Genomic DNA, 208,894 nt, shown 5'->3' with positions numbered 1-208,894 from the left:
CGACTCTTTTAAAAAAAAAAAACTCGATACCTACCATGATTGATAACTGCTGCAACGGTTTTCATTCTTATTTAAAATATGTAAGTTTCTTTATCGCTCAGAACCTTCTGCCCGAGTGAGAACCATCGTTTCTTTTTCCGTTGTATGTTATAGCAAAAAAGCATAGTACGTTTAGTGATCAAACTATAGATAGGAATGCCGTGTCAACAATATAATTATAATATTTAGTGTCAATGCAACGTATTTTAATATAATTATGTTTTATATATTTATGAATTTAATATTATTACGGTTTCTTCGTCTCCACATCAACTATTCTGTTACTAATATTAATATTATTATTATAATAATATAATAAAATCAAGTATCAACACCATAAAAGTTTACCGCGATCGACCTTGGGTACGGCCCAGACGGTATTCGGGCGCGCGACAACAATACGATGTTGGCGCGCGCATGGTGGTGAGGAGGACGACGAAAAACAATGGTCCGAGAGCGCTGAGTGCGTCTCGCGTGTGCTAGGTATGCCTATATATAATATAATATATTATATTATTATTATAATGTACCCTTTTGTTTTTGTCTGTATCGCTCGCGCGCGCGCATATAGTATAATATTGTACACACAAACCGTGTCATTAACTCTTTCTACGCGTGCTCGCGACATGTAGGAAATCAACACAAAGAGATTATAATATTATTATTATTTTTACTATATTAATAATAATATGAGTAGGAATAATAGTTTTAATAATAATATGGGTAGGAATAATAGTAATAACTAATAATAATATTAACAACAGATGATACGCGTATTCGGTATATGGCCTATGGTGGTGCCTATACGTCCACGCATCATGTACCTAACTCATATTTTTCTGTTTTCGCAATTTTTATTATTTTTCCACGTTTATACAACTCCAGATCAGATCCATATCATAATATAAAATATAAATGATGGTAATTTTTATGGTCTATACAATCTTCGAACGGGCCTATATATTTAAGGGCCGGCCTTACAAATAATAATCTATTATACGCGAGCGATGCATATATATGCACTTATTATTGTGGCTGCAGCTGCAGACGCTGCGCTGAGTATCGTATTATATATACATTACGTTTACGTGTATAATATTATATTATTATGCTGCACCTATACAGAGTGCCGCGTCACGTACTCCCCGCCGATCATCGTTCGTTTAGCGTAAGTATTATAGTACATATAGGTGTAGAATATAGGTATACAATATACATTATATTATATCTCCATATATACAGAGTGGTTATAGTTGTGGAGGTAGTGGCGTATCGCCCTTCACCAGTTCACCCTCAATGATTGTTTTCAATTGCGGTTCGTCACATTTTTATCTTACCTATTGCGGCGACTAGAGTTATATGAGTTACTTAGCGCTTTAATAATGCTTAGAATTTCGTAACGCCTTCGTGACGAATTCGCCTATAACGACGGTGATCTCGAAGATTATTTAGAATTATATTTTTATGTGATTATATGTTATGTTTATTATATTATGTATTTTTCATGTGACGTAAATTTAATCAAATTAGTTAGATAAGCTCACTCTGCAAGCGTACTAAATTCCTGGTTTCTAAACGTATTTTAAAACAACACAATACAATATAATTCTAATATTCTATACATAACTTATGTACAGTAACTATGAAGAATAAATACCTAGGTATTGATATCAACAATAATTGTAACTATAAAAATGTGCTTATCTAAAAAAAATCATGTGTTGAGAAACCAAAAAATATGCTGTAGCCTTTTAAAAAGTCTGCAGAATATAACACAGATATAAACTATAAACTAGATTGCAAATTGTGATAAGAACATATGACGTATACTTATAAAACACTTACATAAATTATCAATACATTTATAGCAATCAACGATAACGACAAATTATTTTTAATTTTGGATGCATTCATTTTCAAAAAGCGGGTAAGTCGGATGTCGCTCTGCTGTAGAAGGTTACTAGTGGGTATTACTGTAATGGATGGAATTAAATTTGAATCTAATGATATAATTATATCATTGTATACGAAAAACGATTATGAGTGGAGATGGTTTATCTGTATAGGATATATAAAAATTAGGATTAAAAATTTTCAAATCTTAGATTTAAAAGGAAAATTTTTTATGAATTTCTAGCATAAAATAATTTACGAATTTTCGTGATTTTTACGTATGTTGTCAATATTCAAACTTTGAATTCTTTAAAAAAAAAAATTGTGACTATATATTTTTATTATTTTTCAACTGCTATTGTAAAAATATGTTAGGAACCTTGTATTAAATTTTAAAAAGAAAAACATTTATGAATTTCTATCTAAGATAATTTGAACATTGCCGTAATTTTTATGTATTTAGTCAAAATTTGAACTTTAAATGCTTATAAAAAAAAATCGTGCTTATGTATTTTTAATATTTTTCAACTGCTATTGTAAAAATATGTTAGGAGCTCTTTTTATTGAATTGTCAAGCTTTTCTACCCAACAAATACATTTCTATAGATATATATTATATAGAAAAAATAAAATTAAAAAGTTGAAAAATTAAAATATTTTGAAAATTGTATCAAATATAGAAAATGCATATATAAACATTTAGTGAAAATTTCAAATATCTGCGGTCATTTGTTTTAGAGTTACGCCAAAATAAAAAAATCAGTAAATGTGAAATCCAATGTTGTAAAAATTTAAATTTCAAACGCTCATAAAAATTTAATTTTAATTTCTGGTGGATATTTTTCTGTGACAAAGATTGACAAACTTGTAAGGAATCTTGTATTAAATTTTCAAATCTTAGATTTTAAAAGAATTTTTATGAATTTCTAGTTTAAAATAATTGAACATGTTTGTGATTTTTTGTATTTTGTCTAAATTCAAACTTTGAATGCCTATAAAAAAAAAATTGTGAATATGAATTTATTTTATTTTCAACTGCTATTGTAACAATATATTAGGAACCTTGTATTAAATTTTCAAGCTTTTCTACCCAAAAAATAAACTTTTATCGATATTAATTTAAAAAAAACTAATAATGATCGAAAATTGCATATGCCTATGAATAGTTCAATTTAAGTCGAAAATGTTTGAAAATTGCATGGTGGATAGAATACATTGATATAAACATTCGGTGAAAATTTCATGTGTTGATGGTAATTTGTTTTTAAGTTACATCAAAACCAAAATCGATTTTGTCGAAAACTGATTGTGCGTACAATTTCCCGTTTTTCCCTTAATTTTTAGTTTGTTTATCCCGATTATTTAGAAAAATATAAAGAGTTTTTTACTTTTGACCCCTCCAAAGTACAAACTAGATTCACTTTCTGGTCGAACGAGGTACTAAAGTCAAAAATCTAAGCACTTTTACTGCCTCAAAACGTGATGACAGACAAAAAAAAAACTCACACACATCATGGTAAAATCAATACATTCCTCGCTCCGCTCAGAATCTAAAATGTGACAACGGAAACAAACATTGTGAACACTCTGTATATACTTCAAACAATAAATCATTATCATAATTTTCAAACGCGTTTACATCACTCATTAAAATAATATTATATATCATGCATAAATAGGTACTATATTATAATATTACATGTTTATAAATTAATTATTTTGTATGGATATAGTTTTTAAAAAACTATAACTGATTTTAAAAAATCACACACGACTACTCGGCATATTATTGTATTATATCATTTACCTACGTTGAACATCCGTTTTAAGATATAACTCTATCGAAAGTCGTTGTTTCACAATGCTCGAAAGTGGAGAATATTTTTTTCCTTTTGAAAAAAAAGCATTGCTCGGTATAATGTATTACGTACATATCATACATACATATATAGTATATTCGTATCTAAATATATATATACGCATGTGTACGCGTAACTGCAGCAGTTGTGCATGTCGTATTGAATACCTCGCGTGTATACCTAAGACCTATGTATATTTTGTATTAGTGTGAGAGTGTGTTTGTGTTCAGAGACGTTATATTATTATTATTTTAATCGTCTTGTGCGGTTTGCGCAACATTCTATAGTGAAACACTACAGCAATGCCTGTCGAGATGTGGTATCGCACAAATCAAAATAAAACCATCTATCAAACGGGTGTACCAAATATAATGTCACGAATAGAAACCGACAATTCTGCATGGTCAATTTGACATGAAGAAACAAAAACGTGATACAGGTATGATAATATTATTATTAAAATATGGGCAATGGGCATATGCGACGACGAACGTAAATACAATTTTTTTTTCTCTTTTAAATAACAGGTCCAGTGACTTCTGTAGGAAAAAGTTACAAAATGTAATTCAATATGATGGACCAAATGATATCATAATTGAATCATAACTGTATATATATACCAGCTGGCAGCTAGCAGCTAAATTGTATTAGATACGCGATGTTTATCATTTTTTTACGTCCCACATTTTTAGACATTTTTCTTCCTATAATTATACAATTACCTACATACCTATAAACATTGCAGGAAAACAAATATATAATTGTATAAAATAATGTGGTTTGGTACTTGATTAGTAAATTATCTACTTATGCGTATTATGTAGTATACGTTAGTATCTTTCACGTAAATCGCGTCTACATTGTTTGCATATTTCGTAAGTCGGAATAAAACCTATACGCAGTATTATTGAATATAAATTTAATTAATTAATTTTAACTATAATTAGTATTAGTCTAAAATGAATATACCTATTCAATGGTAGTGTAAGTATGGTAATTGCATACAAATCATTATTAGAATTAAGGAGGAAAACTGTATAATATTTATAAATTAAATGCATTTACCTTATTTAAACACATGTGACACATATAATACCAGATTCTAAGAAAAAGTTAGTTGAAAATTAAAATCTATTTAAATGCATTATACAATATAACTCCCCGCGCTCACCTACGCTATCCTCTCATGGAGTTATTCGTTTCCGCCAAAATCCCATCCCTTCCCCAGCAAATTATAAATTGGTGTACCATGGTTTTAATTTTTAGAAATATGATAAATCTTATAAGATTAGCATTCGAATAATATCGAAAGATTTTAAGTATTAAAGGGGAGAGAAATTAAATTAAATAGACAAATGTTCAATTATTTTTTATTTGTGTGTGATCACGTTTTTGTTTATAAATAAAAAAGATTAAAAATTTAATGAAATATAGGTTCCTCAAATTAATTGTGATTTTTACCACAATTAAAAAATATTAAAAATATAAAGTCACTTTATTTTTCAAGCGTACAAAACATAAGTTTAGACTTGATGAATTGGTCAAAATTGTGTATAATAAATATATATAAATAATTTTCCCATTGTTCAAATAAGGTGATAAAATAATCTAAAAAATAACAGTTTTAGTTTGTATTTTGTATTAAATATATTATGTAAATAATTAATATGAACAAATGTATTAACAATCCAAGTGGCTTACGGTATAGGTACTTGACCTATGTTTATTGCGTTAACACACACGTAAAATGACTGGACAATTATAATTCTAAAAGTCATAACCATAAGATATCGTAGGAATGTAAGTCACGTGATTTTAGCGAAAGAGGGAATCCGCCAATTTATGAATTGCCAGAAAAGGGAAAGGTTTAAAAGTATAATTTAAATAAAAACCAGCTAAGACCTCCATATTTTCAGAAACACATTACCTCAATATAATATAATAGTTATAGGTATATGATCTAAACAAAAATTAATATTGAAAATTATCTACTCATACATTGAATAAAAAGTGCTGGTCGCAATTCCCGTGATCTACTATCAATAATTTTTTTTAAGTTTCTCAAACGGCTGCTTCAAAAAAAAAATTTAAAAAATACTAAATAGTCTCTATGTTGCGTCAGTGTCATAGTAATATATATTTTATAGGTACAGCTGCTGCTGCAAGTAAACCCGTTTATAATATAATTCGAACAAATAGCTAACTCTGTTCCAAAAGACGAGGAGAAAAACTCACACACCACACAGCACTGCAAAATATACATATAGGTATTGCTCAATTATATAATATTATTAATGGGTTATAAAATGGCCATCAAAAGTATAATTAAGTCGTTTAGCAAACATTATATATCTATCTTAGAAAATAGAAATAAATAAAATAACAATGGGGTGAAAAACGGAAGATAACGCGCCTCTTGTAGCGGCCCTCGTATAAGCCTCGTATATATGCTGCAAACGCATATACTACTTAAAAACATATGTATATATATATATATATATATATATAATATATTTATAAACGGATTAAATCGAATGCCGAACGGACTGACTGCGGCGCGTAATATGTATAGAATAACATATAATGCAATCGCGGTGTATAGGCCCGTTCAGTAGAGGTTGTGGCGCGACAGCAGGCGAGAAACTCGCAGTAGTTGAGCGCCGCTCGCGCCGGCTGCAGCGAGTTAAGGGAAACGTTGATAAATGGCGAAGAGTTGCCCCGTTAACGCCGCCGCGCACTCCTCATCGATTATTTAAACAACCGACACCGCATTTGTACCACCGCCGCCACCAGGAAAACCCTCTATTTTTCAACTCTTTTTTTCCAACCTTTATATTATAATACACAGTAAAGGTATACCTATATAAGCGTCAGTCGATAGGTCGACCAATTTCCCGCGTACCTATACCAACATATTATAATATTATATATATCATTTTTAACTATGCTATGCATACAGTGTATGAATTTGTGACCACTTGATTAATTTATATCCCCCACACCCCCTCCAAAAAAAAAAAAAAAACTAAAACCTAATTATGCCACTGCTGTACACATTTGGCAAGTATGTATAGCAATGTAACTCATGTAAATGCCATACTACTGGGATTGTGGATAGTGTATATCACACACATTTTTAAAATCAAAATCAAATGAACATGGATTTTATCTTTTTTTCCGAATAAGAAGCTAAATACTATTATCAGTATTATAAATGACAAAAATAATAATTCTTTTTTCAATGTGGTTTAAAATACAACAAAATATAATTTTTCTCCGACGAAAATAATCCTAAAAATTACACAGGATTCACAAATTCATATCCGTTTGACCACTAGCTATATTATTCTAGCATGCAAAATATTTTTTTCATACAAAATTTTGAACGGAGATAATTGTAACCGTACCTACATCACGTAACCGACATGGTAATCTTGCATCAATAATTATAAAGTTAATATATCAAATATATATATATATATATTTATAGTTTATATTTATAGTTTATACTCATATATTATATTTGTATGATTTATTTTCTACCTATTTGTTTATAGTTAAGTTTGTCATTAATTATTAAAAAGAATATTTTTTTGATAGGCATATGTTAAACGCAGACACGTGATGCCACTCAAAATACCTACGCGTATCACTATGTATATATAAATATATATTTAAACATAATGCATCCGCCTGCATCTACCAGTCACTGGTAAGCCACCCCTAATAATATTATTCTATATGTATAAATTCTATAGATAATTAAATTATCTTTTTTACATATAAATTACAATATACTTAATAATCATATACTCCATCATAGTCTATAGTACATCATAGTTTATTATAGTATTTATTCATAAAATACCAGATAAAATTGTAATAATTTTATGTAATGGAACAATACGGTGTTATAATGCTATATTATTTTCAGACTTTCAATGTTACATTTTATTAATAGGGTATAAAGGATATAAAACAAAAATATAATTCAAATAAATTAATAATCATAAGTACTAAATAACATGTATAAACGAAGTATATAGTATGTTAGAATTGTTAGTATAATTATTATACTATATAATATATTAGTTATAGGTACCTTATATATAAATTATTATATTTTAACTATTACTATTCGTATGTATGTATGTATGTATGTATGTATGTATGTATGTATGTATGTATGTATGTATGTATGTATGTATGTATGTATGTATGTATGTATTATGTATGTATGTATGTATGTATGTATGTATGTATGTATGTATGTATGTATGTATGTATATATGTAAAGTATGTATGTTCTTCTTGGGAAGAACAACAATTCATACTTTTAAATTTTAAAGTATTATAGCATTTAATACATATTTTTTAAAGATAAAGAGATATGCATACATTTTAATATAAGTACACACATACCTCCTAATCCAATAAATATTTAGGTTCTAAGTAGTATATATTGAATAAGTATTCAGTATTGCATGAACATATTTTTTCTACTTTTGTTATGTAGGTATTTCGTGTATAATATGCAATATCGAATTCGTTTCACTGGCTGCACATGTTAACTTTTGTGATTAATGCAAACAGTTTTTAACGGTTTTAAGTGGTACGTGTTCATACATTCCAATAACATACATCCATTTTGTTTAACAAAAATAAATTATACAGGAATTCCAAGTACCTATGTACTATATTCCAAGTACATGGCTACATCCCTTTCAAACCATCATATGTTCACCGTACATAATATATATATATATATATATAATTGCGGTAAATTAACGCATATGGTTGTTTTTTCTGTTCATATCACCCTCTAATCCCTGTATGAAGTACCTCTCATTTGTAATGTTTTCCAGTGATGATTGTATATAATGTCATATACATATCAGTATATCCCATAATATTAACACTGAATGTCGCCCGAGGTACTTGAATTCTATACCTACAGCTTAGACGAAATTATGGCGAGTACTAAGTAGGTATAGGTACCATGTAAATTTTTAACCAAAAATGTTATAATCACAAAATCTCAAGGTTGAATTCTTTTACGAAAAATTTGTGAATCTAAATCAACTAGTGAAAAATATTTTGTTTACGGAATTATTATTTATATAATATTATCGTGAAACAACTACTACATCGACTACTATAGCCAATATTTGTGTGTGCGAACGCAACTATTTATGTATTCAAAAACAATAATGGTTGTAACTGCATATATTAATATATATAATAATTATTATTTGGAGATTAAGTGCAACGTATATTAGACAATAATAATATATACCATACGCGCACACGATCAAACATCATATCCGGTTCCGGTGGCGGGCTGACGAGTTTTTCGTCGGGGTTGCCTCTGTGAGGGGGTGTACGTGGCAGACGGCGACGTCATCGCATGGGTATAGTACTAAATAATCAGTTTTTCCCCACGGTTGCAGCTGTTGCGTGATCGTCTATATAATATATTATACATTAACATAATTATATTATAGATACTACATATATAATAATAATATATATTATGCATATTGGTGATATTTTTTCGATTATCGATAGTAAACAATTAAGACCTGGGAGAATCCACATATGACGGTCTCGGTGCACGGGACATGGACCAAACATACCCGAATAGTATATATAGGTAATAATAGTACAGTATAGCGTATAATATAGGTATATAATATAATGCTTTTATGTATTATACTAAAACGATATTGATATATTTGCTTGATATGCATATATATATAGAGAGAGAGAGAAAGACAATTAGGAATATATGCACATTATACCTACTTATATAAGCAATGTGGATCATCACATTGATCTTTCGTTTGTGATGATGTGGGAAAATACCATCATAGCCAACTCCGTGTATATGTTTATGTATGGTGAAGAACACTGCTGCAGCGACGCGTACATCCTGATGAGTATATATATACACATAAAGTATATATACATGAGTATAACGCAAGAAAAAAATGCGCGTGTGTATATATTTATATACATATATAAAAACCAGAAACGCCATTCGTCGGCCACTTTCGGGATCGCTTTTCAAAAATCAACCCCGCTGAAACGCGACCCCTTTTCATGTGCGCCGGAGCGTTGACAGCCGAGTGCACACACCCCTCTGCGCCACCGCCGCTGCGTTATATAAACGCGTGTGGAAGCCATCATGTCCCGCCAGCACCGCTCTGGCGTTGGTCGTATATGATGACGATATATCTATAGGGCGGGGGTGAGCTCAGTTTATACCACTCGCGAAAGACAGCCTCCATCGTCGAATCAGTGGTCTGTACACACATATGGTGTAATATTAATATTGTTTTATGTAAACAGGCAGACAAAACTCATTTTACAAAATATAAATTTCAAAATGACAAAGGCATTAAACCTAAAACTATTGAGTATGATGTAACTACGTAAGTACCTATAGGTTATATAACATAATAAAATATGCGTTCCAAATTGTTGCTATATTTGGCATATATATAGGTATATTGTTTTATTTATATTGTATTTAATGTGGCTACAGCCTACAGGTTTGTTATTTATGTGAACGCACGCAAAGTATTTTCATGCCAGCCCCTTAACATCATGAGTCGATAAATAGTTGGGAAACAATTTGCATTTTTGTTTTTTTTTTCGTTTCTTCTGCTAAATTAAACGCAATATCACACAAATTGAATGATTAACGTCGATTAGGTATTTAGGTGTATTCAATTAAATCTACAATACTATATACACGAATAATTTTTAATCATTAAACGTTTATTTTTTATTATTATAATGGAGTAGGTACATTCGTACATTGTACATGCGCGATTCATATGTGTATTGTGTATAGATAATTAAATTATAAATATAGTAAGCAATGACTCTGTGATGTGAACAATACGACTTCAGAGTGCATCAGACGTGGAATTAATATATTTCGAACAACCAATTATTTTTGTACGTTTTGAATTTATTTGCAGCTAAGGCGTTCCGCATCAATAACATTGCAAGTAAGTATAAATTTATAGATATCTAGGTGTAAATAGTCATTACTCATAATTAATGACTAATGAGTCATTAGGTACCTATATTATAGATAGCTTAGTATTTATCTGGGCGTCTATCGGACTACAATACTACATATATAATAGAATAATATAAACAACAATAACCGTAACGGATTAGCCACGTACGAGTTAATACACGAGTCTAATATTAAATAAATACAATACCTAACTATGTTTGTACCTTATATACCTTTTTCTATATAACCAACTCATGTTATTTATACAATAATTATTTTTTTATTACATATACATATAAAACAAAAGACTATACCTGTAAGTACACAATACAATATAGTATAATACTACAAAAAAGTAAGTAAATAAGTACTATACTATATAGATATAATAGTATAATACTGTAGTATTGTGTACTACTATATATTATTAGTATTAACTAAACGATATTATTCAATAATTGTAATATTATTATATAAACTGGTGTATAAGTAAGACCAGACAAACACAAGTACCTACAGAATAACAGTTTTTATTTTTATTTTTAATATTAAATTTCATTTAACCTTTTTTTGGAAAAAATCACAGTAGTCAATTTTTAAATATAATTTATAAACAATTTCTTATGGTAAAATTAAGGTTTAAGTAATGTAATTAATTTTTGAAAAATTAAAAAATTTAAGTTCATACTTTAATTATTATTGAGGACTTGAGATACAATATAGTATATACCATAATGTCCATAATAGCGCTGAAATGTATTTTAATTTATATAGAATTTTTTTATTATTATTATTATTATTTATTTAAGCCTCGACAACTAAGGTTATTGGCTAACATTAATATTAATAAAGATACATTGAAAAATTATATAAGGTCACAAAGTTTAGTTCTTTGTAGAAATATTATAATGTTGCTGTAGTTTTCAAGACTGGGTCCAAGTGCTTCATATAGACGATCCGGGATGTTTAAAGATGTTCTGTTATATAGAGTTATTTCAATACATAATAAAGGTTCTTATTTCATTAACCATATAGATATGACCATTGACCATATGTGAAACTTAAAAACACAGACATAACTCGAAAACTATGAGCACTACAACATTCTTACTGATTTATTTTGGTAACTCTACTATACAATGTAGTTAATATCTAATTTTTACTTTATACATTGTTGGATGTACTTAACATACTTAATGCAGTTTTATTACCTTTAACTAAATGAATAATAAATAGAACTACCTGCAGTATAGCTGATTCAACCATTAAGTAGTCAATTATTTAATTGTTGACGTAATGCGCAAGCAGTTCCGGCAGCGTCGTCGATAATAAGAAAAAAAAAAAAGTCAATTATTTAGTGTAACCAAAAACTGAAGCTCCCAAAAATAAAATTTATATTATATATAATATTTAATAATTTTAAATGATAACAATCAGCTATAAATACATTGAAATATTGAATAGATAATATTGTGTTTTAAAGTATCTTTTCAAGTATCTTATAATCATCATTATTGGCTTGGCCCACACTGCCAAAAAGTTCAGCGAACGCTTATGCATATTAATGATTTATTGGTTTTTTTTTCAAATTTAAATATTTTAATATTTAATGTTAGCTTTTTAAATTCGATTAAATAAATTAATATTTTATTAATTTCGATTAAAAACGAATAAATACATTAAATTTTATATATTTCGATTAAAAACGAATAAATACATTAATTAAAAATGTAATACGGTTGAATGTTGATATTGTTTTAACTACATAATACAAGATGTGCATTTATAGGCAGATAAACTAATAAGCTGTACAGTCCTAAAGAATATTATGCTTGATAATTCATAAGGTATAGGTAACTAATATCTCTCAACTAGAATCAATTGTTTTGTGTTTATATTTAGTATATTGTCATCCATAAAACAAGAAATAAATAATACAATCAACTTATTTCAAAGTATTTATACTCGAACAACATAATATATCATATTATAATGAGGATTACGGGACAGAAAATATTTCACGCGTTTATGCATATATAATGTTATTGTAATTAAATACTGTATAGACTCGAATACGACAATATATTACAATTTATAACCATCATCGCGATTCAATATAATATATAGTATTCAACATATGCCTATACTTGTCTTCAGTGTAATTAGGTTTTAAAACATCAATTATAATAATATGTATACCTGTTGGTAACATGACTACTATAAGTATAATATTATATAATACTTATAATGGTATATGATATAGGTATACGCTGATACGCGAGGTTATGGCAAACAATGTTTTCTATTGTAAAACCATAATGAGTATAATATATAAACTGGTTATTATTATTTCAATCGGGTTTTAATTAATTATCGCATACGCGGACTCCAGGACCCCTCTTCAATTTAAATTACGCGTACAATGTACACTTTGTCTACCTGTCGACCTATCTACGTTTTACGTTTAAAATAATAATAACATTCATATACAAATATATAATAGCATTATTTTTCAATGCAACACGAATAAGTGTGCGAAACACACGAAAAATAGCCCCGCCTATCGCTACCCGTTGACGGGTGGTACCTACTACCTATACTACCAATAATAATATTGTCCGTCGTATAAATCATAGTATTATGAATGTAAGTACCTATTAAACTAGTACCTACTTAGTAGTACCACCTAAAATCTACATAGTATACCTACATATAATTGTTTGAAAAACGAAACGCATTTCAGCATTTGTCCCTGTTATTGAAAAACAACGTTATGTTTGTGTAATATTATTATTATTATTATTATTATTATTATTATTTACTAGACTATTATAGTTTGCGAATATAATATATGGATATATATATATATTATTATAGTCGTAGTCCAACCCCTGCAGCATCAGGTTTTCCGTCGAATAGTATGCACACGTGCTCGCCATAATATCACGAAGTCCTATATTATAATGTATCATATTACGTATATATATATATATATATATATATATTATATACATGGTATGCTGCAGGGCCGGATTTGGACTGACGTGCCAGCAACTATCTGTGGTACAATACGCGTATGCCTACACATAAAGTGTATATAATATGTAAATCACACCCCACGAGTAGGAATACTCTTGCAGTTGCATCATCTACGTATGTGTGTATAAAATATATGGTCGTATGCACACTCCGAGCTACGACTTTTTTTCCCCCGTCTATACGCGACGCTGCCGGATGCGTGCACCGATGGCTGTACATCACGGCAGAAAAAGGAGACGAAAATATTTTTCAAAACAAAAAGTAATAATAATAATAAGCCGACGCCGCTGCTGTAGTCGTCGGCGGCCAATCGTCCGCGTGCCGTATGGTCACCGCCGCCGCCGCCGCAGGAGTGGTCTCCGCGGTGCACCGACGGATAGGTAATAAGAATAATAATAAAGTGGCCGCCGCGTAAGTATACAACTCCTATATAAAACGTACACATATATATATTATATAAAACACACGATGTATAATATAAAATATTATTGTATATCCGAGAGTCCGTATACCTATGTGATAATAATATATAATATTTATATTTATTATATATAGGTATATACCTACGGTCTTCGGATGATGAGAGGCCCCCGCTCAGTCGCGCACGTTGGGTGGTCCTGCAGCCGCGCGTATGGTCGTTGTTTATACGCCGCCGTCGAATAATAATAATGATAAGTCGGACACGTAATAATAATAATAACCGAGAACGCACATATACATATGAATATTATAATATGTAATATGTATATAGGTGTACACTGTACATGCGCGTGTGGTTTTTTATATAATATATTCAAAGCTCACGCGCACGCTTTTTGCCCGTTTTACATTTATCTCCATCTCTTTTGCTCTCTCTCTCTCTCTCTCTCTAATTCTATCCATCTCGCCGTACATATACCTATGTGTATGTGTGCGTGTCTTTTTCTGTGGGTCCGTCGTTTTTGTTCGACACAATATATAATAATATGACGCTTATAATATACCTATTTAAATACACACGGATACGTTTATATAGTATATTATTTATTTTTTTTTATTCCGCCTTTCATTGTATGTAATATTATTATTATGACCCCTGCAACAGTTCGTTTCTCTTTTTTAATTTTTCTATTTCGTGTGTGATGCGCGTCTTTGCGAGCCCGCTTCCGACGCTCCGCGTGTCGCGCGCGACGTTATTTATTGTATTATATTATTATTATTATTTTTACCATTATTATTGACGTTGTTCACTGTGGTGCGCGCGTGAATGCTGTGCGCGGCGCACACGAACCGACAGCGGCAGCGGCGGCCACGCGGACAGCGACACAAAGCACGTCGGAAACAAAACGGGAAAAAAATGTATACAGCTATAGAGAATAATATTATTAATATACAAATCGAAACAAACGCTCGGCGAGAGCTTATATATTTATACGGACCCGATTTGTACTTGCGCGCGTGTTTATGTATATATAGAGGATAGTATATAGGTACGCTGCGTGCGACGGAACACGATTTCGTTTTTCCCGGCCACCCCGGGTGAAAGTAAACAATCAGAAAGGTAGGTAAAAAATAAAATTATTCATCAAAGACGAATATGAAATTCCGTTGGAATAAATAGGTGAGAAGTGTATCTAGTGACGATGCGGCCGTGCAGGTTATGTGCGAATGGAGGGATTGGAGCGATTGGAGCGCTGCGTGACATGGTAGGATTATGACGTGTTGAATGCAGTATAATATTGCAGTAAACCTATAGAATAATATATAAATATATAATAATAAGACGTCTATAACATATTCTCATATAGTATTTTGTATACAGCAATGTGTATAAATATGCGTTGTGTACTTTACTGCTTATATGTAAACGTTAAAATCCTATATAAGTATTACTTATGGGTCATAGCAGGTACTTAAACTTTGTATATCCTTCGTATACGCTAGACAACGCGGGTTAAAAAACAATATCGGAAAAATAAAAAATGAGACTTCGACCAAATTTCAATAGTATTCGATATACAATGTATTGTGTTCGTTTTCGCCGTATATATAGATAAGTTATTTGTTGTGTTTACTATTATATTTTTCATACAATTTTTAGAACGATTTTTTTTTTTATTGCCTATCGTATGTATACCAATATATAATGATATAATATCTTGTGACGTTTTCGAATGGTTAAAACTTTTAACTTAAAAGCTGAAATAGTTTTGTATTTCATTTAAAACGTATACGTTTTGTTTTATATTAAATTAAAGAAAGAAAGAAATGGTTAAATTATTTAATCGGTTAAAAAAATTACCTATCAACATGTACCATACGTATTTGCTATTTGGATACATTCTTATCAATTAAACTCAAATAAATGTACTACGGCTATATACAAAAAACAAAAATTTGCGAATTTTCAATTACTTAATGGTACAACTAAATATAGCATTAAAACGAGTGGCATTGATAACAAAATAAATACGTAAGCGCCAAGTCCCTCGAGAACAAAGTATTTTTTTAAGAGAGCTTTTAGAGAATTACTTCTGGTATATATAAAACTTTCAGTATTAACTTCACGCAATTAATAATAATTATAAAAAAAAAAAAACAATTAATTAGTGTAATATTATTTAGTAAATATTGATATTTAAAATAAATGTATATAGGTATTTATAATTATATTTATATGGTCAGGACTTATATAATATTTTAAAATAAACATTTTTGTTCTCGTTATTCTCAAAATATATATAATATATTTATTTCATTTATATAATTTCCATTTATTTTTATAAGTAGTATAAAAAAGTAGTTTTTTTTTTATTAGCTTCTGGAATAATTATTATAGCTCAACAATTATACAACAATAGCAATTTTGTAACGACTGTAAAATATAATTATAGCCGAAAACAAAACAAAGATAGAGTATTAAATAGCATAACATACAATAAATTGATAGTTTGAACATACGACATTAAGGTTTACATATAAATAGAAATATAAGATATGAATGTACAATTGTACATAGTATAAGATAATTAATATTTAAAAGACAGGTAATGAACAGATAGTAAGTAAAGAGGTATAACGTGATTAACACGATTTAATATATTTAAATTGTTGATAATTGAGACTTATTTAGAAGTGAAGTAAAGAGGGAGCGGAAGGGTTATATGATATTAGAAATTTCGGAGATGAAGGAGGATAATAAAGTTTCAATACTTGAAGGAAGCTTAGAATAGTTTTGACTAGAGTATGTGCAGGAACGTAGCTAAGGGAGGGCAAGGGTGTGCCTGGCCCACCCTAATACGTATGTGTCCGGCCTTAGGCCGGCCCACCCAAAGTATTCAGGGGGGGCCCATTATTATATAATGACTTTTAATTGTTTTCAAATTTTTAATAGATTTTCCATAAAACATAATAATAGAAAAATACTTTTATATTAGTACTTATATTATATTTATTGTATTTCATTTCAAAATTGTGTTTATATATATATTAAATATTCGGATTTTATTATCATTATAATTTATAATTATTAAAAGCATTATTTGTATTGTATTTTAGATTCTGAGCGGAGCGATGAATGTATTGATTTTACCATGATGTGTTTTTATTTTTTTTGTGTCTGTCATCACGTTTTGGGGCAGTAAAAGTGCTTCAATTTTTGACTTCAGTACCTCATTCGATCAGAAAGTGAATCTAGTTGGTACTTTGTGGGGGGGGGGGGGGTCAAAAGTAAAAACCTCTTAATACTTTTCTAAATAATCGAGAAAAACAAACTAAAAATTAAGGGGAAAACACCAAATGTTTATATAAGTATATTCTATCCACCATGCAATTTTCAAAAATTTTCGACTTAAGTTGAACTATTCATAGGTATTTGCAATTTTCAATCATTATTAGTTTTTTTTAAATTAAAGCTTGAAAATTTAATACAAGGCTCATTATATATTTTTACAATAGCAATTGAAAAATAAAATAAATTCATAGTCACAATTTTTTTTTATAAGCATTCAAAGTTTGAATTTTGACAAAATACGTAAAAATCACAAAAATTCACAAATTATTTTAAACTAGAAATCCATAAAATTTAATACAAGATTCCTTGTTTGTCAATCTTTGTCACAGAAAAATATCCACCAGAAATTCAAATTAAATTTTTATGAGCATTTGAAATTTACATTTTTACATTTTTGCAATTTTCACTGGATTTAACATTTAGCGATTTTCTTTTTTGGTGTAACTCTAAAACAAATGACCGCAGATACTTGAAATGTTGACTGAATGTTTATATAAGCATTTTATATATTTTATAAAATTTTCAAAATTTTCAAAATATTTTGATTTGTTTTGAGCTGTTTACTGACATTTTAATTTTTCAACTTCTTTAGTTTTTTTTTCTATAAATATCGATAAAAATTTATTGGTTGGGTAGAAAAGCTTGAAAATTTAATACAAGGCTCCTTACATATTTTTACAATAACAGTTGAAAAATAAAAGAAATAGATCGTCACAATTTTATTTTATAAGCATTTAAAGTTCAAATTTTGACTAAATACGTAAAAAATACGGCAATGTTCAAATTATTTTACGCTAGAAATTCATAAAAATTTTTCCTTTTATATCCAAGATTTGAAAAATTTAATACAAGGTTCCTAAAATATTTTTACAATAGCAGTTGAAAAATAAAAGAAATACCTACATAGTCACAATTTTTTTTACAAGCATTCAAAGTTTGAATTTTAACAACATATGTAAAAATCACGAGAATTTGCAAATTATTTTAAGCTAGAAATTCTTAAAAAAATTGTATTTTAAATCTAAGAATTTTAAATTTTATTTAAGACTCCTAACATATTTTTACAATAGCAGGTGAAATATAAAAGAAATATATTGGTGCAATTTTTTTTTACAAGCATTCAAAGTTTGAATTTTAACAACATATGTAAAAATCACGAAAATCACGAAAATTCGCAAATTATTTTAAGCTAGGAATTCATAAAAAAATTGTATTTTAAATCTAAGATTTGAAAATGTTTAATAATCTATAATATATCCTAGACAGATAAACCGTCTTCGCTCAGAATCGTTATTCGTATACAATGATATAATATCATTGGATTCAAATTTAATTCCATCCATTACAGTAACCCACTTGTAACCTACTGTATACAGTAGAGCGACATCCACGACTTACCCGCCTTTTTATTATTATACTTATTATAGTTACTGGCAAAATGATAAAATATGGTATCATTACTTATTAGATTATATATACTTATATATCTGTAGTAATTATATGCTGATAACAACCATTTTATAATATACAAATGTCGGGAAGAAGCGGGCCTAACATTAGCTCTCCTAGTGAATATTTTCTGACTACGTGCCTGAGTAGATGGCTTGAGTATAAGAATGCTGATTGGTAGCAAAAGAGGTTTTGGTAGTATTGTTTTTTGGTAAAGGAGTAGGTATGGGAGAATCTCGCCTAATTGGAGGACTAACACGTTTAAATTTTTTGTAATCGAGGCAACCTTTGTAGTTGACAATGTGGTTGCCATTGCATAGGCCCAGAGCCCAACTTAGGGGGGGGGGGGGCTAGGGGGGCTGCAGCCCCGGGCCCCGATATTATTTGGGGCCCCGAGCCTCTGTTGATATTTAATTATTAAAGTGGCATTTTGAAATAATTGTATGGTATTATTGGTTACGTAGTTTCGTTAGTCACGTAGGTATCGTAATGGAATTTATAATAAATTATTTTCTAATTGATAACATAAGCTAATAAGTTTTAAGATAAAGTTGGTCAAAAGCACTTTATTACATTTCTTTATTTATATTCATATTTTTAATTTCATCGTTTCATTTTTATTAATATTTATTAAGTAATTAAGGTACGTTTTCCTTACAGCGTCCGGACCTTGCGGTTAGTCGACACTAGACGCGGCATTCAAACGCTGCGTCAAAACGGTTTTACAAACAGCGTCTAAACGTCGCGACCGTTCCAAATTTTTTACAAATATTCAATCGAAAATAACCAAAACCAAATGTATTGTCAACTTTTTTTCTAAATTGTTAAAAAACTTTTACAAATCAAAATCAGGAATTAAGAAGCGTCACCAATCAGTCGATCTTTATTGGACTGTTGGTCGATCGCGATAAAAGTGTAGTATACATGATACATTATATTGTATGAACTTTATGTTCTAGTATAAAAAAATGCAAATAAATAAATATATGTCGATCTTCTGTTTTAAAATTAGGAATATATTATTATTATGGTATAATTGATTTATAATCTTAAATAAATTGAATATAACAAATCTATATAGCATAAAGACTACATTTATAATTTAAGTTGATTATTTAAAATTTAGATAATAATTAATTTTGGGGCCCCATTAAAAAATTTGACCCGGGCCCCAAAATTCCTAAATTGGGCTCTGCATAGGCCATAGGCCACATCTGGCTGCAGATAGAAAAAAATATTTAATTTAGCACAAATTGGTGTTAAAATAACTAAGATGGCGTGTTGGTTTTCACTCACCAGAAGCTTGGTGTTGATACCACATCAGACGTATAAGTCAAAACAGGTGCTTTTAAAGGTAGTAATTTTTAATTATTTTGGAGTTAATTTAACATCTATAAATGTTTTACCATAAAACAACCAATTATAGATTATTCTAATTCCACTTATAGTCAAAATAACATGTAGTAGGTACCTATACAAATTTAAAAATATTTTATTGTGTTCAAAATAACTTTTATGTGATAACAATAGCTGAGTGTTGAATTAACAACAAGCAGTTTTAAAAATATTGTAATTCTTTACAAAAAAATTTATCATATAATCGGGGTTCGAATCCTTGACTATCATCTACATGTACTACCTAACAAATGTTCTACCTACATTCATATGTGTTAAACCATTAGACTACCTATCGGGGTTGTATTTCGTAAGAAAAATATACTATTAAACAAGTAAAGTTATGGGACATGGATTATATTTCATTATTGGCAGTTTTATAGAGTCCACAAAACACTGTTTCTCACTGTCACAATCTTCGTATATTCCCCATTTTGTGATAGGTACAGTAATAACTAATAATGATTTTAATAAATGTACACTACCTATATTATACCATAATATATTTATTATTTTCCTACTTTGGAGGTGATATATTTACTATAGTCTCCAGGATTATTGGACTCTCCAAAGTCATGTACCTATAATATATTTTTAATTATTTAACATTTGTAAACACCTATACATATATATATATATATATATATTTATATAATATGCTATTTTCATAACCTGCGTGTCAGAAATTCAGACAATTTTTAAACGAAAATTATCTAATTTAACAAACAACTTCATAATTCAAAATCACATTATGTAGTAATTGTTATTATAAGCATAGTTAGTAATAAATAGCAAAAACTGTTAAAATTTAAAAAACACTGTTGTTTTAACCACAAATATTATTATACTATTTAACAATTTATTAAGAGTAAAATTAACATTTCTATAATTACATTAACAATTGCTTGCTGTCGGTTATCAAAATATTGGATGTTAAAATGACTAAACATGGAATTGTTAAGTTATTAATGTATATAATATTTTAAAGTGAAATAACAAAAACTTAATTTAATCGTTCATATACTTAGAATACATTTTTTTTCTTCATTTAAAATATAGAATATGGTTAGCAATGAATATGTTACTGTGAATTACCGCAGTTGGTGAATGCTGACAGTCACCGGTTAATGTCGTCGTACACCAAAGTCATTGGTGAATGTTGACTTATTGATTAAATTTGTGGTCTTAGTAAACATTCACTAGTGAATGTCGACATTTATACAACGATATTGGTGAATGTCGGTAATGCCGTTATTATTTAATCTAATTTGGCTAGAGTTGGAGAAACTGTCCGTATTCGAGTTCCAGATGTTGATCGAAGTAAAATGGATCCCAAAAATATTTTAGGTGTAGTATTAGATATAATAGATAATGATTATTATAAATTAGCAACTAAAAACGGTGTTATAAATCGATTATACACCAGAAACCAGTTTTCAGTCTGTAAAGAAAATTTAATATCAATCACTGATGTAAAAAGAGATCAAAACATTTCTTTAAGGGAAGTTTCTACATCAAATTCGTTGATTGGTGGACAAGGCTATATAAGATGTAACTGCAAAACAAATTGTACTACAAAAAAGTGCAAATGTAAAAATGTTGACATTTTATGTAGTACACAATGTCATGACAGTTTGTTATGCTGTAATAAATAATTTTTAATTATTTTGATTTAATTAATATAATATATGTCAACATTAACCAAAATCTTGTTGTGTATGTCACCATTGACCAAAATCCTAACGTAAATGTCAACAACCACTAGTAAATATCTGTATTATTTTAATTTTTCAACATCCACCAATTCATTAGGTGTATGTTGACATTCACCAGGTGACTGTCAGTATTCACCAATTGCGGACATTCACAGTAACAAATATATGTAATATGTGTTCTAACAATACGTAGTGATGTAAGACTCAAAATTCAATACAACACTCCAATGTTGTTATTTAATATACAAATCACAGTTAATTTAACATTTAGTTACTTAACAATTGATTGAAACTGAATTTAACTCCAATATTTATATGTGTGATAGAGAGTCACGTGGCTTGATACAGGAACCTGAGACGTGGTTTTCTCTACATTTTACACAACGTGGATCATAGTAACAATATTTTCGAGTATGACCGTAAAACTGGCATGTATAGCACTGTGGAGCGCTTTTTGGTGGATGTGGTTTTTCAACAATAATTTTTGAGTTGAGAAGAAACTCAATCTTGAATACATTATAATTGTTGGTAGCTTTTTGAATATTAACAAAGAAAAGTGGCAAGGGCGTTTTGTCTGAAAATCACTTAATGTTGTGTATGTTGGTGACATGGTGGCCCAATTCTGAAAGGCCGGCGATGATGTCTTCGAGTGCAGTAGTTGGGTGGAGATTTCGAATAACTACGCGTAGCGGGCGCATAGAATCCGGCTGATATGAATGATAACTATTTAGAATTGTATGCATTATACATATATCACATGTATAACATATATATATATATATATATATGTGTGTGTGTGTGTGTTAAAATGTTGTGAAGAACGTAAGAGTCGTAGGACGTAAGAGAATCATAATGTTTTAACCGTCTACATTTTTAATATAAAATGTCTAAATTAATTTAAAATGGAAATTGTTATTATATTAGTATTATTGAAGTGACTATATATATTTTTATAAATATAAATTATAGGTATAATATATTACAGGTACGTATATTTATAAAAATAATGTATCAAACAGAATGTACAGATACATTAAATTATTTGTTTTTTTACTTAACGCACAATCAGTATAACCCAGTACAAGTAAATAGGGGTGATTTTCACCCCAAGGTATCGTTCGAAAAAAATGTAGATGGGATCGTTTGAGTCGGCTTGTACCGCCCGCGGTGTTATATTAAAATTAGAAATATTAACCGTAAATATGATTCTGATGGTTATATAACAAATTGTGTTTTAACTATATGCTTTTCTATTCGGCACCGTGTATTCTTCATTGTTTAAATCGATATCCCATTTTTCATTCTGAGTGCAGGGAAAATAATAACAGGCCCCAGTACGCAACAAAATGGCGAAATAACAATATGAAGTCTTTTGTGTGCGAGCGCAGGTGCTCCACTCTGTCGGTTTTTTCCAATCGGCACCTTCATGAAAATATATATTATAAGGTACCTATAACATTTTTTTTTTTTAACGAACATAAATCAATTTGTTGCTAAAATCAAAATAAAACATTCGTCTTTACTCGCCATAGGTTAACCGACCTAAACATCAGAGACATTCAACATTCAACGTTTTATAATTTATATCAAATTTCAAAATGTTTCATCTGAATTGTAAAATGTAAACTAATATATAATTTTTCTCACATACCTATGTATTTAAGTACCTAGTACATGCAATACTTTTTTTTTATTCACCGAACAAATAATGGGCTCCACTGAACAATATGTTCCTGCGTTAGTATTTACCTGTATATAATAAAATTATTACCTATAATGGCCATAATTGGCCAAGAAGAAATTAAGAAAATTTAAGCAAAAACGAACAAAATTCCCCAAGTAATAACTTATTAATATTATATTTCATGTTTTTGATATAATTTTAATATAAATATTAATAATAGGTAATAACAATAATAATAATATTATACATTTTTGTATAAAAATCACAATGATATTGAAAATTCGATACCTAGTAAATTTTGACCATCGCGTCAAGGCGAATATATTGAAATACTATTTGCAGACTTCGCGAGTATGATAAAACCAATAATTAGGTATTATAATATACTCACATATTATGATGTATAACCTAAATAATACGAGACCGACAAAGCATGTACCTATAAGTATACGGGCGCGCGCGTGGACGTATACGATGAGGATGTACGTGCGTTTTGCGTGTTAAACCTTTTCTTTCTCATTCTCTCTCTACCTCTCTCTCATTCTCTCAATCTTCGCATTGCAACCAAACGTCCCGGACGCAATCCCGACGGGAATACTTCCGGGGACGTGTACAAAAGACGTGCCGACTTTCAACAGATCGATATATATATATATATATATATATATATATATATATATATATATAGGTATAATTGTATACCCGCGCACACATCGAGTTTATTATATGTATTTTATTCGCATATATATATATATATATATATATATATATAAACACCATTTGGACAGAACGAGACTTGACCGACGCCGATGCCGACGCCGCCGATACAATGACAAATGACTCTTTCGCGTATCTATACACAATATAATATGTTTGTATTTATATATATATTGTTGTGCAGCGGTGGCGGCAACGAGGACTCTTATCCTTTTGCAGTTCGGCCCTTTTGTGCGCTACAAACGTCGTCGCTTTATATAATATTATATAACATAATATGTATAAGTGTATAACATAGAAATGCGATTTTTTTTCCGACCCCTTTTCTTGTTGTGTGTGTGAATGGCTGACTGTGACGCAGAACATATAATATTACCCCGTGGAGCGGCTCTGACGAAGTTCACGTCTTGCATAACGAAAATTTCGTGTTTCGCACACGGCGAATATCAAACATGTATGATAATATATATTATATTATGTCATATAATTTACCTGCTATATAAATACTATATATAATATTACATAAAAGCATATTATTTAGAAACTGATATACCTTTGTATATGTACATATTGTACATAATATTTTGAATTTAAAAAATAAAGAAGTGTATAATACATACTTAAACCAAATAAGAATGGCATGAAGAACTTTATTTTCCAATCAGTATATCAATATTTTACCGAAGTCTAACCGAAATTAATATTTCAATTTTTAAAGTGCTGGAAATTACGTTGACCAGGAGCCTAAATTCAAAACTCGAACTTTTTTAACTATAGTAAGAATTTATGAGTGAGTCCGTTTTCGACCAAAATCTTACCCTTCCCTTTTTGGCCGATTCACTTTTCGACCAGAATCGTACCCTTCCCTTTTCGGCCAATTCACTTGTCAACCAAAACAAAAATTTATGTGATGAATTTAAAATGATAAAATAATGATATACAATATTTGTCAATATGATTATCAAGTATAATATTAATATAAAAACAATGTTAATATATAGGTATTTTTACATTTTAAATAATGTTATAACATTTTATGCAACTTATAATTTCAGTAATTTTCTATAAGTATGACATAAAGTATATAATATTTTCCATTATTTTACAACAATTATATACCTATTAGTTTATTTATATAATATAATATTATATATTATATAATTATACACATTAGTGCCAACAATGTTATATTACTATTTTATTTTTTTATATAATATTAATGTATAGATATTCTTATATATTTTAAATAATTGTCTACATTTTATTTGAAATTTATTACATACATTTTTGTTTTGGTCGAAAACTGCCATGACCCAATTCATAACTAAAGTAAATATAAGAGACTTAACGAATTTGTTACCATCATACACTTTTTGAAGTACTTACATGAAAATTCGGAGTTCTACCCTCCTCTCCACTTTACTATACTTATGTAATACATGCATTTATATTTTATAATTTCCTAAGTAAATGTGTTCAATAAAAATGAATAGTCAAAATAAAATAATGAAAAAGATTTTATTCCAATCAAAAGAAAATATTTTTATGCTAAAAGTGTTGGTATAAGTTTTGTTATTATCAATGATAGCTAATCAATAATATAAGATAGGAACGAACCATTGTTAATATAATTATTATTTTAATATATCCAACGTCTAATTCACCATAAATACTGAAAATAAGTATTTTATTTTCATACATATAATATATAAACTTATGCAATAATATACTAATAATAAATGTTTTATCACCACTGCAACAAGTGTTTAATGAAGAAAATACCGAACTAATCTTTAAATTGTTCATAGTAAAACTTAAAAACTATTAAGTTTTAATTTGATTTAAAATATCATACTTTAGGTACCTCAGGTACTTATATATTATTTATATCTAAGCAAAATTTTGGTAGTAACCAAATTGATATTGAAGCTTTAACAAAAAAAAAAAAAAAAAAAAAACTAAAGCTAAATAAATATGGTATCAACTATCAATTGCAGACATAGTGAAATATACATAAAAATATGCATTTTGAAAGGTGCATTCAGGATATAATTATTCATTTATTTATTTATTTAGTAATACATCACGTTTATATAATTTAATATTACTATAATAATTTATCAATGCGATTTAATGTGCGACACCTTTCATATATCTATTTTAAATATTTATTCTCTATTGCGGACGTCCAACAACACATATAATATAATATATGCGCTTTACGCCTCTATACCTATAATCTATATATAATGTTATTATTGCAATGTGACTATATAATCTTAATCTATACATATATAAGAAGGAACGTGGTGTCCGGCAGCTGATGCAGGTGTGCAGATAATTATTTATGATAATAATATGCAATCGATCCAACTGCCGTCACCGCCGCGGTAGAAAACACGGATAGTTTTTGACAGGCGGTTTGGCACCGATGACGACGTGCCAGCTATATAGCGTAACATCGTCCGCCGAATACTGGTGGTTGTTAAATCTCTCGCTGACGACTTGTTACATTTTTCTCAAAGACCGCGATCGTAATTACGGACGCATTATTATAATTATTATTATTATTTATTACCTATATATAAAAACATCTACGGATAGACGATAGTCCCACGTAACACATACACTGTTTCAATCCAATAAATATAATGTTTAAATGTTTAAAAGTTTAAATAATTAAATTTTTAGCTGACAATGGATGTCTGGTTTACTTGAGTATATTTTATACATATAAAATGGTATCAATCACCAACTAAATGTAATTTATACTAATAATTTTAAGAGGACGCCACACCCACATACGTTGTCTCGTCTTACAAAGTTACAAATGTATATAGAACATAGCAAAAACTGTACTTGCGTGGGACAACTTACTGTTCTCCCTCAGTACTATAAGTAGAATTGCCTATAAGAATTCCACAACGGACCAGTAAGCACTTTATCTGTGTCATGGCGTCGTTATTTTTTTTTTTTGATAACATAAAAATAACGACGCCATGACACAGATAAAGTGCTTACTGGTCCGTTGTGGAATTCTTATAGGCAATTCTACTTATAGTACTGAGGGAGAACAGTAAGTTGTCCCACGCAAGTACAGTTTTGCTATGTTTTAAGTTTGTAGGATAGAGACACCGAATGTCGGTGTGGCGTTTTCTTAACTAACTTTAAACTAAAAAAAATATTAGTATGCAAATAGAAGTAATTCATTCTATCAGTGATTCTAATAGTATAAGTACTTAGTAGGTACACTCGTCTTCATCCAAACATTAGTGACCAAGTTTTAGGACAATGCAAGGTATATATAAGTACTTCGTATACTTGTCTATATTGTTACCGCGGAAGGTATGTATTGTGTATACTTAAATGATTGTAATTGTATAACATTATACATGAATTGCTTTTGAAGTCGTACACCTAATCATCAAATACAATTCACGACTGTGGTGTATTACTAATAGATGAGGCACCCAAATGCATAAATCAAATGGTAGGTACACAGATATGAAAAATGAGCTGCAGAAATATATTATATTGTAGTTGTTAAAAAATGAACAGCGCTCAGAATTTGTTTTATCAACACCTATTTTTTTTAACACTGGAGTCGTTATATAACTGGTCATTGTGACATTTTCAATTGTTACGCATCTTTAAAAGGTCATTTCCATTGTAAATAACACAAGATTGATGCAAGATCGATTCTAAGGGTTTTTATATTTTAGTGTCTACCCTGCAGGATGTCTCTTTTTTTACACACATGACAATTCCGGTTTACGTTTAAATTCATTGTGGTTGCATAAAATGTCAAAACACAATAGTACCATACAAAAAATGTATGAAGCCCCAAACTATTATCCAACAATGACCTGAGCAATGGCAGTTTAATAAAAATCAAATCACCCGGTGTCTATGTATATAGGTATACATTCAACAGCAGCGCCACTATATATAATATGATATAAAATATAAATTATTATGCACTTCATTGTAACTATCATTTGACAAATAGAATGTTTTTCGCTCTATGATTTTAGGGTCATTATTATTTTTTAACAATAATATACACTCTCTGTTATTAATGCTAAACATATTGTAATATTATATATATTGTATATTGATTATTTCTAAATTTTTTTATTTACCTATTATCATTGATTTCGACGTTTTATTTTTTTTTATACCAAATAAAGTGTACATTTACAAAAAACAAATTACAATTTTATAATATATAATTTTGTTATATCTGTAAACGTATTAAAACTATTATGGTATTGTGATATTTATAAACTTTAAGAATTAATTTGTGTAAGAAAATTCATGATATGTATATATGTATATACTATATATATTATATATATTATATATATATACTGGTAATTGCTGGTGCTTTTTTTAACGAATTCTTCTTAGTTGTTAGTTGTATTCAGATTATACTTCGTACCTATACATTTTAATATCCCATAATCTTGATTTAAGTATAATATGTTGAGTTGTCGATTTTTTGACAATACTCATAAATCATATTATCATAAACTATTAGGACGAGAGTTTTTATGTAAATACTTAGGTATAGGTACATTTCTGATAAGAATTGAGCACGTTATGGTTACATAACACCCTAAATACAATAATATGTATTTCTTTTTACATATTTTAAAGTAAATGCATATTTTATTATTATTAAGTAACTATTTTGATTTTTATACTAACTTATTTCAGAAATTAGTAATAACCTTTATGTTAGAAAAGTTCAAACAATATTTTATCCAAAAATGTTATACTTATTTATCTTGTGTAGCACACAGATTTGATTATTTAGCCGAAACAATGAGAGTCCAAGTAGTTACATAAATCACAATTGCAAAAAAATGTTTTTTTTAAAGATCTAAGTAGAGTTATAAAATTCAAGTTATAAATTAATGTTAATACCTATCCAAATGTTTGCATTCCACCTGATTCCATATAGTTAACCGCGATAAATTGGTTAGAAGCAGTTGAATATTAGGCATATTCTAAGAATTTTAAAAATATTGAAGATATTATGTCTAATCTAGCTTCAGATCTTAGATGGGTACTTGTAAAATTGTATAAAAAGCAATAAAATTGGTTTTACAAAAGCTGCCCTAACTAAAAAATAATTTGGCATACATTTCAGATTTTAGCAAATTGATTTTTTTGTTATTAAAAATTAAAAACATCAATTATGATAGTAATTAAAAGTCTTACGATAGTGAAAAGCTTAAATACATTAAATGAAGTTCAAGGAAAATCTGGAGTACCCAAGTATAAAAAAGAAAATAATAATTACGGGGTTTCGCCAAAAATGTGAAAATGCTTAACAAAAATTAAAACACATCATTATGGAATTTCTAGTATGAAATAAATTCCTTTACTACTATCATAAAGTAATCGGTATAAATCAACTCTGAAATTAAATCATGGTGAATTTATAAATATCTCTGATTTAAGTTGTTTCCAAAAAGACACAAATTTAATTTAATTTAATTTAATCAAAATATTAAAAATTAACATTTATTTGTTAAATATTCCGTGTTTTTAAAATGTTTTTCCATTGTTAATATTTTACCAAAAATAACAGTTTAAATATTTACATATTTTTTACCTTTTTACAGCTTAAAAATGCATACTCTACTCATAGCTATAATTTGTTTATTCATTATATATAATAACCGTTGTAAACATTAACGGTAAAAAACTATAAAAATAAAAATCTGAGTTCATAAGTTTTATTCAATTTTTAATTTTTAACTTTTAACTTTATTATATTATGATAAATAATAATTGAGTATTATCATTTTATGCATTCCGTTTATTTCCGTAAATGATTGTTATACAATTTACACAATCATGTATTTGTTAGTTTTCACATTTTATATATAAATAAACATAGGTCGTAGGTATTATATTATACGTATATTGTATTGATCAGCCATTATATTATTATATTTAATTCGCCCCCGGCGATTTCGATCGATATCGTTCAGCTACATCGTACAGAACTATACAGTTCTGTTCACACCGTATGTCAGCGCTTAAGGCGGGTAAGGTAGACATGGTGGGAGGGTGGGTGGTAAGCGCTTTTCATGGAAATTCTTAAGAACTAAACCAGTGGAGAGGTGCCAAAGGGTACGTCGGCCGGCTGTCAAACTTCTGACAAGCGATCTGCAAGCGGCTGCCTGTGAGCTTCGTTTATTCTACGCTGCAGTAAGCGTTCGCCCGATATTATACATGTTATTATATTATATACCTGTATAGGCAATTGCAACGAAAAATTCCATCCAAAAACCCTTAATAATATGATGGCGTACGTTGAACGTCGGTGTATTACTTTCTCACACGGCCATATGTGATTCATATATAGGAAGATTAAATTAGTTCTTGTATATGTATTTCCCAATATATATTCGTTTTAGATACAAAACATAAAATCGCAAAAGAAAAATAGCGATTTCACTCCGCGAAAGCTTCTTTATTCGTAAACGTCAATAATTATTGATGGATGTATAATATAACATTAATAAAGTAATGTAATATAGTAACTATTAATATGTCTATAACTATAAAGTATTAACGTCAAAATTTAATTTTGGGTATTATAATGTTTAACAGATTTTGATACAGTTTAAGAAATACGGTATTTGATAATATACCAACCAATTCAATGAAATAACCATACAATTTTATACTTTATTTATTAGCTATTAGCATTATGTTACCAAACACGGAAGACTGAAATCTTCAAGTTTACAGAAAATATTTATTATTAACTACTACTTATATTATACTTATATTTATATACAATATAATAGTATCAGCAAATATATTACTATTAAGTAAAACAAAATCATAATTATGTTGATTAATAAAAAATGGATATAAGTGTCTTATAAACATTAAAAACACATAATCATAATTTATACGAGACAAGTTATGATATAATAAATTGATAACACAAATCATAATGCTTATATCCCTTATTATTTTTATTTAAAGTTGAATCACAATAATCGACAATTGTCAATTATTTATAACATTGTATGAAGAATATATTGTTGTCTATACAGACCATAGCCAATCATTGGCCACCTGTGTAGAATACGAACTATTTAATCAAAAACCGGTCGCATTACTAGTATAGTTTACTTAATTTAAGTATTTCATATTTTGTTACCAAAATAATTTATATCCGAAATAAAAATATATACATTTATAACAATATAACACTTTCCATTAATGATTGCATTTTAATAAATTGTTAGTAAAATGACTCGTGGATAATACACATTATTTACCAACCACAATGATCAATTTTAGTCATTCAAAAAATTAACATTTTTGTGTTTTGTTTTGTTTTTATGCTTTTTTCATTATTTCTTTCAATAAATACTAAATAGAGGGTATGTAGTTCTAATCTGATGCAAAACAATAAAATGAATAATAATATTGATTTGACACCTTACATTTTTGTCACTTTTATAGTTAACTATTTTTAATATATAATAGACAATAGTTATAAATTGTAAATTGATAAAATAATAGTTATTACATAGGTACGGTTAATGATAAAAATACTATACTACAATAATTTTCTTCACTTTTTCATACAACAAAATGTAGTGATTACTTTGCATTGAATTTAATGGATTGAGGTTTATATTATGGTGATTTCAATGTTTAATATTTATAAATTGATAAGTGTTTTTCTGTCATCTCCAAGCTATAATGAATATTCAGAACATCAACATCTATAAAATATTGATCTACTATTATTGTTAGTCTTATCTGTATGACTGTATAGTTAGCTGTACAGTTGCTTACTGATATGCCACTGCGATACTTATAATAGTAATAACACTTACTTCATTTAGTTTTTGCTTTATATATATATAGTGCCTACCTACCTATATTTATTGATACGTACACAGGTCATGGACTTGATTAGATCCCATTCATCAAGTTTATATTATGTATAAAAAATAAACAATGTCAGAAATCGTTATCATTATCATTTATTACTGCGTGTCCACTGTCCATACTACTGTACCATCAGTCTTCTCTGGAGACCACTACACGCTATACAACCGCGCACTCCCAATGTGCTTGTTTGTTGTGTGTCCGACGTACGTGTATAATATAATATATACATATTATATGACTTCTATTGTTAGTGTCTGTGAAACTTGATGGTTGTCGAACTCGGGCCAAATACCAAAGCTACATATATGTGGCTAATCTATTCCGATGTATTGTGTATTGAATATTGTGAAATGCCGGTATAGATATATGTTTGCGTACAAAATATTATATACCTGTACATACCTTTCCGTAGAAAATGTTAAAAATCTTGCACAAACCATTACTTGCATCGGTTGTTGGTCGCGTCCGTTCAAATATATATGGTGTTGCGTGGTTTGTTGGAATACAACCGCAAGAATATAATATAATATAATGTAGGTTGTAGGTAGCTGGTGTGCGCAGTCTTTGAATTCGTCGTTTTAATATATAATATTATATTCTCGACAATGAAAACGCAGCATTCGGTGAAATCAAAAAGACCAAAGCAACACATGGTTGATGAAAATGATATAACTATATACTACTCACGTCCGTTTCCCAATGTGTAATATATACATATATATGGTATACGAATTATATATATATATATATAAATTACCGTTCTTTTCTTTATGTGGCGACCCCACACGGTATCATGTTTTCTTGACCGGCTACTGTTTCGGGCCTAATGAACATTGGAGAGCAGTTTTCGCTCATTAATCAAAATAAATAAGTATACGTAATATTTTTTTTTCAAAACGTTTTCCCATTGACTGAACACCACCACCTCCACCACCAGTCTCTTTGACAGTGTTAAACGTCTTTATGCGCATTGTCAGATTAATTGTTCGGACACGGTTCGGGTAACTAGCACTGCACATGGAACGCACGAGCTCCCACGTTGCTTCCTGACCTGATGATGTGGTCGTTGCTCATAGAACTCCTTGGAAACCAGTTAGTGTGACTGAAATTTAAAATCGTGGAAAAGTGTGAAACATATACGGCAGGACAATATTTTGGGAGGCTAGTACAAGTGAGACCGTCAGAATTTACCACGAAAACTTAAAACGATCCATCATCTTGCTATTTTATTTGAGTCAACGATTGAAAATCTAGAATCTAAAATATTGTTGTATAAATTGAAAATATATTTATGTGATATGAATTATAGAATACTGAGTAATTACTATACATCACTAAATCAGAGGTTGGCAATCTTTTTTGATGTCAAGGGCCAAAAAATAAATACATTAGACATTGGAATTTTAATATACTTATATTATTTTATTTTAAACATAATGTATACCTACTCACATAAATTATAGTTTTTTTAAGTTTACATAATTCTTAGGAGTATTAATTTAATAAGGTATCTACGAAAAAAAACAACGTTTCAATCCGCAGTTTCCACTCCATAGTATCCATTAGTTCGTAATTTTTGTACAAATTATAAATTTTATTAACAAAACATATAAAATTACAACAAAGTCCAAATGTGACCGACCAAGGCAATAAACCAATACATTATTATAAATTAAATGTTATTGTATCTCGTCTGCAAGATACATGTATTATTAGGTACGTATATTGAGCTTGAATTAAAGGGGACGCCCGCAGATGGAGCTCTTTTATACCTACATAAAATAGTTTTAGCACATGTTCTTGGGTTTAACCCCCACTCCCCTTCCATTGGCCTTTTTTTTCAATCCGCATTATATTTATAAGGTATGTGAAAATGCATTGTCTCATCATATAATATATATTTATAATTAGGTACAACATAAATATATTAATTGCTGCACAAAAAAAAAATATTGATAATATTATTTATTGATATAAAACGTTAAAAAATATTAAAAACAAGAGAGATAAATTTGTTACTTATTTGATGTTTTAATTATGTATACAAATTTATAATTTGTAATGTATTTTTATTGATTTCAAATATTTAAGCTCAAGTTACCAACTGTGAAAATTTAAAATTATACAGCATACTATATACATATTTTAAATAGTAAAAATAATAACAGCAATATGATCATCTGCAAACACTAAAAAGTATAGGTATTATTAAGTCATGTGGTAGTATTGTGATAAACAGTTACCACCCATTCCTGATTTTTGAACAGGAAAAAATAAGGTATTATAAGTCTAAAATTTAAACACGTTAAATAATAAAAAGATTTGTTTTTTCAATAACCTCTTTATCAAAAAATAAATTAGTTTAACTTAGATATGTACTTAATGAGTTAAGCCGTTAAGCGTATAGCTTTGTAATTTGTAATTAACTAAAGAAATCATTATTTTTAAGATCTTAATATGATATACATATTAAATAACAAAGACAAATGTGCGAATTGTAACCTACCTATTATAATATATATAGGTATTTAGATATTTTAGTATTTATTATTATTTATTGTATATATAAGATATAACCTATATAGGTAGTAAACAGTAATATGGGTAATGGATATTATAGATACATGATATTGGCTCTATGTCTACACTCTATACATGACTGCGTAAATTTAATTTTAACATGAACTAATAAATGTTTGTGTTTTGTCATTAATTTAAAGACGTATAGGTATTAATTTTATAGTTTACGATCTATCTTAAATTGATGCGAGAATTTCCAATAATTTTTCTTCAAAATTAAAAAGCATTATTTTATATTAAGTTTTTTCCCCAAGTCAAAAGTGAATGTTCAAATATATATTCAACTGTTCAAATTAAAAACAGCAGTACATATACATATCTATAAATTATTATACGCTTGTAATAAGAAACTATTCTTGTACATATTATTAAAACTATGATATTATTACAAAAAAAAATAAATAATAATAATAATATCCACGGTCTACAACAAAAACAACCGCGAGGGGTGGTGAAAAAAATGAAAAAGGGGGTATTAACCGACCTCCTGGGGTTTTCGATATTCGTTATGTGCCCTGTCCCTGGCACTGGCTGTCTCCGTCGACTGACTTAAGACGCGGCAGTTCCTTGCCGAGCGGATCATTAATCAAAATATTTCACCCCAGCCAAAAGTATCCCCGAAAACCCCCTGAATAGTAATATTCCCTCTCAGTCTTTCATTCTTCCTCGCTTAGGCTCTTACACGCACGCACAACACACACACAAACACATTGCTGTGTCTTTCTCCCTCGCGTTCCCTCTCTATTTCTCTTTCTCTTTCATTCTGCTGCTTCCTTGCTTTTGAATTTCATTTTCTATAGTATTTTTTACTTTTTATTTTACCGCACATCGTCAGTAACTTGCAAAATGCAGACACACCCTGGTGCTGTTGTGTGGGCGACACTTCAACCTATTTAAACAATAAAAAATTAAAATTAAATAAATAAATATTGAAAACTTAGAATTTAAAGAAACTTTAAAATAATTATAACTTAGTATGTTTACGAATAAAATTTTGTATTATCGATCAATATTTATTGTGAGATTATTTTTCACAATTATAAATAGGTTGGATGGTATAAATATATATATACTTAACTCTTAAAATATTTATACCAGTACCTATGTCTCATGACAAATTTTAACAACACTGGTTTAAATAATGTGATATTTTTTACCAAACTTATTATGAAATATTTATCATATTACGTAAGTACAAAGTACCAAACAAATATAATTAATATTTACATATAAATGACTATAAATTGTATAACTACCGATTAATTCGTATGCAAGTACAAAATATTTTGGATTTAGTTAACATCCAAAAAATATCTTATAAAATTACGGTAATAATTTAATTGTGTTATAAATATTTAATCTTAATATTTTTTTTATGAGATGATTAATTAAATAAATGTTATTTATAGAATATTATATATTTATATGCAATTTAGATGCCCGGGTTGGTTTTAACATCATATTTTTATAGAAATTCTATAATTTCTTAGGACCTTAGGTGACCATGCTGATATATTTCTAGTAGGTATACAGGCGTAAATATACGAAGGGGAATTTTTATAGTTCTATCATTTAGCACGTATATAATGTCTAGGATCAACGTCCTGTAAGTTCAAGGAGGATAAAATGTAGGTCTTGGGATGTGGATTATTTTACTCCAACTTGTACAACTACCCTTATATTCTTTTACAGTCATCTAGTTTGCGATTAAATTACACTTATATAACTTTAAAACTTTAAAACTGTTTTTTTTTTCAAAAAATAATCAATAAGCTGGTTTGGCTGTTTATCAGCAGCTGTTAAATTAATATTTTTCTTATTCCAAAGATCCTCGCATATTGCATACGCTGTTATATAAAACAAATGATAAGTAATAATACATTAATATTTAAAAATGTACACCTATTATATCAAAAAATATAAAAAAGAAATATTAATACTATTAAGCTGGAAGCAATAAATATCGGAAAAAAATTACAATTAAAATTCCGAAATGTTAAAAATGCGTGCAATATTAAATATTTGGTACACTTAATAAGAATTAGAGAATAATTACGATTTACCTATTTCATATCATAATATATTTTGTACGTAGTATTCTGTATCTATAAAAGATGTGTAATACAAATAACTGCAAATAGCATACATAATTGAATCTATAATTTACAACATTTTAATAAAATGTACTTATACTGTCATGTTTATAAAATTATAAATTTGTCACATGTTCATAAGGTAACTTTATTATATCCTGTTATGAGTGTTTTGGGGATATGCAATGCCCATCCCGCCACATCAAAGTTGCGATTTTGCTTATATCGTATTCGTATAAGTATTATATTAAGTTTTTTAAGATTAAAAACAGTAACCATCAGTATAAAATTCTATTAGTTAGATTTAAAAATCAAACCAATTAAATCAACATTTTTACTAAATCTGAATGGATGATAATTAAATAAAATTACATTTTTGTTTTTAGTAAATATAATATTTTTCAATTACAATTTTATCATAAATTATGTATTTACTATAATATTTAAATAAACAATTCATTAGCACGTTGACTAATTTGGTATAATATTACCGACAGTCATTTTTAAATTATCATATTTCATACATAATTATCTGCATAATACATATACAAAATAAAATATAGATATAGATCAATAAAATTAATTTTATAATGTAAAAATAATGAAATAGTAATAAAATTATAGACACCAGAATAACATATAGAACCCATAGAGTTATATTTCGTCGAAAAACTAAACAAAAATATTAATTTTTCATAGATAAATAGATAATTAAGAAAAATATTGATCTATTGTCTTTATGTTTTTCGGTACCAAATTATGTGGTGTCTTTAAAAATGGTGATTGGGAGTAATAAGGCGACAAGCACCGTAAAAAAAAATGTTAGAAAAAATAAGGACCCCAAGAAATTGGTCTCGAAACAATTCATTAATCTTAACTGGGATATCGTCCCTCCCGTTGAGAGTTGGCAGTCAATTTAAAAAGAGCGCCCTATTTTAGTATCGGCAGTGATATAATACTTTTAAATTGGCCATGTTCGTTTTATGTGGGGTGGGCTTTACCAAAAGAATTGGAAATATTAATTTTGAACACCATGTGTGTTTGGGATGCTGGATAACTATTATTATATAATATTATGTTATGAGTTTTTAAACAACAAATTGATAAATCGTTTTTAACACAACATATAAGTACCTACTACCACAAAAAAATTGAACAATAGGTACATATTATAAAAAAATTATAAACTAAAAATATTAATCTTATTTGGAATACTATACGTTTTGTTTAATTTAAATAAATAATTCACAGGTACGGATCCATTTATCAACTACATATTATTACTCTCTAAACATTCTTGATTGATAAATAATAAACATATCACATATTTCGTAGGTATTAAAAATAATATATTTATGCTAGAAAAAAATAGGTATAGAAGATTTGGTCACTCTAAGTACTTTAAAAGTGCCGAATGGCATCATCGTTATAAGAGGACATAATATGATACCAGACGTTATAATATTGTATTGGTATTCACAAAATTATGCACGAATAGTTTGTTAAATCTATAGGTCCGATGTATGTGTAATCGATAACTTTTTTTTTCCATCAAGTATCAATCACGTAATGGGGTCAGATTATGTGGATTATGCACCAGCGTAATAAGTTATATTATAGATTTGGTATTGGTTGTAGTTTTGAAGTGATTTCAATCAATAATTTTTCAGGGAGTATTGTATAGGCAATTTATCTAGCCCAGTAGAATATACGAAACGCCAACAGACGATCGTTTTATGTAATATTACACAAAATATCCGACGTTGTACAAGCCCCCCCCCTCCGGACCTATATCAATACGACTTGGTCAATGGTCAATTATTAATAGAACATGTAAATAAATGAATAATTTTGTTTTAATAAACGGAGACTGATAAATTCATATAGTCCGATAGTCTGTGGTTCAATCTCTACCTAATACAGGTGTTAGCAAATACTATAGATTCTATATATAATCTATAGTACCTGGTGTTAGGTAAGTATAGATACTGATGAACAGAACAGAACTACGAGAAATGTTGAAGAAAATTTAGAGACGATAATCTTATCATAAGAAGCTATAAATATTTTAAAATAGATATAACTAGGTACTACCTATGTACCAATTATAATAAAATAACTGTTATCGAAATGGAAAAACCCACAAGGCCACTATAATAATCATTAACAAAACAATTCGAATTAAACACTCCAGCGTCTATGAATGCAGCTGCAACTAATAACGATACAAAGTACAAACTAAATTATGTAAATTATATTATTAAACTAAGAACTATATTATCAAGATCTCCAACTCTGAAGACCACCGACTTTTGAGGATAATTTATTTTTTTGATTATTAAATTTGTAATTTTCGCCAATCTTGGTGTTCGAATAATCAAAAAATTCGATACAATCCGTTTCCACTGACCCTTTTTACAAACATTATGCTTCCTTATAAAGTTATAACATAACCATTTTAAGACTACCTAGTGTTTAAATATTTTTAACGAATAAAGTACTATAAATAAATAATTAATTGTCATTTGTTAATAAAGTAGGTAGGTAGTAGGTACTTATAATTGTATAATTGTGTTTTTTATGTGCAATGTGCATGTCTTTTGTCGTGCATTGCAATCCAGTGGAGTATATGGAAATTCATTTGGGCGGGGGGGGGGGGGCTGAACCCAAAAAACCCTCCTAAATACACCACTGAATTGCACCTGCCTATTTCAGTACGACAATTATTACCTATAATTCTTATTTTATAAGTAGTTAAATTCATCCAAAAATTGACAACTAACCAAACATACACGAGTTGAGTGTTAGTTTGTTCGGCTTATAAACTTTGACGATTTAAATTTTCATCTTGAATTTTTTTCTTTTTTTGATGCATCATAATAATGTGATAATATTATAATTTATAATATATATGCATAACTGCATAAGTACTTCAGTATTTGAATCGTTTTAAGTCGCGGCATAGAAAGTAAGTTGGCACCACGGTTAGTTTTTATCACATAATATGTACAAATTGATAAGAAACATATTTAATATTTGAAAATTAAAACCGAAATACCGAATTCACTAATTTAGTAATTTAGTATTCCTTTTCCTCACTCTTCCTGTCTATGATAGTCCGATTAAAACAGAGTCGAATTATTCGAATTTCGAGTATAGAATATAGATCGACAATCATTGACATTATTGACCAATCACAAATGGTAACTTGTTGATTGTTCACATTTTTTTCCAGCTTCGGCCATCCGGGCAACTTCCGTCTTCTATTTATCGGTAAAAATTGGAGCCGATTGTGTAAACTGACTAAACTGAAATAATATAACTCCTATATTATAGTTGAGCTATATAACTATTGACGTCGTTCACTGTTTTATTGTATTTTAGTATCTGTGAGGTATTCATTCATTTTTAATAAGTTTTTAACTTAATAATTAATATGGATGTACCTCTTGTTTACTAGGTTTTAGGCAAACGTATCAAAATGGCAACTCCAAACAACAATAATGCATCCGACGAAGAAAAAATTGATCCGATGAAAGACGTACGTGCAGGAATTGTACGAGAAGTGGGTAGTCAAGCCATATGGAGTCTATCTTCATGCAAACCAGGTAAAATAAAAATTGTTCTACTAAAAAAGCTGAAGACAATGTAGCTATTTAGCCAATAAAAGAACTTGTTTTTCTTGTGTTATGAACTTGGCAAATAAAAATTAATGACTTATACTGAAGGAAATGTCCTCAGTAGTCCCCAAGACATACAAGTTCATAGACTTGCACAACTTACATTTTTCCGACTACGGTGGAGGGCGGCAAATAATTTCTAATAGAATCTGGATGATTAAAATATTAAATAGATGAGGTTCAATGAAAACAATTTTTGTCAAATCTTTATATTTTTACAATAGTTATATGAAGACAAAAACATTTTAAGATGTGTGGACAGTCCAGTTTTCTGCCTTCCACGGTCTGCCAATATCTTACTGTTAGACTATAGTATACCTACAATATTAAGCTTTTAAATTATTTTTACTATTTTATTTTAGGTTTTGGTGTGGACCAGTTAAGAGATGATTGTATGGAAACTTACTGGCAGTCAGATGGTCAACTTCCACATTTAGTTAATATTCAATTTAGACGTAAAACAGTTGTGCGTGATATATGCATATACATTGACTATAGACTTGATGAAAGCTATACACCTGGTCGTATATCAGTACGTGCTGGCACTAATTTTAATGACTTACAAGAAGTCGAGGTAGTTGAACTAAACGAACCATATGGTTGGGTAAGAATAATGACTAAAGATATCAATGATTCACCATTGAAAACATATATGCTACAAATCGCTGTTATAACCAATCATCAAAATGGAAGAGATACACATATGAGGCAAATTAAAGTTCACTCACCAGTTGAAAAAAGAGATCTTCTGATTGGTAATTTTAGCACAGTAGAAATGAGACAATATACAATCATAAAATAAACTATTTTGTTTTATTATTTGTTAGCTAATATTATGCTATGATATACTATGAAAGATTAGATTAAAAATTACAATTATCATTTGGGTAGTTACCTTCTAAATTGTAAGTTTATATTTGACGTAAAATGTTAACATTTTGTATTAAGTTATTGAATTTATTATTCTTCTTTATAACATATGAAGTTGTTTTATTATGAAATTTATCATCTTGACATTTTTTTAGAATCCAAAAAATATTTGTTAATAATATATTGTACCTTTTTTTCTGATTTTTATATTTTACATTTGTACGATAATTTTATGATGAACATGACTTAAGTACTCCAATTCCCTTAAAATGTTGTACTGTGCCCTTAAAATATTATAGCCATATTGGTAATTTGACTATTATATTATTGACATTTGACTGTTGTAGCAATGACCAAATAATATATTATATATTATTTTGTCATAGTTGTAGCTTTCCGGATGAATTAAAATCAATTATCTTCAGTTGTTCAGCTAATCTATCCTTTATTACTAAAATATTAAAAAACAATTTAATTTTAACTGCAATTAATTTATCATATTTGTGTTTTCTATTTACTACTTAAACATGTGATTTTTTCTTCATTCTGTTTCATCTCACTGCCTATCAATGTGAATTATTTATTTTTATATTGTATGTTGACACAAATCAAATGCTTAATCCAGTGGGATAAAAATAATTTTTGTAAGGTGTGTTTATTATAAATATTATAAAATATATATACAAACTATAATTTTGACTTTAACTTATAAAAATATATTTGTACATTATATCAGTTATGATTTATGATCATTAGATAATGTTAATAAGTTATCTACTTATCATAACAACAATGTATAATTATATAGTTAGTTAAAATCAAAGTTATAGTTTGTATTTATACTGTTATAACCCCCAAACAATCCCCTTATATATCCTAGTGGTTAAATCTTACAAATAATAATAAAATTATTTTATTTTTAAAATAATATATTTATGTTTATCATTAATTTGACATTCATTTCCTCATCAATTGTAATCAATAATTATTGCTATTCATTATATCTGACTAATTAAATCTAAAGCTGTTATTTTTACTTGATAAATTATGATGAAAAATTTATTTTTGTCTCATTAATTACATTATTGTTACATAAAAAATTTTTAAAACTGTTCATGTAAGACTAATATAATTTTATATTAAAACAGCCGCCATTGTATTTATGTCATGACATATTAAACAAATTAGTTTCAATAGAGTGGAAAATTATGCTATGCTTTCTTTGAAATTATCGGTATCTTTATATATATAATAATTTGTAGATGAGCAAATATTAGTTTATGGTTGATATTTGAGTTATTTTATATTTTATGTACCAGTAATCTACAGTAATCATTAGAGTATTAGTGAATCTGACATTCTAATTCCATTATATAAACATACTAGTTAATAAAAAAATTAATATAATATTACATGTGTTAAACTTAAAATAGTATAACTAGATATTTAATATTTGATACTTGATATTATTTATTGTTGTAATTTTTTTTTCCAAAAGAAAAGATTCATTCTTCTCGATGTAATAAAAAGTAATAAAAAAAATGTTGCAGTATAAATTAATTTTATTCTATTTACTCTAGTTGATGTGTGTATTTTAAGTGTAAATATTGTAGAATAGTATTTCTCAAACTGTGGTATATGGAAAGACATGTAAATATTATTCAGATCTAATATTATTTCATGTTCTATATGAATGTTTACTAAATAAACTTAAATACGCCTAAATTATTTTTTTCATACATTATTATTATTAAATATATATTGAAACTTTGTATTGTGGCCGATCCATAATACGCATGAGTGTTAAACAAACAAAAAGTTAGAGAATCTCTGATTATTATACTCCAGTATATATCATCATAGCTAAAATAAATAAATGAACAAATAATTAATAAGTGTATAAATCCAGTACTGTGATTCTGTGAAATACATAGTGATTACTGATTAGGTTTAATAGCTTTATGTTTACATAATATTGATTAATACTTATTTGGACATTTTGGTAGTGTAAACAAAACATTATTTTATAATTATTATGTAAAATTATACATATTGTGGTTCAACAAATTTCAAAACTTCATAATGGCGTTCTTATGATTTATCAAAATTAAGTTTTAATATTGGTCTTCTTTAGTTCAATGTTTGTTACTTTGTTCTATTCTTACATTAATAATTAAATTGAAAATAAAATCAACATGAACCACACTAATGCAGTAATACTGATTCTTTTACTATAAAATTTCTAATAAAAATATATAATCAAGGTGGATTGCATACTTGCATGTGTTATAATATTGTAGAGTTATGAAACATTAAGTATAATCTTTTAAATTCTAGGTAAAATACTGAAAATAACTATAAATATTCAATGTTCAAATTCACATAAAAATTTATTTGAGTAAAATATTAAATTATGTATATTTTTTTTTCAAAGTAGTATTTTTATTCGTGTTATGGTCAAATAACATATAAAATATAATTCCTTATTTACCCAAATCCATCATTATCACTTTTAGTACAAAATGTATGAAATCAAACCAAAATTTAAAATCACAATTGATTTTAAAAATATAAAAAATTTTCTTAAGAATAGTAAAACTTATAGCAAATAAAAACAGTATGCGGTTATAGATTGAAAATTAAATTGTTAAGTCAAAATTATTGTGTTGTGTCTATAGTTATCGATCTATTTGACTATTAAAAAAATATAATCAATTACTAATAGGTACAAATCTTAACATGCCAAATAAGTAGTGCACATAATTTAGCACCTACACAAGAGTGCAACATAGTTTTAAATGTTTATAAATATCTTAATATGAATTTATCAGTTCCACCATGTAGCCAAATTGTTAATCCAATAACAATATAATACTAAAAAGGAATTTAATTTAAACAAGTAAACGACCTAAATTTTTTTTAGATTTTTTTAAAAATCTATTGCATTATTTTATTTTATAATTTATGACTTTATGAGAGTGAGCATATTATATTGTAGCACTTGTAAAATATGAATGTATACATGATGACCAACATTGCAATTATATTATAAGAATGTAAAAAACAACTACTAAGTGATAATTTAATTATTTAAAAATTGTGGTTTAATTTTTGAATTTGTATTATTACCAAAATCTTTAATTTACTAGTTTTTAGCAGTTACAGAATTTAGTGAATTTTTTTACAATACTAGTCTTATTGTGCCTAAAAATTTATATTTTACTTTCATTCAAAATCTTTTATCAGTTAAGTACAATCTAGATATAGTTCTTAAACCTTAAAAATAATTAACAAATTATATATTGTATTAACAAAGGTACAAAAAAGTTGATAAATGGACAATTATGAATTAAAGAATTTTATTTTTCAAAATTACTTACAATTTATTGGTTAACTATCATAGCTTTTAATAGCATGACAGAATTATTTACAAAAAACATATATAATACCAAAATAGGGTAAAACATTATCACAGACACATTTAATACAAAAACAAAACTTAAATACAAAAAAATACAATTCTTTTGACTCAAAATCTATTAAATGTGTACATGTTGTATTCTAGTTCCAATGTGAGTATCAGTCAGACCAGGTATAATAGGAGTAATTATAACATGGAACTTTAATGGAATTCTGTCTGATAAAAAGTATGAGACATTAGTGTCATTAATGTGAATTAAGTCTTCATTAGTTATCGGTTGATTAACTGCATCATACACCATCAAATCATCAATAGTTATCAGATTTTGATTAGTGTTAAACAATACAACCTTTTGTACAACAGTTACAACATGAACAATTTTATTCTGAACAGCATACACCAAAATAGCAACACGAACATGACGAGAAACTTTTCCAATATCTTCTGGTCGTAATTTCATTTTAATTGTTGCACGCACAGTTTTGATTATTACTTCAGGCACTTCTATTGAACCACGCCAAGACATCAACATTGCCTTGCCAAAACACATACCTCTCAAGTACATTTCTATTTCCTGTTATAAAAAAAGAACTTAAATTATTAATAATTATTGATTGTAATTGTAATTGTACTGACCCAATTAGATTCTTCGTTAGGTTCAAATTCTCGGTCAAAAAGATTGCTACAGGTTACAATTTCACGCTTTATAGATTGGTAGTTTTGGATAGTTTTTGTGCGTATTCTAAAAGAATTTCCCCATCTCTCACAAGTGTACAATCTTGGTGTACATTCTAATAAATGTTCAGTATCTGAAAGTTTTTCTTGAAAAACGTAAGGTTATCAAAATAACGCACTAATAATTAAATAATTATTTAATTGTAATAAATATACCAGTTTTAACCAAATTATACTCCATGGCTGCAGCCATTTTATCAACAAAAAAGTCTTTATTCTGTTTGACAATAGGTACCATTAACAGTTGGGCCATCTGTCTAGGAAGAATCATTGGGTATCTAATGAATGACATCACATGTTCTGTTAAGCTACTCATGTATTCTTCAATTGTATCTGAATCATTACATTCAAGTAGTTTTTCTGCAGACTGGTAGTTTAACCATGATGCAACACATCTATGACACATTTATATATTATAATAAATTTTAAGTTTCATCAATAAGTAACATACAGTGACGCAATTAGTGGCTGAAGATGCTATGGAGATAAGTCCCCCCCCCCCAAATTACTTTGGATAACATCAAGTCATCAACACAAATTAGAAGAAAAAAACATCATAACTTTATATTGTTCACTATTTAAACTTTAAAGGAATTACCTATGTTTAATTTTATATTTTAGAATATTGTATTAACTACAAAAGACAGAGGTATAACTCGCTCTCACCCATAGCACATATTCAGATGATACATAATATTGTTAACAAGGAGACACTTATTACAAAAAAAAATAGTTGATTATCTGTGTAGTGTATAATGTGTATAATATGACAAAAAGTGTTGGAGGGCAGAACTCCTGTAGTACACATTTGGTTGATAATATTATGGTAAGGCCTCACCTCCTCTCCGCCAAAGTTTATAATCTAATTGCGCCATTGGTTATATTAAAATTAAATTTAAAAATTTACCCAAACAACTGCATTTCATCATGTACCACAAGATCAGACTGTTTCAATAGCCCAACAAGAATATCACATTGAAATGTATTGAAACATTTGATACAAGAATCAAGATTCCATTTTATATAATTTCTGCAAGCCTAATTGTTTAATTTGTATAAGTATTTATATTAGTTGTTTAAATTACAAATCATTTGCCCTTAATTTTTTTTTTTAATTGCGTAAAATTATAAACTCACTTTAAGTAATTTATTCCACGGTGCCTTGATATCCATACACTCAGTATCTTGCCAAATTTTACTATAGTATAAAGCCTGAAACAATTTTTTATAATTTATAATTCATGTGATTAATTAAAATTTGTAAAATACAAATTATATTTGAATTTCAAATTCATAATTTTGAAACATATTCAATTCAAAGAACAATCACAATATGAAAGTAAAAGATGAAAATTTTAACTCGAAATTCTAAACGTAATACTAACAATACATGTAAAATACAACAATCAAATAAATACTTTTTGAGAATATGGTTGAGAGTATGGTCATAAATGTGAAATGTACAACATTTTTTTCTTTTATAAGAATAAAATCTAATAAGATAGAATACAAAGTAATATTTACATTAATTGTGGTTGGTTGGTTTAATGACAACACATATTGAAACCAAGTTACTAATTGACCCTGGTCAGCGGCATCAGCTATATGTTCACACATATATTCAACACACAGTACTGTAAGATCCTAAAATATGTTAAAGTATAGTTACATTTTTTGTCATGTGAAATTGATCTTTAAACTGTACAATATACCTTGACATTATACTTGTCAGCCAACACTAGCATTGGCATAATATTAGATTGCTCGAGCGTTATTACACCAGTATAAAAATATTGGAGAAAAACTGGAAATACTTCGATACACTGTGGCACTTCTTGTAGCTCGATGACTTCTTGATGCGAGTCACTCCATATTGAGTTCATTAACATGGTCTGTTAAGTTAAAGTAATAAGTATTTACATTTTAATTAATTTTGAATTGAAAATCACCTCAAACACATCGCTGGATATACATAACATGAAGCGGTGAGCCGGATATGATATTCCACCCACGATGAGGGTAATATCATTTAATAGTTTGTTGGCGTAGACATTTTGAATTTTTTTTAATAGAGCGTTTGAATTATCATTCTAAATGGGAATTTATACATTTTTAAAAATTACGATATGCTGACAGTTTATAATTATTATGATATAGGTAACTCACAACATTAGGCATAGCATATGAATGATCCATTTCACATTCAGCAGACATTCTTCGTCGCTTCATTCCCAATCAATAAAATTAATAAATGCGTTTGTAGGAATATTTTTAAATTAAATCATAGTTTGTATAATAATTAGTAATTAGTAATTACTACAACTAATAAATTCATTTTTGATTTGTATTTTGTTTTAACTTTTAATCTATTATTTCAAATTATCAAATTTCTTATCAAACCTAAGATAACAGAATCAATATAAAAACTAAAAAAAATACATGGGATTATAAATTATTGTCAGTGAGCGAGATCATAATTATTTATGAATGGATCTTCGCAGGAAAACACTCCAGATCCATGACGTCATTAGTTAGTGTTATCAATATTGTCCTTATCAAATGTTATGGTGATTAAATGCGCGGTGATTTATTTTTAGCATATTTTGTTTAAATGTAGTTTTGAATGTGCTTTACGCTGTGATATATTGTGCCATATTTGTATACATTCTTACAAATGTACTTCCTTGAATGATGTTATAAACTATAGCATTTGTAAACACATTCATCCATCCGATCCATGCACTGCAGGCTGCAGCAGGTAAACCAAACCAAATATTAAACTTTGAATCAAAAGTTCCTGTACTGTAATGACACCAGTTAATAGCCCATTAGTGATAGATCGTGTTAACAGTAAAATAACAAATAAAATAGAGATGATACTGGAATGTGCAATCGAACAAATTTAAATGACGAAGACCAGAATAATGTTTTAAAACACTGTGACAAAATACTTGATATATTTGCTAACAATAAAAACTTGAGTTTCAAAAAAAACGTAGACTAATTTAAAAAGTAAAATAGAACTGCAAGCTCGTTTTATGCAAAAAAAAAAAAACTGGAAACAACTATTTTTTCTTCTGCTGAAGAATTAATTATTAAAAAAATCACGCTTTCACCAGTTTCACCCACAAATTAAGATATAATATATTAAATTGTGGTTTCACCTAAAAGCACAGATAGCAAAAATTTTAAATTATATTCTATAGTATATGGCATACTGGTTTTATTTTTATTTATAAGGAATTTGATTGTACTTGACTTTAAAAAAAAAAAAAATGTTGACATAAATCTCGTTTAACGGCCACGCAAATTTTTCGTTATTTTATTTAATCAGAAACATAAGCATTTCAATAAACTTATAACAATGGTGCAAAATTAATTTTCGAAAATGTATAGTTTTGAAGTTATAGACTTGTGAAGTTACGATTTTATGTTTATACGCCTGCGAGTATAACATTATTTCAATGCCACGTGGGCTGTGGAATAGAGTTAGTCGAGTATCGAGTTGTTTACTCGGACTGTTGGTAGCCTAGTAGCTAGGTAGTCACCGGCGGGGCTGGTAGGTGAAGTGGGTACCTTAAGTTTGGTGACCAAAGTTGGTAGGCGAATAGATCCACTGACCACTATACTTGTGGCACCTACTTTGACTATCAAGGTGAAGTTTATTTGTTAGGGGATCCGTCAGCTAAAGCGCAGTGATGATTTCCCCACACGACCCCGAAAGGGTAGCCGACCTTCTCATCGCTACATGTTGGCTATTTTAGCCCCAGGGGCATAGGCGTAACTAGACCTTAAAGTTAGGGGGGCTGAAGCCCTAACATATTTAATATATATAACAAATTTTAGTACATTACTACATTATAGTAAAATAATTTTTCTATAATGACAATCAAAATTTTTTTTCCCAAAAGCTAGTTTAAGCTACTTGTACTAAAAATAAATACCTAATTAATTAGTATTTATTAAAAGCAATTTAAAAATGACATTTAATCTTTAAAAACGTAGAATGGCAGTCTATGCTCAAATTCAATTTGATTGATTGATTATTAAATTCAAATTTAGCACACCCATTACAGTGACCTACTTCATCTCAGATACACACAACACATATAAAAGAGCAGAGCATTTTTTTAGATTTTTTTTTTATTGGTCTTCAATAGTGTTTAGTTTTTGCAACTTATTGTTGCGCTCTACCAGCAACATTGTAATCATAGTATGTACTCTACCATTTGTTATTGAGCAGCAATATTTATACAATATTATATTTCTGAAAGCAGTTTACTCAGTTTAGTAGTGAATGTAAAAATGGTTTTAATAACAACATAAATAATACTTGGTTATTAAAAATTATTACAATAGGTAGTCATAACAATAACCGAAACGTACCCTAAATAGGTATATATTTCATAAATAATATTATTTGTAGACTAATAATTAATAATGCATACTCTTTCTACAGAACCAGATTTAAAGTAACCCACCAAGATTTTCTCGATAAGTTCTTATTCAATCCAAGCCTGATTTTGTATTAAAATCAGCAAATAAAAAATACACAAAATAATATTGATAAAATATAATTTTAATTATGAAAATATTGATCAATTTAATAGTAATTTTGAAGTCAACACAAATAGTTCCTTAGTGTTTTTTTCGATAAGAACATCCTGAAAAATAATATATAGATTCATTAGTCATCAATTTATTGTAAGAGAATGTCAGAACTTAACACACTTTTTATTTATCACTCTGGCCCGGTAGCCCATGTAAATCTAACATTCCAAATTTGCAAAATCAATCATTTGCTTTTAAGTTTTAGTTCTTATTTAAATAAGTTGACTTATTGTTAAACTTAAAATTAGGAATATTTTTTTGTATGTACATTTAGTTACTATACATTTCAATTTATGTACAAGCTGAGCATGTAAAATATTACAATATAAAAATTATGATATATTGCAAATAATTTGAAATATCATAAAAAAAATCAATGTGCAATTACAGATAATACCTTATCAAAAGTTATAAATTTAAGTATTAAGAAGACGTTATACCCACATGTATTTCTACTTCTAACTAGAGTGTAACATAGCAAATTTTAAACTCAGCAGATCATGTTTAGCTTCGCGATTTTAAAATTTAGAGTGAATTGACCTTTTATAAAAATTGAACGTAACATAATTATTGAAGATATCTCATAGGCTTTTTATTATATCTTAATTTTAAAATGAGTTATGAGTAGGGCTGGGATTTCGATGCACTTTGCATTGTTTTTCAAAGCTTACTGTGCAATGCTCGTCTTGTCACAAATTTGTTTTATGTACATTTGAATGAGAATAAGAAAGTTTTTTTGCATTTTTTAGTTTTTAGGTCATTTTCTTAATTTTTTAGGGCATTTTAGAGTTTTTGGAGCATTTTTTGAGTTTTTAGAAATCAAGTGTACCTATGAAACTTGAACGAAGTCCACGTCTATGAGATTAAGTCTATCCAACTTTTTTAATAGATTCATACTAAAACTATGTATTTACAGTTTACACTTGTAATAGATTTTTATAATGTATTTTTTAAAACTTTTTATTATAATTTATACTAAAATTATTAAAAATTAAAAAATTTGTAGATTTATTGTCCTTTTTTTAGGGCATTTTTCGGGGTTTTTTAGGGCATTATTAAGAGTTTTTATGTCATAAAAGCATTTTTTTAGGACATTTTTCGGGGTTTTTGAGGGCATTAAAATCCCAGCCCTAGTTATGAGTATTTTAAGATATTCAATCAATTTACAATTTTAAAATACTCATAAACACAGTTTAAAATTAAAATATAATAAAAATCCTATGAGAACCTCATGATCTGCTGAGCTTAAAATTTGCCATATTACGCACTTGTAAGATGGAGACAACACATGCAGGTAAAACGTCATCTTATAGAGAAAATAAACATTGTACATACATTCTCTTAAGAATAACACCCGACCATGGTAGGTAAGATAAAGTAACTACGCTTTTAGCATATGTTATCTTACACACCATGGTTAAGTGCTTAGATCATATACTATGGTGCTAATGGATAGATCTACTGGCTAAATATTTGAAGCCAACATAACAGGGTGAATTGTGGAAAATGCGCATGCGCGGAATGTATATCTCTCATACTACCTGGAAAAGTATATTTCTAACTTTTATTAAGTTTTATAATAATTATGCATGAACAATAGATATCAGTCACTTTAATAACGGTGTCTCCAACACATAGTATACGTTTATAATACAGTAGCTTTATCCATAGTATATGATCTAAGGTTGGGCATCTAAGACACAGCGTAAAAGTAATAGTAACCAATAGATTATAATTTTTATTTTTGATTGTATTCTTGAAAAAACATATATCAATAAAATAAAATGATTTATTTAATTACCGTCAGACAATTTTCCTTTGCCTCCAGTTGGTCTGCAAAGTACTATTAGACAACCATCACATCTTACTTTCTCTTGAACATGGCTAAAAACGGTTTTAATTTTGTAACAACCTACAAATAAAATTATAAAAATATATTTCATTTTTTATTTAAGTATACATTAATTAAATAAAAATTATATTACCTGGACACTTGATATCCATAAAATATGAATTTGGACGAGGTACAAGCCGCTTCAATTTGTGGGTACTTAAATCTTGTGTAGCAGATGGATGAAGTATACTTTTGGCTAACTAAATAAATAAAATTGTAATACAATCATTCTAAATAATATAAAATAAAAGTGTAAATTTATGATTCTTTAAAAAGTAGATATACTGATACAAAATTAGTATGTGATCATAGATAATGTTAATAAATGCTTATTATTTAATAGGAATAATAATTAAATAAAACTAAAATGATGAATTAATTTAAATGCTTAAATATTCTAAATTATTGATTTTTATGGTTTAAAATCACTACTTAGATATGAATCCAGCATAGATGTATGTGCGAGGTTATTGGAATATAGGATATTAGTTCATAAGATAGATAGTTCTTAGGAACGCAAGAGCTCTTTTCTATCATTAAAAAAATTTTTTTTCTTTAAATACATACCTCAAAATTAATTAATTTTAAATTTAATTTCAAAAATTTGACTAAGATATATTTATTGAAAAAGCTACAAACAAATTAAATCAGTTAAACATTTTAATGCTAATAAATTCAGGTACTGAACATATTTTTATAAAAATTTAGGTAGGTAGGTTACTAATAAGAAAATTAATACATTAAAATATAAGTTGTGATTTAATTTAATTATTGCACTTATTTCATACTGAAGGGCCCAATTTATTTTATTGCATACTCAGCCAATAAAGTCCACCATGATTCCTATGATAGGTCATTGACTTATCGTAATAGAATCAAGCCCTTTTAAGGACATTGGATTTTAGTTTAAAAGAAGGGAAAAATATTAATACAACTACAAAAGTGTTAGCATAAATCATGATTGATTAACTTATGTTAAAATTACAGTTATAAAATATTAAACTGTAACTGTAATTCTTGAATCACAAATTTGAGCTGATTTATAGGTACTTTGATTTAAATATTTTTAAGTATCAAGTAACTGTTAATAAGTATTTTTTGATATCATGAGGTTTTTTCAAATGTTTATCTCACAAGCAAATGTAACAAAAAGTAATATTTTTAAGTGAATTCGATCTCTTTCTATTTTAAAAATATTTTAATATTACTGGATCATAATAATAAATTAATTGTAATTTAAGTGCTAATAAAGACGTAAATCTACTCAATGAAATGCAATTACATTTAAATAACTTTAACATTTAGTACTTACAGGCATTTTAAATCAACACATATAAATATCTGTAAAGTAGTTAAGAAACGTCGAACTTTCTAAAAGCATTCAACGAGATGAACAGTAGCAGCTGACAATTTCTAATTTTTATGCAACGTTCAAAGAAAATTGGAAGATCGTCAACGAGCGTAATAAGGAATTATTTGTAATTATTTGTATCAGCACTAATAATTACACAAACAATAATTATTGTACTATTAAGTTCAGATCTGTATCAAAGCCACAACGCGCCGACAAACCATTATTTATTACAAATTTACAATACTCTTATATCTATAATCTATATAATAGTATACCAGTTTATGACATATCAGTATATTATTATGGTATACGTATACACCATGTCAAAACAAATCATGTTTTCCATAGTATGTAGGTATTTACTATTTAATAATAATATCGTATATGATTCCATTTCTAACTCCGGTATGTGAAGTGCGAAACGATTTCGGCAATTTTAAATAAATGTCATGCAAGATTTTCAAAGAAGAAATTGGAGTGTATCGATACGTATCGAAGGTTATAAATATATAATGTATCGGAGAAGAATGAAGATACACGTTCACTATACAAGCGATACGTACCGGCCTGTACCGGTCTTAGACTTCGATACGAGTCGGTACGTATCGAAACGCATCGAATTCTTCTTCTTGAAAATCTTGATAGTTTAACCTTAAATATTGTCTTTCTACCAATTTAATCTATAGTATAGTTTTCATGGAATAAATGTTGATAAAATATAAAACATTGAAATTACTAGTTATTTTTAAAAGATTTTGAGAATTAAAAAAATTATATTAGTATGGTCATCGTCCATCGACAACAAAATTGCACGTCATTTTCAATTTCACCATACAACAATAATTTTACCAAAGAACGTTTCCGGAATAAATTATTGTCATTAACCATAATGGTAACGTTCGGTACATATCTCGCCCCTCCCACTTATACCGTGGTCAGACATAACCTGCATGTCTGAAATTCTTGAAAATCAGTCGTCGTGCAGTTTGTTTACATTCTGTAAGTCGACCTAGCCGTTCTTTTCGTTTTTCCCGTCGTGTTACACTAACGTCAGAGACACAAGATGGGTAAGTAAAATTCATCCATTTACATCCGCTTAAATATTTCATTTACACTTTTGAACTACTCTTATTCAATTAATGTCTTGTCGATGGCAGCTCTTTTTTATCGTTTTGATCAGGTCCTGATGTCTCGCGCACATAATTTAATTTATCCAAAATATTACTTGCAGTTATCTATTAGACACTCGTGCAGCCTAATAACGTCAACGTTTTTCGTTTAAGGTATATCCCGTGATACATGGCATAAACGCAGGAAGACCGGAGGCAAGCGCAAGCCTCTCCGCAAGAAGAGGAAGTATGAATTAGGTCGTCCAGCCGCCAATACCAAGGTATAACATTTGTACTAATTATAAGATATGTTTTCTGAAATCATCTGATACGTTAAGTTCTTCGGTTTGCTAACAGTTAATCAATCAAAACTTGTTAAAAGTATTCTATTAAAATATATATTTTAATTGCATTGATGATGAGACGAACGACTGAATGTTTATGACGATATTCATAATTTATTTTTCACCTCTAACGTTCTGATATGCTTTTTTGATCTATGTTCAATGTACTTTTATATTATTATTATACTAAGAACTATATATTATCTTATTGAGCTACATTGTGAATAATAATTAAATTTAGCATTTATGATGAGACTTTTGTCTGAATATTTTTGAAGATATATTTAATATTTTTCACCTCTAACGTTCTGATTTGCTAAATTTAGGTATTTGGTTTTTATTTTTAAAAGTTTATTGTTGGATATTTCAATATTGTATTTCCATGTACCTTTGATTTTAACGACAAGAGTACCTATATATGATGAGACTTCTATCCGAATACAAATGAAGATATTATTCATTATTTTCACCTCTAACGTTCTGATTTATATTATGCTTTTAAAAGTTACAATTTATTATCTTTCAAACAATATTTCTTCGTTAACAAATAATAATTTAAAAACTTTTGATTGTTTTTTTTATTCCAATTTTATTGAGCTATAACAGTAGTCTATATTATGTCTATATATGATGAGATTTGTTTATATGAAGAACTAATGATTAATTTAATCTATCCGCTTATTAATATTCTGATATAGACTATATATTGTTATTGTTAGGAATATGAGGAATATTCTATAGTATACTAATCTATACAGTACTTTTATGTAACTATAATTTAAAGAATTGTTTATGATGAGACTTGTATCCGAGTATTAATGAAGATATTTTATATTTTTCACCTCTAACGTTCTGATATAAACTTGCTTCTAGATCTATAAATTATATATTTACACTGTTTATTTTTTCATGAACTAATATTATTTGAAGCATTTTAATATATTTGCCAAAAATTACTTTTTAATTCTAAATGTTATCAATGTGTAGGTAACTTAGTTAATTTTTGTCTTTTTATGATGAGATCAGTTATACTGAAGAATTAATGATTAATTCAATCTATCCGCTTATTAATATCCTGAAATAGACTAGTATAGGTTTTTTCTTGATAATATTGTTCTTTTTTTTGTTACATAAAAATATTAAAAAACAAACTAATGAACAAAAAGTCAAAAAATTTAAATGGTTATAATGATTAACATAAATGTTATATTAGTTGAACATTAATTAAAAAAACCATTCCTAAAAATTATTTTAATTATTTTGTAACAAATGATTAAATTGTTAAATTGCTTTAAGTAATCACGAATTATGTATTTATTTTAGATTTTTTTATGGAATTAATTTTATTCCAAACTTAATTGAGCTGTGATCAAATACAATTTTCGTCTATTTATGATGAGATTAGTTATACTGAAGAATTAATGATTAATTTTATCTATCCGCTTATTAATATCCTGAAATAGACTGAATAATTGTCTTGATATTATTATATGTTTTCTGTTATATAATAATATTGAAAAAAATAACTTTTATTTATAACAATAAATTAAATTATGATCAAATATATTAGTTTGTAATAATATCCTCGAATAAGTTAAAATTTCTATATCCATTTCTAGCTATTGTTGTTAAAATAGGTACTATAAATATTATATATCAGTTTTATTATATTACTCTTAATTATTTTTAGCTTGGAGCTCGCCGTGTACACATTGTTCGTACCAGGGGAGGTAACAAGAAATACAGAGCATTAAGATTAGATCAAGGAAATTTTTCATGGGGTTCTGAAGGTATGTTAAACTATGAAATTAATTTTATACTTTTTTCCTGATTGTATAATATACTTATTTGCCCTAGGTATTTCTGCTAAAACTCGTATCATTGATGTTGTCTACAATGCATCAAACAATGAGTTGGTCAGAACCAAAACTTTGGTTAAGAACGCTATTGTAGTTATTGATGCGACACCATTCCGTCAATGGTATGAAGGCCATTATGCCTTACCTATTGGAAGAAGGAAGACTACGAAATTAGTATGTATTTTTTTAATATTAAGTTAATAATTATTTTTCTAGTATTAATTTATTTAATGAAAAATGTTAACTCACATGTGATATTATCATACATGATACACTACAGTTTGTATTGCTCTATGATGAACCTTCATTATTGATAGGAATTGCCGTCTGATTAATTGATGACCGTGTACTATCTGAGAGCACACATCCATTTTCATGTAATGATATATTAAGTCCAAATTCAAATGATGAGTAATTTTTCGGTTCCTGAAATATTCATATGAGGATAATATGACTTATTCCGCAGCGCTCTGATGATAAGTTTAATAAAGAATCTGCTAGGATCAATCTTTTTGATAGGAATTGCCGTCTGATAATTGATGACCGTTTACTAGCTGAGAGCAGAAATGTAAATATACTATTCAAATTTGTAATCATTAAGAATTAAATGATATCTGTTATATTTGTGTACCTATAATATTTTAACATTGGAATATATTACACGATGAGTGATTTTTTCGGTTCCTGAAATAATCGTATGAGGATATGACTTATTCCGCAGCGCTCTGATAATAAGTTTAATAAAGAATCTGCTATGATGAACCTTTCTGATAGGAATTGCCGTCTGATATTATTGATGCTGTGTACTAGCTGAGAGCAGAAACGTGAATATACAATTCAAATTTGTAACCATTAAGAATTAAATGATATCTGTTATATTTGTGTACTTATAATATTTTAACATTAGAATACATATGATGAGTAATTATTCGGTTCCTGAAATAATCATATGAAGATATGATTTATTCCGCAGCGCTCTGATAATAAGTTAAATAAAGAATCTGCTATGATGAACCTTTTTGATAGGAATTGCCGTCTGATAATTGATGACCGTTTATTAGCTGAGAGCAAAAATGTGAATATACTATTCAAATTTGTAACCATTAAGAATTAAAAGATATCTATTATATTTGTGTACTTATAATATTTTAACATTCGAATACATATGATGAGTAATTATTCGGTTCCTGAAATAATCATATGAGGATATGACTTATTCCGCAGCGCTCTGATAATAAGTTAAATAAAAATTCTGCTATGATGAACCTTTCTGATAGGAATTGCCGTCTGATAATATTGATGACTGTGTACTAACTGAGAGCAGAAATGTGTAGATTATCTTGTGCATTAAATATTTTCTTTGATATTTGTTTATAAGATAACTTTTAAATCTCAATGATGAGAAATATTTAGATTCCTGATACAACTAAGAGGACATAATTTATTCTGCAGCGACCTAATGTTAAGTTTTAAAAGGCTAGAGAGAAAAATTGCCTTATTCTTGAAAAATTTAAAATGGTTCAATATCATATTTTCTACCTACCATAATGTTAAAAAAATTATTTTTTCAATTTATTAATTACAAACTGTTAATTTATTTAAAGACTGAAGCGGAAGATGCTATTTTGAATAAGAAGCGATCAACAAAGGCTGAAGTTAAATACAAGAAAAGGCAACGTTTTGCCAAAGTAGAACCTGCAATTGATGAACAGTTCCAAACTTCTCGTTTATTAGGTAAGTACCATCTAATATTACTAATTTTAAGAACAAAAAAATCAAACGCCATGATGATTCTTAAGCTTTTAGTGGTGATATTGAAATTTTTGGTATAAATCGTTTTGATTAATACTAGTCAATAATATGAACATTTTTGTCATAGTTACACTGAGCGTTTTTAATAAATATTAATATTGAGTTCTTAACATAAATGTTATGATGACACATTGTAATTTAAGATAGGGTAAAACTTCCTATCTTATGATGTTTTCATAGTTACCCTGAACTATATTTATGTACAAAGCTTCAATTCAGGATGTTGAAAAAATATTGTTTAAAATATAACACTGACTATACAACAATACAATGATGTTTAAGAAATCTCGTTAATATGATTTTTATATGAAATATGAACTATATTTTCTGAGTATTGCTTTTGTGTTATAAGCTTTAAGAATATTATTGTGTTACGAGTGGTTATACCTGCAAAATCAACTTTCACTGAATTTTAAATTAATGTTGATAACTTGAATATTTAAGTTTCATAATATTTGTCATTCTAGACACTTCTTATACATTTTAATTAAAAACAACATTGAAATTAATTTTTGTATGTATTATTTAGCATGTTTGGGAAGCAGGCCTGGTCAATGTGGACGTGCTGATGGTTACATCTTGGAAGGCAAAGAATTAGAATTTTACCACAGGAAGATCAAGGCCAAGAAAGGCAAATAAATAAATGTTATTTTGTAATGTTTGTATTGTTCTGACATTATTAAATAACAAATGTTTTTTTGACACAACTAGTTTTACATGTTGTATTTTTATTTTTACAAATCAATACCTAAACATAATACTGTTATCAATCTTAATTTATGAAATCACATTAATGCAAGATGCACCACTACAATCCAATTTTAAGAGTATTAAATCCAAATTGGTGATGCTAGTGGATCGGTTATTACTCCAGCTATAAGACTGACTTTGGTGTGTATGTCCATCACAAAATAAACAAATGGTTTTGACACAACAAAATCATGTTCCACATATTTGCGCTGGATTTCATATACTGAAAAATATTTAAAATGAACAATTGATGACAAAATTGCATATCATTATATTAGCATTAAAAAAAGTTATATAAATTAATTCATAACTCCCAATTTAATGTATTTGTCATAATATTGTGTGCATACCCAGAGGCGGATTTCCCATTAGGCATTGTAGGCAGCTGCCTAGGGCGGCAATTTTGTAGTGTTTTATTAAAAAACATCAAACATATAGTACATCGTATATGATATTCATTATACCAATCTATTTTGGTTCATTATAATTTATAGTCATTACCTATAAATATTATAGTAAACAATTATATAGAAAACAGTTTTTGATAATACTATATATTTTAACACTTCGGTATAGTCCGCCCAGAGCCCGCATGGGTCATAATAATATATAAAGCAACAATGGTTTTATTATTCTTATCGGGAATCGAAGTCGCGCGTCGTCGTAATTTCGATAAAAATAAATACTCACACTGCCACACTATATTACTAATTCGACATACGACAATCCTATGTTGTTATTATGAACTCAGAACTGTAACGAATAATGATAATAATAATCAAAAATTTGGTATTAAAAAAATAAAGTTTTTTATTATAAAAAATATTGTAAATTGTAGCATTTTACTTAATGCTCCTAACAATGGTTAAAGTTTTATTTTATTATTGATGAATGATGGTTTATAATTAATAAAAATTATCATTGTAGGTTTTTTGGTTTTTATTCAAATTCAGTGAACAACCATTGACATTTTTTTCAAAGTAGGCTAAATAACTTCGGGCGAAAAAAATAGTCTAAAAATTAAAATGGATGTCCACTACTATTGTCTATATATTAAATATTTGTAGGGGTATTGTAACTTTTTCACCTATTAATATTATAGGAGCGGCAAATTTTTGGTGCCTATAGCCGTAAAAAAGATAAATCCGCCTCTGTGCATACCATAAATAAGTGCTCATTCAAGATAAGTTTTTAGTTTGAAATTATTGATAATAAAAGTTTATAAAAAAAAAAAACCTTATGTACTAAATAATAATCAGAGAATAAATGCCTATAGTGCTACTTCTGCAGTTAAACTTACTGCCATATATTATAATATAATATTGTAGTTTTTAAATTTAATAAAAAATAAAGCTATCAACACTCATCAACTTCTCATTATTTATATGGGATTATCAAGAGGTTCACATTGATTGTCCAAATGTATGGTTGTTTTGAGTGTATACAGTACTATACTAGTTATAGTAAGTTTAAATTTAAGTTACACTAACATAATAATATACTAAAGACAGTGGATACATATCCCTTCTATTGCAGCCTATTTTTTTTTTTTTTTTAACACTATATTTGTCATGGAAAATGTAACTAGTGTAATCATGAGCGATTACGAGACATCAGAAGGGTTAAGCTGTCCAAAATTGTTATAGTTATACATGATAGGCCATTTAAGACTATACTACGAATATCAAACTATATGGTCGAGACATCAATTACTGGAGAACAATAATATTAGTATAGCTGACGCATTAAAATAAAATAAAACTTAGTTATAGGCCACCTTAACGTAACTAGATGAAATACGAAAAACGTAAGAATTGTTAACAGTTTTTCAGTTTCACATGGAAGTTAAAAATGTTTGAGCTCCTCTGACCTGACATGTAACGGATGCCCGACATCTGTTCGATATACTTAATTCCTGGGGAAGGACCCGGTATTGGCGATGCTACCGAAAAACCTAAGGTCTCTGGATAACAGATATTTTCACGGTGTGTTAACGTTGGCCTTAGAAGATCAAAATAGAACTATTGCATTACCTTCCGCGTATATAGTGTATCGTATATGTTATAATATAGCAATGTTCAATGCTTAATCCTATACCCTATCGTGCATAATTGGCTCTAAGGACGTTTTTTTACTTATCGTATTGTTCGTTTTTTTTTTGTATTAATAACACGAAAAATAAATAAATATAGGAATTAAATGATTTTTGTCTGGCAAATCTCTTCTATTAACCGAATTTCTAATGCCTGTTATGGTAATATCTAAATTAAAAAACAGCTAACAGGCATACATTTAAGCAACAATAGTGTTAGGATGGTTTTATATATTTGTTAGACTAATTTTTCTTTGCATCAGCTAGTTATATAGAGATATTGGATATCACAGTAGTGAACTGGGATGTCGGCGAATTGGGATTCGGCAAATTGGGTTTCGGCGACGTGGGAAGACACGCAGTAGTGAATCCCTATTGTCTTCTTAAATAATTAATGGGACGCAGATTAAAACAAATACGATTCTTTTTTTCGTAATAAAATAGTAATTGGTTGGAGGTTGCTAGGTTAGGTAAGAAGTTCATGCAGCAAATCGCCATAAATGAGACATACTCACGTACTTTTTAATTTGGAATCAAAAAATATTAAAATTTTCTAAGATAATATTTAGTACAAAAGTATGATATGGAGTATCATAGGGATCAAGCTACCAGCTACCTTTATTACCGGCGATGGGTAGTAATATATGATATACAACTTAATATGAACAATTTTAAAATATAATACCCTCTTTTATAATATTAATAAAAACAAACAAACATTAATTTTATTACCAATATTTTTCTTAGTAGTTAAAGATAGCTCCTTTTAAATGCAGTCTACATAGGTAAGAGACTGAATCCACTTTCCCTCTCTTAAAATCTTAACATCTGCAAGTGCCTATCGATGGCATGGCTATATTGACTTCGAATTCTACTACATTTTTATCCATTATTTTTTATTTATAAAATAGATATACAATCCGTATACAATAAGCAAATAAGTTGACATTAATTAAATTTTGTGTTTTAGAAGTGGCATGGCAGCTTGAGTTAAGAGAGGGTCCATCGACACTACTACAAATATATAAAAACTTAGGGGGTAATTTTCCTTAATATAATAGATACTAAAAATTAATGAATTAATCATGTGGCGATTCACGTGTGAGCCGACGGGGAAGGTCGTCGTCAAGTTATGTGCTAATGTGCATGAAGAGAGCTTAGATATTTAGGAGGCTTATGTAAGTGAAAGTGTTGTATTGAATTTTTATGAAATTTGTGTTAGTGATAGGATTCCTCTCAGAGGAAGTATGGATATTGATATATTTTAATTGTATATTGAAGTCAATGAAGTCTTGTTGATTAATATAGAGTAATAGGTATGTAATGTTACGGACTTCTTAGGTAGGTAACATAAGGTGCGGTATTACAGACAAAATCGAAAATCCATTTTTAATTATAAGTAAGTAGGTACAGTCGTACAGACTACGCCCTGCTAAAAATACCAGATTATTTACCTAATTTTATATAAATATTCATTGATAACATATAATTTAATAAACAACTCCTTATGACCTTATGTGATGTCTTATTTTAAAGGTTCCCAAACTATGGGTCGTGATTATGTTTTTGGTGGTTGGTTGGGTGGGTCATATTAAGTTTTGAAGTCTTTTTATATTTTTATAATCTACAATTTTTAATATTAGATTACTTTAGAATATAATATAAACATAATAAAATAAAAGACATATTGTAATAGATTACATAAATTAAAATAAATTTTATACAATATTTCCCATGTAACTAAATCTTACATTATTCAAGTTTGAATTTAGTTTTATCATTGATCATACTAAGTGCTTGTAAGTTAAAAGAGCTATAAAAGAAAAAAATATGCACGAACAATTTAAAATATGCTTGAAAAAATGTCGAATTTACAAAAAAGATTAATGAATCTTCACAAGAATTCATAAAAATTCTAAATTCTAAATTCTAAAAAAAAAATTGTTATTGATTGCACTAAAGTCTAAAAGAAATGTAAAATATGGAAAAAATTGATTTATCACATTTCAAGTATGAATATAACTGTATTTTGATATTTTATTAAATAGAAAAAATAGTTAAAAAATAAAACTGAGCATTTGAGTATTAGTGCAATAGATTATTAAAGTTTTATTAAATGCACAACGCACCGTTGCCGTTAAATTAAAAGTCGATTCTGATGATATCAATTAACAATAAATATCTGAGTTAAATAATATTGAGTTTTATATTCAATATTACCTATTATTAAAATACTCAGCTTAAGAAAGGCAAAGATTAATTTTTTTGGAAAATATTATATTCTAACATATGCATATATGTATGTGCGTGAAAATTAAGAAATATGCTCTTTTTAAAAATCTATCTATAGTATTGTTAAAAAAAAAAATAAGAAATTTAGAATTTTGTTTCCTTAAAATACTTATTTACATTATGTTATTTCATAATGTGTAACAATAAAATGGAATAATAATTTATAAATATTAAATAATAAGAAACAATTCAAAAAATTCAAATTTAATAAGATTTTTAAATATACCTTACATAGTTATAATTTAGCCAATTTTGAGTTTACAACAAAAGTTGATTCATCAAATTATCAAAAAAATCGATCAATCCAAAAACTATATTTAAAATAGAGGTTGCCATTTTAAAATTTAAGTTTTGTTACACATGCGCAAAATACATGAGTTAAAACATTTTTAACTCATATGAATTTATGATTGATTAGTGTAATTTAATATCCCACAAGCATAATTAAAAGATATTTACAGAGTAATCAGTGATAAAACGCACCTTGTTTTTTGGGACATACTGTATACGTAGTCAAGTAGATACCAAATTTTTAAATGTCTAAATAAAATATTTTGATTGCTTCCATAAATTCGAAGCATAGATATGCACTAACCACAATTTAAAATATATCTTTAATCGATGTACCTATATATAACGTTTAGACAGCTGATATTATAGTTAACATGATCTAACGCATAACTACAGGCTACAAAATACAAATTTAATAATAATATATAGGTACATTGTAGTATTTATGTTTTATATATTATAGGTATCTACTTATATAAAGGACGAATTCTTATTTAAGTACCTACACAAAACTCCACAAATGACGCAATATAAGTATAGGTATAACGTATGTAATACATAATAATATAACGTTTGAACTCTGATTTTTTTTATCGTAAAAAAAATCGATCTGATCGATTGCTTGCTCAAGACAATATAATTGCATGTCGTATATGAGGACAATGTGTGTTTACTTCGTTTCGGTTTACCGATCAACCGAGAAGAAAATGTTGTATGTATACGGACACGGAGTTCAAAAAAGTATTTATTTAATACTATATAAATATATCGAAGGTATATAAAATACATATAATAATCTTATTTGATTATGCCCACATGCAAGCTGTGACGTAAAATAGCGTACTTACACGTGCCAAGACACCTAGTATAACACATTAAAATATCTATCTATTATTTTCTACACGCCGTTCAATAATAGTCGACGTACCTATAAACTGCATATAATAATATTATATTTTTATGTTCACACATTATTACCTAATACCTTTACCTATGTCTTCTTTTGTATCGACAGCAAAGAAAGGTGTTCGTTGGTCTGGTGCAACTTAAAATAGGAGCATTATTGTGCTATGGCGATGATAAGCTTGCACTCGCCACACAAGGATAGACGAATAGTAGATATAAATGTACAATAATTATATAATAATTGAGATGTTAGCATATAATTTATTATTATTACTATAGGTACCTACCTATTTAACTATTTAAGTTCATAAGTTCATATGACCTAAAATATCAATCGAAAGAAATTTGTATAGCATCATTCTAAATAATTATAGGTACCAATTAGGTATATCATAGATGCGTAGGTGTCAAGTGATATAGATAATATCCAGAAAACAGGGAAATCGTAACGCTAGGAATTAAAAAGTCGTGATCGATAAAGAAAATATATAAATTATTTGCTGCGATATTGTATATAGATATACGAAAAATACTAAAGAATCGAAACCTTCGTAATAATGCATCGTAGCTTGTAAGTAAATTATTTGAAGCTATAATATAATTATTGATTACTCATAACTCATAAGGTTCGCAACCTACCAATGTGGCTATATATTATATATTATATTTATATTATAGTATAATATAATATATTATGTATGTAGGTATTATACCTAAGGTGTATATAGTATATTGATTATAGTAAGTACAAGTGTAGTACCACACATAAAATTGATAGTTTAACATAATATAATGTACGTTGCATTGGCTGAAGGACAGTGGCGATTAGACGCGGTGGAAAGTTTTTTTGGTGATTTCCGACCACTGTAGACACCCGCGTCCGCGAATCCGATTTCAAACGGGTGACGGATACCTAAATGGCTAAATACGATTTTTCATGGTCACTGTTTGCGTTCCTACGCGTATTACGGGTATATATAAATAATATATAATATAATCTATAAGTGTCATAAGCCTCATAACATTATGTAAGTTTACAAAAGGTATATATAATGTTCATTCGTATTTGAAAACGTCTCGTTAAACGCATAATATAATATACCTAAGTAATACAATCAAACAGATGACTATATTTATATATGCAGCAATTACCTGCTTGGTTGCATGTGAAAATAAACTATTTTCTGTTTATCTATATATGAGACATGAGTATATTATAACTATTATATAGGTATTATTTATATATAAACGGGAATTTAGTACACCTCGTCCCTGACCACTTGGCACTTACCCGGTGGCGTGTTGTACTTTTTCACCGTCACAGACACTACTTGTTGGATCGAATTGACGAACAGCCTAGCGTCCGGCGACATGAACGATAGGTCTGCCCTGTATCTGTAGAAAACATCATGGATGCCGATCTGTGAATCGAAAAACATTGCGATTATTATAGTTATAGTAGGTACGTTGTTTATTTTCATAATTAAAGTAATCATTCAACAAGAGTACAATACGTAATCACATAGATATTATATAAAAGTTGATAGTGACCGAAAAAAGACTACAAGAAGTTGTTGGATTATAACGTTTACATACTCGTATAATACCTATAAATTTAGCTTTTTATAAGCCATAAGGCATGTATAATATAAAACGTCAATTATTTACTGCTGTACAACAAAATTAAATATATAGAAGTCAATAAACACCGTATCCTCTTAAATCTTTGATCGAAAGATTTTGGGTTCATATGTAAGTAAATTTTATATGAGGGAGTTAAAATGCAGGTTCGCAAGTGGTTATACAAAGTTAGAGCTTAAAAAGTTGATTGATTTTCCATATGCAGTTCATTATACATAATTATTATATGGATTAAAATATTATACTCGTATATTTATACATAATAATAAATAATTATAAATAGCTTAATATCATTTATAATATTAAAAATTAAACTCATGTGTGGTACGCCAAAATAATATTATATTGATAAGTTTTGAGTTTTTGACCAACATTATTACCTATCAACGGATTGCTGTCAATTTAATGCGCCCGGAAAAACACAAAAAAAAAAACTTGATGATAACATGAACTATATCTATATAAATATTTTTAAGTTTTCCGACTGACCTCTCCCTCCCTTAACCGAGTACCATTTCTTTAACCTTGACAATCCTACACTGTCTATTATATTTTTACGTACGACTGTACGAACTGTATTTCATAGTCCATACGATTTATTTTGTACACGCGGGACGTGTGGTATATAAATAACGAATAAGTAACTTAATAATAATGGAATAATAACAATGATTGAGTGGCTGGCTTCGTGGTGGGTCTTTGACGCCTAGTAGTGCCCTTGAACCTAATGTCGATTTAGAAACTAAAGAAGACTACGATCTCAACACTAAATTGCACGGTCTGCTTGTCCGAGTAATGAACACATAGGTGTATTTATTGTGCGAATTTTTTATTTAGTTATAAATAATATCAAATATGTACGAATGTATATTATAATATAATAATATATCTATATGGAGTATGTACATATTGTATTAAGGAGTTAAGTTTTTTTCATCGAAATGATCTCGATCTCAGCGGTCAATCACCTGTTGTAAAGCTGAAGTCAAATCCACTTTGGCCGTGTATTTGAACATGGGCACGGTCGCGTGAACAGCCGTCGGTTTCAGAGAATTGTGTATGTTACGCAATGACATGGACGGTAGTAGCAGCAACAGCTCGGACAGACCATCAGGATGGTTCGGCATAAGTATCATCAACGTATACTTTGGATCCTATATATACAACAAATATACAAAAATATGTCAAACAATATAAACATACCAGTACAGAAGTGTTTAGAACTTATTATTTACACCAGAGTAAACATTTTATGGGGTGTCCCGTCATTTCGAAGCAGCAATCTTGACGCACGTCAAATGGACGCGGCCATTTGGACGAACGACAATTGGACGCATACGTCATTTCGACAAATGGAATTTTGAATCCACCACTTTTAGGCGCAAAACAAAAATATAATTTTATGTGTACCATTTATGTGACCATAAAAATTAACAAACTACAATATAAAGATTACAAGGTAATCGGTCAAAAAGTCTTTTCGTCCGGGATTTAGATTACAGATATATAGATACCAGGTTTCTACGTTGAAATTGGCTAATACCTATGTATGTTATAAATATTTTATTTTTATAAACTATTTTTTTTTTAACCTATACTTATGTGGCTCAATATTATTAAGCAAATTCAAACTTATATTTATTGTTAAATAAGATTGTTAAGAAAGACTATCGAGCATTAAACAAAATGTCGTATTATTTTACTATATTATACGTATTATAATAAGTATAAAATTATATTTTTGTTTTGCGTCAAAATTGACTTGCGCCTAAAAGTAGTGGAGTCAAAATTCCATGCGTCGAAATGACGTATGCGTCCAATTGTCGTTCGTCCAAATGGCCGCGTCCATTTGACGTGCGTCAAGATTGCCGCGTCGAAATGACACATATTCATTTTATGGTATATGATGTAATCCTTCATTACTCTTTATACTTATCATTAAAAAAGCATGTTTAAATACAAAATATAATTACAATATGCAAAATCCTGTTAAACATTTAACATATATTTATTCATAGCCATCATAAGTCGGAGTTCAAATCTTTTATTTCAGGATTCCTGTGTCTAGTGTTTCTTAATTATTTTTAAGTCATAGGAAAACATAGCTAATTAGTACTACCAACAAACCAACAAAAAACACATTATACTGTTTTTCCCAAAAATATCTTATCTTATATAACCGAAAATAAATATTATATTATATCAATATCACACATGTAACTTATTTTAAAGTAAAATAATATAATGATGTAGGTACTAACTAAATACGAAAAATGTTAAAATCATCGTACGAATAGTATTTATTTATGTATTAAAATTAAATCATTATTACATATATGATATATTATACTATTAAAGGTAGTTCTTTTAATTTTTATTATGTATGGTTACGAAAAATGTTGTGTAAAAGCATATATATATATGTGTGTGTGTATTAATAAGCCCACCCACCAGTTGAAAATTTCTGTTAGCGTCACTACATGTCGTATGTTCTAACTTCTAATGATAATAATTAATATTTCTTGCTCTTTATTGCGTGAACGATAATCATGACAGGAAATTACAAAATTAATTTGAATAGACATAATAATATATGAACTCCACATATAATTAATTACAAATATCTTAACTGTAACACTTCGTAAATAATATATTTTCTCACAACAATCAATTTTTTCCATAAAGAATATTGGAAAACTGAATATTATTGTGTCAATGGGTAATCGTAAAATCGGCCTGGCAATAGCAGTTAATAAAAGATTTAATTTATATACTTCATAAGCACACACGAATTCTATAGATATATTGTTGTTTTCAATATAATATTAGTAATTAACTATCAGAATGAAATGTATTTAAATAGGTATTTTTGGCTATTATATTATATCAATATATCATATATTATTATCATATATTATAGGAATCTCATGATAATACTACTCTTAAGACTTAAGAGTGCGGAACAGTGGTATTTGTTGTCTCCGTCTTACCAGTGCGTAATATAACAAATTTACGCTCAGCAGAACACTTGTAGCTCCTTTGACCTTTAGTTTAAAAATTACAGTCAATCGACCTATAATGAAACTTGATAGTAAAAGTACTAACATTATCTATATTTGTACGTTGGTTTTTTTACGATAATTTAATTTTTAAGTGAGTTATGAGCATTTTTAATGTACTGTATATTATATGCTCATAACTCACTTAAAAATTGAATTATCGTAAAAAACCAACGTACAAACACAGATAATGTTCTTACCATCAAGTTTCATAATAGGTCGATTCACTGTAATTTTTAAACTAATGGAGCTACAAGTGTTCTGCTGAGCGTAAGTTTGATATATTATACGCACTGGTAAGACGGAGACAACAAATACCCCTGTTACGTACTCTTAATACTTTACACTTAATATTTCAAATTCAAATTAATACTTATAATGGTATACGTACATCTAAGGGTATCTCGATAACTTGTGACTTTAACTCGAAAAGAAATCCAAAAGGCAATACAGCTGTATACGTAAAAAATGGGATACGTTGATAGCCAGAATTGAACAAATTAATTGACTCAAATGGATTGGACGACCTGTCGATCCAGCCAGATGGTGATCCGTAAGTCTTGTAACCATTAAACCATTGATTGCGATTTGTATTGTACCTTTGATCTAAAAAGTTAAATTAATGTAATATTTTACTCGATATGTTATAATATAGCTGAAATATATAGGTACTGTATGCTTTAAGCTTTTAAAATTACACTGATTCAAATGTCTTCTTCTACGCTTCTTTGATCTCCTAAGTGTAATTGAAACGCCTGAATTTAATGGGTATTCCGTTAAAATCCTATCTGGTTGTATAATGGTCCTTTTTTTTGTATGATTGCTATTGTTTCCTACATCTTCTTTTCGTACTACAAATTCTACATTGAATGTAGGTAAATTATCATTAGACTCTATAGACCTTCCACTCTTCTTTTCCAAAGTGGCTATTTGATATTGTTGAATGGACTCTGCTTCTTTTATAATTTCGTTTTCAGTCACGTTGTTTGTACTCACGATTGTCGATGGAACATCTGTTGAGGATGTTAAATGTTGATTAACTGTTGTTACTTGATTGTTATTTAATTCAGGATTCGTGTATGACGTTGTTTGATCAGTTATTTTTTTAAGATCAGTATTCGTTTCAATCTCTGTTATACCATCGTCGTTAGAAATAGGTTTTGTTGATGGAAATATTTGTGATGTACTTCCGACATCCATGCTTTTAGTCGTTTCGTCTAAGTCTATATTTGATTCGCTAGTTGTGGTGATCACACTTTCCACGGTGTTTTTGAGAAAAAGGTATTTATCTTCCACTGCGGTGTTCAGCCCGCTACTAACGTCGCTATTAACGGTAGTTTTTATAGGGATTTCTGTAGATGCAATTATCGTAATATCCGGATGGTTTTTAGCATAAGTAACACCACGAAAGTTACTGGGTGAAACAATTTCATCATTAACACTTGTAAATACGTCTTCAGTAGTTATGTAGGATGAACCTTCGATTGTTCTTTCATGCTGTGGCCATATAGTAGTAAAAATGTCTGTAGGGCTTGTCTGTGATTTGATATTATTTGTTGTATCAATAATACTCTTGATTGGTGAATTAAATTCACCTTTTTTGTAATCAATGTTTGTTTGCAGAATTGTCGTAGCTGCCACCGTCATAGGATCGTCAGAAGTCATCGGTGTAGTACTTACTACGATTTTCTCAGTTGTTAACAATTCATTTGATTCTGTATTGGTTACTTCTATTTCATTAGATGATTTGGGTTCTTGTTCGTTGATAAAAAAAGTTGTTTTTGCTTGATAAGTTGATAATTCCAATGGCATTGTGTGAGGTTGTGTATCAATGTCAACGACCATTGTGACTGTTTGAGAATTCATCGGTAGATTGGTGTTTGTATCGATATTCGATATAGTGAAACTAGCATCTCCCAGGTAAGTTACTTTGGCTGGAAGTTCAGTCGCCGCCGTTGATACGTCACTAGCTGATCCATTCGTAAAATTTGTAGAAACTTGAATTATCTGGCTAGTTGGGGTAATTTCCGTTACTACAGTACCATGTGTAGTAACAGACATAGGCTGCAGTGGTTGAATCGTAGTCGTAGCACTTTCGGGACATGAATCGAAAAGAAAACTATTGGGGTCGTCAAAGCCGTACAGTCGAAGTACTCTTTTGAACTGTGGCCTAAGACATACTTCTTCTCTGCTCATAGTTAGGCCATTCAAAAATCCATCACTTTTGAAATATGTCTAAAACATCAACATTTTATCCGTCAATTAACACTTTAATTTATTACAAACATAACCATTTAACTATTTACTTTAAGGTAACGATTTAAATCCCGAACTCCGATTCTGACAGCAAAAATTTCCCAAGGTAAATTGAGGGATTGTTTAATTTGCAATGCAGAATACCCACTCGATCCTTCGTAAAGTAAAACCGATACTGCCATTAAACCAAAAGGAGAAAATGCAATATTTCCAATCGCACCACCAGCAGCTATTACCTTTGAAACATAATATATATTAAAGTACCTACTGAAATACGTTTTAAACTTTGCTATGTGTTGTGGCATGGTTATTGGTTATCATCATAGGTATAACTGGTTTAACTGATATAATAGGTAATTGAATTAAATTGATTCTATGACATTTTTGATTTTTAACAATCAGATATTATATTTAACATTATAAAATACTAAACTATATACCTATTTAATTATTTTAAAAATTTTAAAGGATGGAACTAATGGAAATTTATTCATTAGCATCATTTAAAAAGTTTTTTTTTTTTTATTGACGATAAAAGTTTATTTACAATCTATACATACAGTGTATAATAAGTAAGTGTGGTGACTTAAAAAGAAAAAAAAATAACATTAGTTACAGAGAAGGAAGGCTCCCAGCAGTGCCACCTGACAAGAAGTTAGGGTTTGAGTTTATTTATTTATTTAAAAAGTTAAACATATAATATAAGAAATATGAAGCAACATATATATATTATATATTAGGTGTATTTAACTAATGTATCATTTATAATAATCTATACAAAATATAATTTTAAATAGGTACCTACATACAAATATACAATTTATAGCAGTAATTCTATAAATTAATAAAAATATTATAATAAGTAGGTAAACCTAATAACAGTAATAACTTTTAATTAATTGATTAATGAATATACAAATATGCTCCAATGGGATACTGAGTAGTAAATATACTAAATATTTGTACTTTTCTTTTCTGAATAACGTAGTTATAACTTTTCTGTTTCCAATATAATATACGAGTATAATATTATATTCTGTGAATATTCAATATCATAACGATTATTATTAATAATTATATGCATAAATAAAATTTTATACCTAGATATTTCGAATTATTATTGTTATTATTATTTATAAAATAGAATTTATTTTAAATTTTTAGTTTTAAGAAATATATAATTTACCGTGTAAATAAAACTAATTATAAGTTTAATAACAAATAATAATAACATCAAAAATACGATATAGACAGTGGCGTATTTTGGTTGATTTCTCGGGGGGTGTCAACATTTATATTGAACCTCACAAACAAAATTTTTAGTATTATTTACTAATGTAAAAAGACATTGAATTAATTTTTTAACAAATTAATATGTTAGGAATTGACAAGAAGTTTTACATTTGATAAAAATAGTATACTATAAAATAAGTGACAACACTAATGTCCAATATATTAGGACTTTTTTTTAAATGTCGGGGGGTGTCAAGACATGGAGGACACCCCCCCCCCCCAAATACGCCACTGGATATAGATAGACATTTAACCAAACCTGAGTGGTAATAGAATACTTTCTAGCCAGACGTAAGCTAAACCAGTACCAAATTTTGAATTTGAGTGGCAAACATCACGGAAATAATGTCATGCACAGTTAAACTAATATATTATAGTAAAATTGAGAAATTTAATTTACTTAAATATTATTACAAATGGATTTAACCTTGATTTCAGACATTTCAGTCATAAATGTGAATTTTATAATTGAAGTTGTTTGGATTCTTTATTAAAACTAAATAGTTTTATTTTTATATTTATAAGAAGGTAAGGATGATTTTTGTATTATTAGTTTCGTCCCGGTCAGCGAACCGTCACGGTTTTATAAATACATAAGTGTAAAATTGCTGTATAGGTACCCGCAAAACACATATTCCAAGGTCGTTGGTTAAATCTGCCATTGTATCCAATGGTCGAGGACTTAAAGGTCTCTTCTGGTATAACGAATATTGGTTGTAATCATCTTGTAAATGTGAACCAATTGTACCTGTAAATTAAATTGAGTATAAGTAGGTACTACTATATTACCACTGCAGCGGGTGACAGAGCTTGGCTCAGGTATTTCAAAAATAATATATTTATTTTAATAAAAATCTTTTTTCATTATTCTTTATTTTTCTTAAAACAAAATAAAAATAACTAATAAGTATGTTTATAGAAAAAAAAGCGGGTAAGTCGTGGATGTTGCTTTGCTGTACAGTAGGTTATAAGTGAATTACTGTAATGGATGGAATTAAATTTGAATCCAATATCATGGTATACGAAAAACGAATCTGAGTGGAGACGGTTTATCTGTCTAGAATATATTATAGTCTTAAAAAATTTCAAATCTTAGATTTAAAAAGAACATTTTTTATGAATTTCTAGCTTAAAATAATTTGCAAATTTTCGTGATTTTTACGTATGTTGTCAAAATTAAAATTTGAATGCTTGTAAAAAAAATTGTGACTGTATTATTTTTATTTTTCAACTGCTATTTTAACAATATGTTAGGGGCCTTGTATTAAATTGTCAAGCTTTTTTACCTGACAAATAATTTTTTATCGATATTAATTTTTAAAAAACTAATAATGATCGAAAATTGCATATATGACTATAAACAGTTCTACTTAAGTCGAAATTTTTTTTAAATTGTATGGTGGATAGAATATACTTATATAAACATTCGGTGAAAATTTCATGTATATAAGGTAATTTGTTTTAAAGTTACATCAAAAATCAAAATCGATTTTGTCGAAAACTGATTGTGCGTAAAATTTCCCGTTTTTCCCTTAATTTTTAGTTTGTTTATTCTAATATAATTATTAAGAAAAGTGTTGAGAATTTTTTACTTTTGACCTTCCGAAGTACCAATTAGACTCACTTTTCTGATCGAGCGAGTAGGTAATTAAGTCGAAAATCGAAACACTTTTACTGCCCCAAAACGTGATTACAGACACAAAAAAAAAATTGAAAATTAAAAAATAAATAAAAACACACATCATGGTAAAATCAATACATTCATCGCTCCGATCAGAATCTAAAATATGTCTGATTGTCTTCATCCAAAGCGTTAAAAGGAACTTAGTAATTTCTCCCAATTCTACATACCTATATTGATTATTAATCAATGATTAACATTCACGGTTTTCTAATTTAACTTATATTCTTCATAATTACCTATAATATAGTACATCCAATATTGGACATATCACTGTATCCAAAAACGAACATTTCAACCTTAGAAGGTTATATATAGAACTATATAACTTTTGTGTTTAATTTAAAGCAGTAATCCGATAAGCCTTATTAGTGATTTGTATTGCTTCAATTACGCCTGGCCTCCCTATTATTGTAGTCTTCAACTAAATCTTGTACGAGAGACGAGACCATCACGGAAATGCCACGTAACTAACATTATTTTTAGTCGATTTTTTTGATAACAAGTATTATAAAAAAAACTTGTTCCGAATATTCTATGTTTTTGGAATAATTAAACAAAAACTATATTTCTGACTCGTAATATTTTCAAAATTTCTAGCATAACTCAAAAGCACGAATAGTTACGGCAAATAAGGCAAAATCCTTGTTACGAAATCTGTGAAGTTGTTTTTGAGAAAAAATTTACAAACAGTTAATATTTTATTAATTTAAGATACGAATAACTTAAATAGAATATGTTTCTATTTATTCTCTAGTATTTAGTATCGATATTGTCTATCGTAGAGAAGGAAACATAATAATAATCTAGGTTTATTATTTTGTATCGTGACTAGTGTTAGTGTAGTAGTAATATGTATAATGTGCATATACCTACATATTACTTATTACCTAGCTATACTATAATAGGTAGAAGGCAGAAGCCATCAGTAAGTACTATAGTAGGCACTACTTTTTATTATAATAATATTAATACATATCAAATATACATTCCAAATTATACTAAATACAGTATATGTAAATAATATATTAGTATAGACAATCGCTGGTTGTTGTAAGTATACTCTTATATATCAATATGTATTACAACATAAAATTTTAATAATCTATTTAAATTTACGTATAGGGTGAGATATTATAATTTATATTTATGATGAAATGTATTAATAATGTAATATTTATCAACATTTAGGTTCAAAAATACCTATATTTTTATATTATAAAAAATGTATAAAGATACATTTGTCTTAATGAATATACGAGTAATATAGTGTTTAGTCATCTGGTTATAATATATGTATTAATATAGTGTTATTTGTTATTTATATATATAATATAATTTAATAAATATATTATACTAAACTATATCAGCATAATATGGTATATGTAATATCACATACGGTGTACTCGTAAGTTACCTATAATTATAATCCCATCAAAAACACATCATCGAATTCCGTGTATAAAATAGCTTAATAAAAAAAAAAAAAACTAGTCATAAAATTAAACCATAATAAAATTGTGATATCACGAATAATACTGAATAGGTAATTTAAATTTAAAATAAATTTATTCTATCTCAATAATTTGTTTACTTAGCTAGAATTTATTTCCACAAATAAACATGTCCGTTCCGCATTCGTAACTATACTATTTAATACATTTCCATAATATGTAAGTATGTTACTTAATTTGTTTTTTAAAAAGTTCTCAATTATTCATTTATATTTATATATATAAGAAATCCTCGGAAAGTAAAGATTGAAAGTCAAAATTGAGATTTATTTTAAATTTAAATTACTTTGCATTTATTCATGATATCACATCTTTATGATGCTTAAATCTAATAAATGATTATTTTTATGTACCAGCATGTAATATGATTTTCAGGTTTTAATGTTTTTATTTATTTATTTATTTATTATATTTTTATGTTTGTTTATTTATTTTATTCGATTTTTTTTATATAATCATTTTTAATATTTTTTTGCATTATTATTATAACACATCTTCACCTCGAGATCATCGTTCAAAATTTTAATAATAATTAACAATTTATAACATGTTGTAGGTATTATATATTACGGCACGACGGCGGAAATAGTAAAATACACAAAAATGATTATCGCCAAAATTAATACAAGTGAAGGTGTGTATAGGAAAGGGCGCGGGAACAATATATTATACTATATCATATTTTGAAGTCAAGAGTATACACTTATAAACATAATGAATGACAACCAAAATTATAACAATTATTATACAATAATAATAACTTAACAATTATATCTTATACTTATGTTATTAACCTATATGCATAACGTAGTATATTATAATTTATAAAATAGCCATAAAGGTATGTAGGCTCATATTTATAAAATTATTAAATCTTGAACTAGGTTTATAACTTTATATAATATACGTAGAAAAGTATATTAAATTTTCAAACCTTTTTCAGACCGTAAGATTGTTTGATCGACAATTTTAGAATAAAAAATTACGCACAAGTATAGTCAAGTATATACGTATATATGTAATATGTAATATAATATAATATAATATATAATATATATATATGTAACCATTTTGCTGTGTGCAGTGTATAAGATATAATAGTAGATATCAATGTACTTCTTCATTGAATAGGTCACTGTAATAAATGTGTTAAGCTTTAAGCTAGAATTCAATGTCTCAATGATACATTTGTATCATGGGCCATGGGCGTAAACACGGAGGAGAAGCTATCGGAGATAGATTCTTAGCGAAGTGATGAATATATAATGATCTTACAATGATATTTGTTTTATTCTTCATCACCTTTGAGACAGTAAAAGTGTTCCGATTTTCTATTCCAGCATCTTTTCTGGTAGAAAAATCAATTTAGTTGGAATGTTGAGTAGTCAGAAATGAAAAATTCCCAATAGTATTCAAAACAGATAGGAAGAACAAAAAAATAAAAATAAATAAGGAAAACAGAAGTTATTACGCAAAACTAGTTCTTAAAAAATAGATTTTGATATTTTGTGTAACTCTAAAAAAAATAACCGTACAGTTGATGCATTGAATTTTCACCGAATGTGTATACTGTATATTAGCATTTTATAATATATATTATATACAATAAAATGTTAAAAATATAATATTTTGACTCATTTTAAGCTATTTATGGTTAGAATATAATTTCTATTTTTATTAGTTATTTTTTATAATTAATAACCATAAAAACTTATTAAAAATTTAATACAAGGTTTCTCATAAGTTGTAGTCATTATATAATTTAAAAAAAACATTGAGCTTAAATCCGTATTATACTTTTATGAACTTCTTAAGTTTGATTTTGATCAAATTTATCAAATTTATCATCCAAAATTATTTACTAGATACAATTTTCTAAGACCTAGAAGGCCAAAACTAAAAGCTTCAACAAAGTTTATGACTAGAGCATTTTTTCTGCTAATAAAAGTGTATTCATAAACAAAAACAAATTTAAAAAACCATACATCATTATTGTAAAACCAATAAATTCTTTTCTTTGTTTAAAATCAAAAAAATCGTAAATTTATCGTATATTTAAATAGCGCAATAATATATTCAACATAAAACATTATACCATAAGTAGAAAATTTGAATACAGAAATTTGATGAAAAATTCAAGTCTTTTGGATAATTACAAAAAGAAACCGAAACTGATTTTGTTTGAAAACTGGTAGCGCATAAAATGCGCATAAAAATTGTTCTGATTATTAATGAAACATTGTATTAGAAATTCGCTATTTTTACCAAAGTTACATTTTTTACTTTTGAGTTTTGCCAATTGGATTCACTTTCTTTTAAGCCATAAAATATTTTAAAGTTGAAGATTGAAACACTTTGATTGATGAAAAAAATGATGACAATTTAAACACAAAAAAAAGCGGGTAAGTCGTGGATGTCGCTCGCCTTTACAGTAGGTTACAAGTGGGTTACTGTAATCGATGGAATTTAATTTGAATCCTATGAAATTGTATATATCATTGTATACGAAAAACGATTCTTAGCGGAGACGGTTTATCTGTCTAGGACATTTATAGATTATTAAAAAATTTCAAATCTTAGATTTAAAAAGAAAATTTTTTATGAATTTCCAGCTTAAAATAATTTGTGAATTTTTGTGAGTTTTACGTATGTTGTCAAAATTAAAATTTGAATGCTTCTAGAAAATAATTGTGACTATGTATTTCTTTTATTTTTCAACTACTATTTTAACAATATATTAGAAGTTTTGTATTCAATTGTCAAGCTTTTCTACTCAAATAAATTTTTATCGATATTAATTTTAAAAAAACTAATAATGATCGAAAATTGCATATTATATGACTATAAATAGTTTAATTTAAGTCGAGATTTTTGAAAAAAATCATGGTGGATAGAATATACTTATATAAACATTCGGTAAAAATATCATAATATATCTATATGGCCATTTGTTTTAAAGTTATATCAAAAACCAAAATCGATTTTGTCGAAAACTGATTGTGTGTAAAATTTCCCGTTTTTCCTTTAATTCGAACGAGGTACTGAAGTCAAAAATCGAAGCACTTTTACTGCCCCAAAACGTGATGACAGACACAAAAAAAAAAAAATTAAAAATTAAAAAATAAATAAAAACACACATCATGGTAAAATCAATACATTCATTGCTCCGCTTAGAATCTAAAATAAAGCACGCATATATCACTCCGCTTAAAAATTTAAAATACAAGTATTTTGTAAAAATATACCGTATACTTTTATACTAATCATGTAAAATACCTAACATTTATTTAAGACTTAGATATCTACTTCATACTTGTAAATAAATAATTAAAAAAATGTACACTAAAAAAACAAAAAAAAATTAATATTGGTAGAAAATTTCATAGATTTGGTGTAATATATGAAATTGTACATTTTTACTTAATTGATATATTTATGTAATCGTGTAAAATTTTTATAGGAATACAACATAAGTGTATAAATTATATATAATAGATATATGGACTAAATGCGATAAAATGAATATTGATTTTTTTAACTTACGGTAACTCTGGATCAGTAATAACGGGGTAATCCATATTATCTTCATTGCAGAATATCTGCAAATACGGCGGTAAACAATATTAAATAATCAAGCTATATTCTCTGAAATAAATAATAAGACAACAGTCATAGATTTCATATAAAACCAATATTTTATTAGACTTCCGAAATTAAAACACAACATCAAACTGCAGACTACTTGATGTATCACAATTGTTTATACTGTTTTTAGCACTTATAATTATATTGATGCAATAACGAGCTGCGGTGTGCTACTAAATTCAAAATATCAATGTAAATTGCGCTCAAACGACAAACGCAGACCTGACATCAAAAAGCAGTGCTGAAAACGTATTGAATTGATCGCACTGTAAGGTTATCAGATAACGATACTAACATAGAACAAAAAAATCAATGATAACCGAAATTTTCAAGATAAGGATGTAAATAGGTATTTGAAAATCATCATTGTTGAGCCGTCGAGTGTTACCTCAGTTGGTTTACACTGTTTACAGGGCACTTAAGTACAAATTACATATATATTGTAATACCGTTTTATGTACACCAAAGTTGGTGCCATAAATTTTGTTAACTGTCATGCTGACACTACATTTTTCTCACACGTCCTTTACCAGCACAAAAATTCAGTAGTATTTACCTGTTGGGTAAATGAGATGATTGGTACAAAATGGCCTTTACCGATGTAGTTGAGCAATCGGACTGTAAACACTTGCTAAAAGATATTCAAATGAGAAGAAAAATAGAGCATCGTATTACCTTAAGGAAACTGGTCATGTTTTTTGCATTTCTGACTTTATTTGGTATCATATATTTTGGTTATTTTTGTTCAGACAACCGCTGTTCACTATCCTATAACCCTAAACCTGCAATTTATTCAGAATGGACAGTAATGAATCTTCTATCGACCAACATAACTGGTAAAAAATGTCTTACAAATTGTTTCCAAACATTAATTTCTTCAACCTATTGTTTTTATCTTAGATTTTAAAAGTGCCAAAGACACAGGTACAGGAGTAAGTTATAATGATATGCAGAATGAAAACCAATTACGTTTTGACATGAATGCACATGATGTCATGGTATTTTTACATATACAAAAAACAGGCGGTACATCATTTGGCCGTCATCTTGTTCAAGATTTAGACTTACAGCGTCCTTGTACATGTCAAAGAAAAAGAAAGTTATGCTATTGTTTCAGACCTAGTCGAAATGAAAATTGGCTCTTTAGTCGATATTCTACTGGATGGAAATGTGGACTTCATGCAGATTTTACTGAATTATCTGGATGTGTTGATTCTGAACTTGACAAAAATGAAGGGAAATCCATTAAACGAAGGTAATTAAAGTTATAATGAATCAAAGTTCAAATAAAATCAATTCAATTAATTATCTTTGCAGATATTTCTATCTTACTTTATTGAGAGATCCAGTTAGCCGTTATCTTTCTGAATACAAACATGTACAAAGAGGAGCTACTTGGAGAATGTCTAGACATTGGTGTGGAGGTCATCCAGCATCACTTGAAGAATTGCCTAAATGTTATAATGGTACATTTTGGACAGATGTTACATTGAATTCATTTGCAGATTGCCCACATAATTTAGCTGCAAATCGGTAATCAAAATGTTTAATATTTATTATTTAATACAATTAAAGGAGTCACAACCATTTATTTTGTTGTGATTTTACTAACATACAACAAACCAAATTTTACATTCATTATAACAAACTTTACTCTGTTGTTTTTAAACTTGAGTAAATTAACCTTTTATTCAATTTAGAGGTAAGATTCTGATTATTATTTAGAGCATCAATGAGGATTTTATTGATATAGATACAATAACTACTAAGTTATAAGGATTCTAAGACTGTACATTTTGAAATGATCATAATTGTTTGGAAATCAAGATATAAATAAAAGCATATGTGATGTTGTAAATAGTAATAACTGCCAATAACTTTGATAAAAAAAAATTAATTTAAAGAAATGGATATTAAATTATGTAAAAATATTTTTTATCTTTTTGTCTATTTTGATTTTCTTACAATTATACAAATAATAATCATTAGCTATTACTAAAATATTTATTTTGGGACTTTGATTACTATATTAATCATGAATTATTGTTATTAATGAATGGAAAATTATAAAGTTTCTTCTTATTATAATTCTTTAGACAAACAAGAATGTTAGCAGATCTATCTCTTATTGGTTGTTACAATTCTTCATATATGAATCAAGAAGAACGGAACAGAGTCATGCTAGCAAGTGCTAAAAGAAATTTATTATCAATCGCATTTTTTGGACTCACCGAATTTCAAAAAGTAAAGAATACCGATTTGGAATATTAGTTATTATAATAGAACCATTATTTTCAGCTAAATCAGTACATATTTGAAGAAACATTTAATTTAAGATTTGCAGTAACATTTACACAACACAATACAACTCTATCTGCAGTTTATAAATCTTTATTAAATGATGAAGAGTTGGAAAAAGTGAAAAGAATAAATGCATTGGACATAGAACTGTATAATTTTGCAAAACACTACTTATTTCGGTACTACATTATAAAATATTAATTATACTTACTCAGTAATGATTTATTTTTTTCCATGATAGACGTTTTGAAAAATTACGAGCTAAAAACCCAAATTTTAAAGAAAGATGGGCACATTTAGGCCAACTGCCAAGTCAAACTGCATTTGACTGGGAAAAAGAAGTAGAGACTGAAGCTGCCGACAACGAGGTAAATTATACGTAGCATTAACTTTTTTTTTTTTAAGCAAAAACAAAAAAAAGTAACAGATCTCTTGCTTATTAAAGTATGTATATTATATAACAATATGTATAAAATAGATTTTAACCATTTCCTGAGATTGTTTCTGCCAGTGGCGTAGCCAGGGGGGGGGGTTTGGGTGTTATAACCCTCCCCCTCAGCCGTATTTATATCAAAAATATAATGTTTATAATATAGGAATACAATCATTTGGTCGTGGTAAAATGTATTCTGTTATTAAAACCCCCCCCTAAAAAAAATCCTGGCTACGCCACTGGTTTCTGCCATGCCAAAATACTAAAACTAAATTAATTGTATTTAGTTTAAAAACAAATAAACACATTTAAATAATAATCATATTATTATATGATTAATTATAGTTCATATACTAATATAATTTAGTAATTGTTGTACTATGGAACAATGTTCTTATAAATATACTCTCATATCATAAGAAAAGGAAAATAACTTGTAGAGGTTAAATATAATTTTAAATAAATCTATTTAATATTCATCAACAATAATTAAGCCATTCCAATATTATTTTTATTTTTATTAATTTAACAATTGATATAAATGTAAATAGAATGACCATTCTACAATATTTTTAATTGAATTAACATTTATTACTAAAATATACATATCAGATGAGAGCAAAATAAGTCATTAAATCTTGGATACATTATTATCAAAGTTATCATATGAATTGTATATGTATCCTTCATTATCAAATATTACTTTTTTCAAGACTGCAAAATTAATTTCAAATTACGTACATTGTTTTAATTTATTGATAACATGTATACCTGATATTCCAAACTATTTTAACATTTTATTAGGAAACTAAATAAAATTATAGCTGTGAATTTTGTAATTTATCATTTTAATTTCTATAATATACTTATAATTTACCAAAAATCTTGTTATGTTTAATATAAATGCATAAATATGTATACATTAAATCAAATTGTGTGTATACAGTAAGTTGACAATCTTAACTGTTGATATCTCAAACTTAATTATATTTTAGTAATTTGTATGCTGTAGCGGTGAAATAAATATATTATATGCTTGTATACTAGTTAGTTAATCATATTTAAAATGTGAATATTTGTATGTGTCCACATGAGTCTGAATTTGATTAAGTATAAAAGTTATTATAGTGTTAACATTGTATAAGTTGATATAAAATAAATTATATTTGTTTACATTATATTCTTTATAATTTTATTGTCTACAAAAGTTTATAATAAGTAATCCATTCTTTCTTCTGTATTTTAATTTATAAAATATGATTAATAGAGGTATTTTTCTCCGGATTACTAAGATTCTCTTTATAATTTAAGCTGATAAACTATCACATCATTATCATTGACATATTGTAGTAAAAGATTATTTTATTTTCAAAAATGAATATAAATTGAAGAATAAGATACAATATGATTACAAAAATTAAATATATTTTTGATAAACTGAGATTCACGATCAGTTGTTCAGATATAATTATAACTAATTATATTATTATATATTATACACATAACACATAGATAGGCGAATATTAAGTACACCAAATAGTACAACATTTTCAACTAGAAATATTAAGAGAGTAAAATGTTTCTATAACATAGTTTTAATGTATACAATCAGTTAAATAACAATAAATAAAAATAAAAAAGATACATTGTAACTTTTAGTTTCTACACTAAACAATTTATTAGTCTTATGATTCATTTTAAATATTGTTTGAACTATGTATTAGTTTGTAAACTAAGTTTAAAATACTGATACATGTCTATAAGTTTTGTTCAAAGGGCTAACAACATTTCTGATGTAAAGATTATATTTGTAAAAATAAATAAATAATAATATTATCTTCAATTGAATTGGTTGATTATGAGTAGTAAAATCAAAACAATTTATCGATGGGTGACTAAGAACAGTTAGAAGGCACAAAGTATACATTGTTTTGTTTATAGCAGCACAACAACAAGTATTTCAAGTATTTATCTGTTATAAATATAGATTATAAATGAATATTTATTATTAATTATAAATGAATTTGTTTAAAGTTAATAAATATTTATTATAATAATTATTATTTTGTTGTATAACTACTAATATAGCAAACCTTCTAAATGTTCAGTTAATAAAATTACTTAATGATATTTATTTCATTAGTTTACAAATAGTCTTAATATATTATACATAAAAATAACACAATTTATAGAAAAAATATAAAATTATAATTTATGATTAATGGAATGATTAATAAATTTGTTATTCGTTTTAGTTTTTACACAAGACAATATCATTAAAGTATAGATTGCTCTAACATGATTTTATCATAACCATTAGATGGTGGATATGAAAATTTTTCCAATACAATGTCTAATATTGCACCATCATCAACTGCAATACATACAATACAATTTAATCATTTTAAACACTTTAAACATTTGTAATAATAATACAGAGATACATTTTACATAGATGATCAAAAAGTTATATATATGACAAAACAAGCATAAAAATGATTTAGTAAAAAACCTCACATAATTTTAACATAAAATAGTTGTAACCTAAATAATAAATGAAAAAAATCTAATATTAACTATTTAAAAAAACAATTTGGTACTGGTCTAGTTGACCCCCACCAGGAAGGCAATTCCCCCGCCACTCAAGTTTAGTTGACGCCCGCCACTAATGTATAATATACTGATATACTGCAGAGTGCAGATAAAAAAGGTACAAAATCATATACGTTAGGTATTTGTGTGAAATTAGTGTGGGTGGCGGGCGTCAACTAAACTTGAGTGGCGGGGGCGCAATGCCATTCTGGAAGGCAATCTTCCTGGCGAGGGTCAACTAGACCAGTACCAACAATTTTATTTTTAATAATTTAGTTTTTGGTAATTCGTGGTAAATTATCATAATTGTAAATTTAAGTAAGTTTGAGAAAATTAGTTTAGAGAATTGTATGCAAAAACCTAACAATTTCATTTTTTCAAAACTTTTCAGAAAAAAAATGATTATAAATTTTGAAGCTATTTTATATTTTGAACAGGACCAGAACTAAGTATTTATTAATTGTATTGATTATAATATTCTCTTGGAACTGTATGGGTTTTTGTTAGAATATAAGAACCAGACAGCACCAAGTACATTATATTGTCTATAGAAGGTGTTGAATCTTTCTCATTCTTGCAAAGATATACTCATCAATTTTTTTATTTATAAAAATTGTATAAAGCGAATTTTGAAGAAAATTAATTATTCTAAATTTTGAATAGATTCCTAAATTTGTTATATTATGCTGGGTTGCATTAAAAATTGATTTAATATTGTTCTCTAGAATTGAATGAACCATTCATTAGTCACTTAATCACTACATTAAAATTTCTAGTCAACCATAATATGTATCAAATAGAACATGTACCTAGTAACCAGGAACATAATAGTTATTATTTAATAATTTAACATATTTTATAGTTATAATTTAATAAGCCATATGTTGAAATGAATGTATAAACCATATAATACTTTCTAATGTTCATTTTTAATAGATAATCTCAACTCTGCAGTCTGCATATACCTATTGCTAAAATAATTTAAAAAATAATACAATATATTTTTTTACTGACCAAATAGAGCTGGGAATACAGTTCCTCTTATTCCTGTAATAGGTTCATTCACTGGCTGGCCATTAATTGAATAGTTTAATTCAACATGGTCATAATAAACACCCTAAACAAATACATTTTATTGATTTATACCAACTGAGGAGAAAAAAATGATTTTAATACTTACAATAATATCACCTTCTTCAATGGTATTATCTATAGCTTTTAACACTTGCTGGTTATGTCGCTGTGCTCCATCATTGCACAACACCCATGAGTATTGATCATGACCACCAGGTGCTTTACACAGATCTACATCATTCAGAGCTAAGCCAACTCCCCAGATTCCTAATCGTAAATATAAATATATATTAATTAAATCAAAGGCACACAACTGTTAAACTTACCAGATTGTTGTACTTTTACTTCAAAGTAACATTTATTTTGCACTATTGGTGCAGTACATAAGACACCTCCACTACCACATATCCTGGTGCCATTTTTCACAATCACTACTTCATTACCTAAGATGATTAGAAAATATTAAACAAAGCTTACATTAATCATTCAACAGCTTGTATATCGTCCTGTACCCATTCGGCTGGTATCCAAACATATAGGGTTGATTAGTGGAAAGGATGTATGTTCTGTGTACTTGATGCCATCGAGGCATCTTTTGAAACATGACAGCACTATTGCCATCAAAATGACTAAATCTAAATGCTAAATACCAATGGAAAATTGTTTATAAAAAAAAAAAAAAACAATTTACACAGGAACGGCAAAGTTTGCAGTTACTTTTGTATACGTATATATAATATTGTTAATATTATTATCATCATCATTATGATGTTACTTGTTTGTGTGGCTGTTATCAAACAAATCAGGATTCAGGATGTATTCTAAAGATAACAGAATACACACTACACAGCAGCTGCAGTACAACAGCACGCAAGATAAATGAAATTATTATGAAATATGAATAATTAATGAACATTAATTATAAGCACATCATTTTTATCATAATAGTTGTACTACTTTTATATAAATTATAAAATGTACTAGATGTAGTACTTTATAGGAATAAAGAATATTGTGTTTCGAACATCTCATAATGGGGTCTACGGGTCATTTTCACTAAATAATTGCAGATAAACCTTAAAACATTATCTAATTAATTGGCAGAATAATAATATAATTGTAACTTGTAATCATTTGTTTTAGTTATTAAATATTACTTTATTAAATATCTCTTTTCTATGGGCACAGGTCATTATCATAATCATAGGCGTGTCATTTCTCTGACAGGAATACACAAAAAAATTAGGAATATTAGGTTGTTACAATTTGGTTATTTTTTTTTTATAAAATATTCAATTATTATATAAAACACTTTATTAATTCAATATAAAAACATTTATCATATAATATTATATAAAATCATTTAAACAGTTTAGACTAAACATGTTAACAAAAATCAATTTTTATTTATTTTGATACTTAAATATGTACTAATTTTCTCAGAAAATATATCAGTTGTACACATTTACTCTTCTTTATTTTTATATCACATAACAATACAATTTCAAAATCAAAAATGATTAAATAGATCTTTTTTATTGCAAAAAACTTTAAACGTCTTATTGTATGAAGATTCAAATAATATTTCACTGTATTGTGGATCAGTATATTTTTTTAATTGAAATCAAGTGCCTGAAACAAATATTAAATACAAGTCTATTATTTAAATTATTATAAAATTGTTATTGTCAAAAATATGTATATTTATTATTTTAAGATCATAGACATGCGACTTTGTTCGCAGAGTATTCGGCTGATAAAATGTGTCTCCCTCCACAGATATAAATACCCCTAAAATTAATATGCAAGACATTGTATAATAAACTTATGGTACTACTTTATATTAGAAAAAAATAGATTTTTCATCTTTCTTTAATTAAAGGTATTTTTTTTTTTACTAACATGTTAATTTAAATGAAAATTTACATTATGCATAGGTAATTGATATAAATCATATCTAGAGAAATATCAATAGTAAATATCTACACTAAAAATAAAATCCCTATTTCCTTAAATTATTGAGAACTGTCCAAAATGAATTTAAAAACAAGTTTATGCTCCATATGGATATCGCATTACCATTTTATAACCCAGTCTAAATTATGAACTAAGACATTGTTCATGTGCCCCCAAGCATCTGGCCATAGAGTTTGCAAGCACATACGCACATACCTCTTGCACACATCTATGTTTAAGATGATTGTTTTGTGGTAAATCTTTGTTTTTTATACTGTAATAGTATCAAAGTGAACTATAGTTTAAACTATATTAATTTTAAATGCCTAATAATGCCACAGAATATATGACATATTGTCAATTTTGTGGTCTTAGCCATTGACATAATATAAATGAACTGCGCTTGATGTGTTGATTGAGGAATCATTATTTGCCATGGTCTCATTGACATAATATAATGTTTAATATTTAATATTTTATATTATTATATAATATTATATTATGTCAATGGTCTTAGCTCACACACTGAAGCAGTTATAGAGAAAATATTTTATCTATAGGCAGTAAAAATATAATGTCCATACTCATTTTCCCGTTATCGCTATAGTGTGTAAGAATCTTTAAGGCTTGGACACATAGAACGTAGTCTGTCATGGCGGGCCGCGGTCCGGTTGTAATTAAATACAGAACTTGACCATCGCAATAATCATATATACATATACAATATCACGGCCTGCCGCGACAGACGGCGTTATGTGTGCTCGGGCTTTTAAAGGTATTAAAAAAAAAAAAATTATCTAGTCTATAAACGTGTGAGTTAGTTTAAAATTATAATTTTATTTTTTTACCTTAAATCTGTATTTTTGTTTAAAATATCTAAAGCACTTATAAATTTCTTGTTAATTATTCCTAAGTCAGCACCATGTTCGAGTAGTCTGGTTATTATATAAGCATCGCCAATTGTACATGCATAATGCAATACACTATTGCCACTTTTATCCTGACTGTTAATATTGCATTTTTTGGAATCAAGGAAAACATCAATAACTCCTTTCATCTTGTTCTTTACAGCCAAATGTAATGCGGTATACTGTTCAGATGTTGTCAATGAATTAATGTCTGCCCCATATCCAATCAACATTTTTGAAATGTTTGTTTGGCCTTTGGCTGCTGCGACGTGAAGAGGAGTATAGCCTTTATAATTAGAACAATTTATATCTATAAACGTATTTATGTTTTGATTTTCATCATCAATGCCTAAATAATGTTGTACTAAACGTATGTCTCCATCAGATATTGCAGTTATTATTTTTCCAATCATTTTTTGCTGCGATGTTATTTCAACACTACTTCTTCTCACTCTTTCCGTATTATTTTTCTTATTGATTTTAAATGTCTCAACCATTTTGGAATTGTGAGCACAATCAAAACAAGTTTGACCTCTACGATTACACACTAATGGATCTCCATCTTGTTCAATCAGTATTTGGACTACATTAGTATAACCCCATTTAAAACTTAAATGAAGAGGTGTGTCTCCCTGATTGTTTTGTACATTTATATTTAATTTTGAGTCCGAAAATTCCATAAAATATAACAATGCTTTGACACAAAGATCATGACCATTTGAACAACACAAATGCAAAGGAGTATTACCCTCATTGTCTCCAACCATTAATGCATTATTATGTAATAAAAACAATAATGCATTCTGTTGTCCTCTAAGCGCGGCATAATGAGCCGGTGTAAATGAAAAATTATCCAAAGCATTTATGTCTGATCCATATTCCAAAAGTAATTCAATAATTAGTGGATAACCATAAAAAGCTGCTACATGGAGAGGAGTAAGACCCTGTTCATCTTTATACTTTACACAAACTGCAGATTCTTTTAATATCTCTTTTATACAAGAATCACATTCACATAAAGGATGACATTTTGAGCTTAACTGTTGTATTTTTACATATTCTAAGGTTTCTTTAACTTTGTAGTATTCTCCATTGCTAATATAATCATAAAAAACACTATAGTTTGAATCAGGGATGTTAGTTGATAGTTTAAGATTAAAATTATGAACTTTTATATGTTCAATAGCAGCTTCTAATGAAGTTAAATAGAAATTATCATCAAAGTCTTTAATATTGCTGATAACATAATGTTTCATAAAATATATTTGAGCATTCCAATTGGGTATTTTACAATGTATGACTAAATGAACCAAAGCACTTAGTAGTTTATCCACTGTAAAATTATTGTTTCCATTAGACAATTTTAAAAATGTATCTTTTAAACATTTAAACTTTCCAATAATAGTTTTGTGCATATACAACTTGGATAATTCACACCTGGCATTAGGTATCGCAGATTTTACTTCTTGGTCTACTTCAATGTCAATCATAGCACTAGAGTAATTTCGAATAAGTTTATTTAACTTGGCATCTTCAGTTGCCATTAAGACGTTTATATTATCTATCAAGACAGTATACAGTTTATTTTGTAGATAATACTCAACTGCAAGTTTAATATTATTTTGAAAAAAATTATTGGTCTTTTTAGTATGATGGCTTGCTTTCTTTAAACATTTAATATACAAATTTTCAATGGACTTTTTCTTGACATCGAGAGACATATTAATATAATCATTGGTTGATAAAAAATCATCCATTAAAGTTCTTAGATCTTTCAATAACAATTTGTTGCTTTTGGAATACAAAAAATTCAAACAGTCTTGAACAGATGTTATTACAATAATATCTTCCAACACGGTAGCACAATTTAATGGGCCGCCTATGCATATTACTTTATAACTGTGATTATCTTCTGTATAGCATGTTTCAATAAATAGTATGTCTACTGTGTAAGTCTTGTTTTCATATTGACATTTAATTGCATGGTTGTCCACAGAAACATCGTGGCCACTTATTGTGATAAATTTTAAATCTGAACACTTACTGGGAGTTAAAATGTGATCGTTGAAATCTTTTTCAGTATACTTATTTTTAGAGAAGGAACCTTCTCTGGGAACACATATAGGCCATCCATTTTCAACAGCTTTATAAAATATTTCTGTAGAAGATTTGCACAGAGATATCAAAAATTGATTAAATAAAACATCCTCGTCGTAGCAATGATCCATTAGATGGCTAAAAAAATATAAGAATAAAACCAATGACTATGATTATTATGAAAAGTTACAAAATACTTACATTGGGGCAATTCGTAATAGAATAGAATAAATTTAACCCAATAAGTATAAGTATAAATAATTGTTCATTTATTATGTTTAATGTAATAGTATAAATAGCGCAGTACCGCAGTAGTACTATTACTGTATTATAATTGTCAAACCATTAAACCTATAAATGTATAATAGTAAAACATTGAAAGACTAGTTTCACAGCATAAACATGGTTCAATAGTTGTTCAGCTACTATTACGTAATACGTAATATTATGGTAATAACTTTACTAATGTTTAATTCTCAATATTATATTTAAATACTTTATAATTTGTTATCAATTCTTTTTATCATGGCTCAGGTGAGATTAAAAACAACATCCTTAGATCATATCGTAGAACACTAACTTTTGTTCTAAAGTTAATTTGTTCAAATAAATAAATGTCCAAAATTAACATTTAATTTTTTTATTTATTCGTGGTGATTTTGACTGAATTGCAGAAAAAAATCCCCATTAGCATTATTCCGGGGATTTACTAAATATAAATAATTTAATATATAATAAATTATAAATAAAATAAAAATTGTACATTATGTTAAAGATTGTTATTTTATAAAAAAAATTGCCTTTTGCACCATATTATATATTAAAAAAACTTGTAACGTATTAACGTATTTATTTATCTACGATGATTATAGGATATGTGGTATCTACTATCTACTATTAATTATTATATCTTATACCGAAACGTCCGGAACTGAAACAAATTAAACAACTAATTGGTCAGTTGGAAGTAGGCCCCAGGAAGCACAGGCAACTATCATCAAAATAGACGATGTGTTGCTGATAATAATCTGAGGACCTACCTACCTCTAAAGAAAGACTATTTAGTTAAAAATATAGGAAACTGAATCGTAACACGTTGCCTCCATTAGGTATCTACAAAAACAATATACGTCACCAAAATTCATTTAGAAGTCACATATATTTCCATTTTTTTTTTTTTTTTAATTAATTTTAAATAATAATAAACAAAAGAAAATTTGTCAAATAATTTTTAAAAAATTGTCTCAGGTTATAAGTAGCAGAAAGTTAAAAAACATGTTTAAACTTTTATTTTGTTGGTGGTTTCTTGTGGCAAACTGGATCTATAATTCAATAATTTGTACCTATTTTGAAAGGTAAAAGTCAAAATTGGCAGAAATACTAAAAATTATTATGAAAATTATGAAAATTATTTAGAAAAAACTGTTATTTTTATGCAAAATCGATTATCTTTCAACTTGTTTTAATTCAAAAATGAATATGTTATGACTTTAGTTAAGTGGTAACTAATTATTTATGATAATCAATGACTCATTGTATAGGGTAAAATCAACTTTTTATTTAAATTATGTTTTGCAGCATTGCAGCTGAATCATGGATATGTTAGAATATAATAGGTAAGTAAAAATATTAAATTTAATATACTAAGTAACAAAATACAAATATTTTAAAATATTATAAAATATGTTACATACCTTTAGGTGCTAAAATTCAATTTTTATCAATCAAATTAAATTTAAAAAAATAATGTAAGTAGGTATAAACTGTAAAAAATATAATACATTAAGGTAAAATACAAAATACTTTTGTTACAAAATTATTTGTTTTTATATAATTTCGGGTCACTATTTATTTTAAATTTAAAGTGCCAAAATTATAGTAAAATTATTTACATCTTTAGAGGCAGGCCAAAATATGTTGTACCTTCCTTACAATAATAATTGGAGAACGGAAAAAAGTCTCCTAGAAAAAATTTCGAGGAAAAAAATTATAAAACTTTGTCTCCAAGATTTTTAAAAGCTGTAGCTCAAAATATTAAGTTATAGCGGTAATAATTTATACAATAGTTTTTTTTATACAAATATATATGATATTTTTTGTAAAAATGTCCCCGAAAAGTCATCCAGGTTAGTGATATATTATGTATCAGTGGCGTAGACAAGGGGGGACATGGGGGTCAGATCCCCACCCATTAGCTTTATTTTTTGTTTTTGCTTACATTATGTAGTATGCACTATAATGTAATTTTTTTTCATATTGTGAATTGTAATCTATCGAGCTATTGAATTTTGACAGTTTTTTCAATATACTGATTACTGAATACCATTATAATTATATTTTCGTTTATTTATAGCAAATTAGCAAAGTAAACAGTAATATTTATTTGGTCAAAATGGTCGATGACGATTGACGACTACGATTATGCTTTATTATAGCTTGTCTTATTATTTATAGAGACAACAATATACTTAATACTAAATACTTGTATAATATTATATATTATATAATATGTATGACGTATGTCTTTTTTTTTTCTGTTTTAATCACTGCATGGAGGCCGAACTGTTTTCACATTGCTTAGCCCCCATGCAGCATCGTTTATTTATAAAGACATCAATTTATACACATAGAAGTATTCATAGCAGTTTTGAGATACCCCTTCCTCAGCAAGCTAGTATATATGCGAGTACCCATATCATGTTATGACTTTACAAATTCAACAACATTGAGTAGGGATAAGCAGGAATGCCCGCTTATCCCTTCACAGCAAATTATATACACATGAATTATATTTTGTCTTTCTTCGTCTGTCTTCTCAGGCCGATCAAGTCCGCCATCCTAGACGTCGCGTTCTGATATATCGTCTTCTCAAGCCGGCCTAAGCCCGCCACTTTGGAATCCCGTACTGTTATTTTATCCATCATCTTCTGCGGCCTGTCGAGCCCTCTCATCCTCTTCCTTGACGGTAAGGATGTTTTTTACAATCTTGTAGAAGAGTCTGAGGGTCTCTTCAGCGTCGCAGAGTACAATCGCCCTTTGGTGGCCGTCTGCCGGCAGGTCTTCGAATAGAGGACCACAGAGTATGTTAGGTACATCAACTGCTGTTGGTGGATGCCCGAGTATGCTCACGGAGGTCTGTACGTAGGCCGTTCCAGTTCTCGCAGTGGATCAAGGTGTGTTCTGCTGTATCCGAGGGACACTGGCAGTGGACACACCTTGGGCTTGCGACCCTAGCGAAGCGATGGAGGTAGAACTGGAAACAGCCGTGTCCAGTGAGCGCCTGTGCCATGTGGTAAGTCCAGGGGACTACTGGAGTCGTCCTGTTATACCACCTAACCAGATCGGGGATGAGGCGGCGAGTCCAGGCGGCCTTGCTTGAACTGGACCACCTCATCTGCCATTCTACGATGGTAGCCTTCCTTTCTTCATTCTTGATCCAATTTCTGGAGACAGGTGGATCCCCTGAGATCGGTTCGTCGTTGAACCTACCCTTGATTCTCACCCTCTCCCGAGCGATAAGATCAGCTGGCGGCATGTTCGCCAATAGGAAGGCGGCTTCGTCCGAGACCGTCTTGTAGGCTCTGATAGCCCTCAGGGCGGCCACCCTCTGTGGTCTCCTAAGATTTCTGATGGATTTAGCAGTGCCGCAGACGGGAGCTGCCCACACCCGGGCGGCATAGAGCAGCTGGCTCTCGACTACGGATCCCAGGAGTATTCTCTTCCATTGCCCAGGCCCGTTGATGTTGGGCATGATCCTGGAAAGAGCTGCCGACGAAGTGGCCGCTTTTTTGGCGACCGTTTCGACGTGTTTCCTAAAGGAGAGACGGGTGTCCAGGATGACTCCTAGGTACCGAAGGTGCTTCTTTAGGTTGATCGGCTGACCTCTAATGCTGAGGCGGGGAGGGTTGTACGCCCTTCTCTTCGTCAGCATTACAGCCTCAGTCTTTTGATGAGCCAGCTGTAGTCCATGTCTCACCATCCATCCGTCTATCTGATGGATGACGTATGGCGTATGTGGTATGTCTATAAAGTTATGTTTACACATTTTGAATTTTTCAATATTATAAATATTTAAAATTTATTTTTTACTAATTTTATTAGACTTTAAATAATCATGCTAAACATGAATACCATAAACATTAAACTAGGTATTTGCAATTTTCGATCATTTTTAAATAAATATCGATAAAAATTTATTTGTTGGGTAGAAAAACTTGAAAATTTAATACAATACTCTTAACATATTGTTACAATAGCAGTTGAATCTAAGATTTGTAAATGTAATACAAGATTCCTTACAAGTTTTTCAATCTTTATCACAAAAAAATGTCCACCGTAAATTAAAATTAAAATTTTATGAGCATTTGAAATTTAAATTTTTACAACATTGGATTTTCACTGGATTTCACATTTAGCGATTTTCTCATTTTGGTGTCACTCTAAAACAAATGACCGCAGATGGCGCAGATACTTGAAATTTTCACTGAATGTTTATATAAGCATTTTATATATTTGATACAATTTTCAAAATATTTAAATTTGTTTTGAGCTTTTTATTAACATTTTAATTTTTGAACTTTTTTTCCTATAAATATCGATAAAAATTTATTTGTTAGGTAGAAAAGCTTGAAAATTTAATACAAATCACCTAACATATTTTTACAATAGCAGTTGAAAAATAAAAGAAATTGGTAGTTACAATTTTTTTAATACAAGGCTCCTAAAATATTTTTACAATAGCAGTTGAAAAATAAAAGAAATACATAGTCACAATTTTTTTTTTACAATCATTTAAATTTTGAATTTTGACAACATACGTAAAAATCACGAAAATTGGCAAAAATTTTCTTTTTAAATCACAGATTTGAATTTTTTTAATAATCTATAATATATCCTAGACAGATAAACCGTCTTCGCTCAGAATCGTTTTTCGTATACATTGATATAATATCATTGGATTCAAATTTAATTCCATCCATTACAGTAACCTACTGTACAGCAGCAGAGCGACACCCACTTTCCCGCTTTTTTTTTACAATTATTTCATTTATTATTATTTTTTTAAATTTATCTGTTGTATTTATTAGCTATTATATGGTTACATATTAATGGCAATTATTTTTATATAACACAGACTTTTTTTCCCCCGAAACTTTGTTTTCTACCATCTAATATTTGACAGGGAACAACCCGCATGCATGTGTCACTTTTCTCCGTTTTTAGTCTGTTGTTAAAATAAGAACTGTTTCATTGATTTCCAAATTCAAAGACATTACACATTTACAGTAACAGTTTTACACTGCTTGCTAGTTGCTACAGTGCGCAACCAATATACATAGGACATAGGCAGGGATGGGAAAATTACCGAAAAAAAAGTAATTAATTACAAATTACAAATTACATAATTGAATTACTTACAATTACCAATTACATTTAAAAATGTTATTACAATTGCGTTAGTTAATTATATTATTATATGAAAAAAAGTGTATAAATTAAATCAAAAAAACAAAAAATATAATAAAATATAATATAAATTAAATAACCCCGTAATTTTGGTTACCTTTTCATTCATCAGCGTTAATTTTAGTATTTTTTTACTTATTAATAAATAAGGAAAAAGTAAAATAATTATCAATTTTTAAGTCGTTATTAGTGACGGACGAAAACGAGATGGTTACTAAAACCTGTACGTAGACACGAAGTGTACAATTTGTACATCGTACAGTACGATTGTCAATTTATACATAGAACAAGGACAATAAGATAGGTAGCATAAATGTATAATATTATATCTGTCTATATTCTGTATTTTGTAGTAATGTTCATCATAAAATTATCTTTTAATATCGGTACCGAATGTTCGATAAAACTTATGCTGTATAACTTATATATATATTTTACATTGTAGAAAATCCTAAATTTTTATCATTGAAAAATTGTAATTCTTTATACCAATTACAAATTACATCAATATTTAATAATTAATTACCAATTACAAATTACTGTAATTGAAAAGTGCCCAACCCGGGACATAGGTACCTATTAATAAATTGAATTATGGCGTATTGGTTAAAATTGCAAGACCACCACAATACCATAATTCAGAGCCCTTCAAAATGCTTGTATTAAAATCATAGACATATAAATTATATATAAATTTATTTATATGTTTATGATAAAAATATTTTTTTTTCAGGTAACTACTTTTTCCACTAGCCATTTGTTCCACACGTTTCTCAAAAATCATAGATAATATAATATTATCTCGATTATATATATTATATATATATATTATCTATAATCTCGATGTCTACACCGTTATCATTTTAAATATTATAGTACATGAAAATGAATATTCATATTCTTTAATTCCTTTTCATTTTAAAGGTTTCATAAAAATATTAATAAATAATAATTATTAAATATTAGAAAATATTGATGGTGCCGGTACCTGCTGTTGAATTTAATGTTATACCTAATAAGTTATTTTAAGTACCAACCTTATTAACTGTTGAATTTATACTATGGAAAAAATAACTTTTTGTAATAGCTGGTCATTTCTGAAAACATTTACAAGAAACCACAGTTCAAAAGAATGGCTATTACGACAAAAAACTGATCCTTATGTAGAAAAAGCCAAAATAAAAAGCTATAGGTATTGTAGATGTAATATATTTAATTATTTTTTAATTATATAATATAATATTAAATAACACACAATAGTTTAATGTAATTATTATTAACATAATGCTGAACAAAAACAATAAAATATGTATTTTACATTTTTATTACAGGTGTAGAAGTGCATTCAAACTATTGCAAATAGATGATAGATTTTCTATTTTGAAACCAGGCCAATGTGTAATAGATGTTGGTGCAGCTCCAGGTAGCTGGTCACAAGTAGCTGCATCTAGAATTAATTCAAATGCTTCTAGTAAGTTATGTTTTTAAGAATGATACTTTACTACTACAATAGTACCTAGCTCAAATTCATTTTTAAAAGTAAATACAATTTGGTTACCTACCATCAATGTTCTACTTTGTTACCATTGGAAATATATATACTAGTAAAACGTTTGTTCAATTATTTGTTTATATAATAAAAAAATGAATTGTTCAACCATAACAATGTTCAAATTGCTGCTTAAGTTGAATCTGGGATTATAATTTGAAAATATATTTATTTTTATAAAATCAAGAATCGATTATCTTCTTGATGTTGATATTTGAACAACTCTGTACATCTGCATGATTTAATGCCATACTTGTTTTTTACACGTTTCCAAAGCAATTTGATAGGTTGTGTTTCAGTCTTATTTCCTGTAATTTTGGCTATGCGAAGTTCTCGGTCCTTTAAAAATTGTGCACATATATCTTTATTCCCAAGTAGGTGCCAGTAAAAATAACTCACGGTTAAATAACTCATTTTAAATTTAAAAAAAACTACACTTCAACTGACTTGGTATACATTAAAACATCAATTAAATTAATATTTGTTTCACATTCCTAAAACAAAATATTAGTAGTATGACATGCGTTGGCAGATAACGTTCTTTCTGTAGATAGCTGCATACTAAACAACAAAATATGTAGTAGATAGCATATTAAGCAGTCGTTAAATTTTGCAGTTGTATTAAGAATACAAATGAGATAAATAATTTTCCTTTATAATGTGCTTTTGTAATTTTTACTATCACTAATTCAACTTGTTTAATTGAATCAACATGTACTTTTTGTTTATCTAATTAGATAGTGAAATTCCAACTGGCTTACTGATTGGTATTGATCTTCAACAAATGTATCCAATAAAAGGAGTAACATTATTAGGAAATTCTGATTTCACATCTCCTAAAACTTGGCAAAAAATAAAAGAATTATTAAATGGCCGACCTATAGATGTTGTTTTAAGTGATATGGCGCCTAATGCTTCAGGAGTGAAACATTTAGACCATGATTTAATCATAAAACTAGCATATTCAGTAGTTAAGTAAGTTATTGAAATATTTATTTATTATAATGATAAGAAAATGCAAAACATAAATTAAACTATACTATTAATATCTTACAGATTTGCTGTTTTAAATTCTAATGTTGGTGCAACATGTTTAATTAAAATTCTGGATGGTAATCAAAATGCAGAAATTGAAAATACTTTGATAAAGTTTTATTCAAATGTAAGATTTGTTAAACCTGAAGCTAGTCGATCAGATTCAGCTGAAAAATATCTTCTTGCACGTGGATTTAAAGGACTTAAACAAAATTAATTTCTATATTGTTATAAATATGTAAATAATATATTATAATAAAAATGTTAATGTATTTAAAAATGTAATATATTTCCTTAAAAAATATTTTTAAGAGGTTTTCTCCTTGTAACATACTTAAAACATAAAATTTGTGTTCAGTAGAATCAATTTTATGTTGTGATTTAGATATTAGAGTGACTTTACCGTTGTTAAACCTAAAAGATAACAGTATCTATGCTTAAAAGTCAGCATTTTTAATTTTTAAGTGAGATTTACAAATTTTTAATTTGTCATATTTCATATACCTACTGGCTACTCATAATATCTTGTATAATAAACTAAAATATTTAATACACGTAATGTTCTTACTTCTAAGTTTGATAATAGTTTAATTCATTCTAATATTTGCTAACAGTAAATATTGGTTCTACTAAGGCTCTATATATACGGGTATGCTCATCCGCCATTTTCTATCCAATCCTATGTTATCATAATAATCGTAATCATAATATTGTATTGTTTATATTTTCTTTAAAAACTTAAATAATGTGTAAAATTATAATTAAAATATTAAATTACAAGTCAAAGCATCAATTAAATTAATCGGACGTTTCATTTTCATTTACGTACTTTAATGATACAGGAATGTTGATTTAACAGTGATTTATAAGTTTATTTCAGGCTAATAACCTTTGCTGTAGAAGCCTTTTCTTCTCAACAAAAAAAAAAATAATAATAAGTTTATTTAAACTAAGCAAAATATTATTTACCATTTTGTTTGAGCTTAAATTTAAGCGAAGGAGTTAGGATAGAATTGGATAGAAAATGGTGGACGAGCATACCTGTATATTTAGAACCCTAGTTCTACTAACTTCAGAGTTGATATGACTATATGAGATACATTCTATGGTTAAAATCACTGAACTAAGTAGTTCAGTGGTTAAAATAAATGTAAATTTTATTTGTCGTGGAAGAGAAATGATTGAATATTAGAAATATATATATAGTATTGTTTATAGTATTTAATATTTCATCAATTATCATAATAATATATATGTTAAACTTGGTATTTTCATCAGGTTATTTAATATTTAAAAAAAAATATTGGGTCAACAAACAAGGTATCTCATAAGTCATTCAAACTTTAACCAATAATCATAAACATGCCATAAACATAGATTTAATTTAAAGATATTTTAAGTTTAAATTTTGATGAAATTAGATATTTAAACAATGGATAACAATTTTTGTTATTTTAATTTAAGAATATTATTTGTAACTGAAAATTTTAAGCTTTAAAATTTAAAGTATATAAATACTGAGTAGAAATAAGATGTAAGTAAAAGTTAAAAAATACCTTTAGTATTATATTTTGTATAGGTATACTGCAGTAGTGCAGTCTGCAATTATATTTCAAATACAATATTTTCGGAAAAAATGAATTCAATCTACTGCATATATTACTAATTGTAAAATAAATTACTTTTAGAGCAAAATTTAATAATAATTTAATATATAAATGGATAGGTATATAACATACATGTGTTGCGACTGTCCCGTAAGGAAATACTCATTAGCCGTAGAGAGGGACTCGCCACCCAGATAAAAACCAATTTTTCGACATTTTATCCATGAACTAAAAAAAAATTATATTTAAAAAAATAATGAAAAATGTTCTGATGAAAAATTTAAGTGTGTGGTGCATTATACAAAACATTTAAAGCCGAGCTAAGTCTCACATACACTTCTTTGTTCAGTCCTGTTTATAAGATAGTGACTGGGAGTATAATATGTCAAGTGTAAGAGCACCACACACTTTTAAATTTTTCATCAATACATTTTTCATTATTTTTTTTAAAATGTTTTTTAGAAAAGTATTTTTTTATCTACTACTTTTTAGTTAAGAGTAAATTTTTTTATTAAACGTTTAAAAAATATTTATGAAACAAAGCGTATCACTGCAGAAGCACACAATAGAAACGGGATTTTTACGGCGACGTCGTGGGGACAATCCGTTGCTATACCGGGATCTGCAGCTTGGGCTTTACAGTCTTATTCTGCTGTACCACTGCAGAATCCGTGTAGGGTGGATGCCGGGAGTTCCTCTGCAACGCTGATTTTTTTTTCGGTGAGTAATGGTTAGGTTAACCCGCCTTGACCCAGAGAAACCCTTCGTACCTTTACTTCCTCGGAGATGACTCTACACACCCCGTCATCGCCTACCTGGAGGTCCGTGTCCCAAAATGACAACGGATTATTGTATTGTCATCCAAGACCAAGGTCTATACCAATTTTCAGAATTTTTCATCGTCAAAAAGTGCCTCAAATCGAGCGCGCAAGATTTGATTACAGACAAACAGACGTGAAAGCGACCTCAAGAAAAGTGTGTAATAAAAATTATTAAAAATCATGAGATTGAGATTAATGAAAATAAAATGTTGAAAAGTTCAACATTTTCAGCAAAATAAATTCTATAAAATAGGTATCTTTATTTTTTTCTAAACTTAAAAAATATTTTTTAACTTTTTTATCAAAAAATAAAATACATGTAGCCTTGTTCATGTGAATCTAATTAAAAAAACAGATTTATAATGTATTTATTATCCCAGGAGATATCGCATTATCGCAATGTATAAATCGTTTTTGTATGCAATGATTTTTCATTGAATTTTAAAATTGAAGTAGGTACCTATTAAGAACACCTCCACTGGCTCCACTCTATGGTGACCGTGACCTACTACTTACTATATAGAGTCATATTGTACACCAAACTACTAAAGGCAATCTACAGAGTGGTAGGTACCCACTTGCCCTATAAATAGTTTTATTCTTATTATTCAATAACAAATCCTATCAGCTCTGTTGAATACAATCATTTTTTTGTTATCAGGAACAGTAAAATTTACTTCGAACTTCGGAACTTCCGTCTTTCACAAAAAGAATAGATTTATTAAAGTATTAATATTTCATATTGAGCGATATTTATCCAATAAATAGGTACAATTCTTGTAAAACAAAAATTGAACCTATGGTTACAGACGTTACAGTCTTACAGTACACTTTAATAGTATCTTAGCACCTTAAATGATTTAAGCATTTTAATAGCTTAAAGTTAGGTCTTACCATATCTATACTCCATGATAAGACGTATAGTCTATGATAATATTATTATCTATATTCTATAGCCGTGGACCCGTGGTTATATTTTGTATCTATTTCGTTGCTTACGTATTCGAGTAATAAGCAATTTTAGTTGGTAGCTTATCTATATTATGTAAGCACCAAGTAGCCACTATATAGTTAATATTTATTATTTTATAGGTATTAATTTGTGATTGTTTAATGATCCTAAATCTTAACACTACTATATAACAGCATTTCGACGAATGTATCCAATGTTAAATATTATTTTAGATAGGTACCGAAACTAACAAGGATAGTTGCTATAGTTTCATATTTGTTAGATCTATGATATATTCGTTCATTACAGTGCCTACTACCTATAACTATTTAAGTAGGTAAAAATATTAATAACATTCTAGGCGCGAGGCACTTATGTTATATATTTCACTAAAAATATAGTAGTTTCCATGATATATAATTATGTCTACTTCAACATATTATACATTTTATCATCTTCCTAATAAAGATCCAGTTGGACTGAGTAACAAGATTGTTCAAGGATATCTTCTCAAGTGGTGTGTAAAATTTTAATTTAAAACATAATAATAGCATTAAGTATGTAAATTACTTAATAATTGTTACTTATGTAAATTGGTAATTACTAATTAGTAAAAATATTGATAAATGTAAAAAATAATTGAATGTATACCTACCAACTATTTAAACATTCACGATTGTCACTACAACTGGCTAGTCTGCCTAAATATATAATTATAAATAATGATAGGTAACGTTATCTAATCGAGAATTATTTGGATACCTATATATATATATATATATATATATATATATTTATAAATAATAAATATGTATTATAAGTATATTATGTTTACCCTACTCCCCAAAAAAATAAATAAAATAACTAAATCACGATTTTATATTTAATCGGCAAATATGACACTTGGTCAAAGTTCTCGGTATTTTCAGTACTTTTATATTATGACATTATGTTCAAAAAATATTTATAAATATATTTTATAATTACAATTTTATTAGGACAAATTGACGATGATGACGACATCGTCACTAATACCAGACGCGTACTTGGTACAATATGTATTCTATCTACTTATTTATAAATTACAAATAATAAGTTCTAAGCGGAGAAATGAATGTTTTGGTCTAACAAATTTACAATGTGTTTTAATTTTTTATACGTGTCGCATTTTTTTTATAATAAAAGCCAATTAGTTTTCAAAATCTTCGGAAAAACCAAAAAATTAAGGAAAACGGATTTTTTCACAAAATTAGTTTTCGATAAAAACGATAAAGTAGCTAACCATATAAAACAAAACGTAAATACATACATGGTACATGAAATGTTCACCGAATGTTTATATTCGCAATTGATAGATACCATATACAATTTTCAAAATATTTTAACTCTTTTTAATTTATTTATATTTTATGGGCAAATGAAAATTTCGAATTTTATTAGTTTCTAAACTACCTATTGACGAAAATAATATTACTATCCATTGTATTATTTAAATTGTTTTATTTTAAACTGATAAATATATTTTATTACATTTTCGTAATTGATATCTTAAATTATATAGGTAATTTACTTAAATGAATTATTTTTTTTAGTTTGAGTAAATGGATTCATTGATGCTGTAATATTATGATAAATTTAATATTTATTTTATATAATTTTATAATTTTATATTTTTATATCCACGCGAGCAAATAAAAAAATATTAATATTAATAAGCTAAGCTAATGTAATATTTAATAATATAATTATAATTAATTAGTACCTATATTATTAAACCAAATATTAATATTTACTGTTTAGTTGCTACTCACAGGGTCGGACTGGGTACCAAGGGCCTCACCGGCAATTTACTTATAAAGGGCATCAACAATAGTGATAAATAATAATTCGCTTAAAAAAGATGATTCATTTTTTTCACAATAAATTATCATAAGTTAATAAACTTTATAATTTACAAAATCGTTAAAAATGTTATTTATTAATTTAAGGCAAGGAGGAAAATGTAGAAGAGTATACCTATAATAGAATCAAACGCTTTGTGTTAATTGTTAAGACATAATATAAACAAATAATGAAATAATAATATTTCATTTCATTTTAAATACAACTTTTATAATATTATAAATCAAGGATTGTAATAATTATAATTATTAAGAAAAATTTTATTCTAAAATAACAAATCGCTTCATTTCATTAGATGTACTTGCAAGCTTATCAATAATGTTATCATAGTTCCATTCGGAAATAATATCTGCCTCAGAATTTCTTGTCTTGACCAATAAGTGATCTGAGACGAGTTTTGATAATTTTAAGCTTAGAGAAAGAACGTTCACATGAGACTTGGGTAAAAGAAATTGTTAATAAAGTTTCATATACAATATATAAATCTAAGTATGCGCTACTATGTAAATTAAAATCTTTCAATAATTTAATAGCACATGGAATACACTTTTGACAGTTTTGATCAATAGAACAACGTGTTAGAGTTTCATCATCATTTTCTGAGTCAGTGACATTTGACGATAATACAAACGTTGAGACGTCACGAACATGTTTTGTCCGTCTAAACTACTACACTGTATTTATGTTTATTGTTTGATTATTTTTATTTTATAAATTAACATTTGTACATAAATGGCAAATGCACATTACGATGGCAAATGCAGTTGATATTAAATTTTATAATTATGATTTTTCTGTTAGGTAGGGCCCGATATCGTCATACAGACAAGGGGGCCTCACTGGCTAATGCCAGTCTGTTGCATAGGCCAGTCCGACCCTGGCTACCCAGCTAATTTGAAATTTAAAAAAATTGTTTGTTTTGGCTTATTTATATACTATTTATTTTATATTTAAATAACTTTTAAATATAAAATAAATAAAATAATGTTTACATCTTATCAAATTTCATAACATTACACATGGGTATTTGTACCTACTTATATTTACATAATATTACATAACTACCTACATAAGTATATGCTTTATATAAATATATAATAGTACAGTGTACACGTTCTAAAATAAAATTTTTTATCAGACTGTATAAAGTGTCTGCGTTCTGTAATGTACATTTTTAAAAGTATAATAGTTTTCATTTGATATATTGAAAATAACGTAAAATTGTCTAACAAAACTAAATACTATAAAGATGAAACTAGAAAATTGTATTAGGACAGGCCAAAAGAAAAATATGAAAAACAAATTCTAATTATAAAATAAGTTTTTTTATTTAAATTTTAAATTGTATTACCTATGTCAGTTAGTATATTAGGTCAGGCCATGGCCTTAGTGGCCTGGCCCATAGTTTCACCTATGATTATAATTATAATAGATAATAATATGACTGAGTTCTGATCGGAAGTATAATATAATATTAATATCTATAGCCATATAATATTATATTTACCATTGTAAATTATTTTACATGTAATTTTTTTTAAATTTTGTTTTGCAACCTTTGATAATTATTTCTTTTAGACTATAGCAATATTCTTATTATACACGTTATTTTGTCACAGGTCAATGAAGGAATGTTTACATGTGCAGTATTACGCGTTCAATCAAGAGTTTATACCAGATGACATTGACCAGTTTGCATTGGTTTGATACCCATACTAGCTATAATATTTTTTGATCTAATAAATATTACTTTATATTATATATAAGTAGATACGATTATAACCAAGTCAGAAGTCAGTGAATAGATATAGTAGCGTAGGTATGCAGAATTTTTCAATGGAAAGAGAGAGTATTGAAAATGAATTACAATTTTATTTTTATATTGTTCAGTCTAATAATTTCAAACGTGAGACGTTTAGACGAGGTTCTTAAAACTTTGTATAACTCCAACTACTCAACTTTTTAAGTAGAAAAAATACTCTTATCATAAATTTCGATGGAAGTATTTGGAAGAAAATTAAATCCAGTTTAGGGATTTGAAATTGAAAATCCTCAGTACTTTTTAAAGTTATCAGGAAAAACAAAAATAAATAAAAGAAAATTTGTTAAAATTGTTTTTTAAACATTAAGCCATCTTTTTTTGGATTGAATATTTGATTAATTTTAGTTTTTTATTTTCTAAAATTATTCGTTCGGTCAAAATATTTAAAATTGTAACAGAAGGTTTCTTTATACGCTTTAATTATAGCTACTTAAATGATACAGACGGTACATTATTGATTATTTTTGATTATCATTATAACAGTTCAATTTTTTATAAAACCATCCTTAATTTTAAGTTCAAAATAATAAGGTTTCTCATATAAATATATAAGTATAGTTCATACTTTAAACACAAAATTTCTGATTATTTTACAAAATATGGTACCTATAAACAAATATAGGTACAGTGTTTTTGCAAAAATAAGTTAAACCTACCTATATATATTTGTATTATTAGTTATTGGCTATAGATAATCCGGTAATGAATTTACGTCCTTGAAATTTAATAAATATTTTTTACTGAAATTAATAATAATATAGGCAATGTGGAGGGGATGAGGGACTTCAGCCCATTAGACACCCACTGTGTACGCCACTGGACACTAATATACATGTAATAAGAATATCTATTTTTTTAGGATTTCTTTCGGGACTACAATGTAGCAAAAAACATACAAGCAAGTTTTAGCCAATTTGTCGGCAAGTATTTAATTTTTGGTATAGATCATATATTCAGGGTGTCCCACGAGGATTTACCCATTGCGATATCTCACGAAATAATGGAGATATCAAAATTCTGCTTTTATAATAAGATTCACAGGGTTAAGAACTACAATTATTTCATTTTTAAATTTATTCTAATGTTTTTGTAAAAAATTTAAAAAATATATTTTTTTATTTAATTATTTCCAAAAAAATTAAAGATAGCCATTTTGTAGAGTTAACTTTTTTGAAAATATTGACATTTCAAAATTAATTTCTTGATTTTTAATATTTTTTCTAGTTATGAAGAAATAAATTTATAACTATATATATTAGGAACACTGAAAGTATTCAGCCGACTGTATGGGAATGCGCGCGGCGCGGCGGCTCACATGTTTGATAACATTATGGTGTTAATAATTCGCAATTTTTCTCGAAACTAAAAAAATATTAAAAATCAGGAAATTAATGAAAACAACATTTTGAAACTTCAATATTTTCAGAAAAATAAACTCTAGAAAATGGCTCTTTAATTTTTTTGGAAATAGTTAAATATAAAAATAAATTTTTTAACTTTTTTACCAAAACATTGAAATAAATTAAAATATGAAAAAATTGTAGTTCTTATCCCTGTGAGTTTTATTACAAAATCAGAATTTCGATATCACCATTATTTCGGGAGATATCGCAATGGGTAAATCTTCTAGGGACACTCTGTATATAATATAGGTACTAAAACGGTATAATATACTAATTATACCATATAGGTACTATATAGTCTATTCACACATAGTATGCAGGTACTATTAAATATTGATTACAAATACTAAAAAGTAGTATTTAATATTTATAATTCAATTATCATAATTTATATAAGTATAATATAGTACCTATACCGCCTATTATACTTACTACTAAATAACTCTATAGATCATAACGTTATTAATTTAATTTGGAATGTTTAGATACTTCTACAATTTCAGATTAATTTTTGCGAAATGTTTAAATTGATTTTTAAATAAAATTAAAATTAAAATTCTTACTAATTATTCTAAAAAAAAAAAAAAAAAATTTAAAAAATTTAAAAAAAAAATCAATCAATTTGAGTGTTATTAGTGGATGACTTCTCACGTCAAGCGTATCATGTTGTAAATTCTCTAACCATATAAACTTATTGTGCCCCTAAGGTATAGATTGTTTATCTCAAATAAAGAAAAAAAAAAAAAAAAAATTAAAATTCTTGAAAACCCTTCATACAGTAATACAGTAACCAGCTAGTATTACTTACCGGTATTTTATATTTTATATTTTATATTTTATAGCTGTTAGAGCAATAAAGTTATAACTTATATAGGCTATTATAGTTTTTGTTTCCATTGTCCAATTCAGTACCTACTTTAGTCCTTACCCATTCTAGTTCCAAAGATTATTCATACAGTCATCCTGTGTCAATAAAAATATCGTTATTTTTATTTAAAAGTTTAAAAACCTTCTGTCTATGATGATTAGTTTTTGTTTGAAGTGATGGATTTACAAATATATCTTTATACTGTAATCGTATTCATAGGAAGCGATGTAGCTAAAGTGCAGACCGAATCCATTCCTTGTAACGTCACTTCGATGACATTCTTCGACAAAGTCTTGGACCCAAACAACGGCATCGTTTGCTGCAGTGGCTCTGGCGATAACGATAATCACGCGATACGCCAATGTATGGAAGTGTTCAAAGACGGCATGTACATTTCAAATAAGCTGAAAATGGTATAATTATTGGTATAAATATATTCATTTTCCATTTTTAGGCTAACACTGTGCATTTATTTGGGTTGATAATTTGACAATTTGTATAGTATAATACCTACTATAATACCGTCATATAACAGTATAACACTCATAACCGTGCGCTGCAGACCTTTTTGGCAGGATATGCCAAGCCAATTATGATTAAGATATACCTACATGAAAAGTTACTTTAAAATACTTAATCAAATTAATTTTCAATGTATTAATAGTTAACTATCATCATTCAAAATTATAATTTTTAGTTAGCCCTAATTTTGTTATTATTTCATCTTTTTTATTAGTTGATAATGTAAAACAATGGGTTAATTAATTTGGTATGTTCAATGACAACAAATAATTATCATCACTGGTAATATGGCAGTGTTCTCATACAAATCGATGTGTCATACCACTTTTTTTTAGTTGGTGACATGATCGATAAAAACGCGTGATAAATGCAAAAACTACGTGACATCTCGATTCAAATGAGAATTTTGCAAAAAATACGGCTAGAGTGTTTATTTTTACATTTAAGATAATATTCTTATAATAAATAAATTTAAAAGCCCTAGATTTTAAAGTTAGAAAAAAAATTTCAAAAAAATTCTTCATTGTGGCATCACAGTGAGTATGCATACCTAGGTATACTAATTATCTCACACACTTCAGAAACACCCTGTATATGTTAAAGGCTTATAGACTATAAAAACTGTTTAGTTCTTACCTACAGTATAGTTACGTAATACCTTAGAAATTCAAAAAGTTCCGAGAATTAAGAATTTGGCCGGTGTTAACTATATGCAGGGCGCAAATAGGGAAAGGGCCGGGTAGGCCTGCACACATAAAAATAATGTAGTTGATTTAACTTCAAACAGCAATGTTCAATATATATTAGTTATATCAACTCCATAGTCATTTATATTAACCACAATAATACGTGGATTCAACGCATAGTGTCGAGAAATGATAAAAACTCATTATAACACCCAAAATTAGTTGAATTTATGAAGTTGTAGATATTTAATTTAATATAATACCGGTAGTTGATTTGAAAAAATAGAGAATGTTGTTTTACAACATGAGTTCGATTCATTATCAACTAATTATGTTGTTGTTTCTACTCCTAAATAGTGTTAAAATTAACCATCAGGAGTGTTATTTTTATAAGCCCGAAAATCGTCCACATCATATTGTGCACATGACATAACAACATAACCTATAAATTATCTATATTATATATTATATATGTTATATTTTATCTATGTATATTAAAAATTGTTACCTACTTAAATTTATTGTTCTTCAATAGCACATTTTTGCCTTCATGATAAATATACAGGATATATCCTAATATACAAGTTACTTTGTTTATGGTTTCTACGTTTTAAATTTATTTATCAATTTTAAATCTTTAGATATTATATATGTATATATAAAATAATATATCTAATGTGTGCAAGTGAACTGTAAAACACTGATAAATCTACCTAGTTTAATCAAATCTTATACAGTTATACCTACACTCCAATTCGTATTCATCTTTCTTTTCTTCTAAAACAAGTTTCACAAGTAAGTATGCAAAGCATAATAATTGTGAGCCTGCTTATGGGAGAGGGGAGAAGGAATCTGAAGGATGTTCTAAACTTCTAACTCTTAGTTCTAAAGAGTACAGAAAAAAATATTATTTGATTCCCCTCCCTGCCATAACTTGCCCATAACTTGTCCTCTGATCGAGCCCCAGCATATACTTATAGTTCTTAAATCTAAAAATGCAAGAAGGTTTATCCTTTTTTTCTCCACAAACTTAGTGTGTGACGTACATTAGCTTACAAAATTTCTTTACCTAATTGGTATATTTTATCTCTAAATACCCATAGTCCCGTTAGGTAGGTAGGATAAAGCGTTAGGTTAATAAATGTATAGATTCAGTTCGAGTTCGAATCCAACCTGGGAAAGAATTAAATTACTATTTTTATTTATAATATAACCCATCATCTCCGTAAATGAATAATGAATTTCAACTACTACAAAATCTCAATTTAAAACCATTTTTAAATCTTAATTTTTAACCATTTCTTGAGGTTATTTCAACTACTACGTAGTTTCAATTTGAAACGAATTTAAAAACTTAATTGACAATAACATTATGAAAGTTAATCTTACTACGTTAAGATGACGCCACGCCCCCATGTGTTTTCTTCGTCGTACAATAAGTGCGTAGCATAGCAAATTTTACGCTCAGCAAATCTCGTTTATCTCCTTCAATTTAAAATTTAGAGTGAATTGGCCTATTATAAAAATTAAAGGCAAGATTATTACCGAGGGCATCTCATAGGCTTTTTTAATTTTAAAGCGAATAATGAGTATTTTAAAATTTAAAATTATTTTTATATCTAAAAATATTCATAACTCGGTTTAAAATTAAAATATAATAAAAAGCCTATGAGATGCCCTCGGTAATAATCTTGCCTTTAATTTTTATAATAGGTCAATTCACTCTAAATTTTAAATTAACGGAGATAAACGTGATTTGCTGAGTGTAAAATTTGCTATGCTACGCACTTGTATGCCGGAGACAACACATGCGGGTGTGGCGTCCTCTTAAGATATCTTAATATAGCATTATAATGTATTTGTCCTAACAATTTATTTATAGTAATTTTAATGATGTTGAACAGTAGTAAAATCAACACTTATTGAGTTCTAAGTCAAAATCGACGCTCAAATGTATTGGACATTAACTACATTTGGAGTTAAAACAACTAACGATTTTTATGCGTGTGCAGGGGTCGGCAAGTAATTTCTGTTGGAGTCCGGAAGATTAAAATAGTAAATAAATGAGGTCCAATGAATAAAATGTTTGCCAAATCGTTATGTTTTTATAATAGTAATATGAAGAAAAAATGTTAAGACATGTCACATGTCAACGATCCGGAGAGGCTTTCTGAGTTCCACGGTCCGGATTCGGACGGCGGTCCGCCAGTTGCCGACCGTTGGGTTAGGCATATAGCCTGATTTACCAAATATATGATCCCAGGGGCGTCCTCAAGGGGAGGGGCGAATGGGGCAGTCGCCCCCTCCATGACCTCTATTTTCTTTCTTAAAATTAATTAAAAGGTAAAAAACCTAGTAATTGGTGTATTTTCATATAAATATATAGGTGATGTATGAAGTTCGCCCCCCCCTATGAAAGGGTCTAGGGACGCCACTGTATCATCCAGGCCAAAATAAAAAATTGGACCATAATATGTATTATATTATATAGTTAGTGTTAGTCACCGGTCGGCCCCATGGGCCCAAAACAAATGTCTTTTTTGTCCGTTCGTAAATATATGGCCCTGGGGTTAGGAGCTAAGCCTAACTGCCTAACTACACTAAACACTTCCTAGATTATTTTAATTTTATTCAATATTTATATAGTTGGGTTTGGCCACCCGCACCCAAATATAAAACATAACTTGTGCAGTTGTGCTTATAGTGTAAATGTAAAGGGTGCTATATAGTTATGGTTTATGGATTTTTTGTCAATATAAATTACAACCGTATAGGCCAGAGGTATTCAAACTTTTTCAGCACGCGGCTCCTTTGGGTGTTCACAATATTTTTACGGCTCCCAAATTATTATGAAAAAATTAAAACAAAACACGGATACAATAATATGGGAAATATGCTATATGGGTGATAATAACAGTGACTAGAAATAAGACTTCAGATGGTCGAATCGTAAGGTATGTCGTTTTTATTTCCATAATGATTGCAAATAATATTTATAATAATTATACAAGACTTAGGTATGATATTGGTTTTCGGTGCTTTGATGCGTGGCTCCCTTGGCAAACTCTCGCGACGCCCATGGGAGCCGCGACGCACAGTTTGAATACCTCTGGTATAGGCGAATATTTGATTGAATTTTAGAGGGAGCTTAAATCATTCTTTACAAAATAAGAAGTGGGGTACTTTGAAAAATGTTCAATAATTTTTCTGGTGCTTTCAATATTTTTTTGGAAGAGGTTAAGCCCCTGAAGCACCCCTCAATCACCACCTATAAATGTTACTGACCGTGAAGTCGTGAAGTACCTACCTATGTACATCCTTTGTACTTATTATATTATACCATTTATACGTCTTTAATCTTTTGTTTGATAACTAAATTGTTTATATTACTTGGAATCAATTAAATACTATTGGCCATTGGGTAATATTATATCGATCACCAAACATCCAAACTAGATACCTATATATATGTAAATATACAAGTATATATATTTTATATATATAAATATATATTAGTACTTACCGTTACCAAATATTTTAGTATAGGTAACTTTATTGTTTGTAACGACGTACACATACGAATTTAATACTTAACCCTGAAGAAACGCCCTACTCCTACAATTAACGTGAATATTTTATAAGAATTAGATAAGTATAGATATTCCGGAAATTTTTTTTCCTAGATTCATTTATTATGCATATATAAAAACCTATGTCCGATATATAGGTAAGCGGGTCACGCGCTCATGTGGTAACGTATATAAAATTTATGAATATATTAATATGTTATAACATTGATAGTTGATACGATATTGCATCGATTGAGTAATACTGTAATTACCATGAATATCTTAACGTCTAGATGTTGTTTGAAGATGAATGTGAAGAATATTTTTTGTATAGTGAAGACGAACGATCAGAATTTATGTTTCGGTTGTTGCGGCATTTCTCAACCGGTGGTCAATGGTGTCAAGACGACGTGGTTATCGAACCGTATTTGAATGCAATAAAATACGTTTACAAAGATCTACTCGAGTAAAGAAATCATAAAATATTAAAATGGATTATGATAATAATTTATTCCTCTCATAAATTTGAAGTGATTCATGTTTTGCTTGTTTCAGTGTCGAAAAAGTTCCCGGCTCCGGAATAAAAGTCTCGTCCAAGATGTATAAAGTTGTTGCTTTCGATTCTAACAACACAGTCTTATTTCCAAAAGAATTCAGAAATTCTATACCCTATAGTTTTGCTTATTTAGCAATAAATCCTAAGACTCGGACTGTTGCATTATTTTATCATAATGTCGGCGACACAATTTATACTTGACACAATAATATATTCATTATTTATCATTGTTTAATCATTTATTTTTTTCAAGAATTCATGTTTGGGATACATATAGTCAAACATATATGATAATAATAATATATATTTGCAACAATAAAATACAATTCATTTTTGGTTATATTTAACAATTTTACAATATTTCAGCCCCGCCTAAAAGCTATAAGATTGTGCTGAGGGGAAATAAATTCACATCATTCTAATAAATTTTATTTTATTTATTGATTGTTTGTCAAACTAGAAATTTGTTGATCCATTGGTCTAAACTGGTGTAAAATGGTACCTATGGTACCATTGAGGGTAATGAAACATCTAGGTATGTTTCGCCTCAATTTTATCAACTGAATTTCTAGATATTTTATAACTGGTATGTAATAAAGGAAATAAGGAATATTCATCCCTTAACTTTTCCAATAAAGTAGATCCTTCTTAATGTCATATTTAATTAGATTCATTTAGAAGCTGACTTTAATAACAATAATGTTTTCATTGCCAATAGAAAAACTCATAAAAGTAATTTACCAACGATCACAATACACCTGTACTAAATACACACTATGAATAGAAATATCAATTATAATCTAAATAGATATACAACTTAACAATTTTGTTTTGAAGAATAAACATTTATTTATATTCTTATAAAACAATAAAGTTAACATATTATTTATAAAGTGTCTAATAAGTATCTACCCTTTAATTCTAAAATTTAATAAACCAATATTTTTTTAAATATCTCTTATAGCAAATAAAATACCTTTTAATGATATTTACTAATTAAATGCATTATAGTGCTTAAAAATACTTCTACAAGCTAATTTCATTAACTACAATATCATAATACATAATAAAAAAATCATTGATATAGTTTAAAATAATAAAACTAAAACTAATATCAGAAAAAACATACACTATCATCAAATAAATGAATTACTTAGGACATTTGTGGACATATTAAATTAACAAATTGTAATCAATAAATTTAATAATGGTTAAGTATAAAAAAATAAAACAGACAATTATTATTTTTCTAAACTTATCAACTAAATCTCAAACAAATCTAATATAGTAGTTATACATTAATACCATTATAACATTATTTTAATTTTAATACATAACATATTGACTACTAAGATTTGTTTTAGTTATGTAATTATGAATTGATTGATTTTGATTAATTATACTACAAAACATACTTTAAAATAAAAGAGAAGAAATATTTAGTCCAAAATTTTTTTATATTTCTATTTCATAAGTTTTTTTTATGCACTTTTAAGTTGAAAAACACAGGATTCATACATAACAAATTTGTTGTTAGTAATTCCTAAATAAATAAAAAAATAACATATACAACTAGCTTTTATAGAGTAATAGTTCAGTTATTCAACAATAATATATAGTGTTTTGGATATAATAAATAAAAACAAAATATTTGCTGTATAAATTAGAAACTATGTAGTTACATAATTTTATTACATACATTTTAATATATTTTGAGACCCACATTTGTGCTTACTTTGATTGTATATACTGAAATATAGCATAATAACATATTAATGTCCAGTTTGTGGTCGATGATGTTGTTGTTCTTCACTGTCCACCAAATAAGTGAGAAAGGCAGTGAACAAAAAAATTCCAGTCAATATCCCCAGTGTCCCTGTAGATGTATATGAGAAAAATGAGTAGAACTGGATTCTAGCATACCAAAGTAATGATATTATTATTGTGATCAAAGCAGATAACAATGTTGCCAAGTTCCATTCACGTTGAACTGGTCCAGGTTGACGTTGGCCATGACGTATTGCATTTGGTATTGGCTGTTCAGCAGTATTATGGTTTACAGGATCAGGGGTTTGCTGAGTATTAGCTGTAGGACGTGGCTGATGTATAAGACAGTGTACAACACAATTATCATGAAGACCACAACTACTCAGTGATGCTTCATCATCATGTAATACCTTTCCTTGGAATATCAAACGAATAATTTTATTGGATGTAAGCTCATTGCTAAAATGTCTCCTGAAATAAAAATAACATATCATAATACACAATAAGATTGTAAGATAGCATTCATTATTCAATTTTTGTAATACCTTTTGAAAACTCCAATAGTTTCCTGCAGCCTGCCTTGAACTAAACGACAATTGTCATTCAAATACTTGAGTCGTATTCTTATAGAATCTTCATATATCTGTGGTTCATTATCAATATCATTGGTATCATTGCTTTGACTAGATTCATTACACTGTTCAGTTTTTGTTTCATCACTTTTTTCAGCAACTGGATTATCATTACTTATAGTTGAATTTGTTTGATTCACATCATTTGATGGAACAGTTTCAGTTGCCGGTTGTTCGCCTAAGTAATTTATTTCATAAATACATGTATAATTAAAAATAAAATTACTGCAAGCAAATCAAATAATAATAAAGCAATATATTTTTTTTAATTATGATTATATTAAGCAAGGCCAAAATTATTTGTCAATGCAATAAAAACATTATCTTAAATCAAAAAAATTAATTGTTTAAGGTTACTACAATGACAGTGGCATCCATAAAATGGTGGTTATTAAAAACTAAGTGCGAAAATTGAGATTATTATCAATATACATATTGCTTTAATAAAATATAAAATTTTAATTTTTTTGAGTTACTGATTACTTATATTATACATATACAATAATTTGTTTTAAGAATATTTGTTCAAACTTAAGTAGTATTGATTGTCAATCACTGATGTTCAATTATTATACAAATAATTAAAGACTATTATAGGTAGAGGATTATAAAGGTTTTTTGAAGGTTTTAAAAATCAGAACTAGGAACCATAAAAAGTTTTATGTACTATATTAAGAACCCTAATTACAATCAAGTATATTTACAATGACTGACTCAAATATGAAAATGCAAGAAAAGAAAACAATTTACCAGAACACTTTTTCAAAATCCTATGGATCCAAAAATGAACATAATAATATATATATATTTTTAATAAAATAAGTTTTCTATAGGTAAATAAATTTATTAATATATTTAAGAATACAATTTGTAATTTAAAAATATATAAACACACTTCACTCTTATAACTTTTGTTGCTGAAGTGAATTTTCCAATTGAATAAAAACATAAAAATTTATCATCAATTATTTTGTTTTATTTGTAAAATTTTAATATTAAATAAACCTACTTATTAATACAAGTTTATTATATTACAACAAATTTATTTTTGATTTTCTAGAGTTTTTTCAGGAATATTTTGTGAAGACAATATAAGGTAGTTGGAAAAAAATCCTCTCACTAGGAAAAACAATCCAGTAAATAATTTATGGGAATTATATATAAGAAATACAATTAATATTATATAGATATAGAATCTAAAAATTATTATTATATTGAAATTGTCTTATGTCCTAAAAATATAATATTAGGTTATATTATTACATTTGTGTATAAAAAAAATTTAAGTAAATTATTAAAATTAAAATTTAAATAATAAATGACTATTTCCTAGTCAGTTACGAAACCAAGGGTTATAACAACAATTATAATAATAATATTAATTGTATATAAGTTAAAATAAAATATGAAATAATATAACCAAGTCATTAAAAGCGTTTTCTTATGTTATAAACGATTGTTTTTAGGAAATCTTCAATTTTTTTTTCATTATTTTGGATTCTCCAAGATAGTATATAGGTAATACTTATTTTGAATATACTGTCAAAAATGTCGAAAATTTGATTGGACATTTTTTTTTCTAGTGAGGGGATTCTTTTTCAAGGATGTATTTTATTTTTGCTATTCACAATATTATTGTATTATTCAAGAGTAATATAAAATAAACTTACTCATAGATTGATTAGGAATAATTACTGGTGTAGTCCTATTAGCATCATGATGTCGTCTTCTTGTACGCCTTTCCAAAATGAAAACAGCACCACGGAATATTTGCATTTCTGCCACTTGTGTAGACATCCATAGCAATACAATTAGAACAACAACAAAGAGTATACCAAAAAACTGAATAACTTCATCTCCAAATCCTTCTACTAACGCCATAACTACATAATTATAAATTAATAAAAATTAACCCTACATAATTTATCACCAACGGTATGCAAATAACTTACTGTTTTATTTAACTCGATAAGTCAAGAATTACAGTTCTTCAATTCTTCCCACTCATTTACATGGTTACTGTATTAACACCAAATACAACTACCAAAGTAGTACTTCATTATTATAGTATTAAATATCTGCATTCACAATCTTTATATTATTATTATTGGATTATACAATTTCAAGGTTGAAATATTATAGTGTTGTTACTTGTTAATGATTACGGTAAAACGAATTAACTTTTAAGTAAACTACAAAATACCTACATTAAACTAGTTTGAGCCCTTGAAATCGAAGGCCAAATCTATAACTTTTAATTTAATCGCAAAGTTCCAAGTCAACTATTGACTATTAAGATTTGAGGGAATTGCGATGTTCAACTATCAGCATCAGCCTATTTCAGTATTTCAGTATTTTTCCGATAATTTATTAAATTAATAAAAAAAAACATTTATGCTTTATATATTATCTAACATTGATAATATAAACACATGACAAATTGAAAACACAACCACAGAATAAATAAATAATTATCATTTACCATTCGTACCACTGACGCTATCTCGCGAGCGGAATTCCATCTAAAAGTCCGGTAAAAAAAGTTCCTCGAATAAATGTCCGATGTCACGAAAGTCCGGTTTATTTATTATATATATTTATTTATAAGTTAACAGTTAACTACATGTTTATGTACACAATATTATACTTTTATGTGATATACATATACCTATAGAATATAAGAGGTTGGGATTCGGGAGTAAAAAGAGATACAACATTTCATTTTTAAATTTCAAATCAGTTTTAAACTCTTTTTATTAGTCGCATCTCGCATACAGTATTACAGTGCTTATTGGACTTAATACTATACATTGGCATTTAATTTATAGTTATATTACTTATATTGATAATATTAAATTGGTCATTACTAATTTTATTGACCTAACATATTTAGAAATATACATAATATTATTATATCATCATTAATTGTTGGGGACTATTATTTTTCAGTATTAGCAATAATTATATATAGTAGTCCAACTAGTAACTATATATTGTAACCCATTTATATATATATGTTATAGATGATTGTTTTGAATGGAAGGTTGTAAATAACAAATTTATTACACTTTATTTTTACTTATGTTTTAATGTTTTATTTTAGAAGTGAAATACCTTGGGTTATTTGGTTATTTGACCAAAATCTCGGTTGATGTTTTGTATTCTAACTTAAACTCTGTAACTGTACATTTTGTGAAATTCAATGTTTTTATTAGTGTTTGGGAATCTAAATACTAAAGAGTGAAATATTTTAATTAAAAACAAATGGTGATAATGTAAATAAAATAGTGTTCGGCGGATCTGTATACGATACAACATAAGCAAAAAAATAATTTAAGATGGAAATGTAGCATGAAAATTAAATGCAAGTGTGATTCAGTGTTATATGCATTAAAATACATTTCTAATCCAAAATTAATAAAGCAAAATAATCATGCCAGTGATAAGAATATTTAGGAAGTAGATCAGTTCAAATGTAACATACAAAATCTTGCTAAATTATCATATCATAAATCAATTTAGATTTTTATTGAGGCGCTTGGTGATCTTTTGGATGAAATTTTAATGAACATACCAAACGAAAGTTTTGTTAAACGTATTATTCAAAAGCAACGTAGCAATTTAAATCCTTCTAGACCTACTTTAGGCTTAAAACATTATGCGAGCATATTTTTAAATCTGAGTTAAACAATTTATTGGGTTGATGATTATTGTTGTATAAATATTATCAATTTTGTGGAAGAATTGGAAGATAATTAAGAATAATTATTTTGAACAAAATAGACAGACAAAAATAAAATTCAAAACCTCTACATCTCTTGAAAATCGAAATTTTTTTACACCTAGACCGTGTTTTTACAATCCACTTTACATTCAATTCCCAAGGAGATAATGACCATTATTATAAACAAAGTTTTAACAATTGTGGCACTCTCAAATTTCGGTAAGTTCTCAAGTTCTTAACAATAAAAAACACTGTGGTAATAGTAAAACTCGGGATAAAAGTTCCAGTTTTATAATTTTAATTTATCGACAGGTGAAGTTATTTTAATCTATAATAGAAATTAATGGTCAATGGAAACATCAAATACGTATTTGGTTTATTATTGTAGTCCCGCTAGGCCGCCTTGTGGGTGGGTGGGTACCGCGAGATATATATTTTCGACACCCTTGTGAAAAATCTACTGTGCGCCACTGGCTAGGCGTATAGTGTACATAAGTCACAAATACGTTTTTAGAACCAGAAGGTTTTATTTTTAAATGGTTTTCCTAGCCTACCCGAAAAACGTTCAACAATTGTCAATATTATGATCTTAGCAGTATGTGATTGGCATGTGCGGATAGGCCATTTTTGGCCTACCGGAAAATTTTTAAAAGAGGCCCCTCATGAAAAAGAATTTAATAATATATGACATTAAAGGACCACACTACCAAAATACGAAGGGGGCCCACCGGGAAATTCCCGGTTGCCCGCGGTAGGCCTATCCGCCCATGGTAATTGGTACCTAACTGGTAAGAGTATCTATTGACTATTATCGCGCTTCGCCACCGCTCGATCATAAGTGATGCTTTATTGATAGAGGGATGTGGTGAAGCGAGAGTTTACTGTTAGCATAATACAATAAATAATTTTATAATATAATTAGATTTAATAAGTTATGGATGATGATTTAAAAAATTATAAATTATATACGTATTGTAAACAATATTGCTATCTGCCTATCTCAGTAGTCTTGACTTTTGGTACTTTTATCTTTTTGTATTAATACGTGTCTGTCATCTGACATTCTGTATTCACCACTGTAATACTGTATTTTGTACTTGATGACATAGTCGGGGGTGACGCTGCATTAAACTTTATACGTTTGCATATTAACGTGGTTTCGCGGACCTGCCACATTTAGATTTTGGATCCTTACAGTTAACGATTTTCTATTGCGGTAATTTTATCTTGAACTAAAATTAAAATGAAGAATTGGCTTAAAACAAGCATGCAACAAAGTTTATTTAAAAATCTAGTTTCAATATCTATTGAAAGAGACACTGCCAATAAGATATAGATACAGAAAGTAATCTAAATAAGTCTGCATTGCCTAATAATTGGAAAATGAATTTATCATAATTCATAACTAACCTATTATTTTTATTATTATTAATTATTATTACCACGATTAAAGATAGTATCTATATTCCATGATAAATTAAATTAAATGTATCATGCTATATACTATCTTTAATCGTGATTATTACTAATATTATTAAATAAATACATTACATATATGTGTATAATAATTTTGCTTATCATTAAAAGGGAAGATTCTAATGTTGTGCTTTAGTTTTTAGCACTTCCATACATTTTTACCTTAGTTGCGCCCATATCAATGGTCAATATAAAAATCTTAAAGTAAAAAACTAAAAACAGTAAAAACCACGACGTGATTCCAAATTGATCATCCAATTATGATTATCAAATGACGTTACAATACTGAAATGATACCTATATTGGCCATATTATATATTGTTCTATGATTATATCAGTGTAAACGACGTTGGTCGAGAATTGATTTTGATGTTTGTCGTTTAATTTTAATCAAATGGGGGCTACTAACTGCTACAGCGGCGGAACTGTTGGTCACACTGTGACGGGTCCAGTGGTGCGCAACCATAGGCCGGAGACACATCCGTCGGCGCGGGGTTCGGTTGGTACGAGCTCTAAATTCTAATGGTTCTCTCCCCTCGTCTATCCTGTCGACCGTATCGTGGAATCGTGGTTCCGTTTACATCGGTTTACAGAGTACTGACGGCCGACGGGAAAAAAAGGTTAAAGTAGTTAGTAATAATATGTCATTCGGTTTCGCGACTTCTCGACCGTGTTTGGGCGCCGTGCTCCGGTGATCCGCGCATCTGTGTCCACGACGTCGGACTAATGTCCCGTTTTTGGGTCTGAACCCGAAGCTACACCGTGCCCATCACCCGTCGCCCGTCGTCCGTGCCGGATATCCAAGCTCACGGGTGCTCCTGCGGCTGCAGCTGCCCGCCGGTCCGTCTGTCGTGCGTACTACAGACCTGGTCCACCGTCATCCCTGTCCACGTCCGGGTGGCCACTGCTGCCGGATATCCACGCTCTTGCAAATGGCCGACTTTGGACGTGGGCCAGTTATGTAAGGGGCCCCGCCGCACGACAGTGACGACACACCGCCGCCGCCACCGCCACCATCACCACCACCACCACTACCTTCCCGCCCGCGCACGTAATCGTGAATGGCACCGCATTAGTCGTCGTCGTCGTCGTCACTCGGCAGTGACTTTAGACACATAATCAGACTTCGCCCAGAACGGATAGCTGCTGCATCACGCAAAGGTAACGTATTTTGCAATTATTTTGAAGTCAATATTATTTTTCCGATCGTATTAATGTTTCGTGTCTGGGGTGTACCCCGGACTTTTCCACGGACTCCGCACCCGCGCCGCAACCCAATAATTTTCGGGAATCCAATTGAGGGGGACAGCCGCCGCAAGGGATCGGACGTGGCACTAGATTTTTTTTACTCCTGTCCGCGCGTGTGAAGGTGACCTAAATACTACATCATCGGTGCTACGGATGTGGCGCGCGCGTAGAATGTAGAACGACGACGTCGTTGACGACCGCCTAGGAGTATGATGTAGCAGTCGTTTGGCGAAACGCGATGGACGGCGGGTGGCGGAGTGTTGAGCGGCAGCGGTAGTGCGGTAGGGAATTGTTCGTCCAAGGGGCCACGGGGGACACGACCGGAGGCGGCAACTGGATTTCGGTTCTCGTTCTTTAAATCATGCAGTGCCGTCGCTGCCTGACCGGCCTGCCCACCCGCTCGCCCTCTCGCTCCCGACGACCTGCTGCAGTTAATTCGTTATGCGCGTGAAAATACCAACGCAATACACCTGCCAACGCTAACGGTGCGCGGTTGATGATACGCTTCAGGATTTTTACGTATCATATATATAATTTTTCACTCCAGGCGGGAGTGGTGCCGCGTGTGCGTGTGTGCGGAACGAACAGACGGCCGGCTGCACCTCCTTGTGGTCCGGACACGGTGGAATTGTTCCAGGGAAACGAGTGTGTGGGCCGTCTGCGACTTCGGTGACGGCGTCGAATGCAGTGCCGTCGTCGTCGACGGTGTCGCAGACGATTGGGCCAGTTTGTTGTGCGAATTTCACTCGGTGGTCGGTAAAAACTCGTAGAGGCGGTCTTGTAATTTTTTTCTTCTTGCAATCTCTTGTCACTCGGTAGTCACTAGTCAGTTACATACAACTCGCGCATTGTGGTATCTATTTACAATATTTATAATAACATAAAAATTAATTTTATGAGTATTATTATTTATTAATTCGTTCACGTTTTGTTATCAATTATTATTGATAAGATAACATCTAGGCTTACCAAAATTTGAATTTTTCATTTTTATCATCATAATATAATCATGTTTTAGAGGGAAATAATCGTGTTCCGAAACATTTCGTGCACCACGCGCGCTCATAAGATTTCATAGTAAATTTATGTTTAATGATATACAGCAATGCAGTAGCTGCTACCGCCGCCACTTACCTATTGTTATTGTTATCACGATTCTTTGAAAACAATTGTTATTAGTTTATTGAGTTTATTATTAAAATAGTACTATATATTATATGATATATCGATTTCATTATTAAGTCCAATATTACGATGAATTATTATATGAAAAATGAATTCGTTAACTATTGTATCGATGATATACCCTAATTTTATCGGCAAAATTATAATTTTTCAAATTTCGAACAATCTAATCGATATTGGTTAATTATAAAAAAAAATTTACATTATAATAATGTGTTAAATTTAACTTTTTTATAATTTTTTATGATTTTAAAGTATTTAATTTTCTTGAGAGATTAGGTAATCGACTGCATAAACTTATCTTTAAATTGGATTTTATAAATTATTATTTTTATTTTTTATTTTCATGTTCATGCAACAAAGCTATTGTAATTAGTTACCTATATTATCTATGTATATATTATTTTTTCGTTATAATTTATTATATATTTGTTACAAATACAAACCTCACACATTTGCATGGGTGAATATTCAGATAGTATCTACTGAATACAGTACATAGCCCTGAAAATTGAAATCTAATCATACTTTTTCATTTTTGTAATATATTAACTTGTTAACAAAAATACTAATGTATACTAAAAAAATTAAAAGTAATTATTTAGGTACTACAAATAAAGACTTAAATACTTTAATGTTCTATTGACCCATCAATATGATTACGTTTAAATTTTTAAATCAACAATTATACCTTCAAGAATTTTGTGATCTTATAAAAAACCTGAATTTGTCATAAGCATTAATAAATAATTAGTAAAAATTACTTATATTTAGTGAAGAAAAAAATGAAGAAATTGAACATATTTTACACCTGATTTAACAAAACATAATTTTAAACTTAGGTTTATTTTAGGATATTATAACCAAAGTATTCTTGTCACCTAAAGACAAGAATACCTACTTATTGTGTTTTTTTTGCTATATTGAACCAGTAAACATATTTGTTTGGAGTATTAATTCCTTAACAATTCTATTTTAAATATTGTAAAATATTTATTTTCCATTACTTATTTAAAAATAATTTCATATCATAATTATTGTTTGTTTTAGGAATTTAGTCAGTCTACACAAATTAATAAAATGTCACGACTACATCACATTCAACCAGAAGTAAGTAGAAAATCTATACCTATTTCTAGCTAAAAAATATTGAGTTGAATTATAGAATTTTTAAAATTATTTGTATTGAAGTCAATTTGTTTTTGAATAAATATATGCACGAGGTACCTTTTAAATAATTAATAAACCAAATTGTGTATTTTTAGGTATCAATTTTTGCTGTTTCTCCAAATCCTCCTCCCAAACCAAGGAAAATTAAAAGCGAACCTCCTCCTTTAAAACCAGCAATATGGCCTTCCAAGCAACCTGCAGCATCTATGCAATTACAACAATTCTTAAAAGCTCAGCGTCTGAGTCAAAAGCAGTTAGTTCAAAGAGGGCCCCCGCCACTGAACAAAATGCAATATTTTGCAAATGATAGCCGTACAGAGTATCAAAAACAACAACAGGCAATGCATCAAAAAATGATGCAGCAACGTGCCATAATAAATAGCCATACTAATAATAATAGTATACGGGAAGATTCTCCAAACCCAATGGATTTTTTAGAGGTAAGTATCTATCTATTTAAATTGTGTTAATATTTTTTCTGAGCTTAAAATTTGAGTGTTATTAATTTTAGATTGGAGTTCATGCTGGTAACTCTATTATCAATAATATTCCAAAGGATAAACCAAGATCCAATATTAAATCGGTAATGTTTTAAAACTATATTAAATTAAACATGTTATCAGAACTCAAAAGTCAAAATTGAATTTTATTTAAATACTGCAGCTAAATCAACCTTATCTATGGTTGCACAGCAAAAGGGGATAAGTGAAATTAAGGGCCAAGCGACATTTTTGTTATTATTGGTTGGTAGAGACTTAGATGTATCATAATGTGTCATTGGTACATCAGTGAGACCATTTTATTATGCATTATTGAATTTTTAAATTTAGGATGTAAGCAACCGTCATAATATGTAAAGTCTAAGTAACATTTTTGGAGCCCAAACGCAAATAGCATAAATTATATAAAAATTGTTTTGTTGCTCTCCTGGAAACCTTGATTATATTGCTTATCCCCTTTTGTCATGCAACCATAAAAATTATGGGAAACAGTTCTAGTCCTGATTTTTATTAGTTGATTTTATTTAATAACTTATAAGGTTATCAATCTTATATATGTAAATATATTTATAGGGAGGAAGCTTGTCACAATCAGACTCCGGTAGTCGTCGTAAAAATGCTAATCCGAGGAAAGTAGCTCGAGAAAATGAAATTGAACCTCCAGGACCAAGTGATCACTTTCTACTTTCTCAGATTAAACAAGAAAACCTTCGTCAATCCTGTTTGTTATGTGAACGAAATTTTAGCAATAAAATTGATCTAAGTCAACATATATCTGAAGTGCATGGTATTGAACCTTCAGATTTACATAAATTAAATGGACATTTGGGAGAAGATGAAGAACTTGCAGAAAGTATGATGGAAGCTGAAACTGTATTTTTTTGTGAAGTATGTACTAGAGAATTTCAAGATAAAGCTAGTCTTTGGTTACACATGGTCAGAGGTCACAAACAAGAAGCTGCGGTGACATGTGGAGTGTGTATGAAGATCTGCAGTGATAGTAAATCTCTAATGGAACACGTAAATATCCAACATCCTAAAAATTGTGATACTGCTGATTCTGTTCAACGTAGGTATAGATGTCAAGTGTGTGCACGGCAACATGATACTAAGAAAAAAATGATGAGACATGTGGTCATCCACACAGTATACGATAATAATGGTCAAATTATTGATCCTGATAAATTAATTATAATCAATAATAATTTTCATCCAACTAAATCATCTAATAATGAACATTACACAATTAGCTGTCAAGTATGTCATAAAGTATTTCCAAGTGAAGAAAAACTTTTACGACACATGTCTTCTGTTCATCTTATGACTGGTTGTGATGACATGATTACTACGACAGCTGTGACAACTACTGGTAATTCTTCTCAAAGTAGTTTTGTGAATCGTTGTGAATTATGTGGTGATTCTTGTGGTTCTCGAACTGAAAAATGGTGGCATGTGCTTAAAGAGCATGGCACTAATGAAACACTAATATGCCCAAGACCAGACTGTAGAAAACTATTTGTGTCACAATCTTTACAAATTGAACATCAATCTCATCATGAAACTCAAGGTGATCTTCCTAATACCTGTGAAGTATGTGGGCGGTTATGGCCCAATCGAAATGATTTTTACAAACATATAATGGCTGTACACGCTGAATGTATGCCATTATTATGTGGTATATGTTTAAAAGTTCATGTGGATGTACCAAAACTTAGAGAACATATTAAAGATAAACACGAGCCTTTAGTATCTAAAGAGAATGCTATTTACTGCGATATATGTGGTCGCACTTATACCAAATGGTCAAAGATGATGAGACATAGATCAATTCACAATGTTGAGGATCAGGTATCTCATTTTGTAACAGATCAACTAACTGAAGTGAATCTTAAGTGTACATTGTGTCCTGATACTGAATTTAAAACTGTTGAAGAGATATCTGAACATAGAAAGAATGACCATCAACTGCATGTATGTGATCTCTGTTCAAAATACTACAGTGGCAATAATCATTTATGGAAACATGTTAGTAGGCAACACAAAGGTCATCCAGACGTCACGTGTAGCTTATGTTCACGTACATCTGCTTCTAAAGTTCATCTCAAAAGACATATGATAAAATATCATTCTGATCCTGTGGATCAGCTTATAGACAAGTCAAATAATAGTATTCGTGCAGAGTTAAATGCTGTTCACCAATGTATAAGGTGTGATAAAGTGTTTAGAATTAGAAGTTTACTAAAGAAACATCTTAAATACTGCAAAGGTAAAAGAGATGCAATGCCAATACCCAAAGAAAAAGGTCATTATCCTTGTACTAAATGTGGTAAAACATTTGAATATCAGACTTACTTAAATAGACATTTAAAGCATAGCCACTTAGTTCAATACTGTGAGATATGTTCTGAGGATAAAACTGGTGAACATTTTGATAGTAAAATGTTATTAATGGATCATATCAGAGACAAACATGGAAATGATCCAGAGTTGTGTTGTGATGTTGAAGGTTGTGATAAAGTGATGAGAACTAAAGTCGATTGCCAGAAACATAAGCGTGATCATGTTCGTAAAGTATTTTCATATGTTTGTGAATTTTGTGGAGATATGCACTCAAATAAGAAAAATTATAGAAAACACTTGAGGCAGCGACACAAAGGAAACACCCAATATTTATGTGGTGTGTGTATGGAAGTATGTGTTGATAATGATGGTTTGTCAAAACATTTACATGAAGCACACCCTCAGACATTTTCCAAATCAAATATTTGCCAAATTTGTGGAAAAATGTTTACTCTTGGAAGTAAAGTAGGGGAACACATAGATAAAATTCATGGAAAAAATTTAAAACCTTGCAAAATCTGTTGGAAAGTATTCAGTGATATGGATAAACTTAAAGATCACATTGAAAATCATCCAGCAAAAGAGGATTTCCCCAAAGTAGCCACCCCTGTGAAAAAGCCAATAGAACCAAAACCGAAAACTCCTAAGTTATATGGGCTTCCTAAAGAACTTGCTGAGCTCGGTTTCAATGAAGAGCAACAGGAAAGTTTAAAACGAGATATAGATGATGTTACTTCAGATATAAACACAAAGAGACTAAGAAAGCTACATTCTTGCACAGTTTGCTACAAAAGCTTTAGGTTTGAAACAGATCTATTTGATCACAAACGAGAAGAGCATTCAATTATTGAAGAAAGTTATGTGGAAGAAGAAACTGAGCGCAAGGAGCAACAGTCATCTGCACCAAAAAGTAATAAAACCGTATGTGGTATATGCAAAAAAGAATGGATAAGTTTGAAACATTTTTGGCAACATTTAATAAGAGCTCATCGCACAGAAGCTGCATTTGTTTGTGGTATTTGTTGTAAAATAACCAAGAATTATGATGAGCTAGCTTTACATTTAGATAACCACCATCCAAATGCAACAGTTTTGTCATTATTTGCTTGTGATGTTTGTGGTCGCAATCACAATGCATTTTCAAAACTCCAAAAACACCGTATTATACATTCAACTGCACCACCTGCGTTCCCTAAGTTTCATTGCGATGAGTGTGAACTGGTATTTAATTCAAAGTCATTTGGGGAGAAACATATTTTAAGTCATGGACCCGGTAGTAAATTATGTGAAGGTAAAGATTTGTGTCAAGAAATGGACGAAGACATGTTGGACGACCAGATTGAAGAAGAAGAAGAAGAAGAAGAAGAAGAAGAAGATGAAGTTGAAGATGGTGGAGATGCTGAAACAGAAAATAAAGGAGACGATGATGAAGATGAGGAGGAAGAAGAGGAAGATGTTGAACAAATCGACGATGATGGTGATGATGACGATAATGAACAAAATGATGATGTAGAAGATGATGAGGACGTGGAACAAAATGCTGAAGAAGAAGACGATGACGATGATGAACAAAATGACGATGTTGATGCCGAGGAAGATAAAGACCAGGTTGAAGCAGATGATGACGAAGAAGATGTAGATGATCAGGAGGAAGATGAGGATGAAGAACAAGAAGAAGAGGATGATGATGATGAAGTTTAATTTAGGTTCCTATAATTAAGTTATTGAGCTTTTGGAGTTATTGTGCAAAACCTGTTGTTTTTCTATTTATTTAATTTATACTAAGAACTTTTAGTGACCAAACCATTTGGAAATCAATATATTTTAATAAATGCATAATATTCTTTAAAGACTGGTATCTTGCCGAAGACTGGCAAAACAATTACATACCTACCCAATTCTTGGTATCATTGCGTATTGTACATAATTTTTATACTTATAAAAGGCATGGGTTTTGTTCTGTGTATTACATTTTTATATATATATATAATTTATTTTTAACACCAAATAAATAATCATTGTACTATATTTTTGTTATTTACTGTTAAAAAGGCACTTTAATACCTGTTACGCTATTTGTAAATATTCTTTCAACTCCATTGACATTGTATAAATAATACCCAAATATTATATTCAGTGTACGAATTTTTTTTTTTGAGTAAAAATGTATATCGTTGTAGAAATTATTTATTATGCAAACTTATTTTTCAACCAAACTGTATGCGTAATTTTATATAATTTGTGTGTAGTCAATAATTGTTGTAAGGGTTTTTTTCTACTTGTAATTTACTTGGATCAAAAAGTATAGACGTATCTAATCAATTATACAATAAAAACATAATACAAATATTATTTTTGTCTCATAACTTATTTATTAGTGTCTTGACTAAAGTTTTATTAAGTTTTGCGTCCGAGATCAATTTATTTGTGAAATGTCAATATTGATGAACAGTGATTACATTTTTGTCGTTATTATTGAAATGATCACTCAATTGTTGTTCCCTTTTTGTTTCTTGGAAAATGTTGGAGTTAAATTTATAAATGATAGCTTGACATTAGTGTTTGGATGTCATGAATTCATGATTCCTTATCGTTGACACATGTTACAACCTTCTAGCTAAGCTCTTAAGTTATCAAACTGAATTATATAATAAGCATATATATGATTTATCTTTTTTACTACATTATTATAAACACCTATGTCGTGGATTAATGCTAAATGATAAATGCCTTGATAACAATGTAATTTTATTTTTTTAATTGCCTTTCATACTGACTTCTGTAAACCATTGTAATAATTCTCCGTCTTATAAGTTATAACTTATTCGTCTTATTCTAATTCATGGATATGGTTGTTAACTGGGCAATTAAAAAAATTATAACGGGTGAATGTCGAAAATATTTTGTAAAAGCCTAGATCTTAGTTTTCTCACGTTGATTGGCGGGTGAGAAGTAATTTAATTTTTTTTTTTCATATTGTGAGGACGACACACCAATATGTTTTGTCTACGTCGTACAAGTGCGTAGCATAACAAATTTTACGCTCAGCAGATCACGTTTATCTCCGTTAGTTTAAAAATTAGAGTGAATTGACCTATTATAAAAATTAAAGATTATTATCCAGGGCATCTCATGGGATTTTTATTATATTTTAATTTTAAAGCGAGATTTGAATATTTTAAAATCTTAAATTGTTTATAAATCTAAAAATAAAAAAATACTCATAACTCGCTTTAAAATATGATAAAAAGCCCATGAGATGCTCTAGATATTACCTAATCTTTCGTTTGATTTTTTGTAATAGGCCAATTCACTCTAATTTTTAAATTAACGGAGATAAACGTGATTTGCTGAGCGTAAAATTTGTTATGCTGCGGTACTTGTACGAAGGAGACGACACGTCATGTTGGTGTGGCATCCTGTCTTATGCTAAATATTAATTAAGTCATTTTAAGTTGTAATCTATGTTATGATGCCAATATGTAATTACCACGGTAAAAAAAAATTAAATATAGCTTATACAATTATTTCTTCGATTGTTCTATTGACTGGAATGAACGAAAGTAGGGTGTAATACAGACATACAGAAGGGGTAGTATTCGGTTTTCAGTCGGAATTCGGTAAATGTGTTCAACACTTGGATCATATTATGATCTAAGGTTCAACATTTAAAAATTCGGCATTCCTAAATATAATATAACTCCATCACCTCTTGAGTTTTTTTAAGATCGTCCATGTAGGGTATTTTTAATTTACTACTGGGCATAACCTTTGGCCTTTGGGTAGCGAATGGCGATCTTTATTCTCTAACAATAATGCTGCGTTAGTGCAATCTTTACCAATAAGGATCGTAATTAAGATTTTAGAGTTTTAGACACAAACAGGGGTGTGGAAATTTAACGGGATAAGCCCCCAAACATTTCTTAAACGTTGTTTGAAGCATGTTAAATATCACTAAATTAGTGTCTTTATCCCACTCACCAAAAAAATAAATAAATAAATACTTTTTGCGTACAGAATAATTAAGACTATGGATGGTAGGTAGGTGTTTAGTTCAGTAATATTCGATGTTAAGTATTGTGATTAAATGTTTTAACGTTATTCATCAATAAACGATGGCAGCAGAGGAGTAGTATTGTGCAAACAGATCCTCCTCTGCTGTCGGTTCTAACCAGGAAAAAAAAAAGGTGTTTAGTTCAGTGGTTGTGCATGGGATTGGTAAATTGGGTCCCAGAGCAAAAAATATTTGAGGGCCGACTCCCGGCAACTAATTAAAAAAAAATTAAAAATTAATTTCATTATTATTATTATTATATATAGTGTAGCAAATTACCTACTACAACAGTAATGTTATAACCCGATTTGAATGTAATAAATCAATATTAATAAAGTTTTTACTGAGTACACGGTAATATACAGGGATTAACAGAAATACCTACCCAAAAAAAAAAAAAATATGCTAATTCATTGTATGACAAAAATTGCTAATATTATATAAGTAAATAATTTAGGAATAGGTACAATCATGTCAACAAATTCTAAAAATCATATTTTTAAAAAAGTTAATGCGTTCCAAATTATATTTAACTAAAAAAATATTCAATTTTAAAAAAATTCTAAAAAGTTAACTACTTAACTTAGATAAATCTTTTAACCATAAAAATTATTATTATAATCAGATTCACAAATAGACTATATTGAATTTATTCAAATACTGTTTTTATTATTCAGTAGTAAAAGTAAAAATTAAAAAAAAATGTATTATACGTCATGAAGCGCTGGGTCACGTCTTAATGAACAAAAAATAATAATAATAATAAATTAAAAATATTAATTCGAACAAAAGATATTCCTTTAGTCAGTTCTATCTGTTACATCTTGTACAATGTACATATAGATACTTGACATAGTCACTAGTCCTGTTTGACATACATATGAATACTGTACTATTTATTCAGCCAGGGTCCTTAGGAACAAAAATCAGCGCCTGTTTTTGGTATAAACTGTTAAAAACTCAAACCTAAAGAATTAAAAAAAAAAAATTATAGTAACATATGCGAATGAGCAGAGATAAATTGGTAATCCGGCATCCTTAGAAATTTGCTGATGCATCGACCATCCGTCTCCTTCGCTCGCACAGTATATTATCAATTAAATGTACACGATGCGATTTATCATTATTGAATCAAAATTGTATTGAATTGAGCAACTTAATGCCGGGGTACACTCGTACACTAGAAACCTATTATTTTTCAATATAGAAGATAGAACCTGCGAGATTTTTTTTAATGATTTAAAATTTTTTTAAATTTTTCTAGAATTTATAATGGTTATAAATAGGTTTGGGAATCAAGGAGGTAATACAAGTAACGATTCGTAATGGATTTACGTACATACATTAATTAAAAAACTTGATTACAATTGCAGAAGTTAGTAGGGAAAGACGCGGGGATGCAAAATAAACAGTAACGAATTCACTTGCAACATACCTTAGATATGTTTAGAATAAACATGTCTTAGGTAATATTATTCAGAAATAAACTATTATTGACGATGCGTCATAAAAACGGATCTCTAATTATAGTACACCTTCTAAACATTTTCATTCTTATAGTTGCACCACACAATTCATCAATTCTGTGATTGCACCAAATACCAATGTCCTTTGGGTATTGTGTTGGCACAGAATAGATTAAATTTAATCTATTCTGTGACATTGACAAATAATAAGATGTGTCTCATTTGTCATGTTTTGTGGTGTAAGTACCTGTCTTAGTGTCTTGTTTAAATTTAGCGTGTGTACATTTTAGATGTCGACTGTTGAGTGGGCTGACCCACGGTCACATAGATATTACACAGAGTGACCGGCCCTCACACATACCGTGAACACATGCTGAACAGAGGTAAAATCGATAAGTACGCGTCTGCTCTTTCTGTCGTCGGATTAGGCAGACACAACACATCTATAATATCACGTAGGGTACGTTGTAGTGTGCACGTCGTCAAGGGCGGTATATTTGTGCAGCTTTGTTGATTTGCCATAAACGGGGTCGGAAAGGTATATGTATCGACGTATCAGCCAATCGAGATTCTCAGTTCTAAAAAGCTTATTTACATACTTAAACTGGCCCAAAATTACTTCTAAAATTGTTACGGGTCTATCAGTGACTAATCGTTTCACACTCACCTACACGATCGGCCATCCGAAATATTCTGGGTAGCTCGCCTAACCAATCCGACCACTTTGCTAATAAGTATTAGATAGAAATAGTTCCGGCCACATCCTGTATTCCAATTTCGGCGACACTGTTTTGTCACAGTTACAATCATCGTAAAGCATTTATGTCTTTATACCATTAATCGAAAAGAATCCCACTCATAAGTAGGTAATAACAATAATAAATCAAAAATTAAATAGATTTTACTAATCAAGCATAAATCTAGATATTATAGATTGAATATAGAAATTATTACTTTATAACATTGTAAAAAACAAGATAAACTTAATGAAAATAACTACCACGTATATACGTTATCATGGGCATAAAATAAGGTTATTTCGGAATAAAAAATGATTGTGATTAGCCTAAAATTATTTTATCTTAATAATTAACTATACCTATGTCTATGAACAAATTACTAAAATTATAAATGTCTTTAATTTGAATATTAGTTTGTTGATGGTCATATTTCTTATAATTTCTTTTGTGTCAATATAAAATACTATTTTTATAATATATCTATAAATACCACAACATCATCAGCAAGTTTTTTTTTAAAGATTTTAATTTATACCTAAATGTATGAAAATTAAATTTTGACCATCTATGCGCTACAATAATAAAGTTATTTGAATATAATTATTTCCTATTATAAGTGTAACCTTATTCAAGCACTGTTGATAACCATTTACATATTATAATTGATACACTAATCAATTATTAACAATGGGAAGTTTCCAATCACTTTAACATATTTAAGTTCCTGTCATAGTTTTCATATTTAAGTACCTGTGTTAATATTAAGTTAATAATAAATTAAATATTTATTAAATATAAAAAAAATATAATGAACACAAATATTATACTTCATCAAATGGGAAAAATTCAATAAAAATGATTTGTACTGTGATACTAGGCATGTAGGTAAATATAGGTCTATTAAAATAATTAAAAATGGCAGACACGTCATTAAATATAAGTTAAATTTATTTGTTTTTAAATGTTTGAAAACTTAAATGGAAAAAAATATAATATAGAAAAAAATCATTTACATTTCATAAAAAAATGTTTTAAGAAATTGATTTTATTTCCATCAGAAAGAATAACACAATAAAATTAACCAAAATAAAAGAAATAACTTTAAGGACTGCTCTAGCTCTAAGATATTATAAATATATTATTTTTTTTTTAAGCAAATTTTCCAAATCAAATAATTACTATTTCTCAGATAAATATGTTAAATACACAGCAATTTTGTTTTAATATGTACTTATTCAGCAAAATCCTTTCAGTCTTGAAGTCATGGTATTTAATCATCAGGTTCTTGTGTCAATAATAAATTTGCAGCCATATTTTCATTCTTCTCGCATGCAAAATATGCCTGCACAACTTGGTGTTCAGGAAAACCTAATGCTTTCAACTGAAAATGTATGGAAAAACAATTAACTTCTGATAGATAATAAATAATAAATAAATAATCCTCACTCTATCTATGGCTTCTTTGTCTTGTGTAGATACAGGCACCTCGAACCCTCCAACTGGTCCTCTATCAGTAGCTGCTGGTGCAGCAGCAGCACCTTCAGTTGGTTCATTTAACATACGTACAAATGCTTCTTGATTATTAGATATCATTTGCAACAGTGCTGGGTTGGTTTGTCCAATTTGTTGCAGTACAGAGTTTAATAATTCGGGATTTTGCTGCACAACTGAACGCATTTGTTGAAAAGTCGGTTGGTTGCGCAAAAAAGCTAGAGGATCAGTTGCAGGAACTTGGCTACTACCAGTTGAACTACCTGTGTCTAAAAACAATAAAGAGTAAAACAGTTATAAACTGTACAATAAAAAGGTTATAGAAATAAATAACAATAATATAAATTGAAGACATAATACGGATAATGTGATTTATCATAATTCTCTCCTCAACCCATTTGCCAAAAGACAAGTAATATTTGAAATACAAATTAGAATAACTGTACCACAAAGAACACATTCATAACAAAATTATATAAGTTTTATTTATAACTTATAAGATACTAAACTGTATGGTCTTAAATATGATACACCTCAACAGTTCAGAATATTCTACTAAATACAGGGTGATTCTTTTATCAAACAACACTTATATGGTGTTTGTGTGTAAATACCACCTAACAAACAACTTTGGGAGGATATATCTTATAAACGGATTAACGAAAAATGAAAATTTAAACGTGAAAATTCATTGAAATATAGCCTTTTTAGTTTATGAAATTTTATGTATAGGTTGTTATTTAAAAATCAAAAGTTGATAATGGTTTACCTGATAAATATAAGGGTGAAAATAGTTTAAAAATATATATAGTTTTAAAACAAGATGGATCTTTAATTTTGAAAAAAAAAAATTTGAAAAAACTCAATAGTTTTTGAAATAATGAGTGTTAATGAAAAGAAATCCAAATAGATTGAACAATGTATTTTCACTGAACACACAATTTTAAAATAAAGAAGAATAGTGTATTTTTTCATTAATTTTTAGATACAAAATACACATTTGTACTTTTTTTTTTCGTAAGTAATTTATTAGACATAGCTAGAAGTAAAACCAAGACCATTACTCAAGCATCACTATAAATAAAAACTGAACACGAAAGTCAATAGAGATTAAAATGATGGATTTGGTCTGACAGAATCAAAATTAATAAATACCCGAGTATAGAAGATCTTAATACCACCATTTTTGATTATTGATAGTAGCTTTGAGGGGTGATTTATAATTTAGTATTTACATAATTACATGAAAACCTTACTTTTACATTAATTTTAATACAACTATATTTTGAGGATTACCTTCACTAAGCATGCTACTCATAGATTGATTAATAGTTGGATCAGCTTGAAGTTCATCAGGTATTCCAGTAAGTAAATATTCAACTGCTCTGTCTGGATTATTAAAACTAGCTCTAAGAGCATTTTCAACCTTAAAATTTAAATAATAAAAAATGATTTCATAATGTTATAATATGAATAGAAGAAGAAATTTTTCAACCTGTGATCTTTCATATCCCATATCCATAACATTTTGAACCATTCTTTCAAATTCATCACTAGATGCAGATTCTGGTACAGAAGCAGATGTTTCTGTCGCCGGTGATGTTGATTGCTCTTCAACTCTAGGTTGTTCAACCGTTATAGATCTGTATGAAAAATATTAATTATAAATTTATAAATGTATTCAGAATAAATGTGAGATAAATTGAAATATATTGGTAAATTTTACTTTTCTGCTGGTTTCTGAGGCGCTGAAACTGATGGTGTTGACTTAGTGGCACTTACACTTGTGGCACCAGTAGCACTAACAGTATTAGAGGCACTAGTAGCACTAACAGCACCAGCTGCTTTTGAAACCATAACCACCACAAATTTTTTTGAGTCAATGTTACAATCACTGATTTTAGTATCATCACTAAGTATTTTTCCTATTTATTTATTCAAAAATAATAATAATACATAATATATTTTAATTGTTATCTACGTAATGTTAAAATTAAGTAAAACCAACCGGCATAAATCAATTTTTGGTTTTCTGCCAAATATTCAGATCCTTTTTCAGCTTGCAGTTTTTCCTTTAACTGTCTTACCTACAAATTCAAATTTATTATGTATAATGTTTTTTTTACTATATTATATATATTAATATAAAAATATTGTCATATTCGTGTTCCTCCAGAAGCAAAACTGGACAAACCTATTTAACCATTTGAAAAAACACAACCTTATTATTAGGGCTTGGATGTTGTTGCACTAAAAATGTTATGAAATTGATTGCATTATTGCTGTGAAAAAACCCAAAATTGCACTTAAAAATTGCAATAAAAAAATATTTTATTGTACCAAAAAAATAAAAAAATATATATTAACAAATTATTTTATGAAATGGATTAAGTCATTTTATTAAGTAATATTATAAAGTTTTATTAGATAGGTTTTAAACGAGTAGATAATAAAAAAGATTCAAATTCAAATTCTCGTCAGTTGTCACTAAAAATCTGGTTAAATTGTGTGGTCTTCTTATTTTTTCAGAAATCTATACTAATAATTTTATAAAAATTTAAAACTTTTTATTTAAACTATTTTTAATTTGTTTTTTCAAAAAAAACCTTACCTTACCTTAAAAATTATAGCACTGTATAATCTAACAAAAAAGAGTAAATACATAAAAAAAATATATAAAATTGTATTGAAAATGACGACAATCAACAAAATTGCAATAAAATTGAAAAAAGGTAAAAAATTGCACTTAAAATTTTTATATATTAATTGGTACTCATTTGAAATAAATTTATCACTTACTTAGCAATGAATCCGAACAATAGAAAAAAAATTGCAAATGCAACAACATCCGAGCCCTACTTATTATAATTATACTCATATAATTTAGACATTTATTGTTATTAAACCTTTTCAGTTATTATTATGTAACACCTTTCAAAAAAATAAAATGTATCTTATCCCAATGGCTAAGTTGCCGAGGGTTATTTCTTTAACAAAAAAAAAAAAAAATAAAATATTGAATAATTTTTTATTGCAATCAATATTTCAATCCAACAAAATCAAATATACCTACTATACTGGATAAAATATAAAATATGTGTTGGGTATTATATTTAAAAAAATTGAATTTTTATTATAAATTAAATTCTAGTCTTTTGGGGTTTAAATGGAATACTTTTTCTTAATTTTAAACTTTTAACATGTTGAACACATAGTTGACATACAATAACACATTTTGGAATAAGTTTCTATTAGGCGGCTATGGAAAACACACTTGAAATTTTGATTTGGCCATTTATTGTGGTAGTGACAATAACGAGAAATCTACCATTTTTACAAGTGGTGACAGGTCCACGCAGGTCAAATTATGTCGACTACTGGTGAGAGAACATGTAAAATTGTCATTGACATTGAATTGGTAATATGAACGTAGGTTCATAGCATAAATCCTTTGTTAGTCACACAGTTTGTAACATCAGTAGACACGTGGCATACAATAGTTGTACGTTGAACTCTAATTTTATTTTTTGTATGATAATCAATCAAATTGATAAATACCTTGTTAAATAAGTAAAATGTGCGACTGGGTAAAAAATATAAAAATATTTTGAGTTACTTTTTACAAAAACGTTTTAAGCATAATAAAAAGGATAAAACAAAGTGAATAAAAATAGATAAATAATAATAATGATTTAAGTTTTAACATAAAATATGGCTAATTGTAGTCTAACAAGCATAGCCTATGTGCATTGTGCATATTAATCAATCATACAATCAACATATTTAAATGAAAGAAATTAGTTACATAGTCGCTTTATTTAATATGAGTGTATTGAAATATAATAAATGTCAATAATTTAATAAAAAATAACCATTTTAGATTAGGTTTAGATACCTATACAGCTTTAGAACATAAGTGTAATGTTATGAGTAGACTTTAAACATTAAGTAAGTTGATTAGCAACAGTACTTTGTTTAAGTGTACGAAGACATCTACTACTTTTGAAAGTAAATTACCGTTTGGTCTGAATCAATTTCCAGTTTGAATGTTTGCTGTTGCAAATTTTTGAACGTGATAAGCATTGTTGATGCTTCCGAATACAAAGCCAACAAGCGGTGTAAGGAGTCAAAAGATTCGTAAAATGTACTGTTTAAGTATTAGAAACTAGTTAGACTTATATTATACGTAATAACATAAACCATCAACAATTTAATTCGATTTAACTTGTTAGAAAGAATTATCACCAAAAACTGTTTTTCATCACCGCACACCAGTGATGTGATTGAAGCCTAAATACTAGACAATTATGGTCAACGGGTTGTAGGTATGGATATGGAGAACATAACCTAAATTATATCACAACTTATCATGGAAAAATAAAAATTAAGAATTTCGTTTTTAACGATTCTGATGGATTAATAAAAATTGAACAATGCGGATTTTCTAGTGGCGATTGCTTTGAAAAACAACAATACTTTATAACAAAAACTCGGGAAATGTGGATGTTAGAATTAAAAAACATTTTGAGGGATCATAATATTATCAGCCGCTCTGGGGGCAAAAACATGATAAGCCTTCGCCATTCAATTGGTACGACGTGACGTCACAACCCACGCCCGCTTTTTACGGTAGCACCTACAAACAATTTTGATGTCACACCGTGACTATGGGTTTTTCGAATGGACAGAAAAAATATAACATGGCCATTATTTTGATACGCGCATGCGCATTACAATCATCTACCGCTGTTAACGCGCAAATGTAGACAATTTTTGTCGTTTTACTCTCCATGACTCATGCGTAAACCGCCAAAAAATTCGATATTTCTCCTTTTGATTCATAATCTTTTAAAATTGCAACTATTAATTTTAAGTTTGGTTTTCTTCTGAATTGAACTGCTGTTAAGTGCTAGGCACTAATAAACCTAAATTAATTATCGTGGAAACTGAACTGATAATGCTTAATATTATGCATTTATATTACATTATGAAGAAACAAAAACACCATGCCAGTTCAATAGTTTTAATTTAGCATTTAAATATTACAATTAAAACTTTAATAAGAAAATAGCAAGTTTTAATCAATGCAATTATTGCAATAACTTTTTGTATAGGGATGAGATAATTAAGGTGCACAATATAACTGAATATAGTTATTACTAATTTAACAGAGATCAGGAATATATATATATATAAGTTATAAGTAAAATAAAAAAATTATCACATACATTAAGTTATATAACAAAACGAGAATTATGAGACTATACTATTAAGTAAATATGAAGAATAATTCACAATACAATGAATGCTTGACTATAATTACTCAATTTTTATTTTAGATATCTGAAAAGATTTTTTTTAATGCACATATTTTAACAGTATTCTATTAAACAATTTCCAATTAATCATTTTAAAACATTACATTTTTAAAGTATACACAAAATTAAATTAATACAATCAATAATGTATGGATGCTTATGTAACTGAAAAAGCGTTTATAGAAATAACAACATCATGATTTTACTTTTATAAATTGATTATCTATATATAATTAATAGTGCACAAGTTCTTAAACAACTTATGTGTAATGAATGATAATATACATAAATAATACTATTTCAAATGATAAATTAAATAAAGATTCCATAGGAATTACTTTAATGATATTGCATAGTAACTATTGTTTTCATTGTAACGTTTTACTCAATGTAGATTGTAGATGAACACATTTTAAATATACAAGCTTTAACATAAAACACAAAAGGCAGTTACTATTTTCTTTTCTAAGAAACTAACACTAAACATTAAATATAATATTATGTGACTAGAAAACCAATTAAAGATAAGATTGAACGTTAATTCGACCAATTTGGTATTGTACTTGCGTCGAAGAACCTGTAACACAATTATATATACAATTTATTTACAATTTTTTGGCAAAAATAAAAAATAACAATTTATTCATAATAACAATAAAATGCCGTATATCTGCATTATTTTTTAAATAATGTAGATATTTGTAATTTACGTAATACATTTATGCATTATATGTTTTTTTTTATCTTTAGAGATACCTACCTTTTTTCAAACACAAGAGTTATTGTAATGTTTATCTGATATTAAACCCTAGAGATTGGTCATTTATATATATATGATATATGACTTGTCCCAATAATATTTTAGTGGGCTGAAGACTACATAAAAATATTTTTCAAATATTATTAAATATTTTAATATTAGTTAAGAATATTCTTTATATTTATACATGGGTTCCTCTTACCCATAAACCAACAGCCCCCACTTTTAATACATAATTAAAATTTGTATTGGTTTTTTTTTTATACGCTGTAGAAGAAAAACTATATTAACTGAAAAATAAAAATGTCATTAATACTATAATAATGAAAATGTTTATTTAATCAAATAATCTTATTAAAAATTCAAGTTATTATGTTTACCAATTTGTTTATGACGTTGATCAGAACCATTGGGAACATTTTCTGGAATAAAAACGGAGACTAATAATGCGCACATAACCAGAAGTGAACCAAAGACAAATGGTGGTCCTGGAATCATCTATATTTACGAAAAATAATTAATAAACAATACAGAATATAATATTAAATATTATATTAGAGTAGTAATATCAATATAATTTTACATATTTAGTTAACAGTTATTACCGAAGAAGATGGATTATTATTTATATTGTACTTCAAATGTTTAATTATGATTGAACTATTAAGAGAATTTTGAGTAGTATGTGCTATTTGCATTCCTTCATTCAAATTAACATCAAACAAATAAAATATGAATCCAAACATTGCTGGTCCTAAGCCGCCACAAAGACCTCTTACTCCGGTTACCACTCCTTGAACCACACCTTGATAGAAAATCAAATTTTATTAGTTTTATTTTAACTTTTAAAAATAAAAATAATAATTGTTAAACCTTGCTTATCTGCATCTGAATGAATGGAAATAAACGAACTAATAGCAGGATAAGTAACACTAGAAATGGCAGCCAAAAAACAGGCAGACCACATGACCCTATTAAAAATTAATGTATAAATGATTATTTCTTATAAACAATAAGCAGTGGTGAGTGTCATAAGATAAAATGAGAAAATGTATATCCACTTAAAATACGGATAAATAATTTAGCCGTGGGCCACACATAGCAGTCAGTTTTTCAGCCCCGACTATTTCTGTGGTTGAACCGCATATCACATAGTTGCATTTAAAATCAAACAATTTGAATTTGTTAAGTGGCCCAACCGCTATGTGTGGTCCTACCGACCTACCCTTAAAATAATTTAGTATAATATTTATTTTACAAATTTGAATAATTATATTAAGTACAGTATAACCTCGTTAATCCGGACAGGGGATAATACGTTAATGAAGGTGTACCTTGATACATACTATATTATATATGTATGAAATGACTAAAATACAATTAATAATTATGAACTATTTTTTAGGTTTAATATTGTTATATAATATATACTAAACTATAGACTAAAGTATTGGTAATATAGTAAAATATTCAATACATTTTAATAAATTTATAATTTACAATTCTTGGTTATTTTGTCTAATTATGACATCTTAAAGCCCCAATTAGTCTGGATTAATGAGGTTTTACTATATTATATACATTTATTTAAATGTAATGTTTGTTGTAACTGTATTATTGACCACTATAAACTCGTTATTAGTTAGTTTTTTATTTATGGTGTTTTTTATTTCTTGTATGATATTGTTTAAAATATATAAGAATCAATATTATATTCATTGGGCTTAACTTTTGTATAAAAATTTTCTTTTAGTTAATATTATAGGGAAATTCAGTCTCCAAAACAAATTTGAATTATAACGGCCTTTAATAATCTTAATAAACCACCAACCTTAACTTTCAATTATGTATATATGGTCATTTAAGTTTCAGTTGAATGGTAAGATAATTAAATTATGAAATTAATTATTTATAACAAATATTTAACATACCAAGTCTCTGAACCAAATCCAAACCACATAAGTTGCATGATTTCAAATACCAAACCAATCATTATTGTGTATTTAGCTCCCATCATTTTCATTATTATGCCAAGGACAGATTGAATAATTGCTGAAAACAGTCCTAGTAATGCAATAAGTATTGATACTTTGAACATACTAAATCCCATAACCTAAAATTAGAATTATCAAGTTATCATATTTGCTGCATAATAAATATATATATATATATATATATCTAATTTTACATAATCATAGTTAGTGAATAAATGAACCATATTCTTATTTATTAAAATTGTTAATTTCAGATATTAAATTAATATAGAATACAGTATTTGTTTTTTTATTAAATAAAGGTTTTGAAGTTTATAGAAAAATCCATCAACAATGTATTATGTTAATCAAAAACCAAAACAAAATATTTTTGACATTTATAATTATGAGTGCAATGAAAAAATGTTTTTTTATTTATATAAATTTAATTGTTTAGAAATTTCCTGTTAAACTTATAAAAATTATTTTAGTTATTTCCCCTCCCCCACCCCTCAAAAAAAAAAATTGGTGGGTGGAGAAGTAGTTTATTCCTCAAATAATTTATGTATCAGCATAAAAACTACGTAAGTAGGTGACTGCTCTCTCTGCTTTACAGTAGTTGTCAAGTATACGTTTAGTATCATTGAGTAGGTTACTATAACAAATGTGTTAAATTTGAATTTTATAATAAAACTGTGTACAAAAAAAATAATTTCTTAACAAAACAGTCGAAATATATTATGAAGTATTTTTTTTTATCTAAATATTTCTATTGCTATAACAATATGAAAAAAGGAAGTAGAAAAAGTAAAACTGAACAGAATATATCATAGAGAATTTACAGCAAATTTATTTGAATGTTAGGACTTTAAGGCTAAATTCCAACTAGAAGATTATAGTAATATATATATATATATATATATATATATTTATTAAGAGGAGTCATACCACATGTGTGGTCTCTGTTTTAAAAATGTATAACATGAAAAATTGTATGAAAATAGTGAAAAAATAATGAAAATTAGAAAATACTAATATAAATTATAAACTATAAAACAAAACCTATTCTTGTTAGTCATTTGAAAAAATGATAAAATAAAAATATTTATATTGCCTAATTCTTGTTTTGCTCAAAAATTCACATGTTTCCCTATTATAATCTTAGTATAGTAATGAATTTATTGATTTTACAATGTTTATTTTTGCCGATCATTATCAGAGAAGCAAAAATAAAGACCCCTGAAGAAAAGATATTATTGAATTTTATTATTTCATTATTCTACAAATTAACAGAAAATCCATATATTGCCTGCTTAAAATTTAAAATATTTCAATTTTAAAATCAATACATAATTATTAAAAAAATAAGTTATTATTCATATTAAATTTCAACACTTACAAGTCTCAAATATACAAATAATGAAGAGTATTCTCCTGCTTCAGGAAGATATGACAAAAACACAGTTAAGCATAATATCAATACAGTTCGATCTCGACCAACCATCCTTAAAGCCTAAAATACAAATACAAATATAGCTACATTCTTATTGTTTTTTTTCTATGTAGGTACTCACAACAAATGGATCTGCTTTTTTCCAAGATATACAATTAGTAGATGTTCGTTGTTTATGTGGTAAACTTTCTGGAACAGCAACAATTATGAAAAACACATTTAAAAGTGCTATTAATGATGCTAAAAATACAACAAAACTAGTATTGTAAATTTCCATGATATATGAACCAAGGGCTGGTCCAAAAACCATACTAGCTCCAAATGTTCCAGTTATCTATAAAAAATAAAAATATGTTCAATATTTATTTATAGAATAATTATAATGTGATTTAAAGTATTCAAATTAATTTTTAAATATTTACCCAGCCATAATAACAACTTCTTTCTTTCTCATCACTCACATCTGCTACATAAGCAAATACAACTGAAAATGTTACTGAAAATAACCCAGAAATACTTATCAAGGCAAAAAACCAGCTAAAAATAAATATTTTTCATCACTTTAGATAAGTAAAAATTAATTGTAATTTGAAATATTAATGTTCAATTTCAAAAATTACCCAGAGTCAATACACATGAAAGGTATTGGAATACAAGTGAAAAATACTGTTAGTAATAGGAATAATTTTCTCCCCCAAACATCAGATAAGGCACCAATCAATGGGGCACTTAGGAATGATAGAATACCCTAAAAAAACAAAAAAATTAAATAAATAATAACATAATTAAGAATAATTATTAATATACATACTTTTATTCCCCAAATAATACCATTCATGAGCAAAGCATGATCTTGGAATGTATTATTTAATTTCTGTAATATATATATATATAAATTATTTTAATATACATAATAGTTATGGAGTATAACTAATCATTTCTTATTGACTATATACTTACTGATATTACTGGTAAAGTAAGTAAGCTCCAAGCAAAATATTCTAAGAATATAATAACCAAAGCATGGTATATTGATGGTTTTCCTATTCCTGATTTCTAAAGAAAAATTAAAGAAATACATTAATCACAATATTTAAATTTTTTTACAATTTAATCATGTATTAACAAAGATTATACATCAAAAAAAATGGCCTAGCAATCTATACTAGTAATAACATTATTAATATAAAACTTTATTTTACCATTATTATTCCATCACTCAGAATAGATCTATGGCTTCTGATCACGGACATATTCTTAGTTATTTTTATTTTTGAACCCATTGTGGAACGTGTCTCATACTTTTTTCCTTCATTAATTGTTGGAAAATACTGTTCCATTTGTGTAATTATTTAGTTCAAGTGATAGACAACAATTAATTGTATGTCATTTTAGCTATTGAAATTGATAATACAATTATAATAAATATAAATACTGTACAATAATAATAATAAGTTAATTAATCGAGTTCCATGAAAACAATAGCTATTAATGAGAACTGTCCAATGGAAATTAACTAATGACCATTGAAAGAATAATGGACAGTATCATAGGGAAATATTAGGGTAATCAAAATTTAAAATTTGAAATTTCATATAGTTTACTTACACAGACGGACAGTTTGAATACTACCGTTAATCGTTATTCATTATTTGGCATTTGGTATTGGCTTTAATGTATTATTATTTAAATTTAATATTTCTCGTGTGTTATGAATGTTGTGATGGATAAATAAATCATGAAATTATCGTTATCGAATATCGATAACAGCTGATAACATAATCAAATTATTTACTCAATGCTATCAGCACGTCCTGCTATTGGTCAATTATCAAGGAACGGTTACGGTTGATAACATCACTTCTTTTTGTTTTAAAACGTAACGTTACAAATTACATTAAATCGGTACTATTGTTCTGTAGTACTAGAGGACGTTTGCTCAATATGTTATATTGCATTATTGAGAGTTTTCTGATTGAAATTGACCGATTGTTCTATCATAGTATATATTTTCCAAGTACAGGATTAGTGTGATCAGATTGTGAACTTTTTAACATAGTTATACATATACAATTATTTTTCTTCGTTATTACGTGTTGTTTGTGCTTCCTGTTAAAATGTTACCGGACTTCTTATGTAGACCACTAATGTGAGTATTGTACATGTGTTTTTTTAGAATCTTCTTTTATTAAAATATCTTCTTTACTATACCATTATAAGGATAATGACGCATAATTTTCTGAATTGTTTTTAATGTTTAAAATATTTTTTCATAAATTATTATTATTTTTTTTTATAAAAGATTTATATATGTATACTTAATAGTCACATTATTTTCTATTACGTTCATAGGTATTTCAAATGTTCCAATATGATATTATTTTTTGTTTCACGCAATTATGGCTGGATTAATATTGATTATACATATATTCTAATTGTGTAGATTTTAAATTGATTCCTACCTAGCTATTTTAATTTAAAATTTATCATTATTTTTTTTTCAGTATGCTATTTGGCATATTATATCCAGGATATATGTCATATAAAGTGCTCAAGACAAAGCGATCGACAAATTATGTATGTTTGATTACTTAAATAAATAAACATTATTATTTAAAGAGTATAACTTTTGGGTTTGGATAACATATGTTTCATTTAATTATTAGTTGTAATATTATGTTTAACTATAAGAACTATTATTGAAAGAAATAAAACTATTGTTATTACGTTTTCTATATTTAAAAAAACCCATACTCATTACTCACATTATATCTGTTATGCTATGTAAAATTGTTGACTGGCATATAATAAACTAATCCACTAAAATATATTATTGACTATTTCATTAATAAAAACAATTAACCTAAAAGATTAAAAATCGTATGGTTATAAAACATATCTCATATGTTTAAGTGGATAAGATTAACAACTATATGAGAAAAACCACATAAGATATCATTTAGTATAAATATTTATTTTATATTATTTTTAAAAACTTTTTGTTTTAACTATACAAAATAATAACTTTATATTAATTTAGGGTATATGGCTAATGTATTGGATAACCTTTTCAATGTTCACTTCCGTGGAAACCATAACAGACATATTCATTGGCCCTTGGTAAGTTATTTAAATAATTAAAAAAAAATATTTGATTTTGAATAATAATTTAGTTTATATATTATAACAACTTTCAGGTTGCCATTTTATAATGAGCTGAAGCTTTTGTTTCTTTACATGACTTATCCAACTTCAGACAGCTCTTTAACTTATGTGTACAAAAATATCATAAGTCCATTTATTAAACGACATGAAAAGGTCTGTATTAATATGACTGCATATTTATAAAAAACATATTAAATTAAATTAGCAGCATAAAAATAAATTTAGTAAAGCAAGTAATCACTGTGCTATCCTATCTTGTTATTGAGTATGTCACTCTAATATAATATGTATAAAATATAAATTCAATGATGAATTCTGCAACAAAAACAACTAAGTGAAGACCTGCTTGTCACTCTATAATAACTAAGTAAAGCTCATAGGTTTTTTGATATTTCTATAAAGTAATAATTTATTTTATTTCTAGTATAATGATAGTTTGATTAAATTTTTGATGAAAACATTGTATTTATATTATCGTTATTTTTTTATTAGGTATAGTAGTATATATTTTTATAATATATTATTGTTATTAATGTTTGAGGTCAATACCAACTAACCATAGGATGGTGTAACTATACTCTATTCGCCGTAAGTTGACCCACTTACGCGCATGCATACTGAGCCGCCGGAACATTCAGACCCCCCCCCCACGTCGGAGACTTGTGATTTGTGATTGGTCAGTGGTGTTCGGCAATCGGCGGTGTTTGTCGTAGTAGTCAGCTGCCGCCGTGCATACAGAATGTTATACAAAATAATTGTTACGAATTATATCAATATAATAGCGCGCGTTTGCGGAGATAGTGTCGATACGTTGTGAATATAATCAAATCACTACGTATACGCCAGGTGCGGTGGAAACGATCAACACTAGCGCTCCAAAGACGCGGTGGCCTGCGCAGCTACGACCGGTTTTCGTCGAGCTAGTGGGTCAACTTACGGCGAATAGAGTATATAATAGGATTCTAGTATTAATAGTCAATAGCATGTATGGGCGGATAGGTCATTTTTGGCCTACCATAAAATTTTAAAAAGTAGCCCCCCCTTGAAAAAAAATTTAATAATATATGATATTAAAATTTAAAGGGCCCCACTACCCAAATACGAAGGGGGCCCACCAGGATATGCCCTGTTGCCCGGTAGGCCATCCGCCCATGATAGCATGGAATGAATTTAAATGTTTATAAAAAACATAATAAAAGAGTTGTTTTATAGTTTAAAATTTTTAATTGGTTGAAAAATAGTATTTTTTTTTAATATCTAGTTTCATCCGTATTTGAGCTTAAGATGTCTGCAAATGCAGAATGTATGTATATTTTAAACTCTTATTTTATATGTCAACAAATAGTTAAAATATTAACCAAAATAATATGCAATATTTAAAAAAAATTAATTTAATATAAAGATTAGGTCAAATTATATCATATATAAATGGTTGCTCATTTTTGAATTCCAACAAAATCATTTTTAATAGAAAATCTAATCATTAACTGTTAAATCCATACATTTTTTGATCCACTCGGAATCTAAAATAAAATAAAAATCGGGCTAGTGGATATTGCTGTGTTGTACATTAAGTTAGAAGTGGGTTACTATTACTATAATGGATAGTATTTAGTTTGAATTCTATGATATAATATCATTGTATATAAAAAACGATTCTGAACTAAGATGGTTTATCAGTTTAAGAAATTTTTACTATATTTATATTATTATTTCCAAAAAAAAATAAAAAATGTAGGTACCTATAAATTAAATTCGTGATTAATAAAATCAGATTCATTGTGTACCCAACTTAATCAGTCATTCAAAGTATATACATTATATCAGGGGTGGTCAACTTTTGTGGCTCGTGTTTTATTTAAAAAAAAAATTTATTTAAAAATGTTTTGGCTTTAGATATTGTATTTGTCCATATGGCTTATGGGCTCATTTGTCTTGGCCACCCCTTCAATATAGTATAAATATTTATATAAGTCATTATCAACATTAACTATTACAATTAGAATATATACTTTAATTTTAAAGTATACTCTAGAAATTTCAAGTTCCCACAAATAATATTTTTTAATTACAATCATAAAACTTAAATTATTGTTCTTGGTTTAATTAATATGTAATTTCATTCAAATTTGTACTTAAAATAAATTTTAAAAAATCTGTAGTCTGTATTGTTCTTTTTTTTGCCAAATCAACTATTTATATTAACCTTGTTTTAAATTTTCAATCTTGAGTTATAAAAGTTTTATATATTTTTAACAACTAAATAATTTGTAAATTTTATTAAAATTTGAATTTTAAACAGTTATAAAAAAAATGTGCCTATTTATTTTTTATATTTTTAAACTACCCTTGTTTGTAACAATATATTAGGAGCCTTTTATTAAATTTTGAAGCTTTTTACTGAATTAATAAAATTGTATTAACATAAATTTATTGTTTAAAAAAAAACTGAAAATTTCAAGTGTCTATAAATAACCCAAAAATTTAAAAATTCAATATACTTATGGTATTTGATACCGATTTTATGTAAAAATTCCAGTTTAAAAAAAATCTGTTTCCTAGTATTTTAGAAAAGTTATGGAAATTTTTTATTTTTACCTTCCCAATGCACTATCTAGATTCACTTTTCCACCAATAAAGTTATTGAAGTTAAAAATCAAAGCAATTATTTCGATAACTTACTGTGTACACAGTGTCACAGATACAAAAAAAAAAAAAAAAAAAAAACATCATTGTAAACTCAGTAAATTCTTGGCTCCACTCAGAATCTAAAATTAATTCATATCATTTTTATTTAAAAAGTTAATTTTAATAAAGTAATAAACATATACATGCCATACACAATAAATTAAACATTTTATTAGTGTATGTCTTATGACTTAAACTATTAAGTGTAAGTACAAATAATAATTTATTTAAATCAAAAAAATATTAGTCTCTTAAAAATGTTGTAATAGCAAATTTTCTAAAATAATTGTATTCTTCACTTATTACAGGATATTGATGCTCAAATAAGTAATTTTAAGAAAGGTGGCTTACAAACCTTAATGATAGCAGGCAAAAAGTGTACCAACATTCTCTTGAAGCTCGCTATAAAAGCTTTCCACCTCTATGTAAGTTAATCATTTTATATATTGTATGTTTAAATCATTTAAAACATTTTTTTTTCTCAAGGGGATACAAGCTGTTCAGTTACAAAATATTAGTATGAATATAGATACAACTTTGATTGAGAATAGCGAACCAGATGGATATATTAATTGGGAAGAAGTCATTAACGATTCTGAAGATGATACTTCATTCAAGATGACAAGTTCTTCAGAATCTTTAACGTCTTTAGTAAGAGAGGAACCACCTGAATATTCCTTTTCAGACATGTATGGAAATGCATCAACAAATGGCAATGGAATAACATATGATCCACCATCGTCTAACACACGCAGAAGAAAAAAAGCCCCATGAAAAACAAAGGAAATAAATGATTTTATATAGGTATTTGATACTAAAAATATTGTATTTACAATTGTAGAAAATGCATACAGTTTTTTCAATGTGTGTAATTTAATGTTATTTTTATATAACACTTTTTATAATAGATGATCTCTTTTTTCATTAAATATATATTTTTATACTCCATACTGTTAAGTTTTATCTTTTTATACGTTTTTATATTATGTAAATATAAATATTACAATACATATTGTATCATCTATCAATAGGCTATTTTACACATTACATTTAGATTCTATTGCTCATGAACTCCATACCTAGATGTTTTGTATTAATGTGTCATACACTCATATAAAACTATGACATAAAAATTGTGTGTTTAGTAGAATCATTAGAATTATTATTTAAAATATCACTGCGAATTGTCATATTAATAAGTTATAAATATTATTATACCTCATTGGTTAAAATTTTTATTTTTATTTTTATTTTTATGCATATTATAGCATTTTAAGATTGTTTTACATTGTTATACTGCTTAAATGTAGCATCATCTTAATAATTATTTTGACATGAATATGTTGTATGGTTGGGGTTTGTCTAAAATGTATAATGATTTTTATTTTACTAATGAACCATTAGGTGAAAAACTATTCATTACTTGTGACATCATTCTTCAGTTTATCTTTATAAATTAGCATAACATAAATCTATTTATTGATTTGTAAATAATAATATACAGTACAATACTAATATACCCATATCATAGAACAGTTTTTAAAATTTCATTGTGTATATTTATTAGTAATCGTCATATCAAGAAATTTTATGACTCCAGGAATAATATATTTTTTAAAGTACAACAATTTGAATACAAGTATTTAATGATGAATATAATTGTAAATAAAAACAATTCTGCTCGGGGCTGTCAGCCAGATTATATTACAAACTACTATATCATATTATTAACTACAAAGCATATTTTATTATTTAAATAGGTATATATTACTGATACAGCAATTTATTTTACTATTGGTTATACGGTAAGTTGAATCAACTGTTGTCAAAATCAAAGCATTAATTTTATCATAAAAGTAGGCACCTATAATAAACAGTGCCGCATTTAAACATCTTCGCCGCGGTGCAAAATAGAAATTGGTGTCCACATAAAAGGCCTACCCACTGGAAATGTGAAAGATACTCATAAACCTTTTTATTTCGAGCAAAGAACAGAATATTTATTTTACAGTAATGCGTGCTTGTTTAAAAAATATTGTTTAATAATTACGATTACGATTTTGGTTTTAACGAAATTAATTAAAGTTACCTAATGGCCGGCTACTATAATAATTATACTATTCGTAAAATAAATTACTTTAATAGCAATACGTATAATATTTTCATGTTTAAATTATTCTTGATTTTACATAATTTTTTTTTTTTTTGGGGGGGGGGGGATTTTTCAATGTAGTTAAAGCCTAGATTTTTAGATTTTTCACAACATGTAAGGAGTATATTACATGGCAATACCAATATGAGAAATTGAGAACTTACATGTTTTAAATGCAATTTTTCAATTAGATGATTTTACTGCAGAGTTTGTTATACTTATTGTGAATCATAATTGAAATTTGAAGAAAAAGTGTTTTTGAATTATTCTTTTAATAAGGATACCTACTTTAGTCAATTAAATACTTTGTAAATAAATACGGGCCTGTTAAATCTGGTTATTATAATTAAATATTGTCTATTTACTATTAAAGTATTAAGTTTCTATGGAGTACAAAATATTTGTATGGCCGGACCCTCCAGTCAAGCTTACACGACATGAAGAGACCATGATCGCCCGAGTACGCATCGGACATACTAGAATCACCCACTCCTATTTTATGCGTAGAGAGCTCAAACCCAGGTGTGAAACATGCAACTGCGAACTCACCGTTAATCATATATTCCTAGAATGCCACACTTACCATAACGCCAGTTCAAAAGCAAACATAAACACCTCCTCACTCAAAGACGCACTCGGACCAGGACAAGAAAAAAACATAGCAAACTTCATCAAGATGGCCGACCTCACAATCAACATATAAGACAAGAACCAAAGACAGCACATCACAACTATCAAATCTTCATTATATTTATAAATTAAACATGTAAACCATTGTAGGCTAATAAACCTTTGTATTTGAAGCCTTTAATTAATAATAATAAAAAAAAATATTTGTTAATAATTACTACCTACCTTTTTTTTTTCCTGTCCAAAAACCAGGAACGGGAGGGAACTGTTCAACACAATACTGCCACCCAAATAATAATAATTACTACCTAATTATACTCAAGTGTACCTACTACCTACTGCGAAAATATTTTAAAATTACAAGATGTTTGTATGGATTAATATTAATAATTTTCAAAACAAAATAAATAACGCTTGGTCAGAGACGGATTTACACAATTGCCGCCCCTAGACAAATTTTTTTTTGCCGCCCCATTACGACTTAGTAAAAAAACAAAATAACGAAATATGTAATCTATGGTTGGTATTTAGATAATAGATAATATACGTTCCGGCAGTCGTTTGATTATTTACTTGGACGTTTATTGTTATGTATTAGTATTATAAAATAATGAAGAATTATATTAACAAGAATATTATGTTATACAAATATTAAACTTTTTAATTTTCGATCCTTCAAAGTAATCACCGTACATAAGAAAATCAAAAAGAAGCCTAGAGTATATTTTCAATAAGATATTGGCCTAAAATTGCTGCCCCTAAAAATTTGCCGCCCTAGGCAACTGCCTACTTTGCCTGACGCTAAATCCACCACTGCGCTTGGTTCTATTTTGATAGATTATTATCTTTAGTACAGTTAGTACCATAGGCGCAATTTCATTTTTTATCTTGGAGGGGCTTAAAATATTTCAATGTCCTCCATGTTCCCTGTTTACATACCATTTTAAATACCAATATCATATTTTATCAAAATACATCTATTATTAAAGGGAAAATATTTTAACTGAAACAAAATAGTTACATTACAGGTACCTACTTATATAAGTAATTATGTATTATGTTATAATTCTAAACGTCGGTTCGACATTGCAAATTTATTCAAAATTTGTTCGTTGGACGGATTCATTCAACATATCCCGTTAAATATTATAATTTCTAAAACTATTATTAAACTTAAATAATGTTCTGCTGGTAAACTAATATGGATAACAGTTTAAGGATATAACTTACGAAAAATGAACTATTGTTTTAAGTTTAAACTTTAGAAAATAATCTCTTCAAACAACGATTATAAGTATGACCGTATACAAAATATACATTTTTGGAGGGGCTAATTTTAATATTAGAGGAGCTAATAGCTCCTCCAAGCCCCCTCCCCAAATTGCGTCTATGGTTACTAATCTTACTTAATTTAGTATGTATTCAAAGTATAATAATTAAGTAACCTTTCGTTCAAATTTCTCGGACGATATAGGTACGTCAATATTTTTTTTTAATTTTAATATGTATTATGTCGTAGGCATATATTATATAGTGTGACGTAGTATAATATTTACTATCCAGTAATTTATTAGGCCGACTGTCTTCGCTCAGAATCACTTTTCCTATATGTAAAATTATATGTTATCATAATTATATTTAAACGCAACACATTACACATCCATTACATCAGAGACCCACACGACATCTAATTTACTTGTAACTCTATATTGGAGTATCTGGAGTAGAGCAATCATAAATATACCTATAGTATACCCACTTGGCACCCGTTTTTCCTCTAATTTTTTTGGGCATCATAATTAAAAGTATTAAATAGTACCTATTCAAATTTTATTTGTGCTATGATTTTAAACACGTGCATGGTACATCATTAAATGTAATATCGCATGAAACACGCACATACACATTTGCGTCTGTGTGGGGCTGTAAATAGTAGGCAAGTATGATTGTCTGGGAAAGGTTTCGTAACGGATGAACTGATTTTGACGTTTTTTTCATGGGCACCTATAGTATTATTTAATAGAAAAACGGAAAACTAGTCAAATATTACCACTATAGTTGGTAGTTTTAAGTTTTTAACTAATATGATATGTAAAGAGCGTTTACACATTTTGAATATTATCCACCAATTTGTAGGTAACAGATTAGATAGACATATTTTTATACATATTGTGTCATGTAAAAACATACCTATACATTTTTTATAAGTTAGATACTATCTCTTAAAAAATATACTTTATATTATGAAATGTTTGTAGGCATGTAAGATGTAACACAATATTCACACATTATAATATTAGGTAGGTCAATAATATAATAATATACGAAAACGAAAGAATTTTTATCAAAATGTTTACTTAATTTTCAACATAAATATCACAACAATGGTACCTAACAGTACTATTTACAAATAAATTAAAATGATTTCAAATTAATAAATAATAGTATCACTCTAAAAATAAAAATTTAAAAATAAAAAATTGTATTCACAATTATTTAGGACCCTGAAACGTGTTTAAACCTAATTAAACAAATATAATAATAATATAATCATAAAAGACGAAATAGAATTTTACAAGAAGTATTTTTTTGTAACAATATACATTAAAAATATTGTACTTGATAGAAAAGTTACAATCGCAATTTGTCGCAAATAAATAAATAAAAAATAAATAAATAAATATCATATCTGAAACTGTACCAAGTTGCAGCTGAGGACGCATTATTGGAAGTATCAGTTTATTGGTTTAAGCGTATACCTAAATGGTCTCACAGAAGGCCTATTTTGTGTTTGTTGTTTCCGTTGACCTAGCATATCGATCATGGATGGCATAGGTTTGGATCGCATGGCTATGAATTCTTCTGCATCTTCGTCTTTGGGCAGAGGTCTCTGAGAGTCACCGGGTACTGGCCGACCATCAGGCATTACTCTTACAACCATAGGACCGATGATATAACCACCTGGTGGAGTAGCTATATCTTCGACGTTATTCGACGCGGAACCCAAATCGTTTCCACCACTTGTTTCTATACAAAGTTGACATAAACAAACAAATTAGATTTTATACTGGAAAATATATATCATGTATGCTAAGACCATACAAGTATGAGTGTATCTTATATGATATTTACCTAATGGGTCATTGAGCTCTTGTTCCGATTTGTTTGTTGTTTGGGAAGTATAGAAACCTCCTTTCATCATAGATTCCCATACTAAAATAATAACCAGAATAAACAATAAGAATAACTTTCTATTTGAATGTGTTTATTTTATTTGACATTATTTAGTATTTACTTAATGTTACTTAAATAGTTAAATATAGGTATACATACTCATTACTCTCGATCCTCTTTGGTAAGGATCCATTTTGTCTAAGCTATCATCTCCCATTTTTGCCAAGTTGGTTAAACCATAAACCAATAATACTTTATTACAATCTAAAAACAATAAAAAATATAGTAAAAATATTTGTTATTTATACGAAATTACAATTAAACAATATACAAATATATCTATAATATGTAAACTTTTTAATCATTGTCTATTTATGTTGTACGGTACTATTTACTAAAAAATAAAAATTGAATTACAAATTATTAATAGTATTCATTTGATATAGGTACCTAATACACTACAATAAGTAATGTACTCGTATTATTAAAACCTATATACGACTTCGATTACTGATTAGTTATACACCTAATATGTCAGCATAATATCTTTAATTTAATTTATATTTATTAATCTTTAATTTATCCACCTCATGAAAGTTTAATATAATATAGTATTTATTTAAGTATCGAACTTATATGGGTGGCTTGATCTGTATAGTATGATAGTTATTAGTTATTGACTATAAAATATGGTCAAACTTTCACAGGGTTTTATTGTTTTTTTTTGTTGTATTTGTGCAAATATGTATTAAGTATTTAAGTACTATAGAGTTATTGGCTATTGCAGACTATTGGAATGGTTATTGTAGCGTATATTATGTACTTAACTAGGAATATTTATTTCACGTAAAAATTATAAGAGAGAGTCACTATACATATGTTCTGATCATATCTGTGTTATTCTAATTCTTTACGTTGTCAGTTTGTCTATATGATATTGACTTTAATATCTTTTCTATGGTTGTAATGTGTAGGTACCTATATATAAACCTATCATAGCTGTGTATAAGTATAGATGTATAGAAGGTATTACATTTACTTACAAGATAACTAAGGTTACATACGTGCATAAAAATCATGATCAAAATAACAACATATCAATAAATGTGATGCGTTATAAGTAGGTATATGTATGGCAAGACGAACGATTAATTTAAGTCATAACTACATAAGACAATAAGACTTAACATTATTGAGTATATGTATGTAGTGTTGGTTAGCTTTTAATTTATTTATAATTTTTTATTGTATATTTACAACAAAATACAAATATTATTAGTGAATACCTAATTCCACGTGCGTGAACAATCACAAGCCACAAAACTTTTAATGAATTAATAACAGGTAGTGAGCTACAATGGTCCCTTAAACATGATTCAGTGGTCCACGATCCATTCATTAAATTAATCAATATTTTTTATGCTATATTTAATTCATTGCAGCTGCAGTATAATTATTTTACAATTTTTTATGATATATTATTATAAAATTATTGTTGTTATAACATAATATTATGATGGATTGACATGTTAAGCTCTTATTTTATACGATGAACAGGAAATGTAAAAATATTAATACAACTACAAATCAATTAGAATGATGATTGGAAAAATTGTTCTTAAATACTATATGTAATGGATGAGTATATATAAAAAGTTTAATTTTTCTATATTTATGTGAGGTAGCCATGACCTGCAAGAGCCAATAACCTTCATAGTGACATGCAAATTAATTTGACGACGATGAACCCAGGGGACTTTAACGAACGATCACAGAAAAATAAACGATTTATAAATTATAAGTCACGATATTTATTTATACAATATTTCGTAAGAATACTATCAGGAATTACCTTGAAGACCAATATATTTGTTATTTGTAACCAAGTTGGTAAATTCCTATACATTATAATATAGACTAAATGTTACTTTAAAAAATAAGCAAATTATCTTTATCATATATCGATGGTAATGATGGTATATTCACACAGAATAAAGTATACGTAACATATATTCAGTTTGTCAGTTTATCATTTGAAATATGACGTGTACCTACCTTATATTTATATATTTAAAATTGTAATTTCTATTTTATATAGATAAGTATAAAATATTGTACTAAATACTTATATAATATATAAGTATATGTATTATGTATAAATAGTATTAACATAAATTATTTGACAAAAGTCGAGAAGACTTGAAAATAATGGACCTATAAATAAAATACAGATAGATAAACTAAAATTCTTAATTATTATGCACTACCTAAGTCTACCAAAACTAAAAAACAAAACTACCTAGTAATTATTATATAGGTATATGATACAGCGGTACCTAGCAGAATATTTCTACTAATACCTATCATGATTTATTAGACTAAATAAAAGTATAAGCCTCTAGAAGGTTTAGTCTGTACTACTTAGTGGGTTAATTCATTATTTGGTTACAAATGTAACAAATAATCTTAAGTAACCTTAAAATTTAGCACCTATATACAATATACATAAACTAATTATAGTATCTGAGGACTACAATAACTGTATAAGTACAGTAAATACACAAGAAAAAATTTACCTGGCATTGAAGATGAGTCGCAAAAGTCGGCTACTTGTTTTACGAACATATTGAACAAGTGGCTCATCTAAAAACAAAAATTAGAACAGAATTATTAACACACACACACATATATATATTATATATATATAAACACGCTTCTTAGAAATTTTTACATTTAATGATATTAATCTTAAGTAGATCAATTATGAATTCAAAACTGAACTCTAATTCGTTATTTATTTGACTTTAGTCAAGAGTAATGCGTTTATCAGAAAATTAATTCATAATAACAATAACTATTATAAAAAATATTTTTTTAAATCATATAAAAACTTGTAGGTGCCTATGATTTTTATGTACATATATCATACAGTACCCATGTCACGTGTCGTATAATGCGAGCCGCGAATGGACCCATGGAGATATTATATCCTTATGTCTTCATAATTTTATATTTTTGGATACTATTATAATATAATCTCAATTTAAAATTAAATTACACTGTAAATTATTGAAAGTATGATAATAATTTAATACGTATTATATTATATTTATATTTTAGGTGTTTCAATAATGTTTGCTTTATGAGGATATTTCACAAAACGTAACAAAATAATACTTTACGGAAGTCTCTTATAGGTAAACAGTAAAATATAGTCACAAATCTTCCAACATTATAATTGTTATGAGAATGAAAATTTTAACACAATATATTTGAATACAATTATTCAACCTTCACTAACATACCTACTAATATCTACATTGTAATTCGTAAGAAAATTATGTAAAACTATTCATTTTTTATGTTATTTTACCACATGCAAGTATTATTTACATTTATAAACTAAATAAATATCACAACTTTATATAATGTTATTATAATATATTATAATGCGAGCTATTTTTTCACCCACATTTTTTTCTTTAATAATGAATTTATCAAAATTTTGTTCTTAGCATTTTCAAGTATATGAACCATATTATGTTTTTTAATACTTAAAATTTTTATGTATTTATAGTTAATACTTAAGCACAAATATCAGAATTTGAATAAATTATTATTGAAGAGAAAAATGAGGGCGAGCAAGATGGTTAATCAACCTGTTTAACAAAATACCGCAAAAATCAAATAACGCCAAAACTAATCAAAAACAGCACAAATAGATAGGACATACTACATGCATAAATACATGACAATTATAATTCATTTGAACATAATTTAAATGGTTTTTTATATGAAGACATCATATTCTATTCAAAATTTTGTCACGTTTCTTGTAGGAACCTAGGTACCTATTTATAAATTCGTGTCTTATGGATTTTAAAAATAGAGGATTCGTGTATACTAGATTTTACGAAATGCACAGTACTATTGTACAATGGGCATGTGTAAACTTATAGTACTTACATATTATATGTATTATACAATTATTCTCAAATTTTTAATGACTACAATTAAAAATAATAATAAGAACAAAAATCACACTAGAGAAAGTCTCCTTGAACAATAATAAATTATGGGGTAATTTAATAACTATATATAAGTTATCTATGTTATACTTTTTTTAAATAATACTACTACTAGTTGAATGTATTATAATTTATGATTTATACTTATATAAATATTGAATGGCATAGGTATAGTAGATACCTAGTAGATACTTATGTTTAATTAGAGATAAATACGAAACTCACATTTTTAAGTAATGAATAAGGATATAGTATTTAACTTTCCCTTTAGCTTATGGATTCAGCCTTATGTATATTATAGAAATTATATGATGATGTATTAAATATCTAAAAAGTAAAATATAATGAATAACTCTTAGTAGAAAATAGTTAATTATAGTTTAACTTAGATATTATTTTAAAATTTAAACTCCTTACTGTTTGTAAGCTTACTAAGCGAACCTCTCGAAAACTACAATATAAATTTAAGTTTTTGTAAAACTGAAATAGTTACTTATTTAGTATTTGGCGTATAGATATACTGCAGTATATATAGTATAATTATTATAAAAATAGTATGTTTAATAATATCCATATATATTAGGTATAAATGATGATTTTTTATTACTAGATACTTATAAACCAATGAATTATTTTTATTAAAACTATTAATGAAAATGAGAAATAATGTAGAAGTTTTTATAAGTAGTGTAAAATATTGGTAAGAACTCCGAGTACTCACCCAGTAGCCATTATCCATTTATTGGTGCTTATAAACTATATAGTGGTGACGTTCAGATATCGTATGAAAAGTAAGAAGTAAATACTATATACAAAAAACAGCTTCATGAATTTTGAACTTGAGTGACCGTTGAAAACGTAAACAAAAACAAAACAAAACAAAATACATTATACGATGCAAATACTGTATAGTAGATGTCCGTTGTGATCTGGAAGTGGTTATGTTAGTTGTTTATATTATAATTTATATTATTATTAAGTGCGTCACAGGCTTAACTGGATTTTTTTTTTTAATAAAATATTCATACCATGCATATAATATAATACTATTGTAGGCGACATCGGACGTGATTACGTGAATTAAATTCAATAATTATACAAAGAACTTAGGAAAAAATACTATAATTTAAAGTATCAGCTATGGGAAAAAAAATCATAATATACCTTAGTGTAAATTAATTAAATAACTTGGTTAAGTGGCGAGTGCTGATGACACTATAATCACAGTGTAATAATATATTGTCTACAATTTCGTCATATTTAATGCATTTAATGAAAAATTGCAATAAAAACAATTCTATCCATTGTTTAAACTTAAAACAATCATTGTTCTAGCAAATGATACTATCCTAAAGTAATATGGAACGGAAATCGTGTAACGATACGACTTTTGATTTAATATATGTCCGCGTAGTCGCGTAGATCCGGGTACCTTTGCCACCAAGGCACCAATCAATAATCATTATAATATATACATAAAAACAATCAAAAAATTACGACTTAAAGAGTGACATATGCATTTTTTTGTGGATAATGATTATGAGAATCTATATAGGATGCACATAGAAAGTTAAAATGTTTCAATATTCTAATATTTTGTGATACAACCTGGTTGTAACAACCATACCAGTATTACCACTTATATCTATTATATTTTGGATAATGTAATGTCAACAAGATACGCAGTTTGTATAATATCTTGTTTTTGCTGCTGATCAGCTCAAAATCCCGAAATACTTAGTATTTTAATTAACCTAAATACTTTGTTTAGTAAAATTTTAAATTGTATTCGAACCCAATAGAAGATTCCTTAAGTAATATAAAAAAAAATAAGTATTTGAAAATATGATCTTAGACCTTAGTAATAGTAAGCATATTTATAAAAATTCTAAAAACCAAAATCTTCATAAATGCGTTATCAAAGGATAATATGAGGCAAACATGCTTATAAACACATTTAGTATTTAAAATAACATAATACTTTTGATTTTTAGTAATCAGTAGATAGGAACATGAAAATATATTAAAAAATAGAAATTCAATGAGTAAATGCATATAGGCATATTTTTTCTATAGTAAAATCAAACGAATAATAATATTTATATTTAATTTGACTGAGACTATTTTATTCAATTTAATAGTAATTATATTATTTATCTGTTATAAATAAAAAACATTTTTTTTTTTTGTTAAATTTAAAATTAAATTTATAGATAAGAAAGGGAATCGCTTCATAAATTACATATTATGTAGTTTTATATTTAAATTTCGTTGGAATACAAAGTAAAAATAATTAAACATAATATTATACATACACTACCTAGTAATCGGTAAAGAACATCTTAATCATCTTATAAACATATTTTTATTGAAATGTGATAACTATTACACTACCTATAAAATATATTTTATATAAAGATTTTTAGAGAAAAAAATCATAATAAAGATTTAAGAGACAGGATTATCAAAATATTATACATTATAATTTATAATAATATTAATATATTTTGCATGTGCCAAGTATAATTTAAAATACGATGAGTTTTTATTGCACCTACATGCTATACTAAAATTTTATTATTCCTTAGAATACAATAACTTAATATGTCTTATTTTATATTTGTAATAAAATAAAATATATTTCCTGTTGACCATGATTTTCAGTACCCCCATAATGTATTAAACTATGTACATGTACAGAGAGTTGCCCTTCCGGCAAATCGTAATTTTTGCTGATGGTTTTCTTTATGCTATTAATCATTAGTGACTAGATGTGTAGGTGACTAGTGTCAACAGTCTTCACTCATCAATCATCAACAACAAAATAATTAATAATACGAATTACAATTATTGTGATTTATAAATGTAATGCATTTTTTATAAAACCAAACATGTTTGTTTTACTTAGATTTAATGGACTGCTAAAGTAAAAGTAATAACTAATAAATAATGAATAATTATCTAATGAGTAATATCTAACTATGAATCATGATATTATATACGAACATAGTTCAAAATGAGGACGGATGCATTGTGTTCATGTAGACCTAGCCAGACTAGCCTATATGGACATGATGGCTATATAAAACCAGTTATCTTGTGAAAACGACATTAAAATTTTTTATTTAGGTCCCTTCGTTTCTCATTATAGGTACAAAATTAAGTAGGAACTAATTTAATTTAAAAATATTTCAGCTTACTAACTAAAGTATACCATTGTTTAAAATTTTTAAAATTTAGTTTATATTTAAACAAACAAAAATATTAGTTGATTATTTTAAATTATGTTTAAATTTAAGTCGATCTCTAATGTATTACAGAAACTTCAATAGCGCAGAATAAGACGGATTTTAGCTAATTTTTAGGAAAATCCAAACAAGTACCTATAGACAGTTTAGTATATAAACTGAATATCACTTATCTATGCATAAAATTAAAATAACGCAGTATGCAGAACACTTTTATATACCTACTTTTATATTTATAACAATATTTTCTTTATTAAACTACCTAATATTATGTTTTTGTTCTTTTCATGTATTTCAAATATAGAGTTATATTATATATATTAATAAAACATTACAATATTGATATAACATTTGAGTGGACTAGCAGAGCGAAAAAAAAAATAAAAAATAAAATTGGTTGGGTCAATGAACCAATTTTATTATACATAAAAAATTAGGTAAGTAAGTCATAATTTATTAGAGTTTCTACAAAAGTGTATAATCTACATCATACATTTTTACAACATTTTAAGTGTCTAGAATAATGGAACAACATATTAAATATTTAAATCTTGTGCGTATCCAGTAATGAGGAAAATGCAATAATATTATGAGTATATACCGTATAAGTATTACGGTTATCTGTTTTAACCTATAACAGTAGATAGCCATGGTAACTACTACTATTATTGTTGTTAATATTTTGATAATAAATTGTTACCTATATTACTTATTTATATTAATATTTTTAAGAAAATATTTTTCATATAAATATTATTCAATGGTAAAGCAGGTAAATGATATACAAATCAGTTATCAATCAACTAAAAATGATCAAAAATTATATACTCTGTAAATAAGCAATATTTGAATAGTGCCTATAATTTATTAAAATGGTTATATTATAATTCCTGAACTATTTTTTTTTTAGCAAAAGTTAAGGAATGAAGCGAAGAATGGCGTATTTTTTAGTAAACAAACCTTAGGTTTGGTTTGTAGGTTTATGGGCTATAATCTTATAGGCTCCGAATCGGATTACGTTTTTGCCCAATCGCCCCAAATTGAATTAATGAAAGTCTATTGGTAAGTATAGGTACAACAATATCAGCTATAGTGCATTTAGAATTTGTATACTTAATAAGGATCGATTTTTTTTAACAGTAGTACCAATTTACAATTTGATTTGAATGGTGTAATGCAAAAATTCCCATAAAATGCAACTACTTTTTACAACTATTATTTACGCCTCATTGCGTTCGTGCACTTGCATCATTAATATAAATAGATTAATAAGTTGAATAAATTATCAACATTCAGATTCACACTTTTATCCAAGCAATCAATTCAATCGTAGGTAAATGAACATATTAAAATTTTCCAATTCTATAACGATTTTATATAACTATATATTCGATTATTTAATAACTGTTTAATAAACAAATTGGCACAATGATCGATACCGCGAATAATCTGAATGTACAGTTAACAGAATAATGATGCCAATTGGTGGGATTCGGTGTACACGGTTTTTTCAACCTTAAAAGATTTTTTTATTTAATGTTATATGTACTTATGTAGCTATTCGTTGTAAAGACATTAAACGTACCTATATAGTTATTTAAAATAATTTAAAAAAATATGTTTATTTATACACATTCATATTTTTCCATGATCTGTCGTGTGCGTTCTGCATATTTCAATTCTAATTTAATTACTACGAACAATAATGTATTATTTAGTAAATACCATCATGTTAAAATATATTGAGTACCTACCTATACATAACCCAATAAAAAAAAAAAAATAGCTGACAGATTATACATTTATAAGACATTTTAGACATTGTAGGACACGGCACATATTTCTTGATTAAAATAAATTGGTTGGAGGCTAAAACGAGTTTATAATTTTTAAATCTTATAAATCGTTTTTACAATATAATAATGTGTAGATAATGAATATTTTATTTAACTGTATATATCATTAAAATAAAACTAAACACATAACGTAAGTGTATCTAATATATTATAGTGAATATACATAATATTATAGCCTATAACATATAATGCAGTATATTATATATAAGTATATAATAATCAAAAATAAACATACATTTCACGAATGAATGTCAGTAAAACGATTTAATTTTCAAAAGTTACCTTTTCTCCTCGACTGAGGAATTCCCACATCGGAATGGCCGACCCGGAGGTCCGGGTCACTAGGAATGCGGCCAAGGGCCATAGGAGAGCGTACGTTCTCATCGTGTTCACTGTTCAGATTAAGATATTGTATGTACTGCAGCAGTCGGGCGGCTGAGGCAATTCGTCGTTGTGCGCGTCTTGAAACACACTGATCGAGATTATACGCAACGGAACCGCTGCTGAGGCCGGCTCGCCGTCGTGCCCGCCGAAATAATTGCGCATGCGCGTTTGTTGACGGCGCCTGCAATAAGCGCGCCAAGTTCCGGAAAAATCAGAACGGTTTTTCACACACGCACGCACATGTAAACTACACAGGACGTATATACACAAACACCGCTCCGCACGCTGCACTGAAGTCCTTGACATTTACCACGATCCGCGGTATACCTACATACCATGCAGTAGATATAGGTACTATAACTATACATATAAACACACCTAATAGTAGCGCATGCAGAATGCGGTATTTAAAATTGTATATACGAATACCTACCTATAAATATATATATATTATATTTACATAATATGCTTAACAATAAGTACCTTATACATAATTATAACATAATAATAATATAATAACAACAATAAAAATATAATAATGATTATAATATATAGACAATATTATATAATATGTATAATAATATTTTATTGTACTTTTGGATACAGCTGAACTGGTTCACTGCAATTATACATAATATGCAGTATTATTTTTAAGTTATATTATGTCGTACATACAATATTATTGATTTTAATATCCTACTAAATAAAAAATACATATCGATAGATACATTTTTTATGCTTACCTATTACCTATTATATATTATATAATGTTTTTATGAGAATCATATTTTATAAGTTGATAAGCATAGAATATAATTTGTATGTACTATATTATAAGTCTTAGGATAACATCATTATTAATTATTATTGAATATATTATGTTAATCTATTAATCTATATATTTGTGATGATAAATAATGATTTATAACAATATTACACATAAAGTTATAATAATACAGTGAAATATTATAAAAGATTAATTTTATCAAACATATTTATTATATGATCCCAACTTTTTTCAATTTTACAATTTTTGTTACTTACTAATGTATTAGTATATAAATGAAAAAAACAATTACAAATTTTTAATTAATAACGTGAAAATATATATTTTGTTACCTATAAAAAATAATTTAGTAATTTAGTAATTTAAATATTTTTATTTTTTTTTAACAATTATTGGTACCTACTCATTATTTTTAATACCTACGATATAATGCCTATATACCATACTACGTAGACTGCAAATCAACAACAAACTATACATTCAAACTATAATAAAACAAACCTAATAAATTTTAATGTTAAAAAATTAAAAAATTGCTAACAAAATCCATAAAAAATTAATCAATTTAATGTGCAAACACCAAAAAAAAAAAAAATGAAAATTTGTAAGAAAACATTTAAAATCTTCAATAACTTTAAATTACTACCCAACTAACTACTTTAAAAAACGCTCGGCTTTGTGATCTGAACCCTTCAGATCGGTTTCAATTATTGCTTCTCTACACTGAGCATTTTGCATTCTCAGAAACACTTAATCGGGGGACGAGGTGGCCGAGTGGTCTACCGCGTCGGCTGTGGCTCAGCCGGACCGGGTTCGATCCTCGACCATCGGGCGGCATTTTTCTCCGGGCAAGTCACGGTGTCCGGAGAACAAGTGCTGCCATCCCCCATTCCGGGCCATGGTAGAAACCTAAGGGTGCCCCAATAGAAATTCTGCCAAAACTCTCACCCACGTGTAAAACCAACCTACAGTTCCATAAGAACCTACAGTACTACCCCCTTCCCAATGGCTTTAGTTGCCGCGGGATATAATTAAAAAAAAAAAAAAAAACACTTAATCATCAGGGGAACCATCATATATTAAATAATCGAGAATCATATTGCCATGACTCATGAGTATTTGCATTCGGTGTTACTATTTTTTCTTGATTACTTAAAGTTAAGAGGACGCTACAATGCATGTGTCGTTTCCGTCTTACAAATGTAAAATATAGCGAAAACTGTTTTGCGCGGGAAGAACCGCTCAAGCTGTAATCTAAGAATATAAAGATAAGCGACCAATTTTTCACACTATAAAGAGGGGAATATTTACTGTACAACATTGTTTTTAATTTTTCGAAACACGAATACAAAAAAAACAATTCTTATTGTTTAAGAATTCATTATTTTTGAGTTTTTAAAACTTGAATAACTTTTTTTTATTTCTGATATCGAACTAATAAAAACAACGTTGCATTGTAAATATTCTCCTATTTATAGTGTGAAAATCTGGTTGCTTAACTTGGATTATAACTTAAGTGGTTCTTTCCCGCACAAAACAGTATTCGCATAATTTATTTAGCTACGCCAAAACAGCAAAAATAATATAGTAAAAATAAAATAAATAAAAGTAAATAGTAATTAAAATGTAATAATAATATTAATTGATTTATTTTTCAGAATAGTGCTTTGATGCCAGTTTTATATTTTATTTTATTTTACTTTCATAATTTTTATTTTTACTTATTTTATTATTATCGAGCCCTCTTATTATTATAATATATGTATCAATTTGAATCTTTAAATTTAATACAATATGCATAAATAAAAATATATTAGAATGTGCTTTGTTGAATTGAGCATTCCTATTATTATATTATGCATTTCTAATAATGTCAATGTACCTAATACGTGTAACAAAATATGTCTAAAATGTTATAGGTTATATTGATTAAGATATATGAAAACCGATGCAATTAAGTTCGGCGGAGTCGATAGCCGGCGGAATCAATAGATTTTTTACAGGTAAAAAGGTAGTTTCGGCGCAATCGATATACGCCCGGTGCAGTATGATCAAATTCATTTTCTCCATCCACCATACATAACTGTTTAAAAAATAATTTTCATAAAAAGTTATAATTGTTGTATAAATTAAATATATAATAATATTATGCTTAAGATAATTTCAAACAATGAATTACAATATTTAAAATTAAAAAATACCAAATTTACCTATGTATAGTAATTATATCAAAATTAAAAATATTTATACTTGTGGTAAATTTTATTCCGGTATTTTAATTCCTGGATTTTTTGATTCAACATTTCTACTTTCTTGCACAAAAACTGAATGTATTTATGGATTATTTATCAAGAAAGTGTGCACTTTTTCGAGTTTGTAACCATTGGAATTCCAAGTTACTACTTGGTGATTAGTAACTAAACACGAAATTAAATTATAATTTATAAACTGAAAATTAATAATACAAAGACTATTGTTGCCATTTTGCACATATTATTTAAATTCCAAATATTCAACTTATTGTATTTAATTTAATTTTTTTTTTAAATTCATGCTTTATATAATATGTTGATACATGAATTTTTACATTAATAATATTATAATGTAGTGCTGACAGTACGCTAAAAGCAAGCCTCATATATACAAGTGACTTATTGAACCTGTTATCATAGGCATTTTTACGGGTATGGCTAATATGGCTAATATGGCTAAGACCAAATCTGCGAAATTAGCTTCTCGCAGAATTTTGAATTAATATTTATAAAACCAACACCAAGCCTAAATTAAAAAATTAATAAATTTAAGAATTAATATAATTTTAACAATGATAATTCTTGTCTTCAGATTAAAAATCTATCTCTTCGAAGTGCCTTACTGAATATAGGACTTGCAGGATGTTATGTTCTTCTGTGTCAACGAACCGTAGTCAAAAAATTTGTTTTGAATTTTTCCTTATGAAGTGGTACCTGACAACGATGTGTTTAATCCTTTTGTGATACCTGTTATTTATTTAGTTACAAACTGTTAGCCATTATAAGTTCGTAATACTTTGATCTTTGACCTTAAAACAATAAGTATCAGCCTTAATAACAAATATTTCGACTCACTAATAGATTCTCTTTCCATTGGTCCATAACGATTGGCGTGGATTACCTTTTGTACAACTTCCGTGTTCGTTGTACTTGACGTGTTGTTTACCGAATACGCATGAATCACAGAAAAAGTGATTTTTGCTATATGTCAATTTTATGTTATGTTTTTTCTAATATACTATTAACATACTTTAAATTTTGACGACTTAGTCTTTATTATTCCATAATCTTAATATGTCTTGATAACAATATATGATTGTGGTCTTTTTATATTGAGTGCGATGACTTTGAACTTTAATTTAAATATTTTTCCTTGTCACTCGCTTGTACAGACTATCTATCCACCGGCCGTTTCTTAAAACGTACATTTATTTTTATCTGCAGTGTTAAATATGTATCTAATGCTGTAGGTACATGTAAATAAATTATACTTTAATAGTTTAATTCTAGCACACATAGAACGTCTAATAGATAATTATTATTCCATTTATTGTCTATAGATTATAATACTTTTATATTACCCCTTCATTTGGCTAACAAAATAATTTATTGACTATTCGTTAAATCAACTGGCGCTACTAACATTATAAAAATATATTTTTCGTTTCTAACTTCCATACAAAACATTTATACTTTGGAAATATAAGTCGAATATTATCACCTATCGTTTCTATTTAATTATTAAAAAACTTTTGTTGAAACAAATGTAAACTTGCTTCTAACTTTTGTTCCTAAATACTGAGAAGTTTTTGTCTATGTTATATATAATATTATACAATACAGTAAAACCTCTCCATAACGGACACTCTATTAGTTTATTTAACGGAATCTTCCTTATAATGGAAAATGTCAATAATATCGCCAGTCTCGGTGCAAATAATATAATATGCAATTTCCACCTCTCTATGAAGGAAAACTCTTTATAGCTGAAAAATGTTTGGTCCCAAGTGATTCCGCTATAAAGAGATTGTATTGTATTCATAAATCAATATTTAAATTATATTTAAGGTTCTATGTTGTATTTAGTATTTACGACTGTCCACCACAATATGACGTGAAAAGTGTGAAAAGTGTGGCACCTACATTAATGTATTATATTTATAGGTTGCTGATTCGTTATTACATATTAAGCAAGTAATTAATAAAAAGCTGTATAATTAATAATTATGCTGTATGTATTACACTGCCACGAAGTATTTTATTAGTTGATAATCTTTTACTTCGAAGTGTTATTTAAATGATGCATAGTGATTTTTGTTTATGTCATCATTTAATTATTTATCCAGTCCAAAGTCATCTCTATGATATGATTGAAAAACAACCAGGCTTCCAGTTTTTGGTATGACAGCATGATTTATCGATATCTCATAAATCATAACGCAATATTCACGTAGGTATTATATTATATATATATATATACCTATTCAAAACGTTTATGTACATTTTCTAATTTCACCAAAACATATCTATTTATATAATAATGAGAAAGTAATAACCAAGACTTGGATTTTGATACTGTAATTTTTCTAAAGCTTTACAATAACGTAGCTCCATTAGTAGTAGATGTGATTCTGATTATATTAAGGAAGTTAACTGAAAAATAATCTTTGAACACACTTTGTTGTCGTTTTTGTGACATAAAATCTTAGAACATTTTAGACAAAATATTGACCTTTTGCATAAATTAAATGTTTCATTTGTATTTTATTAAAAATACAATACTTATTGCTTTATTAGTTGTCATTTAAGCTCGTATTTTGAGGTAAGGTGTTATGATTGATCATCAACATGACAACATCATTATTATGTTTTTGTTGGAATTCTATTTTAATCAATTTTATGGTTGCATTATAACTATAATAACATAATGGTTTATTATGATATACATTGAAGAATGCTACCAATGGTTAAATAGATTTTTTGTCACGCCTGCACCGCAAGTTTGGTTTTCGACAACGGTTGAAGCGTTCGAAAGCGTCCTTTTTCCGTCCAGCGGGCGGTAAAGTGTAAATCCCCAAAGTGCCGGGCGGAAAAGAGGAAATCCCCAAAAGTGCCGGGCGGAAAAGAGGAAATCCCCAAAAGTGCCGGGCGGAAAAGAGGAAATCTCCAAAAGTGCCGGGCGGAAAAGAAAAAATCCCCAAAAGTGCCGACCGCCGGGCACGTATCCCCTGCACAACCAGAAATTAAAATGTATACCTACCACGGTTCTTACAAAACATAAACTTTTGGTTACATCTTAAATGTATAGTATAACCTCCTTGCATGACGCATAAACATTTAAACATATTTAATTTGCACTGTTCCTAGATAAGTGCGTCGAACGATGCGTTAGTAAATGTCTTCCATGAAATTGTTTTTGTAGATTAGTCTATAATTGTTGCATAGATCCCTGCATAACCTTTTCCATGAACGCAGGGGCGTGACAAAAAATAGTATGTGTGGCTCGCGCGGAAGGCCATTTCAGTCTTGGGCGAAATGCGGCACTCGCCTACGGCTCGTGCCGCACACGACGCCCGCGGCCCGCGACTGAAATGGCTCACTTCCCGCCCTTGCCACACAATATACTATTTCCATCAGTTAAACACAATAATTTATTATTTTTCATAGTATAAGTACCTTAATATCCCGTTTATTATTCTTTGAACTACGTAATTAATTTACCTTTGATACATGGACTCATCTGATATTATAGCATATAGGTTTAATCGTTTAATCATATTTTTCTATCATAACTAAATCATTATAATTGCTCAGTCTGATAGCCGATAGATATTGACTTTGTAAATTGTATCAAATATTATAGAATTTTAAGCTAAAAATGTTAGTCATTATTCATCACGGTGGCGCCGAACTCTATTTGAGGTCGGGCCATGGTGTGACATATTTTGAAAATTTAGGATAGAGCCGCTTCTTACAGGGGCGTCATTTGGGGGGGGGGGCGGTGCAGGATTTACATTTGCACCAACATTTTTTATAAACACCTTCTTTGGCCTGTCGACAATAAATATATAAGCGCCAATATACCTAAGTGTTATATATTAATATATTATAAATTATATATTTTATTATTTTTTTTTTTGTGCCATTTTGAACAAGGTAACCCATAACACAAATTTTAGGTTTAGCTATATTATTTATTTTGAGCGTGCAGGGAAAAAAAAATTATATATGTTAGGTTCGATTAAGTACTATTAAGGTGCTTTATACCCATAAATTTACTTACCAAATACAACTGGCATTCACAATATAATATAAACTCATTAAAAGTACCTAGTATCTGCACATAATTTTTTTTAAATAGTAATAATATTGTGATGTTTTCATACTAATATAGGTGACATATTAAATAAAGTTTTTGTCACCATTTAAACCCCCCCCCTCTTTATCCACAAAAAAAATTCTAAGTGAATGATTATAGGTAATGATTTGAATGGCCTGCAAAAATTTTGGCACCAACAATAAAAAAGTTGAAATGACGCCCCTGCAGGCTTCACATTGACCACTTTTCTCTCCACGGTACGCTATTTTTGTCGATATTAAGGTATTGGGTCTCTTAAAATATTTTTCATCCAACTAGATTTTTAGGATTTTGGCGCCACTGACTCATTACAACTCGTATAAATTATAATTTATTACTGATGGCATATTGCGTAGTACCTATATAGGTATATATTATAAGACCATTGGTATGCATATTAACTAAAAAAAACCAATGTATTTTAAATTTGATATATGATAAAATATGTTAATTCTGGCAAACGATATTACGTCTTGTGGAGATGCTCATGTTTTTTCTTCGAAAATAACAAACTTAAAACCCATGTAAGTATTTATTTAGTAGTGTGTATGATATGGCAATGACGTCTTCAGGTAGGTTTTTTAAGTAAAAACATAGCTGTGTCGTCATACGCTGGTATTTCTATGTATATTTTTTTCTGCGTAGTTACGTCACGTAACCATCCAATATTATTATTATTATCATTAAACAGTGGATGTGTGTTGTTTTGCCAAATTTGTTTTTACAGAACCATATGCGTATCTGCAGAAGCTTATTAATTATTATTATTATCATTTCAAAAGGGGGAAGGGGGGGTAAGAGATTGGTATGTAATTCTTGTTTACGATCGCATAGCAGTAGCTCCTACAAGCTATACATACGTAGGATACTGGTTTTCTTCCTAGAAGTCTTATTTCCACTGTCCAGCGCAGACAAACACCGCCGTGGCACCGTCGTTCCCGCCTCTCGCGACTTCAGAATAAGCAAGACCAACAACAATTCCTCTGTTTTCCGCGACAAAAATATACTATAACTGCACAACGACGAGTCGTTAGGTTCTATAAATAACCACATTTGCATAAATTTATGTTGCACACGCTTCCACTTCACTCCCCCCCCCCCCGCTCGCTGCCGGTTACGCCAGTTTATATATGCATTCCAAACACGCGTATTACGGATATAAGTGCGAGCTAACAATATATTCGCGTACCACCTAGTATTATATTGAAACGCATTCAGAGTTCACATAATGATTTCATTGGTAGAAAGTGACATTGTGTATTATTTGTGTAATTGCGTATTTATTGGAAATAATAATACAACATTTCTTAATCGAAATTCAAAGTATTTTATCATATATTTTTTTTAATTTATCATTTTTTATTAATACTGAATGCCTAATAGGCACTATAGTCATTAGGATTTAATCTTATAATTGAAATACAACAGTGTATCAACTTCATTAAATCGAGTATAAAATATACTATTGGGACTATTGGGAGATATTTGGACAAGTTTGTCATTTATTATTATCAAGAAAAAGTCAAGGCACAACAAATATTTAATAGGTAGTAAGTCTACCTATGATGCACAAATTTAATAAGATATATATTGAAAATTGAATATGTAATAATATATTTATAGTTAAACAATGTCTTGAATTTTGTAAAATAGTGATTTTTAATGAGTAAAACACGAATTTGGAGTAATAAATAGATAAATAGCTTTCATTTATTCATTCTCTGGGTCTTCGCGCCACTCATCAATCCTTCAATAATTTAACATTTTAATTACTTATTAAACAAATTATTGTACAGATTGCTTTAATTTACATTTCTGGCAAAAAAAAAAGAGGGAAACTATACGACAAGAGAATAATAAATTAATAATTTACGAGTAGTTTGAAATGTATGCAATTATTATGTAAAGAGTTAATACAATTTAACATCTAAGCAAACACAATGTAATAGTAAAGCTTAACACATTATAGAAGAGCTTGGAAGTTGGAATTGAAGGCAGGGGCAGCCTTGGTTGGGAGGACCCCAAGTTATAATTCCACAAAACTTTATAGCAAAAAGATTATTTATAGAATAAATATCGTAGTCTGTAAAAAAAAAATGTGTGCTACGCAATGTCACAATTCATGTTTTGATAGGTAATAAAATAATATCATAGTATCATACCATATTATATTTTATATTCATATAGTTTATTTATAGCCTTGTAGGTTCTCATAATGTAGAATAGATAGAAGGTACATCGTAAATACCATATATCGTCATACCTCTATGGCTCTATCTACATACTTGTGCGTGTCGTATAATAGTCGCCTGATATTATAATATGCTTTTTTTGTTTGTATTTTAGTTTCTGAGGGGAGTGAGGAATTTATTGATTTTACCATGATGGTGTGTGTTTTTTTTTAAATGTCTATCATCACGTTTTGGGCCAGTAAAAGTGCTTCGATTTTCGACTTCAGTACTTCGTTCGATCAGAAAGTGAATCTAGTTGGTAGTTTGGGGGGTCAAAAGTAATAAAATGATTTCTAAATGATTGGGATAAACAAACTAAAAATTAAGGGAAAAACGGGAAATTGTATGCACTATGAGTTTTCGACAAAATCGATTTTGGTTTTTGATGTATAACTTTAAAAAAAATTACCATAGATACATGAAATTTTCACCAAATTTTTAAATAAGTATAATCCACCATGCAATTTTCAAAAAATTTCGACTTAAGTTCAACTATTCATAGGTATTTGCAATTTTCGATCATTATTAGTTTTTTTAAGAGGACGTGATACCCGCATGTGTTGTCTCCGTCTTACAAATGCGTAACATGGTGCATTTTTCGCTCAGCAGAACACGTGTAGCTCCGTTAACTTAAAAATTAGAGTGAACTGACCTCTTATAAAATTTAAAGGTAAGATTATTATCTAAACAACCTCATATGATTTTTATTTGATATCAAATTTAAAGCGAGTTATGAGTATTTTAAAATTGTGAATTTTTTGTGCATCTTAAAATACTCATAACTTCCTTTAAAATTTAAATATATTAAAAAGCAAATGAGGTTGACTAGATAACAATCATACCTTTAAATTTTATAAGAGGTCAATTCACTCTAATTTTTAAGCAAACGGAGCTACACGTGTTCTGCTGAACGTAAAATTTACTATATAATGCACTTGTAAGACAGAGACAACACATGCGGGTATCACGTCCTCTTAAAATTAATAATCTAAGATTTAAAAATTCAATACAAGATGTCATACAAGTTTTTCGACCTTTATCATACAAAAATATCCACCAGAAAGTCGAATTAACTTTTATGAGCGTTTGAAATTTAAATTTTTACAACATTTGATTTTCACTAGATTTCTCATTTAGCGATTTTCTTATCTTGGTGTAACTCTAAAACAAATGACCTCAGATACTTGAAATTTTTACTGAATGTTTTTAAAGGCATTTTCTATATTTTGATAAGTTTTGAGCTGTTTACTGACATTTTAATTTTTCAATTTTTTTCCATTAATGTCAATAAAATTTTATTGGTTGGGTTTTAAAGCTTAAAAATTTAATATAAGGCTTCCAAAATATTATTTCAATAGCAGTTGAAAAATATTAAATATACATAGGCACGATTTTTTTGTTTATAATCATTTGAAGTTCGAATTATTACTAAATAGCTACTTAAAACTTACGGCATGTTCAAATTATCTTAGATAGAAAAATTCATAAAAATTTTTCTTTTTAAATCTAAAATTTTGAAAATTTTCTAATCTTTTGAAAATTTAATTCAAGATTCCTTATAAGTTTGTCTATCTTTGTAAAAAAAAAAAATACCCACCGGAAAGTCAAATATTCTAATAAGTAATAATAATCTATGATATATCCTATAGACAGATAAACCGACTTTGCTCAGAATCATTTTTCGTATACAATGATATAATATCGTTAGATTCAAATTTAATTCCATCCATTACAGTAACCCACTTGCAACCTACTGTACAACAGAGCGATATCCACTTTCTCGCTTTTTTTAAAAAAGACATACATTTTTTTATAAATATGGTCTTGGGAGGGGGCCGCGACCCATAGGGCCCCCTTTGGAGCTGTCCCTGATTGAAGGTAATATATTTTATAGTTCACCTCCGATTCATGAAGGTTATTTTAACTGAATAATTTTCCTACATAGTAATTTTGAGGATGGCATATGGTATCTATAATTATGAAATAAACAACTAGGTAATAACAATAAACTTTTGTATGAATTTTAATAACAATTTCAGCGAAAACATTCAATACAAAAAACATTAAATACTAATAATGACTGTGCTCATATAGATAGTGAAAAATGCGGTGTACATGAGGCATATGGGGGGATATAAGTACATAATACATATATAAATATAATTACTATGGTATATACTATAGTATACTACATGTAGGTATAAATTACTGGTAGACCGCTACCACGGTATAATACTGTAATACAGTAATAGAATGTCCATCATGGCTGCCATGCAGGTATGATTATAAATTATAATAGTATGCTATTATAAGTTATATAGGTAGACTTTGGAACCAGTGAAGCAGTGCGTATAATGTATCTACTGCATAGACGTACATTATAGAGTACATCATGGATGGCAGCTTATAAGTACGTATAAGTACTACACGTCGAACTTTGAGTGTGGACAAAAATGGATTTATCGATGTTTGTTTTTTTATTTCTAATAAGACTTCTAATAAGTGTAGTTGATTGCTGTGGATAGTGATAATTATACGCATAGTTGTCGGAAAACGGCAGTCCTATTGTTCTTTTATTGTGGCGAGATGAATAAAAGGAATGCGGATCAGCCGAGACCGGCGGCTCCGCGCGTGGAGGTCGGGACAACCGCCGCACCGTGTCGTATATATTATTGTTCACACACACATGCACACACAAACTTAAACAAGCATCAGTGCCCGCGCGTTGAGTTTTTTTTATACCGGTGTATAATATTATGAGAGAGTGTGTGTGTGTGTGTGAGTAGACGATCGACGGGATTTCCCGACCGAAATCCTCTCGTTAGTAAACACATGCATTTGAAAATAAATAGTAGTTGTCGCGTAAAAGACCGGGAGAAAAATATTTATTATTTCTGCGTACTGGTTTTATAAGTTAGTTTGCCAAAGAATTCAAACTGTTATGACGTAATAAAAACATAAAATAGGTACATATAAATAATTAAAATACAAAAACAGTGTTAGAAAAAAAAACATAAATACTATAATAAATTGTTCTAGATTTAAATCGAATCGAAATTGTATTTCATGGATCAAAATAACTATAATTTATATCATTAATCATTAATAATACTAAGTATAGAATATAATAATAATATTGTTATAAAAATACATAGTATGATTGTCTCGGAGATGATATCAAATTATTTTGCAATGTTAGTCATTACTCATTACTATATTTTAGGTAAAATTAAATAAATACCTAGGTAACGTATAACTATTTATTATTAATATGAATTTAATTGATAATAATTAATAATATTAGTTAAAAATAGCTCCAGAATATCATATTCATAATATATATGTGTCAAGTACCTACATACATACTATTGTAAATCCATTACAACCAAAATTGAAGATTCTGTGACCTAAGTTAGTTTTAGAGAATCACGTAATAATGTACGTTTTAGTCTATAATACACTTTACAGCATGGGTTCGGTGAAAGACATATATGAGCCAAAATGAGAAAAGGAAAAAAAGTCATATCGTATCGTATGAAAACGCCAAAACCCTATAGATATGCTAGGTAGATACGTATAGTTATTAAATTAAAAACTATATTGTCATTTATATTATTGGCAATTTTCTAAAAAATCGAAAAAATCAACCAATCTATTAAAATTATATTTATTTGTATGGATATGAGTGATATGACAATTTTTTGAAAAATCGATAAAATCAAACTATTATTTAAATGATGTGTACCTTTGGGCTTTGGCGTTTTTACATACGTTGGGTAGATGCTTTTGGCTCTTGACATCAAAAAGATTTTCCCACCCCTGCGTTGCAGTATTTTCAATTTTTAGATAATATTCCGCCCAATGATTTCGTATTACTGTGGACATTATTATGCTGACTGAAATAGTACACAAAGATTAATAGTGTATACATATGTCACACAGATGTAAAGTTCTATGACGGTCAGTATGAGCCATTAGGCATAATCAGCACTGCAGATTCCGATTTATGTAAAATTTTGTTTCCATCTCACAGCCTGGTCTTATGGTCTCGTGGTGACGACTGCATGGCGCGCGACTAGTGTGACATGCGAGATGCGCCTACGACCAATGTCACAGTGCGTGATGAACTGATGACAGCATAATGATATGAGGCGCTATATTGACATGCCAATTGACTCGGCCATCATGAACCATAGTATATTGGAGGCAAAAATTGTAGCCTGTAGGGTTTAATTTGAATTTTTTTTTTCTGAGTCCGGAGCTGAATAAATAATTTATATTGGTTAATAAATAATACATTTTAAATGTAAAATGTTTTAGTGATTTAATGTTGTTTCTACCACATTATTTATAGACATAGTATTTTAATCAGTCATATAGTTTAATTAAGTGTATAAATCAAAAAAAACCTTTTAGTAATATTCAATACCTAAGGTATATTTTAAAATAATATATCTATTGTATACTATTATAGGTACCCATACTGCAAATATTGAAATATACAATCAATGGCATGGCGAAGGAGGTAACCGAGAGGTCGCCACCTCTGAATATTTTGATGGGATGGTGGGTCGTGAATGAATAGGTAATGACTAATTGCCAATATAGGTGATAATTTAGTATTAACTAACAACAATATAGTTCCTATTTTAGTTATAAACTAATAACTACGCTAAGTATAGTTGTAAATGACATCGTGAGTAGCACAGTATCGCACATCATTACGGTGAATTCCTTTATTCGGTTATTGGGCTGCAGGGTGAATGAGATATTAAATTAGCTTCTAAAAATGTCAAGTTCAACATGCCACTGCCCACAATTATTGGCTTTAAAATATTTACCAGAACCCGGGTAGAAATAATTTGCATCTGCAGTATATTAATAATAGGCGTTAACTTTTTGATGATGTATCTGATATGTATTTGATGTGTTTTTGATGGGTACTTGTGTGTTGTGTGTCTGTATACTACCCACTATAAATAAATTAACATACCTATATATGGTGATAAAAATTGTTATATAATAGTTATTTGATGGTACAAAAATAATATGCTCATTATGAACATCAATGCATTATTAAAAAATACCAAATCGATACCTAATCATTGTGTTTTAAAATAATGGCAATACACGTACACGAAAAGTTATTTAGTCAAACTTAATCATTTTGAATTCATCTTATTCTCGTATAGTCATATACCTAATATTAGTACACTAGTACATCATGATAAATACAAATCGATCGACTATTCGACACCATAATAAAGATAAGGTATAGGATAACCTGATAAGTGATAAGTAATAACTATAGTAAGAAATAAACACTTGATATTAATTAATCAACTGTACGTATATTAATATACTGCAATGAACTGGTTAACTTTAAATTTTAGTTGGCTTAAATATATCATATTATGTATAATGTGATCACTGATCACCACTGCAATTTACAGGATATCTAAGAAAAGAAGTACAAGATATCCTAGAAAACCCGTAGCTAAGGTTTTATAAAATTAAAGACAGATAAAATAGATAGACATAGACTCATAAAAAATTCAATAAACATATATTATGTATAATGTATACGTATAAATTAAAATGTATGATTTAAAATTCAATATAAAATGAGTTATTCATTTTATGTTCGATTACATATAGGTACCTAAATAAAAATAATATACGATTTCATTGTTATAATTGAACTTTTATTATGATAATATGAATAATGTACGAGTTCAAGGCTATAAGAAACCTTATCAAATCCTCAATGATCTATGTCTTAAACAACTTTGCGTGAGTCAATAGTCATAAATATTTAAATTTGAAATCTATTATAAACATTACTTTTGCTGGGATTGTCTGAGATGCCCAACATATTATATCACTTTATTTAGTAGTTTATATGGGTTCATATTTTTAATCTTGAATTTTGATCCGTAGAGACCGTAGAGTTAAAATCACATTCTTGTAAATTATAATATGTAAGTTCAAATAGTTCAAAATCAAAACAAATACCTTAATTATTGAATAATGTTGTCACCATAAAATTATTAATTATATTATTAGTATTGAATAATTGATTCTGAATGGATTAAGGGATGAATTTGTTTTATATAGTTTTCAATTCCCAATATATGGTGCATATGATTTATTTTTTTGTATACATGTCTTTTATCTATGGTCCCATGGATAATATGCATATAGTATATAGACTATTATAGTATTATCTATACTTGTATCACGTTTTGAAGTAAACAATCTTCAACATTGGGAATATATAGTTAGTAGTTACTGCAATGGTAGAAAATTTGATCAAATTCGTACTTTGGGTTAAAAAAATAGGAAATACTGAGAATGTTTTATCTGTTTTCATAGTAATATTATAGTAGGTATAACATAGGTAATTGGAAAAAAATGTATAATATTATTAGGTAATTATTATTTATTGGAATATTTACGGAACACCGGTTTTTATATTACCTTTATTACGATTTCCGAATGAATCATAAAATATAGAATTTTTAGTCAACAACTATAACCTGTTATAGTCAAAAACCTATACGGTTATACCGTATGGGTATATTAATATTTAAGTTCATAGGATAAAACTAAATTAGAAAGTCATGAGATGTTTTTTTTAGATTTTTTAAATTGTAGGGTTTGGTTTAGGAATTCAAGTACTTATTTTGTTTTTTAGAGTCTTATACAGAGCTACGAAATCCTATCTACAGCTAGAATTATTATTTTAATATTTAAATATATAATAATATATTACATTATCGACTTATTGTCGACGTCGCTAAAGGGGTGGTGTTGTGGGATATACATGATTTCATATAAAAATAATCGACGAAAAGTGTCCAGCAATGAATAATAATATAGCAATATAGCCAATATAAATATTATTATAATGTATTTATATATGGTTTCGTTGTAGTCGTTGTAGATACTATTGGATAAAAGTTTGTTGCTTTAAAGTATTTGCGAATTTTCGATGTTTACACTTCTGAAGGTAATATAGTTTCATGACATTTTAATGGTAGACGAGCATTTTGTGGTTGATAACAATAATAATATTATAGCACGTCATCGTATTGTCGGGTAATTGTGGAAGTTATAGCAGTTATATAGTAACTTCGTCGTATGTATATAAATATAATATAATAGTATGGTAATTGCACCGCCGAGGTGTTTGTATTTTTACGGGACTATATTATATGCAACTGATGCGGCGTAGTCGTCGGTCCAGCGCAGACAAGGATGAACACGTGTCCGTCCCGCGGCGCGTCTGAGCCGCCACGCGTTATTAATGGCTGCTGGATGGACCGCCTGCGCGAGATAAACGCGCGTGTGTGAGGTACCGAGATGTGTGTGTTGGCGCGCGCGTGAGTACGTGTGTGTACGTGTTTGCACGGCGTACGATAAAAAGTGTTGTTGAGTTTGCACAGCGGAATATCGTCTGGAATTTATTTTTTGTATTTATTTTTTTTCGGTTAATACCGGTTCTTAAAGGCCGTTCATTGTCCTTGGGTGACTACTCGGGTCTGTTGACGCGCGAGAAAGATCCCGTCTTCAGTCGTCGTCGTATTATTACGCAGCGTGTTTGCGCTCATTCCATCCTTTTCTTTTGCTAAAGCATAATAATATGTACATACCTATACATTACATTACATACATTTTTCACACCACGACGTGGTGACCACGTATCTACGTGTTTGTGACACACTCACACTCGCACATGTTTTATAATATATATATACACACACATACGCGCGCGCGCGCGTGAATACACATGATGTTTAGATATAGTTATATTTTATATTCAACTGTATTTACACGGATCTTGCAAACAACACGCACGCGATTTAGGTAGAGATACTTCGCAGTACTTGTGGTGCACCCGCAACCGTGTAGTTTACGCAACGTAACCGTATAGGATGAATATTTGAACACTATAATAGCTATCATTATCTCGAGAATTGTTTAAGTTTTTGAAAATATATTTTAAAGTCATTAAAAAAAAATAAAAATATTTTTAGAAGAAAATCATATTCTTTTTACTTTGTACATAGGTATTGCAGTTATCTCCCCCCTTTTTTTTAATGACAAAATATATAGACATTTCTAATTTCTTATTCAAAAGTATATTATTCTTCTGAAAGTTTGGAAAACTCAATTCCGTATTTAAAGTAAGAAATATTATTGACTAGGTAAAAATTATTTTCTTCAAATTATAAGACTAAAAAAAATATTCATCATTCAAAAAAGCAAAATGCTTAAAAAATGGTAAATCCTCGCCTCCATCCCTTATGAAGCGTAAAAAGTGTTATTAGGACGGGGGAAAATTAAGTTAGCATAACTTACCCTAAAATATATAAAAGTAGTAGGTATTATATATTTTATACGTTTAAAAATAAAATAATTGTATAGGATTATTATTCTTATATTATCCTATTACAAAAAATATTAAGTTAAACAATTCAGAAACTATACTTGTTCTAATTCCGATTTGAAGAAAACAATATTTTTATTTAACTATAATTATAAATTATAATAAAAAACGAAAATTTTAATAATTAAAAAAATATTTTGTTTCTCCACATCCTACATTACACTGCAGTATAAATGACAAGAATATATAATAGTCTAATGTATGTTCCTTATAAGTTATAATTATATATTGGTAGGTACTATAGGTAATATGTATACCTCGAAGTTCCTCCAATAAGTTGCTTCTTTAATCTGTGAACGATGCCTTATATTCATTTAATTATTATTTATTAAACTCTACATTCATTTATCATAATACTTAATACAAATTGCGTAATAAAAATAAAATCAAATCGTAAATAAAATAATAAGTAGGTAGGTAGGTATAATTAAAATTTCAAATATTGAATTTCGAAAAAATTCAATATTAAAGTAATAGAGGGGATCATGCTATAGGTGTATATATACATCATAATCATCATATTATGAATATAACCATAAACACACACATAAAATATATTTATGCTGTAGGTATGTACTATGTATGAATTATAATATAAATAATATAATCTTTTATTTTATTGTGTATAATTTATACCAATGGTCGTATTACATTAACATATATAACATATATATTATAACTGCGCAATAGCATACAGGTTATCATGGCTGTTTGAGTCTTATTGTTGAACTATAGAAGACCATTTTTTATATATTATGTATCTATTGGCTACCTTGTTCGTCAAAGATTCAGGACTCGGACTTCAATATACCTATATACCATTACAATTTATATTATTCAAAGTGTTCTTTGGTGATTATTATTATATTATCAATTTTTATAATATTATAGATGTATTGTCTAAAATACGGCTTTCTCTCGGAAAAAAAACGAAAGTCGAAATATTCGTATACACATCACGAAAATTCAACATTACATTATGATTTCTCTACAAATACGCATCCGCACACGTACTGTACCGTTGATATTTTAATATATTTATATCTAAATGGCTAAATATGATGGTAGTTTTCGCAGATAGTAAATATAGGTATAGTTATTATCTGGGGTGTACTTTGTGAGTTGTGACATTGTACGGAATTACGGAATAATAATAAAAACCTCTCATACATAAAAAATGCTAAGAAAATCATGATTAATTGTTGCAGTATCATAAATAAACGACTGAGTATAAAATCATCCGTAACTATAAAGGTTAGGTTAGGTTAGGTTAATTGAAATAAATAGTTTTGAAACTATTATGTGTATTTGGTAAATTTTTATTTTTATTATAACGTTTATATAAGTACAACTATTGAACTATACTTATAATGTACAAAGTGTATTAGTAGCACACAGATATTTTAAATTGACGGGATTATAAAAATACATTTTGTGTATAATGTATTATACATACCTATATATATCAAAATATTATTTTAACTGTATTTATTTTTAGAAGTTAATTCATGTAATATAATTTAAGAATAATAAAAAGGGTAGGAGTTGAACATCCACTCTTGTGTGTAAGCAACTGTTTGTATACAATTTGATCATGTTTATTTAGGCTCCGTCAAAAAATTCTAGAATTTGATATCTATTACAAAATTCTTCATAAATTGTTCTTATAGCAATTTAAAAATATTAATAATACATGGGCACAATTTATTTATTTAGTGTTTGAAGTTCAATTTTTGATGAAATTGGATGTTTAAATATTTAAAAAAAAAAATATGTAAGCGGGTGACACTGCTGTACAAGTGTACAATAAGGTTATATAAGTGGGTCAAATGGATAGTGTTAAATTTGAATTTAATGATATAATATGATATAATGCGATTATCGATTCTGAGCGGAGATGGTTTATCAGCCTATAGGATATCTTATGACTTATATTTATATTGTTATTATCACTATTGTAGCCGATAGGTTGATTTAATATTATTTGCATACTATATCATATTTGCATATAATAATATATTTTAAAATTGACAAGTAGGTACCAATGAATGATATTTTTAAATTACAATAAAATAACTAAAATCGGTATTCTTGCAGGTTATTTAATACGTAATTTTTTCCAAATTTGAACTTAAATAATTATTAAAAAAAAAATCATGCCTTTATGTATTTTTAATACTTTTTAACTGCTATTTTAACAATATATTGAGAACATTGTATTACATTTTATTGACATTCAAAGAAAAAAACAATAAAAACTGAAAATGTCAGCTAACACCTCAAAACACATCAAATTATTTTGAAAATTTTATAAAATAAAAATTTGATGTAAATTTCAAGTATATTTACAGTAATTCGTTTTTGAGTTACAATTTACAGCAAAATAGGTAAATCATTCCATGAGAAATCTAGTAAATATCTATAATATTATAAAATTTTAAGTTTCAATAAACGCTAATAAAAATGTAATTTAACTTTTCCAGTTAACATTTTTTGTTTGAGAAAGGTAGAAAAATCTTCAAAATGTAATACAAGGCTTCTAATATATTGTCACAACGGTAGTTAAAAAATATTAAAAATTCATAGTCACAATTTTTTTTAATAAGCATTGAAAGTTCGAATTATGACGAAATACGTAGAAATCATGAAAATTTGCAATTTATTTTGAATTAAAAATTCAATACAAGATTCTTTATAAGTTTGCCTACTTTAATCAAATTAAAAAATGTCTCCCGGAATGTCAAATTACATTTTTATGAGCATTTGAATTATAACATATCCAATTTACTCAATTTCTCTTGTATCGATATTCTTATTTTGTTGTTATTCAAAAACGAATAATTGTAGAACTTTAAATTTATACCATATAATATGTATCTTATCAATTTTTATACTTTATAACATTTTCAAAATATTTCAACAATTTTAAAGTTATTTATAGACATTTGAAATTTTCCGTTTTAGTTTTTTATTTAATAAATGTCGATAAAATTTTAATCATTCATTCATAAAACTTGAAAATTGAATACCAGGTTCCCCATAAGTTTATATAATAACACTTTGAGAATATTAAAAATACATAGGCACGTTTTTTTTTTATAACTATATTTTAAGTTCAAAAATTGACATTATTGACAAAGTGTATTTAATTGAAAACATACAAATTCATTAGTTGTTGAAAATGTATAACATACGTTTAAATTTTATAGCTATAAGGATTGAAAATCTAAAATAAGGTTCCACGAAGAAAGTTGATTCTGCTGCAAAAAATCTAAAAACTATACAATCACAGTTTTTTAAATAGTTATTTTAAGTTCAAATTTGGATGAAATTACTTATTGAATAATTAAGAATAACAATTTTAGGTATATTACTGTAATTTAAAAATATTTTTTCGTGGGTTCTTAAATTCCTAGAGTATACTTTATATTCTAATAATAATAGTTAATTAAATATTATAATAATATAATAAAGAATTATATTAATACCTACTTTATAATAAATTGTATATTTGTATATACCTACTATGAATGACTGAGACACTGAGTCTTCTGAGTGAGTCGGGTACATAATTTATCTGATTTAATTAATTTGGAATTTATTTTATAGGTATCAACATTTTTTTTTTTCTAAATCATAACAATATAATTAATATAGTGTACCTATAATATATCCTAGACTGACAAACCGTCACTCAGAATTGTTTTTCGTAAATAATGATATTGTATCATTGAATTCAAATTTAATTGGATGTCTATCCATTACAGTAACCCACTTATTATAACCAATTGTACAGCAGAGTGACATCCACTTACCGGCTTTTCAAACTTGCATATAAATATAAATATAAATATAAATATATCATAATATACACTTGGTAATAGAATAGACTTCGATCAGAATCTTTTGTTGTATACAATGATTGTATAATATTTTAGAATCCCAATTTAACTCATCGATTATTAGTGACCTACCTATAATACTATATAGTTATGTAAACCCGACATCTCATCAGATTGTTTCTTATTTCCCATTTTTTAAAACAAATTCAATGCAATCTCATTAATTGGTATGTTACGTATAAAACACGTAGCTTGTATATATTTGTAAAATAATAATATATTTAAAAAAAATCATAAATAATAGATACCTAATAAGCATTAAAATATTATGATTATTTAACAAATGTCAATTATGTAGGTACTTATACAATCGTAATAATAACAAATATTCTTTACATTAAATATCTAAAGTATTTATTCAACAGTTATATAAAACGCGTAGAATAAAATCAAATAAAACAACACATTATTCAGTGGCGCCAAGTTCAAGTTTCCAGACCGGTTTCAGGCGCCGTATACCGCCTGGTTACCAGCAATAAAACAAAATTGAAAAATAGTGATAAAATACTAGATTTAGGATACATAATATTAAAATGTAATTATCGTATTATATTCGATATAGATGTATAGTACCTACAGAAATAAGAAAAATAAAATAACCTACATAAAGTACCTACGTATTACGGACAAATAATTGTATGATATTAATGGGCATAGGGTATGTATAAGGTACCTATCTAGTGCGTAATAATTAATTATAATTATTATTATTTTTGTAAAATAAATTATATGGGCTATCTTGTCGTAGGTATGTGCTCTGCCACATAGGTATTCAAATTCTAGAAGTTTGTCGAGGACTCTGAGGAATCAAGTATGTCATTGATGGGTGGTGGTACAACTCCTGATTTGTTTCTAAAATATTGTATAATATATTATATGAAAATAGAATTTTATATGTTTATAAATAATAAATATAATAAACAGCTGCTATTACATATTTTTTATTAAAACGTAGTGGAAAGGAGTAAACAAAAGTGACTCATTTAACACATTTGGGCATAACACAAATATTTTAATTGTTTTTTATAACTATTAATTATATTTTAAAAGAAAAAAAATTTAAAATCATACATTTGCAAGTGAATAGAAATCATTTCATAGGCATGAAAAACAATTCTAATTGGAGACGAACTATTAGCAATCAACATGCCTATAATCCTATTATATAAGTACCTATATTTTAGGTGGTGTCGGGACCTATTAGTCTATAAACCAATCTAATACTCTTTGATCTTCTTTCTATACCTATTTTTGTTATTCCTATTTATCTTTCCTCTTCTAATATTTCCTAACATTGTTGTTAACATTATTATTTTTTACATTTTTAACATTTTACGCACACTCATTTTTCGACAAAATCGATTTTGGTTTTTGATGTAACTTTAAAACGAATGACCATAGATACATGAAATTTTCACCGAATGTTTATATAAGTATATTCTATACACCATGCAATTTTCAAAAAACTTCGACTTAAGTTGAACTATTCATAGGCATTTGAAATTTTCGATCATTATTAGTTTTTTTTAAATTAATATCGATAAAAATTTATTTGTGAGGCAGAAAAGCTTGAAAATTTAATACAAGGCTCTTAACATATTTTTACAATAGCAGTTGAAAAATAAAAGAAATTCATAGTCACGATTTTTTTTTATAAGCATTCAAAGTTCAAATTTTGACTAAGTACGTAAAAATTACGGCAATGTTCAAATTATCTTAGATAGAAATTTATAAAAAATTTTCTTTTTATATCTAAGATTTGAAAATTTAATACAAGGCTCATAATATATTTTTACAATAGAAATTGAAAAACAAAAGAAATGCGTAGTCACAATTTTTTTTTACAAGCATTCAAAGTTTGAATTTTGACAACATATGTAAAAATCACGAAAATTCGCAAATCATTTCAAACTAGAAATTCATAAAAAATTTTCTTTTGAAATCTAAGATTTGAAAATTTTTAATAATACATAATGTCTAGGACAGATAAATCGTCTTCGCTCAGAATCGTTTTTCGTACACAATGATATTATATCATTGGATTCAAATTTAATTCCATCCATTACAGTAACCCACTTGTAACCTACTGTACAGCAGAGCGACATACACGACTTACCCGCTTTTTTAAATTTTTAAATTTTTAAATTTTATTTATGTATTTTTTTTTTATATTTAAATTTATTGTATATGTATTGTTTTAAAATAATGTTGTAGATTAACATAGGCACCCGCAGAAATTTTTCTAGGGGAGGCAATGTTAGGATTTGAGGATAGATATTATAATTTTACTAGGTGTTTTAAAATAATAACCTTTTTTATTATACTCGTATACAATATATTATATTTTATTATATTACAAATTATATTATACTTTAAATTTGTTGTTTAGTACAAAGTAATTTATCTTAAAACATTCAATTTAAAAAAATATTTTGAAAAAGCCAGGGGGGACAAATGCCCCAGCTTGCCCCTCCCTGCGGGCGCCTATGTAGATTAATTAAATTTTTAAATGTAAATGATTAATCAAAATCTTTTACCGTATAAATATTTTATCAATAATTCATTTTGATGAATAAAATAGCATTTTTTTTTTTTTTTTTGAAGGGGTTGCAGGACAAAAAAGGTTTAAAAACCACTGTTATAAGTGTATTATATAAAAATTATTTTAATACGACTATACTAAAATTCTTATCATTGGCGCAATTTAAGTTTTTGACTTGGATATGCTTTACATATTTAAATGAAACAGACCCGGCTCCGGAGAGTGGGCTTTGCAGGAACTATTATAACAAATAAAACAATACTTCTATGATATGTGAAAAACAATACTTATGACAAATAAACGCTAATCAGCTAACCTGATACGAATACATTAGTTTTCTGCTTGTAATTAAAAAAATGAAGTTGAGAAATCTTCACATTTTTAATTTTTAAAGAACCCGTTGTTTAGGGGTTTTTTTAAACAAATATTACTGTAATTGTGACATTATGTGGCTTTTATTTTCTTAACGCCTGGAAAATTCACGTATGAGCAACACAACGATGTTTCGTGGTTGTGTATTTGTGCATAATCATTAATTACTATAATAAAACTTGTCATGTAGATTAAGGGTACATAATAGTTATGCATATATTTACAATATACTAAGTACTAACTAAATATTAAAAATATAAACAATTATTGTATTTGTAGGATTCCGGATTCCTAACGATTTAATTATTATATAAGTTATAGTTGAAAACTATAATTTATATAACTTTTAACTATAATTAATCCAACAGTCCAAAACGTCGCAAAAACTTTCTTCAAACGCACACGTCGCACACACTCCAAGTTCCACAGCCATCGTAATCCTCTGATTTCCGAGCTATCCACCAACGCTATTTCTGGTGACCCTAGAAGGCGTCTTAAACGTATCTGGTGTCGTGACCCACTTATCTAGAATTGTATATATCTCAACCTCTCCTAATCTTATAATCCCACTCTCTCTTGCTAACACATAAAATCCTACCCTAACATCCCAACCTTAAGTGCCTCCAATAGGCGGCTTCTTCTGCCACTCAAGCCATGTCACCTCCATCACATACACTTATCGTAAAATAATATTACAGATTGTGTATATTAAATAAATTATAAAAAAAACTATAATTAAAATGGTAATTCTATTTGTTACGACCAGGTCATGGTTAACGCCAGCTGATCAACTGATGTGATCTGGGTACAGTACCGGCGTTTGGCTTACTGCAGTGATAGTCTGAAAAGATTATTTAAAAAATGTAATTTCCGACGAAATTACATTTTTCCGGGATGTATGCAGGCTGCAGGGTGTCCCTTCTCTGGGTAGGTAATAAACCCGATAAACTATTTTAATACCAGTTGGCACTGAGATAGATAATATATTATTAAATATTAGATATTGATCTCAGTGCCAGTCGGTAAAACAAAATAGGTTTCGACAGCGGCAGTTGATTAAATCGAGTTTATACCTACAACACGTTAAAGAGTAAACGTACTGAGTTTAACTGCACGTTTTTACTCATTTTTAGATATCACTGTATTATAGGTTTTATACTTTTATGTACCGCGACAGCGTTACAGCCGTAACATGAAACGTGGAATATTGACGTATCCATGGGCGGATAGGCCATTTTTGGCCTAATGGAAAATTTTAAAAAGGGGCCTTCACATGAAAAAAAATGTAATAATATATGATATTAAAGGGCCCCATTACCGAAATACGTAGGGGGCCCAACAGGAAATGCCCGGTTGTCCGGTAGGCCTATCCGCCTATGGGCTTATCTTTGGAGGGTTAGCCCCTTTGCCTCTTCCTCTAGTGTGAATATTAGCCTCAGAACCATTGTTGTTTATACTCACATTTTCAGTAGCAATAAAATATCAGCTCCTAATAGTTATACTCTGCTGTATACTTTTTTTTACCATTAAAGATTCATCAACTTGAACAATAGTATTTATATCCCCTCCATTTTAATTCTTTTTCAAAACCAGCAACTAGTATTTCACGATTTAAATTCATCCAGTCATCGACTGAGTGACTTCCAAGTACCGTTAATTTTATCATGGCGTTATTTGGAATTTGAAGACACCATGCAATAATAAACTAATTCTAAAATTTGTGACAACGATAATCATATTGACTATTTTTATTATTGTGCGTGAAAAACGTACGTTATTACCTTTACGGACGAATTGAATTCTTTGTTAACCTTTCTTATCGTATGAGTGGCGTATGACGGTTTGATCTTTTCCTCGTTTTTTATGAGTACTTAAACAATTTGGTTGGCAAGAATGATGATTGTCGATTTCAATAAGTAAACTATTTTTTTAAATAAGGCTGTGCATTTTCCTCCGATTGAGCAACTGCATAGAATAAATAGCTAACATAATACTCAAAGCGTTCTAACTGCAGAATAATGTATTAATTTATCATGCATTACAGTACGAACTAAATTGTAACTTATTATCTCATACTTTTACGATTACATTCAAGATTGCTAGAGTTATGTTATATTATAGAAGTTACATCGTTAAGATAAAGTTTAACTCCGTCAAATTGTTGAGAATGACCATAAAAAATACCTACCTATATGATATAAAGATGCATGGCAGACCATATAATATGACGTATACAAACATGCGTAGTAAATGACAAATGCTCGGCAGCCACATACGACCAAAATTCCATTTTGTTTTCCTATTATATATTTTCATGATTTATATACCTTTAATTTCAAAAAATAGAGGCATTATTATTAATGTATTTTATCATAAAATGAAGAAACCAATAGGAATTCTTTATGATAGTATTTTTGTTTATTAATTTTGATTGGTTAATATATTGAGTGATAACAAAATAAATTGTGAAAATATTGTAATTTATGATTTTGGATTTACTCAATTTGTTAACATAATAATAATATGTCGTTGACTGTAGGATATGAGAAATGAATTGAAACGTCTACATTCTCATAATTTAGGTTTTTTGTTAATGTTTTACGTATGTTTTAATTAACGCTTTAAATAACTTACTGACATAATATCAATTGCTTAGTTTATTTTGCTATAACTTACTTTTATATTATTATTATATTGCCAAATGAGTTATAGCTTATAATTTTACTGCCTACCAGTCTACCTAAAGGTAAGGAAATACGTTGTACAAGCAGTTATTCAAAATATGACGCCCTCAAAATATATTGTTTATCATGATTAAGATACATTATACCATCATTTGTTTTTGCAGTTACAACATGTCAGACCGCAAAGCAGAATTAGAGAAAAAGAAGGCTAAACTACAAGCCATCAGAGAGCAAAAAGAAAGACTTCGCAAAGAAAAAGAAAAAAAAGATGTATGTAAAATATTTTACATCAAATAATGCATAATATTGTCAAAAATTGTACTTATATTTAAAAAACAATAATAATACTTCAGAGCATTATTTTACCTTCTAAACTACTTATTTCAACATTGCATTGATGTTTCATTTGATTTATTACATATTACCATTTTTATTTACATCCGTACATGTTGTATTTTTAATGTCAAAATGATTCTGTATATTTTGCTGTTGCCATATAAAAAAATATTTTTTAACTTTATAATAATAATAAGTACAATTTTATTGCAATATTTTTTATGATAGTTATCCTGTCACTAAATTAATATTTTAATATTTCAAACTGCCAAATTATTATTTTTATTGCCATTAATCAATATATTAAACAGGGAGATGAAGCAGTTTCTCGTGGTATTGGTGTTGAGAAAGATCAAGGTAAAGAAATTGATGAAATGTTATCATCTCTTGGAGTTGCACCAGTTTCAGGTATATGCTGTTTAATATACTTAACTATTTACTTCAAAGTTATAAATATTTTAATTGATTTAGATGTGCTGTCAAGTTTAACCACTTCGCCTAATAAAAGTGAATTATTGTACAGTTCAATGTCAACTCCTGATTCTAGTGCAAAAGGATCACTGCCTCAAACTCCAGCAACTGGGTAAAATTTATTTTAACAAAATATTGATGTTTACTAATATATTTATACACATAAACTTTTAATCGGAAAGCACTGTCATGATAAAGTTAATTTCTGCAGCTATCTGATTGAAAAACAAACATTTTCCTTTTAATCTATTTATGTCAATAAGTTTATATTGAATGGAGAAATGTATGTGTATGTGCGCGCGCGCATGTGTGTGTGTGTGTATACTATTTTAAATAATTGTTTATTCACATAAATAAGCGTGAAGGCTCTGGCTTCAGGGGCACCATGAGATTAATCGAGTTCTTTTCCCAATATTATGTTGTAACAATAGAAATTTGGTATACCTTTGAAAATAGGTCACACAAATTTGTGGTGTAAAAAAAATAAAAATAGATTTTTTTTTAATTTGGTTTGAAGTGGGTTGATTTGTTAATTATTTATGAGAGAACCCCCATAAAAATCCAATATTTTGACAAGGGGATGGCTAAACGTTCTAAATATTTTTTAATAATGTATTACAATTTAATCATAAATTAAAATGAACATTGTATATAATTTGGTAAATATAATTTTATGGCCCATCATTCAATAGTTGCTGTCTGTAGTTCATGTGCTGTGTGCACACCTATGGTCACTTATGCATTAAACATAATAATAAGAAACCATTCTATATAATTGTTATATAGTGTTTTTTGATAAATAATAAAAGCGTATATTAGATATTTTACTTAAAACAAAATCATCATCATCATCATCCTTAGCTTAACAGTCCCTATAGGACCTGAGCTGCCACAAGTAATTCTCTCCATCTTTCCCTGTCCAAAGCCAGGTTACTTGTCATATTTCTTCCCAGCATCTTGATATCTTTCTCTATTGCACCTTTCCACCTCGTTCGTGGTCTGCCTATTGGTCTTTTTTTTGTATGGTCTCCGTTAGTACTTTTTTTATTATGTTACTATCAGCTCTCCATACATGTCCAAACCATTCCATTCTCTTAATTTTTATATACGTCGTAATATTGGGTTTTAAAAATAGTCTGTATTAAAACAAAATCTTCAATTTAAAAACAACTGAAAATCACAACCATAACAATTATTTGTGCCCCAAAGTTTTTCATATAAATAGGCATAATTATTCTGTAGCACCAATAATTGAAAATTAGTGAAAACTTTATCTTTTGTTAATATTTTGTGGGTTCATAACTATTTTGATTGGAACTCTTTTTAATTATATTTTAATTTTTAGTTCAAAGCCTACAAAGAAAATTCGTGAGTTATCAATTGTTTCTCTTTCTTCTACAAATATTCCACCGAAAGAGGTAGAATGCTATACTAAAGCAGTTCAGACTACACATTCATCAAATGAAAGAGACGGTATGCTTAATATTTATTAACTTTATTTTAATTTTAAGCTTAAAACTAAGAAATATGTGCATGATAATTTAGGTTTAATTTTCTTTGAGTAATTGTTACTTAATGATTAATATTTTATACTATCATTGTCACTTGTCGTATTTATTATTGTTATGCTGCACTTGTTTCTGGTAAAATAAATTAAAGGATCCTGCACTTCTTCCCCTCTTAAAGGTTATTTTGAAGATTGGTGGAGGCCTAGAAAAGGTTAGATTCACAAATGTCCAGTAATTGTTTTATAACTGACATTTTAAAATCACTTTTATGTTTGATCCAGGTGGTATACCCGGATAAAAGTATTATTAAAATGTTTGATTACCTTATATATAACTTTATTATATAACATATTAACATGAATATAAAAAAAAATATATATCAATCAAATTATAAATAGCTATTGATCATGCATAGTTAAATGATAACATATTATCCATAAAAAAGTACTGACAGTTTTTGTGTATATCACTTGGATGCTTTACCCAATTTTATATTTATATTTATTTACTATTTTATATTTTTTTTTTTCCATTTGATGGGGACAATATTGGAAATCATGGAACATTTTCGTCAACAGCTCAAGCATTTGGATATTACGGTAAGCTATTATTTGATATGAGTATAAGAATAATGTTAACAATTAGACCCTATAGAAATATATTATGTTTAAAAAAAAAATAGATGCATGGTATATGTTTTAAAATTTTGTAGTTAATTTTAATTTTCTGTAGTTAATAGATGTAATAAAATTGACTACATTAATAATTTTGTTGGCAAAATATATTAAATTTCAAAATAATTAAAATAATAATAATTCAATTGGATAAAATTACATATTTTGTTATACAGAGTAATACTAGTTTTTATAAGTATACTTATAATAATATTAAATTAAAATTATAATAATGATAGTGGGACAATAAAACTTTCTTCATTTATTAATAATTAACGCAACCATCCAATGTAGGTGGTTCATAATATAATTTTGTAATATTTTCATTGGTTTATTTGGTAATTCATGGATTTTAATTTGATGTTAAATTTAAAACTTTGTTATTAAATATTAATACTAAAACAACTATCTACTAACAATGATCAATTTATTACTTCATTTTTATTACTATTGCACTATAATGCACTAGTCTCTATTATTTTTATTTTTTTTTTTACTTGCACTGATTTTTTTTTTCGCTTTTTAAATACTTGAAGTAATTCTTTGCAATTTAAATTAGTGTTTTAGTTTGTTACATTGTTTATACATTTTTTTTTGAACTAGATTAATAGAGTATATAATTTTATATTATAATTTAGAATTAATTTTCTTATCTATCAAAAGTTGCTTGGAATGTGGTATAAGCTATATATTTTTTGTAACACTGTAACTGAACATTAAATGTAAATATTGGTTTATTATTTATGTGTAAGAGAATGCTACGCCCACTTGTGTTGTCCACGTCTTACACATGCATAACAGCAAATTAGTACATTCTGAATAATCCAATTATGTTATGTTTAATATTAGGGTGAATTGATCTATTATAAAATTTAAAAGTAAAAATATGATCTAGTATATACTTTCTAGTGAATCTAGATTTTTTCATATGTTTTTTTGTATGTGTTTTAATTTTTATGCAAGTTTGTGCATTTTAAACATTTTAATTTATATGTACATATACAAATGCTCAATACTTGTATAAAAATTAAAATATGAAAATAATATTATGCAATAATAAATAATATTCTCACTTAAATATTTTATAGTAATTATTACTATATAGTATATAATTTCTTTTACTCTCATATTAAACATAACAAATGGGATTATTAAGAAAATACAACTTGGCAGGCATGGTATCCATTTGCAAGACAGAGACAATGCATATAAGTGTAGCATCCTTTGAATTATATATTGAAAATAATTTTTCACTTCAAATAATAAAAAAAAAAATATATAGCTTGCATAATTATCAAATTATCAATAAAGAAAATATTTTGATTATAAGTATTACTATGGATAAATTTATTCTTTATTAAAATATAAATTAGTTATGTTTCATCAATAAAATTGTAAATAAATCACAATTAAAAAAACCCTTACTTTTGTTTTGGCCTATTGCAGTTCTCAAGTCATATTTTTAGTTGAAAGCCTAATATTAAAACTGAAATATTTTTTTTGCCAATTATTTTAACGTTCTGAATAATTTGTTTAGAATTAAAAGTTTTCTGTTTATAAGTCATTAAATATAATTTTTTAAACATTTATTAAAAATTATGAAAAAATATTTTTGTATTCTAAAAATTGTAGATAAATTCAAAACAAATTTTAAATTTATTCAATATAGTAATTAATATAATTATAATTTGGATAACATTTTATTATAATTTTAAATATCAAGAAAAAAATATACTAGTAAAACTGATACATTTTGTATTTGCTGAATTTTAAATTGTTACTACAATGTGATTTAAAATGTTGTATTATTAACTACTGAATGATAACTAAACAGACTTTAACAAATATTTTATGGCTATTCTTTATTAAAATTTAGATCAAAATATTCTTTGGATATTAAAAACTAATACTTTTTAAAGACAATTGATAGAATAATTTATTAAATCAGTACTTTTCAAGTGTTAATTCTTATACATGTTGGATACATAAGATAGTCAAATTTCTATTTATCAATTTATGGTGTTTTCTTGTTTTAGTCATGATAATCAATTTGTTATCAGGTAGTCGCAGTAATCAAAAAAACCATAAAATCTTATATGTTAATTGCTTAGCTTCCTAGAATTTTACTAAAAGTTAAAAAAAAATGTTTATATTTTTAGTATTTATTTCATATAATTTCCTTTTATTTATTATAAATCCATTTCACTTAAGGTCTTCACACACTGAAGTGGAGACTTTCAAATTGTTTTGTTTTGGTGCTGCCGTGCACTATGGGGACCTTTATTTATAAATAAAAACACTTTTTTATTTTTATTTCTATACATTTATATTTTACATATTATTGTTGTACATTTACTGCATTTGATTGTAATTAATATTTTTTTGTAAATAGCATGTAGAGATGCTTTTGGTTTTCTTAAATAGTAATTCTTTAATGATCAATACTAATTTCAATTAAAATTCCTTAGTTTTCTTAAATGTTGCCTTATAATTTTGTTTTCTTGGTTTTGTATTAGTTTTATCAATACGACTTATAGATAATTTAGAATGATGCATTAGTTATATTGTGTATTGCCAATTAAAATATATTGATTATTATATATAAATATACTGATATACATAATATACATAATATATTATTATTAATTTGTATGCAATAGTATTAGTCTATACTCTATAGGGTTAATGTAAAAGGTTAAGCAGGGAAACATTTTACTTGGATTTTGTCTTACCTATTTGACATTTATCTATATACTATTATAACTAAAAATATACATTATATTTTGTTTCCCATGATACATGCATTTCCCTGCTTTTGCCTTTTATAGAAATACATTTACTTTAAGTTATATTTATACAAAAAGTGCAAAATTGATGCCTCTTGCAATTAACTACTTCACGGTGGTGTTTATGTCGTTTTGCTTGTTTTTGTTCTTTTTTCAAGACGAATACAACTTAAATCCTGGCTTGGAGTGGGAAGACGAATTTACAGGTAGGTACATCAGCAAATGCTTTAAAGCATTTATTGAATTTGTATTTAAATTAGGTACATAAAAATAATTTTTTTAGTTTTTGATTTATACTTTTATTCCATGTGATTTAAATTTGAAAATTTATTTATTTTGTTGATGGAGGTTGCGTTAATTTTATGTTATGTATTATAACTTAATCAATAAACAACAACTTCATACGATATTAGTATAATGCTTAATATGATTCAGAAAATTTAATTTTTTTTTAACAATTCTAAAAGTAAACTGGGTATTAAAATACTTATTATTTAGCGGTTTTATTATATTTGCTATTATGTTGTACATTTTAAATAATTATTTTAATTTATAAAATATTATATATTTATTTCAATCTTTTAATACTTAATCAGCAATCACTTATCTTAATTTTATTTTCTGAATCTTATTATATACATTATCAATGTCATCACAATGATTATCCAAAGCCTCCTTTCATATTATAAATGTTAAACTAATGTTTTTAATATTTGCTTAGAATTTTTAATTTTTTTTTTTTAACAAATATTATTTTATTTTAAACATTGGTGAGAATACATTTTTAACACAATCTAACCAAGTATAAATTATTTTGGATGCATATTAAATATATATACTGTAAGCATCTATTGCTAGCCATTCCTAAGTAATTAACAGACAGTTCTTACGTATGATGATGGCTCTGGTCAAGCGGAAGATGAAGATATCAGCCTTACAAATTTGTCCACTTTCCAAAGCAAGCTGCCACCAGGGATTTTATCTCAAGGGCTTCCTCAAGTGAAGGAAGTTGCACCAGCTATCACTTCATTGGAAAGAGAATTAATTATTAAAGAAGAACCTAAGAAAGGTAAAATAACTTATTAATTATCAAATAATTCTTTATATGATATTACATGAATATACACATTTTTTTATTATTATTTAGTTAGAGAATTAAGTGATGCAGAAAAAATGATGATTGTTCATTCAGAAGATTTTCAACAATTTATGGACCGTGCAGGACGTGTCATGGAACGGGCTTTATCTGAAAATGTAGATATTTATACAGATTATACTGGTGCTTTAGATGACAATGATGTTAAGTTAGTAAAAATTAAATTTAAAAAATATAAAACATTGTAAAATTGTTTATGTTTTATGTTTTTAGTGAAGACAAAAGTAGTACCCGATTATCATTGACTCGTGTGTTTTATGATGAACATTGGTCTAAAAATCGTTTAGTTACTTCTTTAGATTGGTCTCCACAATTCCCTGAACTAACTGTAGCATCTTATAATATTTCTGATGCACCACATGAACCTGATGGTGTTGTTCTTGTGTGGAATACTAAGTTTAAAAAGAATTCTCCTGAATATGTATTTCACTGTCAGTCAAGGGTACTTTCAGCCACATTTGCTAGGTAATATTTTGTTTTATTGATACATTTGTGTTGGTACTAATTATAAAATTATGTTTTGTATAGGTTTCATCCAAATTTAATTTTAGGAAGCACTTATTCTGGACAAATAGTTTTGTGGGATAATCGAGCACAGAAGAAAACTCCTATTCAGAGAACACCATTATCAAATACTGCTCATACTGTAAGTTTTAATTTATACTAATTAATTATTTGTATTATTTAAAAGTCATCCTTAACCTGTCAAGTGTCATTGGTCCGGAAATGATATATTTTTCACCTTAGCATTATTGAAGTTACTTCTGCTTATTGTATCATTTGATTGTCTTAAGCATGTATAATATACTTTGTTAGTAACATATAATCTAGAAATAATTATACATTAAATATCATTATTTGAATACTGTTTTTTGTCTAACATGATCTGTACTTACATAAAGACAGAAATTCTTTATTATGCAACAAATGATAATAAAATATTATAATGCTCAATAATTCAACTTTTAATTTATATTATAAAATTACAAAATAAATATTCAAATATATAAATTTTAAAAGTGATAATAACTCACACTAATTTCATATTAAATGTGTTTTGGTGATTCATAACATCTAAAAATTCTGAGAAATTCTCAAAATGCAACTAATAAAGTGTTGGAATACATTTCGTGTTTGATAATAGGTTGTCATTCTAATATAAAATTTCAGTATGATGAACATGAGTAAAAGATAGAATCTATAGCACGCTGACATTGTCTTATTATCTTATATTATTTTTTTTATCTTAGCACCCTGTGTACTGCATCCAAGTTGTAGGCACACAAAATGCACATAATCTCATCAGTATTTCAACTGATGGACGATTGTGTTGTTGGAGTTTGGACATGTTAACTCAGCCGGTTGAACGCCTTGATTTAACTGCCAAGCAATCTAAATCTGTGTCCGTATCTACTTTTGCCTTTTTGCATGATGATGTTAACAAATTTGTCTTTGGTAGTCAAGAAGGAGCTGCATATTCTGGTTGGTTGCAATAATTCATTTAATTTCCACAAATTCAGTTGTATAATACTATATTATTTTTAGCTTGTAGACATACAAAAAAAGCCGGTGTAGTTGAGAGTTATGAGAGTCATATAGCACCAATTACAGCCATTGATACTCACTGTGCTGTTGGAAACACCGATTTTAGTCACTTATTCTTGACAAGTTCAATAGATTGGACAATTAAATTATGGAACATTAAGGTTCAATATTATATTATTAAAATGTTTTTATATTCATGTTTAATTGATAATTAAAATATTAATAAAGGAATCCAAACCAATTCATTCATTTGAAAACAACAATGATTATGTAAGCAGTGTTGCTTGGTCTCCCGTACACCCATCTGTATTTGCTGCAATTGATGTAACTGGCCGTTTAGATTTATGGAATCTTAACAATAATACAGAATCACCCACAGCTAGTACAGTTCTTGACAACTCACCATTATTAAAGAGTCTTATGTGGTCTCAGAATGGAACTCATTTAAGTGTTGGGGATGAGTATGGCAAAATATCTGTATTTCAAGTTGGAGAGGTTTGTATTAAAATTAAATATGTATAATGGCATATTGTATTGGGGTTTAAGTTTTAGTTTAAAAATAAATCATTGTAAGATGTTAAAGGAATTATAATTATAATAAGTATAACGGTGTATAATATCATTAAATTGTGATGCATAATTTGAACAAAAAGATAAAAATGCTAACAATAAATTAAATCAAAATCTTATTATAAGGGAAACTTATTCTTTGTCCGTTATATACAAGTGTATGTTATACACAGGTTTCACTCTTAACTAAAGAAATATAAGATGGTAAAAATATTATGAGGAAGCATTATAATAGTTAAATTATCTTTCCCATGGTGGATTAACTTCATATGTATACATGATAAATAAGTTATTCATTTTTATTCAGTTATTTTTAAATAATCATTTAATGAATATTTTTCCATTTTTAGAATTATTGTAATAATTAATATTTTAATTTTTAAATGTAGCAAATGACTCAACCAAGACATGATGATTGGTCCAAACTTTCTAATACACTTCAAGAACTAAAGAGTAACCAAACAGACGAAATGGACAAATCTATTAACTATAGTTCAGGCTCAGTTTCTTCGGTTTTTTCTAGATCTTCTAGTATTTTAATGAAGTAATTTAATCTTGATCAATAATAAGTTATATTATATTTAATGTATGCCATGTTAACTTACAGACATGTATCAGTTTATAATTCTTATATAAAAAAACAGATGCTTGTTTTATTTAATTGCACTATTTAAAAATAAATTTACCTGTTGAATATTGTCTACTAATTTATTTATATTTTTTTACTTAACTTATTTTGATTATAAATAATTTGTTTAATAATGAAATGAAATAAAATAATATCATTGATGTTTTTAAAATATTTTTGGAATGAAAGTGTGTTTTTTAATTAACTTAAAAATAAAAATAGTATATACGGGGTGATTTATGAAGCGTATAAAACTCATTATTTAAAAAAGTATAAATGTTTTTGAAAATATAATTTTACATAGCTTCAAGTCGTTTACAAAACAATGTTTTTATTAAAAAAATTTATTTTTAATATTTTTTTATCCCTATAATTTTTAAGTATTTTACTTTTTTAAATGACAACATGTAGTGTTTTAATTTAATATTCCAAAACAGAATATTTTTCTAAGTAATTTGATATATAAAAATTGAATTTAGGGCAAGTAGTTTACGAGATATAGGTATTTAAAGTTTAGATGAGCGTAGTAGAGTGGTACGGGGTTACTCCGCGACATATTTGTCCACTACTCCGCTCATCCAAACTTTAAATATTTATAACTCATAAACTATTTGCCCTAAATTCAATTTTTATGTATCGAAATACTTAGAAAAATATTCTGTTTTGGAATATCAAATTAAAACTACATAGTGTTATTCAAAAAAGTAAAAAATTTAAAAAATTATAGGGATAAAAAAATGTTAAAAATATAATTTTTTAATAAAAACATGGTTTTGTAAACGACTTGAAGCTATGTAAAATTATATTTTCAAAAACATTTACACTTATGGAAATAATGAGTGTTTTACGCTCCATGAATTACCCTGTAGATTAAATGTTGTGATCTTGAAAAACTAAGAATTGTATTCACTATTAAAATGCTTAGAAATACATTCATTATTACTTTTGTAGTTTTGTGCCTGGTATAATAAATGCATCTTCATGCTCTGAAAAAAAAATAACTGAAGATTACTTGTTACTTTGATAACAAGACTTCTTTCCCAAATTATTCTACAGCTAAGTTGGAATATTAACAAATAACATTCTAGTTAAACACCCTTGAACTAATTACAATGGGACGTATGCAAATGGTAGTATATAGAATTATAGACAAAATCATCGGTCTATACTATCACTACTCCTCAGTGGCAGTGGCCAAATCAGGAATTTGATTTGCGGGTAAATAACTGTTGACAAGATTACAAAATATTAGATATCTCTCAAAATATTTTAATGTTAATATAATAAAATTCAGAACAGCATTTTGTTTTGATATTAGTAAATTAAATTATTGTATTCGTTTTGTTTTTGTATACATCATAAATATTTTTTATAAATACTTAAACATTTTTTTTTGAAACGACTTATGAGCAGTAAGTTGTAAAGTACCTATAGGGCTATAGCCTATAGAATATATATTATCATGACAGAATACAGATTTAAAGAATTAAGACTAATATTAACTATATAATATTTAGTATTTAACATAGGACATATTGAAAAAGTTTTAAAATAGGAAGATATCACATAATATGTCTTTTACAGACGTACAGGTACAGTACATAATATAAATGTTTAATATACTTAAAAATAAACAGTAAGTAACTATATATTTTTATAATTAGAACTATTGTCAAAATAACTCTAGTAAAATACACAGATGTTAAATTTGTTATATCTGTTGAATAATTAATGATTATAATACATTTTACCATTACAAACTACAAATTAAGGAAAATTCTTTATTTTTATAGCACTTCGCCATTTTTCTAATAAATGTAACAAATTCAAATTTTCTTCTATAATGCGTGTAAATAAAATATTAGTGATAAACCTAAGTATGGTCTATATAAGTTAACTTGTCAACAAACGAACCAAAAGTGTTTACTTTCATAAAAAATAAGAGATTAGTAAGTCCGTTTCTTGATCATATAAAATTAACGCATTCTTTTCCGATAATGAAGAGATGAAGGATCATGTTGTGTGTGTGAGGTAAATATATTTTAGTGTTTAAGATCAGAGATAAATATTAATCACGGTTTTGGCCTTTTAGAATGACATTAGAAATAGGATTGTGTACGGATGGACGAAATGTGGAGAGAAGCATCTTGCATCAGATAATAGCCTAAAAATTCGCTCTGCCAAGCCGATTTAAGATTATCCTACATCATCTCGGGATAACGAACCATGTCAATGATAGAGTCTGAAAACATCCTAGTGCATTTTTTTTACACCGATTTAGTATATTATCGAACTTCAAGAGTGTGGCAAAAGGATTCGGATGCGGTTTACGTGCAGAGAATTTAATTTTTTTAAATTTTTTTATTTTAAATATAGTCAATCTGTTTACAATAAAAAACAATAAGTAATAAGGATACCATAGAAAATATACAAACATGAATAATGTGAAGAGGAGACCGTTCCTTAACAGAACCTCGGAAGTTTTTTCCCCTTATTTTAGGAGAATTCTAGATCAGTTTATTTTTAATCGACGGTAAATTTGTGCCTTTATGGTAATTTAAGAGACAAGTGTGGTAGAGAGGACAAATTTTGCTTGAAGGGGTAATGTGGTTTGTATTTAAATTAAATAATATTATTGTCAATTAGGTTACAATAATTTAAGGACAACAGTATGGTACATTTGGCTACACTGCAGTGTCATCTGTTATCTTACTCTTGCTTGATTTTCTTTATAAAATATAATGCACCAATGCTAAGGCTAAGGCTTCATAGACGAATATAGGGGATACGTAAAATTTATTTCGCTCATTTGACATTTCACGCCTTCTCGTTTTACGTTTAGGCACTCACGTTAGTTGTTAATTGGAATTTTTTAAGATTATTAATTATTTTATAACTTTAGAGTATTAACAAAAAATTCAAAATGGTTATGCCAGGAATGTCAATAGAGAGCTTGAAAAAACACAAGTCGGTAAGTATTTAATTTAATTTTGGTTCAATATAATATTTACTTATAATACTCCAATGTTGTGTGTAGGTATTCGAAGGTCAAATACATAGTTTATTCATTAGCACTTAACTGTTATTTATTTTTCACAGTTAATCCCATTATTCTTTTGTCTGGGTGTTGGTATGAGTGGTGCTGCTTTCTATCTGACTCGATTGGCAATGAAAAACCCAGAAGTAACATGGCACCCAAAGAAAAATCAAGAGCCATGGGAAGCATATAAAGAAAAAACTTACAAAGTATGTTAATTTTTTGTTTTGGTAATATAGTGTCATAAATAAAAGTATATACTTACCTTTAACCCTTGATTGATCTAACTAGACATTATCTATAACTTGGATCTGTGGAATTTTTGATTGATTGATTGATGAATTTTACAAGCGGTTTTTATAATATCTAAACAAACTAATTATTAATAATCTAAATACAAATATGAATTTAACAAACATTTTTCTCTTACATTCACATTATTTTATATACACCAAACTTGCTAAAAATTGCATTATTGTAAAAACCCAACATATGAATATAGATAATGTTCTTACCTTAAAGTTATATAAGAGATCAATTCACTTTAAATTTTAAACTATAGAAGCTAAATGTGATCTGCTGAGTGTAAATTTGCTATGTTATGCACTTGTAAGACAAAGACAACACAATGTGTGGATATGTTATGTTGTCCTTTTAAGCGTAATTCTACTTGATAATTTCATTTTTAATCAAAGCATTAAAAATGAGAAACAGCGATGATTTCAACAATGTTGATTATTTTTAGTATAGCTAACTGCAGCCTAAAAATGTATATTATGGATTTATGTTTTAGTCATCCACGGGTATCAATATTTTGTTTAATGATATTTTTTTTATTTCATTATTCAAGGCTTTCAATATTTTCTTTTTTATGTTTACTGTATCTCAGTAATATATAGTATATTTTGTGAATTATTCATAAAATTATTTTATCAATTATAAATGTTAATACTATATTATATAAAAATTACTAGGAATTTAAAAAGTAAACATCATTATTTATTTAATTTTTAGATAAAATCATATTTTTATTCTAAACATAAATGGTTAAAATTATTGTAATTATTCAATTAAATGAAAAAAAATTAAAATTCTATTGCCTTTTGACGGTGCTGCTGTGAATTGTGCATTCTAACATACACTACTGGTGCTGTGGTATATTTAACATTCAATTAAATATTTAATTCATAACTAAATATATTGTTTTATTTGTTTTAGTTTTATTCTACCAGCACAGAACCTCCAGTCAGTCCAGCTCCTAAATACTAGAAATTCATCTATAAACATCAATATTGTTTGATCGGTTATATAAAATGAACATAGTGTTATGAATTTTTTTTTTGCTGTGTTTTCCATATTAAATAAAGAATTAATGTTAAATTGTACTTAGATATTTGATTATGAAAACATATTTATATTCACTTTGTTCATCCATCATTGGTGAATTTTGTGTGATAGTCTTTTGGCTTTATTCATAAAATATTGTCTAGAAAATATATTATTAAACTTTATGAATAAATTTTTGCAAGTAAACTGTTCCTTTGAACATTTTTCATTGTTAACAGTATAATATGTATATTATGATTTATTTATTTTTAACTTCATAATATTACATTTTTTTTAATTACGATTATTATAATGAATTAAAATCAAGTTATTATTCCCTGTAAGCTTTAAGTAGTACATAGAGATCCCAATATTGAAATATCAACCTTAAAGTTAACCCTAAAATCAAAATTAAAACTAAACTTGAACTGTTTAAGCTTT

The 208,894-nt window shown here is 27.9% G+C and overlaps 18 protein-coding genes, 1 long non-coding RNA gene and 1 pseudogene across 37 annotated transcripts; 9 read left to right on the top strand and 11 right to left on the bottom strand.

Annotated features, from left to right (window-relative positions):
* The first annotated feature begins 40,237 nt into the window (after positions 1-40,237).
* APC10 (anaphase-promoting complex subunit 10) lies at positions 40,238-43,481 on the top strand. Its single transcript, XM_015515861.2, has 3 exons — positions 40,238-40,600; positions 40,667-40,814; positions 41,249-43,481. Exons 2-3 carry the CDS (start codon positions 40,688-40,690, stop codon positions 41,686-41,688), a joined length of 567 nt encoding a protein of 188 aa, XP_015371347.1. The 5' UTR covers positions 40,238-40,600; positions 40,667-40,687; the 3' UTR covers positions 41,689-43,481.
* Positions 43,482-45,098: 1,617 nt separating this feature from the next.
* On the bottom strand, positions 45,099-48,309 carry Tango10 (transport and golgi organization 10). 2 transcript variants are annotated; one of them, XM_089218579.1, is made up of 9 exons: positions 48,079-48,309; positions 47,862-48,002; positions 47,625-47,804; positions 47,437-47,556; positions 47,050-47,124; positions 46,820-46,950; positions 46,069-46,307; positions 45,814-45,986; positions 45,099-45,751 (listed from the first exon to the last, which is right to left on the bottom strand). In XM_089218579.1, exons 1-9 carry the CDS (start codon positions 48,139-48,141, stop codon positions 45,296-45,298), a joined length of 1,578 nt encoding a protein of 525 aa, XP_089074705.1. In that variant the 5' UTR covers positions 48,142-48,309; the 3' UTR covers positions 45,099-45,295. The 2 variants fall into 2 exon arrangements, with proteins under 2 accessions (XP_089074705.1, XP_089074704.1); XM_089218578.1 differs by having other exon boundaries at positions 45,814-45,998; positions 48,079-48,300.
* Positions 48,310-50,470: 2,161 nt separating this feature from the next.
* On the bottom strand, positions 50,471-54,081 carry LOC107166830 (small ribosomal subunit protein eS27-like). The gene is made up of 4 exons (XM_015515646.2): positions 53,730-54,081; positions 52,509-52,617; positions 52,325-52,435; positions 50,471-50,576 (listed from the first exon to the last, which is right to left on the bottom strand). The coding sequence occupies exons 1-4, from the start codon at positions 53,733-53,735 to the stop codon at positions 50,551-50,553; spliced, it is 252 nt and encodes an 83-aa protein (XP_015371132.1). The 5' UTR covers positions 53,736-54,081; the 3' UTR covers positions 50,471-50,550.
* A 600-nt stretch (positions 54,082-54,681) lies between these two features.
* On the top strand, positions 54,682-59,605 carry RpS8 (ribosomal protein S8). Its single transcript, XM_089218580.1, has 6 exons — positions 54,682-54,838; positions 55,055-55,161; positions 56,915-57,014; positions 57,082-57,257; positions 58,688-58,817; positions 59,425-59,605. Exons 1-6 carry the CDS (start codon positions 54,835-54,837, stop codon positions 59,532-59,534), a joined length of 627 nt encoding a protein of 208 aa, XP_089074706.1. The 5' UTR covers positions 54,682-54,834; the 3' UTR covers positions 59,535-59,605.
* Positions 59,540-80,477, bottom strand: LOC107166641 (uncharacterized). 2 transcript variants are annotated; one of them, XM_089218576.1, is made up of 8 exons: positions 80,214-80,477; positions 74,096-74,223; positions 72,233-72,418; positions 70,625-72,161; positions 70,318-70,532; positions 67,836-68,021; positions 66,518-66,647; positions 59,540-59,868 (listed from the first exon to the last, which is right to left on the bottom strand). In XM_089218576.1, the coding sequence occupies exons 1-8, from the start codon at positions 80,257-80,259 to the stop codon at positions 59,726-59,728; spliced, it is 2,571 nt and encodes an 856-aa protein (XP_089074702.1). In that variant the 5' UTR covers positions 80,260-80,477; the 3' UTR covers positions 59,540-59,725. The 2 variants fall into 2 exon arrangements, with proteins under 2 accessions (XP_089074702.1, XP_089074703.1); XM_089218577.1 differs by lacking the exons at positions 59,540-59,868; positions 66,518-66,647 and having other exon boundaries at positions 67,859-68,021; positions 70,599-72,161.
* Positions 80,478-80,669: 192 nt separating this feature from the next.
* Positions 80,670-84,227, top strand: Hs6st (heparan sulfate 6-O-sulfotransferase). The gene is made up of 6 exons (XM_015515724.2): positions 80,670-81,151; positions 81,216-81,570; positions 81,633-81,848; positions 82,412-82,559; positions 82,614-82,795; positions 82,858-84,227. Exons 1-6 carry the CDS (start codon positions 80,902-80,904, stop codon positions 82,997-82,999), a joined length of 1,293 nt encoding a protein of 430 aa, XP_015371210.1. The 5' UTR covers positions 80,670-80,901; the 3' UTR covers positions 83,000-84,227.
* A 164-nt stretch (positions 84,228-84,391) lies between these two features.
* LOC107166808 (SPRY domain-containing protein 7) lies at positions 84,392-87,463 on the bottom strand. The gene is made up of 5 exons (XM_015515618.2): positions 87,228-87,463; positions 87,042-87,158; positions 86,822-86,982; positions 86,656-86,758; positions 84,392-85,423 (listed from the first exon to the last, which is right to left on the bottom strand). The coding sequence occupies exons 1-5, from the start codon at positions 87,334-87,336 to the stop codon at positions 85,326-85,328; spliced, it is 588 nt and encodes a 195-aa protein (XP_015371104.1). The 5' UTR covers positions 87,337-87,463; the 3' UTR covers positions 84,392-85,325.
* Positions 87,464-88,011: 548 nt separating this feature from the next.
* LOC107167275 (ankyrin repeat domain-containing protein 27-like) lies at positions 88,012-92,159 on the bottom strand. The gene is made up of 3 exons (XM_015516254.2): positions 91,878-92,159; positions 89,520-91,814; positions 88,012-88,347 (listed from the first exon to the last, which is right to left on the bottom strand). Exons 2-3 carry the CDS (start codon positions 91,805-91,807, stop codon positions 88,317-88,319), a joined length of 2,319 nt encoding a protein of 772 aa, XP_015371740.2. The 5' UTR covers positions 91,808-91,814; positions 91,878-92,159; the 3' UTR covers positions 88,012-88,316.
* A 2,325-nt stretch (positions 92,160-94,484) lies between these two features.
* On the bottom strand, positions 94,485-94,965 carry LOC149058799 (uncharacterized; annotated as a pseudogene).
* A 382-nt stretch (positions 94,966-95,347) lies between these two features.
* Positions 95,348-100,030, top strand: Mrm2 (Mitochondrial rRNA methyltransferase 2). 2 transcript variants are annotated; one of them, XM_089219580.1, is made up of 5 exons: positions 95,348-95,693; positions 98,230-98,334; positions 98,474-98,613; positions 99,429-99,666; positions 99,748-100,030. In XM_089219580.1, exons 1-5 carry the CDS (start codon positions 95,644-95,646, stop codon positions 99,941-99,943), a joined length of 729 nt encoding a protein of 242 aa, XP_089075706.1. In that variant the 5' UTR covers positions 95,348-95,643; the 3' UTR covers positions 99,944-100,030. The 2 variants fall into 2 exon arrangements, with proteins under 2 accessions (XP_089075706.1, XP_015371336.2); XM_015515850.2 differs by lacking the exon at positions 95,348-95,693 and having other exon boundaries at positions 98,017-98,334.
* Positions 98,336-99,435, bottom strand: LOC149058798 (uncharacterized). The gene is made up of 2 exons (XR_016190279.1): positions 98,705-99,435; positions 98,336-98,589 (listed from the first exon to the last, which is right to left on the bottom strand). It is a non-coding gene; the product is annotated as an uncharacterized LOC149058798 (long non-coding RNA).
* A 138-nt stretch (positions 100,031-100,168) lies between the features above and the next one.
* LOC107167067 (cilia- and flagella-associated protein 300-like) lies at positions 100,169-114,669 on the top strand. Of its 2 annotated transcripts, XM_089219579.1 has the most exons (8): positions 100,169-101,260; positions 103,575-103,623; positions 104,699-104,724; positions 106,628-106,709; positions 107,690-107,750; positions 109,321-109,514; positions 114,172-114,344; positions 114,434-114,669. In XM_089219579.1, exons 3-8 carry the CDS (start codon positions 104,708-104,710, stop codon positions 114,633-114,635), a joined length of 729 nt encoding a protein of 242 aa, XP_089075705.1. In that variant the 5' UTR covers positions 100,169-101,260; positions 103,575-103,623; positions 104,699-104,707; the 3' UTR covers positions 114,636-114,669. The 2 variants fall into 2 exon arrangements, with proteins under 2 accessions (XP_089075705.1, XP_089075704.1); XM_089219578.1 differs by lacking the exons at positions 100,169-101,260; positions 104,699-104,724 and having other exon boundaries at positions 103,323-103,623.
* Positions 114,670-114,720: 51 nt separating this feature from the next.
* Positions 114,721-119,225, bottom strand: LOC107166893 (transmembrane and ubiquitin-like domain-containing protein 1). The gene is made up of 4 exons (XM_089219577.1): positions 118,786-119,225; positions 118,504-118,716; positions 116,747-117,011; positions 114,721-116,672 (listed from the first exon to the last, which is right to left on the bottom strand). The coding sequence occupies exons 2-4, from the start codon at positions 118,712-118,714 to the stop codon at positions 116,207-116,209; spliced, it is 942 nt and encodes a 313-aa protein (XP_089075703.1). The 5' UTR covers positions 118,715-118,716; positions 118,786-119,225; the 3' UTR covers positions 114,721-116,206.
* Positions 119,226-122,580: 3,355 nt separating this feature from the next.
* LOC107167124 (uncharacterized) lies at positions 122,581-130,828 on the top strand. 2 transcript variants are annotated; one of them, XM_015516031.2, is made up of 5 exons: positions 122,581-123,194; positions 125,517-125,576; positions 125,732-126,076; positions 126,148-126,219; positions 126,710-130,828. In XM_015516031.2, the coding sequence occupies exons 2-5, from the start codon at positions 125,547-125,549 to the stop codon at positions 130,175-130,177; spliced, it is 3,915 nt and encodes a 1,304-aa protein (XP_015371517.2). In that variant the 5' UTR covers positions 122,581-123,194; positions 125,517-125,546; the 3' UTR covers positions 130,178-130,828. The 2 variants fall into 2 exon arrangements, with proteins under 2 accessions (XP_015371517.2, XP_089075426.1); XM_089219300.1 differs by lacking the exon at positions 122,581-123,194 and adding an exon at positions 123,768-124,134.
* A 4,838-nt stretch (positions 130,829-135,666) lies between these two features.
* Rad23 (UV excision repair protein Rad23) lies at positions 135,667-140,513 on the bottom strand. The gene is made up of 7 exons (XM_089220590.1): positions 140,245-140,513; positions 138,236-138,314; positions 137,954-138,152; positions 137,723-137,870; positions 137,524-137,653; positions 136,183-136,496; positions 135,667-136,117 (listed from the first exon to the last, which is right to left on the bottom strand). The coding sequence occupies exons 1-7, from the start codon at positions 140,308-140,310 to the stop codon at positions 136,007-136,009; spliced, it is 1,047 nt and encodes a 348-aa protein (XP_089076716.1). The 5' UTR covers positions 140,311-140,513; the 3' UTR covers positions 135,667-136,006.
* Positions 140,514-141,234: 721 nt separating this feature from the next.
* Positions 141,235-147,499, bottom strand: LOC107166625 (solute carrier family 71 member 1). Of its 2 annotated transcripts, none has more exons than XM_089219636.1 (13): positions 147,340-147,499; positions 146,934-147,126; positions 146,692-146,787; positions 146,543-146,605; positions 146,352-146,479; positions 146,154-146,268; positions 145,853-146,065; positions 145,678-145,791; positions 144,237-144,418; positions 143,179-143,276; positions 142,911-143,110; positions 142,686-142,803; positions 141,235-142,122 (listed from the first exon to the last, which is right to left on the bottom strand). In XM_089219636.1, exons 2-13 carry the CDS (start codon positions 147,069-147,071, stop codon positions 142,064-142,066), a joined length of 1,524 nt encoding a protein of 507 aa, XP_089075762.1. In that variant the 5' UTR covers positions 147,072-147,126; positions 147,340-147,499; the 3' UTR covers positions 141,235-142,063. The 2 variants fall into 2 exon arrangements, with proteins under 2 accessions (XP_089075762.1, XP_089075761.1); XM_089219635.1 differs by lacking the exon at positions 141,235-142,122 and adding an exon at positions 142,187-142,595.
* A 110-nt stretch (positions 147,500-147,609) lies between these two features.
* Positions 147,610-153,129, top strand: LOC107166961 (receptor expression-enhancing protein 4-like). The gene is made up of 6 exons (XM_015515830.2): positions 147,610-147,880; positions 148,236-148,308; positions 148,772-148,851; positions 148,929-149,049; positions 151,893-152,009; positions 152,071-153,129. The coding sequence occupies exons 1-6, from the start codon at positions 147,849-147,851 to the stop codon at positions 152,356-152,358; spliced, it is 711 nt and encodes a 236-aa protein (XP_015371316.1). The 5' UTR covers positions 147,610-147,848; the 3' UTR covers positions 152,359-153,129.
* A 3,575-nt stretch (positions 153,130-156,704) lies between these two features.
* Positions 156,705-167,156, bottom strand: Reg-5 (Rhythmically expressed gene 5). Of its 2 annotated transcripts, none has more exons than XM_015516107.2 (5): positions 166,955-167,156; positions 160,117-160,183; positions 157,700-157,804; positions 157,499-157,579; positions 156,705-157,393 (listed from the first exon to the last, which is right to left on the bottom strand). In XM_015516107.2, exons 1-5 carry the CDS (start codon positions 167,054-167,056, stop codon positions 157,101-157,103), a joined length of 648 nt encoding a protein of 215 aa, XP_015371593.1. In that variant the 5' UTR covers positions 167,057-167,156; the 3' UTR covers positions 156,705-157,100. The 2 variants fall into 2 exon arrangements, with proteins under 2 accessions (XP_015371593.1, XP_089076295.1); XM_089220169.1 differs by lacking the exon at positions 166,955-167,156 and adding an exon at positions 162,290-162,423.
* Positions 167,157-194,234: 27,078 nt separating this feature from the next.
* On the top strand, positions 194,235-204,156 carry sw (cytoplasmic dynein 1 intermediate chain short wing). 12 transcript variants are annotated; one of them, XM_089219435.1, is made up of 16 exons: positions 194,235-194,478; positions 194,581-194,686; positions 195,064-195,160; positions 195,224-195,335; positions 196,569-196,696; positions 196,883-196,942; positions 197,310-197,330; positions 200,350-200,397; positions 201,105-201,260; positions 201,339-201,495; positions 201,561-201,812; positions 201,876-201,993; positions 202,598-202,829; positions 202,893-203,053; positions 203,121-203,387; positions 203,852-204,156. In XM_089219435.1, the coding sequence occupies exons 2-16, from the start codon at positions 194,588-194,590 to the stop codon at positions 204,008-204,010; spliced, it is 2,067 nt and encodes a 688-aa protein (XP_089075561.1). In that variant the 5' UTR covers positions 194,235-194,478; positions 194,581-194,587; the 3' UTR covers positions 204,011-204,156. The 12 variants fall into 12 exon arrangements, with proteins under 12 accessions (XP_089075561.1, XP_089075558.1, XP_089075557.1 ...); XM_089219432.1 differs by having other exon boundaries at positions 201,075-201,260; XM_089219431.1 differs by having other exon boundaries at positions 197,268-197,330.
* Positions 204,157-206,828: 2,672 nt separating this feature from the next.
* Positions 206,829-208,512, top strand: ND-MLRQ (NADH dehydrogenase (ubiquinone) MLRQ subunit). Its single transcript, XM_015515781.2, has 3 exons — positions 206,829-207,061; positions 207,190-207,336; positions 208,346-208,512. The coding sequence occupies exons 1-3, from the start codon at positions 207,014-207,016 to the stop codon at positions 208,394-208,396; spliced, it is 246 nt and encodes an 81-aa protein (XP_015371267.2). The 5' UTR covers positions 206,829-207,013; the 3' UTR covers positions 208,397-208,512.
* The last annotated feature ends 382 nt before the right edge of the window (positions 208,513-208,894 follow it).

Source organism: Diuraphis noxia, unplaced genomic scaffold, assembly GCF_037042655.1.
Source record: "Diuraphis noxia isolate RWA-SAM2 unplaced genomic scaffold, SU_Dnox_SAM2 contig0002, whole genome shotgun sequence".
In the NCBI taxonomy this organism is placed as follows: Eukaryota; Metazoa; Arthropoda; class Insecta; order Hemiptera; family Aphididae; genus Diuraphis; species Diuraphis noxia.
Note: the sequence above shows the minus strand (reverse complement) of the source record. Positions and strands in the feature narration are given on the sequence as shown.

Coding starts and splice junctions, on each gene's coding strand:
- APC10 (XM_015515861.2), top strand. CDS start 40,688: ATGGCAACTCCAAACAACAATAATGCATCCGACGAAGAAAAAATTGAT. Junction 40,815..41,248: donor TCTATCTTCATGCAAACCAG/GTAAAATAAAAA, acceptor ATTTTATTTTAG/GTTTTGGTGTGGACCAGTTA.
- Tango10 (XM_089218578.1), bottom strand. CDS start 48,141: ATGAAGCGACGAAGAATGTCTGCTGAATGTGAAATGGATCATTCATAT. Junction 46,951..47,049: donor CGTGGAATAAATTACTTAAA/GTGAGTTTATAA, acceptor TTAAACAATTAG/GCTTGCAGAAATTATATAAA. Junction 46,308..46,819: donor GATGAAATGCAGTTGTTTGG/GTAAATTTTTAA, acceptor AATGTGTCATAG/ATGTGTTGCATCATGGTTAA.
- LOC107166830 (XM_015515646.2), bottom strand. Junction 52,436..52,508: donor TATGGATATCAAGTGTCCAG/GTAATATAATTT, acceptor TTTTATTTGTAG/GTTGTTACAAAATTAAAACC. Junction 50,577..52,324: donor CAAAGGAAAATTGTCTGACG/GTAATTAAATAA, acceptor ATTATTTTTCAG/GATGTTCTTATCGAAAAAAA.
- RpS8 (XM_089218580.1), top strand. Junction 57,015..57,081: donor TTTTTCATGGGGTTCTGAAG/GTATGTTAAACT, acceptor TATTTGCCCTAG/GTATTTCTGCTAAAACTCGT. Junction 57,258..58,687: donor GAAGGAAGACTACGAAATTA/GTATGTATTTTT, acceptor ATTTATTTAAAG/ACTGAAGCGGAAGATGCTAT.
- LOC107166641 (XM_089218576.1), bottom strand. CDS start 80,259: ATGAAGATAATATGGATTACCCCGTTATTACTGATCCAGAGTTACC. Junction 74,224..80,213: donor ATTACTGATCCAGAGTTACC/GTAAGTTAAAAA, acceptor TTTAATTTACAG/GTACAATTGGTTCACATTTA. Junction 66,648..67,835: donor TGACTTCAGCTTTACAACAG/GTGATTGACCGC, acceptor TTCGATTCACAG/ATCGGCATCCATGATGTTTT.
- Hs6st (XM_015515724.2), top strand. CDS start 80,902: ATGGCCTTTACCGATGTAGTTGAGCAATCGGACTGTAAACACTTGCTA. Junction 81,571..81,632: donor GGGAAATCCATTAAACGAAG/GTAATTAAAGTT, acceptor TTATCTTTGCAG/ATATTTCTATCTTACTTTAT. Junction 82,796..82,857: donor GCAAAACACTACTTATTTCG/GTACTACATTAT, acceptor TTTCCATGATAG/ACGTTTTGAAAAATTACGAG.
- LOC107166808 (XM_015515618.2), bottom strand. CDS start 87,336: ATGGCAATAGTGCTGTCATGTTTCAAAAGATGCCTCGATGGCATCAAG. Junction 86,983..87,041: donor AGTAAAAGTACAACAATCTG/GTAAGTTTAACA, acceptor ATTTACGATTAG/GAATCTGGGGAGTTGGCTTA. Junction 86,759..86,821: donor TTGAAGAAGGTGATATTATT/GTAAGTATTAAA, acceptor GTATTTGTTTAG/GGTGTTTATTATGACCATGT.
- LOC107167275 (XM_015516254.2), bottom strand. CDS start 91,807: ATGGATCATTGCTACGACGAGGATGTTTTATTTAATCAATTTTTGATA. Junction 88,348..89,519: donor AACAAAAATACAGATTTAAG/GTAAAAAAATAA, acceptor TATTTGTTTCAG/GCACTTGATTTCAATTAAAA.
- Mrm2 (XM_089219580.1), top strand. CDS start 95,644: ATGTCTCACCATCCATCCGTCTATCTGATGGATGACGTATGGCGTATG. Junction 98,335..98,473: donor GCCAAAATAAAAAGCTATAG/GTATTGTAGATG, acceptor TTTTTATTACAG/GTGTAGAAGTGCATTCAAAC. Junction 99,667..99,747: donor CTAGCATATTCAGTAGTTAA/GTAAGTTATTGA, acceptor AATATCTTACAG/ATTTGCTGTTTTAAATTCTA.
- LOC107167067 (XM_089219578.1), top strand. CDS start 103,529: ATGTCTACTTCAACATATTATACATTTTATCATCTTCCTAATAAAGAT. Junction 106,710..107,689: donor ACATTGACCAGTTTGCATTG/GTTTGATACCCA, acceptor CTATTTTTTTAG/GATTTCTTTCGGGACTACAA. Junction 107,751..109,320: donor AAGTTTTAGCCAATTTGTCG/GCAAGTATTTAA, acceptor TCGTATTCATAG/GAAGCGATGTAGCTAAAGTG.
- LOC107166893 (XM_089219577.1), bottom strand. CDS start 118,714: ATGGCGTTAGTAGAAGGATTTGGAGATGAAGTTATTCAGTTTTTTGGT. Junction 117,012..118,503: donor TATTCCTAATCAATCTATGA/GTAAGTTTATTT, acceptor TAAATTACTTAG/GCGAACAACCGGCAACTGAA. Junction 116,673..116,746: donor ACTATTGGAGTTTTCAAAAG/GTATTACAAAAA, acceptor TTTTTATTTCAG/GAGACATTTTAGCAATGAGC.
- LOC107167124 (XM_015516031.2), top strand. CDS start 125,547: ATGTCACGACTACATCACATTCAACCAGAA. Junction 125,577..125,731: donor TACATCACATTCAACCAGAA/GTAAGTAGAAAA, acceptor GTGTATTTTTAG/GTATCAATTTTTGCTGTTTC. Junction 126,220..126,709: donor CAAGATCCAATATTAAATCG/GTAATGTTTTAA, acceptor ATATATTTATAG/GGAGGAAGCTTGTCACAATC.
- Rad23 (XM_089220590.1), bottom strand. CDS start 140,310: ATGCTTATCACGTTCAAAAATTTGCAACAGCAAACATTCAAACTGGAA. Junction 137,654..137,722: donor TGGGATATGAAAGATCACAG/GTTGAAAAATTT, acceptor TTAAATTTTAAG/GTTGAAAATGCTCTTAGAGC. Junction 136,118..136,182: donor ACAAAGAAGCCATAGATAGA/GTGAGGATTATT, acceptor ATACATTTTCAG/TTGAAAGCATTAGGTTTTCC.
- LOC107166625 (XM_089219635.1), bottom strand. CDS start 147,071: ATGGAACAGTATTTTCCAACAATTAATGAAGGAAAAAAGTATGAGACA. Junction 146,480..146,542: donor GTATTATTTGGGGAATAAAA/GTATGTATATTA, acceptor TTGTTTTTTTAG/GGTATTCTATCATTCCTAAG. Junction 146,066..146,153: donor GAAGTTGTTATTATGGCTGG/GTAAATATTTAA, acceptor TATTTTTTATAG/ATAACTGGAACATTTGGAGC.
- LOC107166961 (XM_015515830.2), top strand. CDS start 147,849: ATGTTACCGGACTTCTTATGTAGACCACTAAT. Junction 148,852..148,928: donor GACATATTCATTGGCCCTTG/GTAAGTTATTTA, acceptor AACAACTTTCAG/GTTGCCATTTTATAATGAGC. Junction 152,010..152,070: donor TAAAAGCTTTCCACCTCTAT/GTAAGTTAATCA, acceptor TTTTTTCTCAAG/GGGATACAAGCTGTTCAGTT.
- Reg-5 (XM_015516107.2), bottom strand. CDS start 167,056: ATGAGAACGTACGCTCTCCTATGGCCCTTGGCCGCATTCCTAGTGACC. Junction 160,184..166,954: donor TCCTCAGTCGAGGAGAAAAG/GTAACTTTTGAA, acceptor TTTTGTTTTTAG/ATGAGCCACTTGTTCAATAT. Junction 157,394..157,498: donor AGAGCTCAATGACCCATTAG/GTAAATATCATA, acceptor AACTTTGTATAG/AAACAAGTGGTGGAAACGAT.
- sw (XM_089219430.1), top strand. CDS start 194,588: ATGTCAGACCGCAAAGCAGAATTAGAGAAAAAGAAGGCTAAACTACAA. Junction 197,331..200,349: donor TCAAGCATTTGGATATTACG/GTAAGCTATTAT, acceptor TCTTTTTTCAAG/ACGAATACAACTTAAATCCT. Junction 203,388..203,851: donor CTGTATTTCAAGTTGGAGAG/GTTTGTATTAAA, acceptor TTTTAAATGTAG/CAAATGACTCAACCAAGACA.
- ND-MLRQ (XM_015515781.2), top strand. CDS start 207,014: ATGGTTATGCCAGGAATGTCAATAGAGAGCTTGAAAAAACACAAGTCG. Junction 207,062..207,189: donor GCTTGAAAAAACACAAGTCG/GTAAGTATTTAA, acceptor TATTTTTCACAG/TTAATCCCATTATTCTTTTG. Junction 207,337..208,345: donor ATAAAGAAAAAACTTACAAA/GTATGTTAATTT, acceptor TATTTGTTTTAG/TTTTATTCTACCAGCACAGA.